The 280799-nt window shown below is 36.3% G+C and overlaps 1 protein-coding gene across 4 annotated transcripts; it reads left to right on the forward strand.

Annotated features, from left to right (window-relative positions):
• The first annotated feature begins 7146 nt into the window (after positions 1-7146).
• Tp63 (tumor protein p63) lies at positions 7147-222103 on the forward strand. 4 transcript variants are annotated; one of them, XM_076867161.2, is made up of 14 exons: positions 7147-7257; positions 95460-95588; positions 96365-96497; positions 150792-151046; positions 193376-193562; positions 195786-195901; positions 196946-197055; positions 197712-197848; positions 199562-199644; positions 202815-202951; positions 214870-215027; positions 217214-217358; positions 218621-218714; positions 221807-222103. In XM_076867161.2, the coding sequence occupies exons 1-14, from the start codon at positions 7196-7198 to the stop codon at positions 222101-222103; spliced, it is 2043 nt and encodes a 680-aa protein (XP_076723276.1). In that variant the 5' UTR covers positions 7147-7195. The 4 variants fall into 4 exon arrangements, with proteins under 4 accessions (XP_076723276.1, XP_076723277.1, XP_076723278.1 ...); XM_076867162.2 differs by having other exon boundaries at positions 197712-197836; XM_076867163.2 differs by lacking the exons at positions 214870-215027; positions 217214-217358; positions 218621-218714; positions 221807-222103 and adding an exon at positions 208892-209447.
• The last annotated feature ends 58696 nt before the right edge of the window (positions 222104-280799 follow it).

Raw genomic sequence — 280799 nt, forward strand, 5'->3', positions numbered from 1 at the left:
AACATAACTGCAAACTACCTCAATGTATTCTCTCAAACTCAAGCTAAAATCATCCCTGATTCAACTTACTTTAGGCTGGCTCCTAAAAATCTTGCAGCTGATCTTCCACTGTAGTGGCATACCCTTCTCCACAGAAAATGTTAACTGGGCTTCTCCAGAAATCTTCAGCAAGGCTGATTTTAGGACTCTCAGGAAAGAGTCTCTACAAAAGAGTTCAATGTAGATAAACTTCCTATTTTCGTGTTGCCATATTTTACTTGGCTGCTAGCCTGGAAGAAATCAGCACTCCAGGTGCTGGCCACCCCCTTAGTACTTTTTCACAAACATGTATCCAGTATGGTAGTTTGTAGAAATGTATGAACAAGGCCTCTGGCCTTGAGCTCCAGCTTCACAGAGATGTCTACATTTTTAAGATAAGTTACCAATTGGGCTTCATGGTAACAGCTGGCAAGCAGAGAAGAAGCTCTCCCCTTCTCAGGTGTTGTCTTTGAAGGATTAACTTGCCCAAAACAATGAAAGAAAAAGCTGCTTTTATGTGAACTTCTACAGACTGCAAACTCCTGAGCCCCACCCCTTACATGCTTGGGTAGAAAATTCTGAAACTACCTGAACTCGGGGTTCAGAGGATTGACTGATTACAGCAAAAGCTATGCCCTCTGAGCCTGGCTGCAGCCAAATAAAACTGTTTCCTGCTGTCTTCAGTGCCTTGCCTCATCTGTCCCTACAATACCACCACAACTCATTCAGAGATTAAAAGTGAGGAAGAGGAAATTGGAGTATAAAGGGACAACAAGGGTAAACAATTATGGTGAAAACATTTCACATGTGTACATTTCACAAAATCAAATGACAATGTAAAACTAAGATACCCAGAATCTTGGAAGGGATTGTGTAAATTTTGACATTTAAATTTTTAGGTTCACAGTAAATCTGCTTTCTGAAAGGAGCCCTGGGGAAAACCCATTGGTGGGTTTTAAAAACAAAACAATTCCTGATATGATACACTGAGGCAGACACAGCATCACTTTTGTGATGTTTCTACCAAAAGAATATAACTAAACCTGTAACCATGAGGAAATATTAGTCAAACCAAAACTAAGGTATATTTCAAAACAACTGGCCTGCACTCTTCAAAAATATCTGTGTCATGAAATGTCATGAAACATAGACTCGAGGACTGTCCCTAAGTAAAAGAGACTAAAGAAACAGACCAACTGCATGCAAAGCATCCAGGATTTTTTCTTCCTATAAAGACCTTACAGGGACAACAGACAAATCTGTGGAAGTCCTATAGAGGAGATATTTTATGGATGTGAATTTCCTGATTTTATGATTAAACTGTGATGATGTAAGATATTTCCTCACATTCGGAAATACACACTGAAACATTTAGAGCAAAGGTACATCACATCTGCAACTGACAAATGGTTCAGGAAAAAAAATCTGGGCAACTCCAAATAAGGACTTCCTGTGTTTCCCTATTTATCTCCCACTCACATGGGCTTCTAGCAAAGGAGGGGTGGGAGTGAGGAACAGCCCACACACAGCTGTTCAGGGATGTCTGGTAAAGAAGCCCACCCACATTGCTTTTGGATACTGGGTGTGACTTAGAGGGTATCAGGTTTGTCTATTAGAGAAACTGCCAACCTCTTCCCTACCCAATTGGCCTCTGTTTCCTTGAGTGTCCTCCAAATAGAAAAGTGTCCCTTTCCTTGGGACATGCCCCCGAAGCATCTTTCTTCTCAGTAGATTCTAAGACATTAGTTTAACTATACATTTTTCCATGTGAGGTATTCCAGGACCTGAAAGAAGGTGGAGGTGAAAGCAGAAGAAGCAGATGACTAAGTTTACACTGAATTCGCTTTTTCATTGAATTTTTTAAAAAAGAAAAGGCCACCATCCAGTACACTTAATTTCTAGGTCTAGCTTTTCTACTATGTGTAGACTGTAGCAAATATTAGATCACTAAGTTGGAAGGATAGAAGGATCCCACCTAAAGCAGAGCTTTGTTTTCCACTTTTATAAAATATTAGGTGGTTAAACTGAAGTTATGTCAGAAAAGTATTAAAAACTAAAAATTATCGAACTCTGCAGTCCTTTCAGTTTGGGCAACATCTAGAGAATTTACTCCACTCCCTTGTGTGGTTCCTATATTGTAAAAGTGATGCAGGTTTGGATGGCCTGGAGAGAACCAAGGTTCAGTTATCCCGACACAAAGGAGTTCAGCTTCTCTGATCATGCAGAGATCATACAGTCACTGAGTGCCAAAGCTGTAGGGAAGGTGCAAGGTCAACTGCTTTCAGCCTTTCTGATGGCATCTGTCCTTTTCTATCACCCTATATCTATTGCCCTCTCTTTGGTTAACAGAATCTCCGTCTATTTCCTTTTCAAAACCCTTTGTTCCATCTTGGTAGACTGTTAAGACTTTTCCTGAACAAATATGGTATCTCCCTTCTGGGAATTCGAATCTTACATTGAGAAATTTGAGTTAAAAAAAAAACAAAACATACAAACAAACAAACAAAAAACCTGTTCAATCTGACTTTACCCTATAGTGCTAGTGAGATTTGCACTGCCTGGGATGGTAACCACTAGTTACCTGTGGTCAATGTTATTGAAGAACTAAATTTGTATTTTTATTCAATTTTAATCAATCTAAATGTAAATGGTCACATGAAGTCACTCTACTCATTCCTCTTAATTCAGTCTTTAAAACAATCCTGGTTCCAGCCCTTTGTGAAACCAAGCTTTCCAACTTTTTCTCTTCCAGTCTGAATTTTCATGTTTCTTTTTTCCTGTTTTAATATTTTTGATTTTACTGAGGCAGTGTCTATTTCCACTATTTATGTCAAAAGAATCTGTATTGATACATACATTCTTCTTTGAAGATAGAATCAAAAATTTGAAGGGTCTGCTAAGTTCCGCAGGTAAGTTAGGACCAGAGTCCAGATGAACCCAGGTTAACCAACTGCTTTTCAGTATATATGCTTCCTTCTTTAGAGTTGTGTGGCAGAAGTCTTACAGGGAAGGAAATACTACATTTCTAGGAAACTCAGTAGGATCAAGAACAAGTTCTGGGATTTCTTATCACTGAGATCTTAACGCCTTATTGGACTTTGAACTCTGTGGCCATAATTAAGTATCTGAGACCAGACTGCCAGATTGTTCGTAACTGTGGAACCAATGTGAATCTGCAATATGTATACGGGGTAAAAATGGGAGTTCATAATCTGCTTGAATCAAATGTATGAAATATGATATGTCAAGAGCTTTGTAATGTTTTGAACAACTAACAATTAAAAAAAGGAATTTACATGCTGAACAGCTATAGAAAGAACGGGTCACTGATGTAGTTAACACAATTATACACATCTCAAAAGCAAAAGCATCATTAAGCAAAAAACCTAAACAGCAAAGAATATATACTGTGTGCGTCAATTTATGTGACAGTTTAGCATTGTTTATCCAAAATGGTGGTCACTAGCCACATGTGAACATTTACATTTAGATTGATTAAAATTGAATAAAAATACAAATCTAGATCCTCAATAACATTGACCACGTGTACTAGTGGTTACCATCCCAGGCAATGCAAATATCAAATATAGACTGTTTTCTTCTTTACAAATAGTTCTACTGGATAACATGTTACTAGAAAATATGTACTTAAATTATAATGACAAAAAAAGGCAAGACAGTGCTTGCCTAAGACCTCAGTGAGGGAGGATGGACTGCAAAGGAGTCTGGGGGGTAATGGAAATATTCCATATCTTGATTATGATGGTAGATAATGTTGTATAATGTATCAAAACTCCTTAAATTGAGCACTTTAAATCAGTGATTTTTCTTTTTTTTTTTAAATTTTTTGTAGTTGTAGATGGACAGAATGCCTTTATTTTATTTGTTTATTTTTATGTAATGCTAAGGATCAAACCCACTGCTTCACACATGCTAGGCAAGTGCTCTGCCACTAAGATATGGCCCCAGCCCAAATGGATGAATTTTATTATATACAAACTGTGTACCATAAGGCTAAATCTAAAAAGTCAAGTGTTTTATGGAAATTAATTTTAATCATCTGTAAAACTTATTGCTAGGTGAATTTTACAAACCTATAAGCAGGTTATTCACCTACTGTGCAATATGTTGCTGGTCCTTAGATGAATCAGACAGAAAGCCTGGCTTCAAGTTGTTTGTGGTCTAGTACTAAGATGAATCATACTCAAAAATAGCTAGAATCAACGAGGAAAGTTGTAGGATCCCTGACCAAACACAAGTGTGGATATGATGATTTCAGACATTACAGGTAGGGATTTCTTTTATCTGGAGGGATAAGGGACATTTTTTCAGTTTTTGAAGGACGTGCATTTGAGGTTTTAAAAACCTTTGGTGGAGAACAAAATATGATTTAAGGCAGGAGATCAACCAGAAAAGTACACAACCTGGAAGAGAGACTGCATAAAATAGAGTAGTAGTGAAACATTTCATGGCTATAAGCGAGAAAAACTTGCAGTATGAATCTCTCGGAGTGTGGCAGAGTGCACATTCTTAGTTGCTGGAAGTTGAGAGGGAAGAAGCACTGAATCTAGTGTTCCAGACCCTAAATGATGCTGCTTCCCTGAGCTCTTTCTCCTTGTCAAACATGTTCACAGACATCCATCAGACAGTTCAAAAAGACAATTACCTTCTCCTAGGCTTCTATGTCACAGTCTATTACAACCTCTGCCTAAAAAACTTAGTCTCAAAAGAGTATCTAACTTGCGTACCAAGAAAATAATTCATACATTTAAGTAGTAACCTGAGTCTCCTGGGGGGAAAAGGATGCAAATAAATATAAGAGGCAGTTATGATAATTATAGTATAATTGTCACTTATTTTCCCAGGTTGCGGAAGGTTGTGTGATATTAGTATGGTGTTGAAATCTAAAGAGTTTGTTATTTTTTTTTCTTCCTTAGTCAAAGTAACTCTGCCCATGTATTTCAATTATGTAGTATGAACCAATATTTTTCATAATTACTTATATAAAATTGGTCCTCTAAGTCAAGTAAATTTAGAATTTTTTATAACAACTATTGATGTCATGGCATATATTTTAAATATTTTAATATGAGTTAAGCTGTAAGTCTTTTAAGATTAAAAAAAATTCAGGAGGAATATTTGAAAACTGATTATTTGGGAGTCAACAGTTTTAGATGGTAATTTAGAATGTTTAAAATAGTCCTTTCCTATTTCCTAGAAACTTTGGATTATATATATTAGACCTGGAAAGATCACTAGACACTGCTACTCCCAAGGGTGGTCCAAGGGCCAGCCATATAGGACTCCTTGGAAGGTGTTAAGAGATGCAGAGCCTCAGGCCCCACCCCAGGCCTACTGAACCAGAATCTGCACTAACAAGATTTCCAGGTGACTCACAGGCACACTAAAATTTGAGACCTCTGCACTTGAAGCTATCATTTCCCTAGTTTTATAAATGGGAAAACTGATGACCTGTGTGACAGACCCACTTGGCCTGGTCACAGGATATTGATTTTCCTCAATTTAAGAACTTTGTATTCAGGTCATTTGTAATTGCCAATAGGAGGAAAGAAAACCAAGCCCTTTAATTCCAATTAACTATCTAATTAATTAGTAAAATGATCTTCCCTTCAAGTTTCACATTTTGTAGAACAAGCTGTTTGATTTGGCTGGGGCTCAGGCCGGCATGTTTGTGAATTTCACAATTCACAGATGTTAGACACACTCGGGCTAAGTAAAGGAAGAGAATGTCAAGTTTTAAATAGCTTCTCCCTTCCATCCTGGCTGAAGCAACAAATAAAACATCTTTATGAAACACATTTTGAACCAGAATTTCTTATAGGGAAATGTCAAATTTCTTTGAAAATGACTTTAGATTGTCTCACAACTTGGACATCTTCTGATGTCACTAGTTTACAGGTGTCCTATAATTAGAAGACAAATGGAAGATGTGAACTTGCCATGTTAGTAATACTTGGGCATACTTTTTTTTTTTTTAGTTCGAGTCTATTCTAATTTAGCTTTTGAATCATATTTCATTCAATTTCCAAATCTACAGAACCAAGATAAGTTTACAACACATATTCCAACAGGAAGGAAATTATTCTGTATGTATACTTTTCCTGATATTAATTATTAAATGCATGGATGATTTCATGGTTTTATTTCAAAGTAGGTCAAGTCAAAGCAAAACCAAAAATGAAACGGTAAGACAGTGAACTACACTGAAATAAACTAGAACATTTTCATTAGCAGGCAATTAGAAATACTTCTGTTAAGCTTCAAAAAATGTTCTGAAATTCAATATGATTTCCCATTTTAATATCACTTTAAGAAAATTATTATATATACATGTATTGGTGTGTTTGAGGTAGAATATTTCAATAGATCAGTGAAAGTTGTTTTATTTTATTGGGGGCAGGCAAAATTTCTAAAGAGATATGAATGGATCTCTCTCTCTCTCTCTCTCTCTCTCTCTTAGTTGAGACTTTAGAGTGCGTTCTAGGTTAAATATAATCAAGGAATTTCCCTGTCTTTGCTATTTGAGATTGTGACCACAACAGGCGGTTGGCAGAAAGGAAGGCTGAAGGGGGGAGGGGGGGAAGAGATTTAAAAAGAAAAAAACACTTCCCTAAGCAGCCCTGCAAAACATTTAGCCCTAGACGCAGTCACAGAAGTCCTCAAATCAAGTCAGAATCCGGATACAAGGGAATGATATTTAGCTGGAGCGAGGTGGACACTCCTCAGCTCAGTTCTATCACAAAAGTCCAGGCTGCTGAAATTAAACTCTGATGCCATTCATGCCGACATCCAATCAGGAGAGAGAGCAGAAGTTCAGAGATGCCTCCAAGTTGCCAACAAGTGTGGCTACCATACATCAAGGACTCTAAAGCCGTGATAGAAGGGGAAGAACAACTTTAGAGAGGATGCCCAGCTGGTAAGAATCAACTGTTTATGATGTTTTAGTCACTCGATGGATTTCATTGGCTAAAACGAAGAAATGCTCCGCCTCTTTGCAAATATGTGTGAAGGGGGGAAGTGTCTAAACTTCTATGTCTGATGGCATTTGACCCTATTGCTTTTAGCCTTCTGGCTAAATATCTATATATACACAGGTATATGTGTATATTTTATATAGTTGCTCTCCGTTGGTTGATATCAAGGAGAGTTGAAGGAAATGAATTTTGAAACTTCACGGTGTGCCACCCTACAGTACTGCCCTGACCCTTACATCCAGCGGTGAGTTTAAATGTGACATAACTTCTATCAAAACTTAATTTCAGTGCCTTGTGTATTATGAGTGTTTTTGCTGTGTACAAAGAGGAACCCCTCCTTGTTTGGTCTGCACAGTGATATTATTTTGGATTTTATGTAGACTTAAAATGATCTGTGGGCATCTTTTCTAAATTTGTCATTTAGTTTTATCTCCAGATCTACAAAATGACAAAGTTTGAAAACAATTCATTTTTTTTTAAATTATCATACCACTTTAAGATGTTTAAAATATATTATTTGCCTTGCCCAGCACCCACCCACTCAATAAAATGAAATTGCACTGGACAGGGATATAATAATCTATGAATAATCTTCAAGTCAAAATAAATACTGAATAGTTTTGATTTATATATTAAAAATAGATAAATAGCCATTGTTATACAAAACAGACTGTGGCTTGTCATTTTAGCTTTAAGTAATATTTTCTTTTTGATTTGTTTCATAACAAACATCATCTTTCAACATATTTGACTTTTAAAACCTGTAATTATACTGAATCTTATTTGTGTTTGTACTAAGAAATACTTGCCTAGTACTGAGAGGAAATATTATTGATAGTGCACAATTGTGTGTGTGTGTGTGTGTGTGTGTGTGTGTGTAAGAGAGAGAGAAAGGGAGAGGGAGAGAGTGTGTTTCAAATTAGAGTTTGCTATTTTTAAACTGGTAAATGAAATCTGAACAGTGTTTTTCCAGTCATAAAGTTATGGGAAATATTCAAGTCATATGGAGCGGTGTGATGTTGTTAATTTAACAGCATGAGATTTGATGTTGGAATTTCGTACTTTATTTTAAAGACGAATGAGAGAGATCCTCTGAGTGTTAAAAACTGCAGGGTTAGAAAGGGGTTAACTTGACATTTGCACCTGTGCCTATTGGAGCCTCTACTAGAAGTGGCATCGGATGGCTCTGGACAGGACTTAGTTACGGCATATTATGAAAGATGTGTGATCTGCTTTCATTAATGTGATGTGCCACCGTGTAGAACACTGATATGGACTATGCAGACTCTGTTTCTCTTCTTGTGAGGTTTCTGTTGGGATGTGCGAGAAAGTGGAAGAGGCAGAATAAGGCAGAAAGGTAAATGGAATGGCACAAACAGGAAGAAGAGGGAGAAAAAGGAAAAAGTAGCTGGTCTCCCAGACTCAACTGGGAAATGTGAATGGTGACTTGATTCCTGCCTTGCTCTCTGTGGGCCACAAACAGAATGACAGCAAAAACGAATCATCCTGCAGTTAATCTTCTGAGATGACTTGAACATTAGATTTAGTTATAGATGGGTTGATTAAAAAGGCAAAACACCCCAAATTTTCTATTTCTCAGAGATTTTTTTTTCATCTCAAAATTATCAACTTCATTGTTCATCTTTCAAAATAATATTTCTAAGAACATAATTTTGATGAAACATCAACCCCTTAATGTTTCCCTTGAAGACATCTTTCCTAAAGTAGGTACCTGGACCTCTAGCAGCTTTAGAAGACATTTTCTTCTACTGACTAGCAGCTCACACTTCAAATCTGCACATGTCTTTATAGAGACATTTCTAGTGATTATCAGGAGAAGCTGATAAATATAAATAAATAAGGAAATGGCTTTTCATATTGCCCTGACAATTTGTGAGTTCATGGAATAAATATTGTCTCAGTTTTTAACTTACTATAAAATTCTAAGGAGTAATAGAAATAGTTTTAAATTTTCCTAGAATACCCTGAGCTCCCATCGGGGTGAGTGTCATTTTGGGGGAAAGGTCATGAACATGTGGCAGTCTCTGAGACTGCAGTTCAGAATGGTCAGGGAACATTTATTTGCATAATACATTGTTTTAGGCTAAAATATGTATTTCTCATTTGTGATGAAAACTGTATCAAATAAAGAGGAGAAATATTTGTTACTACGCATCTGCTGTGTGTAAGGCACTGCAAGTACAAGATGAATAAGATGTGTATAAAGTTCATTTATGAAACTCTAAAGTATTATATGTTTAATGTAAGATATTTTCTTCAAGTATTTTAACTTTTTTGTCAAATAGCTTAAGGACTTGAATTGTTACTATTATCCATCCTCATTGAATAAATAATGAATAAATGAAATGTCACTATAAGAAATTTAGATACTATGTATTGTCAAAGTAAGTATCATACAATATTCTCTTTGATGCTCAATAAGTGAATGGTTTTGAGTTGGTTTTTCTAAGCAGACAACCCTTGCAGTTCTCAGTTTACAAAATCTATTTTAAGAAAGACCAAATTTAATCATTCCATAATCATAGTCATCTACATACTTAAATTTGTCTTTCCTGACCTTGTCTTTAGAAAGAAGTCATGAAAGAATTTCTTAAAAAAAGAAAGGGCAGGATATCTTGATATTTTTAACTATAAACTACCTTAATTCATGAATTTCCTTTTATCACAAAATAGAATAAAAACATGTTATTATTGTTAACTATGGAATATTAATGCCATTTCAGAAAAGCCAGTTTTAATACACATTGTAATCTAATGTGTATGCTAATCATTCTCACAGTTAAAATTGAGATTTCCCCCTGTTTTTTTTTTTTTTTTTTTTTTTTTGCTTTCCACCTGAACATATTAATATATATTATACATTTAATTATGCTCAGGATTGAGTCCATTTACTTAGGTCTTTGCAAAAACTTTTCTGAAAATCAAAAAGGCAATCAAAACTATGGTGATTATTAGATTTTCTTTTGGTGATATGGCTAAAATCATACATGTTATCATACGATTACTAACTTAATTTTCACAATAATATCAAAACATGGATGAAATTATGCAATATCAATAAGTAAGCAGTGGATTAGTTACCATTTCCTTATACACAAAAACTGTACACAGGGAGTTCGTTTTGTTTTATTTTGTTTAATTATATGAATTCTCAAAATGAATCTAAAATTCAGCAGATTTGGGAGCTAAATCTTTATTAATTTACTTTTGAGGATATTATTTTGACCTTCTTGTTTGCAAACTTGAGTTTTTAGAATTGCCATCTAGTTTGTAAAAAACAGATTATTTGAACCAAGTATTTCTGAGACAGATTAACTTCTTTCCAAATATCTTTTCAAAAACTAAATCAGTTGAAATGACAAGGATGAATTAAGATTAAAGTTTGAAATAATGTGATAACCAAGGTATAAGAATAAAGTAAAAGGAAACACCATTACAATTTGATCCACTCGTAAAATATTTTGTATTATTTTTCACAGTCACCCTTTACTTAAAAGCAGCAACAAACTGATAAAGTACTCTACAAGTTAGAAGAGTTTCTTGTGTTAATTACTTATTTGCTGTGAATTTTGTGCTTTGCTAAAGGCCAACTTGATTAACTGTGTTTCTAAATGCATCCTGAAAGGCATTAAGATGACAATGAACTTGTAGTTTCTGATAAAATCACATGCAGGCAGACGTAGCTCTGTGTTAGGTGTCCTCCACACACCCTCCACATCTATCTGCATCCTTCTTTTTATTCTGTGTCCAGCAAGCTGACATCTAAAGATTGCATTAAACATTTCCTCTTTCCTCCCATTTCCCATTGAGTTCAACAAAAGGCAAAGTGAAGTTGGGATACCCGTTTCCCTGAATGACTCCCTATTGGGTTTTCTATTAACGACTGTAGATCCTGTCAAGGGGCCTGTCACAGTCTGGGTCTCTTGACTTGGAGCAACTACTCCCTACCTCCCTTTCCTACGATCTCAGGGTCAGTAGCCTTTTCTAGCCACTGCTAATTCTAGAGAGCTACGTCATATCCCTTACCTTTAATATCCTTTTTATCTGCCAGGATCATTGTAAGACAAACAAAAAGTTTGCCCTTATAGTGGTTTATGTGCTTTATTAAGACTTTCTAAATAATTGAGGTAGCATATACTAATATAATTTCTAATGTGAGATAAATGTTAAATTCCTCTAGTTCAATGTGAAAACCAGGTATTAGCTATCACCACAATGACCAGATTTCTCTATCTGAAGGGAAGAAATGAGCCATCATGTACAATCTGTATGTTTTTATTTAGTACTTGAAATGAACCAAGGCTGAGCACAGGAAGAATTAGATATTACTTTAAGTAAATGAATATTGTTATGCTCTATCTGCAGGGTCTAACATATCCATTAGTCTTAAGCAGAAAAAAAAAAGTGCTTCAAACTTCAATTTGCACAAGAAAAAATATTTCAAAATACCTTTATGACCAACTGTAGTTAACTAATACTACAATGCTGTTCTAATCCTGTGTGCTGCTGCCAAGCTTCACATGCATTTTATCTCAGAGAAAAAGGGATGGTAGCAGAGTATGCACAGAACTTGTCAAAGATCTGGATTGTGGTCTTAACTTACTATTAACTGGTTAGATGACCTTCATGAAATCACTTAAGCTATCTAAAGCAAAGTTGTTCATAAGTAGGGATAATCTCTGATCTGCCATTCATAACAAGGACCTCGAGAATTAAGCAAACCAATGCAATTAAGAAATGCAACTATGAAAACCTTAGTGTATTGCTCAGTTCTACTGTGTGCTAATGGGCTGAGGCTTCGTTCCCACAAATAATTGCTACCTCATATATGCATATCTTGAGTTCCACTATTCTGTTTATCAACTTTAAATTAAGAACAAAGATCATTTTTGCTTGTCTCTCTTAATTCTTAAACTTCAGAATTAGGGAATCTGAATCCCAGAGGAGTTCAGTGAGTTGCCAAAGATCACCCAGCAACATACTACCAAAATCGGGGTGAGAATTTAAATCTCTTGACTCCAGTTTAATGTTATGTCTACCATAGAACAGAAAATGTTATTTGATTTGTTAAAATTTTACAGTGAACAAAATGTTTCCCTGTGGATTACATACCTGATGTACCTGGGATGTGAGCAAGTATGGTGTGCAGAATAATGGCCTAGAAAGACAGGCCATCATTCTAATGCCAGGAACAATATAGCAGAGGAGAATTAAGGCTATTGATGAAATTTAGGCTAAAAATCAACTGACATTAGAATAGGTAGATTAATTTAGATTATTCCTGTGGGCATAGTATAATCATAAAATTCTTTAAAAGTAGGAGGTAGAAGTAGGAGGTAGAAGAATCCAAGCTATGTGGTGTGAAAAAGAGACTTTACAAATAATTGTTGGCTTTTGGAGATGGAAGGGAGTCATGAGCCAAGAAAGATGGGCAGCCTCTAAAAGTTAGAAAAGGCAAAGAAACAGATTTCCCCCTATATCCTCCAAAGGGAACACAGCCCTATTATCCCCATGATTTCAGCTCGTTGAACCTGCATAGGCTTCTGACCTGCAGAGCTATAAGATAATACATTAGTGTCGGTTTAAACCATTAAGTTTGTAATAATCTTGTTATTAGGGCCAAAGGAAGCTAATCTACCAACTTCATAGATAGAGAAACCAAAACTAGGCCTTGTTGGTTTAATAAACTACTTCATGAATTTATTACTATTTTTATGGTGTGACCTGGAGAAGATTGAAGATACAAATAAGATACATTCCTAGACGTCAGGAAATCCAAAGTAAAATTACCTGTGTAGAACTAAATCAAAATGCAAGGAAGTTAGGAGGACTCCAGAGAAGCCATCTGAGGATAGCAGGTGCAAGCACCTGCTGTCCAAGCAGCAAATTGGAAGAGGGACTTTTGTTAGTAAATTTTGTTAAAGCTCTTCAAACTGTTTTATGAGGAGATATTATATTTGACTGTTTGACGATACCTCTAATATTTGGGAGCCCAAATTTTTATTTGGGAAGCATAGGGATACACTTCTGATGTGGTCAGGTATGAAGACAGATGTTATATCAAGTCTTTGAGACAATGATTTCGTAAATTATTTTGGAGCCTTGTAATTACACTGCAAACAAACACAAAAAAATTTTTGATTGGAGTAATTATCAGACCACACTTGGAGAAAGAACTCCAGTCCTTCTTATGCTGTAAGATTTTCTCTCAATTTTAGTTTGAGATTGATGTCTTCCTCCAAGAAAAGGAAGACCAAGGGAAGAAATGCAAAATCAGTGTTTTAAGCAGGCACTCTGGATGATTTGCTTGTTTGTACACCCAATTTTGAAAACCACTACCTACACTGAGACAGGCTCCCAGGCCTCAACAGAAGCTCATAAAAAGGTACCTGGAGACAATGTATAACAGAGACACATGTCTTCTCAAAGACAGACTTCATGTTCTCACTTCACTTAAAAGCCAAATGGGTTGTCAGATTAAAGTGGCAATTTTCAATCTCTATTTCAGGACAAGAAAGCCAAGTTTCTGATTAGCTATTTTGAAGCTCAAATTTGTCCTGACAGGGTTTCTATCTCCTTTAAAGAACTCACCAAGGACTAGTCCTCAAGCAACAAGTGATGGATGGATAAAGCACTGTAATTATGATCAAAGTCCAAAGTCTCCATTCTATGTAATTATGCACTTCCCAGCCTCTGAAAGTCACTTTGTTCCATTTAAGATAGGATGAGAAATGGGCATGAGTGATGTGTATTTATTGGTTAGTCAGGGTTTTAGAAATGACAGTTATTAACATTTCTTTTTTTCCTTAAGCCATAATATTTGGGAGATAATTTAAATGGAGAAAATTAATTGTCACTCCATTCTAATTCTTATTCTTATTGTCTGCTTTCCATTCTCCACTTATATCTGACTCTCTTATTATGAATTAGACTCTTTGAAGAATAGAATGAAATGATTAAGGTTAACAGCAGAAATGCAAGGGCTCCAAATCTCTTGCTACTTTCAAATTCCCATTACATTTTCCTTTTGTTTCAAATGAGCAAGCATAATCTGTCACGTTGGACAGCAAACTCCTATTCTCAAATTCCATTAACTTAGGCAGTTTCTCATAATTAAGGGTAAAACCAGCCTCATAATAATATTAAGACTGAGAAAGTCTTTGGAGTCAAAAGACAGAATGAAAGCTGGTGTGATAATTTAATCAGCCACATGCTTACCTAGAGTATCTTCATAATGTAAGCTTTTTCTTTACTATAGATGTTGGCATAAATTGGAATAAATAACAACACATACAAATTCATGACAGGAAGAACACTTTGATAGAGACTCTTGCTTTTGAGGTTATGTAGATTAATCTCTCAAATTTATTGATTATATTTAACATAACTACCTAGAACATCCTGATATTTCATTGAGGTGGTCATTATTTAAAGCTTCCTTAAAAATATCAAACTTTAAATATTTTATTTTAAATTAATAATTAGATTTTTTTCCTTTTTAATAGTTTTTCTTTCTGGCTCAGTTAAACGTCTATTTTTATGCTTGGATTTAATAGCATCATTTACTTCTTAATTACATAAATAATTAGAGTATATTCATTAGAGCTTTCAGTGAGGAAACCTGCTTTCTTCAAATTTTTCCATAATACTGCATCTGCCTGTAAATAAAGAATGCTAATAAGATGTATGGTTGTGTTTTATTCTTCTTTTTTGAATACTTTTGTCATCTTGGACAATGAATGAAGTTTCCACTTGACAGGATTTTTCCAACAAAATTATGAGCAATCAAAAAAGTTCTAGTTACAATGAGCTTTTTCTAGCTACTTAATTGATGCTATCTGATATGATAAATCTTTGTACCTGCCTAAGCTGTGTTTTAGTTTTCTGTAGAGGCTAACGTGACTTTGATTGAATTCCTCACTAAAACTTGACAATTAATGCATGACTTATTTTCTAGTTAGTGTGGAGTACACACGAGTCACCCTAGATGTTCCCACTGGAAGTTTCTGCAGTTTCATATTGAGGGACGGGGAGGGATGGGGCTCCCCCTCTCAGGGGTTGCCCCTCCTCTAGGGGGATGGGGCTCCCTCTCATATATGCTCATTGAGAGAAAGCATGCAGTGTCACCCTGCCTATGACTGCTTTGCTGGCCTTTCTATCTGACATGTGAGGTCCCAGCTTATCTTCCTACATAAAACTCAAATAAGGTTTTACCTCTAAGTCTTAAATCCTTCAGAGGAATGAATTAAAAAGCTTGTTTTTTCTTAATACTGTCTATTCTCCCTGCCTTCCTTTTTATTTTTTTTTTCTTTCTTTCCCTGAAGCTCTGCATTTCTTTGCTTCTTGGTAATACAGAAGATTCCTGAAAAAGCTCAAAATATCACAGAGTACTTTAAAAAAAAAAAAATCAGATCAAGCTCTGCTTTGCAAAATCGAAATTGCCCCAATTTGGAAAACAAAGTAAGATATTGTAACAATAATGTACCAAAAATAAAAACACATAAACTGAGTATGGTGGCATAAAGATGTAATTCCAGCTTCTCTGGAGACTGAGGCAGGAAGATTGCAAGTATCTGAGACCTGTCCAGGCAAATCTTGAAAAATAAAAATTAAATAGAAGGGCTGGTATGTATTTTAGTGGTAGAGTGCTTGCCTAGCATGTGAAGGCCCTGGATTCAAACACAAGTACCACAAAAAATAAAATCACATAAATTTTAAAAAATAAATAAATTAAAGCATATATATGGCTGATAAAAATATTTGCCTTTTTGATGTTACAGGAATGATTTTTTTAGTACCTGAGTTATTCAGTAAATTTTAAAGAAGATTTGTATGTTAGTTAATATTTAAATAAACTGATAAACATTGTCTGGTTGGTGAGACAAGAGGAGATAGGAAAAGGGAAACGAGAATGCCCTGAATAGTTCAACTTCACTGTAGAGAACAAACTATTCAATAATGTTGAACAAAGATTTATGAAGTGATAGATGGTGAATATAGGATAAGAAATTTTAAAATTTGAAGTTCTTAAGTATTTGTTTTTTCTGTAGTAAATCTGGTTCCAGAATTGTCTGAATTAAGTATGAGGTAAAGGAAGATCTTTGAATCCCAGGTAGAAACATAAGTATCAGAGCACTTTATGTATTCTTAGATGAAACATATTCAGATAAAAATCTGCATAACTCAATATTAATTATATCTCAATATGTATTTTTTAGACAAATTATATATTTTAATAATCATGGAAGCCAGTGAGGAAAAAATCTAGTACAACAGTTGTTCATGTCTCCTTCTAGGTCCAAAAATTTTTTATACAGAGAAATTATAATCATAAACAATTTCATTGTATTATTCATTATAAAATATTATAATAAGCATTTTCCAGTTGTCATGTGTGTTTACATTTATCATACCAGTCACAGCATCAGGATCTTATCATATCAATGCAATTTCATATATTTATTATTTTCTTTATTTAGAACATTATAGTTGGTTGCAATTTTTATTATAAATTAAAAATATTATGCAATCAACTTTCTTTTCAGTTATTTCCTTGCTTGTACAAAGGAACAAATATTTGAGGAAAGTAACTCAAGCATGTTCAACCCATACAAGTTGCTATGCAATTTACCTGAGAATATAATGTTTTAGCTAATTAGTAGCTATGGTTTGCAGATGAGGGAAATGGTGCTCAGAGATAACTAAATTTACCAAGGTGACCTAACTAGTAAGTGGATAACTTCCTTGTACTTTCATTCTCACCCTAGCTTGGTCTATCTGATCCAAAATTTTGCTGCTTCCTCTGTGACATGCTGTCGCATAAGAAGGGACAGCATTGGCCAGTAAAAGGGTAAAGGCTTGAAAATTACTGGAAAATATTACTATTTAAATGAGTGAGCCCATATAGTTTGGCAAAGAGTTCCAGTTTGGATATTATTATTTTTAAATTTTGTTAATTTAATAAATGTAAAATGACATATGGTTCAAATTATTTTTTTAATTAACTAGGGCAACTACAAAAACCACAATTACTAATTTTAAAATACCTCAGTTTGGGATTCTATATTTTTAGAAAGTGGGGATGAGAACTGAATAGCTAAAAATATGGTGTTTTTTGAATTCTGAATTTGTGCTCTGCATAGACTTTTCATATTTACTCCTTAAACCATTTCAGGTGTGGTTACTGGTATTATCTGCTCCTAATCAAGAGACAGGATGTGTGGTGTGGCCAGTATTCCTATTTTCACTCTAGTGAATGTTACAGCTCCTAGCTTAATCTATTTTCTCATGTATAGATGAGCACAATAATAATATTACCTAACTGATCAGGTTGCTTTGAGAATTAAATGAGTTAATTTTAGAAATAGCTAAAGAAAATATCTAAATATTAAACCTTACATATAAATGTTAGCACTTATTATCCTAATTGTATTGATGAAGAAATTGAGGCACCCAGAGGCTATGAAATTTACCCAGGGTAGAATAGCTAGACACTGGTGAAAACACACAGGGACCTGATTTCTCCTACATTTTCATTTTTATGGTCAGTGCCTTAACTCTTCGGAAATTGTAGGTAGGAATGATTTTATGATTCTGAAGCATAACACTTATGACAGGGACCCTAAAAATGAATAATTTAATGTTCTAGAGAAATGGTCTGAATGTAAAGAAGGCATGTGTTTCCAACCATCATTCTTACCATTTATGTAACCCCAGAAAGGATCGTTTTTTTTCTCCCTGGAAAGTAAACATTTCCAATAGAATAATGAGCACCTTACTTCAACCTTGAAGACTTGAATTTGCTCAGTTTGGAAACTTAGGGATGATTATTTCAAAAGCTACCCTTTAACTATTTTTTGTTATTTAATATTTTTGCTCCCTCACCTGTAGATATTTCACAAATTTCCTTTACAAATCTTATTATTGAAATTTGCTGACTTATATAGAGCCCTTTGAGCCTACTCTCAACCCTTTTGGATTAATCCTACCTACCTTTTTATTCTGTGTCCCCTTATTGATGTGATATCTTTCCCCTAGTGTGGTAATTTGACTCACCACCAGTTTGAACAAACTTTTCTTTCCATCTTCATCCTTTTTTTCCTTTCATTTGTTTGCCCGCCCATCTTATCTGGAAGCTGTTTTCTCTCTGAAAATACTTGTTGCCCCTCATCCCTCAGTAGAGGCCAGGACTTCTACAAGTTCTCCTTTTCATTCAGGAGGCCAAGAGAAGAAATGAGCATATTTCTTGGCCAATGCTACTGTTTTCAGATCATCCTTTACCTCTTCATTTAACAATCTCATGTTCTCTGAGATCTCTGCATTCGAATGATTCTCTGAACTTGATGACAGTGTGCTGACCTTTGGAAAACCCTCCTCTGTTAGGTGGCTAAGTTTCCCTCTTTATTGTGGCTTCTGCTGACTCTGGGAACTTCATTTTCCTTTGAAAACCATCCCATAATATTTTCTAAAGTTCTACTGCTTCTTCAGCTTGAGGAGCTCCCATTTCCTCTCCATTTGAGTCACCAACCCACACAACCTTCCAGTCCTAGATCTCACCATCTTACACTTTCCTGTCTATCACTATCTCTTGTCCCTTCCATCTGTCTCCCATCTTGCATCAACCCTCTTCCCTCTGAACACCTTTACCAGCTTCCCGATGGAAACTCCGTCTCTTCTTCAACACTTATCTTAATTTATTCATTTCTATTTATAATGTATTTTGTGCATATTTACTTGTAAGTTTTTATTCACCTTTACCACTCAAAATGAAACACAGGGAATAATGCAAAACTGGGGGCCCACATCAATACTACTAAGTGAGAATCTGCATTTTAACAAGGAAATGCAAAGTGAATCGTGAATTTGATCAGCCTGAGAAACAGCCTATTGGTTCCCAAGGTGGGATCCTAAGAACATAGCAGAGGGGGCACCCAGGAATATGTTAGAAAGGCAAATTCTCAGACCCATCTGAGTCCTGATGAATCAAAAATCTGAAGCTATGGCCTAGCCAATTCATATTTTAACATACACCCTGAAGTTTGGAGCATCCTAAAGTTTGAGAAATTGACTATATATCTGATAATGGAATGGTTTGTATGGATATTTCCTGTAGGAACAGAGGAGGTATTTTATAGATTCATAGTAATCAAATAGGTGAATAGATGAATGAATGGATCAATGAAGGTTTCATTTATCTTAACAAATAAGGTGTTCTTTTCTTTCTCTAGTAACCATAGAACTTTACTTATGTTTCTTTTGTGGTATGTATATTTACTGACTTCAGTGACTAATTGATTAATTATTTCTGAATATATACTTATCTCACATTGAGCCTTTCACATATAAGTAGGAAATCATTGAGTGTTCAATTCTATTGAAATAATTTTATTCTGTAATTTTCTACACACACACACACACACACACACACACACACACACACACACACACCTTTTTGTCCCATGACACATTGTTTCAGATCAAGTGAAACACCAAATAGGAAATATAAGAAAGGTGGGAACCTGAGCTGAAATTGTCTCCTCATAACAATAGTGAAAGTGAGGCAGTGAATGAATCTGGATTGAGTTAGAGATGGTTTCTAGAAATGCTTGGTCTCCATGTTGAAACTTGTAAGGAGTGTGATGCAGCATTGTTGGAAGCTTAGGCCACCTTGGGTCATGAATGGGCTTCCTCATCACAAAGCAGTGCCCAGATTGATTGCCATTGACCAAAGAATGCCATTTAGTTTCAACCAGTTGAAACCCTGACATGAAATTGCAGGCTAGATAACCAATTTTACTCTTCTTATCAACCTCTCATGGATCCCTTTCATTGAATAGGAACAGAATGTAAATAATATTTTCTAGCATTTTGTCAGCTTCAATAACTCCCAACAGCCCTGCAATAGATACCAATATTCTTTTATCAGTTTGCAGGTTGATAGTGTGTAACACACAATGAGGAGAGTCAATATAACCCAGACTGTAACATAAATTTCAAAAGGAGCCCATGAGCCCCTTCAGTTTAGGATCTTAGGCTATGATTTTACTTTTGTTCTAGACTTTTTCTTACTGACTCCTGCCCTAAAAAGTAGGTCTTTACTGAAGTACCAAAAGTTTCTAAAAATGTGAATATCTGAGCTAAGACAATAACTTGCTCTTTATTTAAATTCCCTGGTGAAAAGTTCACTAAAATCATTAAATATGGTTTGTATGTTAGCAGCCTTTCCTAGAGATGGCCCAACTCAACAGATTTTCTTGTGCTGCCCTCTTTACTCACACAGTACAATCTAGATTGTCAATAGTGGATCAATTTATTGCACTTTCTTGTAAAACAAGTTCTACGTGGCTTGTTCTTAGGGGTTATGGTGGTGTCTTTTAGGAAGCCTGTCATTCTTTTTTATTCTTTTTTTTTTTTCATTTATCTCTTTCTGCAAGTTACAGTGGCTTGGTCATTGTATATTTTTCAGTCATCCTAGAAAGGCTTATGCTAAGTAAAGGATTATTGTTAAAATTTTTAAAAAAGAAAGAAAAGAAAAAGAGGCCTCAAATTTGCATCTCCTAACTTGCTTTCTAAGAATAGAAAAGTCAGTAATAAAATCATGAGTTTCAAAACAAGTGGACTAAAAAGTATGCATTTATTTTTAAAGATACTGCTATTTATTTCATTTGCCTCGGAAATACAGCTTCTTTGAAAAAAATTGGTATTAGGGCACCTTATGAGTTCAATCAGATTTCATAATTAGGAAGCTCAAACATTTTTTCATGGAAAGAGTAAACAAACTAATTTCAAAAATTTTTTTACAGTAATATCTGTTAAAAGTATGTTACCGTAATCACCTACTCCAACAGAAATGTGTGTTAGCCAGTTTTTTCATCACTGTGACCAAGACCTCATAAGAATAATATAGAGGAGGAAAAGTTTGTTTTGGCTCCTGGTTTCGGAGGTTTAGTCCATGGTTGGATGACTCCACAGCTCTGGCCTAGGATGAGGCAGAATATCATAGTAGAAGGAATCATGGCCAAGAAGCATAGAGAGAACTCCACTCACCAAGGACAACATATGAATCCCAAAAGCACATGCTCAGTGACCTACTTCTTCCAGCTCCACCCTACCTGCCTATAATTACCACCCAGTTAATCCATCAGTGGTTTAATCCATTGATTGTGTTACACTTTTCACAAGCTAATCATTTTATCCCTGAATATTCTTATATCATCTCACACAGGAGCTTTGCAGGAACACTTCATATTCAAACCATAACAGAGTATAAAGTTTCCTTAATTTTAGGAAAAATATATTTATAATATAATTTCAGGTCTTTAAGAAAACCTAAGAGAAAGAAAAGGAGTGTTCTATGATTCAGATAGCCCATGTGTTACAGTCTGAGACCCCAATTTGGTGCCTTTGGGAGGTGGTGAAAATTTTTAAGAGGTACAGCCTAGTGGCAGGTCTTCAGGTCATTTGGGGTGTGCCCTTGAAGTGGCTGATGGAACTCTAATGCTGATCCCATCTTCTTTTGCTCCCTGGCCATGAGGTAAGCAGGCTTGCTCCACAATAAGCTGTTTCACCACAGGCCCCCAAATCAACAGTTCCAGTTTTGAACTGGAACTTCCAAAACTATGAGCCAGAATAAACCATTTAAAAATTGTTTAAAATTTTTATATTAAAATAAAATCTTTATAAATCTTTAAAAATTGATTGTCTCAGGTATGTGTTATAGTGAAGGAAAGCTGACTAACATAGAGGAGAGGAAGAGGAAAAAGAGGGGAAAGGAAAGCTTTTGAATGACACTGTGTGCTCAAATATCATGACACCAAATTTATTGCAACTTGACATCCCCTTCTTTTCTGGAGGCCCTCTTTTCCATATAACACACATGACCTTTCAAAATACTAGTTATTTATTTCTTTATTAAGTTTATTTTTTTTTCCTATCTGTCTCTTTACACTGGAAAGTAAATACCATGAGGCAGAGTATTTGTATATTTTGTGCCAGTTTAATCCCAAGTACCCAGAATGGAGCCTGTCATACACCGGTATTCAACACAAATAACTGTTGGCTGAATGAATTATGGAGAAATAGTTACTAAAATTTGTAGTCACCATTTATTATATTGCTTTTCCTGATGATTAAGATATAATTTTTTTAAACGTTACTGAAAAACAATCTTATTGAGAAAGCAAAAGTGTTTTCCCTCTCACCATAAAAATGAGGCTTAAAAGGGTTGGGTAGTACTCCTAAGTCTTACAGTGGTTAGTAGGAGAAACAATACTAATAGTTAATACGTCATCCTTAAAATATCATGTTCTCGCTAAGTCTTCCCATTCATGCCATTTGAAAGTTTAGACATCTTATTGGCCCACATTCCTCATAGATGTGTAAGATTTTGTCTTGAGAAAACACAGTGTTTGTACCCTAATCTACCATTATTTTCATTTTCTGTATAAACAAGAGGTTAGAGAGTTAGTGACTTGCTGAAGATCATACAAATGCCTAACTAATGGCAAAGGTAGAATAGAATCAACTAGGCTTAGATATTGAATATTTCTCTTTTGCTAATGTTCATTTTAAAAGTTACTGAAGAATCCCATCTCTGTGCTAAGCTGTATTCCAGGCTCTAATGAATAAATTCTAACCCATGCTACCATGGAAATTATGTTTTTATTCCACAAAGAAGCATATCATTTGATAGGCCATGAAAAGTTTCTGCATAAAAATGAGGCAAGGGATATCAAGAAAGAAGGACAGGATTAGAAAGAGTGCTACATAAAATATGATGGTCATCTAACAATTCCTCTCAACAAAAGTGAACTTTGACCTTTGGATAAAGATCTGAAGGGAATGAGTATGTTAAGCTTGTAGAGGTGGAGCATTCTAGGGAGGGAATACAAGGTCAGGGTGGATGGAATCAAGTGAGCAAGATCAGAAAGATAGGAAAAGAGGTCCATTGTTAGGGATCAACAGTGTGGAGGGTGGTTATAAAGGAGGATTGATTTTCCTTGATAAGGGATTTTATTATCTAATATTTCAAAGAGTCACTTTATCTATGTGGTGAAAAAATGCAAAGACCCTGTCTGGGGGCTGTTATTCTTTATGAAAGTCAATACTACTATGTACTAAGGTGGTGAAGAGTGGTAATATCAGGGACATGTTTCACAATTTCAACAAAAGATTGTTGAAATCTGTGGAGATGGGCCTTATTCCAGGTGTGGGTGTCATGTGAAGAAGGGCATGTGGTTCCCACAGCTGGGCATTATCTGAACAGATGTATCAACCCAAAACTGGTCCTCATCCTTGAAAGTTTAGAAGCCTAATGAGCCACCAGGAATTTTTCTGGTTTAATAAAACATTCAGAGATTAATGTACAAAAATGAAGGAGACAGTGCATTATATCTTAGGTGAGAAATATGGCTATCTTAAATAAGTTTCTGCTGGATTCTATGGATCTCCTGTAGATATATTTTAGGAGACACCAAAATAGATTCAGTCTGTTGCTGATTGAGCATGGCAAGGAAGAAAACCTGTAAGATAGATGGGTAACATAGTAGCTGGGTGTATCCAACTTCCTACAGAGTGGAAAGATGTACACATTAAGGGATCCATGTAGACATCTACTCATGCTCTTGTTCCACAGTATACATATGCAGCATAGGACTGGAGTCCTACAGTCAGAATGGGCTTCTCTCTTGTGTTTCCTTTACCTTGCCAATGACAAACACAACCTCCACTGACCTAGCTAGCACATTCTTCCTTTCGATATGTTAATATATTTTGTAGGTTTTGCTGTAGTTTGACCTGAGATCATTTCCTCTCTTTAATGATTTTTCTCAACCAGTTCCACTATATTTTTGTTTTACTTACAAAGAACAATCACCTTATTTCTCAGTTTCTGAGTTATACTGATTATACTTCATTATTAGGAGTTATTGTATATTAGCCTTCTAAAACTCTACTCAATAGAGTTATCTGCTAAATTTGTACTAAGTGAATTCAAAAAAATGTACAGTTATGTTTTCAAATCATTTATATGCAGGTCATTTTTTTTTTCAATCACTGTACTCAAATAAACTAACTTTATTGCTGTCTCAGTTGAGTCTACCCAAGACTAAACCTTTTTAGGTATATGATAGTTAAGCTTTTCATGAGCTATAATTGGTAAGTAAAAATTCCTTAAGTGTTTAGTTTTCTTAAAGGTTTGTTCTAAACCATGTTTAATTTATAATAAGATACTTGTCTAGTTTTCTATAATCTTTATATTTTTAAGGGATTAAATCTAAATAGATTCTTATTCTTTTGTTATTTTAGCAATAATACAGTGTGGTAGGGAGAAGCATTGCAAATCTTTCATGTAGTCCTTTGTGCTTGGGGGAGAAATGGTTGAATTTCAGCCCACCCTCCAGTAGGGCTAAAGAGATTAAAGAATCAAATGATGATTAGACCCTCCTTTTAATGTGTGTTTATATTATTCATAACAAATGCCATATTCCTAATCTTCCATTTATTTGTGAGACAATTTTGTTCTTATTAGCTAAAGCTGGGAAAGAATTTGTCCCCTTTGCCAGTAAATGTCTTCAACTATAAAACCATTTGAAATATCCTCTAAACATATGAAATAAATATTTACCTAAGTAAAAGAATGTTAATACCAAACATTTTCTTAAAAAATTGTCTTCACTCCAAAAAAATCAAAACAACAGGGATTATGGCTATATATATATATATATATATATATATATATATATATATATATATATAAAATTAAACTGAAATGTGTGTAAAAGAATATAACATATTTTGCTCCACATGCTATAGGATGAGAAAATAGTTTAATACTAGATTAAATAATTATTTTGTTCACTGACTTTGATATTAGAACACTGAGTAGCTAAATTTAATTTTGGAAATTTTCTAAGAGGTTAAAAAGTAAGACAGTTTTCAGCTCATATATGTTCTTGGTTTTGTATAAATTAATTTTAAGAATATTTTTCATCTGTTTCTTTTTAGGGGGGTAAATGATCAACATTTATCTTTGGAGGAATTGAGATTCTCAGATACACCAATGCTCTAAAAGCTACAAAACAAACTAAAGAAATGATCAATAGAATAAATAAACTGAAAAATCTAGAAATTACAAGACATTTTTATGTGTGTACTAATGACTTAGTAATTTAGAATTTCCAGTGTACCCTGCACTCAGATTTCAACAAGAAATTTCCTGGCCCAAGTCTTTCATGCTATGTCATTCCATTTTCCATTGTCCCATGTCTTCTACGTAATTTCTTGTCCAGCTTGGTGAGCTGGAAGGGTTCTTAATTGGGTTAGTGGAGGGAAGCCAAATTTTAGCTTTTGCATTTCCCTGAGAACACCTGGGTGGGAAGATCATGAGACAAGCTCTTGAACTATCACTGTGCAGTAAACTTTGAAGTAGTTTAGTCTCAAAATCAATACAGAAATCAGTAGGCAGAGATGCCAGAGCTAATCTATTCATGGACACAGAATTGGGAGAGTGAAAAAATGTTAATAATCACTTTTTAGCTACTTTAAACTATGGGAAATTGAGAGACCTGCTTCTATAAATGTCTTCAAAAATTGTTTAGAGTGATTTCTGGTTATCTACAAAACATAAGGATCATTGAGGTTGTCACTCTCCCTCTTATAACAAGGAAAAGCTGAACAAATCAATAGCTTTTTCTGGAAAAGCTGAACAAATTAATAGATTTTTCTGGATTAATCAGAGAACTGATATAATTTCTGTAGCTGGGTATTCATTCTTTGGAAACCTGAAAGTTCATGTTCCTGACTAGTGTTTACATATATCATCATCAATATGCTTTTTTTCTCTTTTTCATTGTAGATGGACACAATAACTTTATTTTATTTATTTATATGTGGTGCTGAGGATTGAACCCAGTGCCTCACACATGCTAGTAAATGCTCTGCCACTGAGCTACAACCCTTACCCACAGCATCAATATGTTTTAAAAAATTATTTGAGGGCTGGGTTTGTGGCTCAGTGATAGAGTGCTTGTCTAGCATGTGTGAGGCACTGGGTTCAATTCTCAGCACTGCATATAAATAAGTAAATAAAATAAAGGTCCATGAACAACTAATAAAAATATTTTCAAAAAATTTATTTGAGTTCTGTACAATAGGGATTATAGTTACAAGTAAAGAATAAGGTCTGGAAGGGTCTTAGAGCTGTCAAGAACCACAGAGTTTGTGTCCTTGAATCCCCGTGTCTTCAATGAAGGACACTGAGATGAGAACTGGAAGAAGAGATCTAAAGGAATAGCATCTTAAAGCATCTTAGAGAATAGTATCTCAAAGTGGTTACACTATCGTATTCATGGACCCATAGGCAGTCCATGAAGATGAGTTCCTACAGAACTAGAAGAATATCAGCGCTAATTTCAGCAAAATGAACAATATTTTGTTCAAATTTGTAATTCGAATGTTTTATTTCATTCTTTATTTTCATTCTTTCATTTACTTATGCATTTTGGGAAAATAAGATTCTAATATGTGCCAGGCACACTATTAGGTGCTTTGGATAAAAGAAACAAATGCATAGCTATAATTTTTTGAATGCTTACTAAGTGTGTTTTAGCTCAATGAGTTTTAAATACATTTTAAAAGCCCCCCACAAACCTGGAGATTAAATGACATGAGAGATTAAGTCACATGTCTAAAATCTGTATGGTTTTAGAAAAGTACCGTTTTGAGCTTCAAACTTAGGTCTAACTGCCACCTAAGACCAGATTCTTTCACCTCACCTATACCCCTTAAGACCCATCCTTAAAGAACTTAGGAGTATGTAGGGAAAATAAGCATGTAAAACAACAATAAAATTTAAATAACAACTATAACACAATATTTAGCAATATTATTCAACATAAATTTGACATCATTTATTGAGGACCTATCTCATTCACTAAGGCTTGAGGATGAGGTATATATGATGTTTGCAGCCATTGTAATTTGCTTGCAACTATGAGGAGACTATGCCAAAGGTCTCATAGAATCTATTTATTTATTTGCAGTTCTAGGAATTGAACACAGGGCCTCACATATACTAGGAAAGTGCTCTGCCACTGAGCTACATCCTAAGCACTAGAATTTTGTTTTAATTTAAAATGACAAACTGTATAGCTAGCATAGACATTCAGTATTATCTGGAACCTCCTATCTAGTTTCCAGTTGAGGATAATGTCCCTGTGGTGTGATATGCCTTGACTAGGCTCACACAGGACCCATAGCCTAAGCCAAGAAACAATGACACAGAATTTGAGATTTGTGCCCATATTGCATTCAAAATGCCATTTTCCAGTTAAAGTTTTCTTTTCTCTTCATCAAATTTCAGTAAAATGTGACAGACTTACTCTTTATGTCTTTATTTTTCTCTTATTTCATAAAATATTTTGGTGAACTGAGGCTATTGTGCAATCTTACCCTTGAATATTCAATATGAAAAAGTTTTGTCTACTTTTATAGTGAACAAAATGGTACTGTTTACTTTCTGTAATGTTGGTTAAAATCTGTAATCTTTTGGATGCACATATAGTATAAAGCTTTCATGTTAATTAAGTCAGGTAGGAGATAGCTGGTGAGGGGTCAGTGGTGTGCTAGAGATAACTCACACCTGCTCCAGGGAACTGGATATTAAATTTTTAGGAAATTCTCAAAATCATGGTGAAACATAGATGTTAATTAAAAAATAAGATATATAGTCTTAATATTAAAATGAACATATCTATAATCAAAATAAAAATATATCACTCCTTAATTGTTTTACTATTATCAGAGCTGTTCAGTAATTTTTTACATGGATCACATTTTTACGGTAGAACTCTCCCTTATTAAGAATATGCTTCTGTTCTTTCTCTATTTTGCATTAAGTGACATCATTTTCATAGTTTAAAGTTGGCCACAGGGGAATATTTATGCTACAGAAGTGAATTGTGATACAATCCCCCTTCATCAGAAATCCACTTAGTAAATATGTGTCAGAATGCTACTGGGAGCAGAGGATATCACGATATTGGTCAGTTCTTACTACCTACAGAGTTGATCTTGGTTTGAGTTATACTCTGTTGTGTGTCCGCTTGTTAAACTGCTTTTGCATAGCATCAGGTTATCATGTAGTATGTTCTACATAAAAATCTGAGATAAATTCTAGTACAAAAGGCTTGAGGATGAGGTATATCCGATGTTTGCAGCCATTGTAATTTGCTTGCAACTACGAGGAGACATGTCTGAGGACAAAAGTCAGCATGTTGAGAATGGCAGAGCAGAAAGAATGGAAGAACCCAAGTCCTTGGTGATGATACTGAACCACTGGATTAATTAATTATGGAAACACACTTCAGGCCTCTTGTCATGTGAAAAATATATTTTAAAGCCACTTTTAATTGGGATATCTATTACTTGCAGCAGAGAGTAACATAGCTAATATACCAATTACCCTTTTTATAGATAAAAGTCAGCTAATTTCTACAGCCAAGACAGTTAGGAAAGTTCATTTAAGGTCTTATTAGCACTTCTATTTTAAAGGCTTGTCTTTTTATTTTTAATTTTAAGTACAACTTTGACTTAATTATAGCTTCCACTATATGAAAGTGTTATTTGAACCTAGGTCCTTTATGTGAAATGCAACCCAGCCAGAAAGGAACTTTTAAAAAGTGTGAACATTCCAAATATGTGTTCATATAATTATGAGTACTCATGACCATGATGAATATCTAATACCTAACTTAAAGTAGTTTTCCTTAGCAAAGGAAGTGACATCAGAATCCAGTTATTCAAATATTTATAAAACCTCTATTATTTATAGCCATACCATACTTATCAAGCACATCATCAGTAAGCTTGTATACAATTATAAACTTAAGAGAGGCTTTTAATTAAACACAATTCTTATGCTTACTTGGAAATTCTAATAACGACAGAAACAACACAAAATGTCCTAATTTTATACTATTAGAAATGTGATCATTTAATAGAGAAGCTGTATTTTGGCTGAATAATAATAAGGAAGTTATCATACTGTAACTCAAAACTCCTAAGGATTGTTTCACAAAACTAGTACAAAGTAATACAAAAATAATGATTATAGAGTATTATTCTTTCTATGCAAGGAAGGGCAGATGTTTCATATTCTAGCAGAAACTATAGAATTGGAAATCTGCAAAGACAACCTACAGTCTGAATTCTAATATTAATTTAATTAAACTAGAAAAAGAGGAGATGAAAGATGTGCATATTAATAAATGATGTGGAATGGGTAAACCATATGTAACAATAATAGATAATACAATGTTGGTAAATTGGTTGTTGATTTACCTAGTGAGATGTCAGCTCCCATATGAAAGGCAGCTGAAGACATTCTTTGCAGCTTCTTAGATGAAAAACTGTTGATGCAGTCTCCTAAATTCAAATTTCCTCTATATTTTGGTAATTATATATGAGTATCTATCAAGTAATATAAGTATAATCCCATCACTCTCAAAGTTATCTATTAAAAGGTAAAAGGTTTCATGTGTAACTGTGTTTATTACATGCATTTGCCAAAAAAAAATTGAATTTGATATTTTAAAATGACAGCAGGGGAATTCCACTTGAGACCATTTAGAAAGGCACCAATATTGGACAAAAATAGGGAAAAGAACATTAAACAAGCCTGAAATTCTCTTAAATGAAGAAACGCTCCTGGAGTTGACCCATGAATGTCCCAACTGTCTTCCTGAGAACCATTCCTCGACTATGAGAGGGAGCCTAAGCCCCAGCAGAGCTCAACACTAAAGTTACCCAAAGGTTAGAATTAGGAGATACTGAAGGAGCTGAAATTCAGGGAGTAGGGCACTAAAAAGTAGGCAGTTGAACTAAACGGAGACCCCAGAGTTTGTATAGGTTTTTCTGTCAAGAGTCTGGTTGAGCTTCTTAAGTTCAAAAGGAGATTATGGGAGGGTAAACTGTAAGCAGATACTGGTACCAAAACAGGCAGGTGGACCAATGGTACAGAATAGAGGACACAGAAACCAATCCACAATATTACAACTACCTTATATTTGATAAAGGGGCTAAAAGCGTGCAATGGAGGAAGGATAGCATCTTCAACAAATGGTGCTGGGAAAACTGGAAATCCATATGCAACAAAATGAAACTGAATCCCTTTCTCTTGCCATGCACAAAAGTTAACTCAAAATGGATCAAGGAGCTTGATATCAAATCAGAGACACGGCGTCTGATAGAAGAAAAAGTTGGCTACGATCTACATACTGTGGGGTCGGGCTCCAAATTCCTCAATAGGACACCCATAGCACAAGAGTTAATAACTAGAATCAACAAATGGGACTTACTCAAACTAAAAAGTTTTTTCTCAGCAAAAGAAACAATAAGAGAGGTAAATAGGGAGCCTACATCCTGGGAACAAATCTTTACTCCTCACACTTCAGATAGAGCCCTAATATCCAGAGTATACAAAGAACTCAAAAAACTAAACAATAAGAAAACAAATAATCCAATCAACAAATGGGCCAAGGACCTGAACAGACACTTCTCAGAGGAGGATATACAATCAATCAACAAGTACATGAAAAAATGCTCACCATCTCTAGCAGTCAGAGAAATGCAAATCAAAACCACTCTAAGATACCATCACACTCCAGTAAGATTGGCAGCCATTATGAAGTCAAACAACAAGTGCTGGCGAAGATGTGGGGAAAAGGGTACACTTGTATATTGCTGGTGGGACTGCAAATTGGTGCGGCCAATTTGGAAAGCAGTATGGAGATTCCTGGGAAAGGGGGAATGGAACCACCATTTGACCCAGCTATTCCCCTTCTCGATCTATTCCCTAAAGACCTAAAAAGAGCATACTACAGGGACACTGCTACATCGATGTTCATAGCAGCACAATTCACAATAGCAAGACTGTGGAACCAACCTAGATGCCCTTCAATAGATGAATGGATTAAAAAAAAGTGGCATTTATACACAATGGAGTATTACTTTGCATTAAAAAATGACAAAATCATAGAATTTGCAGGGAAATGGATGGCATTAGAGCAGATTATGCTAAGTGAAGCTAGCCAATCCCTAAAAAACAAATGCCAAATGTCTTCTTTGATATAAGGAGAGTAACTAAGAACAGAGTAGGGACGAAGAGCATGAGAAGAAGATTAACATTAAACAGGGATGAGAGGTGGGAGGGAAAGGGATAGAGAAGGGAAATTGCATGTAAATGGAAGGAGACCCTCAGGGTTATACAAAATTACATACAAGAGGAAGTGAGGGGAAAGGGAAAAAAAAAAACAAGGGGGAGAAATGAATTACAGTAGATGGGGTAGAGAGAGAAGAGGGGAGGGGAGGGGAGGGGAGGGGGGATAGTAGAGGATAGGAAAGGCAGCAGAATACAACAGACACTCAGAATACAACAGACACTAGTATGGCAATAGGTAAATCAGTGGATGTGTAACCGATGTGATTCTGCCATCTGTATAAGGGGTAAAAATGGGAGTTCATAACCCACTTGAATCAAAATGTGAAATATGATATATCAAGAACTATGTAATGTTTTGAACAACCAACAATAAAAATTAAAAAAAAAAAAAAAAGAACGGAGACACTGGAGAGTGCACAGTGCTGGGTGGCCTTGATGCCACAACTCAGCCAGAGTGGAGAAATCTTGTTAGTATCTTGTTAGTATCCTGAGCTTCTAGCTGAAACATCAGAAAGGCCATGTCTCGTGTGTGCCCCTCTCACAGAGCAGGGGTAAGCAAACATGTTTCTGTAAAGGGCTAAAGTATAAATATTATAAAATCTCTAATCCTACTGGGTGTGATGGTGCATGCCTATAATCCAAGCTGTTCGGGTGACTGAAACAGAAAGATCTCAAGTTCCAAGCCAGCCTCAGCAAAGGCAGGACACTAAGCAACTCAGTGAGACCCTGTCTCTAAATAAAATACAAGAAAGGCTGGGGATGTGGCTCAGTGGTTCAGTGCCCCTGAATTCAATCTCAGATAACTCCTACCCCCCAAAAAGATCTCTGATCCATATGGACTCTGTTGCATCTACTTTAACTCTGATTTTATGATGTGAAAACATCTATAGACAATCCATAAATGAATGGGTGTGGCTCTGTTCTAATAAAGCCTTAATTATAAAATTACCAGGTGTTGATCTAAATTTGACCTACAGGCCATGGTTTGCTGACTCTTGTTGTAGAGTAAGGTCTATGCTATACCTGCTTATTAAACCTAAAACTCAGCCTTGATAAGACCCACAGAAGAGAAGCTTAGAGTCTAAATACCACTAAGTTAGAAGGACTTGAGAAACACTTTAGGTATGACACTCACAGGTCCTAACAAAGCATAAAACTAAGCTAATACAAGTACAGAGCAAATAATCAATGATTGAGCTGCTTGCTTGGGCAAAATCTACAATTAATAAAAATTCCAGTATATTTAAAATCCAGATCTTAAATCAAAGTGCCCAGTATAAATCCTAAAAAATTACTACATGAAGAGAAAAACAATTAATAAAAACATACTTAGAGATAGCTCTGAAATTTATGTAGAAAGCAAAAACTAAGAAGGATTTATTATTAATAATCTCAAGGAATAAAAGAAAAATATGTCCTTTATATGAGACACATGAGGAATCTAAGCAAAAGAAAATGAAAAGCGTAAAAGGAAATGAAACAAAATCTACAACATAAATGAAGTAACTGAAAAGTTTTAAAATCCATTACATGTACTTGTATGACTAGAGATAAAAGATGAAAGCGTCAATGAAAAAAAAAAAAAAGCCAGTAGAGAAAACAAAATAGAATACTTTTAAAAGTATGTAATCAAACCAAAAAAGGCAAGAAAGGAACAAGAGAACAAGAAAACCAGAAAGGTCAAGTTGAAAACACACAGAAAAATCTAAGCACATCAACATGTGCACTGAATGCTGATAAACCCTCCAGTTAAAAAGGAGAGATCAATATATTGAATTAACAAATTAGGCTGGCATGCTTCACAAAATAGATTTATCAGAAAGCTGGAATAAGCAAAGTAGAAATCAAGAAGAGTATTATTAAAAATGAAAACACATATAATTATAAATAGGCAATTAACCAAGAAAAATTAATAAGCTACATATTTATGTACTTAATAACTGAGATCTGAAAGAAAAGCAGAACCCAGCATATCTAAAGATGGAGCTATCCATAGTCATGTTGGTTGTTTTCATGCTCTCACAGTAATTGACAGAACAACTAATAAAGGTTCAGCACAGCTACAAAAGATCTTGACCCAATGGGCATTAGAAGTGCATAACATGTAATAACTGCATGATGCACATTATTTAAAATGTTCATTGAATATTCACCAAAATAGATCATATGATGGGCTATAAAATGTCTCAAAAGATTTTTTTGTTCTTTTTAGTTATACATGACAGTTGAATGTATTTTGACATATCATATATACATAGATAACTTCCCATTCTTGTGCTTGTACATGATGTGGAGTTATGCTGGTTGTGTATTCATCTATGAACATAGGAGAGTTATATTTGATTCATTTTACTATCTTTTTCATTCCCTTTCATCTCCCTTCCCACCGTTCCTCCCTGTCCAATCCAGTGAACCTGCACTCCTCCCTCCCCCCAGCCTATTGTGAGTCACCATCCACATATCAGATAGAACATTGGTCTTTGGTTTGGGGGGATTGACTCATTTCATGTAGCCTCCAGTTCCATCTATTACCATCAAATTCCAAAATTTCATTCTTCTTTATGGCTGAGTAATATTTAGTTATGTATATGTGCCACATTTTCTTTATCCATTCTTATATTGAAGGGCACCTAGGGTTGTTCCATAGCTTAGCTATTGTGAATTAGCTTAACTGCTATGAACATTGAGGTGGCCACGTCTCTATAGTTGCTGATTTTAAGTGTTAAACACAATATTTTAAAATTACCCAAGTATCTGGAATTTATTATCATCTAAATAACAAATAAATGGAAAAAATCATAAACGAAAATGTATTGAAGTAAAAGAAAATAGAAGCAGATGAAAATATATAGAGTGGAGTCAAAACAGTGGAGAGGGAAATTGTAGCTTTTAAATATCTATTTTAAAGATAAAAGTTTAAAACAAATGATGTAAGTTTCTACCCTAAACAGTAGCAAAAGAAGAAGAACAAAAAAAAAAAAAAAAAAAAAAAACTAAGTAAAAGGAAAGAATATTAAGGTACAACCAAAAATCAATATTAGAGAAATTGAACAAAGCCAATAGTTTATTCTTTTGATACAATTAATAAAAATGATTTAAAAATACCACAAAAGCCAAAGCCAGGAGTCAGAGAAGCAATACCACTATAATGGATTCTACAAACAACAAAGGATAATACCATAATATCATGAAAAACCTTGTCAATAAATCAAACAGCCTACATGAAATTGACCTATTCCTTGGAAACTGTAACTTACCAAATTTGACTCACAGAGAGAGAAATTTTCAGTATTTCTAAATTTATTAGATAAGGGCCTTTGTTACCAATGACCTTTCATTACAAAATTCTTTGACCCAGATAATTTCAATTGAAATGTTAAGCAAGAATAAATACTGATCTTACATTCATTTCTTTCAAAATATAGAGGATGAAGGAACAAGCACACCATCATTCATTATAAAAAGCAGCATATTCCTGGTGACCAGCATATTCCTGGTTTTTCATGATATTATGATGATGGAATGTGATGGACATTATTATCCAAAATACATGTATGAAGACACGAATTGTTGTGAATATAATTTGTAAACGACCAAAATATGGCAAAACCATTACAAAGGAAAAAAGAAAATCACCTTAATAACTCTTTTTTCCCTTCTTTTAATTATTTTTTTTAATTTATATATGACAGAAGACTGCATTACAATTCTTATTACACATATAGAGCACATTCCATCATCATTTCTAATCCCATGCCCCCTCCCTTCGCCTCCCACCCCTCTTGAGCTTGTCTATTCCTCTCATGCTTCCCCTCTCTGTCCCACTATGTGCTCTATTCTACTTCAGCACTGGGGAGCTCTCCTAGTATTGGGAAGAAGGAAAGTTTACGCTTGACAGTTTCATCTAGTGTTACTTGGTAAGCTCTAATCAGGGTAATAAGATGAATAAGTAAATAAACATAAATCAATAGTATTGGAAATACACAAAGCAAATCAAAGAAATTCCTAAGAAAATTACAAAACCAAATAATCCATCAAAATTAGTCAGTAAATTTAGCAAGTAATTTAGCACATAATTTAAACCTTAAAATGTCTATTTTATTTTTGAATAAAAGTAATTAATAATTGGAAAAAAACAATATTACTTACTATACCATAAAAATAACATCACAAATATTTAGCAATAAATATGATAAAATACAGGAAAGATACTATACTGAAACATTGATGAGAGAAATTTAAGCACATGTTTTAATGCCTGACATACCTGGGTAAAAATTACAACACAGCTCTGTTTTCTGTAGTTGTTTTCCTTCTACAACTTAGTTAGCCTAAATTCAGTTTTCTAAATTTCTTACATCATTGCCAAAGTTCACTTTGCAGTTGGGTTGCTAATAGAATGAAAATGATAATGTTGAAGTAATTGGCACAGAAATTGGGTCTTACAGAAGTTCAGTAGCATATGGCTCAGGAATATGTCAGTACAAGAAAATATTTTCCTAAGAAAAGGAGATAGTATTCCAAAACCTCTGATGATGATTCATTCAATCCTGAACCATTTCACTTTAATCTGCATAACTCAGAGAAAAAACATAATGGTCATTATTATTTGGAACATTCATCTCAAAATGTCTTAATTCGGGTTCCTTCAAAAGCACAGCTTATGACAAGGACTTGGGTGCTGGTTACCTTATTTAGGTGATGATCTTAAGAGCAAGAATGAAGGAGCAGAGGAAGTAGAATAGGGAAACAGAAGAGTCACTATGAAGTGACTTATTGAGGTTACTGCTGTGAGCCACGAGGGCTTGTTTCCCAAAGAATCTCTTGAGGAACATACAGAATGCCTCCCCCAACTTTTCCTTAGCACTCCAGAAGGCTAGAACTTTACACACAGGTTGTAGGTTGCATTAGGACATTAATGACCTGAACACTCTGTGCCTATCCTGGCTGCCTTGCACCAGGCTGAGCAAATTTCTACAGCATCAGAGAAGGCAGTGAAGCAGAATACAGATGTACACATGAAGTGAATTTGAGATGAGGCTCTACTCATGTGTGGTAGATTGGAACTGCCACAGACCTGCCCTCCACAGCTGAGGTTGAAATCAGAGATGAACTGAGTTGATAATGACATTAAATAGAAGAATCTAGTACACCAAGTCTAAAAACAGGTTAAGTTTTGTTCACTCTACTAATGCTGGGAAGTGGATAATGTGTTTTGGAAGATGTCTTAATCTGTGCTGGCTGTTATAACAAAGCCCATAAACTAGATAGTTTGTAGACAACAGAGGTTTTTTTCTGTTTGGAGGCACAAGCAGATTCAATGTCCAGTGACTGCCTATTTCCTGGTTCATAGATGTGAGCTTTCTCACTGTGTCCTCACATGGTGGAAGAGGCTAGATAGCTGTGGAGTCACTTTCTGTGGGGGAACTTACCCCAGTCATGACAGTATAGCCCTGATGACCCCATTACCTTGCAAAGGTCCCATCTCTGAATTCCATCAACTGGGGTGTTAGGATTTCAACATCAGTTTGTGGGGGAGGGAGCCCATATGAGAAGGACTTTCATCAAAAGATAATTACTGAATTATAATATATAATTGTCATGCTAAGTAGAAAAAAATTGCTATGTCCATAGGGCATTTTTCAAAAGAATATAAAACCAGGGAATGCAAAAGAAATTTTGATTGTATTTAGGATTATCATCTAAAATTATATTTTGATAAATTCTAGATTGGCAGTGCTAATTTGTACCAGGTCACATAAGTAATTTAGATATCAGAAATATTACCCATATTCCAGCCCATAGATTTTTCCACTAGTCTACTCAGCCTGTATTCATATCACCTGCCTTGACATCTAAGTCAATTTTTACACATAAAAAGGTTTACATGGAAGAATGCTATCACATAGATTTGTTCTGCTCCCCCTCACCCATCATTTGGCTGGGCTGCCTGCAATTTTTTTTAAAAATGCAACTACAACCTATACCTTCAGATCTCCTAAATGTCACCCCATTTAAGAGGCTGAAGAGGGAGCTTTAGTGGCTATGAAACATGCTCCACTTACTAAGAACTAGTTCTTCTGAGGAACAAAATTGGAAAATCCTGTCAGAACTTTTCTTTTCCAGTGTAGCCAGACTTTCCTGTGGCCATTAACATGTTCACCCAAAAGAACTCTGCACCTTATCAAAATTCATTATTTTATTATAAAAAAATACAAAATTTTATTTTATTATCTTTTTTACAGATTTATTAAAGTATAATTGAAAACTAAAATTACACATATGTCTCATATACAATGTGATGTTTCATATAAGTATATATTATTAAATGAGTACCACAATCAAAATAAAATACCCCTCACCTCACATAGTTACCATTTGTGTGTGTATGTGTGTGTGTGTATTAAGAAGATTTAAGATTTACTTTCTTGGGAAATTTCAAGTATACAATAGAGAATTATTAACTATAGCCACTATGTTGTACCTTAAATATTCTGTACTTATTCATTCTACATAACTGAAACTTTGTAACCTATCACTAATATCTCCCCATTCCCCCCATCCCTTTCCAAGCACTATTATCTTTAGGTGTCAGGTTTATATCACTTATTATATTGTTTTCCAGTTTCATCCATGTTGCCAAGTGACAGGGTCTCCTTCTTTTTAAAGAGATATAATTTTATATAGACAACAGAATTTTTTTTTGTCAGTTTAGAAGGCACCAGAAGACTCAATGTCCATCTCTGTATTATTTTCCTTAATGGCTCTGTCAATTTATATTCCCATTAACATGTACAAGGGCTGTCTTTTCTGCACATCCTTTCCAAAACTCACTGTCTCTTGTATTTTTTTAAGACAGAGAGAGAGAAGAGAGAGAGAGAGAGAGCTTTTTAATATTTATTTTTCAGTTTTCGGTGGACACAACATCTTTATTTTATTTTTTATGTGGAGCTGAGGATCGAACCCAGCGCCCCGTGCATGCCAGGCGAGCACGTTACCGCTTGAGCCACATCCCCAGCCCTGTCTCATGTATTTTTAATATTAGCTATTCTGTAAGGTGTAAGATAACTCCCTGTGGGTTTTCTTTGCATTTTCTTAATTATTAGTGGTATTTAATATTTTTTGTGTACCTAGTGGCCATTCACAAATTTCCTGTTAAAATAAAGTCTATTTAGAATCTTTTTCTTTTTCTTTTTTTTTTTTTTTTAAACAGGGTATTTGTTTCCATGGTATAGAATTGTTTTAAATTCTTCTACACAGATGCTCCTCAAGTTATCAGGGCTTATGTCCCAATAACCCCCTTGTAAGTTGAAGAGGTTATTGCATCAGAAGAAAATAGCCCAACCACAAAAGAAATACAAAAAACCTAAGCAGAAAGGAATAGATAAAATTTTGTTTGTTTGCTGATGACTCATTTTAGTAGAACAGTGTTATGCTAATAACAAAGCAAGACAAAGATACTAAAAGAAAATAAAACTATGAACCAATATTCCTGTTGCATTTAGTTGCAGAAATCCTCAACAAAATAATAGTCAAATTCAACAGTACGTTAAAAGAATAATAAACCATGATTTGGTGGAGTTAGCCCTAAGATGCAAGTAGGATTCAACATATATGAATCAATAAAAATGATATGCTACATTAACAGAATGAAGTATAAAATCATATGATCACTTTAATTGAAGAAGAAAAAGCATTTGACAATAATATCCTTTTATGTTAAAAAACATTTCAACAAATTTGGGTATAAAAGGAATATACCTCAGCATAATAAAAGCCTGTGTATTACAAATGCACAGATAACTTCTTACTTGGTGAAAAGCTGAAAGATTTTTCTTGAAAATAAGGAATAAGTCAAGGATGACCACTTTACCAATTCTATTCAATACAGTACTCTAGATGTGTCAGCTCATATATTTGCTATTCATGAACAAACTATTGCATTATAATTATTTTAAATTCTTTTCACAAGGTAGTTAAAAGTTATTTAGACACCACCATTATAGTATTAGAATATTCTGAATTTGACTCTATTATTATCTTTGTGGTGAATGTATACTTTTATAAGTTCTTATGCTTTTAGTTAATATCTTTTCTTTCAACTTTCAGCCTTTCATGTAAAGCAAATCTAGTTGTACCATTCTTTGGAATTCATCTGACTATTCATTTCCATTTCCAGTTTTGGGGAGTGCTCTGTCATCATTTCTTTGAGTATTTTTTTTTTGTATTTTTCCTCTTTTTTGCTCCTTTTGGTACTTCATATACTTATAGTGGTTCACTTCATCGTGTTCCTAAAATTCCATTACATTTCTTCATTCTTTTTTATTCTCTTTTTTTCCCTCTGAGTTCCCCATTGGTTCTGTCTAGTGTTGAAGGTCTCTGGAATTTTTCAGTTTTGCATTCGTTAGCATTAGTGTCTCTGGTTCTTTTTTCAATATCTTTTAACTTTTTCATGTTTTGTTTATCTGACATCATTTAGTTGTTTATCTGTGTTTTCTTGGTAGCTGAGTTTCTTTACAATGATTATTTTGAATTCTTGTCAGTCAGTTCATATTTCTTCAACTTTGTTTTTCGTTGTTGTGGTGATGGTGGTTTTCTTTCTTTTAGTTCAGATACCAGTGCTCTGTTTTATTCCTTTGATGGTGTCAGGTTCTCCTGATTATTTGTGATTATTGATGTCTGCACACTTGAAGATGTAGGCACTTTTTTCCAGCTTTTGTGGATTGATTTTGCCAAGGAAAGCCCTTTACCAGTAAGACTATATGAATGGGCCTGCTAATGGGGTCTGCATTAGGCTTATTGTCGGAGTCTTTGGGCAGACTAGCTTGGTGACTGTGTCAGAAAGAGGGCTGGCCTTGTTTCTGGGTCCACAGAGATCTTCCTGGTGTCTGAGTTCAGAGGAGCAGGCAGGCCTATGATCTGGAAGACTCATAGCCGGGTTCCATCATGGCAGACCTGGAGCTGGGGTTCACTGGAGTGGGCCTGGTGACTAATGTTTTTGAAAGTGGTCCTGGAGCTTTTGTATTGTGGGGATATTCTGAAGCCTGAGTCCAGGGAATCCAAATTGTAGCCTTTTGGCCTGAGTCTGTATAGCCAGACTGGTGCTGAGTTAGTCTTATAGCCTCTGCCCATAATGTGGGCCTGGTGACTGAGTCTTCAGGGGATGATGGCCTAGTGCTAGGGTATATATAATAGGGCAGGCCTAGTACTTGAGTCCACAGCAAAGCTGAATGTTGGCTTCAGTGTCCTTCCCCTATGTGGATAGTGTCACTTTCCACACTGCCTTGCCCAGACATGGGGGATAAGGGACACTGGTATTATGAAATTGCCCTTCATAATCTTTGGAATGCAATTTTTTTTCTTATTTCTGTGCTCCACTAAGTTACTATAATCTATCACCTGGATTCATTAGCCCCTATGAAGGTATTTTTCTATATGATATTATTCAAATTGTGAGGGCCAGGAGTTGGCATCTCCTATCCCATCATCTTGCTGATGTCATTCCCATTAGCATAAAATTTGAAGCTTAAAATTATTTAAGTTAAAAAATTAAATATTTGTACATTAATGGTTTTCTCATATGTTAGCAAAATTATATGAAATTTTTAATAAGAAAATATCTTATTTAGAAAAATAACATGAACATGAATTACTTGAAAATAAGTTAACAAAAAAGTACCAGATATGTATGAGGAAGTTCTCACCAAGAAACATGTGAGCACCTGAACAAATGTAGAGAGCGCATTTTCTGATTTGAAATATATGATAGTATAAAGACTCCTTGCTATTTCTCTCTAATAAAGCGGAATTCCAAGTCTAACAAATTTTATTTTATTGTTAGAATTTGAAGGATAAAAAAGACCTAGAGACGGGCTGGGGTTGTGGCTCAGTGGCAGAATACTTGCCAAGCATGTATGAGGCACTGAGTTCGATTCTCAGCACTACATATAAGTGAATTAATAAAATAAAGGTTCATCAACATCTAAATTAAAAAAAATCTAGAAACGTAATTAACCTAGAAAAAATTGAAAAATAGAAATTAGATTTTTATGACCAGATATGAAGACACATTACAACCTTATAGAGTTGCATAGAAAATAAGAGTGAAAGAATAGACAAGGAAATCAGTCAAATATAATAGGAATCCAAGGAGTAGACTCTGCTATTTGGTATTATAAAGAAGAGTGCTATTGAGAGATTATTAGTGCTCATTGCTGGTGAGAAGGAAGAAAAGGTTAAACAGTCAAGAACCCAAACCAAACACACTAAAAACCAGTTCCTATAATTGTACATTTATCAAACTTTGAAGTGTTCTTTAAGTATAAAAGCAAAGTTAGGTATGAAATATGATATGTCAAGAGCTTTGTAATATTTTGAACAACCAATAAAAAAATACAAAAAAATAAAAAAGCAAAGTTAGACAGGGCATGGTGATGCACACCTATAATCCCAGTAGCTTGGGAGGCTGAAGCAGGAGAATAACAAGTTCAAAGCTAGGCTCAGCAATTTAGCGATTCAGTACCTTAGCAAGATAAAATAAATAAATAAATATAAAAAAGGGCTGAGGATGTGGCTCAGTTGTTAGGCACTGCTGGATTTAATCTCTGGGAAAGAAAGAAAGAGAGAGAGAGAGAGAGGGAGGGAGGGAGGGAGGGAGGGAAAAAATAAAATGTAGAAGCCATTAAAAAGAAATAATTGATTTGGTCATATAAAACTCAAATTGTCTATAATTTGAAATAATACTATCGTGTAAATTGAATATATAAATTTAAAGGCATATAGGAAAAATATTTCACTTTGTGACAGTGTTGATATTCTTAATACGTACATTCATATACCAATGCAAAACAGAAGTTGCATATGAAAATTTAAAAAGGCATAAATAGGTAATTCCCTAAAGAAAGACTGCTGATGCCCAATGCGTTATGTGAAAAATGTTTAGTTTTGCAAGAAAGAAAAGAGAGAAAAATTAAGAACAAGCTGCCATTTCCTGATAAATGTTTGGACACCTTTATTTATTTATTTTTGTTTTAAAGGTAATACCTTGTGTTATAAAGGCTTCTAGGAAGTGGGTATTATTACTATATTGCTAGTTTACAATTGTCACATCATCCTGGGGGAAGCTAGAATACTTCTTTGGAAAAAACGTAATAATGTTTGCCATTTGACCTCATAGTTTCACTTCTAGCAATTGGCCCTAAGGGGGAAAAATCAGTATAGATTATGTATAAGGTTGAAGTATGTATTATAGTAGCCAAGAATAACCCAAGGAAATCAATAATGGCTTTTAGCTAATTTACATTATATAGAAAGCCTTAACTCTTTTTGTTTGTTTATCCTGCTCTGAAAACTCCTACTCCTCCCTCTGTGACCTCAGGGTCATCTTTCTATACTGCTAGACATCTCCTGGCCCTATTGTTCCTCCTCTATACTGGGACTCCTAAGAGATGGAATCTTTGGATCTTTGGAGCCTCAGTTACTGGATGACTCAGGAGGATTAGAAATGATACTGGGGAGCACTTTAATGCAACAAGGATCCTCTTAGGCACTTTCCATATGTTATTTCATCTGATATTCACAAAAACATAATGATTTAGAGATTTCAATGATCTCCATGTACAGATGAGAAAATTTGGGTTTAGTAGTTAATGAACTTGCCAGGTTCATGTAGCTATTAAGCGGTGAAGCTGAGATATAAGCCCAGGTTTATATTTTTCCATAATTCAAACCCTTAATGAATATAAAGACATTACTACAATGAACAGCAATATCTAACACATAAACTACGTATCAGAGTAAGTGCTTTATATGTACCTATTCATTTAAAGTTTGCAACAACTCCATGAGATACGCTATTATTATATTCATTGTACAGATGAGAAAATCAACACAAAGCAACTATGTGCATTGCCCATGGCCTTTGTCCAGTAAGTTACAAAGCTAGAATGAAGTCACACCCATTAACCTTTACTGCTTTGTGATGACCCTGCTATCTGTGTGATGTTTCAATGACAATTTATAGCATATATTTAATTTACTCACTTCCTTTTAGAAACAAACCTCTCTTTGACAACTCAGTTGTTGAAACATAAGATGCCAGAGAAGCAGAAAGACAGCAGGGGAAAAAAAAAATGCCCTTTCCAAAACATGAAGAGCTATATTTCTTCCCTAGCATCCGGTGAGTCAGTTCCATCCCCTATCATATTTAGCATATTGAATGTCCCACCATATAGTTGAACAATCTCAGTTCCCAAACACAGCCAAGATGATGATTTCATCCTCTGTTCCTTTGTTGGGAACTTGGTCTCCTCTTTATACTTGAACATGAAGTCATCACAGTAGCCTGCCAGCCGTACCCTCTGCTCACTACTTCTGAATTTGTAGAATCTCTGTCTTGCATGACCTGGAATAACAACAACTCAGCACCTGCTCTCAAAGTGTTAAAGCGCCCAATGTTCTCACCAGACGGAAATCTGCAGAATTCAGACATGTCACCTAGGATGAAAAATAGGTTTAGTAAAGTTTTACATTTGAAGTTTGAGTCTAACAAGATTTGATTACATCCTAGACATTTGCAGCTTCAGCAACTGCAGGAAGGCAGTTGGTGAAGTATCATTCTGACTGCAGTACAAGGTGTCACTGGGTGGAAGAAAAACCATAACATGGTGTAGACTTTCTGTAGATTTATGACCACACCTCAAGATGATGGAGTTATATTTTCCCTCAAAAAAAATCTTCTTTTCCTCCTTTATTCTTCCATTCAGTAATTCAACATTTACTTGGTATCTGTGGCATTGCTGGCTACTTTGCTGGGTGCCAGGAATACTTAGCTCAGCAAGATACTTTTACTGTTTCAAAACTTAACATCCTGTAGGGAAAAGAGATACTTATAAATTGCCAAACATATTGTAAATATTGTAGTGGACAACAGAATACTTTGAGGTTAAGCTCGAAGAGTGACTAATTTTATATTACAAAGTCAAGAAAATGGTGGGAAAGGGAATTTCAGAAAAGGAGAATTTCATGAAGGCAGAAAAATATGAACAGGGCAATCTTTTCAAAAGGGTGACACTTTAGTGTGTCTGAAAGTAAGAACAGACGTAGGAACAGAGTAAGACAGAAGGAAAATGTGGGTGATGGGAAAGGGTATATAATTAATCTGTGCCTAAGACGTTTCACAATTATTTACACTGAGGAAATGGAATTATAAAAAATGTATATGTAAAGGTAAAAAAGAAACATTTACTAACAATGCTAGCCTGGGAATGCAGGAAAATGGAAGATTCTCATGACTTATTCTATAATCTTTCATATTATTCTGATTTTATAATGAGAATGTATTCATAGATCTGTAGTAGAGATAATTAATCTAATAAATATAGAACAGAATAATTTGGGGAAAGGTGGAAGAAATAAGGAAGACTGTGAAATATAATAGGCCCTGGGGAAGCGAGAAACAACCATTTCCCAAATGTGGACGATTATTTTAATGTAATCAAAGATAAGAAACAGTGAGTAGATTGTCATAGTGCAGAGGGACTTCAGAAAGGAGAGGAGATTTCAAGGAGGTGGCCCATGAATAGGGAGTGGAACGGATGCTAATGGCTTTGGCAGAGTTAGAGACCAAGGGCCAAGTGGATTGGAGATGTGGCTTTTGTTTTTGCTTGAGTTTGTCTTCCTGTTTTTGTCCCCAGCATCTTATCTCTTCCTGGGTTTCACTTTGTTTTGAAACCTTCCAGCATTTTCCTTCTTTGTCTTTAGTCTGTCTCTCCTTCCACTCCTCCTGCCTTTACTCTTTTCACTCCAGCTCCTCCCATTCTTTTTTTTTTTTATTAAATATTCATTTTTTAGTTGTAGTTGGACACAATAACTTTATTTTATTTATTTATTTTTATGTGGTGCTAAGGATCAAACCCTAGGGCCTTGCACATGCTAGGCGAGTGCTCTACCACTGAGCCACAACCCCAGCTCCAGCTCCTCCTATTCTTAAAGCACAGGTTTGAGGTCTCCTTCCTCTACATTCCTGTAGCATTTGCTTTGAATCCTCTCAAAGTGCATGGTTTCCTGTGAACTTCAGTAAGTTTCATCTGTGTATTTCCAGGGGTGCTTCACAAGTAAGCCTCCAGTAAGTGTGTTCATTGGAAGAAAATAGCAAGGGTAGGAAGGAAGAAAGTAAAATCTATCTCATCTTGTTTTTCTATAGAAATCTGATAAAATTTAATGCATTTGTATTTTCCCAGCGGTCTTACCTTTAAAAGGATAACAGCATGAGTCAGAGGTCACGTCTTTCTCCTTCATAAAACAACAACCCTGAGAGAATATCAGCTTAAAAACTAGCTGAAAAATAAACACACAGGGAGGAGGGTTGAGCACTGAGATCAGTGCTTTGAGAAGTGGAAACTCAGTGTGTCTGTCTTGACCAGGTACCAAGCAGCCCTAGCACTTTGAATACTGTACGTCACACTTCTGAGTGGCAACTCCTTCCCCTGTGAGATGAGGAGCTTGGCTAGAAGTTCTCTAAATTGTTTGACTTTGTGGTAGAGGGACAAGGAAAGGGTACAAAGCTCTGACTCATGATTCCAGGAAAGGAAAGTAAGAGGAGGAGGAATGTGTGTTCTGAGGCCAGAGCCAGGCCTCCATCCTGGGCGCTGATATCTTAGTTTGTCCTCTGTACTTTTGCATGTTTCTTTAATGAGGCAAAGAGAAAATATTTAGAATGAGTCTTGTAGCTTTTCCTCCTCAGTACCGAGGCTGGGAATAAAAACAGCGAGTGAGAAATATTCTAAACATAATTGCTAGGAACCAAACGCTCTCAGAGGTAGGGTGATCATATTGTCTACAGAAGTGAGATATGGCAATGCATGGCATCCATAGTTTTTCTTTCCTTTTTTTTTTTTTTTTAGTCACATTTTCATTTTTTTAACTTTGTGAACATTTTATCTGTAATGAGATATTACATTGTAAATTGTCTAATCTTCCTGTCCATTGCTTTCCTATGAGTTGGAAATACAGTTGGCCCTCTGTATTCATCTGTATTATGTATCCCTCTCTATTCTGCATCCATAGATATAACCAACCGTGGATTGAAAATATTCAGGAAAAAAAAAATACTGCACCTGTATTGAACATGTTCAGTCTTTTTCTTCTTGTCATTATTCCCTAAATAATACAATACAACAACTATTTGCATAGCATTTACATTGCATTAGGTATTCTAAGTAATCCAGAGATGATTTAAAGTATATGAAAGTGTGGGCATAGCATCCTCAGTTCTTTAGGACCAAAGACCTTCACAACATTGCCCTCAAAAATTGAATGACAGGTGGCTGTTTACGTTGGCTTCCTCAGAAACATAGATGCCTGGGCTACTAGAGCTTAATAAGAATAAATTTTAAAAATACCCAAGAAATAAAAATAATAATAAAGCTTGCTATCTTTCTGAGTAAGGGGATACTTTACCAGTGAAACATTGCACTGAGAAGTTGACTGAGGGAAAAGAATCAGGGTTTTAGTGGTAGAAACAGGAGGTTCAATGTGGTTGGGGTAATGAAGAAATGAAACTAGCACTCTAGATAATGGAGAAGTAGTCTATAGATAAACACAGTTGAGTGGACTAAGTCTTCTTGTTTATTGATTAGGAAGGATTCTCAAGAGTCATTAGAGTCTGGTGAACCAGGATCACTCCCTGATCAGTGTCACTTGATTTGACTCAGTTGTGATAGAACTTTGGATAGATTTTATATTTCCTAGGCCAGGATTCACATGAACACAAAGCTTTCCTTTTGCATAATCCAACCTCTTCCTTGTAGAAATGGGACAACCAAGCAAGAAATGGGTAAGCACTTTCCTGTTTGGATGATCTCAGCTGTGTCAGAAACCAACTCTTAGTTGACTCCTGATGCCAGAATGTTGCATGACCTCAATGACCCTGAACTCTCCCTCAGTTGAACTGTTTACTTCCTTCGTATTATGGGAAACTGGCTTGTGCTCCAAGTAACTTCAAAGGAATATAAAGTTCTAAATGAAAATGAAATGGGCTGCTACAAGAAATAGTGACTCCTGGTAATCTAGGTTGATCAAAGGGCAGCGAGACAATCACATGGAAAACCACTGTAAAGAAATATCAAGCTTCAGATCAGTGCTTGGATGAGATACCCCTTGTGAGCTGCCATCTAATTCTACAGCTCTGTGGTGAGTAACTTTGGGCCCTATGTTATCATTACCCCACTGTCTTCTCCTCCACCATGAGCAAAAATAATTTCTGATTCACAATGTTCTGGAATGTAGCAGATGTTCAATAAATACCTATTAAATAACTGAATAAGCCTAACAACTGTGAAGCATTCAATTGGAGATCTCTTTGGAACGCTAGATTGTGTTATGGCTCTTTATTTCAAAGAAACCCTCGTATACTGTGGTCTAAACAAACCTAACAACTAACCTCTTCTATTATAGTCAGTGTGTGACTCTCTACACTGATCTGGGGGTTGGGGAGCTGAGTTTAAAGAAATATTTTAGTTGCAAGAAAAATGCACTAAAATTAAAGTCTTCATACTATAAAATGCCTCAGAGATAATTTTGTCTAATCCCCCTAATACACACTTTTTAGAGACAAGTAACTTGAAACCCACACAGAGGATACAGTTTAACTCAAGTCCCCAGATCACCAGGTCACAAAAAATTCAGAAACTTTTTCAGTGAATGGGACTACAAGGTGTGATCTTTCCTAAGATAAGAAAGATTTATTCCAGTCCTTTTGGTGCCTGGGGAAAGCTCCGTGATTACAAACAGACACTCAGCTGCTCAAGAGGAAGCAGTTCACACACATTTCTGACACTGAGAATATTGACTACAACGCCCCTGTGTCCCAGAAACAGCTGTTTAGTCTCCTCTGCTTCTGAAGCTACTTCCTGACTCATTGTCTCAAAACCCAATTGAGTCCTTATCACCATGCTCTATTGCAAGTGAAGATGGGGCTGCTGATATGGTTCAACCCTTCAAAGGTTTATGGCCACTAACCTTGGTAAGGTAGCTGATGGAAAAACTGATATCCTCTGCTCCTGCATCCCTCCTGCCCTGCCGCACCCTGAGACTTTGCCAGGAGCTGTATGGTGTCTGGTCTATGGCAGTGTGGTTTGAGAGGCCCCATCAGAGCAGGTGAATCTAACCCTAACTGCTTATTAGGGAGATAAAATGATTTCCTTTACCATTTACTCTTCCTTGAATGAGGAATCTCAAAATGCTAGAGCCAAAAGGAACTCACACATCATCTTGTATTTGTTGCTCGCTTCATAATTGTAGACATGAGGCTCCAGTGAGGGGAAGTTCACTTAACACACACCTTGAGGCAGTGACGGGGTTTTTCTGACTCCTGGAATATCTTCTCCAAGCTCTTCAACTTCCATTAACAAAATAAGATGGCGAAGTCGCCAAGGTCCAAGTTCACCTTCATATGGGTTGAGAAACTGAGACCCTGAGGCTCATTTAATGTGTTCAGGATCACACATATCTTAGACAGTAACCCATTCACTGACAAAAATTTATTACCTTATCAATTTGGGGTCCATCAATGGGCTTCTGGGATTTTCATGAATTGTGTGTGTGTGTGAATAGTACATCCAGATTATATGCAAAAAGTGTGCAGTTTTCTAGCTGGACATGGTGGCACACGCCTGTCATTCCTAGTGGCTTGAAAGGCTGAGGTAGGAGGATCGCGAGTTCAAAGCCAGGCTCAGCAAAAGTGATGTGCTAAGCAACTCAGTGAGACCCTGTCTCTAAACAAAATACAAAATAGGGCTAGGGGTGTGGCTCAGTGGTTGACTGCCTCTGAGTTCAATCTTCAGTACCTCTCCCCAACCAATGTGTAGTGTTCTGAGGGTGTTGAACTATGGAAAGCAGTAAGGAGATTACTTGGAAAACTGACTCAGCTATCCCTCTCCTCAGTATATACCCAAAGGAGTTAAAAACAGCACACTACAGGGACACAGCCACATCAATGTTTATAGCAGCACAATTCACAATAGCTAAACTGTGGAGCCAAACCTAGATGCCCTTCAATGCATGAATGGATTAAAAAATGTGGCATATATACACAATGGAATATTACTTAGCAATAAAAGAGAATAAAATCATGGCATTTGCAGGTAAATGGATGGTGTTGGAGAAGATAATGCTAAGTGAAGTTAGCCAATTCCCAAACTAACAAATGCCAAATGTTTTCTCTGATATAAGGAGGCTCACTCATAGTAGGGTAGGGAGGGGAAACATGAGAGGAATCGATGAATTCTAGATAGGGCAGAGGGGTGAGAGGGAAAGGGAGAGGGCAGGGGATTAGCAAGGATGGTGGAATGTGATGGACATCATTATCCAAAGTACATGTATGAAGGCATGAATTGGGTGTCAACATACTTTATATTCAGACAGATATATGAAAAATTGTGGTATATATGTGTAATAAGAAGTGTAATGCAAAAAAAAGTACATGTATAAAGACATGAATTGGCATGAACATACTTTATATACAAATATATGAAAAAATATGCTTTATATGTGTAATAAGAATTATAATGCATTCCGCTGTCATGTATTTAAAAAATAAATCAATTAAATAAATTTTTTTTCAAAAAAAATAAAGAACTTTGCTGTTACAATTTACCTGCTCCTCAAGGGCCATCAGAGCATATTTTTTCAATGCCTGAAGAACATACACAGGAACAGTGTCTAAATTGTTGGGGAGATTTTTCCTTGAGAAAATAATATTTATATGAAAGGCTCCACTTGAGATGTTGTCAGCCACTTTATGGGGAAGAGAATTGAAGGAGAAGAGAGTGGATATTGATACCAGTTAAGACAGTTTACTATTCTGAATTTTTATATATTGTATCTTTACATTTTTAGCAGGAAAAGTCCTTGAGTTGTCCATCTCCAGAATAATACAATCCTTGCCTCCTTGTCCTCATCAATCTCTCTACCATATTGAGTCCCAAAGAGTTAAATTTGGGGACCAGATATGAAATGACCTGGTTTAAATTCATACCCTGCTACTTGCTAATTTAGTGACCTGCTTTAGGTTGCTATTTCTTTTCAAACCCCAATCTCATAGAAAACCTTTTCAGTAGATTGTAATAAAATGTTTTCTTAGTATTGTGAGTTTAAGTCATCTATGTTATGAAGAACTCAACAAAATAAATATAAAGGAAGTAGATTATATGTTTACTTAATCTATAGAGCTCTTGTCAGTTGTGCAGGTTCTTTGGGGACCAGGATTCTGGCTGGGATATTAACTTTCTGATTGGTATTGAACCAGTCAGCCTCCTCTGCCCCCATCTCAGGATTTACCTTTTCTTGTCTGAAAGTTCTTGCTCCTGTATTTCTAGCTCTGATATTGGGCTATTTCTGCATCTGTCTCAAAAGTCTCATGGGGATCTGTTGAAATCATTACCATTTCATGATTCCCCTACAGCAACACCTCGAAGAACTTTCTGCACAGTTCTTTGGCTTAATTTCAAGCAAAACCCTCACGGGCCAAGAACTGAGTTGTTTTGTTGTTGTTGTTGTTGTTGTTGTTGTTGTTTTAGAAAGAACTCAATCCAATCTAGACTGAGGGAGGCAGAGGAATGATGAGTTGGGCTATGATCGTCATGCTTCACTGTTTTGTAATCTGATCCTGGTTTTTATCCTGACCAGCTCTATGAGGGTATGAATCATTTTTGTGAAATCCCTCTGTTGATGCAGTTCCTGATAATTACAGAATTGTTTGTAGAAACGTATTTAATTCTTCTATTTGAACCTTGCATTTTCAACTAGCATTGCAATAACTCTTTCTCATGTGCTTAAAGTTTATCCTGAGGTGCTTATTTGATTGGACTCTTGACCCTAGTGTGTTCATATAACAGAAAATTAGCCGAAGTTGTCACTATCGTGAGTTTTTAGTCTTTGTATCATCATGACCACCAAGATACAGAGTGACTTAAATTATTCATGGTATATTTAGTAGCATAACTTTTTATATTACTGCCAGACATACAGAAAGGTAATTCATTGTATATGGCAACTCCATTTCTTGACCTTGGCAACTCCATTTGGGGATTTTATTCTTTGTTGTGGAGGTGGGGAACTTTCCTGTGCATTTTTACATGTTTAGCACCATCTCTGGTCTCTTCATGCTAGATGCCAGTAACATCCCTTTTGCCCAAGATGATTCAAACAACAATACCTCTTGCCTCCACACATTTCCAAATGTCTGGTTAAAAAACAAAACAAAACAAAACAACAACAACAAAAAAAAAAAAAACACTGCCTTAAATAATCCCTTTTTCCGTTTAGGTTTTATGGTTTCTATCTAGAAGAGAAAGCATATGCTTTACTCTAGGTGTCCTAAGGGTCTGAATTGCTGTCCGCTAATATCTATAGTGCCAAAAGTTTCTTCTTATTTTGTTAATATAATAGAAAAGTAGTATTTTGTTCTGTTAGAACTATTTTGTTCTGCTACTATTGCCCTTTGGGTTTTTATTACTATTTAAAATGTAAACTGGCCAGTTTTTTTTTTTTAATTGGTGAGTAATAAAAGCACAGACCATCATAGCTAGAACCAAACCATCACATAGATCGTCAGGTCATCTGGTGAGAGACACTCACATATAAGAATGGAAAGAAAATAAGCTTCTCAATGTTAAAGTAACGAATGGCAAGGACAAAACCTCATGATTTTTAACCATTGTTGCCACATTCAAATCTTGGTATTATTGTGGACTGTGGTTTCTGAAAGCAACTATGATCCTATTATTATTTCTAGCCTCATTTTACTTACATACAGCAATTGAGAGTTGACACCAATATGGCTGATTATTCAAACTCACCTAAGTTCATTCACGTACTAGTGTTATCTTCTTAAACACTCTTTCCTTGGGGATTTCAACAAATACAAAATGTTTCTGAAACTTCTATGGATTTTACTTTCATAATACATGCCTCTTAGGTTTTTCATTTTCCCTTTCTTATTTCCCTTACTTCTGTTCTCTGTTTATTTATCCCTTCCTTTCTTTCCTTCTCCTATCCCTTCCCCCAGCCTTTTTGGTTCTTATCTTTTCTTTCTTCTTCTTCTCCTTCTTTTCATTTTAAATGTAGGTTATGTCTCATTCCAAAGAAATGTGACATAACTTACACTCAATAGGCTAAAAACAGGCATAGTTAGAAAACAGAGCCTTTTCTCATTGTGTAAGTGAAAGCGAATTCTGCATTATTTTAAACTGCAAAGGAAGAAAAGCATAAACAGTATTATATGCATGCACTTCATTCCTGAACTTGAGAGGAGAAATAGAATAGTAGGGGCAGGAGCAGGGTTAGTACAGAATCATTGACTCAGAATCCATCTAGAACTGGGAGAGGAAAAAATACTAAAATGCTGGGAGCAATGACCACCAAAGCCACTCAAGCTGAATGGCTGGTCCTTCTGCTGAAATCCATCTCAGTGTGTGTCCTCTCCACCTCCTTTAGGCAGACAGAACATGGATTAAATCGCCATGGAGATTTAATTAGCAAGTGCGTTGCACTCTATTTAATATGATCTCAAGGCCAGTACAAAAGACTGATGTCCTTCCTGTAAAGGGGAAAGTTTCAGAAGAGTTTTCAGAAAAGAACTTATTTGAACTACTTCTCCCCTAAACAAACAAACAAACAACTCTCATTATTTTCAGAATAACTATATGTCATAGGTATTCATTACATACAATCTTTGATTTATAGCCTCTCTGCAACATTCTATCATTTTAAGGCTTCACTGGTAAAGTAACAGGAATAGACAAGATGACAGTTCCTCAGACTCCAGAAGTTTATATTTTATTGCTGTTTAAAGAAAGGTGATACAGTATATCAAATAAAGTGAGGCTCTAAGTGTATGCATTTTAGAATTCACACTAACTCTTCCAATTCCTTATAATAACCCACTAAATGTTAGTCACTCATCCCTACATTCATGAACACCCAGGAAATGTTTTCCCTCAAAGGACACATTAATTGAAAACAAGGGAGAGGAGAACAAGGTGTGACCGTTTTTCTCTTTGAAGTAAACATGGTAAAAAGCCTGAAGTATCCGTCTTTGTTTGGGGAATGATAATAGCTAAATCCACATGTGGTTTTGCATTAGTAACCAACTACTTATTTCACAAAGCACAGAATACCATGTCTGCTAAAAAGGAATCATTGAATAAATTTGAAAAGAGGCAATTTATTTGTATTTGTACTAATCTACAAGGCAAGAGAATTGTGATAGAAATTAGGTTTTTGCTTTTGGCTTACTTGAATGGATGAGGTCATATAGTCAAGTGGAAAGCCATGCAAGGTAGTGATCAAGAGCATAGAATGTAATTGATAGGTCTGTGGTTCTTAGCTCTGTAATCTTAAATCAGATTGAGTTCCCTCCCAGTACTGGTTTACTTAACTATAAAATATGGGTGACAGGTATGGATAATATATACCTCTAGGCCTCACAAGGTTGTTGGGAAGGTCCACTGAATTTACTTAATTCCAATATACCTGTATAGTGTTCAGAATTGTTAAAAAGAAACCTGTGGGAAACAATTTTATCAACTAAATATTGGGCTTAGGTACAGTTCCTTTTGCCTTAATTAATATGGACTCTACTAATTTCCAGAGTTTCTTAGATTAAGACCTTTCCCCCTCCATCTTTATAGTGAAGTTGTTTCATAAGTTTGTAATACAGTGACATTGTTTAGTCACATTCTGTCTCACCTTCCAGAATGTCATATAATCGTAATCATACACTATATATTCTTTTTAGATCTGTTCTTTCACTTTGCAATATCCATTTAAGATTCCTTCATATGTTTTTATGGTTTTTATGATCATGCACTTCTTTTTTTGGAGGGAGGGAGTGGGTACCAGGGATTGAACTCAGAGGCACTCAATCACTGAGCCACATTGCCAGCTCTATTTATTTGGAGACAGGGTCTCACTGAGTTGTTTAGTGCCTTGCATTTTGCTGAGGCTGGCTTTGAACTCGAGATCCTTTTGTCTCAGCCGCCCGAGCCACCACACCCAGCCGTACATTTCTTTTTATTGCTGAAAAATGCACTATAATATATTCTGTAGAATGAATAACAGCATAATGAATATGGCATTCATTCACCTATTGGAAAACACCTTGGTTGCTTTAAATTTGGGGAATAAATTGCTCCAAACATTTCCATGCACATTCTTATGTATAAATAGTTTTCAAATCATTTGGGTAATATTTAGAAGCAGGATGGCTGGGTCTTATAGTAAGGCAACATTTAGCTTACTAAGAAAACTGTCAAACTGTTTTCAAGAGTGCATGTACCATTTTGCATTCCCACCACCAATGCATGAGTGTTCCTACTGCTTCACATCTTCACCAGCAATCAGATGGCAGTTTGGGCAGTCATGCTTTGTTTAGATTTTAACCATTATAGTATAGTATAGTGTACAGTGGTATCTTCCTGTTTTAATTTGCATTTTTCTAATGAGGGAGGATGTTAGGCATCTTTTCATATGCTTATTTTCCTTCTGTATGTAGACCTTGTTGAGGTATCTATTCTCATCTTTTGCCCATTTAAAAATTTGGTTTTACATTGTTGAGTTTTAGTTATATGTTGCTTTATATTGAATTGTATATTTTGGATAAAGATCTTTTATCCACTGTATTAGTAGTAGTAGTACTAGTACCAGTGATTGAACCCAGGGGCGCTTCACCACTGAGCTACATTCCCAGCTCTTTTTTAATATTTTATTTACAGACAGCGTCTTGCTGTTTTGCTTAGGGCCTCACTAAGTTGCTGAAGATGGTTTTGAACTCCAATCCTCCTGCCTCAACCTCACGAGCCACTGAGATATCTGTTGTATTTTTTTGCAAGCACTTTCTCTCAGCTTGTGGCCATTAACAGTTTCCTTCATAAAGCATTATTAATTTTAGTAAAATTTACCTTGCAGTTATTTTCTTTTAGAGATTACTATTAGATGTCTACCTAAAAATTCATTTCCAAACTCCAGGTCATCTCCATTTTTTTTCCATATTTTCTTCTATAAATTTTGTACATATTTTTAAAAATTACTTTTAGTTCTACCATCCATTTTGAGATAATTTTGTGGAGGTTGTAAGGCCTATGTTAAAGTTCATTTTTTGGCATATGGATGTCAAATGTTACAATGCTATTTGTTGAAGACAGTAATTTTTTCATTGAAGACGTTCTACTTCTTCCTCTAAAGTTAATTAATAATATTTGTATTAGTCTATGTTTGAACCCTTTATTCTGCTACTTTGATCTAATATGTGAATTATTTTGCCAATATCACACCATCTTAATTATTGTAGCTTTACAAAATGTTTTGAAATCAGGTAAAGTGAATCCTCTAATTTTGTTCTTCTTCAGTATTGTGTGGATTGTTATTAATCTTTCATCTTTCCACGTGTTTTAGAATCAATGTGCCAATATCTAAGTAATAACTTTACAGGATTTTAGTTTGGAATATGTTACGTATATATTTCCAATTAAGAAGAACTAACGTGGGCTTGGATGTGGCTCAAGTGGTGACGCGCTCACCTGGCATGCGCGGGGCACTGGGTTCGATCCTCAGCACCACATAAAAAAATAAAGATGTTGTGTCCACCAAAAACTGAAAAATAAATATTAAAAAAATTCTCTCTCTGTCTTCTCTCTCTCTTTCTCTTTAAAAAAATAAAGAAGGAGAAGAAGAAGAACTAACGTGTAGAGAATATTGAGTCTTCTAGTTCACAAACACAAAATCTCCCGATTTATTTAGATCTTTCTTGATTTTTTTTTAAAGAGAGAGTAAGAGAAGGGAAGAGAGAGAGAGAGAGAATATTTTTAATATTTATTTTTTTTTAGTTTTTGACGGACACACTTTGTATGTGGTGCTGAGGATCGAACCCGGGCTGCACGCATGCCAGGCGAGTGCGCTACCGCTTGAGCCACATCCCCAGCCCTTGATTTTTTTTTTTATCAGTTTGGAATTTTGTTGCATGTGAATTCTATATTTTGTTAGTTTTACACTTAAATATTTCTCTTTTTTTTAGTGCTGTCATAGAGCTTTATAAATTTTAACTCTCAATTGCTTATTGCTGATACAAAGGAAAGCAACTTTTATATACCAACTTTGTCTTTTATGATCTTATTGTAGTGGCTTATTAAATGAAGTTTTTCACAGATTCTTTAGGATTTTTTACATAAACAATCAAGTCATTTGTGAATAAAAGCAGCTTTATTTCTTTCTTCCAAATTTCAGGGGTTTTTTTCTATGTTTTGCTGGTCTTACTCCATTTTTTTAGGGTTTCCAGAGCAGCGTTGGATAGGATTGATGCCTGCATACATTCTTGCTTTCGTCCCAATCTTATCATCTTAAGGTACATCCAATTTCTTGCCATCACATGGGTTAGCTGTGTGTGTTTTGTAGATGTTCTTTGTCAAATTGAGGCAGTTTCATATATTCCTAGTTTCCTGAGACTTTTTATCATACTGGGGTAGTAGATGTTGTTAAATGTTTTTTTTCTCCCTCAATTAACATGATCATATAATGTTTCTTCTTTAGCCTGTTTGTGGTCAAATTTCTAAAAGTTTAAATGAAACATCCCTAGAGCTACAATAACTGGTCCTTTCAGTATTTTCCTCAGTTTGTCTCACCTCAATTGGAGGTGAAATCATTCCTTCATTAAGACATAGGCTCTAGGTTATTCCTCAAAAGGGGTACATAGAGTAGTTCATGATAATTTCTAAACAAAATGCCTGAGTTTCCAATAAGCTTTACCTTTTTAAAATATATACAATATCTATGTATATTGTATATATTTTAGTTGTAGATGGACAGAATATCTTTATTTTATTTATTTATTTTTATGTGGAGCCAGGAATTGAACCCAGTGTCTCATACGTGCTAGGCAAGTACTATACTACTGAGCCACAAACCTGGCCCAGCTTTACATTTAAATTATATATGAAACCATACAAAGATTACTCTTTCCTTGACCTATCTATAAATAGATTAATAATAGAACTTGCTTTATGAGGATTTAAATATGCTAATGCACATAATGTTCTTAGAAGAGTATCTAAATGGTAGTAAATTTTATTAAAAAAAAATTATTACTGTGTCTCTATATTGCTTGGCACATTATCTTTCATATTTGATAATGATCTATAGATTTTATTAAAATAAAATTATATTTAAATTGCTACTCAAGATAATTTTACAAAATATTTCAATGATTGATACCACTTTTTTTGATAGAGTACTACTACATTATGAAAGTGATAGTGTCTAATACAAAGGGCAGTATCTATTATATGTGTCTCATAAAAATTCTGTTGGAATAAAAAGAAATAATAGACATTAATGCAAGTGAATGAAAGCAAACTGTTTTTGAACACGTATCAAGTGCTAACCATGGTTAGCTCCCAAGCACACCATGATGAAATATTTAGCCTGGTTCTTGCTCACAGAGCTCACATTCTTGTGGGATTGGAAGGTATCAATTTTCTTGTCAGTTCTTTCCTCTATCAGTAGATAAAGCATCTTCTCTGTCCCAAGTGCTGCAAATTCACTGCCTCATTTTAACACTTAACAACCACCTTTAGCAGTTACTTTTATTTATTTATTCGTTTATTTATTTAGCCATACTGAGAATTGAACCTGGGCCTTGCACTTGCTAAGAAAGTGCTCTATCATTGAGCTAAATATCTAGCCCTTTAAAAAAAAAAAATTTGTTTTGAGAGAAGGCTTTACTAAATTGCAAGAGGCTAGCCTTGAACTTGGAATCCTGCTTTCTCAGCCTCCTAAGTGTTTGGGATTATAGCTGTGTACTACCTCATCCAGCTGAAAGGTGCTATTAGCACTCATTTTGCTGATGAGAAAACTAAGACACTGGTTGAGATTTGCTTCCAGTCACAAAATTAATGAATGATCTACAATCACTTCTCCTCACGCAAAGTCATTGCTCTTTATATGCAATTCTCCACCTTCTACCCCCCAACATGATGTCTGGCGAAATTATTTTATTAACTTTTTACCTATTAAATGTGAACTAAAAACTCAAATTAAAAGTTTGGACATGAGGTTGGGTGTGAAATTCAGTGATAGTGCATGTGATTGGTAAGTATGAGGTCCTGATTCAAATAATAATAATAATAGCATCAAATAATAATAAGATACTTTGCATGGGGTTGAAGAGGCACCTAGAGACTTCATTCAAATGATTATAAAATATCAAATTTGAATTCAAGTATTATCAATTAAAAATCTAGTTGTAAATTGTTTTGTCCAAACCAGTGATATAAAGATTCTAGAGTGACTAAATTTTAGAAAATAGAAATTACCTGAACTTTATCAACATAAGTTTGAGGTCTTTGGGTATAAAATGGCATCAGATATGATTTTTTAACAAAACTCCTGGAGTTTTGCAAAACTATAAATCTACATCTCCTGACAAAGCTTTATGCATAGCAGCATTGATTTTTGTTGAAAGTTGACTCTGTTATTATAGAGAAGTTAAATTCATCTGTTGACTTGAAAGGAAAAGAATAAGAAAGTAATCTTCATATTTAAATTATAATATTAAGTAATTAATGAAGCTTGAGTTATAATTCCTTACACAAATATTTACCAATTCAGGTTTTAACTACTAGAGGAATGGTTTTTAGGTTATCTCAGCTTTGGCCATATCTTGTTTTAGAAACAGACAGGTTATATGTGCTGACGTTGTTTGGTGACGAGGGAACACTTGTCTGATTGTGGTGCTGAGTAGATAAATCCCCTTGTACCTTTTAGAAGTCTTAGACGCTTAATCTGCATGGACATTTGAAGTGTCTGGAGTGAGCCTCGCTAAAAGCTAGACGAACAGGTTGTGCAATAACTTGAGGTTAAATGTCTTCCCAGAGGCTCCTGAAGATGATCCTTTTGATTTTTCTAATTGATGTTGTTAAACAGCAGCTGTAGGGCAGCACTATGAAGAGCAAGAAGACTAGTAAGAAGGTTTTCTGATATATAGCTGCATCTTAAATTGTTCAGGCATTAAGAAGAAATGGTGCCGTCCTGCAGAGATTCATTTCAACAGGCATTTCTTCACTACTGCACTATGAGCCAGGCCCAATGTTTGGGGCTCCTCTGGGCTTGGTCTCATTTGACTCTCACCCTAACACTGCCTTATAAGAGTTTATTGTTATCTCATAATTACAGATAAGAAATGGAAGCCCCATGGGATGAGGACCAATAAATGACATGTCAAATTTCTAGTTGCAAGTTCAGGAACTTTAATATGAGGCAGATAGACACCATAGCAAGAAAGTGGCATTTTCAGGATCATAGGTGCACAGGAACAACTGCCTGGGGCAGTTCTGACACACTAACAGTCTCTGTCCTTTGCTGTGACAGGTAAAACCTTAATACCAATGTGCTCTAATGAAAGAAATGATACACAGAGATCTGGAGAAAGGAATGTCTAGTGGCACCACCTTCTCCACTTCTTGAAGTCAAGATAGTGAGTTCTTTTATATCACCTAACAATTACAGGGACAATTTTAGGGGTGATTGTGGTACTGGAAACAATCCCAGGATTCCATGCTAGGAGCGTAAGAATTGAGTCATATTACTATTATACAAATCTTTTTGAAAGTTAATATATCACAGAACTCATGTTAATATATCCTCGTTAGGCAGATTACTAAAACCTATCCAAACTAGAACATATGTGATATGTGATTTCTGAAGGGGTAAGTAATATTGGTTTCCACATTTTCTAAAATAAATGACTTTGAAGCTAGGAATTGGAATTGTTTACGTATAGTGACAAGATGAAATTTGGGACTCTTCTATTTCCATGGCTTATGATGAAGGAGTTTGAATAACAAGAGGCCTTGAAAATTGTCAGGTTTAAAGCATCTTTCTGCTGCTAGCTAATTGGCTCCTTAGGGTAAGTTATAAAAACATTTTAGGTCTCACTTTCCTAATTTGAAAAAGAAGAAAATAAATTATGCCTGTTTCATGGTTAATAAATATTAAATAATCAAATATATATGAAACTATTTTGAGTCTAGTACAGAATCAGCTTCAATGTTATTGAATATTATTTTTATTTCTATCATTGCTATTACTATTATTGCATTACATTTGAACAAAACCCTCGTATTTCCATACCATTCCACTTGTTGCTCCTCACCAGTTATGTATAGCATAATTGTGAAGATATAAAGGTTATAAAAATGCTTCTTTTAGTGTTCTTAAGGATCATAATAGATGGAAAGAGTACTAATAGAGTAGAAATGTAAGTGAGGTGTACCCCACATGAATGAGCAGTCAGAAGACAAAAGTCCAACTGAGTAGTAGCAACCACCTTTTAGGAACCTGGAGATAAGGGTAAGTGAGAACTGATTGGCAGTAACGTAAGGATGTATGCCACCTTTAAGCTCACAAGAAAAGTGAGAGGAATGTAAAACAGAAATGATTTGGATAATATTCACTCCACAGAAAATGAAAGCAAAAATTTCATAGATTCAGCAGGTCCTGTAGAAAGAGACCTAGACTTGAACTTGCATACAGACTTCAAACCCTTTTCTGTCATTTACTAGTTAAGTGATCCTGGATGGTTTACTCATTGTCTCTGTACTCTCTGGTTTTGTGAAATCAGGGGCAATAATGCCTGACACTCAGTTGTTTTCATGAATATTACTTGAATCACCCATGAATCTGAAGTACTTCCAATTTGTTTCTAGTTCTTCCTCCTTTTTCTTCTTTTCCTATGTAGATGAACACCATGTGCACAATTTAGCCTTAATAGATTAATAAATTTAAGTGTGTGCCTTTCTTGCAAGTTTGAAATTTTTGAGGACAAGTGCATTATTTGGAGGAGACCTGGGACCTCCCTAATAGTATTGGATTGGCCAAAGAACTCCTCAAATTAGCACTGAAGGGCCTGTGCTTGACACTGGTCCTGCTGAATTGGCCTTTGGGGGTTCCTTGGTTCTGGAACTGCATTAGTGGGTTATTTACTAAGCTTCCAGTGGGCTCTTGTTGTTTTAGTAGCTTCCCGGGGGGAATTAAAGGTTTTAACTGAATGTGAAACATCAGACAGAAACTGTGGGGAAGATTTATTGAATGAATCTCAACTTTCCAAAGGTTCATTTGAAACCAACTTCCTTGTAAGCCAAAATGATTCAGATTTGAAACCCTCCAGGGGCCTCTCTGGAACTTGAGGGCATTAGCGAGCTTTTGCTGGCTGTCATAGATTATCTCTCCATTGTTTCTTGACTTGTAGAAGGGGAAGTTTGATTGGTAAGTCGCCTCTTCCCTAAGGCCTGAAATTCTTTACTCATTCAGAAGTTAAGTAGGACTCTGACAGTGCATTCCACAAAGCTTTCTACCCTGCATGCGTCCCAAGGCAACCAGTGGGGGCCCTGCCAAGGGTGTGATGAGCAGGGCAGATGCCACAGGAAAGAGCCAAAGGAGAAAGCCACAGCTGAACAGTGCAGAAGGTTACTATGTCCACCACACTGTCTTTAACAAGGTAATAATATCGGGACTCAGTGAACCACAAAACACAGACTTGAATTTGAGTCTTAAGCTCTGTTTTTCCAAAGTGATCTTGGGATAGCTCTCTAATGTTCATTTTTCTTTTCTGTAAAGTTTCTGAAATAATTCCTATCTTAAACTGTTACTGATATTATTGGAAATGAAGCATGTATAAATAGCAGGAAGCTAATAAATTACATCCTTAAGACAGCTGCTAGGCACTGACTCGGATAATGCTTGCCAGGCATCATACTCTGTACTTCACGTGCATTATATCACATGTGTTCCTCCAGAGATGTATACAATAGGTGTCATTATCATTTCCATTTTGTAGATGAGGAAAACAAGTTTTGATGAGGCTAAGTCATTTTCTCCCAACTCGCTGGTGGGACCCAAAGCCCACCCCATGTTCTTAAGCCCTTGTCACTGATGCCATGTTATGACTACTCAACCAGAAGGTTTGTCTAAATAAAAGTAAAAGAAATGGCAACCAACTGCCAGTGCATTAGGGTTTGCATGTGATGGGCTTAAGAGAAAAGGTGAAGAGGGGCAGGTTTTTCAGATTTTGCATAAAAGTAGTTTTCCAAATCCAGATCCTTAAATCCTAAAACAAACAGGCAGGAGGTACAGTAACACTCCATATTTTGATCCTGCATTGTCATTGCTGGACAAGGGAATGTTCAACTCTGATACTTTATCTTTTTCTCTAAGAAGGCAATAGAAGCCCAGAAAAAAAGGTCAGGACTTACCCAGAGTCCCAGGATGAGCTGTTGGGAAAACTGAACCAGAACAAAAGCCTCTCCCACCCTGGTCCTCCCCACCTCTGAAGGAGGAAGTGCAGTCACTGAGATAGAGTCCAGATCTGTAATAAAAATCCATCCACTGCAAAGGACCACACATTACTGTGAATAAAAGGTATTTTGTCGTTAACTCTCCCAGAGAACATTTCTCTGCATTCACGTTTGGACAGCCAACCTATATTCATCCCCTTTCCAACTACCATCTTGATTTTCCTTACACTTCATTCCAGTTCTGTGCAGTTAGCTGGATGATAAAAGTCACAGTGGTGGCAAAAGAGTCCTTTGGTGCATGTGTCTGTGCATGCAGGGTGCCTGATGGGGTATCTGTCCTGCTCTGACTTAAAAGGTTAAGTGGTGAGGTCAGATTGGCTGATGTTATTTTTCTTTGCCAAATGTTCTTTTTCTGGTTCTCTGCACGATAATATTGAATTGTCTTTGCAAACCTCAATTTCCATTACTTCCCTTGTGAAGCCACCCATAACTTACAAGTGGTTCCTTCAGCTTTCTGGAGAGCCTAATACTTAGATAACATCTACCTGTTATTCAGCTCTCAGTTTAAATGTCTGCCTCTCAGGGAAATGTACCTTGAAATCAGCCCCCTAACCCATACTTTCATTGTACCCTCTGTTCTTTTCTTCATGAATTTTATGATAGTAATTGCTGTGCTTGACCCAAGTCTGTCCTGCCTCACAAGGGTGCAGGTCCAAGGAAGAATAAGACCTTATTTTTTTTCCCTGAGGCTCTGTTTTCCTCATAGCACAGAACAGACTCTTGATAAATATTCCTTGACTGTATGAGTAGTGTGTATCACTTTGCATTTATTACTTAGTATTTTATGTAACTTCCCACACATTTGGAACTCTCCCCAAATTTTGTTTTTTTAGAGTTAAACAAAATGGTGGGGACAACTAGAAAACACTAAAAAAAAAAATTATAGAAGGTTTGAAGGTATAAAATAAATAAAAATGCTAAATTGCCTTTCCATTAGAAGTTTCATGAAATCTGATAAATCCAGCCAACTAGCAAAAAAAGATTTCCTAGGAGTGGCTTATCACTTCTCCTTAGAGGAAAAGTATAAAAGTCATAGTAATCTAGTGTTCAAAATATTTGTAAAATACTGTGATTTTTAAACTATATTTTCCAAGAAATATGACTGCCCTCAAGTACTTTCCATTTTTATACTTATTGTTATCATTACAAATTTGATTTAGTGATTAGTAGCTTGGGCTTTTCAATGCCCTATCTTTTTGGAAAGCTGATAACATAGGCATAAAAGCTTGGACTTTTCTATCAGAATGAGTTATGTCTCAGCTTCTCTTACCAGATGTATCCTTCAGGCAAGCCAGCCTAAGCCTCAGCTTCCTTATGTGATAAATGAGGATAATAATAAAACCTTGTTTGCAGGATTAGTGTAAGGTTAAATGAGATAAAGCACAGTGTTTAGCATAACATGGTAATTGGTGAGTAACTGTGAACCAAAAGCAAACCAAAAAAGACTATCTTATAATCTGAATTTCTCAAGAAAATGATCTCACAGTAGCAGATATTTTATTCTTTAAAAAGTTTAGGACTTGTAGCTGCTCATCAAAAGAAACAATCAATGAGGTGAACAGAGGGCCCCCTTTTGGGGAGCAAATTTTTGCCACACACATGTCAGATAGAGCACTAATCTCCAGCATATATAAGTAATTCAAAAAACTTAACATAAAAAAAAATAACCCAATCAATAAATGGGCTAAGGAGCTGAACAGACACTTTTCAGAAGAAGATATACATTCAGTTAACAAATATATGAAAAAATGTTCAACATCTCTAGTAATTAGCGAAATGCAAATCAAAACTACTCTAAGATTTCCTCTCATGCCAGTCAGAATGGCAGTTATCAAACATACACACAACAATAAATGTTGGTGAGGATGTGGGGGAAAGGCACACTCATAGATTGCTGGTGAGTCTTCAAATTGGTTCAACCAATCTGGAAAGCAATGTGGAGATTCCTTAGAAAACTTGGAATAAAACCACCATTTGACCCAGCTATCCCACTCCTCAGTCTATACTTTAAAGACTTAAAAACAGCATACTACAGTAACACAACCACTTCAATGTTTATAGCAGCACAATTCACAATAGCTAAATTGTGGAAGCAACCTAGACACCCTTTAATAGATGAATGAATAAAGAAACTCTGGTGCATATACAGAATGGAATATTACTCAGCATTAAAAGATAATAAAATGATGACATTTGCAGGTAAATGGATGGAGCTGGAGAATATCATGCTAAGCTAAATAAGCCAAACTCAAAAAACCAGGAGGTGAATGTTTTCTCTGATAAGTGGATGCTTATCCATATGGGGGGGGGGTGCATGGGATAAGTGGATTGGACAAATGGGGGAATGGGGGCAAAGAGGAAGGAAAGACAGTGGAATGAGATGTAGTGAGATGGAGGTCATTACTCTAGGTATATGTATGATTGCATGAATGGAGTGACTCTACTTCATGTACAACCAAAGAAGTGAGAAATTCTGCTCCATTTGTGTGCAATAAATCAGAGAGCTTTCTACTGTCATGTATAAAACTAATTAAAACTGATAAAAATTTGTTTAGGACTTGTATGTAGCTCAAGGGTAGAGTCGGTGGTTAGTCCAAAGGCCAGGATTCAATCCCCAGCACCAAAATAAATACATAAATAAATAGATAGATAGATAGAACAAGCAACAACAAAAGCATTTAAAACTGTGTGTGTGTGTGTGTGTGTGTGTGTGTGTGTGTGTGTGTGTGTTAAGGATTATATAGCAGATATAAATGAAATTATATAGATGTAAGTCATCTATCTTGACGGATGTTTGGAACATTAATTCTAGTCAGTGTGCAATATATACACCTTCAAATAATTAATATTATGTCAAATACCAAGTTATTACATAAAATTATTCCATATTTTAAAATCCTAATCTGTATTAGAAATATCATGACCACATAGGTGGCATCCTCGCTGCAAGGTAGTTGAATTTATGAATTGCTACATATTTTTACAGACACAGAAATATCAAGGCACTGCTAGGAGTGAACATAAGGAATATAGAAAGCAAGGACTTACTTTTGTTCTGACATGGAATCCTTGAGCAAAGAAATGTCACTATGTGAGTCTTGGTTTTCTTATTAAGGAAAAGAGTTGTCCTGTGTTTTTAATCTTTCTTCCCCCTTACTTTTAAGATTTTGCTTCAAATAAATTTTACTAAGAAACAAATACAGCTTAAATGAATAAAAGCCTGGCGGATGATCTTGATGGGGATAGATTTAAAAAAAAAAAGAAGAAGAAGAAAAAGAGGAAAAGGCACTGGACAAGCTTATCTCTAAGGCTCCTCTTCTATCTTAACATTCTACAATCTGCTAACCTGGGAGTTTCACTCTTGATTACACATTAGAAATCATGCAGGGAGTTTGTGATAAATATTGATGTTCTAACCCAACCCCTCAATATTCTGAATTAATGAGTATGGGTTGCAGCCTGGCCCTGGTTAAAAAAAAAAAAAAAATGTTTTTTTTACAGCTTTTCAATTGATTCTAACATGCATCCAGGGAGCTAAATAAATGTATTCATACTCAGACACACCCCTTCTCCCCACCCTCCCATATGAATCTAAAGATGAAACACTGAAATGACTAATATAGTTCAGTGAGATGATTGGAAATATTTAAACATACATGTAATTTTAAAAGATGTTGCTATAGAATAAATAAATGACTAGATCACATAAAAATGGTGATCATGTTGTCTCTTCTGTCTTTTAAGTTTCAGTGTTGTTCATTCTTAGATATGGTTGGTGATATCTGCTACATGTCCTTCCTACATGAATTACGATACCTTAGCTTAGTGCCACCTTTCTTTCCTGGAGCGAGCATGCTCTCTTTCCCAAGTTAAACCAGAACCTTTAGGAGGTGGAAGAGCATGTGGAGTTTTTAAAAACATGTTCTTTATAATATACAAATTTACATTTGGAAAATCAAAATGGGATCTGTTGCTTTCAAGATGTATAGAAGAAAAATCCTCTTAGGAATAAATTGGATTATCCAGATTTTTTGTATGTCAAAAAGTAGAAAAGACCACTGGTTTAGACCTGAAAAGGTACAACTCCCTGCTTAAATTGCTCATGTTAGGGAGAAAATACCCATGAATCATGAATTAATAATACTACCAGTTTTTTTAACAATAGCAATGACACTTTAGGGTCTTCAGACATCCAAATGGAAGGCTAAGATTATCATGACTTAGAGAACTAAAAAATAATTTTTAATTCTGTATTGCTACTCCAAATATAATGTCCACCAGGGCATGGACCTCTCCCACCATGTCACATTGTAATATTTCACAAATGCTGCTTTGCTTTAGCTCATCAGTCCCCTCATCCTTATAAATAGCACACAGAGTGACAATTATGTCAACCATTATCTTGCACAAAAAATATACATTTATGTATATATTTTATATATAGTTTTATATATGATGTGCGTGTGGGGGGGGTAGGTGTGTGTGTGTGAGAGAGAGAGAAAAAAAAGAAATGGATTGGCAGACCCTAGTTCTTAATTCTGCTTTTCCCTGTACTGGAGACCATTCCTCTTGTCTGCCAGTGAGCTCTTAGCATCTTGTGACATTCAGCTATACATCTGACACTGGGGTACCTATTCTCCATCCAACACCAATAAATCAGACCCAGAATTAGCTAGCTCCTACAAATAAGTCAGGCGAAAGACAAAACTCTGTAAGACCAAAAAACACAGGTTATCACCAGCCTTGGTAGATAAGGAACAGAGAGAAGTCTTGCAACATAACTTAATGCAGAAGCAGTTCTGACACTACACTCCTGCTATTTCAATGGAAAACCAAAATAGGCATCCAGAACTGAGGAGGAACCATCCTCAACCTCTTGCATGTAATTTATTTAATGTATAAAAAGACTCCCACACTGTATAGTAGATTTTACTTTATATTGTTTTGGTGGTTTGAAAGCATTATTACTAGCTCACGTAAGATTTCTGTAGTATGTGTGCAGATTCAGCATTTTAGTTTTGTTGATAATTGTTCTCAACATTGATTGCATTTAGAACCATATGATCATGTTTTATAATACTATTTTATGATAATGTTATCTAAAAATATTATCTTTTAAAAAGCATCTGTTAGTTTTATAACTGAAATTAAACATTTCTATTTTCCTATGCCCTTTCAAAAATCTAACTAGATGCCTGCATAATATTTACATATATGTAATCACAGCACAGATAAAATAATATTTCTTAAATTTATTCTATATGCATTTTTTAAATGTGTGACAGTGTGATCACTTTAATAACATTGTATTATGTAGATTTGCCAGGATTTACTCAAACCAATATTTTATGTTCACTTTTAGGTGTTACATATTTTTACTATTATTAAAAAAAATCTACAGTCACCATCTATGTACATTTGTGATTTTTGTTTTTTAAAAATTTACTTTAGTGATAATTCTAGACATAGGTTTGCTCTATCAGAGGCTATATATTTATAGCTATAGCATAATCAAATTTTCATTCTTTTACATATTTCATTATATAACCTTACTAAGTAGAATACCACTAATTAAAACTTTAGATCATTATCCTAGAAAATGATTATTTTAAAAAGCATAATAGTATTATAAATGTTGTTGTTATTATATTATTATTATTATTACCACTAGTATAATAAATTATAAGTTTGTAAGGCAAATTTAGAACCCATATTTAGAACTGTAAATATTTTACTTATGTAAACTTATTTACGTTTATATGTGGATTTAAGCAGGATGTGGTGGTGCACAGTGGCTGTAATCGCAGTGGCTTGGAAGGCTGAGGCAGGAGGATTATAAGTTCAAAGCCAGCCTCACCAAAAGCAAGGCAGGAAGCAACTCAGTGAGACCCTGTCTTTAAATAAAATACAAAATAGGGATTGGGATGTGGCTCAGTGGTCAAGTGCCTCTGAGTTTAATTCCCAGGACCAAAAAAAAAAAAGTCAATTTAACTATTATTTAGAGTGGCTTTTTAAAATTTTTGACCACTAGCTATAATGAAGATGCTGCTTATGTAGCTTGTGTGCACTGTGCACACACACACACACACACACACACACACACACACACAAATATCTATCTTTACAAATTAAACAGCAAGTTTTTTAAACATTGCTTTCCATATTATATACAATGGGATGTGATCTATTCCATTTTGTTCCATTGCATTTTATTCCATTTCAGGCTCATCTATTATTTCTTTCGTTATTTCTTCTTTATTTGCTTAAGCTGCTGAGTTGCTTTCAAGATCTGGATCAGCAGATTGAAAAAGAATCCTAAAGCAACCTTGACAATATCCAGAGCTTAAAAAGTGTTTACTAACATTGAATCCAAATAGCTATATGTACTATCTTTTAACTTCAAATTTGGAACTGCTTACAGCAAACATTTTCTCTGCCAGTAGTAGTTGTCATGAGAAATATATTCACTTAAGGAAACCAACCTGTTGTTTTTTGAAACAAAGTATAAAAAAACCCCACAATCTATTTCCTTAGTTCATTAACTGTGCCTGATTTTTGGTTCTGTCATTTGATGTTTTATTCCAAAATCTAAATTCTGGTGAATACAATGACATTCAGTTTAGTTGATAAATTTCTTCTTCTCTGGCCTGGATAAATCTAATTTCTAGGGAAGAACACAAATGGCATATCCTCATTGAGAAATAGCATGCCGGTGTGTCTTGTTGTGCCTTGCATAAATTGAGCCAATGATGCATGTTTGCTGATCACACATGAACAGGTTATGGAGGAGAGCATGAATATATGTGTTTAAAAAAGATAAATCATGGGCTTAAACACCTCAGGCTGCTTGGCACTCTTTTATCATCTGCTATTTTACTAGACTCAACAATGAACATGCCTAAACTTCTAGAAAATAATATAATATGCAAAAGAAGGAGAACTTTTACTTTCTATAATTCTTAAAATATGATTACTCTTCGTAGACTTCTTTATCCCCACACATTGCTCCATGGTTCAGAGACACCGATAGAACAGTAGTGTTAAGAACCATTATGTTGTTTAAGAAATTTTTAGAGTGCCTTTTTATTTTCTCATGGTCCCTCCAAAAAGTAATCCTCTTATATATCTGAAATGTAAGTTACTATAATATATCTTAACTTTCCCTATGTGGTAATGTAGATTTCATCTATTTTTCTTTCATATTTGTCCTCACTTAACCTATTAGCCTATGTAACATTATTAATAAGTAAATTATTAATACATATTTGGTTATATTATTTATCTTCTACATCATTTAAGTGTATATCAGCTGCAATGTGGATTTTTTTCACTTAGTAATTAATACTAGTAATTAATACTAAGCTTTATTGACAACAAGGATAATATTAAATAAACTATTACATTTCTCTTTGGGTATGATTTGAAATTTGCTTTTATAATTATTATGATGTTTTCCTGCTTTTATTAAACTGAATTAGAGTTGCTTTTAAAATTTATGCTGTCTAATAAATGCTCCCATGGATCATTAGTCCTGTTTATGACTTATAACCCTCAAGAGAAGGCACAGGTGTGAGACAGTTTAACATGGGAAGGACTACTCTAAGGGATTGCAGAACTTGGGGTCGTAGCTCTCCTTGGAGGCATGGGTCATACAGATTAACCTTTGTTCTCATTTCCGCTATCCACAATACAGACACCTTTTACCATGTTTATGCTTTGTAAGTATACTCTGGAAATGATTAAGTATGTATACATATATCAATAAATGCTTTGAATTATTTGAAATCAAGATACTGTAATTATATCATTTTCTCAGTAATATCAAAACCAATGTGCCATGTAACACCCCAGTTGTCAAATACTTATTTGAATCTATCATGTTTTCAAAAACAGCTTATTTTTTACTAGACTTAGACTATACAATTAAGTCATGAAGATCTGTGTATGTGTTGGGAGAAGAAGTGGGGAGAGGAAAGAAAGAGAAAAAAATATATTTTAATTGAGTGTCCTTTCTAAATATGCTTTTTGAGGGGATCTTCCTAATAAGCCTATGGAGCAGATGCTATTATCTCCATGGGGTGAAAGAGGAAAATATAGCTCAAAGAAGCTAAACAACTTGCCCAGTTCTCAGACTCAATTAGGTTCCTAAGCTAGGATTCGAACTCAGGTACAAATTTCAACTTTACAGGACGCCAGAAACTCTCTCAGCTTTCAGATCACTGCTTTGGAAACTTCTGTTTGAAGCTAAAATAGGAAAGGGCAGGGCTAATTTAATTAAAAGACATAATTTATAACATTCACCAAAGAAATTTCTTTTTTAGCTTCCCTCAATGTTTCCATTACCATTTTAGCTGAAGATTTGGATCATTTCTTATTTTATCCTGCTGGTTTGTCCAACTCGAGTTCTTGGACTTACAAAAATACACTTGCTAAAGATGAGTTAAAGGGAAGGAGTTATACTGCAATCTCTCGGCTCAGTTATTTGTTTTATTAAAATGGTCTGCTCAGAGAGTGCCTGAAGGTCGAGGAGGGCCATGGAAGGAGGGGTGACTTGACAGAGTTAGGGAAATTCCAGATGACAAGGATTGCCAGATTTTCTGCTGGCTCTTAATTGCCAAACCCTGCCTCCTGCTCTTTTTGCACAGCTGTGTGCTTCATTAAATAGTGATGTCTACAAATCACAGCAGTGTTAAAATGCAGAGCAGGGGGAATTCCTGTATGCTGGCTGCTGCCAAGTTCCTAGAGTTTTAACAGCACACTCATCAAACTGCCTCTCTCTCCTCCAAAAACTATAAATAAGTTCAATATCAAGAGTGTTTTCATCAATTGTAATGCCTCTCTGCTGTCTTTGGAAGTTTGAAATAGCATGTAGAGACATTGGTAACAGTGCCATTGGCCAGGGCAACATGGCCTGGGTCATGGGCTGTCAGAGGTAAAGCTGGGTGTTGCCACTGTTCTTCTAATTGAGTGAGGGACTGTTAATCATTGGAAGCAGAGCCTTTTCTCATCCAGAGTTAGCTTTTCAGAAACTTTCTTGTAAAATTTAGAGTCAAGAGCCCATTTGTTACTTTGCAGAAGAGGTAGAACAGGGGTGTGCAATTAATTCAACAAGCTACGCATTTTTTTTTTTTTTTTTTTTTTTTTTTTTTGTGCAAGGTCCTGTGCTGGATGAAGTAAAGAATGACAACATCAAGACAGGGCTCACATACAGGATCAGAGCTAATGTGAGGGGAGCTCTGGGGATTGGCATACTAGAGTTGCTTAAAAGGTACAATTGGAACACAGAAGTTGGGGGGATGCAAAGTCCATCTGAAGGGATGAGGGAAATTTCAAGGTGGAAGTAACATTGCTCCAAGCTTTGAAAGATGGGGAGTTTAATAGGAAAAGATGGAGATAGTCCAGGTAGAGGAGAAAAGATGAAAAGGAAGTTACAGAGAATGGAGAAGTTTAGTGGATTGTCAGAACTCAGTGTTGCCTTGTACTAAAGTTCTACCATGCTAACTGGAAGCCCACCATCCTTTAGGCTGGCAAATAACAAAAAATTAAATAACCTGTTTATCTTCAAATGGGTACAATTTTTTTTTCCCAATTAGGTCTATCACTTCTTATTATCTTCTACCAGCTGGATTCTTACACTGCTGTTATATGTCTTGTAAAGTTTTAAGTAAAGGATTGCCAGATCCTTTACTTAAAGAAGTGGAGAGAGGGAGAGAGAAGTGGACTGATGGAGCTTCCATAATAGGAAGCTGTTACATTGGGTAGTCATTGGTAGATGGACAGAGGAAGAGCAGAGGGTATGAAGGACCAAACCAGAGAGAGTCCGGAGACCCCTGGAAGACAAGTAGTAACTGGCTGGTAGACATCTTGAGTTTCTCTTTTTCTGGAGATTTTCGGTTCTCATGTCTAGAGAAAGAAAATAGAACAGTTTGAACTGATATGTATTTTATTGAGCACATACTTTGAGGCACAGTGATGGAGGAGATACAGCACATTTCCCCAACTATGAGGAAGGGAGATGAGCATATGAGCAACTAACTATTGCACAAGGCAGAATTCAGTAAAAGAATGTGGGGAAAGAGATTTATTTTGATCCGGGAGGAATGCTTTTTGAAAAATATTGTTGAGGGGAGCTACCGGGTTATTGATAAGGATCTTAGCTCGTGCAGGCTGTTGTAACCAAATACCAAAAATTTGAGTGGATGTAAACTGCAAGATTTTATTTCTCACAGAGCTGGAGGCTAGAAAGTCTTAAGATCAAAGCAACAGCAGATTCTCTGCCTGATGAGGGCTATCCTTTGGGTAGATGGCATATTTTTGCTCTGCCTTCTCCTGGTGATAAGACAAAGCAACTCTCCTCGGCCTGTTTTATAAGGGCATCCATCCTCATGATCTAATCACCCTCATCTCCAACTCTACCCACCACCCTTGGGCTCTGGCAGCATTCTACTTATTCTTTGTATTTCTGACACTTAACCTACTGCCTGGAAAGTCAGAGGTGCTCAGCAAATGTCTTTTTGAATGAACAGACAACTACTCACTTGTTCCCAGCATGGGATAGACTATCATTACTAGCACTTGAGTAAATAATTTACAAGTGACTATCTGGTATTTGCCCAGGAGAGAAAACTAACCTTTGATGCTTTCCCTTTGGTCTTCTGGTTCTTGAATAAAAAGCTCCTCTTCCTGGGATGAGTTCCCTTAATTTAAAACAAGTCCATCTTACCCAAACCTTTAGGGAGCAGTCTTGAAGGTACATGGCCCCCAGTGGACTGATCCAGTGTTAACTGCAGAAAGCGAAGCTTCACATAACCCTGATTTATTTACTCTTTGAATTGTGAAAAGACCAGAGATTGAAGACTGGCATAAAATAATAAAGTCTTTTTCCTAAAAATATTTTATAAGAGAATAAAAATATTCTCTTATATATACCACAATTAAGCAATTAACTTGCAAGTTCATATCTATTATTGATCGAGTCAATGGTTAAAATCTTATATTAATTGTGGATGATGCTTTTCCAACACTTATAATTGCTTATTAGATTAATGAACAAGGCAATAATAATAATATAATTAGAAACAAGTTAGTTTCTAATTCTTTTGAGAGATTTTAAAAACCACAAATCAGAAAGAATTTGATCAAGCGAAAGGTTTTTTTTTTTTTAATCTAATCTGGTTAGGGTGGTTTAACCTTGGTCTTTATTCTCAACAGTATGTTTTTAATAGTTCTCATTTATCCTTAATACCTAAACACCAAAAGCAACCTGGAAAGGTTGGATTTCCCCCTCTCCATATCATATGGTTTATTCACAGGTACCCAGTGCTGTATTGTCACCTGAAAGTGAATTAAAGATACCCTTTGAGGGCTGGGGATGTGGCTCAAGCGTTAGCGTGCTCGCCTGGCATGTGTGCGGCCCGGGTTCGATCCTCAGCACCACATACAAAGATACCCTTTGAATGGAAATGTGTATGCATGTGTTTGTGTGGGGACACGGGGGAAGAGGGAGAGATGAAACTCAGGCCACTCACAAGGTGGAATTTGGGGAAAGCACTATTCAAGTTTAAATGTTCTCTCTTCAAGTCCTGGGCTTAAACACTCTCTGCCATGGCCTTTGAGGAGGCGGTCATGTGCCCAGTGCTCCCTGATAACCCTGGTGTGGTGTTTGGTCTGAAAGCTTACAGAGACAAATACAAAGAGATGAATACTTAGAATTGTCCCAGAAGTATTTCCTTTAAGTAGTACAGGATCACTGCCCAAGCATAGATCAGAAAAGTGAATAATGCAGAGATGGCAACATCAGTTCAGAGAATGACAGAGATGTGTTAAGGTGTGTGCATACCACCAATTTCCTGGACATCCTGAGAAGTTACTCTGCACATTGGTGACCTTTAATCAATCACTTAGTAGTGTCATAGGGACCTCCCTGTAAAGATTTCAAGTCCTCTTGGTTGGAAATCAACCTTATATTTCTCCAAGTTTCTGTCAAAAATGAGAGGTCTCTAGTTTCTTAAGAAGGAATATGAAAGGAGGAGATAAATAAGTGACAAAGAGTTTAGCATCCTTTCTAGTCGTTTAAATGTGCGCACACACACACACACACATCCAAAGGCATTTTTTCTAAAAAAAAAAAAAAAAAGAAAGAAAGAAAAAATTCAGTCTAAATAGAAAATCTATAACACAACTAAACAAAAATCCAAGAACTCAACAATTCTTCCACCATGGGAGAGGCATGGAAAGAGAGACAGTCCTTTATCTTTAACAAACTATTTAATTTCCTCTTGGGCACAGTTACATATGTTTTCCAGCTTCCTTTAAAGTCAGGAATCACCATTTGACTTGGTTATAACCAATGAAATATGGACAGGAGTGCTTTATGCTGCTGCCAGATGTGGCCCTAAAATTAACATAACATCCTCCATGTGCTCTCTATTTCCTCTCCTCTTCCTATCACCCTGTTCCCTTTTCTGAACTTAGTCCTCTCTTCACCCATAGACTGGATAGAGAAGACCCAGCGGAAATATCTGAGACTGGAGGGGACAGCTGAGCCACTAGATAGAAGGATTCTAGATCTGTGATCCACTGCTTTCGAGAAAACCTCACTGGAGAGCTGCCAGCAGGGAAATATCCTCATAAGATTTGGTGTGAGAAAGAAGTAAAATTTTATGGTGCCATTTATTTGGATTATAGCATTCACTTTTTACTATAGTTAGTGTTTAATTTAAAACAGGCTCATGGAGGATATGTTCTCATCTGCTAGAAGATGAAGTCCTCAGGAAAAGCACCTGTGGTCTATGAATGTGCTACCTCTGTTCTTGTAGGCAATATGCCTTAATAAATCCTAGAGCCTATTAGGTATATACATGCCAACAAAATGTGATTCTAATTACATACTGACAATGATGGCAAATGCTTCTATTTACTTAGTCACGGGTACTGAGTCTGAGACCAAACCTTTTATGGTATAAAAATCAAATACCAAAAAATGAGAGCAGGTAACTCTGAAGAATTCAGGTACCATACATAAACTGAAATGAATCTTACTGGGATATAGTAAAGGCTTATCATTTCATTAAAGAAAAAAAATCTCAAGAGACCATACAATTATCTGAGAAGTAATTATAAGTCTACATGAATACTGAGGCTCCGAGGAATGGAACCACATTCTTCATTGTAAGTCCTGCTCACTATTCTTATGGCTAACTCAGCTTAGAATAATGATGACTATTACCGACAGTCTGTTTAGTTCTCACCAGTTTCTGTACTAGACACTTTATATACACCTCATTTACTCTTTCAATAGCATATTGTATTGGGGTATATATTCCCCATATGAAGAAACTGAGATTTAGAAAGTTTAAGTCACTTGCTGAAGATCAGATATCTGTAGTGAATCAAAACGTGGAGTCTAAAATTCATGTTCTTAACCAATATTAAATGCTTCTGTTATTGACCTGAATAGTTGAAATCTTTAATCATATTAAACCTCCCCTTTTTAATAAAATGTATTTCTTTCCACTTTTTAAAAAATAAGATCACACCCTAAGGAATAACATATTTACATATGACCATTTTGTTTTAATGAATTTACATTATACAAGTTCCTTGAGATTATTTCTCACTGGACTTAGAGGACATTATGGAAACAAGGTGATAATTTATTGTTTATGTTATCTTTTATTTATTTGGAATTTCAGTTTCAAAAAATCCTGGAAAAGTGACTTCCACAGTCCTTTCAAAGACATAAAGTTTGCTAATCCTTTTCCTAATTCACTTTCTGACTTGCAATGTAAAGGAACTTTTCAGCTTCACATTGCTAAACACAGTAAAGATGCAAGAAATTTATAACTCTTACTCTGACAAGACTGAAGAATTTTATGATAGCCTGAGTTTTATAGCCCAATCTTTTATTTATTTATTTAGGGGTACCAGGGATTGAACTCAGGGACACTCAACCACTGAGCCACATCCCCAGCCCTATTTTGTATTTTATTTAGAAACAGGGTCTCATTGAGTTGCTTAGTGCCTCGCTTTTTGCTGAGGCTGGCTTTGAACTCTGGATCCTCCTGCCTCAGCCTTTGGAGCTTCTGGGATTACAGGCGTGCACCACCATGCCAGCCCAATCTTTTTTAAAGGACCCCAAATAAAATAACAGTTCTGTCATCTAAATTCTTTCCCCTTTGTAGCCCTCATCTCTTTCTGCATCTTTTCTTCTGTCCATCTTCCTAACACCACATGTGTCTCCTTCAAGGAAGGAGGGGCAGAATCTCTTTGAGTCTTTAGACCTAATTCATACTATTGATTGAAACACCTTCCTAAAACTGTCAGTGTGAACATTTACGAAACTAAACTGTAGGAGTGCACATGCGCACATGCGCTCATACACACACACACACACACACACACACACACACATACACACACTGTTTTCTGTCCCAAATCTGCTCCCATGTTTCCACATCTCTAAAATAGTATCTACAACTAGACATTAAAACACCACACAAATACACATGCTCATCTGGATCAATCATAGATTGATCGATATTTGTTCTGCATTAGACGATATTTGTTCTGCATTGGGTTATGAAATATCTTTCACACGGATGAAGAGATCTGTTTGAGAAAGTTTTTGTCATTTGCTTTTCACAAACATAACACCTTTGAAAAATAAATGGATATGAAGTTTTACGTAATAACTAAGATGTGGGGAGCTGATATCTCCTAGAAGCAGCTGGATGGGAAGAGAAAGCAGCTGTAGTGTTTTTACACAGCTCTACTGAATTTTAATTCTTCTAAGCTCTTTACCCTCCTAACATGACCTCAAAAGCCTACAGGTTATAGAGAAAAATCCCAAATCAGGGATGTAGACATCTTGTTTAAATGAGGTTGCTCGCCTTATTGAAAATTAATCATGCTTTTTCAATTCCCAAGCTGTGTATTGCTTTTGTAAAATCTGAGATTTAGGGTATACGATATTTGTTCTGCATTGGGTTAGCCTTTTCCCTTAGAGAAATGTTTATTTTCTTTTAAGCTTGAAATCAAACCCAACTTTCAAAAATCAGTCTTTACCTTGAGCTTAGGAAGAGGAGACATAAAATTAGTAGTAATAGGAATATATGTGCAAGGCATAGAATTAAAGGAATGTGTTCATGTGGGAAAAGGAAAGAAAGCTTGCCATGAAACCTGCTATTTCAGACTTTAAGAAGCTGGCACATGGGGCTGGGGATGTGGCTCAAGCGGTAGTGCCCTACCCTGGCATGCGTGCGGCCTGGGTTCGATCCTCAGCCCCACATACAAACAAAGATTTTGTGTCCACCGAAAACTAAAAAATAAATAAAAATTCTCTCTCAAAAAAAAAAAAAAAAAGCTGGCACTGAAAATCAGTAAGGACAGATAACAACTGAGAGGATGCTCTGGTAGACAAAGGACATATAGTACTAGAAAAACAGAAAGTGCTCATTTTTTTAATATTTATTTTTTAGTTGTAGATGGACACCATACCCTTATTCATTTATTTTTATGTGGTGCTAAGGATCGAACCCATGGCCTCACATGTGCTAGGCGAGTGCTCTACCACTGAGCCACAACCACAGCCCAAAAGTGCTCATTTTAAGAGGATAGACTACAAGCATACTGCAAAAGAATCTGTGCATAATGGACTTTGATTACTAAATAACCATAGCCAATTCTCAGGGACAGCTTTGCAATGACCAGGGAATGATGATGAAATAAGAGAATGAGGCTCTTAGGATAGGAATGATCTGTATTTATCTTTCAAATGAATTTTTTAAAGAGAAAAAAATAAACCTGAGAATACTACATTAATAACATTAAACTGACTAAGGATGAAAACCCTTGTCATGTTATTTAAAAATTTCATGGTTACTATTGGAGAGTGTTTTATTGTTAAATAAATATATAAGCATAGAACATTGTAAATTTTAGCCAATAATGATAAAGATTCGGTTTGCCATGGGGGCAGAGAAACTATGAATATAAGATGAGTTTGGAGACTTGGAAAAGGTGGTAGAAATAATGTTTGAAGTTTATTATGAATTATTTACATATAAAAACTAAACCAAAAAAAAAAAAAAAACCCACTCTAACAATCATTTATAGAGAGAAAAGACGTGTGTGTGCGCGCGCTGGGGATTCAACCCAGAGCCTTGTTCATGTGCTCTGTCACCAGCCTGAGAAAGGTATATTTAACAAAAATTTGGAATCAGAGAGCCTACATCCTGGGAGCACATTTTTACCCCTCTCACATCAGATAGAACACTAATCTCTAGGGTATATAAAGAGCTCAAAAAGCTAAGCACCAAAAAAACAAATACCCCAATCAATAAAGGGGCCAACGACCTGAACAGACACTTCTCAGAAGAGGATATACAATCAATCAAAAAATATATGAAAAAAATGTTCATTATCTCTAGCAATTAGAGAAATGCAAATCAAAACTACTCTATCATCTCACTCGAGTCAGAATGGCAGCTATTATGAAGACGAACAACAATAAGTGAAGGCAAGGATGGGGGAAAAAGGTACACTCATACATTGCTAGTGGGACTGCAAATTGGTGCAACCAATATGGAAAGCAATATGGAGATTCCTTGGATATCTGGGAATGGAACCACCATTTGACCCAGCTATCCTTCTCCTCGGATTATATCCAAAGGACTTAAAAACAGCATACTACAGGGACACAGCCCCATCAAAGTTTATAGCAGCGCAATTCACAATAGCTAAACTTGGAGACAACATAGATGCCCTTCATTGGATGAATGGATAAAAAAAAAAATGTGGCATATATACACAATGGAATTTTACTCAGCAATAAAAGAGAATAAAGTCATGGCATTTGCAGGTAAATGGATGGCTTTGGAGAAGATAATGCTAAGTGAAGTTAGCCAATCCACAAAAAGCAAATGCCAAATGTTTTCTCTGATATAAGGAGGCTGACTCATAGTGGGATAGGGAGTCGGAGCATGGGAGGAATAGATGAATTCTAGATAGGGCAGAGGAGTGGGAGGGGAAGGGAGCAGGCAGGGGATTTGCAAAGATGGTGGAATGTGATAGACATTATTATCCAAAGTACATGTATGAACACATGAATTGGTGTCAACATACTTTATATACAACCAGAGATATAAAAAGTTGTGCTGTATGTGTGTAATAAGAATTATAATGCATTCTGCTGTCATTTATTTTTTTTAAAAAACCAATAAAAAAAGAATAAAGTGTTTGAATGCATGAATGTCTCCAGGTTAAGTGTTCTATGTAAAGAGCTCTGATGTCTCTCAGCCTCAGACATGGCTGCAAGAAAAAGCATTGACTTCATTGACAAATTGAAGAGCATGGCAAGAAGAAAACAGAAGCAAGACAAAAGCTAACAGTCCATGGAAAATGGTGCTCCCGATTAGTTTGGTGGGAGTGAGAAGATTTGTTCTTCAGGAAGCGAGGCTGCCCTTGGCAATTGCAACTTCCTTTTATACAGCTGTATATGTTTCTACTTAAAGATAATCTTTGGCTATTTTTGAAAACTCCAATCCACTCTTCAGCTATAAGCTTCCTGATAAGTTCTGGAAAGAGAATGTATGATATTCTGCTTGTTCTCAGTGATTGCCCATCTTTTAAGCTTTATGGCTGAACCTTTTGCATCCAATTTATCAGAAACCATTTTCTATCCCCCAGTTCTCTGACCAGCCAGCACACTTACCAAGTCCCTCCTTTATAATTTAAAATATTCATGACAACACAGTTAAAATTTTAGTTTTTAGTCAGGGCCAACAAACTTTTCCATAAAACAGAGAGTCATATATTCAGTTTTGTAGGCTGGGCTCTGTCACAACTACTGAAAACCATCAACTATTATCTATGCAAACTAGCATTTCTTAAAAACCTTCCAAAAACAGTTTGTGTGGCTAGAGCTCTATTTAAAAGAGAATGCTTTTCTTGAGCCAAGCATTCTGTGAAACCTTTTTTCTATGGAAGCATACCTTCTCCTTTCTCTAAACTTAACAAACAAACAAACAAACAAACAAACAATACAACAACAAACTCCTTTTCTTTTCTTGAAATCAAGATAAATGTCTTTAATAATATAATGCTTTGGGAACTGTGAATGTAGCTTAGTGGCAGAGTGTTTGCCTAGCATGTGCGAGACTGGGTTCAAGCCCCAGGGCTGAATGAATAAATAAGAAAATATAAATATATATATAAACACACACACACACACACACACACACACACACACACATAAAATGCTTTAGACACCATTGAATCTGTGACCATCATGGGTTTGTTCTCTAAGTGGTATTACATATAATAAGCACTATAAAAGAAAGTGGAAAAAAAACACAAAGAGATTTTTTTTTTAACTCACGTAATTCCATTCTTTTAATATTTTCATTTGTTCTTAGTCTCCAGGACATTAAAGACCCACTCCATAACCTTGGGTAACACTTTCTTTTTTCTTCATCTTTCTCTCCTGTTTTCATAAGCTACAATCCTTTTATCTTTCCTCCTTTAAACCCTGCCCCAAATTCCTGCCCCCAGCATATTTAGCCCACAAGGTTTTCATTTTTTCCCTTCCACCTTTGTCTCAGAACACTTTATTTAGTAGATGGACTAAAATACCCTTGCTTCTTCTGTTTGTTCTTCCCTCTTTTCCCTCCTCCATTCTTAGATATAAAATCAGGGCATCAGGCCAAGCTGGGAGATTATAGTTCACTGGTGGGAAGGCCAAACCCCATGAACACTCCTGGTTTTACTTTTTTTAAAAAAATCATGTTAAATATTCTTTTTATTATCATTGTTGGCTTAAACACATTTTATTGACTTGTGGAAAAAACACAGAGTATATAGAATGTGATCACGGCACACAGCCTGAGAGGCAAACCTGTCCCCAGCCTCTTTACGTAGTGCATCTCATGTCAACAAGACAGACAGGAAGCTGGTGGGGAAGACCCCACCATCGCCATTCCTTCTTTGCTTCCCCTCTGCCATCCAACCCCTCCTGGCAGATTGAGCCTTCTCTCAGTGAGACAAAGCTGACAATCAGAAGGCTGTGGCAGCTGCTCGATTGTCACTCTGGTGACCACCTCCTGCCCACAGCTGACAGCTGGAAGGTGAGAGCCCAGGGCTGTGTGTGTTCACCCTAAGGTTCTGGAGCCACCCTCATAGCTATCTTCCTGCAGGAGGTGGAAGCCCAGAAATGAAAGAGGTGATCACCATCAGATGACGTTGCCCTCAGACGCACGGACAGGGAAGATCTCCCTGGATATTCAGAGGCCTGATGTCAAGTTCAGGCAGAGAGTTGGTATAATAAAGAAGTCCGAAGAAGTCTTCAGCTGTGGTATCAGCTTACAGTGGGCCTTTGGTCCCAGGTGTGGGGAATAAATAGGTCTGCCCTGATGAGTTGCCTGTTGTCAGCTGAGTGTAGAAAGAATTGGGGCTGCTTGTGTAATCATGAGCAACAATAGACTGTGCACCTTAAAATAATAGAATAATAAGATAGGAAGGAAGTTTAGTGACTGTATAATCATCCAATACCCTTCCTTTCCACATAGGAGGAAAGAAAGCTAGGGGAAAAGAGACTCGCCATAGTGATCAGGCCAGCTAGCTCAAACAAAGAATATGGCCCTGTCAAGTATTTTTATCTCTGCACAGCTCTTTATAATTAGAAATACTAACTTGGCACAGGACAAAATCAGAAGCCTGGAGCTTTTTGCAAAGACATCTAAGAGGAGGATACAGTGATCCCTAGGGCTTTAGAGGTTCAGCTAGAAACTTGGTGGTGTTTTGTTGTTGTTGTTGTTGTTTTGTACTGAGAAGTAAACCCAGGGTGCTTTACCACTGAACTACATCCCAAATCCTTTTTATTAATTTTTTTATTTTGAGACAGGGTCTTGCTAAGTTGTTATGGCTTTTCTGAAACTTGTGGCCCTCCTGCCTCAGTCTTTCACGTTGCTGGGATTATAGGTGTGCACAACCATGTCTGCCTAGAATCTCATTTCCTAAAGCAGCTTCTTCAAACCACCTGGGAGGTGTTAGGCTTCACATGCCCAGACTTCTTTCCCTGGAGTGAGGTATATCTAGCTGCCCAGGTGATTTTGATCTGTTTCTTTTCGCTCCTTGGGAATCACAGGGATAGATAGCAATGGCACTTTATTGTACCACACTTAGAACCTCGTGGAACTTCCAACCTTTTAAAATAATACCTACTCCCTGATTCTACTCTTCAAAATTCTCATTCAATTGAACTGGAGTCACGCTCAGTCATGTGTATTTTAAGTATCCCAGGTATTCTAAAGCATTACCAGGTTTGAGAAATGCAGGACTAAAGGAAGCCTGAGAGGTCAAACCTGGGAGGGGACTACAGCAAGAAAGTGGAGAGGTCAGCAGAGATAGAGCAGAGATCATTGAGGATGAATTAGCTGTGAGGAACGCCATTGCTGGGGAAGACAGTGGGAAAGGAGGGGCTAACAGCTGATGGGCCTCCCCAGGAGAGGCACAGGGCTCAAATAGGCTCAGGTGGAAGTACTCTGGGAGTCAGATTAAACAGAGGTTGGAAGGAGATCGGGGAAGACAGAGCTACCTTCTCTAGGCTGCAGTACTCTTGGCTTTCCGCAGCAAGAAGGAAGGACAAAGGACGAATGACCCAGAAGGAAGTGTTTTGAATTGGTAGGTAAAGAAAAATAATAATAGAGCTCTTCTAGAAGAGGGAGTACATTTTTGCTGATAGCAACCCTTGGGCCTTAGTCTTCTGTAAAATGAATGATATAATCTTTGGACCAGAGGGTCTTAGAGTTTATCAGAGTCAACCGCCTCTCTTCACAGAGGAGGAATTTGAGCCCTGAGAGGGAAGGCACTTGCCTAAGATCCCATCCAGCGATAGTATCAGGCCCCAGGCCCGTAAGGCAGGACTCTCACCACCCCCCCCATAGCCCTGACCTCTCTGACCTATATCCATTCCCAGGAGAGTGACCACAATGTGACAGTTAAAGGTTCTGGCTTTGGCCGGGCTCTGTGTCACATGCCCTAATTCCAGCAACTCCTGAGTCTGAGGCAGGAGGATCACAAGTTCAAGGCCAATCTAGGCAATTTAGCAAGAACCTTTCTTAAAATTAAAAAAATAAAAATAAAAAGGGCTGGGGCTGTAACACAATGATACAATCCCCTAGTTGATGGGAGGATCCAAAATTCAAGCCTGGCAGGCTGACTGCTGAGCCTGCATTTTTTTTTTTTTCTTTAATACGGGGGATTGCTTTGGGAAATTTATCTAGCTCTCTGTGCCATACTGTTTTATTATAAAGTGAAGATTATAATAGTAAAAAATTTATGATGGGATATTGAAAGGATTAAATGAGTTAATCCAGTAAGCATTTAAACAATGTCCAGAATGTGGTAGTGTTCTATAATATTAATTGTAATTATTACACTGAACTCTTTTATTAAAGTGTTAACTTGATATCTGAATATTGGGGAGTGTAGCTTAGTGGTAGAGTGTGCACCAACCCTGGGTTCAATCCTGAGCACTGCCTCCCCCGCAAAAAAAAAGAAAGAAAGAAAAGATATCTGAATGAACAAGACTCTGATACTTTCTATTTAATGATGGTTATTTAGAGAAAATACAGATTTATCAAGGCATTCTAATTTTAAAAAGTAAACAATTCCAAATAGATTGAGATTTAGGCAAATCTTGAAGCCAAGTGTAATTCTGGAAAGTGCAGAATTGTGGGTCTCGCACCGGATCATTAGAAAAATAATCTCTTGGAGGTAGGGACAGGGAATTTACATTTTGCACATGTACTCAAATGATTCGATTGACCTATAAAGTGTGATGCCTGTTGCCACACAGTGGGGAAGTGAGTAACCACCTAAGGTAATGATGGGAGGCCTCCCCTCCCCCTATTGGAAAGGTGCTGTTCTCATTCTCATGATGTCAATGTGAAAATTAAGATTTAAAGAAGTCAAATAGCTAATCCAAAGTCATTAACCTTGAAAATGGCAGAGCAGGGACTCTGAAGCTATATCCTTACATACAGACGTTCCCATTCTCATTCTCGTTTTGTGTGTGTGTGTGTGTGATCTTGAGCATCGTCTCCTCTGTATAATGGAATAGTGTTGGTATCCACCTCACAGGGTGTTGTGCCATTAATCAGTGACTGTCAGGCAGGTTGCAAGGTGCCCTGCTCATGGAGGCAATTAGATGGCAGCTGCTGTTTCTGCTACAGATGTTGGTTTTGCTATATGTAGTCTTTTTTTTTTTTAATTTCCTTTAACAAGCAACTATTTTACACCTACTCTGTGCCAGATATTGTGCTAGAATGTAAAGCTGCAAAGGATAGAAACTAAAAGATGGTTCTTTCCTCTGAGAACCGGCAAGTTCCGTGGATAGTATGGATTAAAAAAAAAAAAAAAATGGACCATTAGACAAAAAAGGAAAGGAACAAAAAGTGCTATAATGATTTAACTTAAAACTTATCCTACAAGGAGTTGTAAAGAAATATGACATTCTGGATAGCCAAGTCTTCTAGAAAATTGAAAAACACACTTTTTAAATAGCAGTTTCTTTCTTTCTTTATTAGTATTGCAGAGTAGATATTTCTCAGAATACTGCATACTTTCCTGCTTTTTGGAACCCAAAACAGCATGCACTTGTACATTTCTCTTGATCCCCCAGAACCTCCTTCAGGTCCTCACTTAATGGGTTGTGTTATCATACATGAGTCCTTAGGCACTTCTGAGAAGTACCTACTTCTTTGCTCTTGTGTTTGGTTTTCATTTTTTTTTTTCCTGTCTCGTTTCAAAATATGCACTTATTTTTTTTTTAACTGAAGCCATTATTATGTAACATAAAGCAATCTAGGGAGTTGGGTTGATGAAAGAGCACTTGCCTAGCAGGAGCAAGGTTCAATCCCCCGCACCACGAAAATCAAAGAGAGTAGAAGTTGGTTGAATTTGTATTTCTACACCAACCCTAAGGCCATTCTTTATGACTCTAAGGTCATTCATTCAACAAGTGTTCATGAATGCTCTGTTATTATGTCAGGGATTCTGTTTCATGTAGGAATGCAAAGATACATTCATGTATGTCTCTGTCTGCCTTCTAGTTTTCTTTATTCTATAGTTCCGTCATAGAAAGGCCTAGGAAAATAATGTTTCTTCACTGCTAGTTCTTTACTTGTTAGAGCAATAGACCTGTATATACAAAAAGAAAATACCATTTCAACATGGTTAAATTACAATAGAATTAACTAAGGACAAGAACACTCAAACAACAAAAAATAAAAATATTGCACCTTTTCTCTCTAAGTTTTGATCTGGGCATTGGCAAATGCAGAGAATTAAAGAATTTGGAAATGCTGGTGGAGACTAAGAGGTCACAGTTTGAAAAAGATACAGGGTGAAAAACAACCTGTAGGCTAAATCTGGCTGAATAATTGGGACAAATAGATTTGCCTAAAGCAATACAGAGCAAAGACCTGACTAGATTTTTGTCAAGGGCACAAGTAAATGACTGTGAATTCCGAGTCAGGGAAGGAATAACCTAAAGAAATGCTTTTTAAGGGAAGACTGAGCATCCCATAGGTACATAGTTTGGGAGAGAATTCTAACCAAAGGCTTAGTGGGATGGGGAGTATGAGAGAAGGAAGCTAGAGTTAGTCTATAGTTATGCTATTTCTCTCTGAATAGAGAGAAATCTGGGTCATGGTAGAGTCAAGCTGAGAGCAATCAAATCTTAAGGAAGGTCATGGTGGGGGAAATGTGTTCTGAAGATGAAAAGGAGGTCCACTAACTATGAGGAGCAGTAGAGCAGAGGAGAAATGGATATAAAAAGGAGATTCTTTTAAGAATATCAATTCAGTGATAAGTAAAAAAGACTTCATTGGCTGTAAAACTTTGTTGTTTAAATTGTAATACATTGAAATTTTAAGGCATAACATGTGCTGTAAATGCATTTTGACCTTTAAAGTTTTGGTTACTAAAAGTGAGGTTGATATATAGGTTTGAGTTAGTTTCTTCTCTCTCCATCCATCCTATCTGGTCATTTTTCAGCAGGAAATTGAAAGAGAAATTTTCCATATAAGGAAGGAAAGATATTAATAGGTCTGATTTAGAGCAGGTGAGTGATTTGGGAAGATGGATTTAAATCAAGCCTATGAATAAATTTAGTCCTCTAGGGTCCATAGAGACTATTGGGTGCTATGAAGAGGTAATGCACTAAAATACATCAAGGTATTCTTTGGCATCTTTAAAACACAATAAGAGAATATCAATAATGATTATAATAGAGAAAACTCAAAGATGTGAATGGTTTTGTACTAAAAATGTAAAGGAATTGTATGATCTAGAATTTGCCTAAGGTCAATTAAAAAACACATTTTATCTAGAGGTTGGTGAGAAAGGCTTAACTAATAATTCCATGAATTGATAAGATTGGACAAATGAATGGATGCATGGGTAGGTGATGAATGGATGGGTGATACATGGATGGATGTTTGAATGAACAGAAGAAGCAAAAGTCATATTTATTTATTTTTATTTATATATGACAGCAAAATGCATTATAATTCTTATTATCCATATAGAGCACAATTTTTCATATCTCTGGGTGTACACAAACGATATTCACACCAATTCATGTCTTCATACATGTACTTTTGATAATAATGTCCATCACATTCCACCATCATTAATAACCCCATGCCCCCTCCCCTCCCCTCCAACCCCTCTGCCCTATGTAGAGTTTGTCTATTCCTCCCATGCTCCCTCTCCCTATCCCACTCTGAATCAGCCTCCTTATATCAAGTAAAACATTTGACATTTGTTTTTTTGGGGATTGACTAACTTTATTTAGAATTATGAAGCACTTTCATCTAAGGATTAGGATGCTATCAGAGTATTTGGTCAAGTTCCCTTGAGTAATAGTAAAACCAGGTGTTTTCTTTTGCTGCATTTGTAAATCATCTCCTTCTGGTGATATTGAGAATCTGAAAAAGAACCAGACATTCTCTAAATAGTTGTCAACTACCACTACTTATTTCCTATGCTATTTTATGCTCATCTTGTAGAAAAGGGAATTTTTTGTGATGAGACAAAATTAATAGATTATTTTTTTATAGAAAACATCCTCTTTAAAAAAGCTTGTGTTCCAAGTTCTATAATGAATGAAAATTAGAAATCATAAAATCATATAAGTCACTTGATTAAGCATGAATTTGAAGTAGTATAATCTTGAATCTAAATCCCAACTTTATCATTTACTAGCTGGGTGACCTTGACTAACTAACTTATTCTATCTGAGTCTAGAGGTCATCACATTCAAACTGGAAAAACAGGTCCTCTCAAGAGAAATCTGCCATAATCAATGACAATCATTCCTGCCAATCACCAGGCAAGTAGAGCACAAACCAAAATGCTTGGTGTATGTTGGCTTTCCTATCCTTATAGAAGAAGGGCATAAACCTAAGTGGGAACTTAGGAGGTGGAGCACAGAAGTTTATGACAAAAAGTAAAAAATAGACACATTTGAAGGTGTTCTACATTTTAGCAGTTAACTATGAAAACTTACCCCTAAAAAGTCATATTCATTACTTGTTTCACATAGCTGTCCAGATAATACTCAATATCATATTGAATCATGTACACATAAAACCTTTATTTGAAATATATTAGAGAAAGGCAGCATTGAATTCACAGATGAATTTTTTTTTTTATTTTTTTAATCTGAGGAATTACATTACTTTTGAAAATGGCTTTCAGAAGCACCTATGATAGAAAAACAATTAGGAAGAGATGAATTTTGAAAAACTTATTAAGGGCTGGGGATGTGGCTCAAGCAGTAGAGTGCTCGTCTGGCATGCCTGCGGCCCAGGTTCGATCCTCAACACCGCATATAAACAAAGATGTTGTGTCCGCCGAAAACTAAAACAATAAATAAAATAAAAAATTCTCTCTCTCTCTCTCTCTCTCTCTTTAAAAACTAGTACGGCAATATGTAAAACAGTGAATGCGTAACCAATGTGATTCTGCAATCTGTATACGGGGTAAAAATGGGAGTTCATAACCCACTTGAATCAAAGTGTGAAATATGATATGTCAAGAACTATGTAATGTTTTGAACAACCAACAACAAAAATTTAAAAAAAGAAAGAAAAACTTATTAAAATCTTTGTATTTTAATACAATTTAATTTTAAATTTTAACAACTGGTTTGGAAAATTCCAGAGAATTTAACATTCTCTTTCTGCTTATAACATTTCTGCTTTCATTAGCTGACACCCCGGGACAATAATGAATCTAGGACAAGTATTCTGACTTCCGCTTCTCTATGATATGCAGGAGCAAGACTAGAAAAGCACTCTCTAAGGGTGCTACCAACTTTGACACACTATGAGATACTCCAAGGTGTAGACTCAAGCATGACTGCATCTTTCCAATGGGAATGTGAGCAGCAGTGTGAGCCCAGCTGGCAAGGAGGCTCCTGCAACAGACTGGGATTCCTGGTGCCATATTTTCCCTCTATCAGAATGACTAATAGCCTGTGAAGGGGACTGCGGCAGGAAATCTAGAAGCAGCCATGAGCTTCTGACTCTCTTCACTACTAAATGCTGTCCTATTTTGTTAGACCAATAAGGGCATGTTTGTATAGAATCAATATAAATCTAGTTTTGAAAAGGGAGTAGATAGGTTTTATTAAAAAAAAAAAGTATGTTCTCTCTTTTATCATATCCAGGTACCAAAGTTTGGGCAATCATGATGAGACTTAGCTTCTGATGAAACAATTTATTCTTATTGTACTGTGTGTGTGGGAGGGGAACAGGTTTAAGAATAACAGACATGGGATGAATTGACTTTTCTTTGTTTCAGCTTTTCTATATGTTAAATATGAAAAACTGAACTAGAGGATCTCTGTGAATCATTGGCTCCAAAATCCATTTATAAACCCAAGGTTGTTCAGGACTGTGAAATTTTACTTATTTATTTATTTATTTGGTGGTGCTGGTGATCGAACCCAGGGCCTTGTGCATGAAAGCCAAACACACTACCACCTGAGCTACAACCCCAGCCCTTAGGGCTCTGAAATTTTAAAGATCTGAGTATTTTTAGGAGCTCTGGAAGAAAATCAAAGTGAGACAGATGTGTGTGTGATGACTTCTAGGAAGAACAGGAAAGGCAGGAGGGGGTGCAGACTAAGAAAAGAGTTCCCTTCCTGTTTTCCAGTACCTTCTGCAGAGAATAGGGTTCTTTCCTGAATTAATACAGAAAGAGGATAGTTCGTTCAAGAAAAATAAGCTGAAATGGAAAACAAAAATTACTTCTCGCTTTCTAACTTTGGGTGAGACTGGTTTGACAAAAGGCTTTCAACAGTCATTACTCCACAAGTGAATTGATGCTGAGATTCATCAAAGGCAAAGACTTGGAGATAGATGGGGTTTGCTTCACTTTTCCTGCCCAATGGCACTATTTGATCTCTTCCCTATCACTATTTGGTCTCTATCCCTGTTTGCATGGTGATCCAGGGAATAGGAAAATTAGCACTGGTTTGCAAAGGAGAGACCTTGAATCTCTCCTAACCTAGACCATTGGTCTTTCCTTTTCTTTCAAAAAAAATTTTTTTTTAATAAAATCATGCTCACAGCTCTAGTGTGCATAAGAGAAGCAAAACCCAAACTTCTTGGTAATAAGAAGGGGTATCTGGAGTCCCCTCCCCATTGCTGACTGTTTTATGAAATATAATATGGATCAATTCCAACCTCTACCCTTGTTTTTTTTTTGTTGTTGTTGCTTGTTTTGTTGCTGTTTTGTTGTTATGGGGTTTTTTGTTTTGTTTTTGTTTGTTTGTTTGTTTGTCTGTTTGTAATAAATCCTCTTTGAGAGCTTAAGGCCCTAAGGGGAAAGTTGCCAGTTGATGTGGCAAGTCTGAGACAAAGATGATCCAGAATAAAGAGAGGCAATGGGAACATCATTTTTGGCTCAAGGCCATAGATGGAGGATGGTTTGACTGATGAGAAATGAAGGATGATACAAGTTTTCTAATACAATTACTTTCATATGGCATGATTACCACCTTAACAGACCTTTTTTAATACATCCTTATTAGTTTAATTTATCAGGTACAAATTATGTAGCACTTGATCTAAGAGAACCAATGCCTTTGTGACCAGACACTATATAAAAAATGAATAGCACATTATTTTAAGTCAGCCTCTCAACCACCCTCTGCAGGAAGCAGAGTTGAAGACACCAAGGTTCAAATACATTAACTAACTTGGTCATGCCATTAGAGCCTCAAGCAGCCATAAAACTACAAGAGAGATTTGAGAGGGATTTTGTCCTCAAATTACTTAAAATCCTCTATAGTAGATTAATTATTATATTATCAAAATATAATAAACTAGCATTGAAGAGGTAAAGCAAAAGTTTGGGAAAGTTCAAAGGAGAAAGAGTATAGTTCAAATAAGGGTCTATAAAGTACTTCTGGAGAAGAGGGCACTGAGGATGGGGTAGAGTGGAAACATAGCAGGGTACAGATGCTCACCCTGTGTCGCTTTCTAGGAAGCTGAGGTTGGAAGAGTGTAGGGGGATCACCCAAAGTTTCATAGCTGGCTAGAAGCAATATTAAATACAAGGAAGGTCATTTGGAGGCAGACAGAAATGGGGTGGGAGTCACATAAATTAATGGCATAGGGAGAAACCAGAACTTTGCTGTGGAGATCTGTGTAAGAAGTGGTGTGTGGCTGTGGAACCAAAACTTTCTCTCTTCTACTCTAGAAAACACGACAGTGTCTTCTGTTTGCCTCTTTTTGAATCTGTTCCATGCTTTTTTGTTATGTAAGACCTAGGTCACATTAACTATCAATCTCTTTAGAAACTACAATTAAATATCTGCCAACTTAAAAACTCTTATATTTGTCATATGGAATCACACACTGGATAATGCGATTGCTGAGAATCCAATTTGTGTTGCTCCATTTATTTTCAACTGCTTGCCGGATGCTAGGCTGCAAGGTCCTGGATGCTTTGGTTACTTAGGTCTTTGGGGGTTGGAAATGGACTTGGGAATCATGTATGTAACTTCTCACATGAAAGTTGATTTGCATTCTGGGGTTTGGATAATTCCTTTTTACCATTGCTTAGGAATAGTCTTTACTTTTATTTTTCCTATTTATTTCTACTTCAGTTTAGTCTAAAGATAAATGTTAGTGCAAATCAAACACATTTGAAAGTGTCATCTAAGTATTTTATAATTTTCACTTCAGTAATGAATACATTAATTTCCACTTCCTTTCTACTTACTAATTGCAATACATAAATCAAGTCTGTCCTTTTTCTAAAAATAAAATAAAATTAACTTACCCTTTAATTTAAAGATCGTGGATTTCAAGATGCTCTTCTAATTATAGGTACATTTTCTAGATGTGGTCATGAGAGGGACACTAACTTCCATTTTCATCATTTGACTTTCTCATTTCATTCTCTTATATATCTGTTCTTTAACCTGATAAAACCTTTTAGTTCCCTTTCTTCCATTTCTGTCCTCATTTCTCTTCCCCTCTCCCCAAGTCTGGACCCCATACTAGATTTCAGTTTCCTAACAACCTGTTCAGAGGAATAATAGGTTTGGTGCTTTCTCCTGTGTTTTTCCCTACTTCAATAGTTGATAGAAACCAGAGAGAAACACAGAACTGAGAACATTGAGGCCATGAAAAAGTCACATTTCGAAATCAACCCCACCCTAAACCCTTACCTTTCTCTTCCAACCACTCAGTGACTGACCCCGCCATTTCAGCTAACTTTGCTCCCTTCTGCCTCATCAATAAACTGAAGGCATCAGCCATGACTTCTATTTGTCTTCTATAAAAACATATAAATCCGCATGTCATCTTGTCTTCTTTCCTTCCTCTTGGAATAAGGGATCCAGGGGTTTTCATTCAATACCGTATTCTCCATGTAAACCCTTGACTCCTGCCTGCCTTTTCCAAGATCCTTCTCCACAACATTCCTTTTCTTTCCAATATCTTTTAATTTTTTATTCTTTTTGATTTACCTTTTTGGGCACAATACCTCTATATCAAAAGAACATTTTTTTGGGCTGGGACTGTAGCTCAGTGGCAGAGCACTTGCCTAGCATATGTGAGTCACTGGGTTTTATCCTCAACACCACATGAAAATAAACAAATAAAGGCATTCTGTCCATTCATAATAACAAACAAAAATTGAAAAAAAGAACATTTTCTTCATATCTTTGTATATCCCTCAAATCACTGAAATTTTTGTGCCATCATTAATAAACAGAAAGTACTAGTACCAATGTGGCTAATGGTCTTTTCATGTCAAATCTGTTTTTCAGGTCTTATCTTCTTAAATCCCTTAGTAGTGTTGATAACTTTATTACTGTTTTTGACCCTACACTTCTTAGTTAGCCAGGTCGTAGATTCTCCAAATAGGGTCCCTCCTCTCCTCATTGGATATTCTGCCTAGATCACTGTGTCCACCTTCATGGATTCATTTTCATCCTGTGATAAGGACTTCTGTTTCTAAACATCAGGACCATTCTTTTGCCTAAAGTTTAAGATTTATTAAACAGGCAAATTTACTTTTTATATATCTATAGGTACCTCAAACTTCACATGCAACTCAGCATCTCCTTCCTCTCCAAGCCAAATTTTCCAACTGTCTTCAGTGGAATAATCAGTCCCTCTGTTCAAACAAGCTGGAAACATGCTTGACTATTTCATTTCTCTCCAACAGTAAAAACCCATACTTATTTAACCCTTTTCACTAATGATTTAATTTGTCTTCAGCTTCTCCACCCATGCTGATTCTATGCTACTATTGTCTTAGTTCGATTGGTAAAACAACCTCCTAAATAACCCACTTTAACTTTGAACTATCATGCTATATAAATCATTCCTCCATAGATCTTCCACATGGATCAATGCAGAGCATATTCTAAATGTGTGTCCATCTCATGTATTAAATCCTTTAATAGCATGGGGGTAGATATGCTACCCTACATATGTGATAAAATTGTATAGAATGAAATTCACACCATACAATGAGTATAAGACTAAGAATTTCTAAATAAGATTGGTGGATTTTATCAATGTCATTATCATGTAGTGATATGTACGATAGTTTTACAAGATGCTGCCCTTGGGAAAACTGGCTAAATGATACAAGACACCTCTCTGTGTTTTTATTTATTATAACTACATGCAAATATACAGCTATCTCAAAAAGTTCATTTAAAAATCTTTCAATACAAGTATTGAATTATACAAACACTTTTTAAGATAGCATCTGTTCCTACGTTTCTCTGTTGCTCCATCCTGCAGCATTATCTGTTCCAAACTGTTGTATCTTACTAACATAGTCACTTGCCATTTTCTCACATTCACCAAACTATTTTCCATTTTAGTATTTTGTTTATGCTATTGCTACACAATGCCCACTCCATACCTTTGGTTCTTACCTGGGCTGGCTAGTTTCTCCTCATCATCTGTTAATTTCCTTGGTCCTGCAGATAAGGTTATATATTCAATTTTTATGTTTTCCCAGTACTGGCTATACTGTTAACCATTTTATCAGAGGCTTGTTTTCCTGCCTTATTTCTACACTGTGACTTCCCGGAGGTGTGAGACATTCCTGATTCACTTTTTATTTCTAATATCCATGATGCTCCCTGGAAAATAATAGGTGTTCTCTATGTATGTAATTTGAGCAGATGAATGTACTGTTTCAGGTAGCTTAGAAATCATTATTAATAAATCCAATATTATTATTATTATCTTCTCTTACTAGACCGTAACATATATTTGAAAATTTAAGATGATGATTAACTGTCTTAGGATACTATGACTCTTTATAATATGAGCAATAATGATTAAAAGCTTAGCTAATTTTGTCCTGGGGTAAAAATCAGTCCACTGATCATTACAGTTAATCACTACTAAGATGATTTGCACATAAATATTCAGATGTAAATATTCAGATTTGGAGACTGCGTTACCTGAGAAACCTGGTGTTTCACTTCAGATGTGTGGGGGTGAGAGTTTAAAAAAAAATACTTAAGTAAAAAAATGTGAAGATCCAGGAGCAAAATGAAGCAAACAAAAATGTTATTAATTTGCAAAGTGTACAATTGCTTGCTTATCCCTTAGTCTAACATAGAATTCTAAACTCCAATTTAGAAATGCCACCTACACACACACACACACACTCACACACATACACACATATCAAAGGAGCTAGTGATTAAAAATGAAAGTTTAGGTCCAGAAGTTTGAGTTTATTGTCCTTGAGTGTGATGCTAAGATTTTAGTTATGAGAGGGATGATTAACCTGAAGGTGAAGTTCACTGAGCTCTTTTCTATTTTCTGATTCTACTTCTTACCTGCTGGAGGCAGGATAAGCAGTTGAGACACTTATAAAATGGGTTTAATGATAGGTCAGATTTGCTGTCAAATTTAATGAGGGAATGTTTATTTTCTTTTTGAAATCTGCAGAACACAGATGTTGGATCGGGGAACGATAGCACATAATAACATTATTAATTAAGAAAGACGAATTTGATAAAAGGCTTGATTGTCTAGCATGGGAAGTCTGTCTGATTTTATAGCCAAATGGATCCACAGTGCTTCCTAAAGAAACATCATTATGCAACTTGAAAAAATGTACTATGTATACCTGTGTGATTTTTTAGACTTCCTTGATGTTTTGATACAATATGCTTTAATTTAAATATCCTGTATCATAAATGCAGAAATATAATCCTAGCTTCATTTTTGTCCTTTTAAGCTTTGTAGAAACCCCAGCGCATTTCTCTTGGAAAGAAAGTTATTACCGATCCACCATGTCCCAGAGCACACAGACAAGTGAATTCCTCAGTCCAGAGGTTTTCCAGCATATCTGGGATTTTCTGGAACAGTAAGTATCAAATAAGAAAGAGTACATTGTATTTGAACCATTAAATATAGGTAAATGTGGATAGTGCAAACATAACTCACTAGGGTGTGTTTCTAGAATTAGTAAAAAATTAATGTTGTCAGGAAAATTGCTTGCCTCCAATATTATCTCTGTGTTCAAACCCTGTGGTTGTTTGTTCAGTTTCCAATACCAAAAGATCATTATTATTCTAAAAAGAGAAATTTTTGGAAAATCTAAAAGGATTTCCTGAATCACCCCAAATCATTTCTTTCTGGTGCTCAAAATCTACTCCTTTGTCTTGAAGACTTACCCAATGTTACAAAGCAGTTATTGCCTGAAAAGGTAAAACGCCCAATTTTGTTGATCATTATTATCTTGCTATGAAAAATATTACTAGTTTTTTATTAAAAGTAGGTTTGAATAAGTGGAATAAAATAAGGAGGTAGTTGAGGAGAATATCAGAGCACTGAGGACATGCAGGATAGGGTATAAAATACTTTATCATTGATCCATCTCTTCTGTTCTTCATTCCATCCAGCAATTCTTTGAAGAGTGCAGGGGTCATGATTCCCATTTAACAAATAGGATTTAGATTTGAACTGCTTGAAATTATATATCTGGTAAAGGTTGAGCCAGGATTCAAACTCTCCTGACTCTCAGCAAGTAGTGAGCCTTGCAAACTTTGAAATAGAAAGCACTCATTCTTACCAGCCTCGTGATTATATTTTAGTCCCTTCCCATTGGCTAACACACATTTTTTCTTTCCATTATGTTAGGCCTATATGTTCAGTTCAGCCCATTGACTTGAACTTTGTGGATGAACCATCAGAAAATGGTGCAACAAACAAGATTGAGATTAGCATGGACTGTATCCGCATGCAAGACTCGGACCTCAGTGACCCCATGTGGGTGAGTGGCCTGGGTTTCCTCTTTAATCAGTAGACCATGCTATACTCAATTCTATAAATCCTGTTTTTTTTAAAGGTATCTAAAGAGGCAGGTGGATCTGAATATAACACTGGAAAGAACTAATCTATTCAGCCAAGGCATGATTAGTAGTAGTTTGTGGATTTGGGGTCTGCATAACTCTCTACAATGTGTGGGGAAGAGGTTGGAAAGAATCCTTTGTATATTTTATGAGTTGTTCCTAATGTCAATCCCAACTTAGAGCAGATGACACTACTCAAGATTTTCCAGATGGTAGAGACAGCATCTAGATCTAATTCGAGGGTACTTTCCACTATAGCAAACAACCCTTCTCATTGGACTTTTTTTTTTTTTGGTATTGGGTATTGAGTGATGAAAAAGGAGAAAGTCAATTCTAGGCATATACAAATATTTAATTACCTGGTAACAGAATAAGAAGAAAGACGATAACTGAGATAAAGATAGGCCTTTCCTGGATTTACAACTGAGTCACTCATAACCTTAGGCCTCAGTTTCTTGTTTATGAAATGGTTATCTTATATGTCACATAACTCCCAGACAAGGTAAGGAATATAATGGGTTAATGATAACAAAATAGTTTTCTGAGATGTGTAGGTGACTTAGATAAAAATTGACTGCATTTATGCAGTAGATAGTGCTAGTGGATTTTCTTCTCTTTTAAAAATCATTTATTTATAATATAAATCCTGCTCTTAAATTTCTATAAAAACAGGGGAAAGAGCTAGGAAAGAGCATGGGGTGTCCTAAAGTGCCTATTGACATAATTAATGATAATGTCTTAGAAAATGCCTGTATGTTTTTACTCAATATAAGCTTTTATTGGAATACAACTTTTTTTTGGCATTAAATGTACTTCTTAATATTGGGGAAAAAGTGAAGTGGGAAAAGGATAGAGGAAACAAACAAACATAGAAAGCAGTAACTCTGCAAATACAGTGGTATTTTGTTGCTAAATTGATGTAGGAAAAATACATTATGTCATTGGCCCTTTTCATTTCAATACAGATTTGTTCCCAGTTATCTTTGGACTACTGAACTTCTCAGATAATTCCAAGTGTTGGGTCATTCAAGGTCTTGGATGCATTATAAGTGAACATGAAGATGTGTAAACTCTTATTTGACTGACAGTAACTTCAAATTAGGACATTCCCAGTTCACATAAAATATTGCATTTTGATGAGTAGTACCTACTTTGGCAAAACTGTCTTTGTATTTTCTGTTGAGATTTTCCACTGTTACTGTTGGATTCATAGAAGTAGATAAAGACTTATAAGTTTAAAGTGAGGATCACAAGCTTTTAATGTTCTATTTCTATTATTATTATCTTTTTACATACTGAATCATGTGGTTTCTTAAAGTGCCATGCTGTTTTTAACTTCTTTGTATTCTTGGAAATGTTCTCCCTGAAAATACCATTTCCATTTTTTTCTCCTCTCCATCCAATTCTCATCTGTCCTTCATTGTCCTATTCGTCCTCCTTTTCTGTGAATCCCTTTCATATACATTCCAACCAGTCTGAATTGTTTATTTCTCTGTTTCTGAAGGTCAGGGGCCATATTTCATCATGCCTAGTGCTTGAGGTTACATAGTAGGTCCCTATAATAGGGGATTCACAAACAGCTGGAAAAAATGGAATAGGATGAAGGAAACAAAATAGGGCCCTTGGGGCAATGGTATGGAAAGGTCTATGAAATTAGAGCAAGAATGAACTTGACTGAAAAGAGGAGTTTGCCTATCTGTGGTGGCCCTGATTTTGTCTCCAAAAAACTGAGACATTTCTTCTATGTGAATCCTGGGTCTTCCCTTGACTTAGAACTCTTCCAGTATCTTCATATCGTATGTGTCTACATGTTACCATCACAGAGATGGGGCTAGATCATAATAGTCCTCAGCAGCAGAAGAAGTAAAAGGGTAGACTTGCTCAGGATACTATTAATTAGTTTTACCGTTTGTAAATTAAAAGCCACCTTTTTCCTTGTCATTCTAGCCTGTTGCTATAAAGGATGTGAGGATTTTTTCTTTCATTACTTAATAGCAGATTTTCACTTTTCTGTGTACAACCCATTTGCTAAATAGTTTCCAAAGTCTGCACATGAATTAATTTCCTCATCAGTATAATATTTTATTAAGTTGGGAATCTCAGCCAAGCATTCTCTTCCTATGCAAGAAATTCAGCCCTTGGACATGAAAAGACATGTCAGCTTATTAATGACAGAAATATTGAAATTGGGAAATTCATTCCCTTTTGTGTTGATTTTTCATTTAAACTTTACCTTAATAACTAGTCATGATGGAATCATAAATGTTTTATTCTGATTAACAAGGGAGAGTTGAAATGAATTACAGGGAATTGTCTTTGTGTTTTGTTCTATGTCACTGAAATTGTTTACTGTCCCCAAATTCTTGGGGACAGTAAACAAAGGGGTCTCAAACAATCCTATTTTAATCTATCTTTTCAAGACCTTGTTGGTTTTTGAGTCTGTCACCTAATAAATTACTTTATATCTCAGCTTTATATTATTTGTGAAATGTGTAAGCCTGCCTATCCTATCTTCAAAAGGTGAACAACTTGAAATGATTGGTACTGGCAACATTACTCTTAATTTTTGCATTTGTATATTTCCTGCACATGGAGGAAAACCCTTTAAAACGTGTTAGATTTTTCCCTAGGAAGTTGAGTGGTAATTATCTAACATGATCTATTTTTGCAAATTCTTGTTGCATGATTCCAGATAAATGTGAAGGGCCTTCACTTCTACATATTAACAGGTCAATAACCAGATATCTGGAAAGGCTTAGGCTGTAGCACCTAGCATAATACCCTGCCTCTTAAGTGACACAAAATTTACGGGATTTCAGTCATGCATACTGGTGTAACTACAGTAACTATTTAGCACCTAGTATATGCTGTGATGTTTATTATGTGGATGAAAAAAATCATAGTCTCTTACTTTACAAAGGCAGGAATGAAGCATTAAAGGCAAATGTGAATAACATTCCCTACAAAAGGTACTCAGATATATGTATATTTTAAAAAGATTCACTAAAAAGTAATGATTTAGTCTACCAGAGAAAGAATGGCAATAGTTTAAAGAGATGGTGATTTGTATTTAGACCTTGAAGTATGACTAAAATTGATCAAAACTGGGAAGGGGAAAAGTAGTCCAAATGTGGTAACTATTGTTATAAAAATATAATGTGAAGCTTGGAAGTTTTAAAAGATAAGACTGAAAAAAATCTGGCTAAAAAATTTATATATAAAATAATATAAATTTTAAAAATTACAATTAATGATAAAGGTTTAACAACCCTAATAAAATGAATGCTTAAAAATTAATGAGGAATTTGAATTCCCCCCATAGGCAACGGGTATAGGTAATTCACACATGATGAATATACAAATATTAAATGGCCATAATATTTCCAACTTCTCAACTAATAAAAATTGTATGGGTTGTATGGGTTGAAACAATGACATATTTATCATATCTCTCTGATCAACAAAGGTTTAAATCATAATAGTTAATTCTGGTGAGATTGCTGAAAAATAGTCTTTTCAATTCTTGGTGAGAGCATAAATTGATATATTGGAGGGTAATTTGCCCATTCTAATTTATTTAATTTTTCAGAAACTTCCCTTTGGCCATCAAGTTCCAGACATAGGTATTTATTCCATAAAACAACTAAGATTGAACACACACATGCTTATGTGCATGGACACAAATGAGCATGCCACACACACAGAGAAATGAAAGTTTTGCGCAGCACCATCTGTAGTAACTAAAATGATGTGACAGAATTCTGTAGATTCCAGAGCTTCAGACTTTGAAAGATAGGGAAAAAAACACGGTTCAAAGCAAGTGTCAATCCCACCGTTGAGAGATGATATTAGTAATGATTTATAGCCATTTTAATCCTAGAGATCCTATTCTTCATGTTCTACAGTGTGATTTCTGTATTTCTGTCTTTTCTTTCTTTCTTTCTTTTTTTAGATTGTGTAATGTTGATTTTATTTATTTATTTATTTTCACATTTGATGAAATTCACCAAACAGTCTGGGCATAAGAATCCTTTTTGGGGAGCTCAGTTTCCTTTTTTGTTGTTGTTTGTTTGGTACTGGAATGGAAAGTTCTATAAATGTCAATTGGATTCAGTTTATGCCATTGTGCAGTTTTTCTATATCCTTTCTTATTTTATGTCTATTCATTTTATTCGCTACTGAGAAAAGAGTGTTGAAGGTTTTGACTATAATTATGGATCTTCTCTTTCTTCTCTCAAGCCTTTTAGTTTTTTCTACATGTATATCCAAGCTTTGTCATTGGATATACCATGTTTAAGCTTATATCTTAATGATGAATTGACCCTGCTATTATTTCATAGTATTTTCATTTATTTATGATAATGTGCTTTTCTCCCAAATTGACTTTGTCTTTGTTAATACTAATAGAGCAAATCTTTCTTTTTATTTTTTTCATGAAAAATCTTGTCTCCATGTTTTTAATTTTAGTGTGCTTTTATCATTATAATTTAAAGGGTTTCTTTAAAAATATATATTTGAATCATTTTCATGTATTCTGGCAATCATTGTCTTTTAATTTTATGTATTCACATCATTTATATATAATGTAATTATCAATATTGGGCATTTTAGGACTATCATTTGTTTTTTATTAATCGCCTCTGTTATTCTTCTGTTTCCATTTATTCTGCCTTTTTAAATTACTTGATCTATGTTTAGTATTTAATTTTAATTTATCTACTCTATTTTTTGGGTATATCATTATTCATATTCTTAGTGATTACTCTAGTGATCTCAATACTCATACTTTTTTAATATTTATTATCAATATTCCATAATCTATTGAAAATTAATATCTTACCACATCAAATGAAATGTGGAAACCTTAGCATAATGTCATTTGCATCATTCTTTTCCCTTTGTATTATACCTGTCATTCATATTACATTTGCATACATTGAAAATCACACCAGCCACTGTTATAATTTTTACTTTCAACTGTTAAAGTAATGAACTCAAGTGAAGAATTATAGTCTATTTTAATGAGTAAGGTATTTATCAGTGCCATTGCTCTTTCCTTGTACTGGGCAGTACCAAGAAAAATATGCAGCCTCATTTATTCTTTTGCTTATCAAAGTGAAATTTTTCTTTCAAAGAAAATAATGCTATATTTTCTCAGCAGAACCATAAATCAAGCCAAAGCTCTCTTTTGCTGAAATTTGAAGTGATCCAAATTTTATTAACATCACCTCCAATATCTCTCTTCCTTCCCTCTATTATGATTTGAATGTGAGGTGTCCCCCAAAAGCTCATGTGTGAGGCGATGGAAAAAGTTTAGAGGAGAAATGATTGCGTTATGAAAGCCTTAACGCAATCAGTGAGTTAATCCCTTGATGAGATTAACTAAGAGGTAACTAAAGATGGGTAGGATATGGCTGGAGGAGGTGGGTCTCTGAAAGTATGCTTTGGGGTATGTGTTTTGTATCAGGTGAGTGGAATCTCTTTCTACTGTCTGATCATCATGTGAGCCACTTCCCTCTGCCACACTCTTCTGCCATAATATTCTGCCTTACCTTGAACCCTAAGGAGTGGAGCCATCTGTCTATGGATTGAGACCTCTGAAACCATGAGTCCCCAAATAAACTTTCCTCTTCCAACATTGTTCTGGCAGGACTTTAGTCACAGGAGCAAAAAAGAGCTGACTAAATCACCTTCCCTCCGTCTGCACGTATGTGTACATGTGCACACACACATAAATTCAGTCACATATAATTCAACTGAACCACACCTATAGATACATTCTAAGAGATACAGATCATAATAGTTATAATTCTTCACTTGATACATTGCAGCCTTCAAATATATATTAAGCAAATGCTCTAAAAACCTAAAGTATTTTTCAGTAATTCACTAAACGTTATTTTAACTTAACCACAGAAGCACAGGGGCTGATTCTGACCTTGCATCCTCTTAAAACTGATCAGAATGAAATCCTAGCACACTGGATTAACAAGAAGCTAGTTAGCCATACCATTGTGTGAGTCACTAAAACACCCTAAATCTCTTTCTCCACATGTCTACCCCTGGTTCCCCCACATATAATACATACAGTAGCCATTTTCTGTGATAAGTATCCTGGCTTCTGAGATATGCAGTGTTAGCCAGCTGTAAGTCTGACACCAATATCAAGAGCTCACCCTAAGGAGGGCATCTCTCTTTTCCTTTTCTTCCTACCATGGTCTCCATCAAGCTTCCAGACCTATACTTATACCACCAAGGTCACCCTCTCTTTGTTCCTTCTGTACCTTTTCTCATTCCTGTTCACATTCTCTATTTCTTCCTCATGATTCATGCCATACATTTCTGACAATCCAGGAAACCACTAGAATTCAGTGTAGGTAGAATTAATTAAACTTTTAAAATTTTTTATGAATACCTTACATTTAATATGAGGCTCATGGAATTTGTTGTTAGACACACTGGAGTAAGACACACTGGAATAAGACTCACAGTTTTAACTGAGAAACATTAATAATCTCTATGAACCTGTCTTTCCTCATTTCTACAGATCAATATAATATCTACCTTAGATATTATGAAATAATTTTGATTTTTTATTGATTTATTTTATTCAAAGTTCCTGGAATATAAATATGTAGTCAAGAAAAAAATGTTATTTTTGTTATAAGTTATCTGTTTGTGTTAATTCTATACAAATTCTTTTAAAAAGGTAATAGGTATTTTTTTAATGAAATACAGATTAACAAAGTTTTCTGATTATAAAAGCAGTACAATTAAAATGAACTTTCGAAGTATGTAAAGCATTTTCACTTCACTATATAAAAACAATTATGCACACTAGTTTTTCTCCAGAATTTTTCCTAAAAGAGATTTTACAAAACATAATTGGAATTATGTCTTATATAAATTTTGCAAATATGCTCCTTTTAATTAGCGTTATATGATAGACATCTTTTTCTCATTTACTAATCTTCAACTTTAATTTTAATGTGTTTTAAATTTTAAATGATCTACATAGATGTGTAAGAGAAGTATTTAAGTACAGAGCATTTGCTTACACTGGATACTTAAAGGTATAAATATTGGGTAAAATTGTATGGACACCAATCATACCAAATTTTTTTCCATAAGTTTTTTTGTCCTTCATTATTATTGTCTATTTACACTTCCACGAACTGTGCAACAATGTTCACAGACTTAACATCAGTTTTGGTTCTACAGTGTCTTTTTTAAAGAGGCAAATACTCCAGATGTGTGGTGCACACATGTAGTCCCAGTAGTGGGAGACCAGCCTCAGCAACTTAGCAAGTCCCTAAGCAACTTATGAGATCCTCTTTCGAGATGAAAAATAAAAAAGAGCTGGGAATGTTACTTAGTGGTAAAGCATCTTTGGTTCAATCCCCAGTACCAAAAACTTACTTCTAGGTTATTGGATAATTCAACTGGTCATTTGCTCATCAAGATAAAATTATCCCTTTAGACATACCTTTTACTGAAATTAAAGATGTGAGTAAAGAACTAGTATGGATAGTATTTTTGGTTGAAAATGGGTAAGACCTCTTGGCAATGGAACATCTAGTTGCAGAGTGAACAAACCTATCTGGGTTGGGAATATTATAAGAAAAGAGATGGTAAAAGGGACAAAGTGTATTTCCAAGCTTTCACCTCAAAGTAACCTTGAACATTGGAATGGGTATAACATTTTCTCCTTTTCCTCCTAGCATTTCTTAAACCTTGTTTTTGGCACCCTTACTCCTTGACTAGTATTGTTTAAACATAATTTGCCCTATGTAGGCTTTTTTATTTATTCTATGAATATAAATAGAACATACAAACAAGAAAACATTTTCCACATAGCAAAAGCCCTCTGCTTTTTTGTGAAATGGAATTGTAATTACCTATGCCCCTTATGAGATAGCTCACTGTTTAGACTAAGTTCAGTGTCTCCTTAAGAGCAGACTTTTTCTGTTCTGTTCTTTGTATAGCATAGCCAATAGAAAAGCATCACTTTGTTCAAGAGTGCCAACTCAGGGACTTTACCTTAAACACAGGTATGCATTTCAAACCTTGAACAAACAGACTGCTTAATAAAATAAGGGAAAGGGTTTTCTTTTTTTTCTTTTCTCTAGAAATTCACAAATAGGACTTGACAGGTGACAGCTCTTCCCGTACAAAAGGGGCTGTTTGCTTTTTGCTTTGGTGTTTGGGTAAACTGTAGCACACACTGGCAGAGAATTTATTGCCTAGGGGAAGGTGTTTGCAGTCGCTGTGTTTAATCTGAAAAGCAACCCCTTTCCTTCTGTCCCCTCCCTCTCTTTTTGAGGAGGGAGAATTGGAAATGATAGCCTCAGGGAAATAGTTCCCCTAACACCTGTCTCTAGTGTAACCACAGCAATGTTACTTAAGACACTGGGCTCAGTGCGTATGCATCCAGATTGACAAAGTTGAAGAGGGCAGATAAACAGAAAGGGATTTCAGCAGAAGCACAGGGGCTGATTCTGACCTTGCATCCTCTTAAAAACTGATCAGAATGAAATCCTAGCACACTGGATTAAAAAGAATACGATTTGTTTGAAGTAGTACTACTCCTATTAGTCACCTGTTCTTTCCTTCAGCAAGGAAATGTAGTTTCAATCTACAAAACTTGGAAAACTCTACAATTTTATATTTAAGAACTCCATACCTGTTCTAGTTCTAGCCCAGCCTTTCTTTAAAGTCAGGAAAATCAAGATTACTGGTGAGTTTTCCAACACTTCTGATAAAATTTGTAAGAAACCCAGAGTTAAACCCAATTCTCTGGTTTTTCTAGACTTGTATTCTATAGGTAGATGTCAGACTGCCTATGTTCAAATCCAAACCTAACATTCACTATTTTGCTGATGTTGGAAAAATGACAAGATATTTCTGAGCCTTGGTTTCCTCATCTGCAAAATAAAAATGATGATGCTGGTTACATCCTGTGTAAGAGTTATTTGAGAATTGAGATAAGGCTGGTAAAGCAGCACAATATCTTACATGAGGCCAAGTCCTCAGTGGTAATGATTGCTGTCCCTTTAGAATATGAATATTTAGGAATAGTGAATTATTAGTTTTAAGTATATATGAATAAAAATGAAAATTTTATAGATTTTCATTTGGAGTTTTATAAATAATAAATTACTATTTGAAGATGTGTTGGCATGCGATAAAATAGAACTCTGCCATCCTTTCCCATTTGAAACTAGATGAAGTTGAGTTTTCTTCAAACTGCAATCAGTTTTGAAGTAGACATACTTCTTTTGAAAATCAGTATAATCTTGTGTTTGTTCAAATCTCATAGAACTCATAAAAACTTATAGGTAATTATGATGTTGATGATGATGTTATTTGGTTATTGTTGATATCATAACGTAAGGAAGTATATATATATATATATTTTCTGATTAAGATCACAAGCTTTGGAATTGGATGGGCCTATATACCTGGCTTTAAATCTTAGCACAATAATGGAAGCAAAGTTGCATAGACCTCTACCCAGTTTAATTCAGAGGTTATCAAAATGTGGCCTCAGAACCAGCCGCAGTAACATTTATTATCCTCTTGGGTACTATTTTAGATCTGGAATCATAAACTGGAGAAAGAGTAGAGCAGCAGTCTTTTTGCAAGCCCTCCAGGTTATTATGGTATTGTAGAATCACTAAGACAATCATTATTTAGTGCCAATTTTTATAGGTAAGACAATCAGGCTTTGAGAAGTAAGTAGGCCAAGGACATGCAGCTGTGATGACAAAAAAGAAACTTTTGGTCAGTTTCTACTTTAAATATTTCTACCTGTAACTCATTTAAAAACATGTGCAAGGACTCACTGGGTTATGCCACTTAGACAATAAATAAGTAAAGCTAGGTAACAGGCGCCTGTAGTTCCAACTACTCAGGAGACTGAGGAGGAGAAAACCTTAAGCCCAGGAGTTCATGACCAGCCTAGGCCATATAATAAGACCCTTGTCTTGAAAGGAAAAAAAAAAAAAAGAAAGAAAATTAAAAGGTAAATACAATTAGGAGAAATATTTATATGTGTTTATTAAGTGTTTGAAGTATTTGGCTATACATGTCTTTGTAATCAAGTTTTGATATTTTTAGTGTGGTGCTGGATAGCGATTGAACCCAGGTCTTGAACCTGTTAGGCAGGTACTCTACTGCTGAGCCTGCAGAATAGTAAATGAATTTTTATAATTTCATTTTCTTAATTGTAGATATCTACATAAAAATAAAAAAAATCTCTCCCCTGGTTAAAAAAAAAAAAAAGAAGCTAACATGTCAAGCTTATGTTCTTGTTAATTCAATAAGCATTTACTGAATACAAAGTTCAAGACCTTCTGGAAGGGGATGTAAGGCTTAAATAAAAGAGCAGAGTCTATCTCTGTCTATAACTTCCAGTTGGTGGCTGTGGCACAGATATGAAGTTAATGGGCTTAATGATAAATTATTCAAGTGATTGTACCCAGGAAAATATCTAATGCTTAAATATTGAAGGATGAATAAAAAAGACAAGAATTGAGCACCCATCATTGATCAATAGATCACAGTTTGATCATGTACAACAACTGTTTAAGTGCCTAAATTTGGGGACAGTATTAATGTTAAATTTTATATGAATTATACTCAATACTCAGCTCAATGGCCCTGCATGCAGCTAGCATTTGATGCTTGCTATACTTTAGATGATATGGGAAATGAACAAGTGATCAGAGATAAAGTTCTGCTATTCTGCTTCTAAACACCCCCCTAGTTTATAATGGGACAGGAGGTTATACAAACAACTCTTATCATGATAGAAAATACTAAGCATCAGATGAAAATATAAGTGTAATCTTTAGCAGGATGATCATTTCTATTTGAAAATACAGGAAATAATTTGGTCATTTGAAAAAGAATGAACAAGGGGTTCTTTTAGGGAGAGCAAATCATTTAAGACTGTAGGAAAAACTAAGGGTAAGAGAATAAGAAATAGTAATTCTTAGAAAGAATTGAAAAATATTTTACTCCTTTAGAGTAATTTAAAGTTTCCTGGAGACACAGAACATATAATGTAGGCTATCAGTTTGAGGCCCCACCCAATATATAGACACAAATAAGTTCAATTGTGTAAGGGAGTGAGTATTGGCTTGGGTTGGCTTGAACTCTATAAGCATGACAAAGAGTGTGGACATAGACAAAGTTCAGTTGGGTATCAGTCTAAGGAAAATGGTAATATCTTCCAACCTGGTATTCTTGCTGAGCTAATCATCAGCAATTAGAAGATATGTGGATAGAGGTGGGAGGAGCTTGTATGTGCATTTGATCTGACTCTGCTCTCTCTCATGCTTTCCTATGAAGAGAAGTGGGTGTTCTGGGATTAGGGTTAAGTCCCTCTGGCTGACTGTTCTTTTCAGACAAGGCCCTATTGTCTATTTTTTCTTCCCTGACATTTGTCTAGAATAGACATGTGTTATTTCCTAGAGAAGGAGTCAAAGTGGTGTTCAATCTCATGAAGATACAGGTGTGTATCTCATTAGGTAGGAAACAATAACCATACTGGTAAAATGCTAAGATAGAGATATAAAACAAGGCTGATGAAACCAGCAGCTATGATATTATTCCTGATTGGAAGGATTATAGAAGTCATCCCCAGGTTAAAATAAATTATTTAAAAACATGCACATGTACACAAATATCACACTTTTCCTCTGTGCAGCATGCATCTCTCATTGGGAAGGACGTTGAAGATGTTGCCTTGGTTCTGCACCTTACTGGTAGACATGGAGTGCCCATCAGAAATGTCTTGTCTGCAGTGATGTGAGATTAATTCTTTTCTGTCTTTTAAAACTTTCTTTGGGTTTGGGAAAGACCTTTAATTCACTTACAGATAACAAAAGCACTCATTTCCTTGCATTTATTTACCATCCTCCCAAGAGGGTGGGAGCTCTTGACAGATATTATTTAAGTCATTTTTTTGGCACATCTTCTTAAAGAGGTGGAAAAAGAGCAAGTGTTTCAACCTTTGAATTTTGTACTCATTTGAATTTTGTACTCTGTAGTACAGAATAATGGAACAGAAACTAAATTAAAACTAAAACCCATATGACTCATCTGGGAATCGAGAATACTTTGTTCTAGTGAATGCTGCTACCTGCTTTCCTTCAAATTAAGACTAGATGGCCTTACAACATGTGGTTTTTAAAAGTGGACCTCTCTTTTAAAGGTCTGGGTGGAATATCGAACCATTTTTCACTAGATAGAGCTTTACTGGTGCATTATAGATTTAGTGATGTTGTCTATGCTAGATGAAAGGAATCAGTATAAACCATCTCTGCTACTGCATTAAATAGATGTAATCAATTTCCAATTTAACTAAGAAGTTTTATTTGCTTTTCAACAGTAAGCCTATTTAGCAAAAGAAACAAATTGTCTATTTGGAACTGACCTGATAGAAAAATAAAAAGTAAAGATATGGAGGGGGTAAAAAATCTTTCTGGAAACAAATATCCCAGTAGGTTATCTCCTTCTCTTGAAATTCAAGGATTAACACATCATGTATGAGATCAAGCTCTTTGGTGATCCTTTGGCCTGGGAAAGAAACATTTTTCACTTTGGATCTTTTTTTCTCTCTTTCTCTCTTTCCTTTCAGTTTGGATCTTTATATTTTATACTGTCCCTGTGTTTTTAAAGGTACTCAAACTTTATCAGTTGCAAAGTGTCATAAAGTATAGTGAGGGAGCACTGGCCTAGGACTCGGGAGTCCTGACTTCCAGGCTCCACACTGCTGTCCCCAGAAGGTTTTCTACTGATAGACGTGTACTTTCTCCCTCTGGTCTTTTTCTTTATGGTAAAAGCAGAGAGTTGGGGTAGGTGAAGACTCAGTTCTCTCCTACTCTGTAATGATCAATTGTTGATCCCATCTTACTAGAACTCCTCCTATGTTTCAGTGGCAATGACTGGTACCTAGTACATCTAAACACATTGCCAAGGATTATGAGTAATGTAATCCCAGCGATTTGGGAGACTGAAGTAGGAGGGTCACAGTTTGAGGCCAGCATCAGCAATTTAGTGAGTACCTAACTAACCTAGCAAGACCATTGTCTCAAAAAAAAAAAAAAAAAAAAAAAAAAATTAAAAGGTTTGGGGATGTAGCTCTGTGGTAAAGCACCCCTGAGTTCAATTCTCAATCCAAAAAAAAAAAAAAAAAAAATGGACATGTAAACCAGTGTAACCTGTATGAAACATTGTAAAACAAAACCTTTTCTAAGTAAGACCTGTGAGGCATGGAACCTAAAGAGTCGGTGACTGTGTTGCTCTTTTCTTCTTATCCTTGGGGTGGGAGTGAGGAAGAGTATTGCAAAAACTTAAATACAAAAGCAACATTTTTATATCTGAGAAAATGAACCTTCCTCATCTGTGCCTTTTGTGGAGGTAGGGTGGGTGGCAAAGGATTACCCCAGTGAAGATTAGTCACAGCCTTGAATAGTGTCTGGGGCTAGTGAAAGGAGAAGTAACCAACTCCTTCGGTTGCTCTCCCAACCTGCTGCCTCCATCTACCTGGCAAGCCCCAGGCACTGTTCCTTCCAAACAACTACTCGCCTAACCAGTTCAATGGAATGTCTTGCTACAGACGGTCTCCTCATTCAGAGTTCTGAAAATGAACCTCCCTAAAAGCATAAATCATGTTTAAAAAAAAAAGTGGTAAATGTTGCACACTAAAATTTCTTCTTTGACTTAAAACAAAAATGCCCAAACCTACTTACCACTTTGAAACAACAAAAACAAAAGCAAAAGCAATTAGGACATCAGATGCCTTGTTTCTTTTACAGAGAAAACTTTTTATCTGGGTTGCATTTGTTCTCTGGGTTAAGAGGGATTAAAATCTCTTTTTGTAATCTTTTCTCCTCTTGCACACCTCTTTCAATCTTTCTCCTTGAAGCCTAGGGTGATTTTATGAAAATATTAAGTATATGTTTTCTTTGCTGGTGTCTTTAGATGAATAAATTATAAAATGTGAACCAAAAGATATAAATTGCAGATGGACACAAATCTTGCCACATCAAGTTTTGCATATAAAATCATTCTTAATCTGTGCTGATAAATTTAATGATTATGAAGTATATGCTTCAAAATTTATCTTCACTGTATAATAGCATCTTGGGCAATAACTGAGGTGTCAGCGAATTTTTCTTCTCTTTTTCTAAGCCAGTTGTTCATCCAGTCCAACCAAAAAAAAAAAAAAAAAGAAAACAATTGAGTAGTAATGACTCATATTATATTTTCTTATTCTGGTTATGTGTAGTTGCTAACTAAATAGGGATAGTTTGTGATTTAAATTCAGTGAAGAAAAAATCTCAATTTGTACAGTACAAATGGGAACAATTCATTGTTGAATTTCTTTCTCTGCTTAATATCTGAATGGCAATGGATGAAATCTTATTCAATAATTTTCTTTTTGGAAAAATTCTCAGCATCTTTTAAATCAATGTGAAGTTGGGTTTTCATTTCTAGCTCCTCTCCTAACAGTGTCAAAAAATCAACCATATTCAACTATGAAGTAGTTCAGTTAAATATTAGCTAATGTTTGGAAAACTATTAGCATCAATGCTTACTATAGATATACTTGGAGACAATAAATTGTTTGCCAGGCAATAGAAACAAACCGACATCTCATAACTGAATTACACCTGGAGAGGATATTCAGATTCAAATATTCTTAGGAGCAGATTGTTGTATAGAAAAGGAGCTTTAAAAGTTTTAGGACCTAGATTCTGGTCATGAATTCTATATCATTTAATTGTGTGACCTGATATATACGATAAACCTTTCCAGTTTAGTTTTATCAGTTATAAAATAATCAATATAATAAATATTCAAATCTAGATGAGAGGGTTTTTTTTAGAATAACCCATAAATGTGAAAATCCATACACTATTCCAATGCATAAAACAAAATCAAGTAGTATTGTATTATCAGAGAATCATTTTAAAGACTAAATACTTTAGGCTCTGTTGAAATACCTGAGTGTAGAAGTAACTATTCCTTTCTCACTTTATATTTTATTCTTTTGTTAAAATGGGATTAATACAATTATTGTGAAAACTAAATGAAATAATCAATATAAAGAGCTTATCAATGCTGTGGAGGGAGGTGTGCACCTGTAGTTCTAGCTACTTGAGAGGCTGGGGCAGGAGGATCCCTGGAACCCAGGATTTTGAAGTCAGCCTGGCAACAAGAGTGAGAGCCAGTCTCAAAAAAAAAAAAAAAAAAAAAGACAGGAGAGAAATGAAATGACATCACAATAGCAAGCATAACCACTATTGCCTTTTATTTCAGATTTACTTTTTCTTTGGTCAGTCACTGAACACAATAGGTGGTTTTAAGTAAACACAATTTAAGGAGTAGTTCTGTATAGATGTGAAAATGTTTTACAAGCCTCAAATTCCAATTCCCCTTTATTTTGGTAGCAGTGTTATTTCTATCATTGAGAAACAACAAAAGAAATTCTTTTAAAATATCTTGAATCACAAATGTAAATCTTGGCAAACTGCTTTTTAAAAATTTATTTGCAATTTGTGGAGGGATAATCATTGAAAACTACTCCAAAATTGTGAATGGCAAATAGTAAAAAATGATTTTAAAGTCAAACAGTTATCCAACAATTGTTTTCTCCTTCTTTATCATAAGCAATTCTGACTAAAACATCCAAAAATTAGCATACGCACTAAAACTACTTCTGATGTAATGTCACCCACTGTGCATGAGGGTTGACTTGTTATTGAATCCATTTGACTTAACATTAGGTTGTAGCAAGAGCATATTGTTTGTCAGGGGCATATGGATGTCATAGTGAAACTATGTGTACAGGTTTCAATGCATGTAACAAACACAAATCAACGTATGGATGAAAAAAAATACTGTTTCATTCTAAGGTCAGCACAAAAGCAAGTCAGTGTGGCTGCAGAAGACTTCTTCACTTACTAGTGGTGTAATATCAGGCAAACCATTGCATCTCCTTATGTTTCTTCTTCCTCACTCACAGGCTGATGTACTGAATCAGAATGTGTATGTAAAGTGCTAAGAACCATGCCTTGCCTTAAGAAGTACTTAACTAATATACATTATTTGTTATTCCCGTCCTTGATTGCATTTATGCAAATATGTAGTTCTTTTTTTGTAAAAGGGGTTGAACCTAGGGGAGCTTAACCACTAAGCCACATCCCCAGCCCTTTTTTATTTTTTTAAATTTTGAGACAGAGTCTCATTAAGTTGCTTGGGGATTCACAAAGTTGCTGAGGCTGGATTTGAACTTGTGATTAAGCTACTGGGATTTCAGGCATGCACCACTGCACTCAGTGCAAATATGTAGTTCTAAAAATATTTAACATGAAGGGCATTAATAAGTTCTGTCTTCCAAGACTTTGATTCCATCTAATGAACAAGCTGAATAACACAGTAGAAATTTAATCTGGGTCAAAATGAAAGTCAAATTTTTTTCCTATAATAATAGTACTGCAGATTTTCTTATTTATACACATTTTTGTTTTGATTTATAACTGAGAAGTCAGCCTCACCATCTGTTTGGATCAGAAATTATGTTTGTGGTGTATGGCGGTGTTGACTGGTCTTTACTTGGTATTCTTCTCTTTAGGTGATGTTTATTTCAAGCGATAATTTGCTCATAATTTATCTAATATATAGCATTAATATTGTCTCTGATTAAGAATATGATTATAATAAATATACTATATAAGATTTAAGTACCCTAAAAGAGTGCATCAAAAGATGAATAAAACTTTAAATGCCTATATACCTTTATGCTTTCAAACATGTTTGCAAGAGTCCAGCTTGGGCAATTGTGTTTCTTTGGCTTCTCCTGTCACTAAGCTTATTAGGCACACACACACAAAAAAAGTATTCTTACTTTAATGAGAATTTTTCTATATTAGAATCATCTTACCCAATTTGATCACTTACTTTATACACTGACTGTGGCTGAAGGCATATTTTAAAGGATGAAAATTTGTCACCATTGATTATATTCCAATAATGAGTCACAGATTGATTCATAAGTTCCAACAGATTGTTCCCCAGGCTCACAGCTCCGTCAAAGCAAAAATCATATTTTTCTTTTCAATTAAACACATTACAAAGCTTGGCACCCATTAGTGCTCAGCAAATGTTTGTGGAATGGTGTGGGGGTTAGTAGACTCATCTCTTTAAATTTACTAACTCCTTCGGGAAAGTGGTGTAATTTGCCTGTCCTGTTTTTACTTTTTTGGTGCTGGGGGTTGAACCCATGGGGACTTGCACATGGTGAGCATGTGCTGTACCATTAAACTCTACCCTCATCCTCTCTACAACATCTTGATGTAAGTTTTGAAAACTCAACAATCCTTACAGTGTTTCCTTGTCTTTCTTGTTGGATTTTATGCCTTTCCCATGTGCTATCTCTTGCTTTTCTGTTTATCTGGTACGTGTAAATATTAATTTAAAATGCTTCTTTGACATCTATTAAGCAATTTTTAATAGAATCAAGCAGCAGAAGTTGAGCATTTGGGGACTTATCAAAAAGTATTGTGCCCAAAAGGCTGTTCTTTTTTTTTTTTTTTTTTTTTTTTTTTTTTAAAGAACATTTTTCTCTGATTTTATGCAAATTCAAAGACCGATCCAAGTCATCCCTGCAGATTGCTGGGACAAAATGTTTAATGTTGCAAGTTTTTTCTTGAAATTAATGAGTCACTTCCACTGTATAATCATGTAATATGTCAAAGATTTTCCATTGAATGAACCAAAGCTAATTGCAGTAAGGGTTTTAAAAATGATGCCTATTCATCAAAAACAAACAAATATTTTATGTTTGCATTACTCTCTGCCATTTAGTAAGTTATTTCACCTCTATTATCACCCTTGATCTTCACAACAACATACAATGTATGTCCAACACTATTCCAAGGGCATTAATTCTTTGGATTTGGGGTTTAATTAAATGTTATTAAAAGCCACTTAACTTCATTAATGTCAAGTTAGTTTGTATGACAAAGTAAAAAGCATCCATCATATTTTACACTAATGTTAAACAAATGAAAATATGGTTCTTGTTCAAGACCTCCAAGTTAAAAAGGTTAGGATCTCACATATAATGTGTTCTCCAACTTTGTCACATTAGTTTACCTGGGGATAAAATAATGGGAAAAAAAAAAGGCAAATTGAGGGAGAAAGGTATTTTGTGCATTAGTTGTCTAGTTAGCTTTGAAGATATCTTCACTTTCTTTAATTACTGTTGATTGCCTTCTCATCAGTAATGTTACAAATGCGTTTGTAAACCTCCCTAGTTGAATAGCTGTGCATATTTGGTAGTAGCAGTACCAAAATATGATTGAATGAAGCTGTGTTTGGGTGATTAGTTGATCTTCTGAGAGTGAGGCCCTGGCTCCTCTCATTTGGCAGAAGTCTGGACAGTTTCTGTTAAGGTTGATCAATAATCACTTCACATCAAAATTCAGCAGATTTCTTGATTGATGTATTTCCTTTTAGAAGGTGTTGGAACTTTCTATGTATAAACCCTGATTCATATGTCTATGACCAGCCTAATGGGTTTAGCATGAATATTAGCCTCAGTAGGATTTGATAGCATATCAGAAAACTTGTTTCTTGAATATGGCAAAGTGATAAGTTGTGCTATTATTTACATGGCTAATTGTGAGGCTTGGATACATTCCTTTGATGTAGTAAGAGCACTTAATGAAGACAGTTAAATAAACAAATCATTATAGTAAGTTTAGGAGTTCATACAGACGTTTTGCTAATTTGCTTATTGTCCCTGGCCCAAACCTTCATGTGTATTTTCCCATACAAACCTATTTTGAATTTAATGGAAAGCTAGCTTGTTTTTCTTCATAACCTAATGCTCCACTCACTCATTTAGATTGTCAGTGCTGGAGAACTGATTTAATGATCATCAAGTAGCCAGTTTTGTTGTTGTTTGTTTGTTTGTTTGTTTTGTTTTTTAACCCATGAGGAAACTAAAGCACAGAGACTTGGAATGACAAACCCTAGATCACACAACCAGTTTGTGAAGGAGCCAGCCATGAACTAAATTTGCCTGAGTATAGGGTTCTTCCTATAAAAAATTAAATACCCAAATATTATCTGGGGGAAACTAACTCTGTATTTCAGCAATCAAAACTTAGCAACTTGAGATTACCAAACTTTTCAGGGTAATGTTATATTTGCCCTAACATGGTCATTTTGTGTAACTAGAGCTCCTAACTACGCAGAGAAGGTATCAAGACTTTTCCTCTGATGTGTTTGGTACCCACTCAGTGCCAAATTCAGTGCCTAGACTGTGTTGTTGGCGAGAAAGCAGATTGAATTTTTGCCTCATTTTCAAGAATTGACTTTAACAGTGTGCTATTTCCACCTGGACAACTCGCCCTACAGCCTTGGTGGTGTGATGAATTAGTTTTGCACAAGTCTGAGACTTCTAGAGGGCTCAGCAGGAGATCAAATCCTTCCTTTGTAGTAAGACAAGCTGCCAGAGACGTGATTGATATTGCAGACAGAAGTAGGACTTCAAGGAAGGCATAAGCAGATAAGTGGGGGTAATAAGTAGATAATACTACTACTTTGCACTTAGGGTCTTTTATCTAAGCATTTGAAAGCAGCTATATCCTCAGACATCAAGGGGAGGATAGGGGTCTCTCCTTTTACTCTGTGGTCTTCTCTATGATCAATAAATCAGTGAGGAAGTTTCCAAAAGATGATTACTGGTAAAGAGTTATTTGTTTCTTTCTTTCTTTCTCTCTTTTTTCCTGTCTCTATGGAGTTAAGTCACTAGGATGTGAAGCAATCACTCTAAAAATTATCTTGATCTTAATGTAATGTTTTATATGCACTTTCCCCTATAATGTTTGCATCTGAAAAAAGAAACTTCCACTATACCAAGTAAGGCATTTCCTGTATTATTTAATCCCTTCTGATTGTGTGGAACTTAGTTCCTCAGAGTAATTCTCAGTCTTGCATTTATTTTACCCCTCAAAAAATTCCCTTGTAAATCTTCTTTTAGGCCAAAGTCCTTAGATAGTAAATCTTAAAGACAGCTTCAGGCCATTATGGCTCCAAGAAACCATTGTGAACTGGATTTGTTTAATAAGGTTGATGGGCACTGTTAGAGATCTCTGTGGGCATGCCTTCATTAATTTTGAACATATTGTGTTAATTTAGACAAAGAAGGTAAGCTGCCAAGCAAAAATTGTTTCCTTATAGCAGACCATGATTCAAAATTCAGAAGCCAGTTCTTTGGACAGTTAGAGAATAGTCGCTATGACATGTTTTCAGGTAACTTTACTCCTTATTTATCAGAGACAAGAATGGTTTTTCTGGACATTAAACCATAAAACACAAATGCTAAGTGACATTTAAAAATAATGTTTAGTCATCCTTTCCACTTATGGCTTTTTTTTTTTCTGTTTTAACTGTGTTGTGTGAGGATTTTTGTCTTTTTTTTTTTTTTTTTTTTGTTTTGTTTTGTTTTTCTTTTTCTTGTAGAAATCTTTGGGTTAGAAGAGATCTTAAAGGTCATCAGTCTAACCACCCAAGCAGTGTGGCCTTTAACTCCATAATTACAATATGGAAGTTACTGGCCTCTAATTTCCTTAGGAGGTAAGAGGACACACATTCATGTAGTCTATCCCCTGAAGATTAAAAAAAAAAAAAAAAAAAAACACTGGATACTTGGGGGAAAAAAAAACACAAATATATCCAAAGGAAAAACAACACCACCAAAAAAACAAACAAAATGTGAAAGATAAAATGTGGTGTGCCTGTATCTGGAGAATACAAAAACACCTATATTATTGCTTTGACAACTCAGTGTACCATTGCTAGTTCTAATTTCTATTTTTCCCTTTCAGTTTATAATTTATAAAACAGTATGTCTCTCATCTGACAACTGTTGTGGTTACTTGTGAGGTAGTATAATCCTCATTTAATAAATGTAAACATCAATTTCTGTTTTTTCCTAAGGGCTACAGACCAGGTATGTATCATAACTCAGAATTTCAGGCTGAACTGTTTTTTTCCCCTCCAAGCCAAGATAGACATGCTATCAAATATAGTATCAGATATAGCAAATAAATCTGTGAAGATACAGTGCTGTACAAAATGTTAATAAACACTGTTATCAAATATATCCTTAAGACCTGGGTACTCAGTGGCCATTTGGGGTGCATATTTTCCTTCAGAGAGGATAGTAACTTATAACCTACATATAAAGATTCCATTTGCCATGATACTGAGTCCTCTTCTGACAAGGTCTTTACAACTCCAAAATCATTCTTCCCCACATCAGTATCAGTTCCCCTTTTTTAACCCCAAATGTAGACTCTAGTTCTTCCTGCTAGATATCAGGTACTACCCCTTCAATATAAGATGAAAACTACTTTCTGCCTACCTACTGAGGGCCTAATGTATCATATTTTTTTTCTTTTCTTGTTTTCCTTTAATTTGATGTTTTTGCTTGATGTTACTGTTTGTTTCTGGTTTTTAATAAGGTGCCTTCCAATGTGCTTGGGCTCTGTTTTACTCCTTTGACTGAAGCATTTTGTCATCTTTTTTCCTCTTATAGCTTACCGTTTCCCATTTGATTCAGACATTTCCTTTATCTTTTATAAGGCCCGAACTTAGAATGGGGGAAAAAAAAGAAAACTTTTTTCCCCAGAGAACAACAGAGGTTGTCTTTTATTAGAGACTATGTTTATTACAAAACCTTTTATTGTCACGAAAATAGATTTTAAAACAGAACTTGAGGCATCTGATTGGGGTATGTGATATTCACTTTCAGTACATGTAGAATATTAGCCATAGGCCACATATGGAAATAATGTATTTCTTATAGTTATATGTCATGGGGTAATGCTATTCTTTCAAATAGGGCATACAATACTAAGAATAAGAAGATAAGGAAAACCACTTGATGTGCATAAAATTGTTACAAAGCATTAGAACATTCCTTTTAAATCTTTGGGTTTAATATTGTTTCTAAAATGAAAAGGATTAATTATAAGATTTCTGAAGAATTTAAGGATTTAGAAAAATCCTCTAGAAAAAACCTGGAAATTGGTGTTTACATTTATTTGAGGATTTAAAATTCTGAAACAATATTCTTCAGTTCTACTTTTTAGCAGTGCTTAGCATTGCTACTCATATTATTATCAACATGAACTGTTCTTTTTCTTCTTTTATATTTGGAATTGTACATTTCCCTCCAGAGATGGTATCAGAGCCCTCTCTGCCTTCCCTGCTCTTATTGCTAGGGTATAAGAAGAGAACATGACACTATCATAGATGTGTCCATTTATAGTCCTAGGAAACAGTGAAAAAAAGAATTTATAAGTGAATGCTTAATTGAAAATTAATGGCTAAAGACTCATAGTCTTGCAGAAAAGTAATAAGGAAATGGGTCCTTGCATTTGGATAGCTTAAATTTATCTGAGAACATGGCTCAGCCCCAACTGAGTTAGAATCCTCCAAGTCTACGGATCTGTTAGGAGGCCTGGTTTTGCTTTATGGGTCTAAATGTAAATGTTAGTCCCAGATAGGCAGAGTTTACCTCTCTAATTAGTCCTGCAGGTCAGTCTTTAAAAATACAAGAGTATAGCATCCTGCTGTGTAGGAAAGGCATCCTGTGTAATTGTTTGCCAAAGGTCAGAGGGCAAACACTGTTGTGACAATTGGGTGGGTTTGGCACACTTCTTTGGGGGAAGATGAGAGGGAAAAGGGGAGCTGACATTGATCTTTTGAGATAGCAGTTGCAGAAGACAGTCCCCAAATTTCTAGTGTCTTTTTGATAATCCTTCAGTCCACATGAAGAGTTTCCGTTTTTAATCTCAGGTGTTAGAAACATAGTCATAGAAAATAAGAGTTGATCTAGACCTTATTTTTATATTCAAGAAAGTTAAATCATAAAGCCTTCTGGAAGCTCGAAGTTACCTTGAGGAAGATAGAAAGAATCCAGGTCTCCCACAGTCTTATTCTAACGTAAGTCTTTCCTATCTAGCTTTCATCCCCCCTGTCCCTCCAAGCCTCACAGGATTCTACCTTCTTGTTCTTAATATGTAGTTTTATGTCTTTGCTGTGCTGTTGCTTTAAATTAGGAAAGTCTTTTTCTCTTCTTCTTCCCTCCACATCATTCTCAATCTTAAAGATTTAACTCCTTACTTCTCCAAAAGAAGAATTAATTCTTCCTCTGTTTTCCCAAAGAACTATAATTTATAGCTTAATACTTAGCATTTATTTTGGTCACTATTTCACATATTTTTTTAAATTTTGTAAACATATCAATTTAAGTCTATATCCATAGATAACTCTGTCTGTAATTATAGATATAAGATTCAGTACCTGTCCTTGTACTTCATCTTCTTTATATGCACGTATACCTCCTCCTCTGTCTGCATAGGTCTTATTGCAGGAACACATACCATAAAGTATACAATTACTGATGGAAGGAAACATGCATGTGCATAAGTGAGATAAAATTAAATGGTCTCTAATTGAAGGTCTTTAATACACATTCCAGTCTTAACAGCTTTTAAATAGGTCTATGGTTTAATATTAGAATCAAATCAAATCAGCTAATTTAAACCAGCTACTATTTACATTAACCTTAACTTTGATTTTTCTGTCTAACTAGGGACCATGACTAAGGAATGTCTGAGAATTTTGCGTTAAGTTTTACTTTACTGAAGTTGTCTTCTAACTATTGACCGTGACCAGGAACTCATCATGATTGCTAAATACAAATTCTAAAAATGACATTTTGGGGAATCAGTAAGGAGAGAAGAAGCTGAATATGTCTTTTAAAGAGATGCTAAGGATGAACCCCTAATGTGCTGGTTTGATCATAATCCTGCAACCTCAGGCCATACCACTTATGCTGTTGCCACTTAGCTCTTTGACAATGTAGCTTAAAATCCTTAACCCACAGAGAATCTGTCTGAATTACAAAATTTAGTGAATGAAAAGAGAATGTAAGTTCTGAATTAAGATGAAAGCAATATTGCTATTTTATCTAATTAACAACTGAATTATCAATAATTCCTCAGGATTGTGTATGTGTGTGTGTAGGAGGGGGGGAGCTGGGCATCAAACTCGGGGGCCCTGTGCATATGAGGCAAGAGCTCTATCACTGATCTATGTACCTGGCCCTTAGTTGGCTCCAACTGCCACTTAGCTCCTGTGTGCTTGTGTATGTGTGGACATTTGTCTTTAAATTATTTATAATGAAGCCTTGCTTTTCTACTTGTTTCTTTCTGTAATTGTAACACACTGTACTAGACTTCATTTGAATAAATGATTTAATCTTATTATTTATCTATTAGGATAAGAAGATATAATCTTTAGTTTTGCTATATTTTCTTTTCTTTTCTTTCTTTTTTTGGGGGGCGGGGGGCAGGTACAGGGGATCAAATTCTTGGCCTCACATTTGCTAAAGCAAAAATCTCAGCCACTGAGTTGCCTCCCCTACCCTCATTTTCCTTTACCTTTAAATGACATATATATTAATCGTACAGTAAATTTCAGTCTTTGCTGGAAATCACCTATTTTTTATGTGCCTCACTCTTCTTGTGATGTTTTAAAATCTCTGCTGACAGAGTTGTCCAGTTTGATCGATGCAGATAATGTTTTCTTACAAAATCAAACCAGCGGCTTCTATGGGCCAGAATATCTGGCTTAACCACTTGGGTCACAGAGACACACCTACTTGGTTGCACCACTTTTTAATCGAGTTGTGAATCAGGATTGGGAAGCTAGAGTTAAAATGTTATTGTGTCTGTAACAGTAGGAAACTCAGGGGACCAAGATTGAGGAAAAAGGTTGCTAAAGGAAAAAGTCTATCTGTGGGGGTCATTTGTACCAACAAAACCTCTCATTTCCCCTTGCAGAGCATGCAAACCAAAAAATTGATTTACTCTAAGACTAGATCCCCACTCATTGTTGGCACATGCATGAGACATCAGGCTCTTCTGTGACAAGCAACTTTTGCACACAAAAAGCACGTGGTTTAGAGTCAGCAGACCTGTGTTCTAAGGCCCAGCCTTAAGCATAATTTATGTGTGAACCTCATTAAATTATTCATCCTTTGCATCCTGATTTCTTTATCTGAGAACTCGGAGTAATGATGCCATTTGTGCTTCACAGACTTACTCTGTGGATCAAACCAGAGAGTCCTGTAGCTAAGAGTTTGACTGTTTACTCTTCACACTCTCCAATGCAGGAAATATAGAACTAAACTGGGCACAACCTTTGCTCTCAAGTTCTTATTTTCTTGTGGGACTCATGAAAACATGATTAAAAAATGAGATCTATAATGATCTAGGCAACCTAAGAATAGGGTGAAAATTTGGAGGAGAGAGCAACTGTCTACCTAGAAAAGACAAGAAATGACCAAGGATCGGGAGAGGGGACAAAAGATAGATCTAAACACAATGCTAAGTACATAGCAGACAATCAACTAGTGTTGAGTAAGTGGTAATGTGTTATGTGGGTGTTGAAGAATGCACTTGAATCTGCCTATTGGAGAAAATAAAGAAACTAATATATGCAGAGCAGCAAAATTGTGAAATATAGGGTATGTGTGCTCTGTAAACCGTAATATACAGTACACATCCTAATGTTATTATACATCTCCAAATCTTGGCATCCTCTTTGCCAATTAATGTGGTTTTTCCAATAGAAGTACTCAAGACTATCCTTGGGAGAAATATAGAATGTTATAAAGCTAGACTCAATCATGGAATTCTTATAAAACATTTTCATATATTCTTGAAGTTGGGTTTGCTTTTCCATTGGGAAAAACAATGCCCAGTGGAAAGTTCCAAAGCTTACATTATTCACCCCTTTTTATAACTTCACATAAGTTTTACTCTCTTTTGGGGTCCCTTTGACAAAAAGGACACTAGGAAGTCACTTAGTATTTGTATCTGTGGGCCAAGTTTTCCTATAACCTACACTTAGAGTGAGTGGAAATGGTTATCAGAGACAGGTACTTTTCCTCCCATGATCTGTTGTCACAAACAGAAGATTATACCAGCCTGGTGATATTTGTGCCTGAGAGAGTAGCCAGTGCATACTGCCTCTCCAGTTCTAACAAACACTATGTTTCGACCTGTCTAGTTTACCTCAACTCTTCTGCTGGAGGTAGTAGGGAAGTCAGCTATCCTGGATCCAATTAAGGTTTCAGTCTTTTTCTTTTTTAATCATTTTGATTCTCTCTCTTTTTTTTTTTTTTTTGTTTTTTTGTTTTTTGTTTTTTACCTGTGATTTTGTTTCATGTGCATTTTCTGGCGGAGGGTTGTTTTCTTCTACAACAGACATTATGAAAGCATTTGCATAGTAAGAAAACCATGTCCCTTAGAAGTGTGTAGACTCTGACAGTGTCAGTCCCAGTTAAGGACTCTAGAAATCACAGGGGATTTAGCAGATCAGATCCTTTGTTGTGTTTACAGTGAGTTAGGAAACAGGCTAGGTAGCAATGTCAAGGACAGTTGGCAAATCACGGAGTGAGTAAAGTGGAACTTGAAAACAATATAGTTAAGTCACTTTTCACATCATTCAAAAATGATATTTAGTATCTAGGGGTAGTACAGTTTTGAGCAGTATAGGAGAATGCATAATAAGTGGAAATAGAGGTCTCCAAGTGGATTCATTCAACCCCTGAAGTCTATGACGCAAAGGTGGTATGCACACTGGGTGTGAGATTCACAGATGGGATTATCCAAGCATCCCCAAAGTCACAAAGCTGTGACTTCTCTTATTTTGAGGAGCTGAACTGTGGCAAACCAGTAGACACATAGCCTAAAAGAAAGGTACAGTCCAGCAGGAGCTGAAACTGGAGAAGGATGTTGGAACTCTCTGAGGAAATGTAAGTGAAGCCTAAAATTGCCAGGACTCAAAGCTTGATAGAAATCAAAAAGTCCACAGAATCAAGTGCCTCATAGGCTCCTAAAGGAAGGGAATTCCACAAGAGACAAATGTCTGGTATCAGCTAATAGGGGAGTTATCTGTCTTAATCAATAGCGAAATTCAGATTGAGGTTAAACAGACACATGCAAAGACCAAAAAAATGGAATCAGTTATATAGGATACAACAAAACTAAGTCTAATTAACAGATTGAAAAACTGAGGCATGGACAAGGGATGTACTGTGCTTCAGTTTACCAATTTAAGAGCAAGAACTTAAACCTAAGTCCATGACTCTTAGGGCAATGGTCTTTCTTGTACCATCCATACAGGCAAGAAGGATTGCCTTCCCTGTGGTTTTAGATAGTATAGATCATTAAAATCTGGAATTGCCTGGGCAATACCACAGTATGTAAGTAGAAGGAAAGATGATATATTATGTAATTAGCTTGAACACATATTTGTGGTCCACTTAACAAAAAGAACTGAAAATGATGTAAATGAGACCTGGACCCCAGGATTCTAGAGCTTTTTACTATTCCTTGTAGTAGACTGTGTCATCTATGACCACTCATCATAGAGAATTCACATATAGAGAATGTGACAGTAAATAGGAAGGTCAAGGACAGAAATACAGTGTTAATTAGGCATTAAACACAAAACAATCTAACATTTAAAAAATAATTTGTTGAAGGTATTCAATAGCCAAGTTCATAACTAAAGACCTGAATAAATAAAATAACTAAAAGTATACTGAAATTTATTTGGAATCTGTCATATAAACTACTGTGATAAGGTTGTGTGGGAAAGTTAAATATTATAATATGGGGGATGGGATTATTCAAGCATCCCCAAAGTCATAAAGCTGTGACTTCTCGTACTTTTGGGAGCTGAACTGTGGCTACAGTTTTTGATTTACAAGATAATGGATCAAAAAAAAAAAAAATAACACAACAGTATGAAAACATAAACAGGTCGGGTCTGGTGGCGCACACCTGTAATCCCAGCAGATCAGGAGGCTGAGGCAGGAGGATCTTGAGTTCAAAGCCAGCCTCAGCAAAAGCAAGGTGCTAAGCAACTCAGTGAGACCCTGTCTCTAAATAAAAAGTACAAAATAGGGCTGGGGGTGTGGCTCAGTGGTTGAGTGCCCTGAGTTCAATCCCAGTATCACCCCCTACACACCCCCCCACCCCAAACAAAAGAACAAAAACAAAACACAAATGGGCTTGATTTAAAGACATGCTCTTTCCAAAGTAGACCAATCAGTGGGGGTAGAGAAGAGTATGTTTATTAAGATGACAAATGTAACATAGCAATAGGCAGAAGGTAATTTTTTCATAAGTTTTATACAAAATATTAATCTTATTTTAAATAATATCAGCTATTAGTGCTATTGTGGTAAGGTGAACTGCAATGCAGATTGTTGATCTAAACATAAACTGGTATAATGTCTGGAAATCAATGTAGTGTTATTTATCAATGGAATGTTGTCTGTTAATTGAATAATTCAGCTTATGTTAATTAGTAGCATAGTGCTTTTTGTTTTACCCTTAGAGTGTTAAAGAAAACTGGAAGCAAAATGAATATTCGATTAATGGGAAATGGCTAATTCATTGAGACTAAGTAGCAATTTAAAATCATAATGTTGTTCTGAAAATATGGTTAATGACCTGAAAAATATACTTGTATTAGTAGGTTAATTTTAAAAAGTAGGTATATTCATGAATATATATAAATAAATAGTAAACGTGTGTGTGAGAGTGTGTGTGTGTGTGTGTGTGTATATATATATATATATATATATATATACACATATAAATATACATTTAAGAAAATATGTGTAATATTTAATAGTATATGCTCAGTTTATAAAACATACATACTTGTATAGTATGTATCTCTGGCAGAGAATATATCAAAATTTTAACAGTGGTTACCTACAGGTTTTGGAACACATGACTGTATTATATTCCATTTACTTTATGTTTTCTATGCTTCCAATAATATTTATAGTATAAACAAATAATACATGTGTTAAATAAATCATTTTATGTAATAAAGTGATCAGAGTTTTTATTTGCATTTATAATAAAAAGAAAATAACCTAGAAATATTTGACAAACTTCAAAGTCTTAATATCTTTAATAATAAAACACTACTAATCCAATGGGACAGAGATGGGTGGAGAAGGCAAAGGATATTAGCAGATTATTTAAAAAAGAAATGCAAAGAGCCAATGAATACATTGAAACACAGTTGTTCTTGTTAGTAATCAAGGGAATTCATATAAAATAAGACAAGACTTTTTCATTTATAAAGTTGGAAAAGATAATCCTCAGTGCTATAATAATAACCTTATGCAAATATATTTTTTAGTATCTTGGGATTGAACCCATCTAGTGATTTAAGTCCATAATATTTGAACCAGTATCTTTAGTTGCATAAATGTTTTAAAAAGGAAGTGGCCATAATACTGTGAAAACTAATGATCTTAATTTGTTTACATACATAAATACAGAGGATGCCAAAGGAAACTTTTTGACACTAATTCTGATTGGTATGCTTATAGTTAGCTGGTTTTTAATTTCGATTTTTCTTTTTTCGATTTTTCTTTTTGTCTTCTAAATATCACATTGTTTTGTAATCTCTTTTTAAATGCATAATGAAAGTCAAAGTGAAGAAATGTGATTGTGTCTCTGTACATTTCTGCATTTATTTACTCAGCCTGTTTTAGAAATCTTTAAAAGCAAAGCATTATCTAAATCCATGGGAGTAGTAAAAATATTGTTACTATTATAATCATAGAGTGAGTTCTCTGGGAAATGAGCTGCTGGGCTGCTCTGGACCTAACAAAGAGAGAGGGATAAATACAGGATCAGAGGGATATGAAGGTGCCATCTAACCAAACAGCACAGTCTGTGTGTGGATTCTGGAACCTAAATGTATGGATTCTCATATTGACTCCACTGCTTGGTATCACCCTACATAGAGATGTCTCTGTCTGTAAAGGATAATACAAATAGCCTTAATCATACTTTTTATGAGAATTAAATGACCTCAATATATGTAAAGTGTTTTGAAGAGCACTTGACTCAAAAAGTTCAGAGAGAGAAAATATAAACCCTGTCCGCTGTTTTATTTTTTATTGAATGTTTACACAAACAAAACACTGTTATCTTGAGTACAGCTGTCAGACTTGGGACTGAACTCATTTTCCTTTCCTAGCCAGTGACCCTAAAAATGGTATAGTATTAAATCTTGTTTTGGAATTTAGCTTTAGACTAGAGAGAAAATTGATCTGGTGAATTAATTTAGTGGCTTTCAGTAGCTTCTACAAATGTTTACTCTTGTCACCTATGTGAGGTAAGAGAAACTTGGCTCAGGGAAGATCAGCGCTTCAAAAGTTACTCAGTGTGCTCTGTTGATCATCCTTTATCTGAATGGTAACTGACGTTAAAAGGACCTAATTGATTTTATTCTGCAGCAGCTTGGAAAGTCCCCACATTTCTGATGTTTCACATATGCTTTAAAAAAAAAAAAAAACAACCTTTTCTTTTTTTACAATTACATGTTTATCATGCTGGCAAGTTTCTCTTTTGACAAATAATTATTGAGATTTGAGATACTGAGCTTGGATTGATTGAGAGCATCATTTTTCTCTCTCATATTTTAATTAGATAGCATGCTTAGCTTCTTACAGGAAAGGCATCTCTGAAATAAGTGTCAGTCTCATAATAAACTCTGGGAAAGAATTTATGGTTCAACTTTCTAGTTCTTTCTTATAAAAATTAAACTGCTTTAATTGAACTTATATTCATTGAGCTTTAGAGGCTAAGCATGATATGAAATCTACTCTCACTTCAATAAGGCTCATAGTCTAATGAGGCAGACAAACAAGTATACAATCTTTTGTGCTGAAAGGTAGAATTTTATTAATGCTTTTATAAACATTCCTGTGGGCTAAGATTTAACTTCAGATAGGGAATTGAAAAAGTCCTTATGAAGGTAGCATTTAAAGAATCTAAAAATGTCTTAATATATCAGGTAAAGAGAATGGTGGCATTCAAAACAGAGGAACTAGATAGAGCAGAGGGACAGAAATGGTCCCTGAGGCCAGCATATAGTTCACAGACAGGAATATAGGAGAGATGATGCTGAAAGGATAGTTTGGGACAAGATTTTGAAGGACTTTGAATGCCTCTCTAAATAGCCAGGTTCCTCCCCCTGGCATTGGGGTATCCTGGGGAGAGACATGATCAGAGTTGCTCTTTAGGAAAGACAAGGGAGCTCCAGAAGGCAGGAGGGAAGAGACATTGTGATGCATTCTTTCTTCTACCTCCCTCAGGTAGATTTTTGGTTAAAGAATCAAAGGAATGATCTATTTAGAACTAGATACACATTATTTCTTAGAGTTTCAACTGTTGCTATAAAAACCAGTCATCAATTTTTTTTATTTCCTTTAATATCTACCTAATCCTAGCCAAATTTACCCAAACCCTTGACCTCTTCTAATCTCACCTCCCCTTCAATTCAGTAGAACTAATCTCATCATGAGGGTGTACATTACTTGTGTTCACAAAACCTTAGCATTTCCCTTCCTCCACCTGAATGCATGCACAAAAAGGTAAGAGCACAAAATCGCTTCCATCCCTTTCTAAAATATCATATGTGTAATGTTGTTCTCTCTCCAACCTTACATTGTATGAGTTAGGAGCTTTAGATAAATGCTTTGTGTACCAAGGGCGCTTAGCTTCCTCAGGGGGATATGTTATAGAGCCTTTGACATTGGTCCATGTGGAAGATGGCATTTCAAATTAGAGAAAAATACATACTATTCAATAAATGATAAAAATCATTTATTTTATGGATAGTATTTGTATGTTTCTTATACAAGCATGACTTCTGGAAAGTTAGAAAATTTGCCTGTAAAAATATTTGGACACGATTCTCTAACCCTGCAATCTATTTGTAGTATTTTATAACACTGGGTTAGGGAAAGCCTTTCAGACCTATCTTAAAACCAGCAAGTCATATAAAAAGAAAAATAATACATTTGATTATGTAAAATAATTAGAGTTCTTCTGTACCAAAAAGCAAACCACAAAAACATGTGCAAGAAAAGTCAGATATATGCAAAGAGAAAAAAAATATTCAAACATTTATGATAAAGAATTGAATAACTGTTAAGAAGCATACTCAATAAAATATTGACATTTTTCTATTTCTGGAAAATACATGATGATCCCACCTGTAAGAAATCTGTTCCCAAAGCTGTGGATTTATATCAATGATATTTTCATCCAGAGGACAGTACTGACCCTTAATTCTGAGGCCATGAAACTTCAACTCATCTGGAGAAATACCTGAGAATGGAAAGTTATGAACTCTAAATAGAGTTATTTTGACTCCTGAGGGTTTGGGACATTCACTGAAGGTATTTTATTTTTTTCATGTGTTTTCAAAGTGTGCATAATAGTACTTACCTACATCATCTAGGTTATTGCGAAAATGAATACACATTACTAAATCTTTGAGATCCATGGATAAGCATTGTTGTGTGGTGAGCACAGAGAATTGTTACTTTATTTGTAAGCTTGTGCTCAAATAAATGCATGATACTTACATAAAATATTCACACTAATTCAGAAATCATACATTATAAGAAATAGTTTAATTAGCTCTTAGGGAAATGTTGTGCAAAGTTCAAATTTATATGGCCTGTCAGCTGATTTTTCATTTTAAGGCAAAACAGACAACAACAACAGCAAAAGACATTCATTTTGTCCCAACACATTGCTCCTTTTTGATTTATGGCATTTAATTATCTTATTATCTATACAACTTGACTATTTTATTTGTATAATATGAAGATGAGCAAATTGAGGGGGAAAATGTCAAAGTAAAATAAGAGAAACATAAGTAATCCTCCAAGTTACCTCTTTGAATTTTGGACAAGGATATAGACCCTTATCTTAGTAATGATCTTAAGAAATAATTCAGTTCTGCCCCTCATTTCACAAATAAGGAATTTGAATCCAGAGTGGTTAAGTAACTTGCCCCTAGGGCACAGACCTAGCTGAAGGCAGAACTGGGAACACAGCCCATATCTTCTAACTCCCAGTCCAGTGCTCTTCTCCTCAACTACCAGAGGTCCTCAAGGAGTCACAGCACCTATATTGTCTGAGATTTTGTCCGGAATCTTGGTGGATTTATGCTAGATCAAGACCATAGTCAGATTTTTTTTTTCATGCTGTGCTAATACACAGAAGAAATTTGACCATTTTTTACTTGCTGGAAATCTTTGGACTTTGTGAAAACTAAAGTTTAACATTTTGATTGTATATTATCAACACTTAAGACCTTTAGTTCTAGATTTAGGGGTTCAAATGGTTACACTATCCCATGAGTAAAAAATAATAATAATAATGCAATGCAGTAACAACCTTCTGGGCAGCTGTGCTGACAATATCTACTCTAGAGCACTGACCCCAAAGCCTGACTTATTCGGGACTACCTAGAGGGCTATATAAAGCCAGTTGTTGGGCCTGCAAATCTGGAGAATTTGATTCAGTCAGACTGAGCTGAGACCAGATCCTTGTTTTTACAAAGAACCTTGGGTGATTCTTGGGTCATCCAAGTTTTCCAGACACTGTAATAGAGCACAGTTTTAAGGAAGCAGGCTTCTGCTTTCCACTATTGCCCTATAGCTGTTAGTGGGTATAAAACTAAAATACATAGTGTAAATGATTATGCTGCATTTTGTAAGTGATTTTTTTCTTTATAGCTAGTGCTCATTTGTTTAATTACAGGTAAAAGACAGGTCATTCTTCTTAATGTTTGAGTGAAGAAATGAATGTTTTATGTGATATAAATGTGTAGCCTTATATGATTTTCATGTTCTTGGATACTTGAGATCAAATTACACTATAGAAAATAGTTCATAAAACAAAAAGCAGCAGCAGAGTTATTGATAGTAATTCAGGAACCTTAAAATAACGTTTATCCCAATGACCACATCATCCTTTATATGCATGCATTTTATGAATGCCAAAGTAGAATTAAGGAGGAGGCAAATCCAACATTATAAACATATTTACAAACTTTATTTCTGAAAGCTATGTACTAATCTATTATGATTACTAATTTTCTTCTAATCTTCTTCTACATTTTGGAAGAAATTTAAATATGCATAATAATCTTAGCCAGTTGTAAGTTTCAGGCAGAACAGAGGAAATTGTCTTCCTGATTAGAGGGTAGAGGACAGATATAAATCTAACTGAATCCAAACACTGAGCATAATGAAAGAGTATTTTAGAAAATCATATAACAATCAGTGTATATTTCATCTTTACTAAATCATGATGACCAAGGCCAGATCCTAATGTGTTTGTATGTATTTATGTAAATACATTTTTAAAGCAAAAGTTTAATAGATCTGTCATGCTTTAGAATACATTCTATTAATCATTTCAATAGAAGCATCATGTAAATACTTAATTTTATTATCCATTCACATGAAATAATATTGTCTTTGAGTGTTAATAAAATCTAGGTATAATAAAGTGGATAAAGTAAATATTCAATTAGAGAATATTTTTTTAAATTGGACATATTTCCAAGGATTTATATTTCCTATATGTAATATGGATAATTATTTGTTTTTACAAGGCAATGGGACCAATGGTTTGAATTGTGATCAACACCTAGTCAGAAAAATGAAGTGGCTTTATCAGCATTGCTCCGTATGAAACCACTGGCATGTCTCAAGAGAGAATAGGTGGAAATTTTTCAGCTTTCAGGCAGCACATTTTGATTTTTTTTTTTAATTTAGGAAGTATAACAATGGATTTTAGTATTTGCCCCTAATTTCTAAATTTGTATAATCATTCATGAAACCTTAAATCTAGGATTTAAACTCAAAAAAAGGAAAAAAAAAAAAAAAACTTCAAAAAATTTCCCTGACATTTTACTCTCCAGTTTTAAAGTACAAAATAACTTTTTAAAATGCCTCCTGTAAGTCCTGGTGGTGGTCGGTTTCTTTGGAAGACTCTGTTTTGCTTTGGGGAGAGAGTGCACTTTCTTATGAAAGAGACAGGGAAAGTTTTACCTGTCTGTCTCTTTCCTGTTTTTTTTTTTTTTTCTTTCTTTTTTCTTTTAAAGATTGGTGATAAGGAATTCTAACTACTTAATGAGATGGGAGAGGCCTCACTCCATTGGAGTGGAGGAGTCCAGGTGGAAGTTGATGGATTGGACAGGTAAAGAGAAGAGTCCCGCCCCTCATGCCTATAGTTGGGTATATATTAGGGAACCTAAAAGTATGTAGAGAGAGTGAGAAAGAGAGAGAGGGACCTGAGTTCTGTTATCTTCTTAGTAGATTTATACTGTGAGGGTCTCAGAGGGGGTGGGGGGGTTGGCAAAACCCTGGAACCAGAAGAGAGGACAACAGCATTGATCAATCTTACAGCTAACATGTTGTACCTGGAAAACAATGCCCAGACTCAATTTAGTGAGGTAAGGATTTAAGATTTTAGCACTTCATTTAGAGATGCTTTCTCAGTTTTGGCTTTTAAAATAAAAAGATGTTTGGGGTTCTCAGTTACCCAATGTAATGTTTCTGCAGATTTTATATGGGAATCTCCTTTTCTTGGTTAATGTTTTCTGTAGTGACTCTAAGATTATTATTATTATTATTTTCTTTAAAGTAGGAGATGAAACTTTTGGAGAAAAGGGAAAAGAAAAATTTCTGGTTAACATTGCGTATTTGAAGAAATCCAATATTCAGGAATTTATAAAAACACTCTTTTTAAGAACAGGCTGCTTTAGCAGATCGCACTTTGTTACATACATTGAGTTGATTGTTCTGATGGATATTCATGTGTCAGGGAGATAAATTAGTTGGCTATGTTGTCTTAACTTAGTTGTATAGCCAGAGTTCATCTTAAAAGCAAATGAAGTTTGTTTGTCTCAAAATGATCAGGTGGTGAGATTTGTTTTTTTTTTTTTTTTTTTTTTTCTGAAAGCCATCTTCATTTTTAATTTTTTCAATCCAGAGACCCACTTAAATCCTGAAGAGATTTTAGTAATGTACCTATTGTCTGGTGATTGACTTGGATGTTTGCTGTGTAATGACAGAGGTTTCTAAGAGCAAATACATTATTAAATATTATGCATGCATACATGTAAATGTTTATCATAGCAGGCAAGATTGTGTTTAAGGAATTGATGATTCTCTGATTTCTTAACAAGTTTGACTTAGGGATTTAAATCGCTGGGCAAAGAGGATAAGGAGGGGGGGAAAAAATCCTGAAGAGACCATAAGGCTTTGAGGAAGTTTCCTAAGGTTGAGGGAGGTCTAACAACAATATTAGTTTACATTCCTCAGAATAGGGCAGCTGTGTTGACACTAATCAGATTGGGGGGGCTGGTTGTGGAGAGTTCAGTGTTTCGGATGAAAATGCTTGCAGGTGAATGCTTGGAAAAGTAGGCTGGAGTCCTCAAACTGAGCTCCTTAAAAATCAAAACAAAATGCATAGTACTCCAGGCAGACCGCAAAGGGAAGAGGCGAACAGAGGGCAAGGGAGCCGGCACTGTCACATTGACCATGCTATTGTCTAGACACCTGAACTGTGTAAATATAACAGGGGAAATATCGAGTTATCAGAAGAAGGAAAAGGAAGTGTCTATTTTCCTTTAAAACATTCAGGCAGTCCTACTTGTCCTCAGTAGAGAAACTTGAGTTTCTTGTTTTGCTTTAATATTGAAAGTTACCTTAAAATTGAGTTGAGAGCTTAAACTCATCAACAATCCTTTTTAAAAGGTGATAACTTTTTATGATCATCTTGTTGTGTTCTATCGGATCCCATTTTGCTCAGTCACAATCTCTATGATCCGTCTGTTATACATATATGCCTTTGTTCACGAGCGATTTCACATAGTATTTTATAATCAGTGTAAGATCTGTGTAGCTAAGTTTTATAAAACAGAAGAAAAGTTGGTTCAGAGATATCTTTAAGAAAAGCTCAGGATGTACAGAGTGGAAAAAAAATATTGTTTTAAAATGAATGTAATGTCATGAAAAAAAACTGCATAAACACTGTGATTAGAAGATCTTTGTAGGGATTACTTTCAGGTAGAGGCCAAAGAGTCAGCCGTATAGGAAAATAAGACATCCTTATGATGAAAGAAAATACCTTTACACAGGTCTCTGTTTTTCAAAAACGTTAGGTAAATGTGTGGTCAGGAGCTCAAAAGTCAGCATTTGTCTGTTTCCTGTTGGAATGCTGCTTAGGTGCACAGAGGAATCTATGGAAAAAAAAAAAAAATATATGGCTGAACTTTTCCTCCCTCCCTGGATTTTTTGGTGTATTTACTTCATGATTTTCGTATCCTTCCGCCGGCATATTGTGGGATTCTTTCATGGTCAGGGTTCTGTTCTAGTTCTTAGGGGCAGCTTTCTTTCCATGCACAGTGTACTTTCATAACCAGTCCTCTACAAAAATGCAGCTCTACATTATAGACTATGAAATGCCTGGGCCACCTTGTCCCAAGAATCCTGAAATTCAGTGCAAAAGTTATATAATGTTTTGGGATTCATATTTATTAGCAACATCAATAGAGAAATAGCACTCTGCTGTTATTCCACAATAATTTTTTAAATAGCCAGGTTATGAATAAAAAGAGGCTTAGAAGTTTCCGCAAAAAAAAAAAAAAAAAAAAATCAAAATTACTTGAGAACTATAGTGTACTCTCCAACTTCAAATAATTGGTTGTTTTAATTTACAGGCAATTTCTTTGAGTTGATGAGTAAAAAGTGACACAAGAGCCGTATTCCTTCTCGATTCCCTTTTTTCACAACTTTCCGGTTATTATCACTTCAGCAGAGTTAGATTGGGTTTGCTTTAATGAACAGGAAAAGTTCCGGAAGGGAGGAGAACCTGGGCAGGATGCAACAAGCTGGGCTTGAGGTTCTACCCTGGGGGTACAGTGGTTTTACCCTGGGCTCCGCTATCCACTGACTGTCTTGAGACCCAGCTCAGACTTGGAGAAAGATAGGCTCAAAATAAAGGAGCTTCTTCACTGATTAAGTTTTAGTTCCACTTTCTTGCTCTCCCCCACCCCCCTAAAAACATAGGCTGCATTGATGTGTGCATATGTGAATATGTGTGCAAGAACATGCATGTGTAAATGTGAGCAACAGAGACCCACACCCCATTTTAGAAAAGATCTTTATCAGAAGTCCTCATCTGGGATTTTAAATGAAGGAGGAAAGTTTTGTCTAATGAATTAGGATCGTAACAAGAATTCAAAGTTCATACACCAACACGCTTCATTTAATAAATCAGTTAGTGATTTTTTCTTTCCATATTTGAGAGTACTCTAGGAATATGATTGAGTTCTGCTTGTTAAGACTTCTTTTCTCAATATCAAGGAGAAATTGAAGACCCTAAAGAGGGCTGTTGCAATTCATAGTATATGTTCCAAAATAGCTTTTGTGAAAACCTAATTGAATGCAAGAGCAAAAGTGCTGAGGTAGCAGTGTGAGCTTTGAGTCCAGGTCATTGTCATTTAATTGACCTCTGGGCCTCCATGGTCAAGGGGAATAGTCTCTCCTACCTCAGTACTGTTCACACAGGCTGAACCATTTTGTTTTAAGAGGGAGTGATTTTTCTTTTAATACTGTTGTTTGCTAACTAAATGCATTATCTTAAGCTTTCCCATGTTGTGCTTCTGGGATATTTAGCCTCCTGTAAAAATAGCAATGGGCAAGAAGCAGAAACTGCAGGTTTAATTCAGGTGTCAGTCAGGCTGCATCCCTACGTCCAGGCTGTGGCGTTGGATTGTACTACTTGTTTTCCAATTGGGTGCCCTCAAGCAGAGAGGGGACTGGGAGAAAGAGATCTAAGATTGCAGATCATAGATCGTACCTTCCTTCATTACTATTGGAAAAATGATTTGGTGATAATGAATCACTTATCCTTTATCTCGATTAAGGAAAGTATGTTTGGTTTGTTCTTTAGGAGAGCAGTGATCCTCAACGGGGGTATGGGGAGTACACCATGACACCATGAATGAATGCTGGATCATCTGTAGCAACCAAAAAAAAAAAAAAAAAACTGGCTGCTTTATTTTTTTATCATATTACATTCATTTTCTGAACATACCTGTTAACATTTTTTTAGACGATGTGCCTGTAGAGAATTTAGATTCTCTATTGTGCTTATTAAGGGTATATATATATTTAAGGTCACAAGATTTGTTTATCAAGGAAGGATTTGGATCAAATGGTTGAGAAATATGTTGCCACAAATGCACTCTAGCTTTCTTTGATGTGCATGTGATTGCTTTGAGCGGGACCTGACCTGGTAGGAGAAACAGAAATAGGTAAAAATCTTCTCTTCAGATTATGATGATCAAATAAAACTTTTTTTGTCCTATTGAATATTTTTTAACTTCTAATTAATTTTTTCTCGAACTTTTTTATTTGTTGATAGACATTTTATTTATTTATTTATTTTTATGTCATACTGAGGATTGAAACCAGTGCCTCACACAAGTGAGGCAAGCGCTCTACCACTGAGCCACAGCCACAGCCCTAACTTCTAATTGTTTTATATTAAGGAAGAATGAACACAGGTAACCAAAATATATCTCAGTGAAAAGCAACTTATTCTTATCATTTCTATTAAAATTTTACTGTTTTGAAGATTAAAAATTGTCCAAGCCCATGGACTGCCAGTTTTCATTTGATGTGTAATGAGAAAAAGGTTAGGTTACTGATAACAGTGTCATTGTCCAGTGCCAGTTTAGGAGCTCCTACATAAGGTACTCAGTAGGGTTGGACATTTTGGTCTAGAAGATAATAGGTTGAATTTTTAAGAAGTAAATTAATCCCAAGATTAATCTTATTTCTAATCTTTTCAAACATACCTCAGAGGTACAAGAAAATAATAAAATGTAATTTTTAATGTGTCCATTCTTGGAACATTTTATAATTTGCACTTATGGTTTTTAGTTGAGTTGTACTTTGTCATTATTCATTTAAAGTAGTATTGAGAAAACTACAGATTAGAAAAAGAACTGCTCTTTCTTTTCAAATAAATGTTTAAAATCAGTTATGTATATAATGTTAGACTCTAAAAATGAGTTAAGAAAATACTTCTACACTGAGAAGCTTATAGTTCATTGGCAGAGTGAGCCAATTATGCATACACATACAATTATAACATAGGGAAGATCCTAAGTGTCATGTGAGAAGTGTGAGCCATATAAAGTAAACAAGCAAGAAAGTCCCAAAGTAGGAAGATCAAGAAAATCCACAAAAATATGTAAGATGCCACTGCACTTGGAAGGAGAGGTAGAAATTTCTGTTTCCTTGAAATGTAAGGGAAGGAGAGGTAAAGTAATAAACAATAGAGGCACAGGGGTGGGGTGATGGCTGGTGCACTTAGAAATGTCCAGTAGTTCCTATGCATTTTGAAAGCATAAGATGATTACAAAACACAGTCAGGAAAATATAAGATAAGAGCATCTCCATGAGGACCCTAACACTGAGAGAGTGTTTAATATAGTGACAATGACAAGCCACAGAAGGACTGCAGAGAGGAGGGGTGTGTTTGATCTCTTTTAGGGAGCTCTTGGGAAGATAAATAAGTTCACTCTAGAAATGCCTAGAAGTATAAAAATGCATTTCTCCACCTGATACTTTGGCTGCCATTTTTGTAAGAACATCCATCACTTTTCTAGAACTTTTGGAAAAGTAGAAATGGATTATTTCTAAGATCCCATACAACTCATATGTTCTCTACCCATAGCTCTCTTTAACTGTGGTCTCTGCCATAGATAAATTAGGAAACATTGGTCTTAGTGTGTCTTTATTTACACCAGCTGTTCCAGCATAACTCTTAATAACACCCCTTTTCACTGTCAAAAGTATCCCAGTTCAGACAAATTACTTGGTTACTTTAAAAATAAAGACCCCATTTTTGTTTCAGTCTTTTCCCCAATGCACCACTCCAAAATGAAAAAGTAGTCTAACTTTGCCTGTCACTAGATGCAATGATTTTGATATACCAGTCATAAACCATTTAGATTATTTCTCCCACTGTAAGAAATCATTAGGAAAGTAGAAAAGAGCACCTTTTAGCCGTGAACCCTGGAGAATCCACCAATCAAAGGAGGATTTTAGATGCTAATAGATGACTCCAGTATAAAATAGGACTAGTAAGAGACACCACAAGTTCTAAAAAGAGGAACAGAGTTTAAGGTGTTCATGATGAAGGTACAATTTCACATGGTCAGAAAACCAGAATTCATCTGAGAATGGGGAGGACCAAAGTTATTCTGTGTAGCATGTAGAAAATGAATGAAGACACAAAGAACTGTACCAGATACCATGATTGATTTAAAAAGGGAATGTGGTGATTTTAATGCCAGTCTGCATTTAATATGTATGTCAAAAAGGGAAGCTTCCATTGAAACAGCAAGACAAGATCGTAGGGGCTGTTATCTCACTAAGAGCCAGGACCTTCATGTTTTTAAAGTATGAACAGTGTTCAGAATTCAGGATTCTAAACGTGCACTGCACTTTGTTGGCATAGTACAGTGAGAGTAAAGAATAAGACCAAATTATTGCTTGGGTTGGGAGAAGTAGAGGATTTCCTCCTCAGTTCCTTAGACTTTGCCAGAGACTGATAAGGGATCTTACCTTTTTTGAGTCTTGGTTTATGTTTTAAAGTTAATCAAAATTAGGAACAAAATTCAAACTGATTCTCTATGTTAATTAGGAATTAAATTTTATTCGTTAAATATTCATCTTAGATATAGGATAAAAAAAACCCTTTTCTCTGGTTACTGTTGTAAATGCAAGTAGTAATGCTAGAGCTGAAGTATGGCATTTGTTTGAAATGAGAATGCCAACTGGGAAGTAATACTGTGACAGAAATACTAATGACTTATTAAACAACAACAACAACAACAAAAATCCCACCCTATTAAATCATCATCAACAACAAAAACTTCAGTATCACAAATGAAAAATCTTTGTCATAAAATTTTCAAATTTCATTTTGAAACAATAAAACATATTTAGGACTTTATATTTGAAGGGAAATATCAGGAGAACACATATCTTTACCAGCATTAATATCCTCTCCTGCCACAGCCTCCTTCACCACGTCCATCTCACCCAGGAAGAAAACAGGCAACTTGAGAAGGCAGGAAAGATGAGGGGGGCCACAGCTAGGTGGCGGCAGTGATGTTGGGGCCACTGACTTGATTTAAAGCCAGGGAAGGGGTAGGAGGAAGAAGGTGATAAATAGGGAGACATCCAAGCTTGTACCTCATTTTTTTCTCTTCCTTACCAACCTGTTCCTCCACTTATACAACAGATTCTGAAAGTATCCAATCTTAGCATATGATTCTCCTCCTTTCCACTTCTTTCAGACATTATGGAAACCACGAGGTTTTAACAAATGCCACATTGCTCTTCAGCCTCATTTGGATAAGTAGTGAAATTGAATTGTCTACAAAGGCTTTTCAGAAGCAGTACTTTAGACGTCTCCACCTTTGATTCTCTTATTTAGGATGATAATGTAGCACATCTGCACTACACAAAACACACTCCTTTCTGGGGGAAAAGAAAAAAGAAAGAAAAATTCTTTGAAATTTGTTTCTAAATTTATTCTGTTTGATAAAGCATAGCTTTATACACTATGATTTATAAATAAAAATTTTTAAGTTTCTTTACCAAAGACAATGTGAAATTGGACTGCTATGGAGATCTGCGCTGAGATGACTTCACCAGATAATGCTCACCTGTCCATTTAAAATTCAGCAACTGTTGCTAAGATAAAGCACATGTTCTAGGTGAGGGAATAACTGGCAAGAATAAAGCATTTTTGGAATGTTAGTGAATGTGTGAACATAAATGGATAAATTGATATTTCATGCAAAACTTGTAGTCAGGATTGCATCTTGCCTGGGTTTCTTAAATGGGGAAAAAATTATTTTTAAAAGCTGAAAGAGGGAATTTTGAATCAAGCTATGGTGTGTTGCCAGAGGCGGAAATTTATGAAACTCTCTTGTCAGCCATTCTGGAAACACTACAAAAGAAATAGTTCTACTTTCTTATTGGTGCTAAAGCCATAATAGGTGCAGTTTAGTATAATACCCCTATGAGAATTACCACCCTCAAAAGTGAGCTCGCTTTGGACAGAACTCTGCACAGGCGTTTTCTTTTTCCTTTTAAGCTTGCGCAAAACACCCAAAGGGGCCATTTCCAATCCAGGCAGTGATCTTTTTCAAGTTTATTCTTTCTCAGATCACAGAGACAATGGGGAATGTGCCCTGTTTACTCAAATCAGTCCGGATTAGTGTCACCCTATTGATGGAATCAGAATTAAAAGGAAAACCATTACCCTCTCAGAGCAGGACATCAGATGTTTTGGGAATGGCTTGATTACGTTCAAATAGACTATATGAAACTTTGTTACCAGACTAAGGTGGAGGACTCCACAGGCACATAGAGAGAAATGGTCACACTGGGTGAGGTATGAGTTCTTATAAGCCTCAGTAATTCCTAGGGAATTAATTCAACAATGTCCAGTGCTAGAAAGGCAAACTCAGAATAGTGAGATTTCAGAAAAGACTCTTTTCTAAACCCTTTTTATTCCCTCAACATTGCCACATCCAAATATTTATCTACAGGTCCTTTCCAGTCATTAAGGTTCTGCCTTAAAGATTTCTCAGATCCCTCCCTTCTGAATGAGGCCTCCACCCTGTACACATTCTACTTCTCTGTATACCAGATGCCCTCTCCCTAGACTAAGGCTGTTGTAGAGTAGAGGATATGTCTATTTATCTCTGTATCCTATAATGTTCCCTGGATGTCTTGGGGACAAACATGGACTGCTGTGGCTTGAAATGGTATCTTCAGAAAGAAATATATCATATGATATATGATATAAACTAAGGAGAGATTATAACTAACCTGTGCAAAAGAAGTAACATGCTCCCATACATTACATAAGCTTTGTTCACCTGCCTGTTTTGCAGACAACAGAATTATATGGTTTTCCAAAGGCCAAATGATTTCTGTGAAATGCGGATGCTAATTCATCATAAGGGCAGGGGGAATAGAAATACTTTGGATTAGACAAAGGGGAATGAGGGAAGGGAGGGGGATGAAAACAGAAAATATAGGATAATAATGTCCAATTCATTTTACTATGTGCATATGTGATTATGTGACCAATGTAATTCTACATAATGTACAACCATAAGAAAGAGAAGTTATACTCCACATATGTATGATATGTCAAAATACATTCTACTCTCATGTATAACTAGAACAAATTAAAATATATATATATATATATATATATATGTGTGTGTGTGTGTGTGTGTGTGTGTGTGTATTAGTTTTCATCAACACATTGCAAGTCTTTTTTTTTCTTTTTGTTGATCCCAGTGTTATTTTCATTATACTTCCAGTGGGAAAATTTTATAAGGTAGTTTCCTAAGTATGAAAGAACTTGTACCCTAATAGGTAAAAAATGTGAAGTGTATGCTGCTTTCACATAATTGATTACCCATGAGGACAGAGAATGTGTTTGATTTAAAAAAAAAAAAAAAAAAAAGCTGAACAGATTAGATTTTTATCATGCATTGCAATCACTTTTTAAAAGTGTTTACCTGAGTCAGTTTGTTCCCTGCATGTCTCCCGATCATCACCAGAGATGTGGGTGGTTTGATCTGGGTGAATAAGCTTGATGATTTGCAAACACTCTCCCCTTTTTATTTTCTATGGTGTTATTACTAATGGATGCCTGTGAAGTCTTGAAGTGAGTTTGCTCTTAAACATAGTGGCCCAGCCTTTTGTTTTTTCTTGAAGACACTAATGAGTTGTTATAATTATTAAACTGATTGATGGATTGTTGCTTTCATAGTGGGGTAAATAGATTGAAAACAATACTTAAGTGCCCTTTCAGAGTAGGAAATGCCTTCCACACAGCTACAAACTTCAGTTTTACTTTGCTGTTAAAAAGCTTAAAGGGATACTCCAATGATATGTAAGTCTCCATGTCTAATTACAAAACATATTAAATAATTGAGAACTGTGCCTCTAATATAATAAAAAAAGTATCAATCAGCAAACCATTTGAATAGCAAATGCAAATCAGAACTCTTGAAGCTGCAACCCTTAATTGAATACACTTAGAATAGTGTATACCCAGTAGTATACTCCTTGTTTCATGCTTCAGTATTCTTGCAAATAAAAGCTCCTGTTTTGGACTCTGAGGGTATATTTTAAAGTCTGGAAAATGATGTCATGAATTTATATCATTTCCGAGAAATAGTTTGTGAGTTGGATAAACTATAATCTTAGTTCCTCAAAACATATATTTGTAAGCCATTAATTAAGTCATTATTCTAAGCTAAATTCTGGCTAACTGGGCAGAAATCATGGAAATTAGATAGGGAGGAACCAATTCTGTGGCCTATATACAAGAAACTAAGTGTCACTCTTAAGTGTATTTCCAGATGATTTCTTTCCAAAGCAACCTGCATGGGTCATAATGGCCATCAGTACGAAATGAAAAATGATATCACCACAAAGTTTTGGATTCTTATTGCTGACCTAGATGCATTAGAAACAAAATCTAGATCATCAGGTAAAAAACACTGCCTTGGCACCAAAGTGTGTATGTGTTCATTTTAAGGAAGTGGAAGCTCATTAATAAACTTCTCAGCTAGGTGTGATCTACCAGGTGTTACTCACTGTATTGTGAGTGACAGGACTGGCTATTCTGCTACTAGTTCCCATAAAAGCTGAAGGTACAAGCACCATTCCCACCTACCAAGACAAGGTAAAACACAAAGGAAATGTCTTGGAGAGATTATTTGATGATACTCTATAATGTTCACCTGGCAATAATATATGAAGAGATAAATTTCATTTGGACACTTTTTTTCAAGATAAAAAAAAAGCAACACTTAGTTGTTCTAGAATAAAAGGGATACTTTCTGAAAGTGATTTTTATTTTGTAGTGTTTTTACATTTATTCTTTTTAGAATTATTTCCTGAGCATCTACTATGTCTCAGAAAGTCCAGGTACTAGGGATTTAGCACTAAATATGCCAAATATGGTCTTCTCAAATTGTGTATTAGAGAAGACCAACATCAGAAAATAATTTATACAGATAGCTGATTTTAAGTATAATCATGTGATACACAGAGAATGTGCTAGGAAATGTGAAACACAGGAGCATAATCGACCTGGGCAGTAAAAGAAGGCTCCTGGGAGATGATGTTGAAGCCAAGAGTTGAAGGATGAATTGGGAAACAGTCAGGATCTGTGAAAGACTTGAGGATTGAAGGAGTTTACCTCCAGAAAACTGAAGGAAGGCCTATTTGTTGAAGGGGAGTTTCAAACAGCACCTCCTAGGCCATTAAAAGACTGAATATGTCCATCTTGAGAGTCATATGACCAGAGTTGTTTGTTTCTGGTGGTGGCTTGGAGGAGCTGGGTCTCTAACTCTGCAGATATACCCACTTTAACCCTGGTTAAAATTTTATACCCTATGTTTAATGGGCAGGAAAAAAAATTCTCTAGATAGAAAAGAGATGTGCTTTCCTTGAATGTAACTTTTAGATAAAAATTCCAGGCAGACGTTTGAGTGACTCCGGTTCACATGTAATCAGAAATGAGGCTGCTAAAGCGGGTAATTGAGCCGGATTTACTGGTTTCACATTCTGGCTCTTGTTACTACCTTGGGCAAATTACTTAATCTTGTGGTGCTTCAGTTTCCTCATCTGTAAAAATATATGTAAAACATGGGATGATAATGATACCTATCTCCTGAATATTAAATAAATAAATACAGTTGAAAATGCAGTGCATTTTAATATTATGAGGCACATAGTAAGGATAATGATAAATGTAGCAGTAGTAGCTAATAAAGCAAATATTCTTCTTATAGAAAAGCTTGAATGTAGGTACTAAATATGTGCCAGCTTTTTTTTTGTTTGTTTTTTACCCTTCATGTCCATCATGATTTTATTAGAATCGATATATTTTCAACTTCATATCACATTCACATTGTGTCAACTCACAATTTCTGAAATAGATTAGACAGATACACTAACAAAATTATTATTATTAGTTTTGGGACTATTTTAAACTCACTTTAAAAATGAGCAAAGCAGTGGGCTGGGGTTGTAGCTCAGTGGTAGAGTACTTGCCTAGCACATGTGAGGTACTAGGTTCGATCCTCAGCACCACATATACATAAATAAAATAAAGGTATCATGTCCATCCATCCACAACTAAAAATATTTTTTTAAAAAATGAGCAAAGTATTATTGCTGAGCTTCTAAAGCCATGGGAGATTTTTCCATATAGATGGCTGAGCTTTCACTGAAGATTTTGTTATTGTGTGCTTTCTTCTGACATTATCATGTGTGCAAAATAAAGCCAGTAAAACAATTGATGGATATGGATTAAAAAATGCCCTCAAAACACAAAATAGAGAAAATGCATTTTTGCTTCTGCTTCAAAAAATAACTTCTTGTTTGAGTAAACTGAAACACTAAACATTTTTCTCTAAAATCTGGATCAAGAATTATTGAATGTTGAAATGATAGACTTCTGCTTTCTGTTAAGACTGTACTAGATTGGCAAATAATAATGTGTGTCAGATTTGAGATTCCTCATGATTTTTATTTTGTTCATTTATTGTGGTTACTGAAAAGGAATACTTCTCAGATTTATTTTTCCTTAATTGAGCTCTAGATATTGTAATTTAGCTATATTTGGATCATGTTTTATCTTTAATACATTTCCTACTTCCTGTCTTTTCAAATGCTATGTGTAATAATTGTAGACACTTTTGTCCACCCAATTAGACAACTTTGTCTGGCTTGCCAGTTAAGACTTTAAGGGATCTCTCTCCTAAATTAAGGAATCTTGACCCTTTAGGAATCTTGACAGTTTATATAAGAACATAACACATTCTCATAACCCCTCTGCCTACTCTCTTTCGAGATATATGTGTACTTAAATGCTTTTTATTCTAACATTTTGTCCATTTATGAGGTGTGAGTCTATTGACTTTCCAAGCATTCACTATTTAGGATCATTTTACAAGACAAAAGCAGTGAAATACTTCATTTTTAACAAAATCTGGTTTTGAGAAAAATGTGATGGTAGATGCATTTCTAAGGTGGAAAGTTGGTGCTTTTGCTTGACATAATACAAATATCTTCTTGACCTCAAAGGGAATGCTTCAAGTTAATTGTGTTTAATTCTAGCATAAAACAAACCATCTTTCTTTGAGGTGGGGCAGGTGGTTGAAGACTTAAAAATGACAAATATTTCTCCCTTAGGCAATACTTGTTGAAAAATCACTATCCTGCTAATATTAGGGGAGGAAAATGTAGTACTGTCTGCTTAAGTATTACCGAATGAACACTTTGTAAAGCCAGGGTCCCAAAGAAAACTGTTTTCCCAGGAGGGACTACAGAATGTTCACAAAAGCTCCTCCATGATGCCTGAGGTGAAAGGTTATACCAGTGGAGGGAACTATATATGCATTCTAAAACAGGAGTTTTAGTTTTGTTCAGGGAATTATGTATAAAGAGAAAAAAATCAGTTGTGTTATGAACCTGTTTTCAAAGTGGTCTTATGGCGCTTTTTAAAAGTAGCCTTACAGAGATGAGCAAACAGCATGTTAGAACTGATATGTTATTTACATTGCATCATCAGATTCAGTCTCCTCAATTTTACATTGGTTTTACCTTTTAGGAAACTAAGGTCCAAAGTGTTCAACTGTAGTGCCCTGGGGGACTCAGCAGTGTTGGGTCTTGGACCCCATGTCATTCCAAGTCTAAGTTCAGAGTTCTCTTGCATTATCAGGATCCATAGAGAAATGTAGGATTGCTGAAACCGGTTCCATTCCCTGGCCTCATCTAACAGTCACTCCAGGATTATAAATACAGTTTCTTCCTAATGAAATTAGTAGTACAAGGTATTGTTTCCTGTATCAAGGATCTGTATGAATTGAGATAAATGATGATTATAAATCCCAATAGTAAACTCCCCTATATCTTTTCTGGTTCCTATTCCCATTTCAGTTAACCTCTTACCATTTGCTGTTGGCTTTGTTGCCATAAACTAGTTAGTGCAGATAGTAATATCTGGCCAAAAGGACTTATTATCTCTCTCTAATATTGATAAATTGGTGGAGAGATTTTCAGGAATACAAATTATACTTAAGTCCCTGTTTCTACTGTATTCTTCAATTGATTTGACTGGAATCCCTTTTTGGTGTTCAATCCTTTTATAAGAAAGTAATTAAGCCATCAACTTTAAGAATAAATCTAGTTATTTAATACTGAGCACTGTTTATAATAATATATACCAACACATTGTTGCACTTATGAGAAGAAATATCAGGCTTATAATATATTTGAATCTGAAATCATTACAAAGACATAGTGCAGGAAAAAAAAATAATAAAATGAGCTGGGTGCAGTGTAGCACACCCATAATCCCAGTGATTCCAGAGGCTGAGGCAGGAAGATAGCAAGTTTGAGAACAGCCTGGGCAACTTAAGGAAGACCCTGTCTCAAAGTAAAAAGTAAAGGGCTGGGATGTAGCTCACCAGTAAAAGTGCACCTGGGTTCAATTTCCATACTACAATAATAATGATGATGATGATGATGATAATGATGACAACAATAAATAAAATAAAATTAGAGGAACTGTATTTATAGGACATTTTAAAAGATCAAACAGAGAAAATCATGTCCTATCTATTGCTATTTTAATTTCCAGCATCTGAACTGAAATTTAGTGAACAGATCAGTCTGTAAAATATTGAGAATGTAAAAGGACTTATGAACAAAAAATAAAAACTACCAAAAATAATGAATAAAACCCTCTTCATTATATTACGGAACTGATGCTTATATTTGTTCTTTTTCATGGTGAAAACAAACAGCTTTAAGATTCAGGCCTGGGTGCACCCATGTTTCAGAACACTCTGAGAGTGCTCTGTGATGCCCTGGGATATGCTAAGTTCCTGCAACCAAAGGTGCTTCTGCCTTCCTATTAAAGTTGCCTGGTCTGTGATGAACTTGAATATATTCCAGTTCTAAACCTTTCTGATAGTAGACTTGTTGCCTAGACCTATACTATTTCAAAGTTCTTTCATAGGAAATAAGGTACCTTTTAAAATCAGAGAAAATAATTTTCTTTTTTTTTTCACTTTATTGGGATTACAGAATCCATTAGACAAATTGTATTCATTTTCTTCTCCCATACTTTGTGAAAGAAGATTGCCTCCTCTTTTGGATATGATGGGATAGATATCTAATATTGTCATGCATTCATATTTATATGCCAGTAGAGTGTGTTTAGGTTATTCTGAGATCAAAGTACCTTGTAGTTAGAAAGAGAGAATTTACTTCCTTTTTACTTCAAATGTTCTAATAAACTTTGTTAGATAAGAAACACATGGGACATATGGGGCCAAATAGTGTTATTCCAAGGGCAGTTTTTATGGCTGATGTGAAAAATGTTATGTTCTAATCCCTGATACTCTTACTTGTCTTTGTCAATGAGCATTGCCTTAATATCCCATAAACGCATTTTCCCCTCTGTGTTTATAAATTATTGGCAATTAAGAAGGGGCCCAGGCATTGCTACCTTCCCCCTACCAACTTTACTCTGGTGGAAAACGAGAAATAGATATTATTCACTGACCTGGGTGAGGGCTAGCTTCATATGCATGCAAACCATGGAGTTAGTCAAACAGGGACTCTCCCCTGAAGAGTGATGTGCTTTGCTTAAAGCCCTACTATCACTGTTTCAACATTCTTAATAATTGATGAACAAGAGATCCTGCATGCTCATTTAGCATTGTACACTTCAGGTTATTTTCTTGGTCCTATCACTTGTTCTTCTTTACTATGTTGCTGGGCCCTTGGCCTACAATCATACTCTGTCAACACATGCAATCTCTCTTTTAATCAAAGAAATAAGCAAATTAAAACCTTTTTACAAAACTAGATATTTAAATGATTAACTTCCAAAGAACTGTTTTCTATGGAGGGCTTTTGACTTACTGATTTTTAGTACATTGAGAAAAGTATCCAAGTAGATTTCCAGTCGCACAGTTCTTACTTGGAAGTTTTTGTTGTTTTTGTTAATTTTGAACTAAGTAGTGCTGGTTTTATGTTTAAAAAAAAGAATTGAGTATAATGCTCAGGTTCTGTCTTTAAAGTGTTAATTTGGAAACATTTCAATTGAAATGTGTTTTCTCACTTTTATTTTGGATAATACGTAATTTTTTTTGCAATATTGAGAAATGTAGCTTTATCATATGAATTGAAGCATTAGCATTAGGAAAAAGTTCCATTGTTTTTTAAGAATAATATGTTACTTGGAATTATAAAGAATTTTAAAACGTGGCATTTAAAAGTAGATCCATCAACCCCCATTCTCACTGGGCTTTGGATACAGTTTCTGCCTCTTTGGTGCCACCCAGTATGTTCAGTTTTCTTGCGGTTGCAGGGGTCTTCTTTGTGACTCTTTGGTAAATGGAATTTCCCTTTCTCTTAAGTCTTTGGAGAATGGGTTAGTGTTTACTCACTGTCTTTTAAAGCTGGGCCCCAAACTTTTCCCTTTATACATATTGGGGAAAAACATTCCAAGGGCCCCTGCTTCTTTGTTCTCATCCAAGCCCACAATTAGCTGTAGTTCCTTCCTGTAGCAAGGAGGCGGAGGAAGGGGTGGTCCAACAGTCATTTACTGCCTGTGAGAAAGTGCTCAGCCAGTTTCTTTGTCCTTTTTGTCAGGGACGGCTGCCTCCCTAATTGTACTGCTGTAGGGAAGCACGTGCCTTTGGGTGCATTATCTGATTCCTACAGGAGGTTAGGGAGTGCTTTGTATACTGACCCTTAACTTGAACACAAATAATATTTTTTCAACCCCCTTTCCAGGCGGTTGCCTCAGGCTTGGATACCTAAGAGCTTTAGTTCAGCCAGGGGCGTGGACACATCTGTACCAGCCTGGGCCTCAGGTTTTATTTTCCTTCTGTAGTTGCTTTACCTGTAATTCTGCCACACCTGTCAGGAGGGGAAGCCCAAGATGGAGGATAGGAGAGGGGCAGGAGCTATAGAAGTCAGAGGGGAGAGAAGGCGAGACCAACAGCTGCTCTTGTCAGCAAGGGGATAAGTGTAAAGAGATTAATAGTTATTTGCAGAGCAAATGGGGAGGTGGCATTCAGCAGTGGAATGCGAATGCATGAATGTCATGGAATGGGCATGCAACTATTAACATTTAGACAGATGCTCTCTGGACTGAATGGAATGGCTGAGTTCGTTTCTCCTCCTCATGTAAAAAGAATTAAAGTTGAATAGAATAATTTTATTATACTTAAAGTTTAAAATTTAAAAAGAATTCCAAGCCCCCATTTCTTAGTGAGTTTGTTCTTCATGGTTTTCCTCAGCTTGAAGAGGTATTCCAATGGAAGAGCCCGCTTTCTTGCTTCTTTAACAAAATGCGTAATGATAGGGCTGCCTTCTTCTTGCTTTTGATCTCTCCCTATTTCAATAACCTGAAGAAAATATGAGACTCCCATGTGTCAAAGGGCTTTACAAAGGGAAAACTGTTGCTTCTTCTGGAAATGTGCTCAATTAAACTAGGCTTAGGACCCTGACTCAGCTGATCAGGCCCTGGATGTGATGGCCTGGTGTGACAGAGCCCTGGACTCAAAGCAGGTTTAGTCTCTACATTTCTACTCTACTTATTAGCTGATGCTTCTTACCTCCCCTCTCTGGTAGTCATATAATAAAGTTGTTCTGTAGGTGAAATGGGAAGAAATTAATCTGTTCTTTTCACAAACATCTTACTGAGTCCTTGAGGCTGTGCTCAGGCCCATTCACATGGAAGACATGAAAGAAGCTGGCAGATGGAGTGACATGAGCTGATGCACTTCTGAACCATATTAAGCAGAGGATTTTATTCATGATTAAATTGTGATTCCCTTGTACATGTTCTACTCTAGTAAAATACAAAGAGCTGCAAAGAAAAAAAATATTTTTTATTTTAAAATTTAGACCAGGTTTAGATGATACAGTAGCACTTTACTTTAAAACATGTAGTTGAAGTTGGGCACAGTGGTCCAGGCCTTTAGTCCCAGCTACTGCATAAGCTGAGGCAGGAGGAGCACCTTAGCCCTGTAGTTCCACACCAGTCTGGGCAACGTGGCTGGAAACTCATCTCTAAATAAATTAACTAATTAAAAATATTTACATAAGATTTTCCTTTACCTGCTAGCTACCCATTCCCGTCCAGTCTTTGTGACACTAGTTTCTGGGATGGGATTGAGGGAACATTATTGGTGCTCTGGGATAGAATTTGGAAGTATAAGAGCAAGAAAAAACTTGAAGATTATTTCATTTTGTCACATATGGATACACATACACATGCATATATATATCTTACTTGCCCAGTATGATGGTCTTCCTCACCCACTGGGGTTTCTCCCAATTCCAAATTGAGATGTTTTCTGTTCTTTTTATCACCTTCCCCGTGTGTGTGTGTATGTGTGTGTGTGTGTACATACATGAATGTCATGGAATGGGCGTGCAGCTATTAACATTTAGACAGATGCTCTCTGGATTGAATGGAATAGCTGAGTCTGCTTCTGCTCCTCATGTAAAAATAATTAAAGTTGAATAGAATAATTTTATATAATACAATATATTATTATATTAATCATATAATAATACATGCATGTATATAGTTCTACATATATATATAAAACAATATGATGCTTAAATCCCTTAAGTGTATCAAGTGGTCTTTCTCATCCTGAATACTATATGCCCCCTCTCTAGTCACAGCTGTGGTATAGTACTTCTTTGCTTTGAAGTATCCGTAAGCATCTTCTGAGCACAGTGCACTTTTTGCCTAGTCTGTGAATAAGCATGTATTCTACTTGCAACACTCTTGAGGATACCCAAAGGCACCATAAGAAACCTGTGAACTGTGAAGATCATTACAAACATAGGCCTCCAACTCCTCTTGACATTTCTGTGTATCACAGATTGCCTGTTTTTCTTTTCATGTGAAATCTTTGGGGCCTGAAGGGGACTTCTTTAGAAATATGCACCAAATGACGCCTGTTTTGGAGTATACTGATCTTGGCTTATAGATGGCTGATGTCAGGGTTTCTGGGTGTTCTTGCAGCCACAGTACACGAACCTGGGGCTCCTAAACAGCATGGACCAGCAGATTCAGAACGGCTCCTCGTCCACCAGCCCCTACAACACAGACCATGCGCAGAACAGCGTGACAGCACCCTCGCCCTATGCGCAGCCCAGCTCCACCTTCGATGCCCTGTCACCGTCGCCGGCCATCCCCTCCAACACTGACTACCCGGGCCCGCACAGCTTCGATGTGTCCTTCCAACAGTCGAGCACTGCCAAGTCTGCCACCTGGACGGTAAGATGCCCGGCATACGTTGCCATCTCGCCTTGCCCTGTACCAGGATCTTCCTCATCCACTGGGGTTTCTCCCAATTCCAAATTGAGACATTTCCTGTTCGATTTACTAACTTGCCCCAAACCTATCTCTACAGCTGCACACAGCACCCTGAGTTAGTTCAAATGAATACTGATTTAAAATGTTGAAAGAAAACCTTTCTTTATATAACTTTTCTAAGAATACATATTCTTTCAAAAATTAAAAATGATTTATTCTATTTTACAGTTTATAATGCATTCTAACACAATAATGGCTCAAATACAAGGGAGAAACTTACAAAGCTGGTTTTAACAGGCTGATCAAAGAACGCTCCAGACCAAAATGGCATGCATGTTTATAAAAAAAGAAATTTAACATTTACATGGATTATACAAATCTTCCAAATATATCATCTTATTGAAAAATAACTTTAGAATTATTTTCACAATTCTTTTGCTCTGTGGAAAAATATGATTCTTTGAAAATTTTTTTCATTTTTACCCTTTATATAGTATCTTGTTCACTATAGACTTGATTCCAGTGGTACAGAGTTTATTAAATTATCTACACTCATAATGTTGACGACATTCCAGCACAATTTCACATCTGTTCCCTCATTTTGATCTCACATCTTTGTGAAGTAGGTAGGACAATTTTATAACTCCTGTTGTGCTAGTGAGGAAAGCTGAAGAACAAGGAGATTAAGTTGGATAAAAATCCTGAAATTTACAGAGGCTTTTGTGTAGCTGGGTGGATTTCTGATGTCCGCCCTCCCCATTGTATCCTTTCCTTTTCCACTATTTCACATCAGGGTATCTGTCACAAAATTGTCCTAAAACTTATTTTATTTTACTGTGTTCCTTTCATGGTGTGCAAAGTGGTTCTGTCACAGCTCATATTTCAACCATGAAGTCTAAGTAGCAGCTTAAAGCTCTGTCTTTGCTCCACATGTTGCTAATCAATTGTGTGATAATCTTTAGTCTCTTTTGTATTTATAATCCTGGAGATGGATACTGCAGGTGAGTAACTTAAGAGTTACAGGCCTCACATAGATGGTTGATTGATCTAAGTAAGATTCTGAGACCAGGATGACCATTTTGTAAAGGGGACACATGTGGCTTAAGATGGTGATCACTAGTTGGACATTTATAATTACAGCTCTTCAAAGCTAACCGCTACTTGCTTGCTTTATTGAGTCAGGACTCCACTGTATTATGAATGGATTTGTGTGAGGGGATGATGGGCATATTGAGGTCACTAAAAGAACAACTTCTTCCCTTCTAAAATCATGTAAGACCATGGGGATGAAGCTTGCTACAAGTACATCAGATCAATCCCATCTCCTCACAAAGAAATCTTAAGGTCTTTCTGCAGTTAGCACATTCCCCAGCCATCTTCATTTAAAGCTCTTCTCTGAGAGAGTGTATTGTCTCACGAAAAGCATTGGGGATCTCCACCTAAATAATATAATAGAAAGAAAATAAAGAATTTTTGTGTAATGCATTGGTGCAGTTTCCTTCCAAATAACAGCAGTAATGTCAATACCATGAAAAAAAGCATAGGCACTTGGGTGTTGACAAAAGAGTTAAGATTAAGAGCTGGAAAACATGAATTCTAGTCTTGATCTTCTGTGTGACCTTAATTAATCACTTCATCTTTCTGGCATTCAGCGTGTGCATCAGATTAGGATGAAAACAGTGAATGTACTATGTTTTCTGATAGTCTTAATAATCAGCACAGAAAGTTCTTAGAAGGAATTTGATTATAATCAAGTATTTTGTCTGCCATTCATGAGCAACGTTTGCTAAGTAATTTGCATCTTTTGGATTTCTGTTTGTCTACTGCCTACTTTGTAGATTTTAGAGAAGATGCTTCATACTAGTACATTGCATGGTGTTTACATTTTAATTAAGTTTCTTTCTTGCTTACAAGTAGGCTTATTTTAGGCTTAGTTGCATTTCTTCTAAATCTAGGACACTTGAACCCTTGTCTGAGTAGCTGCACCTAAGAAGATATTCTTTTCTTAGTCATGGATACCTGTATATACCGTAGCATCATGTAGTACTTTGGGCCAGTTTATATATCCTTACATATATACAAAGTCTTCAAATTTTTGAAAAAATTTTCTCATATATTTATCTCAGCTGAGCCTTATGACTAAGTCTCTTATCCCCAGTTTTATAAATGAGGAATTCAAGGAGTAAAACTTGCAAGACTAATCACCAGCCAAGGAGGAAGATGAATGTAAGGCCTACCTCTTTAGTTCAGGTTTCTCCTCCATCCTCCCTGGACTCTCTTTTTGGTTGATGGAAGGGTGGGGACACAATGGAGCAGACAGGCCCTGTGTAGTGTGGTGCTGTCCTCTTATATCCTTAAGCCCAACTGCTGGAGGATATGTTTTTGGTGCTATATTGCACATCTATTTTTTTAGCCATCTTTACTTTTAAAGCAGCTTTTTAAAATAAAATGATACATTTTAGAATTGCTCACATACTGTTATTTGGGTGACGCCATGCTTACTGTATAGTCTTCTGATAATTATTCAATAAGAATCTTTCTTCTACCCTTTATGACTTGTTATCCAGTCCTGTTGAATTTGCCTTTTGAATTTTCTGGTTTTTCTCTCAGAATTGCTGTCAAAATATAACTAACATATTTAAAGCATATATGCATTTTTCCTTTGCTTTTTTTGAATTAAAATCATAAATGGGATTATAGTTCCAGTTCAATAAAAATATGATATTTATTTTAAACTTCCTTCAATGAAATAAAGTAAAATCATAACATTATTCCATAGTCTCTATTTTATATACACATATACTTACAAAGTAGCACTCAATTTAAGATTTCATTTCAGATTTTATTTTTCCACAATTTATCACTAGTCATAGAGGCCTATCACTTAATACCGTGTGCACTGCTTATCTTGTATTTTAGTTGGAAATCATCAGCCTTAGGACAGTTGGAAAAAATGATGGTTTGGAGATGGCAAGAAACACAAGTGTAGACAGACTTCAACTTTCAAATTTTCTAGTAGTGTATGGACTTTCCCTTCAAATTCAATCTCTCTAAACCTTACTTTTCTCACCTACAAATGGGTGTGTTAATATTTTCTTTTTCATGACAATTTCACAACCAGTAAATTTGCATCTCAGTGCCTGGCTAGTCACAGGCATACAGGAATTCATTGAGTCTGAATTTGAATCCTGTTATTTCATGAGTTCATTATAGTTTCCTTGAGGGGGTCCGTTGCACCACAGGTGATAATCTGAGAGAATGTGAAGTAAAATGTCCACTACCTTATTTTTTCTTAAATGTTTTTGGTCCATTAACATGCATACTCCAGCCCCAAGGAGCTGTGATACCATCCACTATACATATACATGGCCAGGTGATACGGGGTGATAACCGGCTCTCCTGAATACAGGGCTGAAGCTGGCTGCACTGCCTTCTGAGCCAGCCCAAGACGGGCCTCCTTGACAGCACTAGGAAGGGCCCTTCCCAGATTTAAAGACCAGTTAACTTCAGGCATCTATTCCTTGCTCTTAATTTTGCTTTATTTGTGAGGATATCTTTCGTATTATTCTGTATTAAATAAGGAATAATAGTCGGCTTCACTTAAGAGTATGCATATTAATCTACAGTGACAAACTTGTAGAATAACCTAAACACCATGGCAGGACTAATCCAATAAACTGTAGCCTATCCATATATCAATATGCTGTGAGGCCACTAAACAGAAGCCTACTGATTTGAAATGCTTTTGGAGGAACTGGAAGGTCTTTTCCATGGCACCTAATTGAGAACTGAGAGCAGTGGAGAAGAACCCCACTCCTGTGGCAGAGTGCTTTGTCTTGGACTCCAGTGGCAAAGCTTTGTGTCAGTCTGTCTGTCTTGATTCCTAGCCTCACACACCTTTAATAGTTTGAGAATTATTTTTGCACAGCCCATGGCTCACAGTACTCTTTGTACATACTGTGGAAACCCTCAGGTAAGTATTTTATTATTGCTGTTTTTTTTTTTCTTTTCTTTTCTTTTTTTTACCTTTTATTGTGCTCAGACTGAAGTAATGAGCCTGCATTTAGGGTGAAAGATCACTTTTTCCTCTTCTGTCTTTATCTTGTCATGGAGTTCAAGTTCTTTAAGGTAGATCCTCTGACCTAGGGTCGAGCACCATGCAGATATAGGGTAGACCCTTTAATGAAGATTTAAAAACGTTTCCTTGTCTCTTCATGGTTAAAGGAAACAATTGTAGTTTCAAAGAGGAGCCTTCAATTCTGACCCTGACTCTTAATTGTCCATGAATTTGGTCCCTTCTGCCTCTACCCATGATTTATAGAGAGCCTTCTCCCTTTGCACTTCCTAATGATGCCAGACTCCTGACAAGTTCAGAGCATTGAAGAATCTGCTTTGAGCAAGTGGAGAGATTAGGGAGGTGTCCTTTGAAAGGGGAACAGCCAGTTCCAGGGAGAGTTCCATTGATCCCAGCATATTGTTGCATTCTTGCAAACTTGCTCCCGTTGGCTCTGCAGACAGGCAACTGAGATGTGTGGCCCACCCTCCCTGTCATCAGGTTACCTGTAATGTAAGACTTTAAGAAAAAGGCTGCCAGCTTGGCCGAAATCTAATGCAAGCCAGCGCATTGCATGGTCCTCTGGAATGTAGACTCTTAAGCATAGCCCATCAAAGGACGTGATGTCCATACAAACTTTTCAATGGTAAATATGATTTATCAGCTTCCTTTCACAAAGGAAGCACTTCTGGCCTGGGGATGTAGCTCAGTGGTAAAAAGCAGGCTTAGCATGTATGAGGCCCTGAGTTCAATTCTTAGCACCACCAAAAAAATAAATAAAATTTTTAAAAAAGAAAGAAAGAAAAAGAAAACAGGAGCAATACTCCCCTCAAAAAATCTGAGCCTTAATTGGGGCTTGATCTAACATAGTTGAGTGGCTCTTAGATTGTATTGGTGAAGGAGAGGAGAGAAATCAGTAGCTTGTGTCAGTGATACATTTGTTCATAATGAGGCTTTTTTTCACTCTTTGCTCTAGCTGTTTTGTAAAGCACCTGAGATATGTATAGAGATGCATTTTTGTAATCCTCTCATGATGATGAAAATGGTGACATTGAACATGTTGAGCCAGTATCCACGCTGTTCCTCACTCTAATTCACAGAATACTGAGGAAGAATGTCTATGTGGTGATTCTTGGTGATGGTTCACGTCACTTATTTCTAGAGTTTGGATTTATAAATGTTGATGGTAAGGCCTGCTACCGCTGTTCTGGTCCAGAACAAGATACCTATCTGCACACTTGCCTGAATTCACTTAGATCAATTAGAGAAGTCAGTTTCATTTAATGTTTATCTCCCTCCCACGCTGTTCTAAGTGATTTGTTGACTACACCATGGGATTTCTTTTTAAAAGAAAATTTTTATATTGAGTTCCTATATATGAATATTATGAGGACTGACTACTTATTCAACAAATAAATTTTAAAAATTAAATAAAGCTTCTATTAGTTTTTTTGTTTACTACAAAAGTTCTTTTTGGTTTTTCTCTTACCTTTTCATTGTTCTTTTTTCTCAAGTTCTCTATCCCTTCTTTCCTGTCTCCTGTTCCTTCCCACCTTCTCCTCTTTTCCTCATTTACATTATTAGTAGTGGCCAATTTGGTATTTGTAGGTATCAGCAACTGCTTGGTATCTTGTTTTTCTACTTTCCTGGAATGGTGGAATAATATGGAGAAGATTATCATATGAATTAATCATCATAGACATTTTCCTCAAGATCAGGATTCAGATCATCAGGCCCTTTGCATTCAACAGATCATTTTGACTAATGATAGGCTGCCTCAGAGGTAGAAAGCTCAGATGCCATTGGGGAAACAGGATAGCAAAAATGAGCCAAATGGTGAATTCAGGGACTGTGGCAGGAGGAACTTGCATACCCTGCTTATAGAGTCATCTGCTTGACAGTTCCAGACTATTATGTGGGGGAAAGTTGGCCTAGCTTTAAAGACTGATTTTTAAAGAGCAGCTAGAAACTCAGGTTTTTATGTGATTCCCCCAGATCTTTAAATAACAGTTAAGAACGTTTTTTTAAGCTTTAATACCCTCCAGGACTAACAAAACAGTAGGCAAGCTTAATGCCACCCTGTGCAATGTGTTAACAGCAACTAAGGATGGTTGAAGTTCAAACAAAATAACTGTAAGCTAAAGCCAGCATCCTAGGAAGGCTTACTAGTAGTTGTATTTCATTCAGAAATAATAATTTCATACTCCTTTCAAAAGAAATGTGAACTATCCTCTTGCAGCATTTAGCTAAGCAATGAATTATCAGAATATATTTTTTCTCAGTTTATTTTTAGAGTAAATGTCCTCCCTAATTTCCCATTACTAAAATTTTATTTTGTAAAAAAAAGGTCTGATATGCAGTATTGAATACTTGACATAGATTATTTTGTTTGTTTTTGTTCTTATCATTAGAGAATTTACGGAAACTCCATAATTTAACCATCTTGACCAAAGCTATAATCAGAAAAGGTCACTGAGATTTAAAAGTGCTTTAAATCAATTTTCTCAGCTTACTAACTGTTTATTTTTAATTGGCACAATGTGCTATAACAAAAATCACCTGAAAATTAATGTATAAACAGAATAATGTCATAAGAGGTTTTTTTAATGACTCAGGAAAAATATGATGTATCATTAAGGTCAACAGATATCCCTTAAAATGAATGTGTACTTAAAATCATTTATGAGAGTTATGAGCCATTTATTATGGGATTGTTGCTCCTGGTGCATTCTCATATATGAGCTTTGCACCTTCTCCTGTTTTCACCCCCGCCCTCAATTTAGCCATTTCCACAGTGTGGCCAAGTCTGCAAGAGTTCCCACATCTTCTGGTGAAGGGCAGGTGTTCAATTCTCATGAAGGCATTTAGCATTCGGTTGTCAGTTAATGAGCAAAAGCAATTCCATATAAAGTGAAACCTTGAATTTTATATCAGCAGCAATTAATATATTTACTTGGATCACTGTGACTGAGAGGAGACCTGAAATAGCTTTTCTGCCCAACACCTTCCAATCCTTCTAGATTAAAGGGTTTGCTGTAGAATAGAAAGGTACTTTGAAGCCCTGCCGATGTGTTGTTGATATGGAAAGTTTTTCAGAATAAGGGGTCCTGTAATTAGGCAGACAGAGGTCTAAAATCTTAGCAGATGTCTCTCCTGTGCTGTTTAATAATGATCTTGACATCAGTATCAGGCTCCTCTTGGCTGAAATTTAAAACAGCATTTGATAGTAGATATAGACTCTAGATTTAATTTATTCTGAGGTAAATTAGGGAAAGAATCTTACTTTACAAACAGAATTTGCCTTCTTATTATTTGTTTGACCTAATAATGAAGATTTACGTGAAAAAGACTTTTTAACTTACCACCTTGTTATTATACTTGAAAGGTCTGAACATAGACAACATAAATTCTATGTGCTTTATGCAGAATAAATACTGAAATATCAAGTTCATCAATCAAATAGGAGCTCCTTCCTGGGTTACTTTCTAAATTTTTATTTTTGCATTTCTTTGTATGCTGTTTGACCAGAATCATCTGCAAAAATATAAATCTTGTTTTCCTGTGAAACTTGTGAAAAATATAATGACTAGGTTGAGAGGACTATTTCAAAAGAATTTTATTTAAATGGCTTCCAAAGTTCAGTAAAAAGGAAGAACAATGATTATTTAATTGTTCTTATTTGAAGTTGAGGAGGCATCTGACAGACTACTGAAGATTATGACTCAGTAAGTAGAACACAGCATTCAGAAAGACCAATTATGGGTATTGATCAACAATGTGAACTAGGGCATGTGGTCTTGTCTCTGCATTTATTAAGTGGATGTTATAATACTTATTTTGCATGATGTCTGGAGGCTTAAGTAAAGTTTATAAAGTGCTTTAGGAGCCTGAGAGATGAAGATCTAAGAATCTAATGTGTTATTCACTCACCTGGATGTTTGTTACTAAGACTTACCATCTCAAATACTATATCATATCTATATTTATAGTTCAGCCAGTTTTCTGAGGTTTTCCATTTTATACAAAAAATTGACATGAAACAATATAGATGTAAAGTTCCTAGACATAAATATAGGATTAAAAAATATTTTGGGGGGCTGGGGATGTGGCTCAAGCGGTAGCGTGCTCGCCTGGCATGCGTGTGGCCCGGGTTCGATCCTCAGCACCACATACAAACAAAGATGTTGTGTCCGCCGATAACTAAAAAATAAATAATAAAATTCTCTCTCTCTCTCTCTCTCTCTCTCTCTCTCTCTCTCTCTCTCTCTCTCTGTCTCTCTCTCTCTCTCTGTCTCTCTCTCTCTCTAAAAAAATTTTTTTTTCTAATGTAAAAACATTACTTCTTTAAACATGAATAATTATATATTATTACCTGTTAATCAGTTATTTTTTTATTTCCTCAGTGTTTTCTTGGCAACATTTTAGCAGAAAAAAAAAATAAAATAAAATGTGATTACTGTTACTGGATCATGAGAAGAAAAAATTAGGGCTGGGATTGTGGCTCTGCGGTAGAGTGCTTGCCTAGTGCGCGGGACCCAGGTTCGATTCTCAGCACTACATAAAAAATAAAGGCATTGTGTTGTGTCCATCTACAAAAAAAAAAAAAAAAAAAAAAAAAAAAAAAATTCTCTCTCTCTCTTTAAAAAAAAAGTAAAAAATTACTTTTTTTGAATACAAAAATAAATACCCTTAATTTACATATATATATTCACACACACATATGTAGATATATATGTATATATAAATATTCTTACTTTCTAGTAACAATGTAATTAATTAATACTGGTTATAAATTGATAATTTGGGCCATAAAGATACTTCTTACTTCTACCTTCCACCCTTCTTACTTTTTCCTTCTACCTTATTCACTAATTTAGGATTTTTATGTTTCTGAATATAGAGCTGTGGAGATAATATAAAGGACCTCTACTCTTTTTTGTTTTGTCTTTCTTCTCTGTATTCTTGGGAGAGAGAATCACACTTTATCATTAGAACAATGTAATTATGGATTACACTTTTGACCAAAGAATTGTCATCAAGCAAGTCATAGATATGATTAACTGTATGTGGTAAATGCAAGGCTAGGGCTACTGAAAGCCCCTGTAGTCACCTAAAACAGCAAAATGATTCTCATAGTCCTATAAACTTTGCTTAATATCTTGTATTCCTTGACATATGTGTAGTTTATTTATAACACAACTATAATGGTTATTTTTATAAAATTGACTTAGGTAAAATGAATTACTGTTATCTATTATAAATATTTTAATTGACATTTTGACATGCCAGAATTTTGGTGCATTTAATATGGAATAATTTTAGAAGTGTACATTTCTCCAGATTTTTTATAGGAACATTAGAGTGAATACTTATATAATGTATTCCTATTGCCAGAAATGATACTAAAAAAATTTCCATAGTATACACTATTCTTTATTCTAAGAAGTTGAATTATTTTTTATGATATTACCAAGGATTTAGCTTTTAAGAAAAAATGTATTTAAATGATTTCAAAAATATACTTTGTATATTTATTATTCTTGTCAGCCCATTACCCAACATAGAGTGGTCTTGAGAAGGCAACAGATTTGACAAGGGCTTAGAGTGTGTGTTAGTGGGGAGATTTCTAGTCCTTTTCCATGGTGATAGAGGAGATATATAAGATATATATATATCCCAGAGCTGTTTTACCCACTATTATTAAAATTCATCTATACTTATTATTTTAACCTTTCTATACAAAATCATGGAATTAACAGATAGTACCTTTTGGAAATGATTTATAGTTTATCATTTGATAAAGTAGATTGATCAATAGGTTTTAAAAAAGTATTTTTCTTAAGAAGAATTTGTAATAACTTTTTCTATACTTTCCCAGTTAGAATTGATGGTTAGAAAATGTGTCCCCATTGTGATGATTAATGGTATCTTTTTTAACTAATCCACATCAGAAATAACCTCTTCCTCTTTGCTTATTCTCCCACCCAGACTGTGTGGAAATTATACAATTATAAATAAACACATAATGTTTTTAAATGGCTTTTGTCTAACTTTGTTCCCTCTGAGTTTAGGAAGATACATGGTAAATAACTGTTTTTAATATTGCCTAAGTCAGTCTTTCAAAAATAGAATTGACAGTTTCCACCAGTTACCACAAGACAACTCATTCTTTACATTGTTTTATTCTCCCATAATACTCATGGTAATGGGTTATATTTTATTTTCATGTATCTTCAAAGATTACAGCCAACGTTTTTGTGTGTAAAAGTCACAAAGCATATTTTGAAGACATTTATATTTTATGTCTGAGAAGCATGATATAATTTAATAAGCATTAATCATCTGTATACCTTTTCTTGTGGTTGTTAAAAGAATAAAGGAATCACATAGGAAGTGATGTAAATGAGAAAGACTTATCATTCTGCAACAGAACCAGAAGGAATTATAGATTTCCTGTCTAGTTTCTACTCAAAAACAAATATATGGCCATTTGTGTAAGTTTCTGTAACATATTCATATGTCAGAATGGATATTTTATCTAGCACATCATTTTCAGTCATAATGCTTATCTTCTCTTTGCACAAGTATGGAGGTCCAGGTGTAAGAATTGTGCTGAGTTAGGATGCTTCTGGTGCCAAACCCTATTCTCCTCTCTGGGCTTGTGTGCCCTTGCCCACCCTGGACACCACTGAGCATCTGGAAGGAAGATGGCACCTCGTGAACATGTGAAGGAAGCAGGAGTGGTTTAGTGCAGAGCACAGGTACAGTGGCCCAATCAGGTAGTGTAATCACTTGTAATGGCAAGAACCTCATCATGAAAATTGAAAGCACTTTGAAACACAGCTTTCTTATACCCGGGAAAAGGAATTTGAGTAAACTAGAGCTAACTGCAGAAAAACTCAGTCTGCTGCTTTCCAGTGGCACAGGGATGTAAGGAAAGCACATTAGCAAGAAAGGTGAAGAATAGGAAATTGGTGGTGGACTGCGTTGTGAACTTCATCTGTATTTAGATCTATGAAAAAGTAGAATAAAAAATTTCATCCTGCAAACTTGCTTCAAGAATGAGCAAGCTGACATTATTGAGCAAATTTCCATTCTGCTTTTTTTTTTCAGCACAGTGTTCAACTATATTTATCCCAAATATTTTACATACAGCTATTTCAGAGTATTGGTTTAACTAGGATCATCCCTCTAGTTAGTAAACAAATATGTTTCTACTGTTAAAAAACAAAAAAAGAAAGAAATGGCGACCCTGTCCATCTGTTAGGCAGGGCTCTTTCCTTATCCCCAGCTTTCCTGAAACTCGCCACATTCTGGGCTTGTGTGGATAGCTGTGAAGGTCAAAATGATCATGTGAGTGGAGAAGTCACAGGGAGGTGGATTCTGGCTCATCGTGAAGAATTGTCAGGGCACTTGAGTGGAGCACACAGCCTGTAGTGGTAGTGATCTCTTTGTCTCTGGAGAATGTGAAGATGGAGGTAAGATCTTTGACTCAAGGTTTAGATGAGAAGTGAATCAAGTGTTCTCTGCAATTCCATCTGAGTTAGAGTTCTGTGCATGCTGAGAGGAGTCTTTTGTGGCTGGAAAGAGAGAAGGACTGCCATCAACCTGTTGTGCATGGCTATCAGTTAAGTGAGGAAGAGACTAGACTGTCCACAGAAGCAGTGGAAGCAGCCAAGGAAAAAAACGCAGGACAAACCCATGCTTTTCCCAAGCTAGTGACTTGATTATTCTGCCTGAAGCTGTGCTCCAGTATAGGGAGCTGTCAGCAGTAGGTTAAGACATTTGACCATGTCCTAAGGGCAGTGTGCTGCCTCTATAGCTTTGAGCACAGGAATTATTGTGCTCAGATCTGTATATAAAACAGATTAATCTGATGGTGTCTGCAGGTCACTGGGGGAGATCAGAGTAAAAAAGAGTGGTTTGGAAAATGCCAAGATAGGGCAGACACACAGTGCAGAAGCTGAGCACACATTTGTGACATGGCTTCCTGACACTGGAAAGATGGATCAGAGAAGGCAAGTGTTAGTTGCTAAAGTCACTGCTTCTAGGGGCTGGATAAGAAGATAGGAGAAATCGAGAGCCAGGAAAGGAGGCAGAATGATTAGATCATCTTTCTAGAGCAGAGCTGCTAGTAAAAAATGGGCTGCCATTCTCTAGCTGGGACCTTGGCAAATTGCCTTACCTCCCTGGTGCCTCAGTTTTCTCATCTTAAAATGATGATAATGATGCCTACCCTCCAGGGCTGCTGTGAGGATCAAATGAGATAATGAGGTAAAAGTGGTTTGTGAACTAGGAAGCCTATCCTCATGCAAACTGCTACTGCTGCCTTGGGATACAAGCAGCAGGTAAGCCTTGTAGCTTCCTGTCTTGCAAAATGAACTTCACATCCTTTCACCCAGGGTCCAGGCTGAAGGTAATGGTTGAACAAGATGATTCTTATCCAACCTATTTCAAAACTTCCTACCACGTTCTCTCTCACCCCTGGTAATAAAAGCCAAAAGCCTACCAACTGCCAAAAACTTGACCCTTCTACCTTTCCTCTCTCCCGAAGGAGAAGCATAGCAGTCTAGACAATAGATTTTACACTTTTTTTCCTAGACGGATTGGAAGGGCTGGCTGTGGGAGAGAAGAGCCTTTTCATGAGACTCTCCTAACCAGGGCGTGCTGTGGATGCTGTTAAACTGTCTGCTTCCCTAGAGAGACAGCTGTTTTCTTGTGGCCCCTTACTCATAGTATATGTCCACAGGTACATGAATGACTGTGCCTAGATCAGAAGCCATACCTGCTAGGGATGGATTTTCCTCCTGAAGCACCAGTGAGGGGAGAGGCCTGCTCAGAATTCTCATGACTGAATCATTTCATGAGCTAATGTCTCCAGCTTTCTGAGTCAGTGATAGCCCAGGCATTGGTTTTGTAGGTTTAAGAAAGAGAGAGAGGATACAGGTTAGACTCCCTTCTTGGCACTAGCTCATACAGAGGGAAAGCAAGCTTGATGTTTCAAAAATCTGGTATTTGGTCCCCTCTCCTCTATCAGAATGTAGATGAATAGAATAGGTTAAGAGTTAAGAATAATAAAACTCTGTGGGGTGTGTGTGTGTGTGTGTGTGTGTGTGTGTGTGTGTGTTTGTGTGTTGTTTTGCTTCAGGCAAAGTAGGTGAAATGATGTGTTTGGGAGATGAATGTTCTTGTAATAGGCAAGACGTAGCTTGCAGGAAAACATCTGTAACCAACCCATTCTGTATGAGATAGGGCCAAGACTTGTTTGTGCTTCAGTGCCTGTTCAAACACGTCTAACTTTAAGAAGATTTATAAAGTTTTAGAGGATTATTTTTTAAAGTATTATTTCCTCATGTAACAGGCATATGTATTGATAGTCTGGTTAAAATATACATCTTGATAAAATTCAGACAGTGCGAGTATTGAACTAAGTGGTACAAAAACATGGTTATCAATGTGAAGTGAATATAATATTATTAGGAATATCAGGAGTAGACCAAATACATATTTTGCTTTCCAAGTTTTTAAATGTTCATGGCAGATAGTTTGTAAAAATAAAAAATCAGAAGTACCTGGATCTTTGTTCTCAAATACTGAGATATTGCGTAAAATTTGATTAAGAAGAAAATAGCAGAAATCAGGGGGAATAGTCTTTAATAATAATAATAATAATAATAATAATAATAATAATAATAATATCAAATAACAGAATTTTTCATTGTCTCTACCACTCTTTGTCCTTTTATTTATCTTTATAAGAGCAAATCTCTTATGGGAAAGATGGAGGAGGTCTTAGTTTTTTTTCCCCCCAAATAGACATTACTATCTACATGCTTTAATAAACAGTGATATTTTATGGCAGTGATGTACTTTCTCAAAATGTGCTTTGAGAACAAAATTGCAGGTGTGTGTTGTAGTTTGTATCAAATGTCCAGAGTTCATAAGAAAGACTGCTCTAGTTAAAGATTTAAAATACTTAGGAAACTTAAAGTTCAGTAGTTTTTAGTAAAATGTATCATTTAAGCCTCCACAGGGTGAGCTGGTGTAATAAACTTTTCTAGATTATAAATGCGAATCTTTCCATACTCTCTGAGCCAATTGTAAATATTGTATATGTCAAGGACAAATGCTGTCCTCTGGCTTGGAAAATTCAGAAATTACTTAAGGGAAGCCAAATTGAATATATTTGATCAACTTCTTGGAAAAGGCATTATTACTCACATCCAGACATTGAATTTCCCTTTCATTCATACATAATTTGAAAATGATTTCATGGATAACAAAATTTTAATAATGGGTCTCTCAACCAAGCAAGATGACACATATTTTCCATCTTATTTTGAACATTTAAAACAAATACAATTTTTATTTGAGGGAAAAATTTATAAAATGCAGTATGAATGAACTATACTGAAATCTAGATCTAAGGGCAATTCCCCAATAAAAACCTTTCTTTAAAAATATGAGTAAGTTTCAAGAAATAACAGCAGGGCTGAGGTTGTGGCTCAGTGGTAGAGTGCTTGCCTAACATGTGTGAGGCACTGGGTTGGGTTCTCAGTACCATATATAAATAAAAAAATAAAAGTACATTGACAACTAAAAAATTATTTAAAAAAAATAACAGCAATGCATTGAGCTCCATAATTACACAAAAAATACATTGTTAAGAATTTTGCCTGAAATATTTTAATTTTTTCAAAAGCCTTAAAATTCCTAGTCACCCAAACTGACATGACCAAGTGGACATTTATAATGGTTCTCACAGGATTTGCCCAACTGCCACCTTGAATGGTTCACGCCCTAAGCACATGCACAGCCTTGCCAAGATGGCTTTGCTGAAGCTAACTCGAAGGCCTCATGTTAGGTCTCAGTTGTTGCTATTCACTGAATAGAACTGTTAATTTTAGAGTCTATTTCTTGAGCTCCAGAAAGCATACTTTGAAGAAAAGCAGCTAGAACTCGATGGTTACTAGCTGGTGTAAGAAGCAAATGACCAGATTCAATTTCCTCCTCTGTCATATGGAAATAATCTCCCTTGAAGGTTATTGAGAGTTCAGTATAGGAAGCACATAGTCCAGGGCCAGCCTAGATAAATCATGCTAGTTATTATTAAGGCTAAATGCTGTAGAGCAATCATATTAATAGATAACGTTAGCCTTTCTTCAAAGAGCTTGCAGCCAATTGGGGCAAACTGATAAACCTAGTTGTAATTCAGCATGACAGGTGCTATAATCTGTTTGGAATGTCCCTCTATCCACTACTACCTTTGTCTTCCAGGCAGACTCCAGCTTATGCATTTGAACTGGAAGCATTAATTATGGATAAAATCTTCCCCTACTACATTCCCAACACCACCACCACCACACACACACACACATATGTAGGAGATCAGAGGCAGTAGCTTTGTCTTTTCACCTCCCTGTCTTAGTGCTGGCACTTATAGCTGGTCACAACACACAGTTCTCAGATGATATTTGTTGTTGAACAAAATGTGGAGCCACATAGAAAGCAGACTAATTTACCTAGTTTCACAGAGGATTTAACATTTAGTGGTGTTTCTTAAAGGTCTTGCATTGGGGAAAACAGAAAGGATGTTCCAGGTGGCGGGGGGGATCAGAGGGAGTAAAGGCATGGAGATATAAGTATGTCACAAATGTCCAGGAGTAGGAAGCAGTCTTATTATAACATCTGGGCACAGAACACGTGGAGGAAAGAGATGAAGCTGGAGAGAACTTCATAGACATAAGAAGAAGTCTATTTCTTGAGCTGAGAAAGACTGAGAATTCCATCCTAAGGAGTTTGAACCCTGATCTCACAAGCATTGAGAAAATGACAGTAGGGGAATGATGTCATGTTCTGCTGTGGGAAGATAACTGTCAGTATTCAGAGGCTGGAAGATGGAGGGTAGGCAGGCTGACTGGGGAGGTGGTGGTAGAATTCAGAGAAGAGATAAGCATGGGGAGGAGTAAGTGTGCAGCTGGGGATAGAAGGGCTGTGTATACTTCAGAGTTTAAAACCCACTTCTCCTGACTGAAGTTGTTTTGACTCCTACAATAGTAGCATCTCCTACGCATTTGTTTGGGGTTTACTTCTTATCAGGACTATACTAACAAACAGGTCAAAGGATATTTTTCTCAAGCATTAGGGTATTTTTTAGCACCATGTTTTACAGTCATCATTTAGGATTCACCTTGGTTATTTATTCTACTGCTTTGTGTATGACAGGACCCATGGGTGTATAGTTGGCCAAATAAGACAGCACCTTATCTCTATGGCTGTAAATTACATTGGAAATGTTTGGGCGGAAGTTTTGTTGATTGAAGAAGGGAGAGATCTGGCCAAGGACCTAGTGACAGGCTTGAAGGTCTTCTGCTAGATCATTCTGCTAGTTTGGGTTTCAGTTTTCTTGTCTATAAAAGAAGTTTATATTAGGCTAAAACTGTTAAGCCTTCTTCCTTTTTCTCATCCTAATAGAAATGTACACTTTTGGCAAAAATAGCATTCCTAATAATTGTTGTGAAAATAGAAACATCTCTCACTTCAGTTTTTGGGCATAATGAAAAAATGCATGATATTAAATACAATGCTATTTTATAAAATCAGTCACTGGAAAATTGTATATGTCTTTTTACCTATGTTTGGTTTCCAGTGAATATTCAGTAAGTTGAATTATAAAATCTTTCCTTTTTGCTGAATAATTATGAATTATTAAGAGATCATGAATTTATAAAAAAGAATATTTACTCTTAATAATCTACTTTTATTTTGACTGGTTCCCAAAGATAGATTTAGAATTCTTGACAAATATAATATTCCTAAACCTAGCTATCATTGCCAGAACAAGAGAGATGATTTTGTAAATCATCTGATTAGGGATCCAAGGTTCTGAAAAAAGAATTCAAAAAATCAGTTAATTCTTTCTTCAGAATACCTAGAACATCTTATTTCTGAGAAACATAGTATAGAGCTTGCTCTAATTGCCACTAAGTATAATATGATTAAGAGCTTTAATCAGTAATTCTCAAAGTTAGATCCATGCAAACAAGTTAGAGTTCACTGTTAATTTCAGGAGAATTAGCTTCTCCTTCTTCCTTACCTAATTATTTGGCCCAATATTATAGAAAGAATGGAAGAGTTGGAAAAGAGCTTCATGGTTTTTTTATAGTTACAACTAGAACGTATTTGGGACAGCTTCTTTAGAAATTAGATCAGATGACTTCTAACTAAATTTAGCTTCAGATACTTCTATACTGCTCTTTACTTTACTTGCCCCTTAATTCTTTAATCATAAACCAAAAATGTAACTTTAATTTCTTTAGACCAAGATAAGCTATTTTTCTGTAGTACATTTGTACATTTGTATTTATCTCATGGACACATCTCACCAGATATATAATAATGTTATGCAATTTAGGAATTATTAATTCTTATTAAACTTTAACCACACCTTCAGCCTGCCTTTATTATATTCTGGAAAGAGGATCCTGGCCATTTACTGGGATTATAATAGGATGGAGAAGGGGATTTGCTGAGAGAGTATTAGACTATTGATTGCCGGAAGATAGTTGAAGCGTATCTGGAATTCAGATTCTAGATCTGACCTGGAAAGTGCAGTTGCTAAATAAAGCTTGATTTTTTTTTTTTTTTTTTTTTTTTACAAATTGTAGTTAAGAGCTACCCATGTAAGAGTCTATTGCTATTCCTCATAAAAGAGATCAAAAACTTGTAGTTTTGAAAAAGAAAACAAAAACCATCTAGGCTACAATTTGATTTGTGGATATGGACAGAGCTAATTCTGTAAAATTAAACTTTGAGAGATGAAAAATCAGCATTTATTTAACCAGAGTAAAAAAAAAAAAAAAAAAAACCAAAAAACTTCCAGTTTTGTAGCAGGAGTGAAAATCATGATTCCTGTTATGTTAGTGTATTTGAATTTTAGATCTTAGCAATATTAATCTGAAATGTAGCTTTTCACTTGTTTTCTACAAGTGTCATTTCTCTTTACCTAGCATGCATATAACTTTGTTGTTGCTATAATTTATTGTACCTGCCCTTGAGTGAAAAATAAAGTAAGGTCTCCAACAAATCAGTAAGAAAAAATAAAGATAAATTCTTCTGGGACTTTGAAAGAAGAAAGGAGTATCTAGGCATTCAGTTGATATTGACTGAATAAAGGAACGAGTGTATGAAGTGAAATAAGCATCACATACAAATTCTAGAGTAATTTGTTCATAGAATTCCATGAGGTTTTAAAATGTTCAAAAGTGGTCATGTATATTACGAGAGAAATGAAAAAAAAAAAAAAGAAAAGTTTCTGCATCAGCTTTTGCTGTTTAAGATGGTCTAGAAAAGGCTACCTGAAAGGAGTAGCTGTATTTCTCTTGTCTGTTTTCTCCCATGCAATAGCTACCTGCCACCTTCCCAGCCAGTACCAAGGGTTCAGAGTCAGTAGACTCTGAGCTGAGATCAGGCTGTGCCATCTGTGACAACACAAATCCTTATAATTCTGGTGCAGAGGAGAATCTGCTGGTGAGGTTCCTTGGGTTCTGACTTCTTTTTGTAACTATTAAATATTTCTACTTGAATGGGTTGTTTTTCTTTATTTTCAATTCAGTTGGTTGACTTAAATATAAGTATGTATTATAGAGGGAGATTAAATAGGCAGGAAATTCCCCAGTTATTTTTTGAGGGTATTTCTTAGATAATTCTTAAGTAATGGTTCTATCTATACATTTATAAAGCACTGGACATTCTCACTTCCAAATTGTTTGAGCTTTACACACTCTGAGCTCAGTGTTCTTCTCATTGTCTTCATGTTGAGGATAGGGACACAGAACTGCACAGATCAAGTGTCAAACTGAGTCTCAAGGCTACCTGGTGGTAAAGTTTGGATCCTGGTTTTCTTGTTAGGTGCTCATTTTACAATAGCAGCATGAATCTCTTTCCAGTCTATCTGTTCAAACCTTCCCTCCAATCTTATTTCTCTATTACAGGAGCACTATAATTAAAGGAGTGGCATTTGACTGATAAGTAGTAGGTTGATTTACAATATATAGGGCTAGCATTATAATTTGGCCTGGAACTTGGTGTGCTAGGAAAGCGATCATGCTCTCATTAGAGGGAAATGAATCTTCATACGATGTGAGCATCTTAATTTCTTTACCCCTCTGGGTTTTGCTAAATGAATGGATAATGGAAAACATGACAGTTAACTGGGACTTCTCTGCATAGGACTTGATGGACTACCCTTTCCTTCGTATAAGCAACCTCAGGGACTGGCAGGTGGATAACTGTTAAGTAGTTTGAAGACAGTTTTTCTGAGTATATAATACCCATTTAGAATGGCTCAAGGTCAGCAGCTATAACTGGAGATATCTCACCAGCTAAACTAAAAGTTCATTAATAACATAGCTAGAAAGGGTAAAATAAGCTCTCTGTTCTTTCCTTCATTTTTCTAATATAATGTGATATTTGACCTATCTTTTAAACTCTAGCACCAAAATCAATTGTGTTTGTTCTTCTGTATATATTATTCCAGTGTCAGGAGTTGGCAACTGATAACAGATTCTGAAATTTAGATGGTGGAACTGCAATTGGTAGTCCCCACCTATTGAGTGTGAAGTCAGGAACTTCATGAGGCATTTTGCATTGTGGTAACTGGTTTATACAATAATTCACCAAGGTAGGTATTTAATATTTCCATTACACTGTTGCAGAATTACTTACCTTTTTAGGGTAAATTCACCTACCAAATAAATACAGAACTAGCTTTAATCCAGAAGTGAATGACCCTGGAATGAGGGTTCTTCCTGCTAGTATCCTGACTTTCACCCTTGTGAACCTAATACTATTTAACGGCTCTCATTTTTTGCCTGTTCAAATTTAAGCACTTAACAATGAGATAAAGAGAGCAAGGGCAAAGGTGGGACTAGATCTTCTCTTACTCCCCACTGGTGAACAGCAAACACGATCAGCTTTGCTAAGGTCGTCTCTCCTTCCTGCTTCCTTTACTTTGCCTCTGCCACCCTGGGGTTGGGAAGCAACATGAGCTTCTACTTAGTTTAAGACTGTGTCACTCATTATTTAATTTCCTTGCCATTTTCCTGTTCTACCTAAGCAAATTATGTGTGGTGGGGGAAGAAGCAGTGATGACAGAGATGGCACCAAGAAGGAAATAGGGAGAATGCTAAGAGCAAATAAGTACTGCAGACCAGGGTGTAAGATGATCTCTATTGTAAAAATCCCTGTGCCTTTGGCTTGAAAGCTGCCTTCCCAAATCAAGAGCATGTCTAGGATTATGTAAGTGAATTGTCTTCATACAAACCCAATACCTTTCACCCAAAGAGTGCAGAACTCTTTGCAAAAACAGAACTCACCATCCCTCTGTAACAGAGGGACAAAACTTTTCATGCCCTATTTTATAGATCAGGAAATAAACTCAAGGAGATTTACTGATCTGACTACGTTTACAAAATAGACCAAAGACTAAACTCTAACTCCAGCTTCCTGTCTCCTTAGAGGTAGACCACACTGAAAGACTAATCTTACATTAAAGGTAGCAATTTTCTCTCTCAATCTCTCTCCTTTTTTTTTTTCTTTTAAGAAGGCAAATACAAATTACACGGGAGATATATTTGCATAAAGATATATCTTCAAAACATTAATTTTATTGACCACAGTAACTGTTTCTATGAGAAATTTGAGAAGTAAGTTCTTCCCTGTACTGGATTTCAAAGTGGAACAGTTTAGCAATGAGAAAAGATCTTTCTTGCACTCTGCTGTCTTCATGTGAAGAATGCACGAATTCAGAGTCAAAAGTATTTGAATTTGAAAGGTGCACAAGAAAGAGACAGTTGTTACAAAGCAGATTTGTTGTACATACATATTAATGGCAAGTAAAAGTAAAAAAATAAGTGGGACGTGTGTGCGCATGTGTGCTGCCGATAAAGAAGAGTTGGAAGGTTGGGAGACATGACGCTACTTGTAAGGTATGAGGGAGACAAGACCAGAGGCGCCGGGAAGCTTGACTACCGTGGAGTGCTCAGTTGAGACTTGTCTTTGCCCCATGGCCTGCAGCGTTTATGTAGAAATTGGGGACGCTTTTACTCGTTCCAAGGCATTACCTGATCAGACCTGCCCAGGTTGGAGTTTGGGAAAAAAAGTGTTTGAAGTAAACAGGAAAATTACTCACCTTAATGATGTGTTTTACTGGCACTAGCAATGCTTTGATAGTCTGACAGATTTTTTTTTTTTTCCTCTAAGTTTTAGAAGGAGAGACATGGGAGGGGGAAGACTAGTATATGATTTGAACAACAGATTTTTTAGGCTTGCCTTCTTATCAATCAAAGTAAAAAAAAAAAAAAATGGGTTTTGTATCATTTAAATGTATGGGCTTGTCCCCGCTTTAATAAGGTCTAAATCAGGAATTTTCCAAGAGGAATTCTGAATGAACATCAACAAAAACAGGAGACCAGCGTTCATTCTGTGTACTTCTGTGTGCAACGGGGTCTCCACCATGGTACTGCAGCTGTTTTCACAGATCACACCATTCCAGTACGAGGCCTGTAGGTCCCTGAACTTGTGGGTTGCTTCCTCTGTGTGCTGATTGTGACTGTGAAGCCGCTGGTGTGGTGAAGGCACTGGCTGCCCTAGACACAGCAGGCACACCCTTTTCTTTGTGGGAAACACAACTCTTACTTCTCTGAATCTTCATTTTTGCTTGGACTCAGTCAGTGTTTGGAAGAAAACTTCAAGTACATTTGATATTTTGTTAAAATATAATGTTGATTTTATAAGTTTTTCTCTTCCTTTTGTTGTTGTTTTTGCAAAACTGTTTAAGGATATATATTTGTTTACTTTTCTATCTGTGATTACAGGTCCTACACTAAATGTTTTCATCTGCATTGGGATAGAGGGAGGGTATCCTGGACCTATGAAACTCCTGTGAGACTAAAATCTGTGTTTTAAATCTTTCCCTAGTTTACTGTGACCTCGATGGAGTCATATTCTATACCTACAGTGGGATCCTTCACATGTAAAGTTTTAAGGTTTTAGGATTAAGTTCCTTCCATCTTTATATCTCAGATTCTCCATATAGCTTTTAAACTAGTTAGACAGTGATTTATATAACCTGAAAAAAATATAGATAGCTCATTATATTTGATAAAAATTAAGCCTCAAGTGCTAAAAGACTAAATGAGGGGGAAATAAATTAGATTATGAAGACATTTAAAACAAGTTATCTCTGCCGTTTACTTCTAAATTCTTGAACTTTTTAATTTTTTCTTTCTTCTTCTTTTTTTTTTTTTTTTTTTTTTGGTGTTAATCCTATTTGGAAAGAATCTAGTGACCAATATGATAAATAAGTGGAAAAATTGACTCTAGTATGTGTACTAGACTCTGGTATCTCAGGTGTAATTAGCATAATGAAAGCCCTGCAGTTCCTTCTTACTCTGTGCTGAGTCCCCACCTTAACAACAGCTACTTTGCTGCCACTAGTGTATGTCTGGGTTTAAACCATCCTAAGGAGTTCCACAGAAGCAAGTGAAGAAAGATGTGGCTCACTAGTTAGGTGCTGCCGTTGTTGGGTTTGTCTTTGAAGCAGGTGCTCAGAACGCCTGTCCCTTTGATTGAATGGAGAATGGTTTATGTCCATGGGTATTGGATGTTTTCAAGAGATTTCGCTCTTGTTTCTGTCAGCATTCCACATTCAGGAAAATGTCCATTTTGAAAGAATACATCATTTTTACTTGATTTTTCTAAGGAGATGAAGCAAATGTATATGTGCAACTAAGAATGTCAGTATCTCCATTTTAAGAGTTGACTTTTCTTGCTGGGCGTGGTGGTGCATACCTATAATCCCAGTGGTTTGGGAGGCTGAGACAGGAGAACTGCAAATTCAAAGCCAGCCTCCACAATTTAGTGAGGCACTAAGCAACTCAGTGAGACCCTGTCTAAATAAAATACAAAATAGGGTTGAGAATGTGGCTTGGTGGTTGAGTGCCCCTGAGTTCAATCCCCAATACATGCCCCCTGCCAAAAAATAAATAAATAAAAGACTTGACATTTCTTAACCATTGGAATAAGATGTAAACTGAATGTAGGCAGTGTTTGAGGTTCCTAGGAATCGTCAGCACTTTAGTAATGATAATCTTCACCTTAGGAAAATGGAATCATTTAGCAGATACCTTCTAGCGTTAGGTCTGTGTTTGCTATGTTTGGTAGCATTGAAAAGTATAGCTCTTCTAGGACTGGGCAAACCAAAATGTTTTGTCCTGTGACTTGAGAAATAATGATATTGATTAGCCAAATTATGCTACCATCCCTCATCTCATGCCCAAGAAATAGAATCATTGGCATCCTCCTGCTGAGTAGATTTTGGCAATATTCCTCATCCTGTTCTCACTGTCTCTGTTCATAGTAAGCCTTTCCATGTACCCACCTCTGATACACTTGGTTCAAATAGCCCCATCAATGCTCCTGGACCTTTTCCCCCACAACTCTTTTCTACAGTGACAGGTAGAAGGAACTTCTTAACACACAACTCAGATCTAACATAGGCCATTGTTGGTGACTGCACACTGACCTCTAACAATGTCACATTCTGATGAGAGTATTCCTTTTGGACCAATCCTGGACTATGAATGATAATCCCTTTCTGTTTGTAAAATACTTTATAGTTTTCAAAACACACATCTATATATTATCACATTTAATCCTTATAACAAACATGTTATATTGGCAGGTATAACCCTCACTTTTCAGATGGAGGGTTATATAACTTTTCTTGAGATTATACATCAGTGTGGAGAGTGGGGGTGTGAGCTTCTGCCTGTGTGAGCCCCGTGTCCTTCACAGTGTGCTGGGCTTCTAGATACTCTGGTTGAGAACTGAGGAGGTATATCACAGTCATCACAAGATGAGTTTTGTTTTCCCACTCCACTCATGGTTTCTTGCTGTTGCCTCTGTCAGAAACATCTCTCTCCCCTTTCAACTTGCCTGTGAATCCACTTGACTGGAAACAGAATGGGAAATAGTACAAATATTGAATATAAATGACAGATACATAGAGTGCATAAATTTGACCTTTTCAATGCAGGTCATAAAAATTTAAGGAAGTTTTTATCTTTTTTCAACCTAGTGTTGCTAGATTTAGCAAATAGAAAACTACAGAGTGTTGTTTAAAAATAAATTTCAGATAAACGATGAGAGAAATATTTAGCATAAGTATAATTCATGCAGAATTTGGTACTTAGGGTAAAATCAGATCCTTTTTTTTTTTTTTTTTAATGGAACTGTAGGCTGGGGATATAGCTTAGTTGGTAGAGTATTTGCCTCACATGCACAAGGCTCTGGGTTCAATCCCTGGCACCATAAAAAAAAAATGGAACTATAACTGGGTGTGTTAGATATTATCTGATATCCGCATCCCCATTTCAAAAAACAGTTCTCGAAGGATAAGGGAATATTTTCTCTCTCTCATCATACTGGGTTCAGCATTAGCGAGCTATCAAAGGTAGCACATAAGTTTTGAGTTTGGTACAAACTAAGCTATCTCATTTTCCATAGCCTCATGCGTCTCCCTCTCTCCTTTCTTCTGTTTTTCTGTTTCCTTCCTCTCTTATCCTTCCTTGTAATGTTTCCTTCTGTTATTTTGTTTTGACTTGTTTTTGGAGTTAGTCTCAGTATATTGTCCACGCTGATATTGAACTCCTAGGCTCAAGTGATCCTCCTTCCTCTGCCTCCCAAATAGCTAGAACTGTATATAGGAGTGCACAGTTGTGCCTGGCTCAGTGTTTCAAAATTGTTGGGATAGGCAACCGATCCTTAAGGGTTTGCTTTATTAATTTTCTTGTTATTACTAAAAAATTGCAATAAATATACTCTAACTATATAGCATGACGAACATGAGTATGTTGCTTTCTGTTCCCTGTTCGGGCCAATTAGAATATTAAGTTTATAGAGAATAAAGAAATAGCAAGCAAGATGAAGCATGTTTCCATCTTAAACAAGTGAACTGTAAAGAAGTAGGAAGTAACATTATAATAAGCTTTTAAGAGGTGTTGCAAGCAGAGGAAAGGGTTTGTTTAAATCTCTGCTCCACCACCCCAGCCCCCACCTGAAGCTCACACAAACACTTACATAATAGTGGCCTACATAGTGCCTAATTAACAACCATGGAAATAGACATCGAAAAATCATTTTAGTTCTTAAGGATTTATTTAAAAAGAGGGAGGAGAGCAAAAGTTTAAGAGTTGGCTTAAAGGCATTAAAGAGCAAATCTGATCTAATTTATTAAGTTACACCTTTCCTTTTTGGCAATATCTTAACAATAACCCCTCGGATCTAGGCATTTCAGCATGTTAGCTTCCTGTACTTATCTGAAATAAAGAAACTCAGCAACCTTCCTGCAAGATGGTATAGCCTTCAAAGAAATCTACCTCAGCATTGTTCACATGGAAACGTGGGGACAGCTGTAGTTGAAGGGACCTTAAAGTCCCTTAGACTTTTCTTAACATTTGTAAGTTCACTTTCACAGAACACAAAAAAGCACCCAGTATCATTAAGTTTGAAAAGAAATACAGTTAATGGAGATCAACAAGCATCACCTCTGTTTATGTTTTGAAATCCATTTGCTACTCATTTCCTTCATTTTTAAATCCTATTATATTTACACCTGGGCAGCCATTTCTCTGAAGTAAAAAGAATAAAGGATATAAAATATCAGAGTAATAGTGATTCTCAACAATTATTGTTGGAACTCTTTCATGGAGAGATTTAAAAAACTCTTTGCCTGTCTTAGTTCCTGTCAGAAGGACATTGCATTAGGATTAGAGTTGATATATTGTAAGTAGAAGCAGAAAGTGGAATCTCTATTTCTACCCACCCTGGAAAAAAAAAATGAAACATGGTGCATTATGGGAACTGCAGAAATGGAATGGAGAGTCCGGTTAACTGATTTCATCTGTAGTGCTGGAACTAACCTTCTAATTTTTTTCATTGTCCCTACTTTCTTTTCTTAGTTTTCAAAATTATCCAGAAACATATTTTCCCATACAATAATATTAACTAGTGCTGAGGTAAAGAAGGATACCTAGAAGTTTGTTTTGAAAATAATAGCTGGTTACTGATCTGGTAATAAAAATGCATAGTGAGAATAATTACTGAGACTAAACAGCGTGATGCAAAAATGATAGCTCCATTCATCAGGCATTGACACTAAGCAAGGTAAAATCAGGATGGCATGAACTTCTCTCATCTGACACAACAACCTTGTAGTAGCTAATACTAGTATCTTCATCTTAGAGATTAAGACTCAGGCTCACTAGTCGCATCACTTGGCTAAATTCACATAGGGGCTTGAGGCCAGCAGGAGGATTTTTCTTCCCCAGTACCCTCCGCTGTTGCCTATACAGGTGGGGAACAAGAGCATTATGAACCAGAGACTGGATTTGAGCCTTGCCCTGGCACACAGTAGCTATGAAAGTTCGGACAACTTCTTTAACCCATTGACCTCTCAGTTTAAATAACTGGCAAATGAGAGTTGATGCATCTACCTCACAGGTAACTATGAAGATCACGTAAGACATAAAAGAACTTATCAAAGTGTGGATACTGTACATCATATTCAATAGGGGTTAGCTTTTTATATTTCATATATCAAACATGATCCTTATTTTCTATATCTTTCCTTATAAACAGAATACTTGAGGATGCACCTAGGGGTGGGAGATGCTGAGACTTGTGAAAGGGTGCAGATATTAATGTTTTTATTATCATATTAAAATCTTAAAAAAAATGAGATGTCTATCCATAATTCAGTTTATGAATTAAAACCTGAATTAGTAAGCTAAACAGTTAAGGAATTAATTGCTTGTTTTTTCTTCTCCAAATTCAGACTAATTTTGTTAAACAATTGTTGTTTTAAAAAGAGCTTACCTGTGAACACTTATTGGAAGGATGAGGAAAGAAAGAGACAGAGATGAAGAGATGGGGGAGAGTGAACACATGCAGTAAAGGCTTGGAATATGTTCATTGCAGTGTTTGCAAGCCCAGTATCTAGGAGCAATGTTAAACGTTTTTCAAGTCTTCTCAATGATCTTGGGTTTTAAATCTACAAAGCACTTTGAAATGCAAACTCTGCTTTGTCTGTGTCATAATTCTATATTTATATTTTATATTCTAAAAATAAATATGTATGTTGGTCTTTTCCAAATGGAAGGTAGATACTTGGTCCCACCTCTTGCCATCTTTACATGTAGTACAATAACTCCAACACAGCAGGGATTCCATCACCCACAGGAAAACATCATATAATGTGCATGTATGGTATGGAAATATGTATAATTAAGGGCCTGGATTTGAATTTAAAACCTAGATTGGAGGTTTAAACTGGTCTTCTACCGTTGTGTTATTGTGAGCAAACTAATATACCTACTTAAGCCTTTGATTTTGATTCTTTGAGAAAATCATCTTCTCTTTTTTTGTCAACAGAGTAGCTGAGAATTAAATGAATGGGATATATGAAAATGCTCTATAATTATTAAGGGTGCTACATATTGGTGAGTTATAGTGTAAATTATGGAAATCAATAGATGCTGTTATCTTCAACACTGTCAATATACACTGTTCCATTTCTTCTTTAGGCCTACCTAGCCTTCCCATAAAAAGTGCCTCACAGATACAAAATAAATTACATTATTTGAGCTGAGGGCTCACTTTGAGAATGAACATACAAAACAACTTTGTGACAGATCTATAAGAAAAAAAGCATGTGTGTTTTGTGTTATCTTGCCAAGGATGTATGGACCATGACATAGGAATAAGGCTGTAAATGCCTTTAGCAATGAATGATTTCTGAATGTTTCTATCAGGAATCGTGTGGCCCTCTTTAGGGACTAGAGATTGAAGAGTTATTTACCATGAGTCATTTTATAAGAGAGTGAAAGAGTGTGTGGAAGTATAGACAGTAACCTTCATCTCTAGCAGCTGGAGGTTGAAGAAGTATGGCTATAGGGGAAATGACGGCACAGGGACTCCAACTAGTTTGAGTGCAAGGCCTCATCTTAAACCAGAGGATAAGACATATCCCTATGGGCAGTGAGTGACCTGAACTCTGAGCAGAGCTCTTGCCTTTGTAACCAAAGGCTGTCTTCTTGGTATGCCAAGGTGAGGCTGAGGAAGGAACAGGAGCTACAAGTTTGGGCCCGGAAGGAACAGAAACAGTAGTTGTAGTAGCCTATGATTTTTGTAGACTCTTGGGAACAGTGAGTCACCCTGAGGGGGAGAGATGACAGTTTCTCTACCTTAAGGGCAAATGATTACTAAAATGCATAGCAGTTCCCCTAGCTGAACTACTGCTTCCACAGTGGAAGGGTAGCTGGAGGGTTGGAATATACTGTCTGCTGCTATGAGAAAGAGAGAAGCACACACATCTATCCAAAAAGCTCTCTTATCTGCCTATCAACCATGTCCCCCAGATAGCATCTCTTTGAAGAGCAGAAGTCCAGATACATTTACAGTGAAATGATGGCAGGATTAGAAATTAGAAGTCACAGTTCTATCTTCCTACTAACTCCTGGTGGAATCTTTTCCTTGAGTCTTATTTAATAAAAATAAATATGTACTATGAAGGTGAGGAGTAAAAGTCCTTTATTTTACCAGGATTCCTGCTAAAAGAGTTTTTATTCAACAGATATTTGTGTCTTCCCAAGTTTGTTTACATAGGGACAGGGAGCCCATGTGTGTCAGGTAGTAAGGAAAGTGTTGTGAAGGTGTTTAACCAGCACTGAGAAGACAACTACCTCTAGTTCAATTCACTGTACCATTTATTGGAGTGTTGCTTCAAACTCTTTCTGTTTTACATGTACAAAACAGCAGTCATCTCACTCTGACCTTAGTCTCATATTGATATGACTGTAGGAGACATGTGAAGGTAAGCTAACATTTACTGAGCACCATCTGTATACCAGTTCCTCTGAAAAATGCCTTCCAGGGTCTACTTTGTGGAGGTAACTGAATGGTATTACTGGTCAGGCAGGGTTAACAGGGGTGGCAGTGGCAGGAGACTTTACATGAAAGGTCCTTTTATTCTCCTGGGGAGATAAAGTTGCAAAATTACCAATCATGTCTGTCACATTTTTTTTTTTTAAACTGGCTTACCAAATTCATAACCTCAGGCAACTAGATTGAGGCTGACAGACTCCACCCCCACCCCTTCCCAAGGTTGGTGCCAGCATGCTGCCCTCCCACAGGGAGGTCCAAGCTGCCTCCTCAGCTGATGCCCAGGGCCAGCCACAGAACTGGCTGTGGTCCTCTGGAGAGGCCCCAGTGCACATTCCTCAACCACAGAGGTTGTGCTGCTTTGTGGTACAATGAAAGTGTCCCTTGGAACTCCCACCTGCCAGGCCCCACCGGCTCCCCGCTGGTCTTCATGGTGAGCGGGTAGCAGACAGCCCACCTGCTTGATGTCAACATCTGTGGGTGAGGCCTCAGGAAGAATGTGCCGCTCCCAGCCTCAGCTCAGGTAATTAATCCCCACAACTGACAGGTGGCAACAGGCGGCCCTTTGGCTGGGGCTGTCAGGAAAAGTGCTTGGAGGAAGGATTTTTTTTTAAACTATGAAGAGCACAATTCGTACATGTCTGGCAGCTAGACGGCTGTGGCAGGAAGGGAGGTGGGGAGGAGAATACCTTGCCAGATGACTCTGGGGCCAGTTTTGGGATCTGCTTCTGCTTGATTCTTACTATAGATCCAAAAGGATATGGTGGCCTGGGACCTGTTTGCAAGTTCATTTGACATAGATAGAGTCTGAGGTGGAATGCCTGGTATATGAATCAGTGAGCTGGGACTCAAGAGGGGATATGGTTTGCCCATGAAGATGCAGCAATTCCTGGATAGACTGAGGACTAGAATCCTGTCTCCTTGACTTCCTGTTCCTAATTCACCAAACTATTACTGCCCAGTTAACTACATGCAGTTTAGAAATAGGGTATTATTGCTATGGGTATATATACAACTACATGACCAATGTGATTCTGCAACCTGCACACTCAGAGAAATGAGAAATTATATCCCATCTGATTCAAATGTATGATATGTCAAGATCATTGTACTGTTATGTGTAACTAATTAAAACAAATTTAAAAAAAAAGAAATAGGATGATAAAACCATGGTCTTAGTCACAGGAAGGAAAATCAGTTGCCTCTTGAATGATATTTTGCTTTTTTAACCCAACCCCTTAAGTCTGGCTTGTTAAAAGAAAATCTTGCCCCATTCCCAAACCACATATACTCCTTCCCTACCCCCTTTTCAGTTTCTGGTATTTAGGTACACTGTTCATTACAGAGCATTTACCTGAAGTTTGTTTAGAGTGGATATACTTAAACTTTGAAGTGAGCAATTTTTGATCATTAAAATTTAAAATATATATTTTTCTATATGCAAAATTTGTAGTGTTTCTCAAGTATGTTTATTTGTAGAGAACAAATTCAGAGTTTGGTATATAATCATCCCAATACAATTCAATGGGATGGTTATTTAATATGTTAGAAGCAGACCAAATAGCAGCTGTGTCTACCTCTTTCTGAATAGGACTCTTTCTGTATTTTAATGAATTAGATGTTTGGGTCTAGTTTTCCAAGGCCTTCTCTACCAATTACAATTATTGACTTCACTATCCTCATATCTTTTGAAAGGGAAATTTTAATTTGGCAATTCCCAGGAAAACAGTTTAGAAAAGGCAAAAAAAAAAAAAAAAAAACACATCTGTGAATGTTTTAGTATAACACTAACATCCATTAGGACAGGCTTTGTACTTGATAATTACTAAACTGAGATTCATGGAAATGTCATGACAGCTTTTGGGCTTGACATTTTTCCCATGTATTTTAGATTATTTAAAGTATTACAGACCACATTTTACTTCTTGCATTCTTTTGAACTCTCTTAAAATAGAAACCATAAATTAGAAGTACATCTAGCATTTTCTGTTAGTGAATGTTAGTTATCTTTAAGATTATTGGCAAATCTTGTTAATTTTTTCTTTCCTATTTTTAAAAAATATTTATTTTTTAGTGGCATTTGGACACAATACCTTTATTTCATTCATTTATTTTTTATGTGGTGCTGAGGATGGAACCCAGGGCCCCACTCGTGCTGGGTGAGCACTCTACCGCTGAGCCACAACCCCAGCCCTTATTTTCTATTTTAAATGAACTCAGATTCATTCAGAAAGCCAGAAAGAAAATGAGACTAATATGTTTATTGATGTATTTAAGCACATCTAGATTTTTCTCTTTTCTTCAGACCAGCCATTCTCTCTGGATAGGTAATTTTCCCCAAGTGTTAATGGGTCACAACTGCATTTGGTTTTATAAGCTAACTCTAATTTTTTTAGTGGGTTCACTCAATAGACATAATGTACATTTTATTAAAACTTTTCCTTTTAGTATAATAGAATGTCATATGCGGATCAATCTGGAATTGTAGTATCAGGCTTTGGCACTGGCCTATATAACTGCTTCCCATAAAGAAGTGTTGAGTAACAAGATGATTTATATAATTATTGATTTATTAATTCCCTGGGAGTTCATCTTATCCATATTTAGTTTGAAATTTACATACAATATTGGCACTTTTTCTGGAATAAGTTTAGAGAAGTAAAGGGGTGTGTGTGTGTGTGTGTGTGTGTGTGTGTGTGTGTGTTTTAATAAAGTGGGGAGGGAGGGTCTTGCTTGTACCTTCAGGAAAGGGAGCTGTTCAAAAATTATGCAGGTGTGTGCTGATATCAGCTGGCATCTCTATGAATTGTACTGAATTACTAGTCTGGCAGCCAGGAGTGTGTAATATAGTATGTCACTGAGGCAGGTGGTGACAGTGGTGTCCTAATCACAGGAATGCTTTTCCCCCCTTCCTTCTCTTTGCAACATATTATTAGTAAAGGAGCAGAATTTGCTCTTGTTTTCCAAAATCCCCTGGAATTATTTTTATTTGAACATGATATTTGGCTTTAAGCAGCTCACCCCTTAGTATGCCAAACCTCCTCCTCTCCTTTGCAAAACAAAACAAAATGTAGGCAGAGATTGCTTTTTCATTTTGTCAGGGATATTGGATAACAAGAAAGAGTTGAGTTCATTTGTTAGTTTTCAGGCACTTCTCTTCCATGGCATTAAAGAAATATTTTGTTCATGCTGATGTTCAAAACTGTCATGTCTTCGATGAGGAAATTTGGTTGAGTGCAACAAATAGTTAGGTTCTTCAGTCTTATCATGGGTTAGCACTTCCTTGGAATGAACAACATATTGAATTTGCAAACATGCACATAAGAAAATATATTGATTCCTATTCTTTTTATTTATGTCTGATCAGAGATCAGAAAGATGGTCACAACTTTGTTTTTCACATTCTTTTTTCCCCTCATTTAAAAAAATTTATTGGTTCTTCTTAGTTATACATAAGAGTAGGATCCCTTTTGATAAAATTATACAAGCATAGAATATATCTTATTCTAATTAGCACCCATTCTTGTGGGTGGTCACTGTGATGGGGTTCACTTAGGTATTTTCATATATGTTCATAGGAAAATTATGCTAGATTTATTCTACTGTCTTTTCCATTTCTACATTCTTTTTAAAGACTCACTTGGGCGTTGTGAACTTGGAAACAGGGTTCTTCAAATGGTTTGCACCAAATCGTGAACTATTCACACTAAAACACTATAACTTTCTCATTTTTGCACCAATGAATAATTAGCTTAAGATTCAGGGGGGTTTGGGGAGTTGACCGAAATGCCTCTGTGGCTGTCAGATGTTCAGGACTACTTTGGAGAGGTCAGTCACTCTCATCCTTGGAAGCAAATTCATTCAAATGTGCTTTCTTTATTTTTTTCTTTATCAAAATATTTTATTTCTAATTTAACACTAGGATGTGCATGGTTTAAAGAGCCACAGCTGCACCTGGTATCTTAACTAAGTATGTAAAATGATTAGTGGAACCTGGGGCTGGGGATGTGGCTCAAGTGGTAGCGCGCTCGCCTGGCATGCGTGTGGCCTAGGTTTGATCCTCAGCACCACATACAAATAAAGATGTTGTGTCCACCGAAAACTAAAAATAAATATTAAAATTCTCTCTCTAGCTCTCTTTAAAAAAAATAGATTAGTGGAACCCATTGCAGACTTATCTATCCCAAGGTCTGATGGAGCAGAGCTAGTTCTTAAAACAATTATTGGACATTTTATGTTTTATTTACTTTTGAGCTCCCATTCAGAGAATAAGTTTACCATTTAGGAAGAAAATCTCAATTCCTAAACAAACTTATTTATTAAACTAAAATGGATGTGACCCTGAGGCAAAAAGCAGTACCCTCATAATCCTTTAGGAAGTTGGTACTCACATTTTTTTTTAAAGATGAACTCTGAAATTTACACTTTTTGTCTCTTCATGTGTTTTTCCAGTTGTGTATTTGTGTAAATTCACTGGTACCAAATATACCAGGCCCACCATAGCCCAGTGTTATGAATGTTAAGACCACGTTGTACATAAGGAAGAACACTGGTCATGCATCAGGATGGTCCTGGCTGATGAGTGTTTTTAAGCATATCTCACCTCTTCTCTGGAGCTTAGCTTTAGTAAATGAAGTACCTAAACCAAATGATCCGGAAGCTCAAATTCTTCTGATTTCACTTTTTAAGAAAATCTTAACAAAGTTATCTTCAACTAAAAAAGCCTTGAATTAGGGTGACTCAATAATGGAAACATAGAATCAAGGCCTTGGTTTAAAATGCAGGTTGGTTTTCTATGGAAACTCTGTAATTAGACTATGATAGAGTACAGAAGCATTACCTTTACAGAAGTAAGAAAGTCTCAGTCCATCCCCTCATTGCCTGGATTTAGTGGCACAGGTTTTAAAAAACATTGTTTTCAGGAATGACTTCTTGACTCTTATATTAAATAGACCTTTGTCTGTCACCTTCTCTGTCTCTGCCTTTTCTACAGAACTTGTATCACAGTTTTAGATGTGATCGATTGAATACCAGTGTTCCTTTAGACCATCTTCTCTAAGAATAGGAGCACTAGGGTTTCCTAGGACCCATGACAAAGCCTGGCATGAAGCATGAGCTCAATAAATATTTGTTGAATTAATGAACACATTTCCTCTCTGTGAATCTTAGCTGTATATCTGAAAATTGGAGGGAGAGTAAGACTTGGCAAGATATTTTATCATGTTCCTTCTGGATTCTAACATCTTCTGTGTGTTCTGAAATCACAGGTCTGTAACAGTTTTAAAGGTTGGTGCTGCTCCTGCTGAATTTATTCATTAAAAATTTAAATTAGGAAATATTTAAAACATATACAATAAATGCATGTAAATGAAGACACCTAAGTAGTATCTATTAGTATCAACTGTTTAACTGAGTATCCTTTAGTATTTACCTGAGTAGCTGTTAGTATTAACAGTTTAGCATACTAAACTGTTAGTAGTTTTGGTTCAACTCTTAATATTAAATAAAGTATAGGTGAAGAAAAATGTTCCTTGCCATCTTATCTCATTTGCCTCCCTCCTTCCAGCTATTAGTATGAATGAAAAGTATCTGTGTACATGAAATGGATAAATCTTGAAATCATGAGAAGCAAAAATAGATTGTTAAGGATAAATATAGAAAAATGTAATTTAGGTACATTTTAAAGGCACAAAATTATATTGCATATGCTTACAGATATATGGATGTGTATTAAAAAGTATAGAAGTGGATAAACCAAATTAATTCATTTTTCAAAAAAATGAATCTCATTCTTTGACATGATTCAGAATTTGGTGACTGCTAGTGGATAAATAGATAAATGCAGTCATGATTAATCATTAATGGTTAATATTCAGACTTCAGCAGACTTTTGTTATTTGGTAACAACCACATTCTCTTTAAGTGGAAATGAAGTTTGCATAATAGTCTCAAAATTACTTAAGCTACATTAAACATTCTGTGTGGAGGATCTTATAAAGGATGAAGCTTCTATAATAATAAAAATACATGACTTATGTTAGTCTTCTCAGTTGACTAAGGATTTTCATATCCATTACTTTTTTTCTTCCATTTTAAGAGATATATATCATAAATTTTTCCTGTCTATCAAAGGCAGAGTGACAGCATAAAGACACAGGAATAAACAGAATAGGCAGGTTTATATTTGGTCTTTTGACTCCTAATCTAGTAAGTGTTGCCCCCACATGTAGACTGTGGTAACTGTCATTTTCCTGGCTTTGAGAACTGAGCCCTTTCCTCCTTCACAAGGAAACTAATCTATTAATTACAGGATTATCTTATGTTATTTTATTTGTCCAAAATTAAAACTCTCTTCTCTATCTGTTAATGAGTCCATGGACTAAGCCAGGTCTTAGCTGACTGTTGAATAGTAGGAGCCCTATGTTAAAAATAACTCACTCATTCCACTTTGATTTCAGAGAAGAGTTAAGCAAATAACTGGCATTGTTTTGTAATCAAATTTTGCTCTAAGTAACAACATTTCTTGGTGTGTTTTGGTGCATGCATGCACATCTTTTATGATAACAAGGACACTAAATTTGGTTTACTCTCATTTCTCCAAGTTTTCATTCTTTTTTCAACAGTTTAGGCCAATTTCTTGCTTGACTAACTCATTTTGGGTCTCCCTGCTTCTTCTTTGCTTCAGCTTTGTATTTCTTAATAATATTATGATTCATTCTTTCTCCCATCTTACAGTGTTCACTGATTCTTCTTTGATAGTTTCTCAAGATATCCATTGCTCCTCAGAATCTGGTCCTGCTTTCCTTCCTTAATCTCATTGCTGTCTGCTTTGCTTCTCAGTCTCCTTCTCTAGCCCACTGATACTTCCCACAATAAATATCCCTTTGCTTTCACTCACGGTGTGCTTTCCTCATAGAAAGCCTGCTGCCTGCCTCTTGGTTCTTCCAACCTCCCCTTCTTGGGGTACATAATCCAGTGATGAATGATAACTTGTCTTGTAAGGCCTAGTTTAAATATCACTGCTACTATGACATTTTTCTTCCCTGGTTTAGTTGAATACATTGTCTTCCCTTTCTTTCCCATCCCAAACTATCCATCAGCAAATCTGGTGAAAATATACCTAGAAACCAGATACTTCTCACCACCTCCACTCCACCAGAAGTCTCTTTCATCTTTCGCTTGGATTATTTGATAGGAACTTTCCTACGTCCATGTCCATCTTTGCTTCATAAGTCTTCTTCTTTTTATGTATCTTTTTTTATTTGTTCTAATTAGATACACATGACAGCAGAACAAGCAATTTTATGGAAAAAAATTCAGATTGGACTTTTCTCCAACACTGTATTTTTTTGTTTTGTTTTTGTCAAGTACCGTTTCAAGAGATCTAACTAAAACTTATTTATATACCAAAGATTTATGTATTAAAATGTCCTGACTGGTATTATTTTTAAACTGGTATATTCTGTAAGAATTTTATGATTAAATACTTTAATAGCAACCCCTTAATATTGTATTTTTAAAACTATACCATAGTCACCTTATGTTAAATAAAGAATACTCAATTTTTTATCTTATGCCCTCAGTTTACATAAGGGTGTTGTGTGTATGTATGTTTTAATAGAGAAAAATTCAAAATGATAATGTTATATAGCTATAGGTTAGTGAATATAATTTTTTGCCAGAGTTTCTATTTGCACATTATTATACTTTTCAAAAAAAAAGCACATAATATGTAGAAATAGAAGTTGGAAAGAGGTTAATAAAAGTCTTTAATCCTTCATAACTTTTCTCATAGTGATAACGTTATGGGTTGAGATACTTCTAGCCTTCAAATATAAGGTTTGAAGTGTTTAATATCCATCCAAAGAGCTATTAGAAATTCAATATAATCGACTTGTGAAAACAAAGAAGTTCTTAGCTTTAAAATATTCTATCTTTGTATAGAATTATATATAAATTAACTGAATTTATATAAAAATTATATAAATTTTTCAGTTATAAAAATAACTGAATACTTTACTTAATGCTTGTGTGCAGTAGAAACCTACCTAGAGATGTAAGAACCCTAGGGATAGCAATGGAAAAAATCTGTATTAAATGGTAAAGGAAAATCAAAGGGGGAAATAAATATGTTAGAAATGGGCCTATGGTAAAAGCATGAGATGTAGAAAATTATTTTTCTCCAAAAATGTTAAATATTGTCACTTATTATATTGGATATGAGAGAGAACTAAAAGAATACCCAAAAGGAATGATTCATATGTTCCTCAATATTTAAATTTACATCTATCAAAATTTTATGGATATAGCTAAAGTGTGCTTAGAAGGAACTTTGTAGAATCAAATGTTTATATTAAAAAAACAAGACCAACTGAAATCAATGATCTAAGATTCTAACTTGAAAAAAGAAACTATAGCAGATTGAACCCTTGATCAATTCTTGCAGTGAGGTAAGAATTAAAATTAAAAGGCACATAGATTTGAAAGAAGTAAAACTATTTGCAGTTGATGTGTAGAAAATCATAAGGCATCTATCTACATGAAGCCACTAGAACAAATAAATACACTTGTCAAAGTAACAGAATACATGCTACAAATATAAAAAGCAGCCATGTTTTTATATACTAGAAATGAACAACTAGAAATTCAATTTAAGAAGAGTTCTATTTTTAAGCTGGGTACAATGGCACATGCCTGTAATCCCAGCATCTCGGGAGGCTGAGGCAGGAGGATCACGAATTGAAAACCAGCCTCAGCAAAAGTGAGACACTAAGCAACTCAGTGAGACCTGTCTCTAAATAAAATACAAAGTAGGGCTGGGGATGTGGCTGAGTGGAGGAGTGCCTTGAGTTCAATCCCTGGTACCTCCACCCTCCCTGCCCTCCAAAAAAAAAAAAAAAAAAAAAAAGAACGTATGAAATATTTGGATACTCTTAAAAAGAATATAAAATGAATATAAATATATTTTTATTTTATGTAATTATAAATGAAATCAGTACATGAAGAGATGTTCAACATAATAATCAACATGGAAATGTTAATTTAAGCCAAAATGAAATCTGCTATATACATATTAAAATAGTTTGAATTAAAACACACACACACAGACACAAAACCATATGTTGGCAAGACTTTGAAACCCAGCAATGTAGAATGGCATAGCCTCTTTGTAAAACATTAAAACATTTCAGAAATTTCTCATAAAGTTAAGTATACACTTACCCAAAAATCATACATCTAGGTACTTATTCAAGAAAAATGAAAATACATGTCTTTATAAAGATTTGTGCATGCCTGTTCATAATAGTTTTATTCATAATAGAGAAAACTAAAAATAATTTGTAAATTGCTAACTAACAGATTTCTGCTCAGATAAAATAGAATGATGATATATGCAAAACCATGGACAAATCTCGAAAGTATCATCACATAAGATTATATACTGTATTATTCCAATTATAGAATATTTTAGAAAAAGTAAAAGTATGGTTTGAGAAAGCAGGCACAGGGGTTGAAGAAGGATTACCAGCAAAGAGACAAGGATAATTTGAGAAGGAGTGGAAGCATTGTGTATCTTGATTGTGGTGGTTATTCTACAATTGTGCACTTTTGTCCAAAGTCATCAACTTATATAGTTAAAAATTGGTGTTTTTACGGGAAATTTATACATCAGTAAAGTTGATCAAAATAAAATCCCCATGAAAGAAAGCAAATGAGGGTTTAGAAATAAAGGATCTCAGATCAATCTTGGGAAGCAATTTTGAGATGAGTTTTAGAAATCCCAGAGAGAAAGACAAATATTAAAAGAATTCATAGGTGTTCTAATTCACAGTTTTTGTCAACTTGAATCAACAAAGCATTTAAAAATTTTGATGTAAATCAATTTCCAGTTTTTGTAATCTCAAGGAAGCCTAGAAAATTAGAAAAGATATAAAGGGCTTTTGTTAAGGAATAAATTATATGACCCAAGTCTAAGGAGTTATTAATATAGCATAGGTCAAGGAGACTGAATTTCATACTGGAAAAATGTAAAATGTCATCACAAAACCACCTTGCCACAAAAAGCAAATTGAGGGGCAGAGACTCGATTTTGTAAAGAACAGATCCTGGCAGATCACTTCACTCCCTCTAGTTTAATAAATAGCAGCACACTTAAGGCATCTTGGCCCTGGTCAGGTATTTTGATTTTTTTCAAATATGAAACCCTCATCACTAAATTTGGAGAATACAGTCTGCAGCATGAGATGCATTCCTCACTAGGTTTAATACGTACATTGCCCTGACATGGATAGAGAACAGAGGGAAAACAGGAATATGCTACAGGGTGGCACATTTGAATTGTAGGTGGCAAACGTATGATATGTTAAAAAAGCTTGCGATAAAATTTGTAGAGGTAGTACAAGCAATGGAAAGTAGAGGAGAAGGGGTTTGGAGGAATGTGGATACCTTATAAAATTCTTACTAAACCTTGCTAAAAGGAGGCTCTTACTCTCAAATTCCCCAGAGTCATACTAGAAGTCACTAGAGCCCCGGTAGACTTCCACCTGGCCCAGGTTTTTTTCAATTGTGTTACTTGCTTCCTCTTCCTGAAATTAAACAAGCAAACATTTTACTGAGAAAGAGAGCAAAATTATTGATGTTCAGTGGAATACTTTTAAGCTCCATTTTAACATTAGAGAAGATCGTATATGTTTGAAGTTCAGTTTTCGAAGAGCCACAATGTTGTAAATTAGAAAAAAATGTACAAGTACAAAAATTTGCACTGCTAAGCTGAAAGAATAGAGAGGTAACCTACTGTTGTTACATGACAAAGACAAAGTAGATCTTCTCTGTGACCTCAGGCATGTCTTCTCTATGCCTTGATTTTCTTATCTGTAGAATGGAGATAAGGTTCATTATCTGTTATCTGCAATTCTGAAATTCAAAGAGCTTTGAAAACTCAAAATTGTTTTGTTTTAATTTTCTGACTTTGTGGCATTGTGATTTGGTAGTGAAATCTAGCCTGAACTGTGAGGCTTTATCATGGTTTCCCTCTCCAAGTGAATATTTATGAATCCTACAGAAATATTAATGTTGGATATGATGGAGTACTGCTTTAATTGATGATGGAGGTATTTATCATATTTGATATATAAACTTTACTACCCTTCTAAATGCTAAGCAATTCTGAATTCTGAAACTTCTGGCCCCAAGGGTTTCAGCTAAGTCATTGTATACCTGTAATATGTTCCTTGTAGTGCAGTTGTGAGGATTGAATTTCTAATAACAGAACTCAATCATTAGTGAATCTATTATTGGTAGTTAACTTATAACTTAGATTACCTAACTTAGATTACCATTACCCTGAGAATGAGCAGGATTTGTGTTTGATGATGCCTAACCTTATTCTTGGTACTTCTGTACTTTAGACTGTCAAATTTGATTTATAGTATATTAATTATTGCTATGGAATGTTTTTCCTAAGAAACTGTCCTACTCTGAACATTACTCTTTTTTTGCAATCTTTACATACTTGAAAGAATGCCTTATTTGCCTTCAGGTGATAGCTGTCAGACTTATTTTTCAGTCATTTTTTGTTAGGTTCATTTGATAAAAGCTCATAGTTAGAATTATGTATCCTTTATCTCCTAACTGAAATGCTGATGAATGCACTTACTGCCTTAGACTTCTCCATAAAAGTGAACTCTTAATATGTCTGAAAACAATGCCTTTGTAATGATTTGAAAACACACGGGCAAAACACATATATCTACATTTTATTCAGTGTTTCCCAAGTACAATTTTATTTTTGTGGTTGATTTTTTTGGAATGTTTCCTGTATCTCCCAGCTATGTAAAACCCTTTTGCTGCATTTAATCCTTAGCCTGTGGGCATGGGGGACTGATTTCACAATACTCTTCTAGCACTAGGAAGTCTTTAACTGAAAAATTCATATGCCTGAAATGGTTGAGAGAAAAAGAAATATTGTTTAAATAAACATTATATTTCAAAAGGAAGAGATAAATTGATCATTTAAAATGTGCTCTTTGCTAGGCTGTTTGCCTATAGGTTGAGTTAGGGTGAGTTAGGGTGAGACTATCAATAACGAATCTTTTTGCCACTCTGGCTGCTGCTCCCCTGTGTCCCTCCCCTGGAAGGATGTTGCTGCTGACTGATGACAGCAACTTGTAAGTGTGTTTACCCTTTGTTTGGTTACATGTTACTAGGTGCCCCACTTTGGGCCAGGATTTTTAGTGCCTGGGTGGTTTCATCCCAGCATCTGAGTGAGTCAGAATGAAGACCCAGAGAGCAAGGTTTAGTACAGTGAAAGATTAGCATGAAGGCTTTCTATTATGGCTCAGAGAGGAGAAAGGGTAGCAATGCAGGACGCAGGACAGGACTCATGCTATCCTTGTTCTAGATCTCATGCTTTCTTCATTCTTTTTTTTTTTTTTTCAGTTTTCTAACTACTTAACCTCCATTGAACTTCCTTTCCTTGAAAAAGGAAGAGTGGGGAAGAAACTTCAATCACTGTGAGGGAAAAGAGCTACATCTGGCTCCTTTCATTGCTGTGATCAGCTGTGTTACACTATGCCTGTCATTTTGAGGAGCATAGAAACAAAAGCCTTCTCCCAGCTCTTGCATTCTCTTTTGCTTATGACATCAGAAGATCAGCGCAATAGTTTGCGGGTGCTCATGCTTAACAGTATTCTAGCTGCTTGACATCAGATAAATTACCTTCATTCTCTGCCAGATATTCTGTCTTAAAAAAGCATTCTACAAACACCAATTCCTGTGAATATCTCTAGAGTTATAGGGCAGAATTAATTATAATTTATTAAGCACAAAGCTATCTTTATAGTTTTGTTGGTCAGTATCATTCTGCATATGAAAGTATTATATTTCTGTTCATTTTCTGGTGAGCAGTGAAGTTACTCATGGCATTATCTTTTTTAAACTCCTCTGAACCTAAATTTCTTCATCCTAAAGACAGTAGAGTAGAAAATAATGGCACAAATGTGCTACCTTTAGCAACATAATATTTTGTTTACAGAGAAAAAAATTTTTAAATTTGGTTAATGAATATAACTTCCTCTAATAAGATTGCCAAATATCATGTATATTGTAACAGTAATATCATGCAGCTATAAAGCCTATAAAAAGTGGGCATGCTTTGACTGTTGTGATTTGGAATGTAACAATATCTCCTGTTGGCTCTCTCCTTCCCTGCACCTCTGGCCCCGTCTCCAAGCAGTATTCCACCGAGCTGAAGAAACTGTACTGCCAAATAGCAAAGACATGCCCCATCCAGATCAAGGTGATGACCCCACCTCCTCAGGGCGCTGTCATCCGTGCCATGCCTGTCTACAAGAAAGCCGAACACGTCACTGAAGTTGTGAAGCGTTGCCCCAACCATGAGCTGAGCCGTGAATTCAATGAGGGTAAGGGCGATTAGAATCTGTGTCTCTTTAAATGAGCTCCTTGAAGGTAAAGATCCTGGGAGCCTTTTATTTGGTTCCTGTCTACCTGGTTCAGGCTTCTGCAATCCAATGTCAGCTCAGCCTCCTTTTTGACTGAGTATCTGAGTATAATGACAAATAAGTTTGTGGTCTTGCCAGGTGTGGTGGTGCACACCTGAAATCCCAGCAGCTTGGATGGCTGAGGCAGGGAGAATCAAGAGTTCAAAGCCAATCTCAGCAAAAGCGAGGCACTAAGCATCTCAGACACTTTCTCTAAACAAAATACAAAGTAGGGATTGGGATGTGGTTCAGTGGCCCAGTGCCCTGAGTTCAATCCCTGGTAACAAAAAAAAAAAAAAAAAAAAAAAAAAAAAAAAAAAAATGTGGCTTTTACAGTGTTTAAACTATTTAATTTAATATTAGTGGTTACTGAATGACCTAGACTGGTCTCTCTGCTCCTTACTGCTTCCTTCCTTTTGTTTTATTTTGTTCTGCTTTGTTTTTCTTGCTGTTTTTGTTTTATGAGAGGGTGTAAGCAGAACAGTGTGATAGTTATTCTGCTCGGCCCAGGCTATAGTGTTCTTTAATGTTTGTGCTTTTCCCAGAGTGACTTTCAAGTCTAGATGAGTGGAGAGCTGGAAGGGCAAGAGGGGGCAGGGGGATGGGGAGAAATAATGAACAAAATTAAAGAAAAATGGGGAAGAAAAAGAAATGAGAAGGAAAATAATGGGTAAGAGGAGTAAGGAGAGGAAACGGAAGATCTAGAACCTAAGATGGGGTAGTCAGATGGAGGACCAGGAGTCAAGGACAGGTTTCTGGAGGACTTCACTTAAGCTCTATGTCCATGTATGCACCACACCCATCTTCTGAGCACCACAGCTTTGTAGAACCTCTAAGGGTTCCCTTGGATCTGACTTATGGGAAACTTATTGGAGAAGTAGAAAAGAAAATGGGAGAAAACATAATGAATCATCAAAGCCTAGTGATGGTGCAGAAGGGGTTGGGAGTTGGGATACTTTATGGAAAAATATTAGAAACCAATAATGGTAGGTAGTTAGAATATGTCAATATAGAGCAGATAATAGAGTAAAATTGCTAAAGGAAGAAAGAGAATGGATAAATTTAAAAGAAGAAAATAAACCCAAAATTCTCTTTCACACAACTCTTCTTCACACATTAGTTCCTAGTTCTTGCCCACATGGCTGCCTTAGTCATGCCTTCACATCTTGCCTTTCGCTTAACAATTTGCATAAAGAACAGTCCATGTAGATAGGCTTCATTATCAGTTTACCTTAAATGCTTGTGTTCCATCAAAATGACGATTTAAAAAAATATTTTCTCAATTTTTTCACATAATATTTGTTTTGTTTGGATCAAGATAAATGATGCTGAAGAGCACATCTTGACTTAGCTTTTTACTTTTATTTAGTCGTTTTCATAGAACAGAACTACAGAGGCAGAAGTTAAGAACAGCTTTATAGCTGCTAATTCTTGGAGCAGTTTCTTTCTTTTGGAGCCCTGCCAACTATTACAATTTTGTAAGACTTTGCCTAGGCTCCTTTTAAAACTTGCTTGCCTTTTCTTGTCTCCAACCTGGGACTCTTTCAACACAGTCTTTCCAGCAAGTTTCTTGTCTTTTTAACCAAAGCAAGGCCTAAGATGGAAAAGGAGAAAGGAATAAGCAAAGTGAAGATCATGCGTGTCCTTCCAATCTTCTGCTTCTTATTTAGATTTTTTGTTTGATTTCTTGTCCATGCTGGAGATTGAACTCTGGGCCTTGCATATACAAAGTAGATGCTCTACCACTGAATTATATCTCCAGTCCTCTTACTTAGTATCTTTGCTCTTCAGACTTTGGGATAGCATTGCTTGGTTTTCTTCCATTTTCTATGGAATATGGCAAAATCCCCTCCATGGATGAGGTAATTGATGTGGTCATACAATTTCATAACAGTTTGAACAGTTAACCTTAAACTTCAAAGCAAGGACTGTTCCCTCAGTTAGAGAAGAGCATTACAGCCCTTCCTTCTGCCATCAAGATTGAGATATCCACCTGTTAGATATCTAGCAACAGGATCGTTCCTTTTTCAAGCATATATTTTTCCTCTTTCTTTTGGCCACCAGAATGCTATCCATGTGGTTTCATTTTGTCTTCTTTCTGTGAAAGTAAGCAAACTAACTGTTTTGTCTTTTGTTGTTCTGCAGGACAGATTGCACCTCCTAGTCATTTGATTCGAGTGGAAGGGAATAGCCATGCCCAATATGTAGAAGACCCCATCACAGGAAGACAGAGTGTGCTGGTACCTTATGAACCACCCCAGGTAAAAAAGAAAAGAAAAAATGATTAACCAACTGACTGAGGTAGTTCTGAAGTATTAGTTTTGGTGACAGAGTATTTCTGGCACTTATCATTTTCTTAGTCCTTATCATCAAATATGCAACTTTTTGTATTCCTTCTGTCTCTCTTTTCCATGTGCCTCCCCTTCATAACTCCTAAATACATACTGAATTAACTTGGGAACATGGCTCCATACCCATGTTCCCATTCATGTTCCCATCCAGATAATGATTGAACTGGAAAATGGGTTTACAAATGATATTGTTTTATCCAACTGGCAATTGGTAGTGGACATGCCCCAGTAATGAATGTAAGTATTCTTACACTAGTATATAAATTGGAGTTCCTAAAAGGGATCTCTTAGCTGAAATTCAACTCACCAGAAGGGCAAGTTTATAAATCTGTTGTGTAGAGCAGAGTAGTGGAGTGGAAAGCAACAGGAGGAACTAGACCAAAGTTCTTTGGTTTGCTGTGAGGATCTTTGGCATATGATTCTCTATTCTGGGCTTTAGTTGCCTTAACCGTGAATGAGCACTTTAGACACTTCAGACTATTTTATTTAATTTGGAGGAACTTTGAAGCTCCAGGGTTCTTAGTTATGGAACTGTATAATCAAATCTGTGTCATATTGTTTTGTCTATATAAGGAAAATATCCTTGGAGCAGTGCTGCTATTTGGGGTGATTTTTTTTTTTTTTAGCTCTCCCCTTTCAGGGATATTAATGTATTGGGTATAGCCTATTTGAATTGGGTGATTTGGTTCTGTTTGTATATGAATGGGATTAAAGATCAAAGAACTGTTAAAGCTTATCTTACCTAAGTCTTGTCCAGTGTTGCCAACATTAGCTTGAAGCTTTCCAGAAGGCAAAGACTAGAGGAATTTACAATGGATTTCAGAGTTTTCCTTCCTAGAAGGAAGCTTCTCCCTTCTTTAGAAATGGAGTTCTTTCAAGAAAGGGAAAACCTGAGAAAGAAGAATATCAGTCCAAACTATCATTAATACAGATTTTTTTTTCTCCTGTTCTCAGGTTGGCACTGAATTCACGACAGTCTTATACAATTTCATGTGTAACAGCAGTTGTGTTGGAGGGATGAACCGCCGTCCAATTTTAATCATTGTTACTCTAGAAACCAGAGAGTAAGTGGCATGTGTAGAGCTGTCATTCTACAAACGATCACAGGCAGAGGACAGAGTGAAATTGTCTGTTTTATGATTAACTTTGCAGGCACAGTGGAGAGCTGCCCTTGATTTTGTCCTTTGTGCTTTAGATACTTGCTGTAAACACTAACTATAAAAGATCACAGAAGGTGAAGACAGAAGAGGGTGGGTAAAAGTAGAAGGGAAAGAAGAGCTGGGAAGGTGTATAAGTTGCTTTATACCTGAATTCTTGACATTTGACTGGAATTGTTTTTGATGAGACAGTGTTTGTTTTCATGTGGCCCCAAGGCATTTAACAGTTTCTTTGAGTAAGTCTGGGCTGCCTAAGGGGATTTTATCCTAAGACATCCACTGGCTTAACTCAAGTTTCCTTCAAAATATGTAGCTAAATACAGCTGTTCTGCTAATGGCTTGGAGGTTCTTTGCAGAACAAATGGAATGTTATTTACTAATATTGCTTATGGCATGGAAGCACTTTTGTGTTCTGCCAAGTGCTCCGGGTCCTTCCTCAGAGCAGCCACGCAGAACGGGTGGTGAGGGTGCCCATGTGCAGTGGGGACAGAAATGGGAGGACTCCAGGAGGCCTTCAAATTCTCTGACTTTAACCCCTTCCTCTTCTCTTCTCTGATTCCTAGTGGGCAGGTCCTGGGCCGCCGTTGCTTCGAGGCCCGGATCTGTGCTTGCCCAGGAAGAGACAGGAAGGCAGATGAAGACAGCATCAGGAAGCAGCAAGTTTCGGACAGCACAAAGAACGGCGATGGTACGAAGCGCCGTAAGTAGATGTAGTGGCCCGTGGGGTAGGACTGAGTCTTCTCCAGCTGTAAGGGTTGGGGTGATGTTGGAGAAGCTGTAGGGTGAGACCTGTGCACGCCAACAGCAAATATGACTTGAGAGTTGGTGAGAGAAGGCATAACCTGTTGGAGGCACTGAGGTGAATCCCAGGTGTAACACTGTGGCTTTACAAACACAGTCCATGCCCAGATTTCTTAGTACAGGAGTCCTTAGAAGGTGACCAACACACAGGTAGCAGCAACATCATCTGGAAACTGGATAGAAATGCAAATTTCTAGGCCTCAGACTTGCTGTATCAGTAATTTTGGGTGTAAAGCCTGGCAATTCAAGTGATTCTAATGATATCAAAAGTTTGAGAACCAGTATCTAGCCTGTTGGCATCAATTTATCTTCCTACTATTAAGCATGAAGCCTAAAATAGCACTGCCCATGTCATGACTAGGAGAACAGTAATATTTGTGGACAAATTTTGCCAAGCACAGAATGGGGCTCTGTAGATTTGGGTCTCATTGAGTCTTGACTTCACATATATGACCCTCTTGGGGCTTCAATAATTTCACGTTTTCAAACTTGTTTTTTAATCATTGGAAGCTTTTTAACAAATAAAATATTTCAAGGAACCTATAATGTAGAATCAATGAAAGCAGAGCTATTCAGGCTGAAGAGATGGTCGACAGCTCCATGGTCTACCTGCAGCCACTGCATAGAGTCCTAGAACCCAAAATGACAGGGTTTGAAAACCAATGACCCCCATGTGTTTCTCACTTGTGGTAAAATTTGATTCTAGAAGGTATACTTGCATAAGCTGGATAGCACTACAAGTATTTTAAAGTATACCAGTACACTATGACTTATTTTATTAAAAAGGGTTTAATCATCACTCATTAGTATCCAGAAAAATTTAAAAATTGTGTTATACTTTACAAATTCATCACCATCAACTTCTGTTTAGTATGATATGCTTTTTCTATGGAGCTCTCCCTTTTTCTGATCTTTCCTCAAAAAATAGTATATATGATATAGATAGATAAATATTTACATTCTAAATGTACTCTTTTGCCTGCTTGATGGCATAGTTCCTAACTCTTCCCTAAGTACTCTATCTATAAATTAATGATTTCAGGTAAGAATAGACTGATTTTTTGGTAGAAGGATAGTCTCTGTCTACTGGATCCTGGATGGATATCACTTTTAATTTTGGGAAACTTAAGAATTGATCACCCATTAATTCCCTCACTTTACCATTATCAAGACAGTCTATGTAACATTCATTTGCCTCTTTGGGAAATAAATGACCTAAAATATGAAATGCAGAAGTGATTCTTCTTTCTTTTCCTGGAATTGTTTTTGTGTGTTCTTTACAGACACACACAAATGAGCAAAGCAGAGGTTTCTTGCCTCATAACTTAAGCTAAAGGACATTTCCCAGCATCCTGAATTTCCTTCTTTCACTTATTGCTTCCAACCTTTCCCTACCCCATTATTGGTAAAATTTCATTTAATATAAAAGTAATCATCACCAATCAAATGGATGCTTAGGATCAATGTCATGGGTGTTGCTGGAGCTACATGTTTGTTCAGCATGTGTTATTAAATGTTATGAATATTAATATTAATAACTCAATATGTTTAATGTATATCATTTGCTTCACAAATGTTCCCAGGATGAAACTTGCCTTTTTTCTTCCACCAGCTTTTCGTCAGAACACACATGGCATCCAGATGACATCCATCAAGAAACGAAGATCCCCAGATGATGAGCTGTTATATCTACCAGTGAGTCTCCTGTAGATGTTCATGATTGCCTTTTTTTTAACCAATCTCCTACCGAGATTTTACTAACGGTAATCGTCCAATTATCTGTGGTGGTGATATAGAAGTATCTTAGTCAATTTGGAGCTGCAACAAGGTAAAATAGCTGAGATGGCTTATGAATAACAGAAATTTATTACTCGCTGTTTTGGAGATCAGAAGTCTAAAATCAAAGTGCCAGCCTGTCAGGCTCTGGAAAGGGCCCTCTTGAGTTACAAACTGCCTTCATATCATGGCCCACAGGTGTACAGAAGGCCAGAGAGCTCTCCAGGGTCTCTTTCATGAGGGCACTAATCTTCATGAAGGTTCCACTTAAGTGATCTATATACCCTACCAAAGACCCCACATCCTAATATCACTTTGAGGGTTAGGGTATGAAATTTATGGAGAGACATAAATGTTCAGTCCATAATGTTTGTAGGGGGAGGTATCAAAATAAAGCAAAAAGAATATATATATATATTTAAATTCAAGAAATTATCCTTCTTCTCGGGGCTGGGGATGTGGCTCAAGTGGTAGCGCGCTCGCCTGGCATGCGTGCGGCCCGGGTTAGATCCTCAGCACCACATACAGACAAAGATGTTGTGTCCGCCAAATACTAAAAAATAAATATTAAAATTCTCTCTCTCTCTCCCTCTTTTTCACTCTCTCTCACTCTTTCTTTAAAAAAAGAAAAAGAAAGAAATTACCCTTCTCCTTCATAGTTGAAATATTTTAATAGCCTGAGTTCTCTACTTATCTTCTCTCCCAAACAATGATACCCTCCTAACAATATTTTTGTATCCCAGATATTTAAAATAAACTTGTACTTTATTATCTGTGAATGATAAGACAAGACAGTGTGGACATAACAATTTAGTATGCAAATTTTGTCAGAAAAAGTTCACAAAGTTGAAATATAGCAATTATAGAATTAAGAAATCACATATTGAATGTGATTCCTTATTTTTTATTGAGACATAATATTTGTACTTCTTTAAGGGGTACATTATAATTGGATACATTGTGTACGGTGCATAATGTTCAAATCAGGATAATAAGCACTCCATTTCCTCAAGCATTAATCATTTCTAGGTGTTGGGAACTTTTTATGGAGTATAATATTGAAAGCCAAGCAACTAGGTACAGTGAGTGCACACATGTATTCCCAGATACTGGGGAAGCTCAGGCAGGAGGATCACAAGTTCAAAGCCATCCTGGGCAATTTAGCAAGATTGTTCAAAATAAAATGAAAAGAACCACGGATATGGCTCAGTGGTATAGTGCCTCTGAGTTTAATCACTAGTACCAGAAAAAAAAAAAAAAAAAAAAACAGTCTAGCAAGGCAGAATCTTCAATTACATGTGAATAGTCAGAGGCTTGGCCCAGTTCTCAGGGTCACTAATAACCTTACTTAATTAGATTATGGTTGTAGTTCATTGAATTTCTACCATCTTAGGTCTTTGTCATCTAGAGTGGCAATAAATTTTGGTGTCCAGTATAGTCCTAAATACCATCTAAGTGACATTAGACAGGCATGCTGGGCCAAGAGAGCCACTGTGAGCTGCCGCCCTGGGATCTAAGCTAAAGCCACTCAACAGGTTTAGGTGTGCCACATCTTGCTCCACACCTTCCCTGGGTCCTGGCCCTTGGGCAACAGACAACCAGTCAACTAATCACCCAGTCAGACATCGAATCAGCTGAGCCTCTCAGTGTCTTGTTTCTCAGGCTACTTATGGCAATGGATTTGTGACCTTTAGGTAAAGCATTACCCTGATATATTAAATATCCCAAAATACTTACTATTTTCAGCCTAGAACATGGGAATTCTCTGAAAAGTTAGTGAAATTTTAATTTAGGAAGTACCCTGTAATGGGTTACATGTTAAAATTTGGGAAAATAAGCAAAATTTAAGTGCATGTGTGGGTGGGGGTAACAACTCTATCAATTCAGCATGTGTTTCGTGGTATTCGTTAAGGGAGAAATGGGCCAGACCTTGGGCAATTAGAGAGCAGTAGGACACAGTTCTTGCCTTCAGAGAGCTAGTCTTCCACTGAGCACATGGGCAGTTACAAAGTAATGAGATACGTGCCTCAGTGGAGTGAGGCTGGAGCTATGGATGCACAGGAAGAAATCAGGTTGCAAACCAAAGGAGGAAGGGCAGGCAAAGCTGCTCAGTGAAGGGCCCCCAGGGCTGGGATTTAACCCAGCACGAGGGAGAGAGTCTCCTTCCATTTTCAAATTCCGGTCAATTCTGCACTGTGTGCTCAGGTTGGGGACTGGGTTGAAACAGGCAAAGTGCCTAGCAATGTCAATTTAAATAGGCACTCACACTCAGGACCCCGCTCACCTCATCCTGTTCCTGGCCTTTGTCTTAACATTTTTAAGCTTTTAAGAGATTCTTTTAAAAGGAAGCACATTTTGTCTCTGCTGAAAACTTTTCGTCCTTCCAAGGTTGATTCTTGTTTCTTTTGGTAGTTATATTTTATGAAGTTGTTATGAAAACTATATTTATGAATAGTTAACCATTGCTCCTAGGGGGAATAAAAGATTAGGTTCCTGTGAATCTCTGGTCCCAACATTACATCAACAGATCAGAACATAACCAGGTGTTACATGTGTTTCTCTATAAAGACATCCTATTTAATATATACTTTGACTCATTAACATTGAATTCCTGGCCCCCAGCACTATAATTGATGCCTGGAATGAAGTTTATCTAACACAAGTATTTTCTCCATAAAGCACAGCACAGCCTTGCACATAGGGACAAAAAACAGCCCTTCAGCATTGTATTAGGGACATTTAATACAGCAAAATTATCAACAAAAAGAACAAAAATGTGAAATCTATGCTACTAAACAGACCACGAAAAGGACACTGTTCGCAACATGAGAGCAGCAACAAGAAGGCAATCCTTCTCCTTGTTCACCCTCAGCTGGGAACAAGCACAGGTGACGCAAGCTTTTCATCACCATGCGTGTCTGTGAATGACCACTGCAAGTGCCAAGAGTATTGATTTTCATGTCACACATAAATGTTAATAAGCAGGTGAAGTTACAAATACAGAATCCATGCATAAGGAAGACTGACTGCATTTCTAACAATTCTACAGTTCTTCATTGTCCCATCTTTCCTTCTTCTCGCTTACATAGGTGAGGGGCCGAGAGACTTATGAAATGCTGTTGAAGATCAAAGAGTCTCTGGAACTGATGCAGTACCTTCCTCAGCACACGATTGAAACATACAGGCAGCAGCAGCAGCAACAGCACCAGCACTTACTTCAGAAACAGTGAGTGTGTCCATCTGTCATTCAAGGAGGCATGGGCAAGCGTGACTGCTTATGTACACCAGCAATAGAATGTTGATGGGCGGTGTAGCAGATTATAATAGCTTCAGATGAGTTGTTGTGGCACTTATTTTTCAGTTTGAGCTTTCTGTGTGCCTTATCGTAACCTTCTCTTTGACAAGTTTTGTCTGTTTTGAAATTAAAAACAGAAACTCATACTAACAGAGTTACTAATGCTTGATTATAGTAATAACATGTATATTTAAAAACATAAAATCTTATTTCATCTTGATGGATTTTTTGTTCATCTCCTGAAATGCACAATCCATTTTTAGAAACACTACCATAGACTTTAGAGAGTGAAGAGGTTTTAGTACACCAAGACTTATTTGAGTGCTTTATGGAGAAGGATTCAGAGACCCACTGTATGTTCCTTGGGAAAATGTCCCAAGTGCAGAAGGACAGTGTAATACCATGTGGCCATGTTTGAGCATCCTTGCTCAGGACTGTCTTCTAGCACCACGTTTTTATATGAGCAGGAGAGATTAGCATATACACATAGCCAATTTATATATTAAGTTCCACCTTGACTCTTGGATCTTTGATGATGTTAATTGTTTTATGACTAGCAAGAATAGAATAACTCTTATAAATCAACGAAAAGTTGACCCAATCAGGACTCTTTATGCTTACCTTTTAGTGATCAAGAATAATCACTTATCTTAAGAATAATCACTTAATTGAATGTGTGCTAGAAGTATCCACAGAGTTTCTATAGATAAATGAACAATAATAGATAGAATATATATATAAAACTTTATTTATGGGTTCTGAATTTTGAATTTCATATTTTTACCACATGACTTATATATATGCACATTTGAGAAACCCAAACATTTAATGTTTTAGGCAAAAATAAATGACACCAAAAATTACCTTTTTAAGGCAAAGATGACCTTTTAAATAAAGGGTAAATGAACAATCAATAATAGTTTTCTCTGATGTTATTAGCTATTGCAGGAATATGATAAGCATAATGAAAAAGACTCCTTGTTCTTTCTTTAATAAATATGAATGTGGTTGAGGTGTCTGGAGTACAGCTCTGATAGACAGGAGGCACTTGCTGAGTATCCGGTTGTCTTCGGTGTGTGGGGAACAGCGGGAGGATAAGAAACACACATGCTCTCTCTTCAAAGGACTTTAAGCTATTTGAGCATTTAATACACTTTCTGGCTGGAAGGGATTTCATCATTTACTTTCAGTATGAAAGTTTTGCATTTCATAGCTATATGGTGTTTTACGTAAGGCTGATCAGGATGTTTAATCAGGTGGTTCCTTGGAGACTATATTCCAATGGAGAATTAGAGCTCTGGGTTGCAGACAGAATTCCTATTGCCAATCATATGGCTTTTGGGGGTATCAGATGGAAATATATGTTAATATATTCAAGTGCAAAATCAATTTAGTTCTTATAAAATCATACAACAGGGATCAAAGAAACAGAGAACTGAAACATCATTTACAGACCCAGAAGGGATAAGTCCTTTCCCCAAGACATGTATATCTTGGAATTATAAAATGTCCCAAATTGCTTTTGGTTCACTCTGGAACAGAGTTTAGTGACATGTCATGCTGTACTAGTTGTTTTGTGCTACCGTTTCCTTTTTGTTTCTTTGTTTGTTTACTCCAGATAATAGGGAAGGTTCTGACCATTTAGCACAGGGATTGGTAAACATTATTTATGTAGAGCACTGGTAGGAAATATTTTAGGCTTTTAGTTCATATAGTCTCTTGCAACTGCTTGGTTTTGCTCTTGTAGCAGAAAAGTAGCTACAAATAATATGTGAATGAATGAGATGGCTGTTACCATAAAACTTTATTTATGGGTCTTGAATTTTGACTTTCATATTTTTACTACATGACATGAACAGTACTCTAAATATTCCCCAGTTGAAAAATGTAAAATCCATTGTTATCTTATGTGCCAGATTTGGCCCACTTTCTATAGTTTGCCAAACACTCTGAAAGATAAATAAGTGGCCCCTCTTCCATTGCTTCTTGAAGTGTAGTTTTTATTGCATATGTGTATTCAGGAGCTAGTATGTATATTGTCAGCTATTAAAAGGTTTTAGAAAATCCTAATGTGAGTTTTAAAATGACATTGCCTTAACTAACAAAAACTACAGTAGCCTATAACTGAGATGTCTTGTGTATGTATGTACGTACATATGTGAATGTGTGTGTGTGTGTGTGTGTGTATGTGTGTGTATCTTAGAAAGTGAGGCCTATCTATCCAAATATAAAATGGGTAATAACACCGGTTCCTTTATCAGACAAGACTATAATAGTTGACTTGATCACACAAGTGTTTGCTGAAGATCTGCTACGTGAAAGCATTAAGATAGAAATGAGAAAAATGGAGCTCCTGCCTTCTCCTGGTTTATAATTCAGTGGTGCCTTCCAAACCAAAATTCCTTTTGAATTTGAAGAGAGCTCTGGAAATTTATTCTCAGCATTGTGTAAATTAATATGACAATTTAAAATAGCCTGTATAGATTATACAAGAGAAGGGATAGTACAATGTCTTTATTTTAGAGATTTCACAATCCAGTAGGATTGACATCAATCAGGGACAGATGCTATTTGTGTTGTTTACATGGTATACTTGAAAATACATAGCCTCTGTCCCTACACAATGAGTTATCCCCATGATTATTATCTGATTGGCTTGCTTCAAAGGTAACTTTTTTTATTATATATGTTTTATAAAATGATCTATTTCATCAGAGAAGAAAATGCATTGTGCCCATAAAATTAGCTCAAAAGATTTTAGGAACAGATTTGCACCTTTTTGCACACATAACCACAGATAATAGTGGGGAATTAATAGCTTATAGTTTTCTGGGTTGTTCATTTGAAAGTATGATATGCATGGTTTTGAGTTGTTATCTTACAGCTGTGATAACTTATGCATGGAAATCTAACTACAAAATGAAATCTTTGCAAAATATAGACATTTGGTCTAATTATTCCTTTGTAACATTATACATACTTGGGTCCCAGTGACTGATAGGCATCTATATAAATTCTCCAGTTGCTTTATTGTTCAGCTGAATTTTTCAGCTCTTTAATTTTAATGCAAATCTTCATGAAAGACCATGAATGACTAGACAAAGAAAAATGGAAATCTAATTTTCTGGCAATAACGTTAAAAGAGTAAATCAACTTGGAAAATGCCTGTCATAGCTCGACATTTCCTTTCCAAAACATAGTATCAATTTTATTCTGGTAAGGAATCAATTTTGTATTTTTCTTTATACTAGAAGGAAAATTTGTGGAAAGGGAATACACTTGCTCCTAGGTGGCAGTAAAATATTTCCACTTTAATTACTTCTATTGCTTTCCCACTGTGTATTTTCTCTCTGCTTGCTTTTCATTTGTGCATGGTTTTCCTTTTTTATAAATTCCTTCACAATTACCTTCATGATCATAGGTTTTAGGAAAGATAGATTTTATATGAGTTGCTGTGAGTCAAATTATTACAGATAAAAGTAGGCTTTTCATTTTTTAAGAAGAAATTTGATTTTCGTTAACTTGCCCATATTGGTATAAATACAGGCCATTATGTTTATAGAAGACTGATTCTAATGAGAGGACAAATTGGAGCCCATTTTTATGCTAGACTCCTTGTCTTTGTATTTCTAAGGGGCATTAACTCATAGCAAAAACAGCTCACAAGCTGCTTGACACCTATTCAGCAGTCTTTTGACTTTTATATCTCAGACTCATGCTATTTCTTTTCTATTCTTTTCTGTAGCTGACCTTCCTTCTTAGCGTCCACTGTTCTCAGGCCAACGGGACTGCTAGAGCTTTGCTTAGCCTAACTCTTGCTTTCCTCTGGAAAATTTCTTTTCTAGTTTCTATGGGATGAATTCCATTTAAATCTAAATACAAATCTGAGACATCCTGAGGTGCACTTTGAGTTTCCTTCTCTCTCAGGGTCACTCAATGATGGTGCCTCATTAGTAAAACAAGTTAGAGTATATTGCAACAGAGCAGGATTGGCCAGAGCCCAGTTCCAACCCTTTGCAGCACAAGTAGGAAAACTGAGGCCCAATAAACTACATCTGTGATTTCATAGCCAATTCATAATGCAGATAAGACTGAATCAAATTTAGAACATAGAGCTCTTTATAATGGTTTGGTCTGTTTCACTAGTTCAGTGAGTTGTAATACTATAACTAAAGCAAGTATCAATTCCCATTTTTGAGTCTCTGTTATATGTCAGTTGATATTTTATTCTTGCGGTTTTGATTTAAAGGTGTATCTCTTTAAGCTCATTTGTCTATGGTTATCTTCAAGTGTACTAATATATTTTTTTTTCTACAGCTCCATGTATCCATGTTGTGAGAAGTAAGCAATATTTTAAAGGCTATTAACATGAGTGAAAACCAAAGACATAAATATGTAAATAAATAGAAGTTATTAGTGTTATGTTTCTAAATTTGGCTAGACATCCCCCACATTCACAGAATATTTGTTTGAAATTGCTATCCTTATAGATGACAAAAAAAACATAAATATTGGCAGTTTCATATGGTTCAACCTGATAGCTGTTGTGAAAATGCACAGGATTTTACAGAATACGCAGTGTTACTTTTGAACTTCATAACTAGGCTTTCAAGGCTGAGGTTTATTAGCTCTGAATTGGTTGTGAAGAAAAAACTCAAAGATTAACGAAATACAGATTACATTGCTTCTCTGCATTGCACATCCCATCCTAGGATGGTCTCAGTTCTAGGTCTTAAGGTTGAAACTCCTATGGTCTATAATCTCTTATCATGATTGCACACCACCTTGATTGTTGCTTGCTGTCCCATGCTGCTGCATGCTGTTTGCTGAGAGAGAAGCACCAAACCTTAATATCCAAACAAGGAGTCAGAGCTCTGGTTCCTTAGTTGGCAATAAGTTGCTTCCACACCAATTTGTATTTTGGCAGATTTTGTTGAGATAGTACCGGTTTTTGATGGTTTACTAGTTCTCAGTGCTAACCAAGTAAAAATGGCTTTGTTCCTCTGAAAGGAGTAAACAAGTAGGATTCAAAAAGCCAATCTGGGAAATAGTTCCCAAACAGTTCATGGAGTTGCACAACCTTTAGCAAAATAAAAGGGCTTGTTCCTGGCATCCTTGTGGCACAATTGATTTCTTAATTATGCAAAAGTTGCTGTCATGAATTTGATATACGCATTTATAGGCCAAGTTTGTGACTGAAAGGATTAAGGTATTTATCCATCTCAATCTGGGCACCATACAAAATTCTCATTAATAGTTCACAAACGCATGACGACACAACCCCCATACTGAGATAAGATCACATTTCTTCATACTTCATATACTTCATCGTTTGGCTAGACATGAACAGTAATGAAGTATAATAATTGGGCAGATGACATTTTGTGAAAGCTTAAAGTTTATTCTTGTTTCTGCACTCCCTTTTTCAATTAGTTGATCCAGTAACCTTTATGCCAAGCATTGTATGAAGCACTGTGACCTACCCTGTATCCAGAACCCTCAAACAAATCCTCTTTTGGAACCTGTTAAAAATACATATGCCTGGGCCCCAACCTGGTCTCAGAAGTGATCTGAGAAATGCAGGTTTTTTTTTTTTTTTTTTACTAAGTTCCACAGATGATTCAGACATATATGCGTGGCTACCTATTAAGTCCCTACCTCATTTCTTCTTCATTAAATTCTTGAAAAGGAGAAATTTCTGGATAATATAAAGGAGGAAAATTAGGAAGGAACAAAAATCCCTTTGCAGGCATTCTATCTTGTCTGTACTATGATCATGAAGGTGTGAGGAGAGTGTTTCTGCATTCATTGGATTTGGATATGTGAAGTTTTAAGCCTTCATCTTTTCTTTTCTCTGGTTCCTCTCTGCAGTCTCCTTTCAGCCTGCCTCAGGAATGAACTTGTGGAGCCCCGGAGAGAAACTCCGAAACAATCTGACGTCTTCTTTAGACATTCCAACCCCCCAAACCGATCAGTGTACCCATAGAGCTGTGTCTCTGTATTTCAAGTGTGTGTTTGTTGGGTTTCCATGTGTGTATATGTGTTTGTATCCAGCCTTTGAAAACAGAACTTGAAGACACTTTGGCTTAGAGACCCAACTGCTCAAAGGCACACAGCCACTAGTGAGAAAATCTTTTGAAGGGACTCAAAACTTTAAAGAAAGGACGCTTTCTGCAGATTTTGTATCCTTAGATCTGACATTGGTCAGACAGGAACCACTGTGTATGTCCGTGAAATTTCTGTTGTTTCCTGGGAGGGAGGGGTTAAGCCGAAGAGGGGCCATTAGGATGTTTATTGGAACCCTTTTCTTTTCCCTTCCCTTGTGTTTCTCAGACTCATAATGAAGCTTTTGAGCAGGTCTCAAACTTAAGATGTCTTTTTAAGAAAAGGAGACAAAAATTGTTATTGTCTGTACATAGGTAATGCATCGGCGGCTGAGGGACTCAGTCAGGCCCTTTTAATGCTGGTCATGCAGTTATATTGCAAATAGTAACAATTTAGGGCACCACGTGCACTGCTGGGCAGAGAGGTGATGATCACCTTAAGTAGCCTACGTTGAGGGCAAGGTGGGTGCTCTTTTCCTCTTTTTGAGAACTTGCATTTTTAGTATCCTCTCCTCATGTACAGGTAGAAAGTTCCTCAGTGCTCTGTCAGAGTTTTCTCTGCACCATAGGTCACCATCTGATATGATAGTGTTGTTTGCATACGAAACCCTAAAGACTTAACCCCTGAATTGTTGTTTAGACCCCAAGGCAGGTAAACTAGCTTTGTTGTTGGTTTTAATAGGAAGGTAAAGCCACCCAGAAATATTGCCCCAAGTACTTGTTTACCATTACGCAATGTCCAAAATGGAATTCAGAGTCCTCTTACCAAATCTCAGATTCATTTATTTAACTGGGGCTCCTGGTTCTCAATCCTACCCACTATAAAATCAACCAGGGTACTGACTATGCTCAGTGTCATTTATCCAGGAGAGAGATGTTTTGTTTAACGGATGTCCAAGCAGACATATTAAAATCAATATTTCTGGTCTATAAGTTACAGAGAAAAAAAAATAGATGATTTTTTTTTTTTTGCTTTCATTATTTGGTTTTTGACTCAAAGAGTTGAGAATCTGTTTCTTTCCATATTAAGATATAGTGCAAAGGCTTTACCCACCCTCCCCCATCTTCCCACAGGTCACTAGCACTTCAATTTGTCACCAAGACAATGATTTCTTGTTATTGAGGTTGTTGCTTTATGGATGTGTGATTTTAATTTTCAATAAACTTTTGCATCTTGGTTTATCTTGCAGTTTTTGTTTCTGTCTCTCTTGACTTTTTTTCCCCTTAAATACTAGAATACATAAATGCTTGAAATACCATGAGTTAGGGCTAAAGAATGAGTGTAATAGAGCCATCACTTTGGTCCTGTCTATAATTCTTGCATATATATTTGGTGTTTTTACTTAAGGTACTCTGTATCAAAGTCATCAACCTGAAAAATTAATTACACTGCCTAAAGTAACTTAAAAATATTTTGGTCCTCTAAGTGTTTAATTTCATTCTGGTGGGTCCACAGTATTGTTTATTGACATCTCTGAACAAGCCTCAAATTGTCTTCCATTGGCAAATTTTCTAAAATGAATTTAAATTAAGACCCAGCGTGACATAAGCATTAGCAAATATTTGGCCAGAAATCTGTTGTAGGACCTATTGTCTTTGCTTTGAGTAATTGCTTTTAAAACTACAAAAGAAGTTGTTCTGAATGAAACTAATCTAGTAGATTAGATAAATTCTTGAGAAATTATAGCTTTATGTTTGAGATAAAAGTATGTTAGTTAAAGCAGATGGTCTTGTTACATTTGCAAAGAGTTTTCAGTTTGTCTTACAACTTCAATTCACAAATCCCTTAAAAGATTGGTAAGTATGTTTGCCTTTTTTAACATTTGCTTTTTCTTTCAATTTTATGTAAGTTTTTGATATGTTTTTAGTCAATTTTATATAAATGCACATATTTAAAACCATGAAACATATTTGAAAGGAACGTTGACCAGCTAGGGAATCAATTTTGCACTTGTCTGTACAAGAGGGATTGCTGGGTTAGAAGGGTCAGGGGTAGGACAGTACTGGGGCAGGTGTAGAGAGGTCCCATTCCTTTTCTGAGGGCATATCTCCCCCATATCTTCCTCAAATTATATGGGGTATTCTTCTCAACATTTGTTATTTCCCTCCCTTCTCATATTATAAGAAATAGTTTAGAAAAAAATAAATTTCCCCCAAGGTATCATCAAACTGTTCTACAGAGATGCGCTTTTTTTCCCCCATTAGTAATGGAAAGTCAAAAGAAAAAAATCTTGTGTAATTCTGGGCTTCTTTTGAAAGTTAAAAAAAAAATGTAGCTGTGGCTTATCAGGAGTCTTGACATTCACCACATAGACAATCACTAGAATTGGAATGAGGAAATATGATTTCTAATCCTGAGTGATGGAAAACCATAAGTTCTGAAATTCTGAATTTTATTCTTAGCACAGAAGCTGCTGCTGTTAGAGTAAAGAACTGGGGTGAGGCTTCACTAGGATTTTTCCTCAAAACTAGACATATATGAGATATACCTTTCAATATCTCCGTAACATTTAAATATTTCTTAGAAATATTTAGTGAGACTCCAGAGAAAACAATCTCAGGCCTAAACCATGTTATTTTTTTCTGACAGAGCTATGTTCTCACTTTATTTTATTTTTTGCTTTTGGTTGAAATGATGGGAACACGGTGAAGTGCACAGGTCCTATTTTCTCAAATGCTTTTCTTTCTCTTTAATTTTCCCAGAAATTTGGGGGGACTATTTGGCAAGGACCATGACATCATATTTATAGTGGAAAAATATGGTTGTTCTTTCATGCCCTGTAAATTAACCATGAATTTATTCAGACTCGCTCCTTTTTCCTGAGTGTGCAGTGGTTATTAATGAGATCCTTCTATTTCGGACACTGTGAGTTTGTTAATAAACAGATTATCCTGATGGTCTGTGGTTTTAAAGCTCACTTGTACATTATAGGGAATGCATTCAGAATTTCTCTCAATCATTTGCTCACCCTGGTTTCTGAATTTGTTCAATGAAAAAATTCTCTGTGACCTCTGGCCAATTCTATTAATTCCTAAGTTGTTCCCTTCCATTGTTACAGGGTTCACCATTTAGGGTTAAAGTGACTTTTCACTTCTTAGAGTGAAAAGATCCAGTGTTCCTTGAGTGCCAACAAATCACTACACACCTTACCTGACCTCCTTCAATCTTAATAGTGAACCTTCCACACTGAGTCTCGTGCCTCTTCTAAGGATTAAGAAAATGCAACTTGGGAGACACTTGTGTAACCTCCAAAGTCAATTCACCTGTGTCAGATCCAGGTGACCTAGATATTTCGACAGACTCCCAAATCCACCTTCCTTCCTTTTCACCTGTGGTTTCTGATCTACCTTTGTCAAATTAAGTAGATTACGACAATAAATCACAAATGAACTAATAAAATACTAAAAAATAATGAAAATGAGGGAGGGAGAGGGATTTGTAACTGGATGTAGAAAGTGGTATTTACTATAATCCAGGGTGAAAGCAAATCTTGTAAATATACTTTTATTTTCCTAATGGTGGTTCAAACAAGGTTTCTGTAAGCTCTTGTTGTACATAAGTTCTTGGATGTTTTGGAGAAGGGGATACAGAAAGAGGTCTCTTTTAGTTAGAGAGGGCCAACCTGCATCTGGGAAAATGGGTCACCTAACATCTTAGGTACTTTATAGTGAGCAAAGACAGTGAAGAAGCAACTGGCAAAAGATCTCTTCACCTCCCTGCCCTGTGCTTTTCTATACTTTAGTGTGGACTTACAGAAGTTCCTGCATAGGTTTAAATGTGCTGGTTCCTCTGCCAGGCTCCTGCACAGGCATGGAGTGGATTAGGAAGTACTTGGTGGCAGTTGGAGTGGCCCTGTTTACTACCTGCTTTGGTCCCTGTCTATGTTAGTCTCCCACATTTCTCTTACCACTTAACCCATTTCTTGATCCTGTAACCTATTGCCCTTACTTCTCAGGGAGGTGTCATAGAATGAAAACAAACAAAAGCTCTTGAACAAGACGCCAGGAGACCTACTTTACCTGTAACCCATCCATTCAGCAATGTGCAACCACATTTTTTTCCTCTTAAATCCTCACACTTGCCTTTCTCTGTTAAAAAGTAATAATAGTTTCTGCCCATCCCTGCCCGCCATATGTGACGTGTGCCCACAGGGATGTTGTCATAGTCATTGAGAACGTGTATGAAAGAGAGCAATCTGAAGTAGTATGAATTAAGAGGACTTATTACATCAAGACCTGTTTATACAATTTGGACCTATAATTGTGGGTACAGGAGAAGAGCTAAAGAAAAAAATTAGTGTCCTCTTACCTTAAAGTCAGTGATTGTAAAATGTAGTGGATTTGTTAATTTTTCATGAGAATGCTAATTTAATGCAAATGAATGTATAGCATATTGTTTACATTACCCTGGCTATGGCTCTTCAGCAATAGGGAATGGGGGCTTTCCTGGTTACACATAATTGTAGAGGACACATGATGGGATTTTCAAAGACTACCACCCCCCCTATAACACTCAAGTGCTTAGAGACATTTTATAATTTTTTTTTCAAACATTGTGCTCTGCTTGTTTGAAACCTGGTTTCATTTACAAAGCCTCTAAATTTTGTATCACACATTTATGCAATATACCTCGGAGACATTTTTAAAAATTTGCCCTTTAATATGAATATGGCTAATGCAAGAAGGAGGAAAATAAGAACCAAATAATACATATTGTTTGAGGAATGTTAAAGGGGAATTTTTCCAACTACAGGTTAGAAATATGCTTTAAGTCAAAATTTGTTGTATGGTCAAAATAATTACTTGCTATAAATGCTGTGATCTAAAAAACTGTTTTTCTATTCTTTTTCAGTTCTTTACATAGCCTTCCATGGTAGGATGGATTATTTTCCCCATGTAACTGCTATTTTACGAGCATCTCAGAAATGAAGCCTGTTTCTCTTTAGCTTTCCAAGCTTTAACATCTAATGCAGACATTAGATGTTAGCATGGGTACACACATGTGATTGTAGTTTATAGTTTTCTGTTAAAGAAACAAAGTCTAGGTTGCTAATTAGTAGCTTGCATAGGGACTATAGCTTCCTAATGTATCTGAAGGGGGCTAAAATTTGGATTATCTGATCCTCATTCTATACCTCCTGCATAGAAAGGTTGTTGGTATTGTAGCAGGTCCTCACATGGCCCATGAACCTCTTGGCTGAGAAAGCATGCTTCCAACCTGGGGCCTGGGTATGCTGGTAGGATGTGCTTCCAAATGTCCTATTTGATTGGCTTTGCTGTTATATTCTGTATATCCCAATAGGCCTAAGAAGCTACAGATGGAGTGCCTGAGCTACAATCTGAACTTTGCATCTCCATGTCTTTCATCAGCCTTTGTATCTTTTCTGAATTCTTTTCCCTTACTATTTTTCAAACTTGTTTGAGTTGAAGACAGAAAGAGAAGGAGAATGGAGGAAATACTAAGGGCAAAAGGAGGATGCTGTTATTTTCTCTCTCACAAAGGAGATACTTCATAAAGATATTATACTTTGTACCCTTCACATTCAGGGAAAACATAATTTGGTGGGAGCTTTGCATTCCTTCCCTTGTCTTGGAAATATTCTCTTCTGGAAACCAAATAACTTCTTATCATCAGTCTTGGAAGAACAATTTGCAAGCATATGGTTTGCGGCCATGTTTTAATCTAAGACCTGTTGGAAATGACCAGTCCCATGCTGACCATGGTTCCCATGTTTGTGTTCCTAGGACCTCGATGCAGTCTCAGTCCTCATATGGTAACAGCTCCCCACCTCTGAACAAAATGAACAGCATGAACAAGCTGCCTTCTGTGAGCCAGCTGATCAATCCCCAGCAGCGCAACGCCCTCACCCCCACCACCATTCCGGATGGCATGGGAGCCAACAGTAAGCATCTTCTATAGCTGTAGCTGAAGGACCAAAGGGCTAGTATAGGGGAAGACTGCTCTGGTTGGGGAAGAGGCTTTCTCCTAAGCCAAGCCAGAGGCACAGTGGGACAGATCAGACCAAAGTTGAGTAACATGACTTTTCTGCAGAATCACCTCTCACTTGGAGATATATATATATATATATATAATATTTCATTACATAACACACTGGTAGAGATGCAGGAGGCTGATCCTTCAGTAGGGATGAGGATCTCTATGAGGGATACAGTGCACTTCCTGCCAACATGAATGGAAATCCATCTTCCCGCCATCTTTGAGCTTGAATGTGTCCAGTATGTGGGAAGTAGCATGATGTGGTAGATTTAAAATGTAAAGAAAGGGATTCTGGTCTGTACTCTTATCACAAAATTATGAACAAATCACTTCTCTATGCTAATGCTCATCTTTCCATCCATAAAAATATCACTCTGCACATTTAACATTTTATAAGTCTTTATCCTGATAATCAGCCTTCTCAACTCATCAACTCCATCCCCTAAAGAGTCAGTAGGAAGTTGATCTACAAAAGGCTCTGACTTTTCTTTATTCACATGTAAATTCATATACTGACTAAGTATAAATATAAAAGGCAATGAAAACTTGGCTGTAATTGGGTAATGATTGGCATATGGCTTTGCTATAATTATCTTGCTCACTAGAACTAAATATAATAAAATGGATACACAGACTTGAAAGAAAAAATGATAGTGAAAATACAGAAGGATACATAATATCTTCAGAGATACAGAAGACCAAACATTGCAAAAGTACCCTATAATCCTTAATCTACCAAACAAACAAACAAAAAACCACTTCACATTATTTTTTGAAATCCCTAATTATTTGGATGGAGGCTTTAAACTTGCATTTCAGTGTTTCCTTAAATAATGGATTTTCTGGGGGTGGGGAACAGAAAAAATGCTGAGGCTTGGATTGTGACCAGATATGGTTATCATGGCCTCTGTTCGTATTTAGTGAGAGAGAGGTGCGTGTGGTGTGATTATCTAGAACAGCAACACAGACTTTAGAGCCAAACTGCTTACCCACTAGTGATAACTGCATCATGAGTCAAAACCTGACCTGCCGCCGTGACAGCAAAAGAGAATAAGAAGCATTCATTTCTAATTTGTTTTACATTTTATGACAATCCCAACTTATTTCTTGGAAAGATAAAATAGTGGGTTTGGGAATGATGATTCACATTTGTACAACTTTCATTTTGCCTGCTTTTTCTTATTTATAGTTCATTGTTATCCTCTGATGTATTTAGGAAAATCAGGGGGAAAACAGAATGAGATGCAATAGGGTCATGTGCTAGTAGTTAGCTAGTTATTGACCTTTCCCCTTGGGTACACTTCTATTTACTTAAGGAAACAAATTACACTCATCTTTTTATAGATACAGTATTTTGCTCTTTTGGGGGTATGAAAGTAATATTTGTTTCACAAATATCATTATTTGTTTTTACAAATATTAAATATTCCCTATCAGTGAGTTCATGGCTAAGTAAAATATCAGCAAGTATTGGTAATATTCCTGTATAGAAGGCTGACATACCATCAGAAAATAGTTAGAATCTTTAATTATTTCCTTCCTTTTTAGGAATTTGGTTTCTTACAAATATTTCAATAAGTCCTTCTATTCACAAATGAATATCCCAAAGGTCTCTCTCTTACTCACATGTTTGTTCATTTGTTAACCTAAGTTTATTGAGCATCTTACTGTGCCAGGCACTGTGCTAGGGTCTGTGGAGATCTAAACATGTATAAGATCTGATTTCTCTGCTTGAGAAGATTCGTCTATTGAGGGAGAGAGAAATATAGCCCATTAAGGCCAATACAAGGAGGAATCTGTTCACATTCAGAGAAATGAGCCATTTGGGAGATAATATGGAGCAGAGAAAGGGATGGGAAGAAATTGTCCTAGGAGAACAAAGATCAAGAAGTGTGTAATTAGTTTGGAGTCTGGTGATTACTCTGTTTGACTAGATATAATTTATTTGAATGAGTGTAGTGAGAGATGAGAAATAAAAACAAGACTGGTAGTTTAGGCCCTTGGTTACATTAAACCAGGCAAGATGGACCACTGGGGTGCTGGTATATGATAACAGCAGTAACCCTCTCTGTTCCTCCTGCTTCTGTTCAGTTCCTATGATGAGCACCCACATGCCAATGGCTGGAGACATGAATGGACTCAGCCCCACCCAGGCCCTCCCTCCCCCACTGTCCATGCCATCCACCTCCCACTGCACCCCCCCACCTCCGTATCCCACAGATTGCAGCATTGTCAGGTGAGTCCACAGCATGTGCTCCTGGGGACCTGTCCTCAGCATCGCTGGGGGTGGAGGGTGGACACTGTCAAAGTTGATAAAAGAAACCTTTGAAAAGCAAGAAAACAGTCCAGTGCCTGAGTTCAGCCACTATTCTCTGATCTGTGGAGTGGTAAGCATAGTTCAGTCAAGGAGAGCTACTCTAGTCAGCCTGGGAGAAAGTGAATGTGTGTATTTCTATGCATACAGGTTCATTCCTGTTCTCTCATCTTCACTTACTCCCTTCCCCTCCCTCACGTTTGTAGATTGTTAGTTGACCCCAAATTGGTGCTCAGGGCTGGGTTTCCCAAAAAGGGCAGTACTTGCTATCTTGCTCCCTTTCCTGCTCTCTAGGCCTCATATCTCTCAGATACCACTGAACTGTTGTTTTGGAGTTGAATGTCCATAAGAAAATTAAATGTTAACCAAAATGACAGAGTCAAGAAGCACATCACCCCTCCTACTCTGCATACAGAACACGGCAAGGGGAGTACAAATGGCAGAAAATAGAAATGCATGAAGCCTGAAAGATCTGTTTCTCACAGAGGCAAGAGTCAGCTCCTAAATTTCCTGCCAGTACTTGTCTCCTGCCTCTGCTTCTTGTGCAGAATGGTTCTTTCTTGTGGCTGCTAGAATGATACGTGTTAGTCTCCATGAAGTGTTAATCAGAGATAGCAAAATGCGAGGCTCATCTCACCCAGACATTGGCTCTGTGATGATGGTGGCACCATCACTCCCAGGATCACAAAGGGAAGGATTGGTGTTTTGTGGAAGAAGTAAATCCTAAAGTGTTAATGATTTTCTAAAATTGTGGCCTACAATTTCTTTATGTTTTTCATATGAACCATTCTCAGAAATCCAAGTATAAAACAATTACTGTGGAGATACTCATTTTGAAGTGAAAAGCCAGGAGGCAAGAGGGCTGGGAATCTGACCACTAGACTTCTTCCTTTCACCCCCTGCAATGGCTCCTAACACATTTAGAACCCTGGAATACCACAGATCACCATTTGAAAACTTTGATCTGTGCAATCCACATAGTTGGTTTTATTTTCTGTAGACATAAAACCCAAGTTATAATTCCTAAACTTCCAATCTGAGGCCCACATATATTTTATCTTCCCCTAGTCTCTTATGTAGGACATCCAAGGTCAACATGTTGGGTTTTCCTTTAACTCGCCAATGCAGTTGGGGTGAACTCTCTTTTTCTGTTTCCTCCTTCCTCTTCCCTCCTCCCTCTGCAGTTTCTTAGCAAGGTTGGGCTGTTCATCATGTCTGGACTATTTCACGACCCAGGGGCTGACCACCATCTATCAGATTGAGCATTACTCCATGGATGTAAGTAACTGTTAGACTTTTCTCTTGAGTTTTATTTCTTCACTTTCTACCTCTGGTGACACATGCCTTGTAGTTCAATCCTTGGTAGTTTTAAATTTTGTTTTTTCCATGCCCCTAATCTTCAATTCTGAAAGAACCCCTAATCACAATAGGAACATTCCCAGGCCTTAGGCTGAAATTGTAGCTCAGTGGTAGAGCACTTGCTTCGCAAGTGTGAGGCACTGGGTTCAATCCTAGCACCACATAAAAACGAGTAAAGGCATTGAGTCCATATACAACTAAAAAAAAATTTTTAAAAAGATTCCTATGCCTCCACCTCCACCTAGACATATTAAAACCCAGCACTCAATCTTCCTCAGCATGTCTGATCTGCCAACAGTTGGCTATTGTGCCCATACTATATTCAAAGTAGGAAAAAAGAGATCATTCCCACCATCAAGAGATCATCTCCAGCCAGGTGTCATGGTACATACCTGTAAATCCCAGCACTTGGGAGACTTTGGCAGAAAGATTATATTCGCTTTCCTTTGCAACATAGCAACCTTTACTTTAAAAATGTTAAACAAGGGAGGGGGGAGAAATATATTTAATCTGAAGAATTCAGAGAACTTTTCAAATGTTCTTATTAATCTCTACAAGTCCCCAGGGAGGAGAGTAGAAAGTAGGCCATGTTATTCTTACTTAAAATCATGGCGTGGAGAGATGATAGAACAGTGAGTGATGACTGAATCAGGATCAGAGCCAGGGGCGTAAGCCTCAGTCTCTAACTCTATTAACTGGCCGTTCCTCCCTCTCCTTAAAGTAGGACTTCAGGAAGATTCAGCCATTCCTCTCAATTCAAACTAAGTTCCTTCATTCATCAATTCATCTGAATTGGACTAGCCATTCCTGATCATTGAGAATGATCACTGGTCATGGGTTCAAATCCTGGACATGCTTTTTAGTAGCAACAAGAATTTAGGATTATCCTCTTGTGTCTCTGGGTCTCAGCTAATCCAATTGAGTTCAAAATCTTTCCTTACTTTGATTTGGCTTTTGAAAGAATCTTGAGGTGAGGGGACTTTCTCTGGCTTCCTACCTCATTTTGCGAATTACTGCTCACTCCGAAGCTGGTATTCTGGTCCCAGCAATCTGATTTTTCTTCCAGGCTGCTCTTCATGCTGCTCCCTTTGGGTTCTCGGTCCTTTCTTCTAGCTTCTGGAGAGCACTTTGCACTGTTGGGTGAAGACAGTCTCTGCCTCTGCCCCTGCTTCTGCAGTTGGGACCTCTCTTTACCCCCTCCTTGAGCACCGATGCTAGATATGTCCCTGTAGCATGAGAGCCCAAGCCCCATGGTGACAAGTACCTGCTATGCTGCCTTTCCACCCACCCCTAGTCATCCCATAAATCACCCCTAGATGCTGCCCAAAAGAATATAAGTGAAAACTATAGAGAGAACTTTAAAAGTACCTTCCAACAGGATTTGCATCACTTTATACCAGCTTCCACCCACTCAAAAGAGCTGCCCTATATTTGAGAGTCTTCTGTAGTAGAGCCCTCCTTGAGGAAACAGGGAAAATGCCCTTTCCTATATTTTTCAAGACATACTTACCATTTGCTCATTTGCCCCCACTGAAGAGTATGGCAGGAGGCTCCACTCAATCTGCAGATGTTCTGCGCAAGTCCATCTCTGCTGGTGTTGACTAGTTGATGAAGTCTAGTTTACAAGGAGCTTCGGGCTAATTGAGAGCTTAAGAAGTATAAAAAGTACAAGAAACATAAAGAGCACACTAGCTTATCTATTTGTGGATTCCCTTCATTACACTGTTCCTCTGCTACAGTAGGAAGTTGGAGTACCTCTAATGGCCTGAAAATTCACATCATAGGAAGATGTAACACTATGTTGCAAATTTCTGAATTGGCAAATGTTGAAAACCTATAGAATTTTCTCATCCTTGTCTCAGCTTCTCCCTGCTCATTTCTGGAAATAATTACCTCTTTTTCAGCTTTTCTTTTAGCACAGTCAAGTTATTTGGCATCTTTTCCTAGAAGAGGATTGTGATTAAAATAATTGTCTTCATTAGTATCTTCTGTGAGGTACAAAGTTAATATAATAACAATATAAATGGTTAATATTTTATAGAGTGCTTAGTAATTTATATAATACTTTTATAATAGTTGCCTGAGTCCACAATATATGGATACCTAAAAGAAGCAATTAATCATACCCTGTATTACCAATGAAGAAACTGAGACCAGAGCTACTATAGCAGCATAAAAGCCTATGCCATGCTCTATGGGTACTAAGCACAGGTTGATTTTTACTTACTATGATTCTCCATAAAAAATGGGACCTATCAATGAAACAGAGTTAAGCATATGAATGAAAGAGATATAACCACTTTTACCTAAGACTGACACAATTTGAAATGACTTCTACCCACATCTGTAGAACATGGACACAATTTTTGCTGTATTTTGATACCCTGTTTTATCCAAACATCAAGAGACCCTTTGGCCAATAGGTCAATTTTAGGTTGAGGAGCTATCCTGAGCCTACAGTTTATTTACCTAGATGTACAATGTTAGACTTGTCATCCTCTCTGTTCTTCAGGTTTTCTATCTATAAAAAGGTGTAAGAATATTTACCACTAAACAGAGGATTAAATGAGATCATGAATATAAAATAGTTACTTCAGTGCCTGGCACATGGAAAGTGCTCAATCTCCATTAATAATCTTTTCTTCTCATCTACTCCCCAGTTGTAGTGACATCCCATTAACATCATTCTTCTAATTACTAGAGCCGAGTAGACAGGAAGTCAGAAGGTACAAAATGTTTCTCTTTAGAATTTTTGCCCTCTCATACTACTGCTAACTCCTCTATTTACCAATGAAGAAACTAAGGTTAACAGGGAATAAGTGAATTGTCATCCATAAGCCAAGTCTATGCCTTTGTGCTTAGCTACATACATGAAACCATCAGAAAGATATTTTATTTTCTAGGTTACACATCAGTAAATTCAGTTCAATTAAATAAGGATGGTAAAAGGGTATGGAATAAATGTCAGTTTGCATCTATTCTCATTTTTCTTGGAACTCCCTGTGGCACAGGATCTGGCAAGTCTAAAAATCCCTGAGCAATTCCGACATGCCATCTGGAAGGGCATTCTGGACCACAGGCAGCTGCACGACTTCTCCTCTCCTCCCCATCTTCTGCGGACCCCAAGTGGTGCCTCTACAGTCAGCGTGGGCTCCAGTGAGACCCGTGGCGAGCGTGTGATTGATGCCGTGCGCTTTACCCTCCGCCAGACCATCTCCTTCCCACCACGTGACGAGTGGAATGACTTCAACTTCGACATGGATGCTCGTCGCAATAAGCAGCAGCGCATCAAAGAGGAGGGGGAGTAAACCCCACTTTGTGGGCTCTTCCTACACTCTTCCCGCCAGCCCATCTCTTAAAAGGCACCCTTGCTTGATCTTCACAGCATTGTCCCTAGCTCCTCCCCTTCCTCTTCTCTGATTTCTTAAGAAAAGAAGTAGTAGGAGGCTACCTCTTAGCTAACCCCTGACCTGGCATCTGATTCTGATTCTGGCTTCAAGCCTTCAAATCTCTTGCTTGCAGGACTGAGTGGTCAGGGCTAGATAGAAGTGAGCAAAAAAAAAGCAGTGGCTGTCTCCTTAAGCTGTAGAGATCTCTCATTGACTTTTATAAAGCATTTTCACTCTTATAGTCTAAGACTATATACATATATACATATATAAATATATATAAATATATAAATATACAATATATATTTTTGGGTGGGGGCGCTGAATATTGTTTAAAATATAACTTAAAGGAATAGATATTGAGTTGCACTTATCAACCTTTTAAAAATTTACTTGTTTTGGATGGCTTACCTTGGCCCCTTTTATCAGGGGCATCATGTATGATGAAGGTGTCTAGAGCTTGATTGCGCGTGTGAGTGACAGTGGTGTGAGGTCCTTCCAGTTTTTTGGATGCTAAACACATGCCATATCAAAACTTTGGATAGATTCAGTTGTCTTTACCATTACTTATTAATATGGTAAGACTATATATGTACATGGTTCTCTGTGTTGGCCCCTTTTATGTTGGTGGCATCCCTTCTAATGCCATTGCTCAAGTAGGGATGTTTGTGTTCACTTTGTGAAACACTAAAGGAAAATACATCTCCTCTTTTGCTTCTTTTGGGAACAACGAAATTTCTTTAAAGGTCCTTACAGCCAGCTTAAAGCTGGATCTATCAGTAACCTCCTCAAATTTAATACCAGATACCATAGTATTTATTGAGGAAACATTTGCTGCCATTATAGGAGTCTTAAAACTAAATTTGACTTCTGGATTGACTAACTCCATACACATTTGCTACTCCTTGTTACAATTCAGGTTGACTCAGTTGGGATGAATGCCATCTATCTAGTTGTTACAGCATAATTGTATTCTCTATTAATAATATCCAGGAATAACAGGACTGATTCAAAATATTGAGTCTCCAATAAGTAGATATATCATCAAGCAATAAATTGAAATTCCTTAATGGTCTTTTGAAACATAAGTAATAGCAAATAAATGTTTCTTTTAAAGACCTTACTGTTCTATAAAACTGTACATGCAAGCATGTTTATCTTTTTCTTTTCAAGTTTTAAAATAGAAATGGTGATTTGGAAAATATAGAATTGTGAAATCAGTTTTCCTATGGCATTGGTTGCATCACTGTGTTAGTTTTCTTTTTTTTTTTTTTTTTTTTTTTTGATCAATAAGTGTTTGTTAGAAAGTAACCACGGGGACCCAGTTTCCCTTCAGTCCCTTGGGGAATGTGCACATACTTAACCATGTTTCACAGATCGGAGGGGTAACCCTTTCATGGAAGCTGTTGCTTCAACAAAGACTTGTTTTAGAACTTTGGGGAAACATGTAAATGACAATATTCCCCCTAGATGTTTTGGAAACAAACTTTGTAACAAATATATATATTTTTTTTTTCAAAATATAGAACAAATATTTTGTATATATGCTAATGAGCGCTAAATTCTGTCCATGCATTCTGGTAGAGGGTTATCATTGCACAGAAGCTTCAATTTTTATTTTAAAGTGCAAAAGGGCTAATAGAGCTCTAACATGTATGAATTGCATTTGAGAAGTGTATATATGTTTTGTGTGTGAAATTGCATACTTTGTATTTTCTTTCTTCTTGGGATAGTGGGTTTTCTAGAACCACAGTTAAAAGCCTTTTTGTATTTTTTTTTTTTTTTACATTTTAATGGAAATGTTATTCAGTAAGAATGCAGTGTCAAGTAAGAACACCATAATTGTAAGATGGGGGGAAGGGAAAGTTATCATTTTTTATTATTTTTTTATTTTGCGTGTTAAAGAAAGAGAGTCCTTGATTTCAACATTTTGTGCTTAAATGATTGTAAGCACTATTAGTTTCTGGAATGAGCATGCAGATTTGAAAACTCATTTGGGGAAAATCAAAAGCTGTGTGTTGGCCGTTATTAGGAAGACAAATAGCTTCCTCTACTGTCCTTAGTTTTTTAATGAACCTAGGATTTCTGATCTATTCAAGTGGCACTAGGGACTCAGAAATGCCTGTAACTGTATCTCATGAGTTTGGTGTACCCATACATTGGCACAATTGCATATAGGTGTCAACTTTTATTCCTTGGGTATATGACTAGCCAGGATAAGAAGAAAAGGCATGACATACAGACAACTGGAGTGGAGGTTAAGTGGCCTTTTGTGACCTCAACTCAGTGCAGTTAGCTGAAAAGCAGGATGATCTTTGCTAGGAGAAACTTATAAAGAGGAACAGAGAGCAGAATTCTCTTCCTTAAATCCATTTAACTTTTGTTTTCTTATATTCCCCTAAAATACAGTATGTGGGATGTTGAATGTTAAAGAGATTTTGGATTTTTTTATTATTTTTATAATTATACAAAATTAAGCACATGTCAAAAGTTTTATATGCTTTATTAATGTTTTCAAATGTTTCTTTCTTATAGATGTAATACTTTTTTAAAAGCTTCAGTTGCTTGACTCTTGGTATTTTTGTGTTCTGGGCTTTTGGTGAGCCATAGGCAAATCTATAAGCCACCTATGTTTGCCAAGACATGCAATAAAATTTAAAAATAAATAAAAATGCATTGAGAAATTGTATTAGTGTATGTGAGTTTGTGTCTGGGTCTTTCATATTTCTAACCTTTATCTTTATTAGTACACATATTGATGTTTTCTCATTTCAGCACAAACAATCATTGTTTTCTTTTTTTCCAATCTATAAAAGAGAAAATACCAGAAAGGTATCCTTATTTGATACACAATACGTTTACAGGTATAGTTTATTTGACTAAAGACCAGAAGGGGCTAAACTGCAGAACTTCCTAATGTCTGTAACTACGGTAACTGCCCCATGTTGCTTAGTACTTGCAAATGTGATGCGGACCACCCTGGTTGTACATGGGAATAATTTCAGACAGTGGGCTCTGATATGGCCATATTACCTTTTAAACTCAAGGATATCGCCTTTCAATTCAGTCAGTAAATTATCTACTGTCCCTAACAAAATAATTCAATGATTTTTATTAAAGAAATGAAAAAATATTCTTTCATTGACTAATATTAGATGGCTTGAAAACAATATGTTACCTTAGACTTACAGAGGATTTTACAGAAAATACATAGCACATATACATGTTATGTGTATAGACATTATACACATATTCCACATTACATATGTAATATTTAGTGATATCAATTTGTTTTCCTAGTTATAGATATGATCACATTTTTAAGACATTGTGAATATAAATGACACCAAAATTTTAATTTCTTGAATCCTAAGTGATAGATTATCCAAAATAAAATGATTGATGTGGTAGTGTCAGTATGAGGCAAGGAAAACTAAACATCTATGAAAATCACCAATATTTGATATACAATCATAGACTTCTGGGCAGCTCAATTTTAGTTTTTTATTTCTTTTTTGAGAAATGCTAACCGTTTATATGGATTTGTATTCAATGATATATTATCTCAGGTTTTCTGAAGTACAAGGAAAAATAAGTTATAAAATAAGAATAAAATTAATTTTTTTCCTATTATCATAGGCTCCATTAATTTTTACAAACCTAAAATACATTTTGGAAAGATAATGATCTTTGTTTTACACATCTTGAGACATTTAATTTTTTTTCTTTTATGCATTTTAGGCATTATTTTATCTTCATTGAGCAATTCCAGTGAGATAAAAATAAATATTTTTTTTTAAAAAAGGAAGAAAGGTAAAAGGATGTGATGAAAATGTTAAAATCCTATAGAAAACATGTAACTGAATATGAATTCATATTCATTTATTGTCAATAAAATTTGTTTAGTTAACTGTAAAATAAATTCTAAGAGCCCATTTTTATTTAAAAAAAAAGAATGAGAACTTAAAACTGTGCTAATATATTAGCCACTAATTACATATGTGACTCTTGAGCACTTACATAGGACTAGTCAAAATTAAGTTGCACTATCTGTGCAAAATAAACATAATATTCCATTAATATAAAATAGTTACTTGATAATTTTTATGTTATCTATAAAAAAGAGGATATTTTGGATTAAATAAAACATTTCATTTTACCTGGCTTTTTATGTATTGTCAAGTGTTTAAAATTATATGTGACTTTTATTATAATTGACAAATGCCTTGAAAGATGATACAATAAGAAACATGGAAAGATGATAAAGTAAACTTACTATTGTACAATTATGCAATTTTTCCATGAATATTGCATCATCTTTTAAGGAGATACAGAAGAATATAGGATACAATATTTTTGCAGTCAAATTTTTCAGTTTCTCCCCATAGTGGCAAAAATGTTAAAATTAATGGAGGAAAATATTTCAAAGGGTTTAAATATGAGGTGACTATATAGAGATAGTGGCACTTTAGACTGTGATGATGGTGAAGTTATTGTTTAAGTCTCAGACTGAGTCTTCTAGTGGTATTCTAAAATAAATTATCCAAACACAAGGCCCAATGGCTAAACAATGTGGTTCAAAGGACATATGGTACTGTCATCCACAGTAGTCATTCAAAAAGAAGAATTTGACCATGTAATACATTTTGCAGCAAAAACCCGGCCACTGTATTTTTGTAAAAGGATATATAATAGTGTTCTTTCAACTCTAATGATTCTTGTGCCCCAAAATGTATAATATTCTTCACAAATGGAAAGATGCTAATGGTAGGTGTGTTATCGAAGATTGTTGGAAGTAAATATATGAAGTAGAAATTAAACGCATGAATTGACCATTCTAATTAGTGTTTACAAATCTAAAAACTATTTGAAATTTTGGAGCAAAGAACATAGTCATCTTTCTTCAAAAAACTATGAGCCATCTAGGGCTGGGGACACAGCTCAGTGATAGAGGGCCTGCCTAGCATACATGAGGCATTGGATTTGATCCCAAGTACAAAACAGAAACAAAAAACATTATGAGCCATGAAATGCTCAAAAAACATTTGGGGTATTATATTCATATGTTGCAAATACAAGATAAGTAATTAGAAGCCTGTTAGTGATGCAATTGAAATCAACATTTGTAAGATTGATATGTACCACATTGCATGCCAGTTCATGAGCAGTTAGTTGCATTCAGAGGATATTTCCAATTTTGTGTGTATATACCACTAAAATCTTGAAAAGGGGAAAACAAGTTTCTTGTGAAACTATCTTTGGCTATCTCTTCATTCTATTTCATTCATAAAGTTACTGAGATATGGAAAATTAGAAAAAAAATAATGGATGAGGACAATGCTTTGTTATTATGCTGGGAGCTTTTTGATTACCTTAACTGTTATTAATAGTTATGAAATACCAAAGACCTAATGTTGAATAAACAGGCTTGGGCTATCTAAAATTTGCCCAGGATATTTGAGATCCAGGGTCTACATTTCTACATTTTGTGGCAGCATTTGCATTTTCTAAGGAGGTGACACAGGAATCCTCTTTGGTGTAGAAGTCATTTCTGTTAGTAAAATAAAAACATGCAAAAATGTACTGCATAAGAATAGTGGGTAGACACTGGTGTCTTCCTAGACCTGAGGAATGCAGTCTTAATTATGAGTCAGCCATCCACAGACTAACAGAAGCCAGTGTCCATTCTCCTGTCAGCCCTTCTTCCACATTTGTCTTCTATGTTCTCCTACTAGTAGGCAAGCACGTGGGGCACTCGAACCCTGAGTATAGACTTCCAGCATTTTATTTGTACCCACAGAAGGCTTAGTGTCCACTATCATTTTTAATAACTCGATTGACACTACAATTTTTTTATGCTTTAGATTTATTCCAAACAAGTTATGTTAATTTATAGATTTTAATGGACATATGCAGAGAGGAAAGACCACTGGACTGAAAGAAGTCTGGTAACTTGATTCAGTCTGCAGTTCAGATTTAATATATATAAAATGAGGGGCTTGGACCCACAACTTGTCAGTAATATTCTTTGGAAAATGGTAGCATTAAAAAAAATCCTGCCAGTATAGAAAAGAGGTCATAATTTTACAACAAAATCACAGTCTAAAGCTACACTCTACATTAAATACAGATCTGGAAACTTCTTCCCTCTCTAGAGAAACTTCATGGAGCCCTCAACATTAGACACACGCATACATCTTTCAGATACACGTAGTTCAGTAGTTTGGTGATTTTAGAGTTACGCTGGGTGTGTCTTTGAAATTTATGAGATCCATTACTCCTCATTCTAATCCTGAATCTGTGTGTGTGCCAAGTGAGTGGCAAGTACTAGCAAGCAAACTTCCTTTTTACAGTTTTGATCAGAATTCTAGGTCTTGGACCTTGGAAGACCAGCATTTTGTAATTTAAATAAAAATTAGATATAGGGAGACAAGAGACAGGAAGTACTAGAAGAGTTTGGAATAAGGAACAAAGGAAAATGATGAATTTTATGAGCCCTTTAATTCATCTGACATTCTTTTCTATGATCTGGGAAGATAAAGTATTATGATTTTAAATAATGGTTGGATATTCTTAAATTCCAGGTACTACCTTCTATAAGCTAATCATTCTGCTCTTCCATTTTTTAGTTGAGTTTTTGTCCAGTATTTCTCCAATTTATCAATGTCTTCCTAATGTGACTCTGCCCCATTAATAATTAAGAGTTAGAGAAAGCTCCCGAAAGCACTCACAATGCCAAGGGTACAGAATGCTGAAATTTCAAAAGAAAGTGAAAGGAGAAAACACAAAAGATCTACCCACTGTCAGATTCTGGGCTGTAAAATGAATAGAAAATTCTGCTGTGTCATTCCATAGGGCCTCCTGCCAGAAGCATTTTGGAAATGTTCAGAAAGTTTGTTCTCAAGAATTCTGGAACTATAGTGGCATCTAGGTACCAACACATTTGGTATATTAGACAAATGCTGACTAACAATACCCGTTGTTAAAAAGGGTTCTCAGGCCACTGAGAAGTGTGTGTGTCTGTGTGTGTGTGTGTGTGTGTGTGTGGCATTCCCTTTCCTTTTGCTTTTTTGGGGACCCCTAAGGTGTTGTCACCCTAAGTAATTTTCTCAAAAATAGCACAAACTATCAGAAAAACCACATCAAAATTGTCTTTAGGTCATTCAGTTTCCCTGTTTCCTTTTTTCCTCTCTGCAGAAGACATCTCCATTGTATTCCATTCTCTACTCAAACCTTATGCCCCTAACTTCTTTTTATGGTGGAAAGGCTCATGGTTTTTTTTTTTTTTTTTTTTTTTTTTTTTTTTTTTTTGCACTTTGCCAGGCATTTCAAACCATTCCTTGGAGGCGGTGGCCTGCCCCCTCACTCTTATGGACCCTTGCCCTCAGGCCCATGATACTTTCAAGAGTCACATGTAAGGCAGGAAGTCATGTCTAAGCCTGGTCTCCTCAAAGGCTCACCAGAAGGCATCACACTGTCCCTTGGCTGGCTAGTGTTCAGTCAGCATTTAGCAATCAATGGGAGTTCTGTCTCCTCAGATACTGCCCCTCTTCTTCCCTGGTATAATATCCTATTCATAAGAACGTCGCTTGGCTGGCTTTCGCTCTGTCTTTCATCTCCTTGCCTCATTACTTCTTGTCCTGTGGTACAATACCACAGTCTTTGCTCATCATCACAGCCTCCATAACACTTTGACCTCCACTGGTGAGGGTGGTGGGAGTGGTGAAGGCCTGCCTCCTCTCCCATGATTGTAATGCACTCTTTCCTTCCCCGAGGAAAAGGGCTTCCCTGTCTTTCGGCTAAGGGACTAATTTCTTGTAAACTTCATTCCAATTATTTCCATGGTACTCTTGTGTAATACCAGGCTCTCTTGCTCATGTTGAATGGATTGAGTGCATTCAAGAGGAAACCAGGTATGATAAACATTGGTAAGTGTGAAAATCTGATTGGGTAGGTGGGTAGGTGGAGCCAGCAAAGGTCTGCACAGAGGTGGCACATGGTCTTTGGTTGTTTTCAAAGTTGTTTTTGTACTTCCTGTCCAATGGGTTCCTCAGCTTCTTTTGATACTCTGATATATGTGAGTATATGTAGAAATTCGGAGTTGAGAAAGATGCAGCTCTGATGGTGGAAGGATAATCCAAGAATCCAGGAATCATTTCGTTTAAACTCTTCATTGTATGCAGTAGGAAACTGAGACTCAGCCAGGAAAAGGAATTGGGGTCTTACAGGAAGGCTGCATTCAACTAGCCAATAGCAAGCAAGGTCCAGCCAGTGAAGACCTTCCTTTCTCACTTTATCACAACCAATATAACCCCAACTTAGAAAAGTCCTCTTCCATGAGAAAGCTGTGCTAGTATCATTGTTCCAATTCTCTTTCTCAACTGAATGTGTCAGTGGATACTTTAGAGTTCTACTTATAAGTGGGTGCCTACTGCTAACTTTTTCTACCCCCATACTAGTTTTTAACCACAAACACCCATGACATGAAGAACACTGGTATCCACACAATATGAGTAGCAGAACCAATTATGGATTTTAAGACCTTGGAGCTATGTAAATCATCTCTTGCTGTGTCTTCCACTAGTCTTGACATTTTGGTTTTTTGCTTTTGTTTTTGTGTGAAGAAAAAAATGTTCATTGTGTTGCCTGAATTAATGATGAATATCTTTGGCTACAATGAATTAAAACAAACAAAATATCTATGTATCTATCTATCTATATATATATATATATATATATATATATATATATATATAAAACTACATACATATGTATCTGTGTACACACACACACACACACACATATATTATATATAGTGCACAGTGATGGCACCATTTCTCTGTATCTATATCTATCTATCTATCTATCTATATGTATATAAAACTACATACATATGTATCTGTGTACACACACACACACACACACATATATATATATGTATATAGTGCACAGTGATGGCACCATTTCTCTGTATCTATATCTATCTATCTATCTATCTATCTATCTATCTATCTATGGCCTATCAAAAGAAGCCAGTTTTGTTTTTAAGCCTGGAACCCCTTAGAAGGACTAGAGCAAGTATTCTCTTCCAATGAATAATCTGCAGAATCCAGAAAAGACCCTGGGCTTCATGATTTTTATCACATCTCTCATGCTATAGGGCAACCAGTGCTTACATGGAAGAGAGTGCATAGGCAATATGTGTTGAACAAAACAGTAATTGAGAATTTAGATTTTGCAGTATGATCCCCTATGTTTCTAGCCCAGTTTCTGGTCATCTTGGAAAAATTATTTAAATTTTCAAGGGCTGGCTTCTCTCATAATGGAGATAATTGTGTAACTTATAACTCCATTCTGGGATCTAGATTATCTTGCAAACTATTTTAAATAGGCCTAAAGTTCCTTCATGTCAATTTAACTCTTTTAAACAGAAGACTTTTGTATCTCTATCTTGGGTGAATCCTGCCACCCTACCATGTTAAAGTTCCTACTCTGTGCTCCAAAGACTTGAAGAAAGTGTTTCTGTGAGAAAGCCCCTTCTTTGCATGATATTGCTGAAATCAGTCTTTTCCTGGTACATTTCTCACTTTAAATGGTACCCAAAATTTGCAAGAGAGACATTAGGCTTTCTTTCTTCATTCTTTTCTTCCTTTGCAGAAGCAATAGAGAGCCCAAGGCGAGGTATAGAGGAGATAATGGGTACAGAAGTGGGAAGACGTGTGCACAGGAGTGGGAGGGACATAGGCTGGAGAGCAGAGAGCCCAGCATCTCATCCTCCCTCTCCTAGGAACTCATATGTATCCTCAGACAAGATATGGGGGGGGGTGTGGTTTTCTGATCTCTAAGAGGAAATACAGAATAGAGGAGCTCAAGGTTCTCTTCTAGCTTCAGTCTCCCGGACACTCGTAGCACTATGTCAAGTAGCCCACCACTTGAGGAAGACAAGAGAGCTTGCTTACTTCCTGACACTAGGTAGCTAAAATTAGGAGGCCATAAGAATTAATAACATCCAAGGAAAAACTGTGCTAAGTGCTAAAAGGAATTGCTGGAAGAAAAGCAAAGATCTATGTACCACTTCAAGGTATTTTCCATGACAATATCCCTTCACACTAATCTCTCAGGAAATTGAACAGACGATGTCACCACAGGGGGAAAGAAGTGGAAAATCTCTAAATTATCTTTATTAAAAAAAAAAAAGAAGAATATTAGCAAGAAAAACAAATTAAAGAAAATATAGTAAGAGGCCTAATAATTATACACACTGCATAAATAAATGCTCATTCTTTGTATTCTTTGTGTATACTAATTTGATTTTCTCAGGAAATTTCATACAAATTGTCTCTTTGACTTCTATAATACTATGAAGCAGAAAAAGTGAACATTATTAGTATAGAAATTTGAGTAAAAACATTGTCTCAGAAATAAAATGCATGTCCAAGTTCATAAAGCTAGTTAGTGGTAGAGTCAAGGGTGCAACATGCCTTTCTATTATATTGTAGATTTCTTTTTCATGGCACTACAGTTCCCAATCAGCAAATAAATTTTAAATGGTACACCCCCTTAGGCTGAACACATATACCCACAGGAATCTAAAGCTATGCTCTTGTGCTACATGAAGATAGAGTGATTCTTCCAGAATCTGTGTGCTTTAGATTACATCCCACTAGTGCTGGCCCCTTGGGTTCCTTGTGCCTGGGATAACCCTTCACTAGCTGGTCATTGCCATCAAGATAAAGCCTCTCTTTCAATTATTTACTCAAAATCTGATGTCTTCAGATGCTACAACCAATTCTGACTACTCAACATTCCCTGCTAGAATGTGAATCCTCACAGGGAAAGAAGATTCTTTGCGTGGTTCATTGATGAATCCCAATGCAATAGTCATCCAATAACTATTTGTAGAATGAACAAACAATTCTTGGGTCTTCATGCTTCTGTGTGTTTGTTATGCTAGTCTCTTCAACAGAATGCCTTGACCCTATCTCCCCCTACTCAATCTCCCTCTTTCTACCCATCTTTCAAGAATAAACTCAACCACCACCTCCATAACAAAGCTTTTTTGATCCTTTACCAGTAAAGTGACTCCGCAGCACTTAGTTCTGTTCCTGTTTCCATGATAAGAGTATGGATGACCCCTGTCATCCAGTTTGGCCTACTTCTGAATACTTTTCACTGTTGTGAGGAAAAATATGACAGCACTTTCTCCATAATCAAGGGAGGAAGAAATAGAAAGGGGAAAAAAAGAAGAAAATAAAAAAATACGTTTGTCCCTAGCTACTTCCAATTATACTTCTTATCCATCGAAAAGTCTTGCAAAATACCCGGGGCTCCTTGACACAGGATAACACACTGTGACTGATCAACATCTGCATTCTATGTTGTATATGCCCATTTCACACGAGTTGTTAAATAGTTTGAATATAACTATTTATATATTCCTTTATTAAGTCATATTCCTTCATTATATTCCTTGATTAAGTTATAATAAATAACATATGTATTATGTACTTATATAATAAGTATATAAATAATATATATTATATACTTATATAATGTGATTATATAAGTATATAATTATATAAATAGTTATATTTATATATAACTATATAAGGGGGGGAGGGTATCAGGGATTGAACACAGGGGCACTTGGCCACTGAGCCACATCCTGAGTCCTAATTTTTTGTATTTCATTTAGAGACAGGGTCTCACTGAATTGTTTAGTGCCTTACTTTTGCTGAGGCTGGCTTTGAACTTGTGATCCTCCTGCCTCAGCCTCACGAGGGACTGGGATTACAGGAGTATTCCACTGCACCCAGCTTGAATATAATTCCTGTTCTTATGCATGTCATCACAATTTGCTTTGTGTTTTTTGTTTTATGGCCATATATCTTAAAAATTCCTCCTGCACAGTGACCTGACCATTTAATATATCGTTTTCTATCCCAACCCCCAAATAAAATGCTTAAAATATACTAAATGTTTAAAGGCTTGGTGGTTTCCCTTATTAAATTATAATAAATAATGTGCAAACAGGTAATATGTTTTTCTTTATCAGAAAAGCTTTCAATAGAAAGACATAATCAGGTGAGAAGATACTAGTGGGGTATATTCAAAATTAATCTTCACATGCATCTACATTTTTTTCCTTGAAGACTGCATTCTCACATTATATATAGCATCATCTGTGGTTCATGCTACTATCTGTCACTAAAGGGACAGAGCTGTAGCAAAAGGGTGACTCCTAATTCCCAGCTGGGAAATAATGCCTTAGGAGACTGGAAAACTCACCTGCTATTTCCATTTTTATCTGTATTTCTTTCTGGGGCTCAGGCTCCAGTAATATATGCTTCTGTTTCTCCTGGATAATCCATTTGCTTGACAGTGACATGTTTCCTATTGAAGAAAAAAGGATTTAGTATCTAAAAGCATACCTTAAGCTCTATAGATGTTTCTCTGGTTACATATAATCTGTACTTTTAAAGATAAACAAGGTTTAAAAATTAATACATGTCCATATATGAACTACTCAGAAATTTTGATTGCTAACATTTTTTTTTTTTTGGTATTTACTACAAATACATGAATGTTTTTCGTATAAATCAAACAAAACAAACTAAAAGTCCCCACCTCCACAGGCCTACACATCTTTACCTGTCCTTGCCCTGCATAAGTTTAGAGTATTCCCTCCAGTTTACTTTTAGGTTGATCTTCATAGTAGGAATAGATAAGATTTATGATATAATAATAATCATAAATATAATCATAATAACTTATACATAAACATAATCATAATAACTTATACATTGAGGGGTTTATTTTATTTTTTTTTTCATCCAGTTTCTCTACCCCTATATAGTCCTATGAGTAAAGAGATAAAACTGCCATGTTTCAGATTGACTTAGTGTTGTCTCGAGAGACCAAACCAGAAATTGGGTCATGTGACTGGAGAATAGCTGTTCCATGGCTGCTCTGTATGAGCTGGCAGACCAGGAAAGCTGGAGGTGAAATTCAGACTGATCCTAAAAGCCTAAAAATTGGTTGAGGTGTTTGTATGTTGGTGGATATTGCAAATTTCTCTCAATATCTGGGAGCAGGAAAAGTCCCGCCTCCACCTCAATGGATGATGCCCACCCATGCTGGGGAAGTTAATCTTTTTTACTCAATCCAGTGATGCAAATGCTAATCCCTTCTAGAAATACCCTCACAAACACATCAGCAATGATGCTTTAGCAGCTATCTGGGCATCTCTTTGTCCATTCAAATTGACACATACAATTAGCTATCACACAGATGAAAAAATAAAGATTTGAGTATTTGGAATGATTTGCCCAAAGCTACTCAGAAATTAAAGTAGAAAAAGCAAGATTGAAATTGATTTTTCTGCTTCCAAAGCCTTGCATCTTGTTGACCCTTCTAAAATGATAGAATAAAATATATGCCAGTGCTACTGAGTTTTTAAAGTCCATAATTTTTAATTTATGCCAGTCTCCACACAGTATCTTTAGGACAAGATGGTTGTTGGATCTGAATTTGCCTTTTAGGTGACGAAATCTAAAGTTCAGAAGAAGGTAAGTATAAGATACAAAACACATAATATTAGTAAAGTCTTTCAGAGTAAGACTGCAGTATGCATTACTTGGAAGAGTCCAAAGGAAGAAAAGATGCTTTTGATTACAGAGAGATGGAGCCATGCTACGGAAAAGCAGCAATTGCAATTATCTAATGTAATGAACATCACAAGTGACACCAGAATGGCAGGTCAATATGAACACATTAATAAATGGCTTCATTGGACTAGAGACATGAATGAGAACCTGTATCTTCCCATATAGCTAAAGCCAGAAAATACATACCATGGGATCTAGATTGGGGACTTTTGCCTCTAAAAGGATTATATAATTTTAGAAAAGACTGTTTTCTTCATACTTTACATCTCAGCTAAAATCTAAAAACTGCTAGTGGGACTTGCCACCCCTCAGATCATTTGGATAGCAGCTTAGTTTTACCCTGCAAGTAACTTACAGTTTTAACTCTAAGACATGTATCAGAAAGGCTCCAATGTGTTGGTGTGAATGCCATATGGAAAGTTTCCCAGTCTTCTGTGAGAGGCTAGGTCATCCCAGAACAATTTACTGTCCACAGAAACACTGAATACTATGAGATAGTGGTGAATCGTAGAATATTGACAACAGTGAACTCATCGGGACCACCTCACTGTACACATGCAAACACTATTACCCAGAACATTTGAGATTATCTCCCAAGGCCAGGAAGCTAGTCAATAATTGGTCTGGGATGACTCACCAGGTCTCTTCTTTATACTCTACAATATTCTTTTCATCACTCCTGACAATTATATTACCAAATATTTCTCTGATTTCTCTGGCAAAACATGTTCCATTTCAGCTTGAGCCAATCAAATAGCATACTAGCAAGATTCTAAGAGTGACATTTACCCATAGTTATTAGATGAGGCCTGAAACTTCTGTTTGGGTCTTATATGGTATAAGGCAAGTCTGGTCTTCCCTAAACCTCATTAATGTTTGTAATGACTACCTGGGCCCCAGGAAGGAGGGCTGTTCTGGTCACCTGACATGACTATCTTGTGCCATTGTACCTCTATGCTGCTATTCCTAAAAGAATTCTAATTCAGAGCAGAGATGGCACAGGAGGGGGTGATGTTGGTGGGCCTAGTTGGAGAGCCAGCCCCATCAGAATTAGAAAATACCTGCATTCTTCCAAGATCTTAAGTATTCATGGTGTTCCAATACAGCCAAAGCCTTCCTTGAAAGGAGACCCAGCATGCTTTCTTGCAGCAAAGTTAATCCCACTGAAGGCTTCTTCAATTAAACCAAGCTCTAGGGGCCAAGAAATAGACAAATGAATTAAGCTTCCATGACTCAGCTCCTCCTTCCTCCCTGCCCTTGTCTACCAGCCAGAAATGTGGTGAGGAAATGAGTTAGGTCAAATCTATGCATGAACTCCATGAAGCAAAGAACCAGGATCTATGCACACCCAGGGTGAATTTCCTGCAAAAGGCTTTTCCTTAACTGTAAGTCTCCCTTACAACTTGGTTCCAGTGAACAGTAATCTCCCATTTAGAATCTGGAAAGAACATTAGCGGAGAAAAAGGACTGCATGCCCATGAGAAGACACTGTTCTTGGTATCAATAGGAACCAATTAATTCACATGGGATCAGAAACAACAATTATAATGTACAAATTATTTATCTACAAAGTACTCTCATGGAAAGCAATAAGTGGAAAAAGCAGGAGAGCAGAGAGCAAGAAGCCATCCAAGCAAGGGCACAGTGTCAGCCAGAGTCCTGGAGAGAGGACACTTCAGCCTGAACTTGAAACTGAACTCTGAAAGATCAAGTCATTTCAAAAAGGTCCCAACCTGAGGTCAGGGAGCTTGAGATTTCATAATCCTACGAGTATCAATCTTTGGAAAGAGGGTCTCCCAGGCACTTCTAGCTTTCTGTGTGCCAATCAAACCAGGTAAGTGAGCATGGTATCAAGTAGTCTCCCAGCAGGAACCAAAATAAGATTCTAGAAGAACACACCAGACCTCGTCCTCACCCTGAGAAATTCACAAGCTAATTTACGAAATAAAACAAAATAAAATCATTAGCAGTACAGCTGCAACTATTGAAGGCACCCAGTGCTGAGGAAACAGCACCAAGGAAGCAACTAACTCTACCTTAGGGGGTAGGAGAAAGTTTCAGTGACAAAGTCCCATTTGACCAGAACTGTGATTTTTCCAGGCAAAGAAGGGAAAGGGATGCTTCCCAGGAACAGGAAACCGTGCATGCTTCTTTCAGGAAAGTGAATGATTTTGCTACAAAATATTAACTGAGTTTCTAACTCAGGGTGCATGGGGTGTGGAGAGGAGTGATGAAAGACAAATCTGGTAAAGCTGGTTGGAGTCTGGGAAGATTATGACATGTCTGCTGCCAGAACGACGTTGAGCCTGATTTTATATAAACATGGAGCACGGAAAAGCGACCATGTACAGGAGAAATGTCAGGTGTGGAGGAGGAGTGAGGCAGTCTAGAAGTCAAGTTTTGGAAATGTCACTCTGGAAGCACTGTGGAGATGTACCGGGTGAAATCAAAGGACTAGTGAAGGGACTGGTCCAGGAGGAGAAAGACAAATCTAACTTCAGGAACCTCTTAGGAAACTTCAGCCTTGCAGATCTTCATGGAAAAGACATAAATTCCAGAGAACAAGAATCTATCTCTAAGTTTTTGTTTGTCCCACAGAATCAAGGAGTTGATAGCTCCAAATCCCTCTATATCATTCAGGTCTGAGGTCAGCAAACAATGAGGGTTTTGTTTTGTTTTTGTTTTTGTATTTTACAATCCCTTTATTATCGGTGCTCATAAAATTGTGCTTTTTTTTTTCTTTCTTTTTTTTTTGTCCAAAGTGTTTTCTTAATCTGGAATTATCCTTTCATATGCAGATTATTTGACAAATATCTGCAGATTCTAACTAGACTCTAATCTCTGAAACATTAAGAATGGTGCCTGTATTTTAATCATCAAGGTCTCTGGAGTCTAACAAAGAATGTGGCATATAGTACAGTCAATAAGTGTTGGCTGAAGGAAGATTAAATGCAATATTGAGACACATCTGAAGTGATAGCATACTGATTGATAAAAATGTTTGTTTTTTTTTTTTTTCTTTCAAAGTGATAAAGAAAATATTCTGTTGGTGATTTAGCTATTGTCCAAAATATTTTTTTTACACTTTATATCCATATTTTCTCTCCAACATGGCAAGATGAACACTGGTTCTATGCATATTAAATCCTGTATCTAAAGTGTCCTTACAATAGGAAGCAAATTTGGAGCTGGGGATGTGGCTCAAGCGGCAGCACCCTCGCCTGGCATGCGTGCAGCCCGGGTTCGATCTTCAGCCTTCAGCACCACATACAAACAAAGATGTTGTGTACGCCAAAAACTAAAGAATAAATATTGGAATTCATCTCTCTCTCTCTCTCTCTCTCTCTCTCTCTCTCTCTCTCTCTCTCTCTCTCTCCCCCCCCCGCCCCGAGAAAATTTAAAAAAAAAAATAGGAAGCAAATTTGTCCAAATTATTTTATTGTGTGGAAGTTAAATCCCAAAATAAAATAGCGCCAACTGCTAAGTCTGGCTTTGATTAATAGTATTTCTTCTCTCTCTCTCTCTCTAACAAACTAACTAAAGAGGACTTCTTTAACCTAAGGCAAACAATTTTTCAATCATGACTTTAAATTTGATGAGGTTCCATTAAGAAACTCCATGATGTCCCACTTCTAACAGGCACACACATAAAGAGACAGTCAAAGCACTTCATTAAAGGCAGAAAGATTAAGGCCAAAGATTACACAACAAAACCACCCACATTCAGTTTTGCAAGTCTAACAGTCATCCTGAATCATCACCCTACAGCGGCCTGCATTCCGTTCCAACTCGCGGCTTCAGCTTACCATTCAAGATGCAAGAAAGTAAAATATTAGTATTGGTGACCAAAAAGGCAGGTGTGTTTCTTTTTCCTTGGTTACTCTTAGACCTGGAGGCAGCAATTGTTTCTTGTCTTTTACTTAGTAAACAAATCTCTTGGGAGGTCATTAAAGAACCCGAGCAAATATTAAGATCAACAAAAACATAACAAACAATAACATTTGGTCATATTTGTAGCAGAGAAGGGCTGGTTTAAGAATCTCAGAGGTTAGTTTTCCTTGCCTCCTCCATTCCACAGCAATAGCCCTCACATCCTTCATTCATCCTTTCCTTGAGCAGACTTGTTTCTCCAAATATCTTATTTTTCTCCTATTTTATCTTTATTCATGTTGTGTCCTCACCCTGAAGTAATACTGCCTTACTGCCAATTCTGCTCATTCTTCATTTCCATTGCTATGCCAGCACCCCCACGCCCAACCTCTTCTTTCTAGGCAAACTGAACCATTCCTTCATCTACATTCCTGCAGCTCAAGGTTTGTGCACCCATTACAGAGCTTTTCTACTTTCTCATTTTCAGGCCTTTTGCTTGCTATTATCTCATTATTAGATTGCAAATCAGGGAAAATGGAATTCATCCACTTAGAGTCCAGTTTACTGCCCCAAATAATACAAATTATTAATAATAAAAGAATGAATTATTTTTTAAAGTTTTTTTCAAAAAAGGTACTTAAGAATCTTTACAATAATAGATATCAGAATGATAATCAAACTATAAATAGAATAAGTGTTATAGAAACAGAAAACAAATACACAAACCAAAATCAATACATTAATTGAGCACTAAACTTGATGTGGATCTTCCTGGTGACTAATGAAAAAAGATAATTAATGGATTAAATAAATCTTGTGAATTGGTTAGGAGTAAGGGGAAACTGGAAATAGACCAATTCTCACAAAGATTAAAATTTGGCATCAAATTGGCATAATCCATTATATAAGTATGATTATCAAACAATAATCCATTTGTATATTAAAAGAAAAGAAAATATCTCCCAATGGAAAATATACAGGGATATTATAATTGTTATATTTAATATCAGGCATTCAATTCCCAAGTATTAGATATTCTAGAATAACACAAAAGACAAGAGAGGGGAAAGTCCGTGAGAAATAGCCTAACAGATAAAGTGTATACAGTAAAGAATTTTCCAAAAATGATTAAATAAATTAATTCACAGATTCAAAAGCTTGAAGTACCTTAATAAAGACATCTACAAACAAAACTGCCCTTAGATACATTAGATTAAAAATTACACACACACACACACACACACACACAAAAAAAAAAAAAGGAAATATTTTAAAGCAACCAATAGAATAGACATTTCTTTCAGGGAAGCAACAACAACAACAATAACAAAATCTGGTAAGATAACTCTTCAAGAAAATTATAAAAGCCAGAAGACAACACACTGATAATGCTAAAATACTGAAATATTTTTCAGAGTACATAACTATATTAAATTTTTCAGACAAATAATGAGAAAATTCAGTGGAAGCAGACTTTGACTAAAATATATAGTATGGATGTCCTTTGGGCAGAAGGAAAATTATCCTAGACAGAAATACAAGAAAATTATCCCAGATTGAAATGTAAGTAGGAAAATAAAAATTACTAGAAAGGGTAAACACACAGATAAATAAAAATGAATCCTGATAGCATAATGGTAATACATAACGGTAAAACATCAATGGTGATACAATACAGTGTTTAAAGTATATGTAGTATTAAAATACCTGACAATAGAATTTTTAAAAAAAGTTTGAATTCTGCATGTGGTAAATAAAACTTAAGAGTATTCAAGTCCTGGTACTTTCGGAGAATGAGCAAAATACTAATGTGTGATAGACACTAATAATTCAATGACTTTGCTATAATCCTTAAGCACTCAAAGAAGAAAAAATAAAACTACTAGGAAAATAGAATAATAGAATTATCATTGAAAAATTATTAATTGAAAAATAGGCAAGAAATAAGAAAGAAAAGAGGAACAGCTGGGGCAAACAACAATCAAATAGCAAGGTGGGAGATTTCAACATAAAAATATCAGTGATAATTATCTGTAAACAGTACATGTTTAAGACTTGGTAAAAATAAAAAATGCACATTCAATTTATGAGTCACACCTTAAACATAAAGATGTGGAGAGGTTAAAAATAAAAGAATGAATAAAGATATATGGTGCAAATATTAACCAAAATTTACACAGATTGACTCTAATATCAGAGAAAGTAGGCATTAAAATGAAAAGCATTATTAGAAATAATAAGAAACACAACTTTTAACAATTTTATAAATGTCTTTACCTAATAACACAATCTTAGTATATAAAAGAAAATGTGACACAAATAAATTGAGATATTTAAAGTTTTCTTTCAATAGCAGATAGAACTAGCAGACCAAAATCAGATAAATATGGAAAGTTTGAACCATATAATTAATAAATTTGATCTTAGTATTTCATAAAAATAACAAGAGTATGTCTCTCAAAAAATATGCTACAGTATTCTTTAAAAAATGTTTAATATTTATATATTAAATGTTTAATATTTAAATATTAACTAGCATATTTCTAAAGTAACCTATAAATCAAGGGATAAATCATAATGTAATTTACAAAATATTTTGAATATAATACAAATAAAAATATGACAGAGTAAAACTTCTAGTATGCAGTTCAAGTTAACACAAAGGAGGATTTTATTTCACTGTTATGTACTAGAAATGAATAAAGGGTATATTTCATGACAGGTTTTCATTTTAAGGCATTAGAAAAGTAATGACAGTGTCAACACAAAGACAACAGAAGAAATAAAATAATAGTGAAAATCAATGATTAGAAAGCAAAAGTGCAACAAAAGATTTTTTAAAGGCAAGAGTTGGTTTCTGACATAATAATACAATGAATAAGTCTTTTAGCAATAATAATCAAGAAAGTAAAAAAGGATATATTACTAACTTGAGGAAGTAAAAGTACACCTCATTTTTTTTTAGTATTCAAAGATGTTTATTTCAGATAACTATAAGCCAGTCTGCTGTCAATTGAGCCATCATTTATCAATCTACTTTGTTTCTTCTTTAATGAATATTTTTTATTTTTATTTTTTTATTATTAGTTGTTCAAAACATTACAAACCTCTTGACATATCATATTTCATACATTTGATTCAAGCAGATTATGAACTCCCATTTTTACCCTGTATACATATTGCAGATTCACATCGTATATTAGAAAGACAAGAGCATGTTAAGAGTGATTTTCATCTAATGAATTTCAACTGAAATAAAATGAATAAATTAATTGTGAAACATGATGTACAAAGACAGGGCACAGGAAAAAGAGTAAATATACATAGTCAACATAGGATTTTTTTAAAACAAGTTTTTAATTTTAAAACTTCTCACAGATAGATTTCCAAGCACAGATATCTTTGAAAGTAAGTCTTCCTAATTTCTAACAATTTGTAAAAGGAAGAACACACAGAAGGAATAAAGAAATGTAAAATAAGATCTTTACATTTTTCTTATCCTTAATCTAAAAATAACTTTAAATTAATAATAGTAACAAAATATTGAGTATAGCATATGGATAAATTAAATAGATGACAACAATATTATCAGAGATGACAGGGAAGAACTGAGAATCCACTATTGTAAAATACCTGCAGTAAATGTAAAGTGGTATAGTTTTATTTAAAGGTGAATTGAATTAATTTTAAATTAATATTGAAAATACTAGGAAAACCACTAAATAATTTAAAATTAGCATAATCGAGGTGCAAAACAAAGAGATAAATGTAATCACATAAAATAATTAACCATAGAAGTCAGAAAAATATAAGGAAAAGAAACAAAGAACATGTGCAACAAATTGGAAACTGTTTAAAACATAATGGATTCCAGTCCAATGTGTCAACAATCACTTTAAATACAAATGGTCTAAAAACACTAAGGAAGATACAACATCAGACTGAATAAAAACAAGTAAAATATAACTACGTGTCCTCTATAAAGAACCTATTTGAAATATAAAGATTCAGTTTGAAAATAAAGATAAACCATGTTAATTCTAATCAAAAGAAATCTGGGGTTGTGGTTTAGTGGTAGAGTGTTTGCCTAGCATGCATCAGGTATTGGGTTTGATCCTCAGCACCACATAAAAAATAAAATAAAGATATTGTGTCCACTTAAAACTAAAAAATAAATATTTTAAAAAAGAAAACTTGCATAGATACATAAATTTCAGACAAAACATACTTCAGAATGAGGTATCAGAGATAATGAGTTCATATTCCTAATGAAACAGGGGTCAATGCTCTAGGAGGCAATTTTCAATGTGTGTGCATCTTAAAACACAGCATCAAAACATATGAAGTAAAACTGACAGAACAACAAATAAAGTAGGCAAATTCACTATTCCAGTTGGAGAGATTTCAACAAAACTTTTTTGAAAATTGACAGATTAAATAGGCAGAAGTTCAAAAAGGATATAGTTGGCCTGAACAGCCCTATCAATCAATGTGATCTAATTGACTTTTATAAAACACTCCACACAACAATGATAGGATATTTGCACACTACTCAAGCTCACCAAGAAAGATCACGTTCCAGGCCATAAAATACACTTTTTAAGAAGTGAAATTATACAAAATATGCCCTAAAGTCACAAGAAAATTAAGCCAGAAATTAATAATAAAAAGGTAAAAAATCTGCAAGTATTGGGAGATTAAATATCCCAATTCTAAATAGCACTTGAATCAAGCAAGTCTTGAGTAAAATTTAGAATACTTTTAACTAAAAAAAGCAGTGCTTAAAGGGAAATTTATAGTTAGATCCATGTATTAGAAAATAAGAAAGATATAAAATGAGTAATCGCCTACTTTAGAAAACTAAAAAGAAAAAAAGTTGACATAAACTGAAAACAAACAGAGGAGAAGAAATAAATTGAGTAGAAATTAATAGAATTTAAAACAGAAAAACAGAAGATTAGACCAAAAAAAAAAAAAACTGTTTCATTGGAAAGACTTAAAAATTGATAAACTTATGGCCAGAAAATCAAGACATATTCATGATCAAAATCAAAGCCAAATACAACAACAACAACAAAAATCTCTTAGAAACTAGATATAGAAGGAACTTCCTCAATTTAATAAAGGTCTGTCCTACTTAAGGTTGAACTGGATGCTTTCCCTTAAGATGAAGAAGAAGGCAAGGATGTCCTCTCTTTCTATTTCATTCCCCATTAGCTTTGAAGTTCTATGTGGTATAGTAAGATGAGCAAAGGGAATGAAATATATGTAGATGGGAAATAAATATATAACACAGTCTTCACTTGTGTACAAAATGATCATTTTTGTACAAAATCTTTCCTGGGACTAATAAGCAAGTACATCAAGGTGACAAATTACCAGATTAATGTAAAAAAAACAAAAGAAAATCCATCATATTTCTATGGACCAGCAATAAGCAATTGGAATTTGACATTGTTTTTATAAAAAATGCCATTTCAGTAACATTGAAAAAAATAGTAAGTATGTATAAATACAACAAAATATGCATATAACATAATTGTGGAAAATTATGAAGTTGTAATGAAACAAATCAAAGACCTAACTAGATAGGATGGTTCATATTTATGAACTGAAAGACTTAATATTGTAAAGATGTCAATTGTACTCAACTTGATTTACAGATTCAATACAAATTTAAACAAATTGTAGCAAACTGTTTTGTAGATATCAGCAAAAATGATCTCTAACTTAAAGGTTAGAGATTTAGAATAGTTAGCACTACTCAAGAAAGAAGAATAGGGCTAGGAATGTGGCTCAGTGGTAGAACATTTTCCTAGCATATTCTAGGCCCTGAGTTCAATCCCCAATCCCACAAAATACAAATAAGTTGCAAAATAAAACCAATGAAGCAGAAAACAGGAGCTAGAAATAGTTTCATGAAAATAAAGCCAACTGAAAAGGTGTAAAATAAGTCCAGTGTTGAAAATATACTTATTTAGGAAATCATGCTAGATATCCATGTTAGAAAAAAAAAAAAGTCAACTAAATGAACCTTATACCTTTCACAAAAATAAAGTCAAAATGGATCAGACAAGAATGTACAATGCAAAACTACAAAACTTAAAAAGAATATATAGGGGGAAAAAGTATGTGAAGAATTTTTAGATTACATGTACAAAATCCATGAAAATAAAAAATAATGATCAATTGGAATTTGAAAAAAAATTAAGAACTTTTCTGCTAAGGACAATGTTGAGAGCAAAAATATAAGCCACAGATTTAGATAAAATATTTGTGATACACTCATCAGATAAAAAAAAAGGTTTATATTCAAATATGGAAAGAGCTCTAAAAAATAAACAATAAATAAACAAACAACCCAATAAAAATGAGTAACAAATTTGTATATCATCAAAGAGGACATGCAGATGTCAGAAAACACATAAAAAGAATTTGTCATTAAGAATTTGAAAACTGAAACAATGAGGCACCTCTATACCTCTATTAGCATGGCTAAACCAAAACAAAACAGATTATTAGCAGTACTGATTACTGGTGCAAATGCATAGTAACAGGAAATTTTATGTATTTCTATTCGTAATGCAAAATTGTGTGTTCACTTTAGAAAATGGATTGTATGATCCTTACAAAATGAAACTTGGTCTTATGATTACAGCAATTGCATTTCTACATGTACTTGATTTGAAGAGTTATAGCAACTTAAAAATCAACATGCCAATTTTTATAGCAGCCTTGTTTACACTTGTCAGTCCTGGAAGCTACTATATCATCCTTCAATAGGTGAAGGATTCCAGAAATTGTGATACAGATATTCAACTGAATATTGATATTCAATGAGAATGTAAATTAGCATGGAGGAGTCTTAAATTTTGAGTGCTATGTGAAAAGAGCCACTCTGAAAACAGTCTGAAAAGCTAAAAATTATGATTCTTATTATATGAACATTTCAGATCGGCAAAATTATAGAGAGAATTGAAAAGAAAAAGAAAAAAAATCAGTGATTGCCCATGCTCAGGAAGAGTGGAAGGTGATGGAATAAGTAAAACATAGGTGATTTTTTAGTGCTCTGAAACTATCCTAGAGTGATAGGTAATGCTATATACATGGCATTCTGCATTTATTGAAACCCAACAGAACTTTGTAATACATATGGTGAAGCCTAACATATGCTAATTTAAAAATCATCTATGAAATTGAGTAATGCCTGTTAGATGCAAGAGAATCTAACTATATTACAAATATAAGAAACAATCTCACCAAAGGATTTTGGGGAAAAGATGCTCAGTGAAATTTGAAAATCACTTGAGTATATACAACTAAAAGCAAAAGAAATTACACATAGGCACAGTATTCTAGTCATTAAAGTTGTTTTCAATGAGAGTAAGATTACTAATTTTGATAGTGCTGTATGTGCACACTGGAATTGAATAATTAAGTAAATGGATGGTGAATGGTTGGATGCTGGCCTCTCGAGTTGGAATAGGAATTAACAAGTCCGCAAGGAAGGAAGTTAAGATTATCCATATGGTCATGAATTATATTTGGAGACATTGGCTTGAACTCTTGTTCAGCTTAAATTATAGATACATACAGTTACATATAGATATGTGGATACACACACACGCACACACACACACACACACACACACTTCAGTTAGTATATTTCCTTGGTCTGTCAGCTGATGACATGAGCAACATTCCTATGTGACACAAATTATCAAAATCAACAGAAATGAAATAGAATACCAGAATAGATCTATGTCTATTAGAGAAATTTAACTTGTAATTTCATGCCCACATGAAATTCTGGGCTTACATGGCTAAACTAGTGAAGTCTACATTATATAAATTTAAAAATTAAATCAACCTACACAAACTTTTACATAAAATATGAAGAAAAATTGCTAATTTATTTTGAGGTCAAAATTACACAGATATGAAAGCCAGATGAAAACATTACAAAAAAAGAATAAGGAATACCAATATTCTTCAGGAAAACAGTTGTAAAATTCCCATCAAAACAGCAAATTGAACTCAGCAATATATATTAAAAAAACAATGATAATAAGCCAATACCTAATGAGATTCATGCCAGGGCTATAAGAATTGTTGATGATCAGACATTTAATCAATAGGATTTGTAATGCAAATGGAATAAATGTGAGATTGTCATTTAAACAAATGCAGAGTAACATTTGACAAAATCCAATACCCAATCATGATTAAAGAACAATTTTCATTAAAATAGAAACTGAAGGCAATCTCTTCAACCCAATGAAGGGCATTTAATGGAAGTAAAAGGTAACTTTATGTATAATGGTATAGAACAATCTGACAGAATTGCACTGCTTATAAAGAATGCCTTGAAGAAAATAAGAAAACTCTTTCTTTGATTCTTGCTTATTAATTGAGATCAATTAAGTTCAGGCAAGGTCAAGTGAGCACTTTATTCATTTTGATGGGAATACATATTAGTATAGTCTTCCAGGAAATTAGCTGGACAACATATTCAAAGAGATTTAAAAGTTATTATATCCTTTGACCTACAGTGCTCATATTCTAGAATCTACTGGAGGATCTTATCAAAGATATGGGTAAATATTTATGTATGAGAAAGTTCACTCAATAATTTGTTTTTATTTGTAGAACTATTAAATGAGCTCAAACTTTAACACACTGTTAATGAAGATTCTTTAACTTTCATTCTAGAAAGTTACCTATTTACCTCCAAGTTATTTGGAGATAAAATTGTTCCCTACATTTCCCACAAAGAGAAACAAAAAGCATAAGACTATTCTGTTGCTTTTCTTAAAACCAACAAACAAAGCAGTTCCCTATTTGTGGCAGGACCTGTAAGGGAGGCTCTCAGCTCTTAAGCAGATGAATGGAAAACAAACAAACAAACAAAATAAGCCCCACCAAAAGCAATAACAATGACAAAAAGATATGTTCCTTAAGGAGTTTCAAAGAGGACAATCTTCAGTGAAATTTTTCCAACAGTGGACCAAAGATTTTATCCACTCACTTATGTACAAAGTTGATTTGAAAGTGCCATCAAGAAGACATGCTCTAGGTCTCAGCAGGTATAGTATTTGTTGGAAGAAGGGCAATTTTCTATCTATATCCTCTTGGGCTCATTTCTTCCATCTTATTCAGATACCAGACATGATCTCAATTTAGCAACTGATCTTTTAACTCATACTTTTCTTTTCATCGTCTTAGGTTGTTTCCAGAGATGCCTAGCATAGTAATTAGTAATTAAAATGTTAATAGTAATTAAATGAAAGTTAATAGTAATTAAAAATGACTTGCTAATTTTATAATCCCTCTCTATGTATATGTAGACATATTTGTGCACATTCACCCACACATAGAAACACATATAGATATATGTATACATATACACATCTATGTTAATGTATAATAATATGGATGTCGTCATTTTTCACACACAAACACAAATACACAAAATGTTCACTGCTTAATGTGGAGTGTAGACCCAGAAGTGGCAGCTTTAATGAATAGGGATTTTTGCTGAAACCTCACACTGCAATAACCACAACCATGAAAACATCCAAAATAGCCAAAAAAGAGAGATGAATCAAATTATAATATGAGGGGCTGGGGATGTGGCTCAAGTGGTAGTGTGCTCACCTAGCATGCGTGAGGCACTGAGTTCGATTCTCAGCACCACATAAAAACAAAATAAAGATATTGTGTCCACCTAAAACTAAAAAATATATATTTTTTAAATTATAATATGAATATACAATAGAATATTGTTATCTGATAATTTTGTTTATGGGCAAAAAGTGGGCACATCTACTCTTGTGTTTGGTATATAAATTTAATAAATTTGTATTTCATATGTTTTATAATATTGGCATGATTATATATATATATATACACATGTATATATATATGCACACACACACACTCATATATATGAGTGTCTGTTGTGTGTGTTATATGCTATATTTTCCATCTAGCACAATGAGTATATCTATAAACCTTTGAAAATACATTTTGAGTGACTTCATACTATTTTATTATGTTAATAAAGAGATAAAGAATATAATAAAATATAATAATGTATCTCATTGCACCACACTGATAAATAGTATAAAGGGAATATTCTCTTAAGATTTATATATCTGTTTCTACTAAATAAGTAGCCCACTGGGGCCAGCAAAGACCTCATTGTCTCTACTATAAATTATTGCACTTATATAGATGAGTTTATAATGCCCTTTCTTACTTAATATACCATTTGTAACTTAAAATCACTATTGCATTGACATATCAGGCATTAATACTTTTTTTAAAAATAAAAATACTGAGATCAGAGAAGTTAAGTGACTTATAAATGCCACCTGGATAATTAGTGGTGCAACCAAGATGCCAATCCACTGACACTAAATTTAATCAATGCTCTTCCGGCTAGAGCTGTGGTATCCCATCGTATTTTTCTGTAACAGGAAACATTATTGATGATCCTACATAAGAAGTGCAGGATATTTCTTGACCATCCATAACTAATACCTAGCTATCAATATAAAAGCTTATTTTGGTTTTGTTGCGATTCTGGTTTTTACCAGGTTTATCCAGCTGAACCTCAGGCTTAGTGACATTCTAGAAAAAATATTTCTAATGCCTCAAGTACCAGATTTTGAAGGTTCTCAACAGAATTGTTGCAAATGGCTCCCTAAATATTAATTCTAAATCTCAGTGTAAATAGATTCTTCATAGATTCTCCAGGAATCTATGCTGACGCTGGGACAACAGGCAACACTGAGGGCTCCACTGTGATGCTTCTTTTGTATCATGGGCATAAGGATCACCTTGGAGAGCTTTAAAATGCAGACTCCCAAGTTCCACCTTTGGTTGACCATATATTCTCTTGGCTTTGAGCTTACACTCTTCATTTTAGCAAGACCTCCTGATGATTTTAATGCAGGCACTTATTAGAAATAATTCTCTGAAAGCTCTGCAGAATTTTTTAATGTTTTCATGTAGGATGTTTAGCAAACATTGAAAAAACTCTAGAGTTCAAGTGTTCTACATAATGATTGTCACATAATCAAGTCCTTGTAGGCATGAGCACTTCTGTCTACCTGTTGTCCTTCATTCACCAAAGAAGAACAAAGAGTACTAAGCTGAAGAAAGTTGAACTGGAATCAGGAAATTGGCTGCTGACTTGATCTCTTTAATAAAACAGAGAGAAGGAAGGAACCCTGTCTGGATCGGTCCTGGAAGTGGTTATGGAAATAAAATGGGTAATAGAAGTGAGAAGGCTTTGAAAACCAAATCCCCAAATAAAAGGGTATTTATAAGATTAGTCGTTCTCAAACTACTTTTCATTTTAGAACTAGGGAATCTTTGAAAATATCTGGTGCTTAGGCATTATTTTTTTTTTAAACTCCCCCAGTGATTTTAAGGTACAGCCAGTTCCAGAGCCAGATTAGACAAATCCTTACATTTTTACCCTGGTAAATGGTTCAGTTTTATTAGAAACAAACAAACCCTGATAAATCCCTGTCAGAAACTCAATTCATTAATATTCTCTGTGATCAACTCTGCCCTCCCTCTAAATCAGTAGTGTTTCATGATGAACAGGAGTCAACTGCCAAACAAACCATTTTCTTGTTGTCCCTCAACACAGCTTCTTCTACATACTAACTGGGTTTGGATTAAGGAAATTGGCAACCAAGTCAGGGCAGTCTCAGGAAAGCAGCTGCCACATTGTGCCTTGCCGCAGGGGGAAAGATCAACCCTTCAATTCTGGGAATACTTAGTCATACCACATGTCATCAACCTTACCAACCACTTAACTTCTTTGCCCTTCAGGTGAGACTGAGTCACTTTTTTAGAATGATGACAGCAAAAGAAGATGGTAGAAAGAAGAAATGTATTAGCAACACAAGGATAAGGAGAGCTTATCTCACTTAATTTATTCAACGTACATGCCTCTGGGTACCATTAGTCCAGAACCATTAAATTATTCAGGCATCAGTCTAGATAAGGTCCTCTACCTCATAAAAGATTCATTTTGGTTTGAAGGAGGCAGCCATTTGTTTCTGATAGTGATCAATTCCTGATCCCCAACTCTATCTTGAAATTCAGAAGCAGCCCCTGTAACTAAGAAATCCTACTGGACCAACATGATACGAAACTTTATTTGTCTCCCTCTGCCTTCTGATAACTACAAAAGTGTTTAGACCTCCAACATTGCTCCAAGCTCCATCATATTTACCTGCACTCTGGTACATATGATTGACTCCCTTAATTATTCTGGTAGAATACTTATCAGTTTGGAAACATCCCCAATACATTAGTACTGCTAACACCACCATTAATTCTCATTGCAACATCACATAATAAAAGCTAATTTTCCCTTATCCTCTTAAAATTTAATTCCATACCAAGAATGTCAAGAGCAATATCTGCATATAGTCTTGATCCAGCCTATGACTATGAGGAGTTTACATACTCTTTTCTCATTTTCCTTGGCTGCAAAATTGAGCTAATCATTCTGATTCAATAAAGGTAAGAAGATGTCAATACCATGTTAAACTGAAAAAGCACTTTCTAAACTCTAAAACTATTGCAAACGAGATTATATTATCATTATCAGAAACTCAAAATGCCCAGACACTTCTCTCTTCAATTGAAATACTATCCAATTATCCTGTTTCTTAAAGAGGCCCCAGTGTACCAGGACATAAAAGGGAACGCTTCCTGGGTTTGGATATCTGTATCACCCCTTTGTGAAAGGTGATGTTAGTGTGATGTAGGTAAATTTGATTATCAGAAGAGCTTCAATTTATTCTCATCTCTTCAATTAGTAATTCAGTTTCCTGGATTCCAGTTTTCTCACCTGTGAAGATGAGGTTTAAAGGATCTATCATAAAGGCTTGTTTGGGCACTTACAAAGAATAATTTAAGTGTTCATCTACCATATGCGTGCACAAATATCAGGGGTTATGATACAGGTTCTTAAATGATATTATGCTGGTAAAGATTCTCAGAAAATCTCTGAGAAAATCATCTCATCTATTTTGCTATGGGAAAGTATTATAATATTGAAATTTTAGGGTCTGGATATGGACTGGTTTACAACCAAAATCAATGGTCTTGGAGTTACTCTGAGCTACTTTTACCGAGTCACTTGTACTCCTTTCACTGACACTGGTCTGGCTTTCCCTCCTTGCTTCAAAGACACATTCCTTCTTTTACTTCTTCCCTGTTAATCTCTTCTTTCCAAGTGTTTCCCCCACCCTAATCCCCTCTTCTTCTTCTTCTACACTTTTCATTAAAGAAACTCATCCACTTTTAAAGTTTTGGCTAACATCAATTTATTAGGAATATAAAATGAGTCAGCCTTGGTGTGCTATGTGTGGCTTCTAACAGTGTATTTTTAGAACTAAGTTCCTCTTTGTTTCCAGTCCCATGATATCAAATTCTGCTAAAGGTCTGATATAATTCCCATCAATATTAATATACTACTACTACTACTAATAATAATAATAATAAATCCTCATCGTGCCTAAGCCCAAACCTTCTCCTACCCAAACTTGTTTTACATCCTATTCTTTTGTATCTCCTACATCCCCCCCTCTTTTATGCATCTTTAATGAAATGGTTATCAAATCTTGATAAATGTTTCCATCATGATACATCTGAGTTTCTCTTTTTTTATTTTCACTGAAAGAGCATAATTCATGTCTTTACTACATCTCTCCTAGATTATTGAATAAGGGCACTGTGAGATCATCCTGCTTCCAGGATCTTTAATTCCTATTTATCCTTCTTAGATGGTGCCATTCTTCTAAGTTCCTCTCTGATCAATTTGCTTTCTTCAGTTCCATACTGCACTCCCATTTTGCCCCTACTCATCATCCTCTCCTTGTGTAAAATTTTTCTCCCTCTTTAGCTCTGACTAATAAATCTTGCCCTTTTGTCTTGAATAAGATTTGATTTAATCAATGACTTCTCCAGTATGCTTTCCAGATTTCTCTTACCTGGAAATAACCCTAGTCTCATTAAGCTGCCAAGGGTTAACCAATTTTATCATACTAATGCCTCCTACCCTACAGGCTTTCATGACTATATTCTGAGCTCTCGGAAAGGAGGATCAAGGCTGATGTATCTGATTCCCTTAGACATTTTAATTGCCCACAAAATATCCACTGAATGACATTGTTAAATGGAAACTGCAATATTGAATCATCTCATCTGTAAAGACCATCTCATTCTCTCTCTGAACAACCTCATATGTTGCAAAATCAGCACACAGAGACATTTTCAAAATGTTTATTATTGTTGTTGCCCTTTATCTACTTCTACTGTCTGCCCAGAAGCCATATCCTATAGTCAACGGTTGCTTCATGGATTCCATAATGGAAGGTGATGACAAAGATCATTTGCTCTAATATCTGCATAAGACAATCATTCCAGTCAGAAAAATTCAACTCTTTAACCAGCAAAAACAATATTCAGATATTTTTGGTGATAGTGGGGGATTTTTATTTAAAATGCAAACATTTCCAAGAAAAAAATGCTTTTATTTATGACTTATAATTTCTATTTTTCCTTTATATTTGTTATGATAGAATTTCTGCTGTCCCTCCATTATTAATCGCTTTTTAAATACATTGATATAGTTTATTTTTGACAAGTCTAGGTCTATGGGGAAAAAAATCTGTGTGGAAGGTAGAGAATCCTCATGTTCTCCTCACTTCCCCATCCAGCCTCTAGTTTCCTTTATTATTAATATATTGCATCATTATTACATTAGTTACAATTGATCAGTCAATATTACTTTACTAATTAAACTCCATAATTCACATTAGGGCTCACTCTTTGTGTTGAGCACTGCATAGTTTTTCACTATACATGATGACAGGTACCCAACACTACAGTACCGATACTGAATAGCTTCATTTCCCTAAAGCATCTTCTATATTCCACTTCTTCATCCTTTCCCTCCTCCAAGTCCTGACAATCACTGATTTTTTCACTGCCTCCATAAGTTTGCCTCTTCTGGAATGTTCCGTTGCTAGAATTACATAAGCTGCAGCTTTTTCAGATTGGCTTCTTCCACTTAAAAAAATGCATTGAAAGATTGTAACATCTCCTTGTGGTTTATTAGCTCATTTCTTTTTAATACTGAATAGTACCCCACTATATGGAATTAACACAATTTATTTATACATATTCTCATCAAGGGACATCTTGGCTGTTTCCAAGTTTGGGCAACTTTAAACAAATTAATCATCAACATTTATGTATAAAGATATACATTTTTCAACTCATGAATAAGTAGTAAGTAGCACAACTGCTAGATCACAGTATGGGTATATTTAATCTTGTAAAAAATGAATAACAAAACAAAATAAAAAATTGTCCAGCTGTCTAAGTAGGTGTGCAATTTTGCATTCCCAGCAACAATCACCAAAATTTGTGTTGTTAGTGTTTTGATTTTCAACCATTGTAATAGATGGATAGTAGTGTCTCATTGTCTCAGCTTTTAATTTCTTAATACAAATGATGGTTAGCATATTTATGTGATTACATACCATCTGCCTAACTTCTTTGGTGAAGTGGATGTTCATATATTTGGCCCTTTTTATTCAGTCTATTTTTCTCTTATTATTGAGTTTTAAGAATTTTTGCTATGATTTGAATACCAGTCTTTCATCAAGTATAACTTGTGAACTATTTTCAAGACTGTGGATTGTAGTTTCATTTTCTGGATATGTCTTTCAAAGATTGTGCTGCTGGTATTGTGCTTTTAAAAATTTATCACCAAACTGAAGGGTAACTAAATTTTCTATAGATATTTCCTAAGAATTTTACAGTTTTGCATGTTATATTTAGGTACATGAACCATCCTGAGTTAATTGTTGTAAAAAGTTTGAGATATGTGCCTAGAATCTTGATGGGGTTTTTTATTTTATTTTATTTTTTTTTTGCATATAGTTGAGTGTAAGGTAAGTGTCTAGATATATATATATATTTTTTTTTTTTTTGGCATGTGGTTATTCTGTTGTTCCATGAACATCTGTTAAGAAGATCACTCTTTCACATCATACTGTCTTGCTCCTTTGTCAAACTTAAGTGACTATGTTTGTGTCCATTTCTTGGGTATTTACTCTGTTTCTCTGATAAATTTTCTGACTGCTTTGCCAATACTACAGTGTCTTAAATACTGTAACTTTACAGTAAGTCTTGAAGTTGAGTTGTGTTGGGTCTCTCAACTTTGTTTTTCTCTTTCAATATTGTATTACTACTATGGATCTTTTCCTTTCTGTTTAAACTACAGAATCAGCTTGTAAATATCCACAAAACAATTTGCTAGGATTTTGGTTGGAACTGATTGAATTTAAACATCAAGTTAAAAAGAACTGACCTGTTCCCAATTGAGTTTTCCTATCCATATGTATGCAAAATCTCTGTTTCTTTTATTTTTGGTACCGGGGATTGAACTCAGGGGCACTCAACCACTGAGCCACATCATCATCCCTATTTTGTATTTTTATTTACAGACAGGGTCTCACTGAGTTGCTTAACATCTCCCTTTTTCTGAGGCCAGCTTTGAACTTGCAATCCTCTGCCTCAGCCTCCCGAGTAGCTGGGATTATAAGCGTGTGCCACCATGCCTGATTTTACATTTCTTTAGAACTTTAATTTATCAGAGTTTGGTAATGTTCCTATTATTCATTATATATTTATATGTGTGTGTTTGTATGCATGTATGTATATATGTGTGTGTGTATATATATATATATATATACAGTTATATTTATGCCTACATATTTCATTTATTCATTCTAGTATTAATATGGCAGATTATTTTTCTTTTTTGAATTTTTTAATTTGTTCTAATTGGTTATACATGACAGTATAATGCATTTTGACACATCACACATAAGGGGAGTATAACTTCTCATTCATCTGGCTGTACATGTTGTACAGTTATACAGGTCATGTAATTGTATATGCACATAGGGTAATAATGTCCCATTTATTCTACTATTATTCCAATCTCCAAAACCCCTCCCTTTCCTTCACTCCCCTCTATCTAGTACAAAATATCTCTATTTTCCCTCACCCTTTATTGTGAATTAACATCTGCGTATCAGAGAAAACTTTCAGCCTTTGGTTCTTTGGGATTGGCTTATTTTGTTTAGTATAATATTCTCCAACTCCATCCATTTATTGGCAAATGTCACAATTTCCTTCTTCTTTAAGACTGAGTAATATTCCACTGTGTATATATACCACAATTTCTTTATCCATTTATCTGTTGAATAGCACCTAAGTTGGCTCCATAGTTTAGCTATCATAAATTGAGCTTCTGTAAACATTGATGTGGCTATGTCATTGTAATATGCTGTTTTTAAGTTCTTTGGGTATAAACCTATGAGTGGGATGACTAGGTCAAATGGTGGTTCCATTCTAATTTTCTTAGGAATCTCCATACTGCTTTCTATAGTGGTTGTGCCAATTTGCAGTCCTACCAGCAATGGATGAGTGTACCCTTTCCCCTACATCCTCGCCAACATTTATTATTACTTGTATTATTGATGATTGCCACTTTTTATTAGAGTGAGATGGAATCTCAGTGTAGTTTTGATTTCCATTTCTCAAATTGCTTGCTAAAAATGTTGAACATTTTTTCATATATTTGTTGATTGATTGCATTTCTCCTCCTGTGAAATGTCTATTCAGTTCTATTCCAGCATCCTGCCCTTATGGATAGCTCCAGATATTACTTGAGAATAGTAAGTTAGAATTGTTTTAAATATGACAGCTAAACTAAAGTCACAGCATCAGTCAACGTAAAAGTGGATAAAACAGCAGCATCCTGAGTTTGAAAGCTAATTCTTTATGTTGAAGAGTAGGTTTTTCTAGTACAAATTAAGGGTATTCAAATAGCATAAATTTTTATAAGGGAAATAAGTGTCTACCATGCAAGTAAAAGGGTTAAGAAATACAATGGGTAGGGGCAGGCAATGGGTGTGGAATTAAACTTTTTTTTTTCTCCTTGAATTGAATTCTTTCTCAATTTAATTATTTCCTCCATGATCACTTCCCTTTACCACTTACACTTATCTCAACTCATAATAAACAATGAAATGCATATTTAGTATATAAGCACTAGTGAAAAACATTTATGGTAACACAGGTAAAGCAAATATTTGCTATTGATTTTTCTACTCAAGGGTAACACAGAACCTTGTTACAAGAGTCTGAAGAATAGAGGCAGAAAGAAGATAGTTATTTATGAATTAAAAGGATATTGTGAAGGTTACTCATTACAAAGATATTCTTTGATTCAGTTGAATATATCATTTACTGAACCAATGTTTACAAAGTTCTTCATAAGTGGTGGGTACTATATTAAGTACAGCAGAAATTTCCACCCTTCAAGGAACACAATAGATGATGGGGAAAGACAGGGAGTGCACATAGGTCACCCTGTTATGGTGTTGGCACTCATTAAATATGTACTGAAATTTAATCAATTTATTCAATAAGTATTTATGGAGAATCCAATATTTGTAAGATACTGTTCTAGGTACTTAGAATATACAATTGAACCAAAAAGACATGCAAAATCTATGCCTCTAAGTTGCTTCTGTTCTCAGGGGAACAAAGTTTATTGTCCTGAGGGAGAAATTTCACGTTGCCTAATGAGAAATACAGGGAATATGTGATAAGGCTTCTATTGAAGGATAGAGCAGTAGTTACCCTAGACTCTGGAACATCAAGGAAGGTGAGTCATAAATCGATACACTATTCTTTTCCTTTTTGGAGATTCAAAAGAAATGCAATCCAAGCAGAAAAGCATAGAGGAGTCACAATCCCTTGTGAATAGGTGGGTGTGTGCAATACTAGACTCTCAAGCACTTTAATATAGTTAGAAGCATTAGATGTGGGGTTGGGATTTCAAAGACACAATATTGACAAATTAGATGAGAACCTATCAACTTTTAGTACATGGCTTAGTATCTAGGATTTTTTTTTTCTTAAACTCAGAGGGAAGCTAATGAAGATGTAAAGGAAGAAGGATGACATTCACAATGTTGTTTCCAGAAAGATGGATATGATAGTGACACTGAGGATCAGAGAAAGGAATTTGAGGCAAAGGCATTTTTGTGCTATTTAGGATATAGCCTGTTATAGGATAAGGCTCCAGTCTGTCCCCATACCTTTTGCATCAAAGCTTATAAATTTGGAGAAGATTATATAGGTACTAGAGAAGAATATTCCAGAAAGGCATGGCCTGTTCTCTTCACACTTTCATAACTACCTTGAGGTTATAGCTCTTCTGAGGAACACTCTACTGTCTAGAAAACGAATAAGAGTACCATTGCAAAGTTCCACTTCAAGGTCCCCATAATCTGTTGAGTCTTCAGTGGCCAAGGATCTGTGCTCCCATCCGTGTTAGTACATGAGTTCTACCTCTCTGCTTATATCTGTCTCCAGAAAAATGGGAGCAAAGAAGGGAATTCTTCTCTCCCAAGATTCCTTTTGACCTCAGCAGTTGTTCCTGCACCTTCTTTCTTTATCATTGTAAGCCGTAGGAAAAATAAAATACTTGGGAATCAATCTAACAAAAGAGTTGAAACACCAATACAGTGAAAACTACAGAACACTAAAGAAAGACATTGAAGAAGATCTTGGAAGATGGAAAGGTCTCCCATGTTCTTGGATAGGTAGAATTAATATTGTCAAAATTCCCATATTACCAAAAACATTATACAGACTTAATGTAATTCCCATTAAAATCCCAACAACATTCATTATAGATATAGAAAAAGCAGTCATGAAATTCATTTGGAAAAATAAGAGATCCAAAATAGCCAATACAATCCTTAGCAAGCAGAGTGAAGAAAGAGACTGCCGCAGTCTGGCTGGGCACAGAATCACGAGCCACTCACAGCTTTGTAGATTCAAACAGCAATTCTTTAATCCAGATCTCACACCGGCATTCTACAAAACACGTTTGGGGGCAAACGCGTTCTCTGCCCAAATACTCTCTGAATCCCGGGAGAACTCAACGGGGGAACTACTGGAGCGGGCATGCCTGAGGCAGCAGGATACGCCCTATTCCCAGCAGGGTACACCTTAAACCTGGAACCCCCCTAAACCCAAGGAGAGCCCTAAACCCTGATCCGCCCTAAACCGGGATCCACCCTGGTCCTTGAGCAAGGTCACCTTACATGCAATGTCACTGCAAAATATCCAAGGCAAGTCCATTTTACCACGAGTCCTTCCTGTAAGCAACAGGGGGTACGCTGGCAAGGAAATTGTCATACCTACTTGGCTAATGGCTCTCAGCAAGAGGCATCACAATACCAGACCTTAAACTATACTACAGAGCTACAGTAACAAAAATGGCATGGTATTGGCACCAAAATAGATATATAGATCAATGATACAAAATAGAAGACACAGAGACAAACCCACATATATACAGTTATCTCATACTAGATAAGGGTGCCAAAAAATACATTGGTGAAAACATAGCCTCTTCAACAAATGGTTCTGGGAGAACTGAAAATTCATATACAGTAAATTGAAATTAAACCATTAGCTCTCATCGTGCACAAACAAAGCTCAACACAAAGTGAATCAAGGACCTAGGAATTAGACCCGAGACCCTGCACCTAAAAGAAGAAGTAAGCCCAAATAATCATCATGTTGGATTAGATCCTGACTTCCTTAACTAGACTCCTGAAGTGGAAGAAATAAAATCAAGAATTAATAAATGGGATGGATTCAAACTAAAAAGCTTCTTCTCAGCAAACAATCTATTACATGAAGACAGTGCCCACAGAGTCGAAGAACATCTTTACTATGTGCACATCAGATAAAGCACTAATCCACAGCATATATAAAGAACTCAAAAAACTTAACACCAAAAAAATAAATAACCCAATCAATAAATGGACTAAAGAACTGAACAGACACTTCCAAAAAGAAGATATATAATCAATCAACAAACATATGAGAAATGTTCAACATATCTACTAATTAGAGAAATGACAATCAAAACTACTCTAGGATTTCATCTCATTCCTGTCAGAATAATAATTATCAATAATATAAGCAATAACAAGTGTTGGCAAGGATGTGGAGAAAAAGGTACACTCATACATTGCTGGTGGCACTGCAAATTGGTGCAATCACTCCGGGAAGCAGTATGGAGATTCCTTAGAAAACTTGGAATGGAACCACCATTTGACCCAGCTATCCCACTCCTCTGTCTGTACCCAAAGGACTTAAAGTCAGCATACTATAGTGACACATCCACATCAATGTTCATAGCAGCTCTCAATTCACAATATCTAAACCGTGGAACCAATCTATATGCCCTTCAACAGATAAATGGATAAAGAAACTGTGGTACACATACACAATGGAATATTACTCAGCATTAAAAGAGAATAAAATTATGGCATTTGCAGGTAATAGATGGAGTTGGAGAATATTATGTTAAATGAAGTAAGCCAATCCCCAAAAAACAAAGGATGAATGTTCTGATAAGTGGATGCTGATCCATAATGGTAGTGGGGGGGCTGAGGGGATAATGAAGTAACTTTGGTTGAACAAAGGGGAGGGAGGAAAGGGGAGGGGATATGGGGGCAGAAACGATGTTAGAATGAAATGAACATCATTACCCTTGGTACAGGTATGACTGCACATGTGGTGTGACTCTACAATGTGTAAAACCAGAGAAATGAAAAGTTGTGCTCCATTTGTGTATAGTGAATTGAAATGCATTCTGCTATCATGTATAACTAATTAGAACAAGTAAAAAAAAAAAGAAAGAAGAGTGCAGCAGGGGAGATCTGTGCGAGACCCACAGCTTTTCTCTGGATCAGTATGGTTTCAGGAGAGAAGAGAAATAGTAGCAGGCATATAAGTGTCTCCCAGAGATGCCATACAAGAATGCTCACCCCTCCTTATACAACCAAGGCCAAGGGAGGTTGGGAAATGAGAAAATAAAAGCAAAACAAATATAAAGCCTGAGGAGTAACAACATTAAAACAACACACATACACACAGATATCTGTGAATGGTTCCCAGCCACCCTAGTTTAAAAAAAAAAAAAAGATATCAAATAATTAAGTGGGCAGATGAAGTGAAAGTCACCTAGAGGCAGCTGGGGCTGAGCCCCTGGCTTTCTGAAGCACAGCATCCTGGAGACTGGAGTGAAGACAGTCTTCATGTATTTGTTCATTTTTTGGAGTCATTAAATATCTAAACTCCTACATTTTTTCCCCCTATACTATCTCTTTGGATTTGCTGGAATACTTTGGGAATAACAATTTTATTGTGTGTGTTAGGTAAGGCACTAACATTTTCATTCAGTTTTAGAGAGTGGCATGACTGAGAGCTGTAGAAGGGTTAGGAAATGGCATTCACTTTCCAAAGCTGCTCCATTTACTCTGCCCTTTGTTCCTATTTGCCCAGATGTGTACATCTGTCCTCTAACTGGCTTGCCTCTCACTACCTGGTCAGATCCTGCTCATTCTCTGAGAACCAACTGAGGGTTAAGTCTTAGGGAAGACTTTCGTTTCCTTCTCAGGCCAAGCTACACCTGACTTTTGAATTCCATGGCTTTTTATACATGTTTTGTTTGTAGTAATTACAAGGCACTTAACATTTTAAGGCCTATCTTTCACTCTGACTAGGCCTGAACACCAGGTCTATCTGATTCATCTTCCCTTCACCTCCTGAAAGTAATGCAGCTCTTGGTGCATGAGGGGCAGATAATACATACACAAATAAGAGTAAATGAGCTGACCGGTTATTTGCTTCTCTTGCTGACACCATGGGTGTAACCAGTGCTCTCAAGCACTGTGAGGGCCTGACACTCCCATGCTCTCTCCTAGTGACTGGGCCCATGTGAATTTGACTGGCCTTTGCCATATAGGTCACCTCCTCTTTGGGGCGGGGAATTTTCAGGTTTGGGTGTTGGAAGACAACTCCAGTACTGAGTCACAGTGCCCGTGGGCACTGTGGTTCCATTCCGTGTGAAAGGTCTCCCTATAGCATTCTTGCAAGATGAGTTTTCTAATTAGCTTTCCCTTATAAGGTGCCAGAGGGGACAGTTGGTCAGCATTAGGGCCCACAGATGGGGAAACAGCAGCTACAAGACTTTGCCTCAGGCTATTGGGTGGGCTAAAGCATGGCAGTTGACATCTGGTGAGAATTTAATGACTCAGTGCTCTATTCTCCACCCCAGGTTCTTTCATCCCCTATTCTCTCCATTCTGCAAGGTCTGGGCCTCAAGCACATAAACTATTGTATGATGTGATTGTGACTTCACTGCTGGCTACATTTTGCAGTGATCCAGAAATGTCCAGTCTTTAAATGGCTGTAACAGGAGGACAGGATGCTTCTCTGAGTACCATTTAAATCTAGCATCTTTGGGCTTCACCAGGAAAGGATGAGGCAAGACTCAAGCATTTATAAGTGGTCGAGAGACTGAATAATGACAGAATAACAATAACACTGAAGGTGTGTTCTGTCTTTTGACTATATAAAGTATTTCATAAGCCACTGTATCAGTCTTATGAAAATAGTAATTTTAAAAAATATATCTCTCTTTGGGACAAAATTATAAATGTTTCAAGTGTTAAAAATTGAAAAATGTGTGTGGGGGGGAATAAAAACAACAAAAATAAATTCACTTTTAATCCCAACACTAAAAATAACCATCACCAATTACCAGGTATTTCTGCTTCATATATTTTTTAGCTTACTTCCTTAGAGCATAAGGGACTGATGGTGATTTTCATCTTATAGCAGAGGTGGCAGAATTGCTGGAAGGGTCATTTAGGAAAGGAGAGATCCAGCAGTCCTGATCTTGGGTACACACAGGTCACAGAGTGATCATCTAGTCTTAAATGTTTCATACAAATTCCGTAAAGTATATTCTAGCCCTTAATTTCTAGCCCTAAAGGAAGGTCAGATAATTCAGATTCAATGTCAACACAAGCTCAGAGCTCTGAGATGAAAGACGATCATTACATTTCAAGTTTTATTGCAATGAAAAGTTTATGTACATTCAATGAGCAAAGGCACCTAAATTGATTCTTAACCTCAGACATGCTGACAGAATTCCTATGAATGAAGGGACTGTCTTGTAAGTTAATTCTTTACCTAATTCGCATCCATTTTCATTATGCCCATGTTTCTGGGTTGCTGAGGTCTAAAAAGGGAGGGGGATGAGGTAGCTCACAGGACTGTGAATCAAGACAATCTGGTATCATTTTGCTCCAGGAAATAAGCAACAAGTCAGTTATAACATTCACCATTCCTGAGCTAGTAATTAGTTGTGGTATAACAGATAGTTTTCTGCATTCAAATTATATCACACCTTGAGATTTAATCATACATATTCCGAGGACTACACCCTCTCCTCTGATGCTCAGACATCAGGATACGAAAAATTTTCCTAAACTACGTGAAGACTGAAAGAGATGGAAATGTTCACTTTTGAGTGTCAGGAGGGACTCCACATACCTCTTCAGACTGGGAAAGCTAGCAGAGTAGGAGAGGAAAAGGACTTCTGGCTTTTCATATTTGCGTTGCTGGTCTGTGATTTCTTAAGATTTTCCTATCTTAAGTTGCCTTCCATTTAGGGGAGAACTTTGATTCTGAGAACCAGAGGAAACAGGATAGGATGCAGAAGAAAAGAACAAGGGCTGGTAGCATTGCCTAGTCCTGGGTTTTGGCCTCAAAGGACTGAACTCACTGACTCAGAAGATCCTTCCATATGCTTGCTTCTTGGAGGATAACACAGTTTAGGGTACACAAGAGGAGGCTCTCAGGGTAGGTACCATTCAGGAATAAAGACTGGGCACTGGCTGGGGCATTCTTTGTATTGTATCCTATTGTGGATTGGCAGCAAAAAAAAAAAAAAAAAAAAAAAAAAAAAAAAAAAAAAAAAAAAAAAGAGAGAGAGAGAGAATGCTTCAAGCATAAAATTTACAGAAACACTCAAACATTGTTTAAACTAAATTTTGTTGAGTAAGGGTAATGGTGATGTTAGGAATGATTATAAATACGGCTATCAAGTGTGTTTTGTATGCTACTTGACATACATTTTTTTCTCTATAACCCTGGAAAATAAATATTCTTTCTTCCATTGCACACATGAGGAAGACAATGTTCATACAGAAAGAAAATGTCTCCCCAAATCACCCTGGTAGATAGTAAAAAGCTAGTAAGTGAGGTGTTTCTAGCCAATGAAATTTCTTTCTCTATTTGCTCTCATTGGTAATGTATTAGAGCCGTGGGTTTAGTCCATTATGGAAAATACAGGATGCAGTCTAGAGACTCTTGTGCCTCACATGTCTGGGCTGCTTTCTGAGAAGGCCTCACAAGCATATCCAAGTTACTGGGTGGCATGACTATATGTCATTTTTCAGCAAAGGATGTGGGCCTAGAGGGAAGGATTGGCCTCATGAATTACAAATCATTTCCTAAGGCATCATCTAAGAAAAGAAAGATAGAGGGTTGATTTTTCAGGGTGACTGGGGAGAAGAGGCTGCAGTGGGACCCAAGGTAGAAGCCAAAGGCCTATAACTATTTCCTGCATCTGTCAGGGAGGATCACAGCTCACTTATTTTCCGTCTGCCTCAAACACATACATTTTTTATTTAGAAAAGAGATTATCTTTAGACAAAAGTGGCACCAATATCCTGCCACCCCGATTAAAAGCAGGATGAAGATAAAATGATTTCTCTATCCCTCATGGCCTCTGAAGCCAACGCCTCCAAGGGAAATGGCCCTCTCCCAGCGGCAGCCAAGCTCTCCACCTTTGAAGCTGCCTCTAAACCTGTTTGCTTTTGGAGCCCCAGTAAGATTTGTGCTTGCTGCCTCAGGCTGGCCCAGCTAGGCTGCTCATGCTGAGACCATGACTGGTTTCCCAGGTGAACAACCGCGGCAGTTAATTACATCAACCCAATTAGCAGCAGCACCCACCTTGTGCAAGCAGGGCTCACCTGCAGTCTCACCCATGTCTGGCAAAGACCCTGGGCCTTAGTGGGGAGGCTGGTGAATTGGGAAGCTAAATGTTCAACAGTGACCTCTGCTCGGAACACTCTTTTCTTGGAGATAAGTGAGGAAACTGGAAAAAGACCAATCTCTTACACCATAGTCTGCTAAGCAGCCTGCAGATGGTAATGGTTTTCAGATGATTCCACTGGGTAGGAACGGAGTCTTCCCTCAGCACCTAGTGAATGATCAGAGGTGGAACATTATCAGATTTTGCCTTCGGTAATGAGGCTGGTTTGCCGAGTCTCTAACAGAACACCGAGAGACAGAGCCCTCTCTATGAAGGTGGGAGGTAGGCAAGGGGATGTGACAGCTGTTTTCCTTGTCTCTGCACTCACGTTTTCCACCTTTATAGGGAATCCGAAGTGCTGGGTTCAAAAGTAAACTCAAACACCTATTGGCAGCTTACCTTGGGCAAGTTGCTTAAACTCCATGGGCCTGGGTTTTTCTATTTGTTGAAAATATGATTATAGAAATTAAATACAGATGGAGAACCAACCAGTGACTGCCAGGGAGGAGGGAGGGAATGCCGACAAAGGGCAGCACAGGAGGACAGAAGAATTCTGTGCCATGATTGCAGTGGTGGCTGTGCCACTCCATGCATTTTTCAAAATGCAAAGAACCTCATTCTAAAAAGTACGAACTTCACTGTGTGCAGATTTAAAATATAATTAACTTTTAAAATTGTGACTGAGATCATTGTTCAGGTGGTGCACGCCTGTGATCCCAGCAGCTTGGGGAGGCTGAGACAGGGGGATCATGAGTTCAAAGGTGGCCTCAGCAAATTAGAGAGGGCCTAAGCAATTCACTGAGACCCTGTCTCTAAAAAAAAAAAAAAAAAAAAAAAAAAAAGTAGGGGCTCTCCAGGGATGTGTCTCAGTGGTTGAGCACCCCTGGATTTAATCCCTGGTACCAATAAATAAATAAATAAATAATTTTTTCAGAGGTCAATTATAAGAATTAGGATGATAAAAGATTTTAAAGTACTTAGCACAGTGATTGGCCAGCACATGTACTAAGTGTATGTATATATATATATATATATATATATATATATATATATATATATATATATATTAAAAAAAAACAACTTTCCTTTGTGTCTGAGTCTGTTTTCCTCATCCGTAACATAGGAATTAAAATGTTACTTTTTATAAGCCTAAATGTTTTATCTTCTTCATAAGCATGTTTCAACGATAATGTAGGATTATGAGTGTAATTACCTGATCGGCAGTCAAGACACAGTCATTCATTCATTCATTCATTCATTCATTCACTCATTCTTTCTTTCTTTCTTTTTGAATGCCCTTATTGGACTGGGCCTTGTAGTAGGCTCTGCAGTTAAAGCATAGCAGAGCCAGTCTTCTCCATCCCAATGTAGCTCTTAGTCTAGGAAAGAAACAGACATGGAAACATCAGTTTGATGAATGGTAGACATGTGTAGTTCCACTTTGCTATGACATTTTTTCTAAGGGCATCTAAGTGTACACTTCAGTGATCAAAGAAGACTTCCTGAAGAAAATATTATCTACAATGAGACTTGGTAAGCAAATAGTGGATAGGCCCAAAAAGAAATAGGGAAAGAGGAAAGGCTATTGCAGGCAGAAAATAAAAATTATGCAAAGAAAGATCTAGCAGTGAGGGAGACCAAGGCTCTTTGAGGAACAGAATATGTGTCAGTCTGGTTGGGGTCAGGGATGATTCATCCTGAAGATTCAAACCTCACACAGAGTGTTGGAGCAAGTGACCATTAAGGAGCCTTCTACTCCCATGGGTACATACTTTTATGATTCCTGGATCTCCTGTACCCATTGTGGGGTGACTGGGGTCTTGGCCCTTTTCTTGTCCTTGGGAATTGAGTCAGAAGCCAGGAGACTGCCTCTCTGTTGAAGAGTATCACCTTTTAGTTTCTTTCATTTGTTTTTGCATAATCACTCAGCTGCCACCCTGGTGTTTTTACCACCAGATGGGAGGTGACAGGAACCATGGAAGGGAATCAAGTCTTCTAAGGTGGCTGAATGATGTCAACCCAATTACCAGAGACAGCACTATTGGTGTGGCACTATCCCTCAGGTATTTGCACCTGTGTGAACCTGGGTGGAATTCTTTCATATGGCCTTGGCAGTAAAAACTACTCCTTCCTACCTTTTTTTTTTTTTTTTTTTTTTTCTTCTCCTGAAAAGGAAGTGGCATCAGCAGTAGGGCAAAGCCCCAATGACCTTAGAAGAGTTCTGGGAATGACAAGAAACACTGCAACTCTGAATATATGGCTGAAAGGCTAGAGCTCATATTCCACTGTCATGCACCAAGACAGCTTTCACAGTTATTAACTAATCTCAGGCTGTTTGCAAACAGCCACTTTCCTGGCCCCAGCTCCTGCTACTCCAGCTACCTCAGCTCCAACCACAGAGCCCTCCTCAGATCCAGCCTCAAAGCCTGAAGGGGAGAAAACTGGACCCTGCCTTAGGGCTTTTTTTTTTTTTAATTCCCTGACTGCATAGAATGTTTTCTTGTTATGTATTGTAAATATTACCTCTTTGGAAGACAGAGGCCAACTGGCCAGATAACTTTGCTGGGCCACTCTAACTTACAATTTAATTAAGTATGTGGGATGTTTGAACTGGTTGATTTCTTAGATATCTTGTACCTTTAGCCACCTATGATTCTGTGAATGATGAAGGAATTCAGATTTTCCGTATCAGAGGCCTAACTAGCTGTTATTCATCAGAGGAAGGAGTCTGTAGTCTGCATCTGAATATGGTGGGAACTTGAAATCTTAGATCCATAGCACCTAAAAGTGAAGGGTGATAGAGTTTGCCCTGAAGGCCTTTGGGGATGTGTTCCAAAGTCATCTAGAAAGGCGCTGGAGGAAGATGGGGGTGGCGGTCTGCTGATGGGGCTCCAAATTCCTGACTCTTGCTTCAACACAAGCAGTCCTGATTTTTCCTGTTTTGTACACATAAGATTTTATTTGAAAAATATTTCTGTATCTTTGGAGTAAATCCTTAAAACCCTGACCTGGAAACTTGCTCTCCACAGGGTCTTGGGCATTTTACTTAACCCATGATGGCCTCAGTTTCCTTTCCTATAAGTGGAAACTATAGTACTATCTCACAAGGTTTTAGAGAAGTACAAAGCATTCCAATACGACCTGTGGCATAAATAAGGAGCTTGATATCTACTAGTTGGGTATAAATCCAATCCATGGTTACTTCCTTGAAGTGGAAATCAAGTTCTGAGCTACTCTATAAAGAACAAAGAGGATGGTAAACAAAGATTTGCACACACACACACACACACACACACACACAGACAAACACATCAGAAACTGCCAAGAGAACATTTCAACAGTGACAGTTACACTTGTAACACTTGTCATTGTTGTGTTACCAAACAAGGTTGACAACAGCAAAATTCTATTCAACCACAACTTCAGAGGAAGATCTACCCGATAGCCACCGCAACAGCATGGATTTGGTTACTGCAGAGTAACTCTCTGACCTTACCAGGTTCAGGTTTGTATCCACCTGGTAGCTATTAGGGGAAGTTGAATAACCAGTTTGGTCTCTTGAGCTCAGGGTGTGGTAGCTCTAACACTTGTCTCCTTTAAATTTACTAATTCAACCCCTTGTGCTCTTTCTCTCTGGACCCTCTCTGAGTTGGTGGGCCACTTGTTTCTACCTCTGGAGAGAGCACAGCCTTAGGCAGAACTTTGTGTGAACTCCTTCCCTTTTTTTAAGGGTTGCTATTTTCCCAATGGGACATCTTAGAACTTTCGTCTGTCTTAAGTCCTCTGTTCTCATATGACTAATTCGAGAATCCACCCACACTGGAGGCCATTAGGAGACTGCAAGGAAAGATTTCCAGGCAATGTTCTAGTCCCAAATTGGATTGCTGCAGAACTTGGATATGAGATGGTGAGGTGCCCTCCATGGGGTCATGTGCTAAGATGCTTGGACAATTTATCCCTGGGCTGAGGTTCAGTTCTAGTCTTGTAATGAGTCGTCTGTGTCAGCTTGGTTCAGTCACCTGGCTTCCGTGCATTTCCTCACATGTGGAATTCTCATGTCTCTTGTACGTATATTTTTTTCTCTGCTGGAACATGTGCAGGGTTTCTCCTTCCCTTGGTAAAGCTTCTTACTTTTAAATCCCATCTGACAACAAATGTGGGTTTAGGTCTTTCTTGACATGGCCTCACAGATGCTGAGAATACCTCTACTTGTACTATCCTTATAGAGCTTTGAGTCCAACACCTTCATTTTATAGTTGGAGAAAACAAGAAGCAGGGTTAGAAAGTAATTTTTTCAGTGTCTCTAAAATTCTGAGTGAGCTTAAAGTGCAATTCTTGGTCCATTGCCCTTCCCGCTGTCTATTTTTCTCCTTCACTGATCATGTGCGTGGGCAGTATGAATTCATGCAAACTCAGAAGAAACTTCTACTCAGAAGTTTCTCCTCTATATACCAATTTAAACTCTGGAACGATGGTAATGAATATGTTCCTGTCCTAAAAGCTATTTTCTAAGTGGAGGAAGACAGCCCATGAACAAAATAAGTTAGATAAAATGTAAGTAGAAAGTTAGATAATAAATGCATGAAAAAAAATTAAGCATAGAGTGGAAAAAAAAGGAATGGCAACTGTCAGAGTTCAATTGTAAAGAGACATCATGAGAGACTTTTTCAGGAAGGTGTACTGTGATTTCTATTTGATAGACGCAGGAATGGGCCCTGGGGACACCTGAAAGACGAATAGCTCAGGCATAAGCAAGAGAAAAATGCAAAGGCCCTGAGGCAGGAACATGCTGAGCGTGTTCTAGGAGGAGTAATGAGTTCAATTCCACTGGAGTCAGCTAACCCAGGAGAGAGTATATGAGATGTAGAGCAGAGAGATAGTTGGCTCAGATCTTGTGGGCCCTTCACTTGAATAGGGTGAGAGAAAAGCTGAAAAATACTTTGAGCAGAGAAGTAGCAAGATTATGCCTTAAAAGAATTACTCTGCCTTCATGTTAAGAATATGTACGGCAAGAGTGGCGGGGAAGCAAGGAGGAAAACTAGGGACTACCGCAGTGATTCTGCAGAGATGAAGGCTGCTGAAGCAGGATGTTGAGCAAGTGGAGGCACAGAAGCAGCTTCTGCGGACAGCAGAGATGGTCATACACATAGTGTGTAGGAGTGTAAACAAGGATGAAATAGGAAAGAATTGCACCGCTCAGCCAGGACTGAACTTGGCCTGGGAGTGGAGATGATCAGAGACGGCTTCTCAGAGTGGGAAGTATCCCAGGCTAAAGCAATGCATGCTGTAGGGTGACCAACGCTCCAGTACTAGGCTGATTTGGGCATTTCTCATTCCCAGGTAATGTACCTTATTACCTAAGTTCTCCAAGGAAGCAGGAGTGGTGGTGGATGAGAGTGTTCTAGGCAGAAAGAACAGAATATAAACACCCCCAGACAAGACAGGGAGGTGCTAGCGGGCAGGGAGGAAAGGGGAGCAGAGCTACCACGGGTGGTGCTGAGCAGGCGGACCAGGGCTGCAGCAGCGTGCACAGAGCCCCGATTCCCCAAAAGATGGCGATTTGTTTTGATGTCATCTGAAGAGTAAACAACTTACCAGTTTTCTCTCACTTTAGCTTATTGACTTCTAAAAAATCTTTCATGGATCATTTCTAGGTTTTTAGGGGAAGAAAAAAGTGAAAAGCATGTAATCAATACACAGAATGGGAAATATATTTGCTCTGAAACATTCCAGTTTGAGGGTTCCATTGTCACGTGGAAGTTCTGTTATCCGATAAGGTCACCTACCCTATTAAGCTTTTGCTCCCCTGTCTGCACTAAGGACACCGTTATTTTCCTAGGCTCAACATCTCAGACTTACGGTTTTTGTCTTTTGGCCTTGGTGACTTCGGCAGCCTCCAAATTCTTATTTCTTTTTCCTCTAAAGTATCTCTCCTGATGTAGGCTGTCCTCACATGTGCTTTGAGAGCAGGTAAATAAGCTGGAGACCATTGGTCAGTGAGATTGGATGACTCAGCCCAGGGTACATGCAGGCAATGGGGGAGGCTCTCTAGATAATTTAAAACCAATATAAAATGAATTAGAAACCAGTCTGCTTTGTATGATTCCCTTGTGCCAGCAATTATAGATAATAACAGTGATCAAATCTCCTCCTTCTCGTTGGAGCAAATGACCCCCAAACCCCTTCTCTAGCCTAGATTACAATAGCATTTTCTTCATTGGTCTCCCTGACACCTGTCCTCTTCCCTCCAAGTCCACTATGCTGATTTTGTTAATACACCATCCTCTGGTTAAACCACCACCTCTGGCTTTTCCAAATCTCAACCTTCTCCCTGAGGTTTAAGCCCCAGTGCCCCAGTCTAGCTTCTTGTCACACCCTCAGTAATGCAGAGGTAGGCTGCAAACTTCTGAAACTTGTGCTGTTTACACTACATTCCAGCCAGGCTTAATGGGACACACCTGTAATCCCAGAGGCTCAGGAGGCTGAGGCAGGAGGATCCTGAGTTCAAAGACAGCCTCAGCAACTTAGCAAGAAACTAAGCAACTCAGTGAAACCCTATCTCTATATAAAATACAGAAAAGGGCTGGGGATGTGACTCAGTGTTTAAATGCCTGGGTTCAATCTTCAGTACCCAAAACCAAACAAGCAACCAAACAAAAACCCCACTACACTCCAAACTTTCATTTCTAGGAAAGTCTGTGTCACAAATTTCAGGATTTCCTTCTGCATTAGCAGGGAGTAAAACTAACTCCCAATACTACCCTTCACTGCCTGTGTGACCTTAGGCTTGTCACTTTCCCTCAAAGCAGCTCGATTGTCTCATTAGTCAAATTAGAATAATACCCATAGAGCTGAAGTCACAGGATTGCAGCAAGGGCTGAATGACATCATGGTTGTGCAAGCTGCCTCCCACATGAGCCATGATGATTGTCGTAAGTGGTAGAGGTAATGATATTCGTCAGCATAGCTGTTGTCACAGTTATAATGCTGATGTTCATGGCAGTGCATGACTCTTCACTTTTGCTTGTGTTGTCTATGTTACTTCCTCCTCGTCATTTAAGGAACAGCTCTAGATCAACTGCCTTGCAATATTTCCCTGGGCTACACAGCCTATCCCAAACCCTCAAAAACCTGCCAAACATACATGTATCCTTTGTATTCAGGCAGGTACATATCTTTTCATATTTTGTACATGCTCTTTGCACTTGGTCTGCAAGTACCACATCTTATGTTTGTTCAGCATTCCTTTCAATGCAGAACACACAACAGATTTTAAATCAAGACTTGCCAAAATGAAAGCCAGGTATGGTGCTGCATGCTGGTGCTCCTAGCAACTTTGGAGGCTGAGGCAGGAGGATCACAAGTTTGAGGCCAGCCTGGGCAACTTGTCTCAAAATAAAAAGTTTTAAAATGGCTGGGGATGTACCTCAATGGTACAGTATGGGTCTACATGTGTCTAGTTTATGAGAGGGTCTGGGTTCAATCTTCATTACTGGAAAAGAGAGACAGAGACAGAGACAGAGGAGAGGAGAGGAGAGGAGAGGAGAGGAGAGGAGAGGAGAGGAGAGGAGAGGAGAGGAGAGGAGAGGGAGAAAGACTTTCCAAAATGTGTGAATGAATGATTGCATAGACTGCACGCCCCACCCCAGACCCTCAAAGCAAAATGCTAATAGTGCCCTCTGCTGTTGACCAATGATGTTGTATTTGAAATGCTTGGGACACTGTGTACTAGGAAAAGCAGCTGAAACATCACTTACAGAAGAAGTTAGGGAGTCAGAAGGGGCACATAAGTTGGTTTTGTTTTGTTTGTTTGGTTGGTTGGTTGTTTTTTGGTACCAGGGATTAACCCCAGGGGTGTTTAACCTCTGAGCCACATCCCAGCCCTTTTTGTTTGTTTGATTGTTTGTTTGTTTGTTTGTTTTGAGACAGGGTCTTACTAAGTTGCTTAGGGCTTCACTAAGTTTCTAAAGCTGCCTTTGAATTTGTGATCCTATGGCCTCAGCCTCCCGAGCTGCCGGGATCATAGGCATGTGCCAGCACGCACAGCACTTAAGGTAGGACAGTCAGCCATCTCTTTTCTGCACAAGTGATGGACAACCTGTTTGAAGTTAAAACACCCTCTCACTTTTGTGTCAAAACTTTCTCTTTTCAATTTGTTAATTGTGGCCAGAGACTATTTCTACATGTAATTATATGAAAATTGACTCTGAAAATTATAAAATTTTTCATGGGAATAATGTCTCAAAAGAAAAACACACACAAAAAAAAAATTCATGAGAGCGTGAAAAATACTCAGAGAGCTTACATTCTTAGCTATTTTTGTCCTTTCTAGGTGTTCTGAGGTAGTAAAATAGCCACTGTTTTCTAATGGTCCCCTGCCCTGTTCATGGCATTTTCATCTATTAGCTCAATTCAATCTCCTGAAAACTCATAGAATATCTTTCCTTTACAGATAACAACTTTAAACGTGAGAGGGTTAGGAATGTGTCCATCATAAAAGAGCTAGGAAGAGGCAGCAAGGGATGCAGGTTTCTGTGACTCAACAGCACTCTTCTCTACTATTCCATGGATTCCTGTGATGGAGTTCTGGACTAGGAGCCAGGAGGTCTGGGTGGGAGTCCATATTGTATCGCTAACATTTTTAGTAAACCTGAGAAAATCACAACTCTCCCTGGGCCTCAGCTTCCCCAAATTCAAAATAAGGGGTGCGACCACCACGTGCTCTCTAAGGCCCCTTCCAACTGTGAGTCAGTGTTTGCAGTGGCCTTCATTTGCTCAACTGTAGACACACAGACCACAACCCCATTGTGGCAAGGATTCTCTTGAGGTCCCTGTCATGGGCTTGTTCTCTTCAGCCCTCTGTGCCATTCCAGTATAACTGGTAAACCTACCTGCATACAAATGAAGGGTTTGCTCTGCCACATTGAAAAAACAATATTATTTACTACACTGATTCTGAAGGTGAGGTAGTTTAGAGTTTTCAGTACAGTAATGAGTCATATTTGACATATTTGACAGTGTTCAGCTGGTAGCGCCTTGGTGGGCAGTATGTCCCAATTCATAGGCACATCTTGGAGTCCCCAGGAACGATCCCCTACGTGGTGTCCAGACTTTGAAGTGGTGCACCAGTGCTTTAAAGCAAAGTTCCTGGTACAGGGAGCAACATCAGATGTACTTTTTATTACCCTTAGAGACAAAAATACATCACTCAGAAGCCAAATGTCTGGAAGAAAAAATCTGCACACTGCACTCAGCCCTGCAGCCTGGAAGTTCAGACAAGACGCACAGTGCTCCCTCAGAGGAAGCCAGGGCGTGTTTGAACAGAGCTTTAACCCCAGGTGACCGGCTCAGAGCAGAGGCAACGACCATCTTGCTGAAGACAGTTGCCTCCTTCTGGATTTCCACTGGAGTGTGGAGCAGATGGTGAGACCTAGGGTCACACAGATCACGTCTCCTCTCATCATCCAAAGACCTAAACGAGGTCAGAACTGCAACTCATCCCACAGCACACTTATTTTTTAGTTGGGAAACTGACCTTCTGCTGTGACTTTGACTTCAGTCAAATTATTTATCTAGCCCCTATTTCTTTTCCCCTGCATGTCTCCTGGGATGGTGTGGAAAGTTAGTGACGCCAGTGCTAAATGACAAAGAGAAGCATAAGCGTTCTCCCATGAAGTGACACTGTCTAGGCCAGGGAGCTCTAGCCATGTCTTCCAGGGCTGTTCTTGACTCCATACTAAGTGGCTAAAAGTAAGACCACTCAGAAGGCAATTGCGCTAACAGGTGTTACATTTTAACTTGAATACTGGGGTGCGGTTGGGGTGGGGGGAGATGAACCTAGTCTTTATTTAATTACCAATATTAACTTCAAAGAAGTATAATTTTAGTTCATATTATCTTGCAAGAAAAACATGTCCTGAAACTCTGAACTTCAAATATAGAAAAGAAAAACACTGCTGTCTGTTCAGTCAATGTTGCTAAACACTGGAATATCATGAGAAACCAGAGTCTTACCCTGGTGACCAGCAGCCTTGAAGTCAGTTTCTGAGCCTCAGGGAATCTATAATTTATTCTAAATCTAAGGAATATGATTGCTTAAGACCTTCAAAGGCATTTACAGACTTTAACAAACCAAAAAGCAGGTAGATAGAACAAACAAACTAAGTGTGATTGGACACTTATTGCCTAATGTTCTATTTGACCCTTTTGGTTTTAAATGAGGAACATTAACCCCATTAACTTCTGCTGGAGATGATTTTCTTCCAGTGACTCCCAAGGTTTCTGAAACTGCATTCCCTGTGCAATCTTGGGGGAAAAAAAATGGCCTTAAATCTGATGTTACATGGCTTTCAGATTTTATTAGAAGACTTACTGAATTTTCCAAATGCTTTAGGCTTTTCAGATCTCATACCTGAGGGCTGGAATGTCCTCATCCCTCCCATCTCTGACATGAAAGTGTAAGGACATGCACGTGGGCTCCAGGGCCTGCGGGATGGAAAGTTTCAAACGCTCACAGGCAGAGGGAATGTTCTGGTACTGCCATTGGCTTCAGTCTGCAGGATGGGCTCCCTCAGCGATTCCTGGCAGCAGTTACTCCTTTCCTGTTTGGTAGGAAGCACAGTCCTTGAGGGCTTCACCCCACCCACTTAAATAATGACTCCCTCGCAAGGGGATAAAATAAAACTTCCTCTTTACCTGGTATTTATTTGAATTTTCACAGCATTCATTAAAGTGCTTGCCCAAGGCAATCCATAGTAAAGATCCCATTCTGCCCTACCCCAAAATACTAACTTTAATATGAACTCTCCCTGACATCTCTGAAGGCCCAGGGTTTTAGAACCCAAGAAGCACCCAGTTCAAATTCAACACCCTCCAGTTGAGGACAGTGATAGTCAGAGGTCATGGGACTCATGTCTGCCTGCTGGGAGTGGAATGGGCAGGCACCTAAGAACCGACTCAGCTTTCCTCTCTGTAACCCTTCCCCTTGACCCAACCACTTTCTTCTTGGAGTCCACTGGGCCTAGTCCACCTACCGGAACACTGACCTTAGTTTATATTGATCTTTTGTTTACACTGATTTTTTTTTTTTCTACTTTACATGGACTTCCATAAAGGAAGCAGTGTGATTTTCTTTATCTCTGAATACTGCTCCAAACCCACTACTGAGTGTCCACTCAAAAACTGAGGACTGAATCCACAAATGACAGAATGTCACTACCCCATCTTCCCTATGACTGTTCATGTTCCCCATTTATAAAACGAAGATTGCATTGATGTGTCTCTCAAGATAATTATGTAGTTATATATGATTGCCAAGTGCTCCAAGACCATAAAATTTTTTTTTTTTTATAAATGCCAGCCATGATTATAACCCTTTGAAACAATGGGATACAGGATTAACAAGTGGAAAAAGATGAGACAGAGCAGGTAATGCTTCTTGCCCAGTCCCTGTTCCTCTCCCCACCCACCACCAGACAGTAACTCAGAGTTAAAACCATCAAGTGGGTAAAAGGGGTTTAACTAGGGTCTACCCAGGATTTCCTGGACATATGCCATCATCCTGCCAAAGTCTGACAAAGGGAGCTTGAGGCAAGATTTCTTACTGGTGAATGATTCCCAGTTCACTACTGAAATGGACACTCAGATGAAGAAGGCACCTGGTCATACCTACCTAAAGCTTTGGGGGCCTTCAAGAGCTGATGAGTGATTAGGAGAGGGACCGTCAAGGTGAAAAACTGTCAGACTCTATCTGGATCTCCTGTGTGGCTGGCCTGCCAAGGGGAGGGCAGCAGGGCATGTCCTCTTCTCCTTTTGTTTTTCCTTCCCCCAGATGTATCATACAAAGGGGCCAGGAAAGGTGTGTTGCTTGTTGAATAAATGGGGCATTCAGACTTTCCTCCCAAGCAATACATCAGGAAAAGAGAGGGCAGGAACATCTTTGGTTATTTTATTGTGGAGCCTTAACGAGATTTTTGAAGCCAGAGGTGACTCATTAATCCAAACTTTCACATGATGGCTGCCATCCATTGTAGTGAAAACCAGGATCAATAATCAGATTGTTCCCCACTTGACATCGTCTGGCCTCAGAGGTCAGCAGTGGGCACAGAAAACATTGTGATTTACAGGGAGGGGAAGGGAAGCGGGGTGTGTGACCGAATTTGCAGTTCCAACACAGCCGTGAGCTCAAGAATGGTGGATGTTACTTGTCTCGATGTGTCTGAAGATGTCAACCCCGTCCTAATCAAAGTGGGCCCCACGTCTCATATTGGAAACATCAAATTATCTGGGAGTAGTTGATTGGTGGGTGGGCTGCTGGGACGATGTAGGGAGGTCACTTCCCATCACAGGCTTCCTGGCAGGAGGTAGAACCATGGACTTGTGGTTTGGAATTTTTGCCAAATGGTTCCTGTTTCCCTGAAGAGTTTTGGATGTGGGATCAATTCAACTTTTTCCCACTTCTCAGCCATTCCACTGTCAGCCACCTCAGAACACTGAATGCCTTGGCATAAGAAGCTGGTGAGGTGGCCCCCATTATCTCCTCTCTTGACGTCAGTGAGGGAGTTGTCCCCTGTGGCTGTCCTTATGGGAAATAATTCAGCATTTGTACTTCAATTAAAATTCATAGGTATATATGATTAAATGGTACTGACTCATTCCATGGCTTCTTTTCAGCTGATTAAGTGCCAAAAAAATGTTACATATGTGTTAATAATGATGAAGAGTGCATTGAACCTAAGATTTCCTTGTCCGTTGACAGTGCTGTGAAGCAAGCACTTCACTGTGTCCTGTGTCTTCTCTAGAGAAGAAACTTAAGCTCAAGAGTCTTTCTGCCTTTGAGGGAGAGGAAAAATGACACTGGACTACAATCCTCTTTCCTTTTGTGAGCTTCACAAAAGCAGCACTGGGCACAAGGTATGTGCTCAAATGTGGGCCTGAATCAAATTGAATTATGCAACTCATATTCAATATTTGTCAAAGAAGGGGAATCACACACAAGATCACAAGATCAGGTAGCTCAGCCGGAAGACGAAAGAGGAGTTTTTCCTGACTTGATAAAGTCAAACCTTCCTCTTTACACTAATTCATTATTTTATATTTAATGTGCCTAGGAAGATGGCCCAGGGAACAGTGATACTAGTGCTTTTTTTTTCCTCCCTGGCTCAAAAGACCTGCTTGTAGCTAACTGTAGTCATTCCATGCTGAGTGACCACAAGCAATCACTTTACATCATATCCCCTGCCCAGCACACCTCCTGGGATTCCTCGTGTGTGGACATGTCCTGTGTTATAAGCACTCAACACAATAAAACAGATGAAAACAAAAGCTTAGTCATCAAGACAAATGATGGTTCTCAAAGCCATACCAACCAAGAGCCCTAAACATAAAAATTGAGCTTTTCAGCCTAGGCTGCCTCCAGTACATTTATCACCTCTGTGTGAATAAGTAAAAGGCTCCCCCAGCCGGTTGTGGTGGTGCACCCTGTAATCCCAGTGACTTGGGAGGCTGAGGCAGGATGATTCCAAGTCTGAGGTCAGCCTGAGCAACTCAGTAAGACCCAGTCTCAACATAAAAAGGGACTGTTTTCTCAGTGGTAAAGTACCCTGGGTTCAATCCCCAGTACCGAAAGAAAAAAATAAAAAAGGAAGAAAGAGAACAAAAAACATCCCCTCCTTCTGAACAGACACAGACTTGTAGATCCATGGATTAGTCAGCAAGTTCCATCTTTAGCTGGATTATAAGAAGCAGCCCTTCCTGTAGGTGGACGAAGCCCGGCACCAGGATCCTAAGCCCCGTGTAACATAACCAAAATCAACAGCCCTGGCTTTAGCTCTGGCTCTGTTTCATCTCTGAGCTTCTACCTAAAGAGAAAGAATTGAATTATGATTTCTATGGCTTTCTTCATCTCTAAAAACTTCAAATTTTCCAATGGGCTTTTCTATTCTTCCACAAGATTGATTATCTAGCATAGAGATACTGCAAATTCTAAGTCTGATATATTTTAGTCATCTGATGACACTCCCTAAATATTTAAATGAAATTATGTATGGTTTGATGTGGAGCAGATTAAAATATAAATGCTTTAGCACATACATGATGTTCCAGGTCGAGCAACATGGTGAACCAGCAAAACGGGAATAACTACCCAGTGCTGTTAGCAAATGGCTCAAGATGTGGATCTCACACAATGATGTCTATTGAGGCCTTCGCCCACTTTCTGTGGGATCGAGCATCAGACAGTGCTGAATGCCTGAATGCTCTCCCAGAGCACCCACTGCACCCAGGAAGCCAGGATTGCAAAGAGCCAGGGACTGTTTTCTCTGTTGATGCCTTGTTGCCAGAAAACAGAAATCAGATCCTTGCCTGGATCCTCCTATCAGCAAATCTGAGTGCCAGCAAGCTCTTCGCAGTGAAAGAGCAGACAAATAGCAATCTACTTCAAAGCTCAAGAATTTTGAGCCCTTAAAATTGGGTTTAAAAATCTTATAATCACATGTGCATATAAGGAACCCATTTTCAAGTCTCAAAATGTTAGCAGAAATGAATTTGTTCTTATTTGGGACTATTTCTAAAATTAGTTTTGATTGGGGGATTTATTTGTTTGTATTTGGAGCACATGGGAGGGTTTCTGGAAAGCTATACCTAATTATGTCATTTTTTAGAGAAGGAAACTGAAGTCCAGAAAGGGAAAGAAGGTAGCTCCAGGTCACACAGCAGGGTAAATTTGATGGGGCTGGGATTATAATCTAATGCTCTTTCCCTTTACCCATGATGAAAATGTAAGCAGAAAGTTTGGCGGAAAACAGATGGCACATAAATCACTGTAACTCAAATTTTCAGTTTCAAAGAATGGATGTTCTTACCACTAACCAAGAACACGCATTATAGAAAGTAAATCTTAGCTCTACCAGTGCCCATCACAAAGGTGACAGTCTCACACTGGTAAAATATGGCCCACACACCCCGGGGCTAGAATAACCCCATA

The sequence above is a fragment of the Callospermophilus lateralis genome, chromosome 10 (genome assembly GCF_048772815.1).
Source record: "Callospermophilus lateralis isolate mCalLat2 chromosome 10, mCalLat2.hap1, whole genome shotgun sequence".
In the NCBI taxonomy this organism is placed as follows: domain Eukaryota; kingdom Metazoa; phylum Chordata; class Mammalia; order Rodentia; family Sciuridae; genus Callospermophilus; species Callospermophilus lateralis.

Bases quoted from the DNA above. Each gene is read 5' to 3' on its own strand.
- Tp63 (XM_076867161.2), top strand. From the start codon at position 7,196: ATGAATTTTGAAACTTCACGGTGTGCCACCCTACAGTACTGCCCTGAC. The intron at 96,498-150,791 runs GTGAGTGGCCTG...GTGTTCTTGCAG, and splicing joins ACCTCAGTGACCCCATGTGG to CCACAGTACACGAACCTGGG. The intron at 193,563-195,785 runs GTAAGGGCGATT...GTTGTTCTGCAG, and splicing joins GAGCCGTGAATTCAATGAGG to GACAGATTGCACCTCCTAGT.